At 35.5% G+C, this 288,358-nt stretch overlaps 1 protein-coding gene and 1 pseudogene across 4 annotated transcripts; both read left to right on the top strand.

Annotated features, from left to right (window-relative positions):
- Positions 1-36,606: 36,606 nt before the first annotated feature.
- LOC138397321 (small nuclear ribonucleoprotein G pseudogene) lies at positions 36,607-36,834 on the top strand (annotated as a pseudogene).
- Positions 36,835-89,292: 52,458 nt separating this feature from the next.
- On the top strand, positions 89,293-231,719 carry PPP1R12A (protein phosphatase 1 regulatory subunit 12A). Of its 4 annotated transcripts, XM_069489795.1 has the most exons (26): positions 89,293-89,400; positions 89,811-90,067; positions 142,309-142,439; positions 160,770-160,888; positions 168,871-169,030; positions 173,197-173,341; positions 179,395-179,469; positions 180,094-180,182; positions 180,329-180,486; positions 184,584-184,708; positions 191,580-191,795; positions 193,031-193,125; positions 193,939-194,043; positions 195,106-195,273; positions 195,671-195,847; positions 203,574-203,664; positions 205,570-205,770; positions 206,016-206,184; positions 208,050-208,171; positions 212,505-212,570; positions 217,445-217,461; positions 218,580-218,715; positions 220,667-220,771; positions 223,757-223,804; positions 226,715-226,765; positions 229,270-231,714. In XM_069489795.1, exons 2-26 carry the CDS (start codon positions 89,831-89,833, stop codon positions 229,354-229,356), a joined length of 3,093 nt encoding a protein of 1,030 aa, XP_069345896.1. In that variant the 5' UTR covers positions 89,293-89,400; positions 89,811-89,830; the 3' UTR covers positions 229,357-231,714. The 4 variants fall into 4 exon arrangements, with proteins under 4 accessions (XP_069345896.1, XP_069345897.1, XP_069345895.1 ...); XM_069489796.1 differs by lacking the exon at positions 220,667-220,771; XM_069489794.1 differs by lacking the exon at positions 89,293-89,400 and having other exon boundaries at positions 89,640-90,067.
- Positions 231,720-288,358: the final 56,639 nt, after the last annotated feature.

The following is a 288,358-nucleotide window of genomic DNA, read 5'->3' as shown; positions in this document are numbered from 1 at the left end:
TATAAAGGAGTATAAAATAAAAAGTAACATCCCTCTTCCTAACCTTCCTACCCCTTCAATCCTACTCCCCAGGAATGATCGTAGCTAATAATTTCATGTGATGACTATATATATTTTTTAAATTTTGCTTGGAAATGTGTATTAGATTTTGACACTCAACTCACTTAGAGCTTGAGTGAACTCTTTGTAACCACCCAACAAAGAATAAAAGGATTAAAAAGAGAAAGAAAAGAAAAAATTTTCAGGAAAAAAACTGAATGTCTGGACCCAAAACTTTCCCTTCCAGCTCTTCCCTGGGAGTAACTCTTTCTCCCCTTTCCATTTCTGGCCAAAACACACATACAATCATAGGACACAGCTAACTTGCCGTATTGGATGGGAATTTCTGGATGTAAGTTTTTAAAAGTAGTTTCCCAGTTCTTAGCTTAGTCTAAGTTTAATGTACCCAACAGTTAATATCCTCTCCCTCCCTCCCTCCCTCCCTCTGTCTTTCTGTCATTTCTGTCTTTCTATTAGCTTTCTCTTTTTTATTGTTTATTTGTACTTCACATAAAAGTTTGAAGGGTTGGAATGAACTGGGCCTCTTAGAGGTACAGGAATCTCACTCTAGGTACATGTGCAAGCTAAAGCTGCACCAAGAAATTGTTAACAAGAGTGCTTCACACACACACACACACACACACACACACCACTTCTCTTCTGGGTCCTGTCCTCCAGGGTCCAGTTTTCTGGATACTCCAAACAATTTCCATCCTCCAGCTGAGGACAAGGTACTATTCTTAGATCCATTTTTAGTATCTGGAAGATTAGTTTCCTTCCCGTTTAGGCCTCGTAAGAAAGGGATTTCTGTACTCTCTCTCATCTCTCTCATACACTCACACACACACACACACACACACACACACAGGACCTTTGCCATAAGCTGTTTCTCCAAACTGTTCCTCAGCAACCACACTCCACACTCTCAATTCAAACCGTCCTGCGTTTCAGCTTATTGCCTGTCATCAACACATTTTAGGGTGCCTGCCCAGCTCATGCCCTCTTCTCTGAGAGCTGCCTCTTCTCTCTCTAATCCCAGCTATTTATATCACATGACTTCATTCCTCCTTGGCTAAGCTGATTGGATCAGAGGTGGACATCTGACCCTTCTGCTTGTCCCCTCAGATCCACTCACTTGAGCACTTGAACTAAGAGTCCCAGAACTGGGAGTCAGCAGGAGTTAAAAAGATTCTGTCCTGTCAGGAGCTAGGGCTGCCATTTGGGTGTAATTGTACTAATGAGGAAGCAGAAAGAACCAGACTTCAGAGAGAAGGCAAAATAACAGACATTTAGAAACAAGTAGATATGTGAAGCCACGTGACAAGAGAAAACAAAAACAAGACCAAGAAGATAAGAGAAAACAAATCTTTCTTAATTTATGACAACTTTCCATTTTTCATGAAGTATAGATTCATCTTCTGATGCTGAATCCTGTTTGGTAGCTTAGAATCGGTATAATAAACTCACCTTGGTTTAAGCTAGCTCGACTGGGCTTTTATGTCTTACCACCACAAAAAAAAAAAAAAAACAAAAAAAAAAACCTCTGACTATGGTCTCTCTTACTCTTTTTTTTTTTTTTTTTTTTTTGAGACAGAGTCATGCTCTGTTGCCCGGGCTAGAGTGAGTGCCGTGGCGTCAGCCTGGCTCACAGCAACCTCAAACTCCTGGGCTTAAGCGATCCTCCTGTCTCAGCCTCCCGAGTAGCTGGGACTACAGGCATGCGCCACCATGCCCAACTAATTTTTTCTATATATATAGATTTTTAGTTGGTCAGATAATTTCTATTTTTAGTAGAGACGGGGTCTCGCTCTTGTCCAGGCTGGTCTCAAACTCCTGACCTCGAGCGATCCACCCGCCTCGACCTCCCAGAGTGCTAGGATTACAGGCGTGAGCCACCGTGCCCGGCCTCTCTTACTCTCTTATCTTTTTCCTGTTTTTTTTTTTTTTTTTTTTTTTTTTCCCTTTTCCTCTTCAGCTTTCCCTGACCCAAAAGATAATGCCATCTGGATGTTTTCTCTTAATCTTTGAATCATGCCCCAAAGTTGTATGGCATGTAGTCAATAAATGTTGTTAAGACTTTTATAGCAACAGAACATAAATAATAGGATCAATTGCACAATGCAACATAAGTTTCCGTTTTTGAGTGTGAAATTTGAGGTACCACACCAAGGTCTTTAACCATGCAAAGTGAGAGCTATTGATCCCTCCTACAGGTGAGAAAATAGGAATCTGAGAACTATGTAGAATAATGCTACCCACAGACACACAGCTAATAAGCTGAAGAGTTAGGGTTGTAACCCCAGATTATCTGGTTCCCAAATAAAGTCTCTGCTATACCAAGTCCATATATTTCAATACCAAGTCCATATATTTCAATACCAAGTCCATAGAGTTCAATATAATTCATTTTTAAATACAATATACACAGACTTAGAAAGACCAGTCTCCCATTGAAGCCCTCACAAAAAAAAAAATGTGCAAGAAATGAAAAAAGCAAGAAGTCTTTGTCCTTCACAGGGCTTCGGGCTGCTAGAGCCAAAGAGACAATGTTGCAACACAGCAAAAAGAATTATGGAATGAATGAGTTCTGTGCAGCAGGGGAAACAGTGGACATCTCTTTGCTCCTATCTCAATGTTAAAACAGAATATGAAACTCTCTCCTACCTCATCAACGTATCAGAGGACATGCAGAACAAGAAGACTGGGTAAGGAGAAATGCACCTCAGCCATCCTTGGGAAGAGGAGACTCCAACAGGCATTTTACAGAGCTTGTCTATTTTGAAAGCTCCATGAGAGCAGGGACCCTGTGCTGTAAGTGCCTGGCACAATGCCTGGCATATTAGAGGAGCTCAATAAACACTGGTGAATGAATAAGCTCTAACTCCTCTAAGTTTCAACAATTGCACAGATGCTGATGATCCTAATTAGGAAGAGAACTGCAGAAATACAATCGATGCTGACTATAATTGAAAAGAAAAAATCTAAGGAGGTACTGATGGAAAGACTGATAGATAATCCTCTGTAAGTGGAAAGGAGCCTGAGTTACTAACAATGCAAAGTAACCATTCAGACACAAACAAGAATGGAAGGTGAATTGGCATAAAACAGAGGAGAGTCAGTGAATGACAGATAATCAGGAGAATAGATTTAGAAAGGAAAAAGAAGAAAAATCAACACATTTCACTTAGTGACACCTTTATAAAGATTTGCCTGTATTCTAGCAGGAAAGGTTGGAAGTTAATGCTGTGAATACATAGTGCGTCACTTAATAATGATGATGATAATATAATAATGTTATTGTAGCTACATTTTTTATTCAGGACTTACTAGAACATTCTAAGCAAATTTATGCATTCAAACTTTGAATCCTAACAGTAACTGTCTTCGGTGGCCATTATTATTATTCCCATTTTTGCAGATAAAGAAACAGAAATTCTAGGAGACAAAGCCATTCCTTAAGGTGAAAAGTTAGTGAGTGATAAAGCCAAGTTTCTAGCTCATACTATGGGACTTCAGAGTCCATGTTTATGACCACTATACCACACCACTCTTAGCCTATGTAAACTGTATATAGCCTATTCTTCAGTGTGGTTTCAGTCATTTTTAATTCATTATATTATCATTATAAAGTTCTGAGTTTAAAAGATTGAACCCCTTTCAAGTACTGTTATAGATCATATCTGGATCCACTAGACCCCACTTGACATTCATAGATTAATTTGATAGCCAGAACTTCTGTCCATTCCCTACCTTTAACCACTTAGAACTTGCCCCTCATCCATGACTACAGGGCCTGAAAATAAACCAGAGGCAAAAAGTTATTGCCTTTAAAGTCATTACCTTTAACAAGCCTTTAAAATTACTCTAGACCTGCTTCTGATCCTCTCTCACTGCCAATGATGATTATGCCTCATTTTCAATTCATGCCTATTTAAACCTTTCTAAGCTCATGCTTTTAAAAGATAGATACATAGATAACAACCTGTCTAGCTTTTTTTATTCTCTTCTTCTCTTTGGCAACCAGGCTTTTGGCTTATGAACTTGAGTTAACAGTTAAGTTTCAATGCTATGTGCTCTTCTAGTTTTGTTATCCACACTAATTTTATGTGTTTGGGTTTTTTTGGTTGGTTTGGTTTCTTTTTTTTCTTTCTTTCTTTTTTTTTTCATTTTTTCTGTTCACATATGACCAATTCTCCCATTTAGGCATCATTTTAGGCAGTTTAGAACAAAGAACAAAAATGTCAAAATTTTTTACTTTTGAGTTTCCAGGACCTGGGCTTTGGAACTTCAAAAGCAGCTAAATAAAGAGCTCAGGAAAGGATATCAGCAAGATAGTGGGATAAGAGGTCTCCCATTCATATCCCTCCACAACAACAATAATTTGGTAGGCATCAATGTACAAAAGTGCCTTCTGAGGAGCTTTGGAACTCAGGTAGGAGACTGCCTAACCCTGGTACAGCTCAAGGACAAGGAGGGCTGTTTTGAGAATGCAGGCCCATGCCCAAGGCAGGCTCACTGACCAGTGTCCCAACTACAAACCCAGAAACAGCCCCATCCCCCTATGGCCTCAGCTAGAGCCCTCCTTAGCCGTGGTCCTGCAACCAGCACTATCTGCCAAAGGAATGCAAGAACAGCCATGCCTATCCATGCCCCTAGTAATAGGCCTGCTGTTTGTGGACCCAACTGCAGATCTTGAAGTGGGCCCTGTGATCCTTTTCCAGCCCTACTCTACCATCAGTCCAGAATCAGTTCTATTTACACAGGGACCCAGAAGGAGCCATACCTGTCCATGTACTCAATAAAAGGCCCATCAGCCATGGACCTGACTGTAGATCCTGAAGCAGCTCTGTGACCTGGCTCTTGCCTTTCTCCCAGTTCTGCCTGCTCAGGGACCTAGCAATGTCAGTGCATGCCCTGGTAGCAGGCCCACTGACCTCAGTCCTAGGTATGGATCCTGAAGTGGTTCTAAGGCTGAGTTCCTACCCCATTCTGCCATGTTCCAGGGGTAGTTTTGCTCACCTCTGTCCTAACTGCAGACCCTGAAGCAGCCCTGTGACCTGGCTTCAGCCCCACACTATCATAGTCCCAGAGGCAGTCCTGCCCACCCAGACATCTACTCAGGGACCCAGTGGGAGCCACATACACCACACCCCTAATAATAGGCCCACTGTCTGTAAAATGAACTGCAGACCCAAAGCAGCCCCATGACCTGGCTCCAGCCCTGCTCAACCATAGTATCAGAGGCAATTTTGTTCCACTGGGGATTTACCAGGAACCACCCATGCTCATACTTCTGGTAACAGGCTTGCCAACAATGGACCCAACTGCAGACCTAGCAACAGCCACATGAACTGGCTCTAGCACCAAGCACCTGTGAGCCTGGAAGCAGCCCATCAGTCCAAGGACTAGGCAGGATAAGGTCTTTAACCACTGAAACCAATCTGTAAAGACAGAAAGAGGTATGTGTTCCTTCAAATGCATATACATTAATGCAAGACTACATAGATCATGAAGAATCTGGCAAACATGACACCACCAAAGAAAACTAATAAATCTCTACTAACTGATAGCAAAGAAACAGAGATCTACAAATTGCCTAAAAAATAATTCAAAGTAATTCCCTTAAAGAAGTTCAACAAGCTTCAAGAGAACACAGTTAAACAACTCAATAATATGAGAAAGACAATACATGAACAAAATAAGAAGTTCAACAAAAGACAGATGTCATAAAAAAAGAACCAAACAGAAATTTGGAGCTGAATAATACATGAATGAAATGAAAAATACAATAGAATGCATCAGTGGCAGATGTGATTGAGCAGAAGGAAAAAAACTGTGAACATGAAGACAGGTCTGTTGAAATTATAGGGTCAGAAGAGAAAAAAAATAATGAAAAGAAATGGCCAAAGTCTATGGAATTTATGGGACACAATCAAGAGAAGTAATATGTGCATTATTGGAGTATCAGAAGAAGAGAAAGAGAAAAGGAGACATGTAGACATCCAGGTCCATGAAGCTCAAAAGTTCCCAAGCAGTTTCAACCAAAAGAGAATTTCACGAAGACACATTATCATCAAACAGTCAAAAATCAGACAGAGAAATTTGAAAGCAGTAAAAGTGAATCATCACATACAAGGGAATATCCATAAGCTGTCAGGAGATTTCTCAGCAAAAACATTGCAGGCCAGAAGAGAGTCGTATGATATGTGCTAACAAAAAAAAAAAAAAAAAAAACTCTGCCAACTAAATACTTTATCTGCCAAATATGTCTTTCAGAAATTAGGAAGAGACAAAGACTTTACAAGAAAAACAAAAGCTGAGGAAGTTCATCATTACTAGATCTGCCTTACAAGAAATCCTAAGGGGAGTTTTTGAAGCTGAAATGAAAGGAGGCCAATTAGTAACATGAAAACTTAAGAAAGTATAAAACTCACTGGCAAAGATAAATGCATAGTCAAATTCAGAATATCCTAATACTGTAATAGTGATATGTAAATTACTTTTAACTCTAGTATAATAGTTAAAAGACAAAAGTATTAAAATATAGCTAAAATACCTACTCACTTCAGCAGCATATATACTAAAATATAGCTAAAATAATTTGGTAATAGATATACTATATTAAAAATTTAAATCATTACATCAAAAACATAAAATGTGGTTGAAGGAGTAAAAGTGTGGATTTTTTGTATGCAGTCAAAGTTTAGTTGTTATCAGCTTAAAGGAGACATGTAACTATAAGATGTTTTATGGAAGCCTCATGGTAACCACAAAGCAAAAGCCTATAGTAGATATACAAAAGATAAAGAGAAAGGAATCAAAGCATACCGCTATTAAAAAAACCAAATCATAAAGGAAGACAGCAAGAGATAAAGAAAGGAACAAAGAAACTACAGAACAGCCAGAAAGTAATTAGCAAAATATCAGCAGCAACTTAACTGAATTCATTTATTAGTTCTAACAGAAAAGCCTAAAGACTTCACCAAAATATTGTTATAACTAATAAACAAATTCAGCAAAGTTGTAAGACACAAAATTAACATACAAAAATCAGTAGTATTTCTATACACTAACAACAAATTATGCAAAAAAGAAATTAAGAAAACAATCTCATCTACAATAGCATCAAAAAGAATAAATTTACTTAGGATATAGTTAAGCAAGGATATGAAAAGAATATACACGAAAAACTATAAAACATAAAGAAAGAAGGCACAAATAAGTGGAAAGAAATTCTGTGTTCTTGGACTGGAAGAACTAATATTGTCAAAATATTCACACAACCCAAAGCAATCTAGAAATTCAATGTAATCCCTATCAAAATTCAAACAGCATTTTTTACAGAAATAGAAAAAACAATCCTAGAATTCATATGGAACCACAAAAGCCCTTAAGTAGGTAAAATCTTGACCAAGAAAACAAAGCTGGAGGCATCACACTTACTGATTTCAAATTATGTTGTAACACCATAGTAATCATAACAGTATAGTACTGGCATAAAAACAAGCACGTAGACCAATTGTACAGAATTAAGAGCCCAAAAATAAACTCATGCACGTATGGTTAGCTAATGTTCAACAAATGTGCCAAGAATGCACAAGGGGGAAAGGATAGTCTCTTCAATAAATGGTTTTGGGAAAACTGGATATCCACATGCAAAAGTATAAAATTAGACCCTTATCTTACCCCATACACAAAAATCAACTCAAAATGGATTAAAGTCTTAAATGTAGGATGTGAAGCCATAAAACTTCTAGATTAAAACATAGAGGAAACGCTCTTTGAATTGGTCTTGGCAATGATTTTTTGGATAGGACACCAAAAGCATAGGTAACAAAAGCAAAAATAAACAAGTAGGACTATATCAAACTAAGAACTTTCTGCACAGCAAACAATAAACAAAATGAAAAGCCAATCTACAGACAGGACTAAAATATTTGCAAACCATATATCTGATAGGAGGCTAATATCCAAAACATATAAGGAAATCATATAAATCAACAGCAAAAACAAACAACCCAATTTTAAAAGTGGGCAAAAGACTGGAAAGATTGAATAGATATCTTTTTAAAGAAGACATACAAATGGCTAATAGGTATACGAAAAGATGCTCAACATCTCTGATCATCAGAGAAATGCAAATCAAACCATATGAAGATATTATCTCACACCTACTAGGATGGCTATTATAGAAAGACAAAACATAACAAACGGCAAGGATATAGAGAAAAGGGAACAATGTATATACTATTAGTGGGAATATAAATTGGTATAGCCATTATTGAAAATAGTATGGACGTTCCTCAAAAAATTAAAAATATAACTACCACATGATCCAGGAATCCCACTTCTGGGCTTGTATCCAAAGGAAATAAAACCACTATTTCAACAAGACATCTGCATTCTCATGTTCACTGCAGCATTATTTACAATAAATAAGATATGGAAATAACCTGTTTCCATTAAAAGTTGAATAAAGAAAATAGTATATATATAGGATATATACAAGATATATGTACACACATACATACACATAAAATATATGGAATATTATTCAGCTTTTAAAAAGAAGAAAAGCCTGCCATTTGTGACAACGTGGATGAACCTGGAGGACATTATGAACATTATGCCAAGTGAAATAAGCCAAACACAGAGAGACAAATACTGCATGATCGCACTTACATGTGGAATCTAAAAAAGTTGAACTCCTAGCAACAGAAAGTAAATGAGTAGTTACCAGGGGCTGGTGGGTGGGGGAAATGAGGAGATATTGGTCAAAGGACACAAACTTTCCATTATAAGATGAATAAATTAGGGAAGTCTAATGTATAGCATGGTGACTACAGTTAATATTAATGATAATGCATTGTATACTTGAAATTTGCTAGGAGTGGATCTTAAGTGTTCTCCACAAAAGAAAAGGTAACTATGTGAGGTGACAGATATGTTAATTAGCTTGATTGTAGTAATCATTTCACAACATCCTGTTGTAAACCTTATATTTATACAATTTTTGTCTGACAACCATACCTTAATAAAACTGGGGGAAAATAATTCAGAGTGTAAATATATGCTATTAGTAATATCTTTGTGAGCTCATATCATCAGTTAATTGCAGTATTTATGACTCTGGTTGGAAATCATGTTTCAGAGTGGTAATGGCTGGAGAAAGAAAAGAAAGACAGAAAATGCAAGCAAAGGACTTGGATTCTGGGTCTCCAGGGCAGTCCTATGCCCTAACATTATTCAAAACCAAATCCAGGGTTTGGGGTCGGAGAGTAGGAGAAATGAAGAATGACAGAGGTGGAGTCCCTGTTCTCAGATAACACCCAAGAAAACAGGGAGGTTCTGAGCTTCTAGGACTTAATAAAGGCCAGGACCAGTGGAGCAATACTGGCTGGCTGCGGGGAATGTATAGGCAGAGAGAGGGTTAGACAGCTCATGGAGACCCGATGGCCCCTAGTGGGAGGACTAGCAACCAAACATTTCCCAGGACCAAGACACAGTTCAGCAGCAACATGCAAGGACTGATAAACAGGACCAGATAGAAAATGTCTGTCTCAGAACATTCCTGGATGAATTAGTCAAAACAACCCAGCTCAGATGTAAAACCTCAGGTCCCCTCACACTATAAGCAGTGATACTATGTAACTGTATAAACAGTGCTTGAAATTGGCCACAAGTTTGGGGAAAGGGATAGTGAAACCATGAATTAACTGAGATAATATTTCAGCCATTCTGTGTAACAAGTGTTCATAATGGATATTAATTTCAATCACAGAAAGATTATACAGATTATGTTTTCTACACATGTGATTATGAATTGATACTGTTACTACTATAACTCAGCTTTTTAAATTCATTTATTTATGACCTGTGATTACTTTGGGTCATTGTTCCTTCCACCCAACTCCTGGATTTAATTGCTGGGCTAATTAAACTTTGTCTTATTGTGGGACCATCCCATTGACTTCTAGACTTCTGGTGTGTGTACAGATTAGAAGTATGGATTTGGTGTGTGTGTTTGACCTTAATTCCAATTTGAGACAATCCTCTGACTTTCGACAATCCAGCCTACACCCACAAGCTTTGAGCAAGGCTGTCCTAACCTCCCCAGGCCTGCTCCAGATATGATATGCCCCACATTCGGACTCCACCTTGTTTGTAGCAAGATGCCTTAACTGGGTTTCCTTCTGCCACACATCTGCAAAAATAAATCTTAAAACATTAAAATTCTTTATCTTGTTGCAGGTTTTGACCTGTGTAACCAAAGGAAACTTTAACTTCTTCGTATTTTCCTTCATGTACCTTTGAAATGCAAGTATTTAATAATAGCTATAGCTCCATGTTGCTGAAATATACAAATATATTTAATTTTTTCAGTAAAATAATGTCTTTTTTTTTGAGACAGAGTCTTGCTCTGTTGCCTTGCTGGGGCTAGAGTGCCGTGGTGTCAGCTTAGCTCACAGAAACTTCAAACTCCTGGGCTCAAGTGATCCTGCTGCCTCAGCCTCCCGAGTAACTGGGACTGCAGGCATGCATCACCATGCCCGGCCAATTTTTTTTTTTTCTATTTTTGCTCTCTGGCTAATTTATTTCTATTATTAGTAGAGACAGAATCTCACTCTTGCTGAGGCTGGTCTTGAACTCAAGCGATCCTCCTGCCTCTGCCTCCCAGAGTGCTAGGATTACAGGTGTGAGCCCCACACCCGGTCTTCAGTGAAATAAAAGTTCATTTTCCTTTAGAACACATTTTTAATATTAAAGTTGGTACAGGATAGGTGAACATTTTGGGATACCAGGTTATCAGAAAGACTCAAATATTTAAGATTGAAAGCATTGGTTTGTTTCTCTTGGATTAGTGGTAAAGCAGTGGATGCTTTCTCTATATGGATGGTCTTAAAATTTGGTTTCCTTATCTCTTCATCCTAACATTTTCAGTGAAGACTATACTGGGATTTGAAGCCACATAAAACAAATCAAAAAGCCTATCTAAAAGTTCATTGGTGTCCCCTGTGATCAGTTAATTTTCTTCCCAGTAATGATCTCTCACCTTTGGGAAAAGGCAAAGCATTATTGTGTCTCGTATTAGTTTTCTAGAGTTGGCATTACACAGTACCACAAGCTGAGTGGCTTAAACAACAGAAATGTATTTACTCACAGTTCTAGAGGCCAGAAGTCCAAGATCAAGGTGTCAGCAGACTTGGTTTCTTCTGAGGCCTCTCTCCTGGGCTTGCAGACAGCCGCCTTCTTGCTGTGTCCTCACTTGGTCTTTCCTCTATGCACACACATTCTAGTGTTTCTTTATATTCAAGATTTCCTCTTCTTATAAGAACACCAGTCAGATTGCATTAGGACCCACCCTAGAAGCCTCACTTTGACTTAATCACCTCTTTAAAGGTCTTACCTCCAAATATAGTCACATTCTGAGGTACTGGAGCTTAGGGCTTCAACATATGAATTTGAGAGGAACACAATTTAGCCTGTAACACTTGCCTTCTCTAAAATTAGACTAAGAGCAGTGACCAAAAACAAAAAAAAAAAAAGGCAGTCTTTTAAGAAACATAGATTCTTCTAGGGTTGATAAAGTATTTCAAGAAGCTGTACAGGATCTTTTAGATTAATGAGTTCCTATAGAATACACAGAAACATTATATCATATCTGAACTATAAGAGTCTGTGCAGCTTCCTACGAACTCTCAGAACCACAAAATGCTTTATATCTTGGGAACATCTGCATCATTTAAAATTATGTTTACTTTGAGCATTATATGTTATAGAATCCAATATGTGCTTTACCATATAAACTCTCCTTTGATTTCTTTTGTCTCTCAGGCTGTTTTTCTATTCTTTCATTCACTTTTGTCCTGGGCTCCAATTTCCAGGAGTGGGAACTACTTTTTCTAAAATATGTGTAACGTTCCTAGGGATTAATAAAGGTTGATTGGTAGAAAATGTGCCCTTTCAGATTCTATGCCTGAACATCAATTCATGATTTCTTCAAGACCAAATTCTTGTCACTGACCTCACTCCAGTGAAGGTCTGCCCCAGGGAGAGGTTCCATGTATTCAGTGAGGTCATGCCCAGACCGTGGCATCCACATTTGCCTCTCTGCGCTCGAGAACAATGTATTGGCGCCACAGGGTACCAGTATAACCAAACCTTTGTTAGACAACAGAATCATTTCTGTGTAAAATGATTCACTGGAGAGTAACATTCCCCTTTTATTTTCTTCGAAAACTTTTTTCTCAATGTTTCTGATACAAAAACAGCTAAATAATTATTTTTTGAATTCTTACTGCTTGCTCTGTTTCATGCTAATAAATAACTGTAATTTCATCAGATTACATATGACATTGCATAAAAAATTCTTATATTAATACTGAAGGTATAAGTATTTGTTTATTTATTTATTTTTTTCTTCAAGTATCTGAATACCTATGAAGGTATAATTATTTAAAGTACAAATAAATAAAAGATTTACCAGGCATCTGGCTTTCTACATAATGAATGGAAATTTTACTTTGGAAATACTCTGAAGCCCCTGCATTTTTGATAAATGACTTGACAAATTTACTTTCCCTTTGTTGACCACACGTCAGGAAAGTAGACTATGAGGATATAATATTAATATATTTGGGCATTGGCAGCATTCTTGCAAAGGAATAATACTGTACATATTTAAGGCCAGTATCCAAATATTCTGGAAAGTTGAACCACATAAATATAGAACAGCTTCACACTTTACACCAGTCACTACATAGTTGGGAAACTATGCATCAGTTAAACAAAGAAATTAAACACATAGGGCCTGCTACATTTAAATATTTAAGTGCAATATTTTAAACAAATCATATCACTGTAGCCCAGAGGATTTCCAAGGCAAAAAGTAAATTCTGAAACTTTTATAAAACACCTTTTTTTTTCTTGAGAGTTTGAACTTCACACAATAATGCTTTTCATTTCTGTACTTTCTCCAAATGTTTTTGACTTCTTAGAGGCTACATTGTTTTGTAAGAATAAATTGTAGGTTTTCCAAAGAGCCTCTCCCTCCCACTCAACTGCCCTGAGGGAGTTAGAGCCTCTGCACAAAACTTATTTTCATTCCCCTCACCCCAAAAATGATCAAATAAGGACTGTTTGCCCATCAACATTTCTAGGGCAGGAGGCTCTGACAAGTGCAACATCTCCTCTTTCCTGCTCTGGCAAGTCCAAAGATTATTTAATGCACATCAACCATGTTAGAATTGGGACTCCAACAATTACAAAGACACACAAGATGAATGTACAAATATAAGCTGTTGGAAAGTGGATACATTGAATGTCTCTGAAATTCTGCCACTAACAATTGGGAAAATTCAACAAATACTACAGAATCAGAACAATCTCTTTTCAGAATCTGCCCCTTCTTGCCACCAAAATAGACATTTGTTGGCTGCACGATGCTCAGCATCCTGGTTCAAATAAGGATATTTCATATTACATATTCTTTACTATTTTGGAGTTGCCATGGCAGAGAAGAGAAAAGATATTTTTGTTGATGGAATGTCTCTTAACAGAGCTCCTTATTTTGGCCTTCCTGAATTTCTGACGCAGTTTTCAGATCTACTTTAAAATACTGCCATGACTTTCTTTTTTTTTTTTTTTAACTATTTGAAATAATCAACATTCCAGCATCCCAGAAACAGTAAAAGATACATTATTGTGTAAATAGGCAGATGATCAGCATGTGAAGATACGGAGTTCAGACGAAAAGAATGGATCATCTGTCAGAATTGTAATGAGCTCTTTAACTTTCAGTTCAAACTCCTCCCTGTTTTTTTCTCAGCATCTCTCCCTCTCTCTTTTTCCATATTGACCTTTGTCTTCTGGTTATTCATTGCTGCCTTATCATTTAAAAACAAAATTATTGTATTAGATTGGGCTAGATTATGCTGTAATTTTTTAAAAAATTAGTGGCTTAAGGTAACAAGTTTTCATTTTTTACACACACTGGATATTCTTTATGGGTCAGTGGGGCCTTTGTTCTGTGTTACCCTCCCTCTGCGAATCAGGTTTTTAGAAAAGCCTCCGTCTAGGAAGGGACTAATGCACTGTGGCCTGTGGACTGAATCTGGACTGCTGCCTGATTTTGTATGACCCAGCAGCTAAGAATGATTTTTACATTTTTAAAGAGTTGAAACCGGCCGGGTGCGGTGGCTCACGCCTGTAATCCTAGCACTCTGGGAGGCTGAGGCGGGTGGATCGCTCAAGGTCAGGAGTTCGAGACCAGCCTGAGCAAGAGCGAGACCCCATCTCTACTAAAAATAGAAAGACATTATACGGACAACTAAAAATCTATATAGAAAAAATTAGCCGGGCATGGTGGCGCATGCCTGTAGTCCCAGCTACTCGGGAGGCTGAGGCAGTAGGATCGCTTAAGCCGAGGAGTCTGAGGTTGCTGTGAGCTAAGCTGACGCCACGGCACTCACTCTAGCCTGGGCAACAAAGTGAGACTCTGTCTCAACAACAACAACAAAAAAAAGAGTTGAAACCATTTTTTAAAAGAATAATACCTTGTGGCATGTAGAGATTGTATGAAATTCAAATTTCAATGTTTATTAATGAAGTATTATTGGAATACAGTCACGCTCATTCATTAATGTATTGCCTATGGCTGTTTTCTCACTGCAGTGGCAGAATTGACCAGTTGTAACAGAGATCATACAGCCTTAAAGCCTAAATTATTTATTATTTTATCATGTAAAGAAAAAGTTTGCCAAACCTTGAACTAGAGTATGGCTGGCCACCATGCCAACAGTAAAAGAGAAAATGTCACATTATTCACTGACTCTCAGGGCTTCCACAGGAAGTGATACATAGACTGCCACTTGCCACTTACTGTGCAAGGCAAATCACATGGCTACATGGAACTTCAGCAAAGGGGCAGGAAAATGCAATCCTACCAGGTGCCCAGGAGATGAAGTAAAAAAATATTTTGATGATCAGCACTGAAGACAATCATAATTTTTTTTAAAGATTAGAGAATAATTGATTATAGTGCATGGTAAATAGATTCTCTGTTTTACAAACAATCTGCTGGTTGTTCCAGAAAAGATAGCAAATTAACAAAGCTACCTCCCCTAAAACCAAACTCTGAAGATGTCACAGAAATGAGATAAAAATTGAGGAATCCCAGAACTTTACACCAAAATGATAAGAAGCTTTTAGAGAGAGAAGGCGACATTAGGGCCTGGTGTAAGTGGGGAAGGGTGTTGAGAGTAAAACAGCAACCCAATGCAGAAGACTGAGAGGCATTGACAGGGCTGGCTGAAAGGCTGGCAAAGAGTTTTCCAGTGGTGTCCATTTTATTTCCACAACACTACCCTAAGATGTTGTTGCCCATTTCTTTGTAAAAGTAGAACAGAGTCAGCCTAGAGCCAACAGGATGGGGGAGAATAGCATCAGGTAGCACAGGAGCTCAGTGGGGGTTAAGATGAAAAACTATAATACAGGCAGACTGGATGCTCCCTGAACATTCCCATCCCTCATTTCTTCACCCTTTTTTCTACCCGTCTACCCCTCCTCCCATCCCCCATATATTTATAATTACAGCTGAGAGAGACAGCTCCTTAAAAAGATCCGTGCCCAGGGAAGGGTCCCAGGAATGGAGCACTTGATGGGAAATGGAAAGGGATGGAGGACCACATGAATGAAAGTGGCCCGGCCCAGAGGTTCTTCATCCTGGGATCATCTCCCTTCCCTCACTTGGAGAAGTATAAGCTAAGCCTTTTTAAATTACACAAAAGAAAGGAAATAAATGTGAACAACTACAAATATAGCACAGGTTGAAGTTATGACTAATGATATACCAATAAATATGAAAAACTAGATAAAGTTGATAAATTTAATTTGAAATTAAAATGTAAGTAGAAAATTTGAATAATAAATTAACTACCATTAAATAAATTGAAGTATTAAACGAAGACCTCCTCAAAGCCCACCAAAAAGTCAAACAAATAAAGCCCCAGGTTCAAATGATTTTATGTGTGTGCTTCCAGAATTTCATGTAAGAGGTTATTCTGTCCATCTACAAATTATTTCAAATATAAGAAACTAACATTTTTAATACTCCAAATTCAAATAAAAATACTAAAAAAATGATAATTTTAGTAGATCAATAAAACTATTTGATAAATTTAACATATATATGCAGAAAAAGCTAAGAACAGTATCTCAGTATAGTATGCAAGAAATTACATGAGATATTCAGCACTTTATTATAAAATAGGCTTTGTGTTAGATGAGTTTGTCAGATTGTAGGCTACTGTAAGTATTCTGAGCATGTTTAAGGTAGGCTAGGCTAAGCTATGGTGTTTGGTAGGTTAGCTGTATTTAATGGACTTTTGACTTATGATATTTTTAACTTATTATACAATGGGTTTATCAGGACAAGCTACACTGTAAGTCAAGGAGCATCTGTACTGCAGGTCTTACCAACAAAATAAAACAAGAAAAAGTGGAAATGAGGATTACAAAAAAAGGAATAGATTGTTAGAATGGAATAAAAAGTAATATCCAACTATATGCTGTCTATAAGTGACAACTTTAATTATAAATATACAAGATGAGGATCGCTCAAGGTCAGGAGTTCGAGACCAGCCTGAGCAAGAGCGAGACCCATCTCTACTAAAAATAGAAAGACATTATATGGACAACTAAAAATATATATAGAAAAATTAGCCGGGCATAGTGGCGCATGCCTGTAGTCCCAGCTACTCGGGAGGCTGAGGCAGTAGGATCGCTTAAGCCGAGGAGTCTGAGGTTGCTGTGAGCTAAGCTAACGCCATGGCACTCACTCTAGCCTGGGCAACAAAGTGAGACTCTGTCTCAAAAAAAATAAATAAATAAATAAATAAATATACAGGATGAAAGTAATTGGATGGACAAACATATATCATATAAATTATAAGTATAAGAATACTAAAGGGCCATATTAATATCTGTTCAAATAGACTGCAAGATAAAGACCATTACCAGGAACAGAGATCACAATTATTAAAAGCTCAATTCATCAGTAATACATGATAATCATAAACGCACGTGCCCATACTAGAGCTTCAAAAATCATGAAACAAAAATTGACAAAATTAAGTAGAAAAGTAAACAAAGTCATAATTGGAGATTTTAACACCCTTTTCTCAACAATTGATTGAGCAAGTAGACAAATAAAGCAAAAATGTAGAATCAAATAAATTATATATTATATCAACATTTAAATATATAATAAATATCTTGACCTAAAGATATTTATAGAACACTATTCCTAACAAGAGCACAAACATATTCTTTACAAATGCACATGGAACATTGACCGAGATAGAGCATATTCTGGGCTCTAAAACAAGAATTAATAAATATTAAATACATTTAAAGGAGCTGGGCACAGTGGTAAACACCTGTAGTTCCAGCGACTCAGGAGGCTGAGGAAGAGAACTGCTTGAGCCCAGGAGTGAGTTCAGTCTGGACAATATAGTGAGATCCCATATTGAAAATAAATAAATAAGTAAATTTAAAAGATTGAAATCCTAAACAGTTTGTTCTCTGATCACAATGAAAGTAATTTAGAAATGAATAAGAATAAAATATGAAAAATACAAAAATAATTAGAAATTAAACAGCATACTTTTAATAACATGAAGAAATCACATCCAAAGGACACAAGAGCATGTTTGAAGAGGTTCCCACTAACCAAAGATGGAACAATTTAAGCATCAGACAGAATAAAGACTGCAATTTAGTAAAACACATGAACGTGTAAGAATCAACAATGAGTTCATAAGTTAAAAAGGGGAAGGAGATGAATATCAAGACAAAATAAAACTCATTAGATACCATGGAAAGCTGCTAGAGTACCAAATCATTAGTCTGCAAGTTAATAATAAAAGGGAAAGAATTAAGCACTTATCCTTCCTTTATTGTATGAACTGTATTTCAGGGTCACCAAATATCCTCAATGTATGAGAAGAGGTCATTCTATTTATCAAACATACCAACTAATAAATGCAGATGAAATTGAAGAATTAGAAAATTGCTACTTGCAATCCCTTGTCCACCTAAATAACAGAAAGGGAGACTCTCTCAAAGGAAATGATGTTTATTTGGGAATAGGCATTGCAATGGGAATACATGTAGATAGTAAACGATATGCATATTCAGGGAGGTAAAGGAAGATAAAAGTTTCTGAAGGAAAAATGAGGAAGATTACGTAATTGTTTTGAGATAATTATCCTTGGCTACAAGTATCAATAACAGAGATGACACCATTCCAAGGTTAGACAGACAGTTGCTGGGCAGATGTCCTTGTAGAAGCATTTTATTTTTTTTAATAAAGTGGCAATGGCCTTTGTGCAAGGTTATGATTTTTACAGAGCATTTTGTGATATTTATTGTTATCAGGCATTAGTGCCTGAGAACTTTCCCTTCATGGTCTTCCCTGGCTATATTTATTAGGTTTTCTTAAAAGTTATTATTCCAAAAAATTTAGGAAGTACAAATGTTTTTTGTTATGTGGATAAATTGTAGCATGTGAAAGTCATGGCTTTCAGTATATCCATCACCAGAATAGCATACATTGTTCTCAATAGGTAGATTTTTATCCCTCACCCCTCTCTCACCCTTCCCCCTTCTTAGTTTTCAATGTCCATTACTGCTCTTTATTACCATTATATATCCTTCATTTAGCTCCCACTTATAAGTGAGAACATGTGTTATCTGCTTTTCCATTCCTGAGATACTTTGCTTAGGATAATGGTCTCCAGTTCCATCCAAGTTGCTGCAAAAGACATTATTTCATTCCTTTTTATAGCTTAGTAGCACTCCATCGTATATATATTCCACATTTTCTATATCCACTCATCAGTTAATGGGCACTTAGGTTGATTCCATTTCTTTGCAATTGTGAATTGTGCTGTGATAAACATTTTGGTGTAGGTGTCAGTTTTATAAAATGACTTCTTTTCCTTTGGGTAGATACTCAGTAGAGGAATTGTTGGATCAAATGGTAAGTCTGCTTTTAGTTCTTTGAGGAATCACCATACTACTTTCCATAAGCACTTGTACAAGTTTACATTCCCACCAACTGTGTTCCCTTTTCAATGCAACCATACCAACATCTATCGTTTTTTGACTTTTTAATAATGGAGATTCTGACAGGGGTAAGGTAGTATCTCTTTGTGGTTGCAATTTGCATTTCCCTGATAATTAGTAATCTTAAGCATTTTTTCATGTGTTTGTTTTCCATTTGTCTATCTTCTTTTGAGAAGAGTCTGTTCCTGTATTTTGTCCATTTTTTGATGGGGTTATTTGCTTTTTTCTTGCTGACTTGTTTGAGTTCTTTGTAGATTCTGGATATTAGACCCTTTTTGGATGTATCGTTTGTGAATATTTTTTCTTATTTTGTAGGTTGTCTGTTTACTCTGTTGATTATTTCCTTTGCTGTGGAAAACTTTTTAGTTTAATGAAGTTCTATTCATTTATTTTTGTTGTTGCTATATTTTCTTTTAGGGTCTTACAATTCTTTGCATAGGCTAATGTCTAGAAGAGTTTTTCCTACATTTTCTTCTAGAATTTTTATGGTTTCAGTTCTTATATTTAAGTCTTTAATCCATCTTGAGTTAATTTTTTTACATAGTGAGAGATAAGGATCTAGTTTCATTCTTCTCCATGTGGTTATCCAGTTTTCCCAGCACCATTTGGAAAGGACCCAAATAAGCTCAATTAGAAATGAAAAAGAACACATTACAACTGATACCACAGAAATGCAAAATATCATCTGTAACTACTATGAAAATCTCTACACAGACAAACTATAAAATCTAGAGGAAATGGATACATTTTTTTGATACACATGACCTCCCAAGTTGAATTAGGAAGAAATAGAAATCCTGAACAGATTGATAATGAGTAATGAGATTTAAACAGTAATAAAAACTCTTCCAAAAACGACAACAACAACAGCAAAAAAAAAAAAAAAAAGACAAAACAAAGTCACAGACAAATTCTACCAGACCTATAAAGAATTGGCACCCACTCTACTGAAACTATTCCATAATATCGAGAGGGAGGGAATCTCCCCAACTCATTCTACACAAAAAGCCAGTCTCCCCGCAATATGAAAGCCAGGAAAGGACATAACAAACAAAGAAAACTTCAGACCAATATCCCTATGAATATAGATGCAAAAATCCTCAACAAAATAGCAAACCAAATTCAACAGCACATCAAAAAAGTACTCCAACATGATCGAGTGGGCTTCATCTGAGGGATGCAAGGATGGTTTGATATATGCAAATCAATAAATATCATCCACCACATAAATAGAATAAAAACAAAGACTATATGTTCATCTCAATAGATGCAGAAAAAGCATTCAATAAAATCTAGCACCCTTCATGATAAAAACCCTCAACAAACTAGACAAAGAAGGAACATGCCTCAAAATAATAAAAACTATATATGACAAACCCACAACTAAAATTATATTGAATGGGGAAAAGTTAAAAGCATTCCCCCTAAGAACTGGAATAAGATAAGGAAGCCCACAGTCACCACTTCTATTCAACATAATACTGGAAGCCCTAGCCAGAGCAATCAGGCAAGAGAAAGAGATAAAGGACGTCCAAATGGGAAAAGAGGAGGTCAAGCTATCCCTGTTTGCCGATGATATGCTCTTATACCTAGGGAACACTAAAACTCCACCAAAGACTCCTAGAATTGATAAATAAATTCAGTAAAGTTTCAGGTTACAAAATTAATGTACACAAATCAATAGCATCTCTATATACTAAAAACAGTCAAGCAAAGAACAAATCAATAACTAAATACCATTTATAGTAGCAACAAAGAAAATAAAGTACCTAGGGATATACTTAACCAAGGAGGTGAAAGATCTCTACAAGGAGAACTATAAAACACTGATGAAAGAAATCAGAGATGACATAAACAAGTGGGGAAACATCCCATGCTCAAGAATTGGAATAATCAACATCATTAAAATGTCCATGCTGCCTAAAGTGATTTGCAGATTAAACACAATTCCCGTCAATATTCTAAAATCACTTCTCATGAATCTAGAAAAAATACTCCTAAACTTCATGTGGAACCAAAAATAACCCCAAGTAGCCAAAGCAATCCTAAGCACAAAGAGCAAATCTGAAGGCATCACATTACCTGACTTCAAATTATACTGCAAGGCTAAAGTAACCAAAACAGCATGGTACTGGTATATAGGTAGACACATAGACCAATGGAACAGAATAGATAACCCAGAAATAAAACCATATAGCTATGACCAACTGATTTTTGACAAAACAGACAAAAACGTACACTGGGGAAAGGACGCCCTATTCAATAAATAAATGATGGTATTAGGGTTCTTAACACAAGTGACTCTATTTTGATTCTGACAATTTTCACATCCTAATGAAATAATTGATTCAGGCAATAGTAATCAATAGATTGTAATACCATTAGATTAATCATTGATGGGAAACTACAAAATGAAGAGGTCAGACCGTCAACATTTGAACTCATGGAGCAATCTTAATGATCCTAAAAGTAGCCTGGCATTATATGTCTCCTGATGAGATGTAATAGAAAATAGTACATATGTAGGAAATACAAGGATCATCTAATGATCTATTCTGGTCAAAACAGTTTGAACTTAATTCTAAATTTCCTTATTTAAATTCCAGTTTACCAAAAATACTGCAGATAGAGAAACAAGTTAAGTGACACCACAGGAAGAAATCTGCCAAATCTAGAAGTCCTCATGACTCCTGGTATAGTGAAGAACAAGTCAATGGCCTGAAAAAACAAATGAGAAAGGACTATTTTACATTAGCAGTAACCTAAAAGACATAACCAAATGCAGTGAGAGTTCCTTGCTTGGATCCTAATTCAAACCAACTACAAAAAGATATTTTTAGACAGTTGTAGAAATTTGAACATGAACTAGATATTAAATTATAATAAAATGCATATTGATAATTATATAATATGTGATAATGGCACTTATGATTATGTAAGGAAAAAGTGGTTATGTAAAAAAAGTCTTGCCCTTTTTTCAAATGAATATTGACATATTTAGGACTCAAAATGACACTATTCTGGGATTTGTTTTGAAATACCCCAGTAAAAATTATTGGAGGATAGATGAAGCAAGTTTGATGATAGTTGTTAAATTTGTGGACAATTTTTCATAGTAAAAACCTTAAAAGAAAAAATAAAGACCTAATATCATAAAAGTGCCAATCTCTGCAAATTAGTTTATAAAGTCAAAGCTATTGTGATCAAAATTGCAAATGGATTCTTAATGGTATTTAACAAGATCACTCTAAAATTTACATGGACATTCAAAGGGTCACGTAGAGCCAAGACAGTTGTATAAAAGAATATCTGCCTACCAAATTTAGAAACTTATCATAATGATGTAGTAATAAAGACACTGGGTTATTGGCATGAGCAAAGATAAATCACACAGACTCAAGGGACTAGAATCTGTCTCACTTAAATATAGATTCTTAATTTATGGCAGAGTCAACTTTACAGAAGGGGGTGAAAGGATGAACTATTCAGTAAATGATACTAGGAAAATTGGTAATATAGTCCTGCACAAAAATCAAATCAAATCTAGGTGGATTAAAAACTTACAGATGGAAGACAAAACTATAAAACTTTTAGGAGACATATGTAATAGTATAATAACAAATAGATCATGATTTATTTATATACATTGGGAACATTTTCAAATTCTGGAGCAACCAACAATTTTTCTTGGCAAAGGGTCATCTTTCGTCTAGTTTTAAGATGTGGGCTTCGTCCTTGAAGTCATACGGAGAACACCCAGTTCAGCTCTGGAAGATACCTAGCAGCAAGGTATCCCCCTTGGCAAAAAGGCAGCCCAGTGCCCACAGCAGGGTTAATGCCAGAGGCGTAAAAATTGGTTCTTAAGTTCTGAAAAGTTTGATAATTATGGTGATTTTTATGTAGAAAAGTGAAGAGACTGGTATTTTCTTTCTACAATATGAAATAATATCTGTAACTTTATATATTCAAATGACCTTGTTAAGGAACACATTGTCATCCACATTATTTCCATGTATTTTGGGTTTTTTCTTTTTTAAATTGAGATCTGCACAGTGATGTGTTCTCAAAATCTTTCAGAATTCAATTTAAATATCATTTATTTATATAGCCATTCTGTCCTTCCCTTCCCTCCCAGGATTAATATTACCATAATTGAATCTTTTCTCACCCATCTGAGACTCACCTGAATCAGTTGGTTTGTGCACAACGGTCCCAAGAGGAAGGTTTAGCAGTTCTGGACCACCCTCATTTCTCATTTGAAAATAATGGGATAAGTGCCATAGACAAAAAAGAAGCAGAGAATATTGATAAAATGTGTTGAGAACTATCATTTTAAATACAATGCCTGGGAATTTTTCATTGGGAAAGTTTTGAGTAAAGAAAAAAATTATAAAATATTCTGGGAAGGAAGCAAGGGCTTCAACTCTGACATCCCTGGAATGTTCAAGATTCTACAAGATAGTTACGCTCCTGGAGCAGAGCAATCAAGGGGAAATGGAGAACAAGATTAGCTGAAGGAAATAATGGGGCTCAGGTTGTTGCATGAGGCATTATGTCAATTAAGAACTTTGAGTTCATTCTACATGAGATGGAAAGCCATTGGAAGTTTTTGTGCAGAGGAGTAATATGTTCTAACTTATGTTTTTACCAGATTATTCTAGCTGCTGTATTGAGAATAGACTATAAGCATCAAGGACCAAATCCAAAAGATCATTTTAGTAGGTTGTTTGAATAATCCAGGGGAGAGATTATGATAGCTTGAATCAGTAAGGCAGCAGAAGTGGCAAAAAGTAGTTGAATTCTGGATATATGTTGAAGGCAAAAGCAATGGGCTTCAGTGACAAAACAGATGTGTGGTATGAGGGAAAGATCAAAGTCAAGGATGAATTCAAAGCTTTAACCTAAAGGCAACTGAGGTTTGGGATCATTATTCTAAGAATCTGCTTTTGAATGTCATGTAGTGATTTCTTCAGTGATTACAGAGGCAAGAAGGATGTGTTCTTCTGTCCCACTTAATCAGACACCTTAATACCCTATGATGTCTCTGCTCTGCTGCATACTTTCTCTGCTCGAGGATTCTTTTTCAGGTAGCCATCTTCTTGACTTCTTATCTGGTTCACTGTAAACATACAAAAGGCTAAAGGTTAACAGAGAACACTAGATAGCCTATTTAGTGAAAGTTTTAAAATGGAAGTTTGCAACTATTCTAAAACGGTTTTGTTTCTAGGGTGTCTTCAGACCCTTGTTTGAAATAAAATATCTGGGCTCACTAATAGCTTGCATCCTAGTTAGAGAACTTTTTGTGGTTTGTTATTGTTGTTGGATTTCGCATTTACTTTTGAATTTGAAGTTAGGTTTCAGATTACTAAGGCTATTATTATATAAAATGAACATGAGAAATCTGGGGTGTTTGTGTATATAAATATGCATGTTAAATAGGTAACAAAGCCTCCCCTTCATCTTCTTCTCCCCATTCCTAACCTTTAATCCTCAATATTGTAAAGGATAAGTTTGGTGCAGAAAATTTTAACACTTACTTGACAGTTCTCAGTGGTTAGTGCACATAAGAATTGTTTGGGTTGGCTTGATAAAGGTGGACATTTCCAGATCTTACTCCCAGAGACTAAGATTCAGTAGATTTGTGGCAGATCCCAGACACCCCCGATGAATCTGCCAGAGTATGATATGAGAAACATAGATTTCAGTCATGCGATACAAGATGGTGAGAAGTAACACTGGCCCAGGGGTACAATACTAGACAGAAACAATGAAGAAGGCCATGGCAAACTCTGAGAAAAAAAATAATCCTAAAACATCAACTTTGGATGCAGCAGCTGTACCTAATATCGAGTATGCTTATATTTGATAGTTGGATTGTGTTATGTGAGGACTTTGGGGTTGGCTTGACCTCTGTCTGAAGGTATGAGAAACCTTGCAACTCATTATTACTAACTGTGTAATCTTAGTCAAAGTACTTCATCCTTCTAAGTTTCCTGGTCTGTAAATTGGGAAAAATAATGCCTAATTCATCATATTGTATAAATTAAATGAGATAATGTTATTAGGCATTTAGAATTATATCTAATACATGGTAAATACTCAATGTTGATTATTATAAGAGGTATAGGTAATACAAAAGGCTTATAAAGTATGACTAGAGAGCTGGGTACACACACATACATATAGTCATGCAACATTATATAATTCCATTCTCATCATCAAACAAAGCCATGAAATCTCAGGGTCTCTTTTATAGATGAAAGAACTTTCTTTTCAAAACTCACATTCTCTAGTATTGTTTGTTATATTTTACAGAGGCATAATAATACCTTATATTAATTTATAAAAATTAAAAAGTTCTTATAATTCTATGATTACAACCTCCTAAAAACAGGGACAAGGTCTATTTGGTTCTACTTATGTAGTATATATGTTTCATATACAACAAGGAACTTCGTGGATGGCTTTGGTAATGTTTGTCTTCTTAAATATTTATAAAAATTGCATTCATTTGGGTTATTAATTAATTAACAAGGTAATTTGAACAATTGACAAGCAAAAGACATTTGTTTCCAAATTTCTAATTCATGTACTATTAATAACAGGGATAATTTAAAAAGTGAATAATACCAAGCAAAGGACATAATTAGTAATTTAGTCATGGCCTTTAAATCAGAACCTTACTGCAGCCTTGAAGAATGAGAAGAGAATGACTCACTTGACAGTGTTCTTGCTTTTGTACCAAAAGGTCCAAGAGCCACAACTCAATTTGTATTATTTCCAGTGGCTGGAGACCTTCAAAGAATCAGAGGGATGATGTAGAAAGATTGTAGGGAATGGAATTTAGAAACACATCCCCATGAAGTTAAGGAATAGAAGGCTGGAAACCCTGAAAAGGCTCCAGTTAATGCCTGGATTGGATGAGTGCTGGTGTAAGTAACCTACTGTGGGTCTACTAGGTTCATCTCCAAGTAGGTGAAAGGATGGCACCAAAAGTACAAATCCCTACAACTATGAGAAATAACAACCCTGCTACTAGCATACACTTAAATATAAGTGATAGCTATTTTGTTGAGTAACACTGATTTATGTGAGCCTGATCTTCCTTCTTCAATCCTCCCAAACTCAAGAGAATGATTTAGATGACAGAGGTATGCTTCCCTCCTTCAGTACATCCATCCCCAGTTCTCAGAGTAAGGCATGTTCCTTAGGTCTCTTCCCCATCACCACTCAGTCCTCATACTCCATCACCACAAAGCTGGCTCCTGAACCCTCCTTTAAAGAACCCCTAAGAAAATGCTGTTTGCTATTTTATCAATAGCTACTTCTATTATGTCATGATTACCACTGAGGTTTTATTCCTCAGAATCTTACCCAAAGGAACTCCTTTGGGTAACTTCCTTACCCAAAGGAACTCAACTAGGAAAAGCTCTTAAAGTCCCACCTCCCTTAATCTGTTTCCAGGCATCATATTAATAAATCACTGTACTTACTCTTCTGGGATCTCTCTTTTGCCATAACAGCCCTGGTATATTAGTTGGCTTGAGGTAGACACATACATTTACACACCACCACCACCACCACCATTCCTTGGGCTACCCAAAGGGGCTGTTAACTTCCAGCAGACTTACTCTTTGAGCACTTGCCCCAATTCCGTTTTCAGGGAGGTGGATTGCCAAAACCAGAGAAGAGTTTCCTGCCCATATGCCATACCTTCCCTTTATTCCAGAGATAGTACTAGATATTTGTGAATTCCTAAAACTCTGGAGAATCCCTGTATACCTTAGTTAGAAAGTTAACACCTTCTCTCCCTCCCTGTCCCAACTTCCTATTAAGTCTAGAAAGTTTTTCTTGGGTTTACATCCCACTCACCCACACTTAGAAAGTATACTTTTGGCTTAGCACCTGATGAGGGCCACCAAATGAAAGGATATTGCTAATTGAAGTCTCCTATTCTTGCCATTTGCACTTTCTTCAGAGAAAATTTTAAAAGTATCACATCTGCTAAAAAATAAATACAAATTATGTTTCTGTCTATTGTTCCTTTGTTCCCAACAGTTTCTGCAAGAAGAGACTTCATTCTATTAGCATCTACTTCACTTCACTGTTAGCACCTCCTGATGTACTTTCTCATGCAATTCAATATCTAGAAAGCAATAGACCCAAGCAGTCTTTCATCACCACAAGGCAATCTTGTTTGGAAGTTTGGAAAAGTTAGTTGAGCTTCCATTTCTATATCTGCAAAAAGGGAATAGATTCTTACCTCACAGGGTATTGTGGGGATTATAAAGTGAATGTGAAATCACTCTGTACCCTAAAAGTATCATAAATATATAAATTTGGGTAATGAAATTTTAATAGGATCTGCAACTCAAAGTCTCCTAGTTGGGTGTCCTGGTTTTCTTAGTTAGTTCTCATTGATTACAAGTAATATAAGCCATATCGAACTAGCTTAAGAGAAATGGAGAAATGTTTTTTTAAGAATGCCATAGTGTCTTTGTGTCAAAAAAAAAAAAAAAAAATAGAGCGGGGAAAACAGCAGAACTATGGAAGAAGGACTTCAGAGGGCCTCACTCTTGCCCTATTCTGTCTGTGCCATTCCAGAATCTGCATGGTCCCTTTAAGAACATGGTGTGAGCACGTGAGGCCTCAGAGTTCTCTGCCTCCAGTGTGCCTGAGTTTGTTTCCAAGGTGTGCACTAGCCTCTTCCCTGGGTCTGTCTTCCCAAGAGTAGAGTGTTTTGCAGGTGTGCCCCTCTGGTCCCAAAACATGGTCAAGTGGTAACTATATGTGGAGATTATGGATGGTGCTCAGATGGAACCCTGAGGTGTCCATGTACCTGCAATGTGTGGCCCTTAGTGGTACTTGATGGAAAAAGGAAAACCCACATATGTTCTCTCCTCTCAAATGTCACTTTTCATTACAGAATTCTGAGGTGTCACAGAAGTTAAAATTTTCAAAACTCACCCCCAGGTTGTTATAAGGTATATTTGTCAAGATAAGAAGATTAAAAATATCTTATTTAATAATTTGTTTTCCTAATTTATGCCTTTCAAATATTTAAAAACGTGCTATAAGGGCCACCATTTGTACTCTTGCTCCTGGTTCCATTAATGTTAGGGATAAGCCAGCTTTTCTTTTGCAAAGGCAACCTGTGTCCCCAGCTCCAAGGTAACAAGCAATAGGCTCAGTCACATGCCGAGAGCAAACTCTAGTCTCTCAGCCTTCATGCTAAATTCCTAGGAGTCAGATTGGTTCAGCTCAAATTGAGGAGGGGAGGAAGACTCCAATCCCTGGACCAATCAATTGAGTACTTTGGAAGTGAGTCTTTTCACAGAAATAAGACTATTCAGAAAGGGACATCTCCCTGCAGTAGAATGGGCAGGTCACAGAGAAATTCAGCTGGGTAGATTGTGTACTGAATATCCACCTGCAGCCAAAATAAATGCAAGTTTTATTTTTCTTATTTCAAGAGGAAAAATGGATGGAAATATGGAAAGTAGTTATATTCCAGTTAGAAGACAAATTGTACCATGCTTTGTTAGTCTTTTTCACAGTTGGCTTTAATAGGAACAATTAATATGAATTATAGTGAAGAAGAAATTTCTGTTAAAGAGAAATTAAAGTTTTTTAACATGTTACTCAATCCTCATCTTCATATATTTTAAAAAGTGATCAGTGTGTTAATACAGGTCTAATACTTTTTTCCTTATTAGAAAATCAAGCTGAAGTGTTTTAAAAACATTCCATTGACTTGTTCTTCCAAATCTCCTTTGTTAAAAAGGAAAAAAAAAAAAAAAAACAACTAACAAACCTAATAAGGTATACAATGTTTCATTAGAAAACACTTGCCAAGCCTTCTAGCTATAGCAGAATGAATACAGTTCATAATTCAGAACTCTAAATGTCCTATTTGAAAAAATACAAAGGACTGGAAACTAGTATTTGCTTTGGATACAAGAAAAACATGTAGAGTAACATTGTTTCAATAATATAATCGCTATGTGACAATATCAAATATGAAAGGAATGAGAAAGTATATTTTCAACCTTTTCTCAAAGAAAAGAAAAGAAGACTTCATCAAAAAAATAAAGGCATACATTGTTATTATTTCCATGTATGTTTCTTCACCTCAAATAACCCTAATGTTACCGTTTATACTTAAACTGAAAGGCCCATCCATTATACCCAAGTCTGAAGCTTAACCTCCTCTGCACTTTATGCAGACAAAATTTCTGCTGATCTCATTTGGCTCCCTAGACAATATACAACCGTCCAGGAGTCATCAGCAATTCTAAACAAAGGCATTATTTGCTCAGGAGCAACAGAGGGCTCATAATTCTCTATCTAAGAGAGGCTTATGAGAAATAATCTAGTTGCAATAGGACATAAAAATGTGGTCTTAAAATGTTTTTGCTTGGATATACAATTAAAGAACACTTAAATACCATGAAGTTGATAAGAATGTAAATTAGTACAACCTCTATGGAAAACAGTATGAAAATTTCTCAAAAAACTAAAAGTAGATCTACCATTCTATCCAGCAAACCCACTACTGGATATCTACCCAAAGGAAAAGTCCTTATATCAAAAAGATATCTGCACTTGTATGTTTATTGTAGCACAATTTACAATAGCAAAGATATGGAATCAACCTAAGTGTCCATCAGTCGATGAATGGACAAAGAACATGTGGTGTATATACATATACCAGGGAACTACTCATCCATAAAAAAGAATGAAATAATGTCTCTTGCAGTAACTTGGATGGAACTGGAGGCCATTATTCTAAGTGAAGTAACACAGGAATGGAAAATCAATTACCACGTGTTCTCACGTACAAATGGGAGCTAAGCTATAGGTTGTATGGAGTGGAATAATAGTCACCGGAGACTCCATGATGGGAGATTGGGAGGGGGGTGAGGGATGAAAAGTTACCTTATGGGTACAATGTACGCTATTCAAGTAATGGAACACTAAAAGTCCAGACTTCACCACTACACAATATATCCACGTAATAAAAATGCACTTGTACCCCCTAAATCTATTGAAGTAATTAATGCCATGAAGTCCCTCAAACATTTTAAATCTAAATATCAAAATTTTTCTCTGCATAAGTTTAAATAGCAGTAGCAAAAGATGCAATTCCAACATATTGTATATTTTGACATTTTAAAAATAAAAATGTTTATACTACTCCTTTAAATGTATCAAAAAGAATGTAAATCCTATAGTTATTTGACACCATCATCACTTATTTTTAAAAAATGTGAACAAATTTTTCTTTGAAAGCTTCTTTTGCTCCTTGAATTCATATTTCCTTTTCACTTCCCTCACAGAATTGTATGTTAATGTATTATATTTTGCACTTTTAGCCTCATACTGATCACCTCCATCATATTTCTTTGCAAAAAAACTATGTATATAAATTGAAATTATGTAAATGACCACAATGGTCTAAGTGTTATATTAAAAGTCATCTAGTCATCATGAGTATTAGCCATCAATTATTGCAAACATCATAAAGTATTGCACATTTGCAGTATGGTGAAGTCAGACGTGAGAGAAATGTAGATCTTTTGAAGTCACGGTGGGAGAAGGGCAGTTGTGAAAGGGAAGGCAGCAAAAGAGAATTACAATGACCTTGACCATGGGGAAATTCTCATGTAGATAAATTTTTTAAAAGAATCAACATGAAAGTTTAATATTAACCCCCTTAAAGTTATGTGTCCAAGTACTCCCTTGGGAATTCTTCTTGTAAACCAGGAATGTGCAGACTTTTGTTTGAAGTTCTTGGGGCTAGATGAATTTACCTAAGGCTACATTTGTGCAACAAGAGCATTTCTTTTACTTAGATTGTTTGCTCCAATAAAAAAAAAATAAAACTTTCTAAAGATGCTTTTATTGAACACTAATGAAAATCTATTTGAAAACAGTATTATTTTTATTTTGACTTGCTTGAGAGGGAGTTGGTAGAGGTTAATGATGAACTAAAACTGTCTTCCTGTCACATCTCTCCTCATGGCCACCTTTAGTCATTAGTTTGGACTACAGAGGCAGGTGGTTCTTTCAACCCTCTGGAGGTCCGAAATTACTCAATGACTAGTCAGCTTAGATTGCTGGCCACTGATGGAGAGAGCTTCTCTCAGGAAAGCTGTATTCTCTTTCATCTTTGTTTGCAAATAGACTCAAAACACATCTGTCTCAAAAATTTTACAGAAAGAAGGAAAGAAGCAGCCAATACATTCCAACATCTTGACTTTTTTAAACCTTTCCTTATAAAGCTATGGCTTCCATGAGCATTTGATCTGTTTTCTAAGTTATTTCAAATGACAGTTTTCCAAATATTTTTCTGCTGTATAATAATGGTAGACAGCTTTCCAGATGGTAATAAGTATGTTCTTGTACCCACTACCTGACCACTCTGCCAATGCCTCTTTTAGGTTGTCAAAACCTGTATTTTTTTAAGATACAGGTTCATTTGCTATAATAGAACCCAAAATAACAGTGGTTTAAACAAAATAGTTTCTTTTCATGTAACAATCTAGGTTTAAGCAGACCTGCGCTGATATAGCAGCTCCATGATATTGGGGACCCAGGCTACTGTTGTCTTATTGCTCTACTGTCCTAAGTAGTTGCCCTCATCAAAGAAGGTTCAGCATCATGTCCCCATCCCAGGCAGTAGGAAGAAGAAAAGATATATAGGGAAGGATGTATCTCTTCCTTTTAAGGATATGACCAGAAGTTGCATACAATACTTATGCTCATACCCATTCCCAAATGCTTGATCATATAGCCACACTTCCCTGCAAGGAAGGCTGAGAAATGTCATTTGCTGGGTGGCCATGTGTCCCAGCTAAAAATTCAACCACGTGGAAATGGCGAGAGGTTGGATATTGGGGACAAATAGCAGGCTCTATTTGCTACAATGTCAGTCAGAAAAGTTATATACATTGCCTCTACAGTGCCAAAGAAGGCATTTGAGCTACTCCTCTATGTTAACTGCAATCACAATAGGTATCACTTCTTCAGGTCGTGTGATATTATCTGTTCAATGATTGTTTTCTGACTAGACTGGCTAATTACGCTTCAAATAATAATTCAAACTGTGTGGGATGGCTACATACCACCAGTTCCAAAGAACTGCCAAAAGTAGATAGAGCAATCTTTTCTCAAAAGAACCATGGCCTGCTTAAAAGAACACTGAAGAAAGTACCCATTTTTCTCAAGCTTTTCTTTGAATTGGACTATCACATCCCGAAAGCAGTTTTTCTCTTTCACTTCCTCCCTATTTTTCTTTCTCTCCCTTTCTTTTTTTCTTTCTCTCCTTCTTCTCCCCCTTAGGTTCATATTTAACAAACAGCTATAAAGTACCTTCTTTGTGCCAGGAACTTTCACGTACTATCCTACTTAAGCTATATAAGAATAATATGAGTTATATATTGTTATTCCCAATCTACAAATAAGGAAATTGAGACTTAGAGTTTACTATCTCAAGATCACATTAGTAAGTTATACAACCACCATCTGATCCTAATTATATTTCCCCACCATACTATGGTAGTGGCTTGTTAGCAACTTCCATGAGGCCGTACATTTCTGTCCCAGCCAGAGGTCAGACAGACAGGTGATATACCTGACCAAGTGGCTTTTTGTAAGAGTGTCAAACATTGCAATCCAATACATCAGAGAAACTAGTAAGTGTATCTGGTTTAAAGAACAATTATAGACCACATGGCAGGTACTGCCTGCTGTCACCCAATATGGATACATTCTTTCTTCCTTAGTACCTGAATCTCTAATTTATCTGAGCACAAAGCTAGCCAACTGCCCTTGCTCCTAGGTATAGCCAGTGTAAGCAAAATTTTTTTGTACACACTATAGAAAATATTCTTAGGGGAAAAAGCATGATCTTCTTCTTTTACTATTTATGAAGGTTGGAATGTAAACATGATTTTGGAACCTGTTATAGGTTAAACAGTTACAACCTCCCTCCCACCAAAAAAAAAAAAAAAAAAAAGATATTGAAGTCCTAACCCCCAGTACTTGTGAATGTGACTTTATTTGGAAAAAAGGTCTTTATAGATTTAATTGAGTTAAGGTGAGGTCAATTAGGGTGGGACTTAATCCAATATGACTGGAAATATAAAACGAAAATTTAAACACATATACAAGGAGAATGGCATGTGAAGGCACAGAGACAGGCACAGAGGGAAGATGATGTAGAGACACACAGAGAAAAGATAGTCATGTGATGACAGAGGCAGAGGTCAGAGTGATGGATCTACAAGGCAAGAAACATCAAGGAGTGCCAGCAAAGAGCAGAAGCTAGAAGAGGCAAGGAAAGATTCTCCCCTACATTGTTCAGAGAGAGCATCACCATGCCAATATCTTGGTTTTGAACTTTTCAGCTTCCAAAACTATAAGACAATAAACCTCTGTTGTTCTGAACCACCCACTTTGTGGTGCTTCATTACGGCAGCCCTAGGAAATTAATCCAGAGCTCAAGCAGCCATGGGCTTGCTATGAGTTGGCATGCCATGGACATCAGAACCCGAGATAGAAGGAGCCTGGGGCCTTGATGACTTCATGGAATAGAGATCTGGACTATCTATCTGTCTGAGAGTTTTACATGACAGAGAAACAAGTGTGAACCTTAAAGCAACTGCTATTTAGGGTGTCTATTACTCACAGATGAACTTAATTCTGATGCAAGCCATATATTAATAATCTCTCCTGCTAGGAACCAAAAAGGCTGTAGCACATAATTCTAGCCTGCATTTAATATTCTGATTCTCCAGAATTTTCTCAGTAGAGATAGTTGGAAATCTGGTAAAGCTAATTATATGTCCTAGCCTTGCCAAAGAAGACAGTAAAATTAAGGTAGTTCTTTAGGATTCCTTGGAACTGGAGGCAAATGCCTCCTGGGTTGAAATTATCGGTTATGATGATTTAAAATAATAGTAGCATAGCATAGTAGATAAAAGCACAGACTGTGACATCAAATAATCCTAGAATCCAATTTCAACTCTACCCCTCACTAGCCAGCTAAGTGATTTTGAATAAAGTATTTTACACCTCAACTTCTCAGGTTTCTCATATAAAAAAAGATGACAAAAGGAGCATGTTAAGGAGTTGCTTAACTGATGATGGAGAACATGAGTGAGAAGATAATCACCTTATAGGATTGTTGAGGAGATTAAAGGAGAAATACACATAAAATGCTTAATATAGTTCCAGACACAAAGTAAGTTCCTTTCCATCCAGGACTTTTCCACGTATATTTTCATGGGTGCTCTCTTAACATATCAAACTCCACCAAAAATATATTCTATATATTCACATTCACTCTTTCATCTCAGCTCAGAATTCATCTCTTCAAAAAATCCTGTCTTTGTCTCCCCTGCAATTAAGTCTCACATCATTTTATGATTTTTGATCATAGCTCTTAGTAAAACTTGATATGGGATAATTGTTAGGGTTATTATTTGCTTGACTTCTGTATTCCCTTCTAGACTAGTGCTACTCAAAGTGTGGTCTACTGACCAGTGCTGGTCTGCAAACTATTTATTACTCGTCCTCCAGGAGATAAATACAGAATCTAAGATTAAGTATTTAGAAACGTTTATAGCAATATGAGATAGTAATCTGAGCTTATATTTTACATGTTCAATATTCTTATTTTGTTTTTTAGGAACTCATTTTTATTATAACCTACAAAAGATCTGTCCACATAATTTTTTAACTTATTTTAATTTATGTTTTATTGACATATAATAATTGTACATATTTATAGGGTATATAGTGATGTCTCCATACACATATAGGTTTCAGATCAGGGTAATTAGCATATTCTTCATCTCAAACATTTAACATTTCTTTGTCTTGGGAACATTCAATATCCTCCTTCTAGCTATTTGAAACTCTATATTATTGTTAAGTATAGTCATCTTACAGTGCTATAGAACACTATATATTTCTCCTATCTAACTGTAATTTTATATCCTTTAACAAATCTCTCCCTATCCCCAACTTCCCCTACACTTCCCAGCCTCTAGTATCCTCTGTTCTGATTTTTATTGCTATGAAATCAACCTTTTTTAGCTTCCACATGTGAATGAGATCATGCAGTGTTTACCTTTCTGTTCCTGGCTTCTTTCACTTAATAAAATATCCTCCAGTTCCATCCATGTTGCTGTGAATGACAGGATTTTACTCCTTTTTATGGCTAACTAGGATTCCACAGTGTATATATACCATATTTTCTTTATCCATTTATCTGTTATTGGACATCTAGGTTGAATTCATATCGTGGCTATGGTGAATAGTGCTGCAATAAACAGGGGAGTGCAATATACTGATTTCCTTTCCTTTGGATATGTGCTCGAATATATGGATCATATGGTAGTTCTATTTGTAGTTTTTTGAGAAACCTCCATACTGTTCTTCATAACTAACTTTTCATTATAGGTAGTTTAAGAAGCACAGTTTAGATCAGGGATCAGCAAACTTTTTCTCTAAAGGGTGAAATAGTAAATATTTTGAGTTTTTCAGGCCACATAGTCTCTGTTGCAACTGTGTAACTCTGCCCTTGTAGCATAAAAGTAGCCATAGACATATATAAATGAATGAATGTGGCTATGCTTCAATAAAACTCTATAGTCAAAAGCACATGGTGGGCCAGATTTGACTAACAGGCTATATAGTTTACCAACACCCATTATAGACTCCCAGGGGGATGGAGATCTCATTTGTTTTATTCTTCATTGTTTCCCCAGTGCCTAAGATATCCCTCACATAGTAGGTAATATTTATTTAATCAGTAAATATTGATTAAAAGATGGTCTGCTCTCTGGTACAGGTTCAGATCTTGCTTGAGTTGATACAGAGAATATATGTCCAAGGCCACCAAAGCCATGGATGACCATGAGAGGGGTGTTAACTGCCTGGTTAACAAGATTTTTAAAAAAAATTATTTTTAATGGATGTTTCAGGGATCAAATTCAGTTACTTGAAGGAAGAAAGGAAGAAGGTGTTGGCAATTGGTGGAGTTTTAAGAAAATTGTGAAAGTTTGGAAGGAAAAGCAGTGGAAGATTTAAAAAAAAGGGGGGCATATAATGTACTGCTTAGCTGGGGTTAGAGAGCATGCGTGAGAGGTGGCAATGACCCAGAGGGCAGCAGTTTCCTCTGTTTAAAAACCTTTGATGTGCAGTTTGAGTTGAAGTCGTAAGTGTGCCTTTCAGTTAGTGTGCATTGTACACACTAAGTGTGAATTTATCAAACTGTACAAAAGCAAATTATGAAACCAAAATGTATATGATTAAATATTAAATAAATAAATAAAACTTAAAAATAAAAATCTTTGATCTTACTGCAGGAGCATGGGGGAGGCTGCAAATTCCATTTCAAGTTAGCTCTGAACCTGCTGAGTAGATACCATGGGCAAAGCTCACCTCCCTGAGTAGGAAAAATTTATGAACAAGAAGTTGTCATTAAAATTAAGTGGCAGACATATCCACAAAACATTATGGCGATTCGATCCCTTTATGAATCTTGTGATAGATGAATGTGTAGTGATCACAACTAGTGGGCAATGGAACAATATTGGAATGTTAGTAATACAAGGAAATATTATCATCATATTAGAGGGCTTGGAGAAAGCATAAATAATGGCTGCGTTCAGCAGATAAATCAATTACTCCCACATGTCCCTCTCCAAAAGGCCTGTTTCACTATGATGTAAAAATCAGTTCATGTACATTCTTCATATTAAACTTTTTTATTAAATTAAAAAAAAACTCTAATTACTCCTAAGATCAGTTCCAAAATCCTTGGATCTATGTATAAAGTTTATCATTTGGTTCCAATCTACATTTCTAGCTATTTCATGCCAAGAACGCCTTTTCCAATGTGTACTGTTTCTAGAACCTCACGGGGACATTCACTGTTTCCCTCAACATACCCTGCACTTTCACCCTCAGTGCCTTTGCTCTAGCTATTTCCTGCCCTACAATGCCTTTCTTTTCCTCTCCATCCAGCACATTCTTATCACTCTTTGAGACCTAGCTCAAACATACTTACACTGTTGAAGCTTTCATGACTCACTTATCCAGGAGACAATTACTCTCTCATTCCACTATGCTTTGCCATTACATTATATCCTAATTATTTGTCTGCATGTCTGCCTTTGTGCTGAGACAGAGAGCTCCTTGAAAGCAACTTCTAATATTCTATTGGCAAAAATGCACAGAGTCCACGATGCTGCATGTAAACCATTATAGCAGTAGTTTGTACTGTATTCTATCTTGCCACGCTAATGTTTTCCTTCTGCATTGATCCCTTAGCAGCGAAATCTTCCATTTTGCTACTCTAGGACCCAGACACAGGAGAAAACATACCTATGCAAGGTTAATAACCTTACCTGTGAGAAGGACCCAATATTGTATACCCAAGTATACAAAAGACCTTTAGAGAAATTTTCAATCCCATGTACATTTTCAGGGAAATGCATGTTTTCATCAGTTAATTTACACTTAACTTACCAATGTAATCTACTTTTAGTCATCATACTCCAAACTCAATTCATTTCCTTAGGAAGCAAAGCAATCTATTTTTTTCTCTATTAACAGGATGTTTTTGGTAACTAAAACTTGATACATAATAATGTTAAACACAATTTCTAGTTACTTCAAAATAAAGTTCCCAAATGAACACAATAGAGTTTAGGATCTCTTGGTAGAGAACTCATCAGGGGATTGTAAAAGAACCTGACCTTTTCTTTTCCTTCCTTTTCTTTTTTTTTCTTCTTTCTTTCTCCCTTCTTTCCTTCCTCTCCTTCTCTCTTCCTTTCCTTCTTACTTTGTGGTCTCAGTGAAATAGTTTCATAGCATAATTAAAAATATATTTTAAAAAGCTCTATGAGGTTACATGGAACACACCAAAACGTTGTTAGCCCAAAATTAAACAGTTTGAATGTTGCAGTTAAATAAACATCCTTCTGAACCTGAACTTTTGACACTTTATTTTATAATAAGTTTTGAAGAAGTAGACTCATTCTTCCCCAGTTTTTCTCACTTAAAACAGTTATCAAGATACAGGGTTTTATTTCTTCAATCAATCTGACCAAAATGACAACTGATACTAATTTTCAAATGGACATGCTTATTCAACAACTATTTCCTGAACAAGATACTATGTTGGACATGGGAAAGGTAACAAAAAGTTAATTTTATAAATCTTGAGAATCTCCCAGAAATGTTCTAGTTAGTAGCAGGGAAAAAAGAGGGAAGGGAGCTAGCTTCTGATCATAGACTCGATCGTGGGAATAGGGCAGACATTCAGACTCAGCTCAGCCACAGATGCTGGGAGACAGCGTAGGGAGAGGGCTACACTCAGTATCTGGAATATTGCAACAAACAAGAGAGGGAAGCCTAGGAAAGTACTCCCTCGGGTGCCCTTTACAAGGAAGTAGGAACACTCTTACCCATGAGATGTCTAATGACTGTAGTCCAGTTTCCCAAGAGTTTATGGAAAAGCAAAAAGAGTCATTAAATCAGGTCATAGTACCAGTGAAGTCAGACAACTGATGCAGCCATAGTCTAAGTCTCTACTACCAAGAAAGAGTAAAGCAAAGTATGAGATTTTCAGGGATTAACAGACAAATTACATACAGTGAGACAGGCCCCAGGTATCAAGGTGGATGACCCATTGTTAGAACTGAGTTACAAAGTCAGAAGCCAACTTAGGAGCAAAAATCATGATGCTGCATCACAGAATTCTTTTTTTTATTTATTTATTTCGAGATATTATGAGGGTACAAATGTTTTGGTTACATTTTATGTCTTTGCCTCACCCAAGTGAGGTTTAGAGGCTTTCCCTTCCCCTCTACAATGCACACCATGTCCATTAGTTGTGAGTTTACCACCCCCCAACCGCCTAATCCCTGGAGAATATTACTACCGTGTGAGCACCATAGTGTTGATGAGTTAGTGCCAATCTGACAACGAGTACACGTGGAGGCTATTCCTCTGATCTTGTGATACCTCACTGCGGATAATGGGCTCAAGCTCAATCCAGGAAAATATAAGAGGTGCTAGATCATTTCTTATAATTGAGTAATAGTCCATTGTATACATATACCAAATTTTAATAATCCATTCATGGATTGACAGGCACTTGGGTTGTTTCCACATCCTTGCAATAGTGAATTGTGCTGCCATAAACATTCGGATGCAGATGTCTTTATTACAGAATGTCTTTTGCTCTTTTGGGTAGATGCCTAATAGTGCTATTGCTGCATTGAATGGTATTTCTATTTTTAACTCTTTGAGGTATCTCCAAATTCTTTTCCACAGAGGTTGCACCAATTTGCAGTCCCACCGGCAGTATAAGAGTGTTCCCATCTCTCCACATCCTCGCCAGTATTTATTGTTTTGGGATTTTTTGATAGAGGCCAATTTTACTGGGGTTAGGTGATATCTCATTGTAGTTTTGATTTGCATTTCTCTAATGATTAGAGATGTTGAGCATTTTTAAATATGTTTTCTGGCCGTTATTCTGTCTGCTTTTGAAAAGTTTCTGTTCCTTTGCCCATTTATTGATGGGGTTGTTTGATTTTTTTTCTTGTTGATTTTTTTAAGCATCACAGAATTCTTTAGATGACTCTTGCCTCTCTTCAGGATTGACCACAAAGGCTAGAGTGAGGTTGAGTATGCTTTGGGGTTCAAGTGAAATGAACAGCAGAGGGGAGAGTACCACAAATTCCAGGAAATGGTGCTGAGAATTTGTCCCTGTCCTCATGACGTACACTGCAAGACAGAGAGGGGGAAGAGGTAGATAGTACCCAAGAGGACACATGAGTTGCTGTTTTATCAGAGTAAGACTTCATGGATATTGAGTTGGCAAAAACAAAAGCTGTTTCCTACTACAAGTTTCAGCACATTGCTGTTGCCTAATGAATAAAGAATAAGAAAATGATGGCATGTTTTCTGAGAGATTTAAGTAATAGATCCATTCAAAATCATTAGCTAATTGGGATTGATGTTGACTTTAATATATTGGTTAGGATTAAAGCGTTCATAGTTTATTGAAAGTTCTAAATGAACTTTGGACTGATGATTGAGCCTAGTGTGTAAATGCAGTAATGAACTTTGCTCCCTCTTAAATTCCCTCTTTCTCTGCCTAATGTAACCTAGAATTATAAAGTGTAAGCAAATATCTATAACTTGTAGTATACATCAAGTGATTTAAGAACTTGTGGCCTATTCTTTCTAGTACTACAAGGTCAATTAATCTAGCTAATGACACCAAAAATAAAGACGTATTTGTGGTCAAACTCATGGCCATTGGTGATCAGGCCCAGGAGTAGAGAATGGATTCATTCTATGATAGCAGCCACCATAGCCCAGGAATATAATTCCAAAATAATCCCCAGCTTCCCTTTACAGCTGTTATAGATTTCATTGTTAGCTAATGGCTTAAATTTTAGTTCTCTATTCAGAACAATTTTTTTTTTTAAATCATACCACCTTTCCTAACTGAGTTGAGACTCAGAAAAGGGTTATAAAATCATTTAATTGTGTTGGGACCAGAATTTTTAATTAAACAGAAGACAATAAAATAGAACTGAAGAACAGAGAAGATAAGCAAAGCAAAGAAAAAACGTTTTGGTTTAGTGGTGTGTGCATGTGTGTGCACGCACTAGGTTCCAATATTAACTACATTTCTTTCTGTGGATTACAGTTTAAAAATAGATAAGACATAAACATAGACATAGAAATAGATATATGAAATAAATAGCTGGCTTACTTTCTGCAAAATACTGTAACTGAGCCCCATAGGAGACACCTTACTCTGTAATATTAATGGGCATCTACAAAAATAACGATCATAATAAAAATGGCCATTTTTTGACAACAGGGATAACTAAAAGTTAAAACAGAGAGAATGATAACCTAAATATTCATGTAAAGTCTGAAAGAAAAACTCAAAACTTAAGCTAAACTTCTCCAAACTTAATTTTTTTATGTTAAAAAAAAATCGGGGGCTGGGCACATTGACTCATGCCTGTAATCCTAGCACTTTGGGAGGATCACTTGAAATCAGAAGTTTGAGACCAGACTGGGCAATATAATGAGACCTGCCCCCATCTCAATAAGAAGTTTTTTTAAAAATTAGCCAAGTGCAGTGGGGTGTGCCTGTAGTTCCAGCTACTTGGGGAGGCTGAAGCAGTAGTAGGATCATTAGAACCTAGGAGTTCGAAACTGCAGTCATCTATGATCACACCACTGGACTCCAGCCTGGGCAGCAGAGCAAGACCCTGTCTCCAAAAAAAAAAAAAAAAAAATCAGGGATTATTTAAAAGAGTATCCAAGTTCTCAAACTACTTGACTCTGTTCTAGTCTATTCTATTACTATTCTTCTGTTCAGCCAACCCCAAATCTGAGTATAGTTATTCACTTTCATCCAATTCTAATATCAGATGATTTTCATACAGAATATTTACATTTTCCTTATTTTAAGAAAGTTTCTTTTTCCACTATAAGATGAATTCGCATTTGACAATGAAAACCTACAAGAAAGAAAAATCACTCTTAAGCCCACCATTTAAAGCAAATAGTGAATATTTTTCTAAGCAGGATAAAGTATATAATACTTTCAGAAAGATTTACTTTAACTTGTAAGGGTAAGTGTAGAGATCACACTATATAGGGTTTTTTATCTGACTTATTTTACATCTTTAAGATATATAAATAAACTTCCTATTAAAATGAAGAGTAAATCAGTATAGCATTGCAGTGTCAGCCTTTGTGTTGGCAGAAATATCCACTGATGTTTTGGAGTGGAGGGGTGAATGCTAGAATTCCCTTTAAATAGAGTATCAGCTGCATAATTCTCTTCTGATCTCACACCCACTTGTGCCGTTCTTCCATTTTTCCCTGCCCAGGCACAGAATGGAAAGAGATCAGAAGAGAATTCTTACAGGGAGGTATTTTGACCCTCCACTCCCATTCTGCTCAAACTCCAGTTTAAAGATAGAAATGAAATCCAAGCAGGGTGTGGCTGCACTGTGGGATGTGAGTTTGGCTAGAGCCTGAGCATTGTTATCTCATCTGTTTAACCCATTCCCTGAGCTTTCAAAGTCCTATCTCTGATTCATTGCCTCTCAACCCTCTGAACCTTGCACAGAAAAAGCTGTCATTTGAAAACTGACTCAGAGCGACGAGCATCATCTAAATCCAGAGTTCTTACTATGGTCCATAAGATCCTTTATCATCAGGCCTCTGTCTATCCCTATGACTTCCTCTCCTGCAAACTTCCTCTTATTTGTGCTGCCCTCCTTGCTGGCTTCAAACAGATCCTGCACGTTCCTGCTACACATGCTGCTCCCCCTGCCTGCAACGCTTGTTCCTTAGGTTTCCACATGGCCTAATTCAGAACCTTGCTCTACATCTGGACCTAAAACTTTCCTGTCCCATCACTCTGTATCCTATGTCCCCTCCTCTATTTGTCTTCATAGCACTTATTATTATTATTCCCAATGTTATTTCTATTTGTTTATGATCTGCCTCCCTCCACAAAATTATAAGCTCCATGAGGGCAGCAATTTTGTGTTTTTTGCACTGCTATGTCTCCAGCACCTAACACAATGCTTAATAGGCAGTCAGTAAATATTTGTTGTTTAAATGAATGGATCTAGCCAGGAAAAAAAAAAAGCCAAGTGATGACTCGCTATGGAGGTAAGCAGTGTCAAGCAGGGTAGACATCAAATTCTAAAGATCAGATGATGACCAAAAGTCCAAGAATCAGCCCTTCTGTTCCTCCTATAAGTGATTTAGTGCTCTTGAGCCCACAGCCACAGGAATAAAATAATAAGAATCCCTGCTCTAAGCCTGTGGAATATTTCCAGGCACTGCTCAGCACTACTTAATTGGACCTTCCTTTCTTTGCAAGTGCCCCTTCTCCATTTTATTTGGCTTTGAATCCAGACTTCCTCTCTTCACTCTAGTGACTCAGTTTGGACCAGGCCAGAGTGTGGCAGTTCCCACGACAATGCTTCTAGTATATACTTCTGCTTTAAGATCCTGTAAGCAAACGGCCTGGCCCCACCTCAGCCAGTGCAGGCCTTCGAAACACTGCTGACCCCATCCCACCCTTATTAAACCCAGCCTCTCCTTTCCCCACTTCCAGCTTCACTAGAGAGAACAGGCCTTTCACACTGGCTGCCACCATGCCCAGGGACTTACCACAATACTTGTCAGTTACATGAGCCAATAAATTACCTTTTTAAATCAAAGCTATTTTAATAATTTCAGTTGCATCTAAGAGAGTCCTAATTAATACAGTGACAAATCCAGTGATTATAGGGATGGAACTTATAAGCAGTAGTCTACTCTTGTAAACAGATGTTTGGGAACATCTTTGTTCTAGTAAGGAAAAGTATAGAGAGAGTTCATCCAGTTTGAAACAGAATCTCAGTGAAATTCATGGGTAGGAGGGTCAATTCCTTTAGAGCTGTGATCCTCAACCCTGGGGCTGGAGACGAGTCAGTACCAGGCTGTGGCCTGTTAGGAACCAGGCTGTACAGCAGGAGGTGAACTGCGGGCAAGAGCAAGCAAAGCCTCATCTGTATTTACAGCCGTTCCCCATCGCTTGCATCACTGACTGAGCTCTGCCTCCTGTCAGATCATCAGCAGCATTAGATTCTCATAGGAATGTGAACCCCACTGTAAACTGCGCATGCGAGGGATCTAGGTTGCACACTCCTTATGAGAATCTAATGCCTGATGATCTGAGGTGGAGCTGAGGTGGTGATGCTAGTGCTGGGGAGCAGCTGCAAATACAGATTATCATTTTAGCAGAGAGGTTTGACTGCACAATAAGTGTGATGCATTTGAATCATCCTGAAACCATTCCCCCCCCCCCCGCCCCTGCCCCAGATCCATGGAAAAATTTTCTTCCACGAAACCGGGCCCTGGTGCCAAAAAGGTCGGGGACTGCTGTGAGAAAGGGAGCTGGCACTGGCCCCAGCGGTGCTGCTGTCTATGCTTAACTGCAAAACTGGAATATGAACCAGGTGTCTGGGAGAAATGCTCACTCATCTGGACTAGGTTCACTTGGCAATGATTGGGGTATTGTGGGTGTAGATTATTGACAGGCTGACAGCAATCAAGAGGTTTAAAGAGACGAGGTTAATTCTAGAACCCACTACTGATTGTGACTTAGTGCCACCAACAGACTTCCTTAACTCTTGGTTTAAGACTGAAACTTCAGTATAAATATATTTGGCTTTTGGAGCCAGATCAGCCTGAGAAAACTGTGTCTGATTAAAGAAGATAGTCTAAAACCTGATAGTCTAAAACCTGTGGCTGTAAGTCAACAGCAGTAATCCACAGGAGTGGTTCCCAAACCTTGCTGGGTATGAAAAGTACTAGAAAAACTTCCGAAAACACAGATTTCAAGATTCCAACCCTAGGTTTTCAAGTTCAAAAATCCCAAGATAAAGTCTAGGAATTGCTTGGTGTTTTTAACAAGCATTCCCAGATTTGCTGAAGCAGAGGCATCTATGGCACTGCCATGCCGTTAATTCCCCTTGATTTTAGAAAAATAGTTTATAGGCAATGTGTACAAATTGATCATTTTTACTCTTTGCTTATGAGAAGACATGCAATAATCTTGTTAGAACAATGTTTTTTAAAATTTCTCCCAGAATATTATCTGGATATTAACTAAATTAAAACTCCAAACTTTGAAACATATTTGGTTTGTTTATCTTCATTTCACAGACAAATTATCCTAGATTCTTTTCATGGTTCCTAGCACTCTATTTCAGAATGTACTTAACTTATATTTAGATGAAAGTATCATCTACTAAATTTCATTCTACTGTTTGCCCTGAGCTCTAAATATTCCCAACTTTGCTTGATTTCTTCTGCCACAAACATGGGCTTTAGAGACAAATGCACCCAGGTTAGAATCCTATCTCTGCCCTTAGTCTGATCTTGGACAAATTACATAACGATGCCCCTTAGTCTCGATTTCCTTACTGGTAAAAATGAAGTGTATAGTTTAAATGGAATTACATATAAAAGCTCTCAACTCAATGCCTTGTTCAATTAGAATGCAAGTCTCATACAAGCAAGAATTTTTTACATATAAAGCTGTACCCGAAGCTCCAAAACAGTACCAAGAATTGGTTTATGTATATTTTGAATGAAGAAGGAAGAAGAAAAGATGACTGTGTGCTCAATGTTAGTTTATGATCATTATTATTCATTCTTTTTTCATAAAACTGCCTCTGAAATGCTTCTATGAAGGAATGCATGTATGGTGAATGTATATGCACATAACTTTTTCTAACTCACAAGAGGCCCCACCTTCCTTCTTACCATCTGACTTCTTAAAGTTATTCAATCCTTATTTTTAATGATATTTGAAAACCAGCACATAAAGCTAAACATAAGAAGTAATAGACTGAAGCTAGGGTAGGTCAGACAGGCAATAGTTGAGACCCAGAGTCTAGCAAGACCAACCTGAATGAGATGGCCTATGTAGCTGATGCCCATAAAATGTGAAACCCTTCAGAGAAGAGGATGAATTCTTTGCATGTTCAGTGGTAGAGACATTGTGGAAGACCTATCAAGAAAAGCCCAGTAGCAGAGGTATTTGTCAACAGGCAGAAGTCCAGGCAGGTACAAAGTCAATATCAGGGAAGTCTAACAACAGTCTTCTAGTCGACTGTACCTCCAGGAGGGCAAGGACCTTCTCTGATGGATCCTCTTCCATACCACAACTCCTAGCCAATTCCTGACATTTTATGCATCCTCAGTAATTATTTATTGAGTAAATAAATTATAAATTTATAAATTTAAAATTATAAATAAATATATATTTTTTCATTTGAGGGGTAACAAAACCCAACAAAAATATTATCATCAGGACATGATTTCTCCATCTTTTCCTTTGGATGACTTCATTCTCAGATCACCAGAACCTCTCAGGGCTACATGCTCTCTCAGTCACATCCAGCAGGAAAAGGGATAAATCTTTCACATAAAGGAATTAGGAGGGAAAAGTATAATATATTGCATTGCTTCTGCTTAGAACATATACCATTTTTGAGCCAATCACTGCCATTAAGGTAATGTAAAGTTCTGATTGTTTGAACTCTCTTGGAGAATGGCATTGGGTCAGCTAGCTTCACAGTAATCAACTGTGCTGAGCAGGGGAGGGGGAATTCACCAAAGGGAAAATCTGTTAAAGTTATTTCCTAGGAGTGTGACTGAGCGTTGGGCTCCATAAACACTAAATGTTCACTACAAAGACATACTAGGCCCAGGCACGAGGGTACCACCCTGAGTCAGGTAGTCTTGCAGCAAGGACCCAGGCATGAGGGCTAGACATGGCTCAAGTTCCTGGGAGCACGGATGGGGGTAAGGCAATGCTAGAGTACTTGGAGTACAGATTGGGGTGACCAAAGAAGTATGACTCAGTCATGAGCCAACATTATCTGGAACAATGTTAAAGTGGCACCATCCCCAAGACTGATTTAATGTTAAGCTTTCAAATGTTTCCTTGAATAAGAACATGGGTTTTTGTGAAGTCGAGGATGTGGTAGCATTCAGAGATGAATTAGAGGATGCAGGAGTATTTAAGAGGCTAAATGTAGAAATATCAGGATAATAGTAAGCTTTAGAGTATCACCATGGGGACCCATTTATTATTCTCTTTCTCTCCTGGGTCTTCAATATCTTCTCCAGTACTAGCACTTTACCTTTAATCAAGCTTCAGACTCTTATATTAAACTGCATATTGGATGTATCTACTAAGATATGCCAAAGGCACTCTGACTTTAACTTCCCACTTCATTTCCCACCTCTTCTTGCGCCAACCAATTCTATATTTTCCTCCAAACTTGGTTTTTCTCCTGTCCTGCTATTCTCAATCAATAGCACCTCAACCAAGCCAAAACCCTGTCCATGATGTCTCTCTCTCTCCCTCTCTCTTTCTCCCCCTATTTCTCTCCCTCTCTTTCTCCCTATCTCTATTTCTTCTTTTATCTAATCACTCATCAAATCTTATGCCTCCTATATATTGCTTGACTCCATCCCCTTCCCTCCAACAGTTGCCCTGATTCAGGCTCTCATCCTCTTTTGTGTAGAGTAAGTACTTCAATTGCCCCCTAACTAGATTCCCTACTTTGAGATACACGCTCCTATAAACTTCAGTCCACATAGTTCTATGTTCCTATAGCATTATGTGCCTGCTTCCTACTTTACATTTACAATATCATACTGCAGTTATGGGTTTATGTGTCTGTCCCACTATTGACCAAATCAGTAGACACTGACAGTGTCTATTGAACCAAATAATCCAATGTTTATATATGTACAAGCAATACTGGCTCAATAAATACTTCCAACTCTCTGCTAATCAAATGACCATACACAAAACATCATTATCAGTGCCTTGCTTTGAGAGCATTGTGTGAACAGTTTTGCCTTGGCACCTACAGCACAATAGATCAGACTTTTTCTGAATGAGGAGTAAATTTTTAATTTATATAAGTAAATTAGAATAGAGTATATAAATAAATTTGAATAAAGTAGATATAATTCTACTTTATTGGAATCTTTTGCTGAGACTACATGATATCCTTTTATCAGCAATTTATAGATGCAAATGGCCTACAGTTCCATAATAAGCATATTATATCTGTGAAGATGAAAGACAGCATTCCAAGCTTGGGCTGTCTCCCTTAATTATAATTATAGATAGCCTACTTTGTACCATTATACTGGAGAAGACCCAAAGGATCTTTGGGTGTCAATTTGAAAACTCTACCACAATAGTAATGTTAAGTAATCAATCAGAAACTCCAAGTAGACACAGCGATTCCAAGTAGACACAGTAGTATTCTTACTATGAGCCAACAATGAAATTTCTTCTGAATTTATGGATTAATAGTTCTAGTTACATGTAATCATTTTGGCTCACCTACTTAAATGATACTTTGATTATGTAAGATTCTGCAATTTCAAAGCATGTTTCTAGGTTACCACGTGTGTTTATCATTGTTTTGATTGTAATATATGACCTGCTTTTACTATTCAAACAAGAGACATTATATAATGTGTTTATAGGTATATGCTTCATAGTAAAATTTCTTAGATGAATCTATGATAGGCTCTAATTTTAATAAGGAGATTTTTTGAATGTGCTGCCTCCTTGCTCTTCTTTGCAAGAAAGTTTCTGTATTGAAAATACAGAAATTTTATCATTTTAAAAAGGTAAAAGTACCCATTATTATTTATACATTTGTAGATACTGACTAATGTCCCTTTTAAAGTAATATTTTTGTCCTTCTTTTCAAAAAGTGTCATATTAGACAATGTTTATCTTATGACTCCAATGAATAATTTAGAAGTAATATTGATAAACTTGCTTAAGACACAGCCTTGGTGCTCTATGGTGAAAAGACTCTAGGTGATGACTCCTTTATAGAAACAAATGATCTGAAGTTTAACCAAAGGATCAGGGACAAAAAAGGGGGAAAGAAATATAACTGTACAAGTTGAAGATAATATTATTTTCAGAGGTATATTTCAGAAGTAACCAAATATATAAAATGCATTGTTAACTCATTTCAAAAGATTTAAAGCTTGGCTGTTTGAAAATAATACACAGACTTGTGATTACTTTGTAAAAATTCATTAATTTGTTTAATGATGTGTATGCACTTTTCTGTATGTATTTTAAATTTAAAAAGCTTACTTTAAAAATGCATAACCTCTGACACATTTAATAGGCACCTGAGATGATAAAAATTCTAAACTGTCAATGCAAAAAAAAAATAAAAACTCACTGTTCTTTATCTTTTCCTCAATATGCATCTCTTTAATTCATAAAACAAGCTCACTCATTCATAACAAGAACTGCCCATTTCTACTGACGATCCATACTGCATTTGCATGTGTTAAAAATTAAATGAAGATAAGAATTATAAAGGCAAGACCTCTGTCACTTTCAAATGATATGCTCTAATAAGTCCTGGGAAATTCTAATTATTTAATGTTTACATATACCTTACTAGATATCCAGCACCAGGTTCAAGATATATTAGAGCTTAATCTGTAAAGATGTAGACGTTGATCTTTTAGAGATGCAATTATACAGTGACTTTTACTGATATATATTATGTTACACTGTGTGTGTGTGTGTGTGTGTGAGAGAGAGAGAAAGAGAAAGAAAGAGAGAGACAGACTGGCTTTTTTTTTCCCAATGAGTCAGTGGTATTGGGTCAGTAAAATTAGCATTCTTATCTTACTCATTCTGTGGAAACAAGTTCACATGCCAATGGGTGTGTGTACTAACACTGGTGAGGCCTTCACCCAAAAAAGATATAAATTTTATTAATTTTTCCAGTAAGTATTTAACAAATATTCAATGGTAGTAAGTCTTTTCCTCACTTATTATTATTATTATTATTTTTAGAGATGGAGTGTCACCATGTTGCCCAAGCTGGTCTCGAACTCCTGGGCACAAGCAATCCTCCCCAAACGTGTGCCATCACACCTCACTTATTTTTTCCTCACTTATTTTTTACAAGAGCATGGGATTATCTACATCCAGTATTCAGAATTTTATGTGCCATAGAAAGACAGATGAGAATATTGCAATTTGGGGTTAAAATGAAGGGTCACAAACTGACAGATTGCAGGGCAAATCATATCTAGCAGGTATATTTTGTTTGACAAACGCAATGTTTTTAAAAATTACTTAATTCCCATCATTAAATGATTTGCAGGTTTTGTTTAAAAGATCTAGACTTGGAGATTCTCCTGACAATCATAAAATCTGGAAATACTGGACTCACATTGGACTCGTATAACTATATGGACTGAGGAGAGTACAACAGCTTCCTTTAAACTGGATGTAAACTCTTCAGTTCAAGGACCGTCTCTGTGCTATACGCAGTCTGCTTCATCATTTATATTACCTGCCTGGCTCCTGCAGACATTTCAGGTTATAATTCCTGGTTTCATAAAGAGCATAATTTAATTATCTGGTAAATTGATTAATTGAACTTTTATTTTCCCCTCTTACTGTGGAGGATATCGATACACTTAACTAAGGTATTCTGTTTATTGCTTTCAAACTGATCCTTTGTAAGTGCTTTATGACCCTTTAAACAAAAGAAAATGAAATCTTTTTATTAGTTGTTTTAAAACTAGAAAATCAATCAACTCAATGGATTATCAGCTACTTTTTAAAAATATATTTTTGTAAATTCTAACTTCCATATAATTATTTATCCCTGTCCTAGAAAAACAGTCTTAATGATAGCTGACAAATAACGTCATCCTCCTATACAAATCCTGGCATATTTTCACTGAGGTAGCCCAAGATCAAGGTACCCGGCTATCAATTTATGGAAGTATTTGTGTGTATATAGATATACTGCCTTTTATTTCTTTAAAAGTGATGTTTCTATAAAAGCAATTTTGGGGGTTTTCCCTTGAAGCATGGAGGAAAATTTCTTGATTTTAAATGATGGAGAAATATAAAGAAAACTTTCTCTCTTATCATTGATATTCAGTGCTCTTATTATGCTCACTATAAGCTTTTCCTATTTATTCAAACATTAGATGCAGGGGGAAAGTAACATATGAATATTCCACTACACGTCCATCTTTTATGCCAACTTGGCACTCAGAAACTTTGTAAAACAATCTGCTGACAGTTATAATATTCAAGTTTTACCTTGAGGCATTTCCCTAAAAATGAGTTAGGAACAAGGTTTTGCATGGAAACATTGAGGCATCCTTAGCTAGTGTTAGTGGATGCAGCCTACTATATTTAAAACTGAGGCATTTAATTTTGTTTCCTTATAAGGATGGAAGAAATTGACCTCCAATTTTTTATTAATATCTTCAAGAACTATTTAATGTACATAGAAGGGAGATCATGTTTATATGCTGATATAAATATTTCTCAAATTAAGCATTTTATAAGTTATATAACATAAAAATTATCATAGTTATACAAGTTATACATTACTAACTTTCCTTGAGAAATTATGTTCTTTCCTCAAAATAGTAAATTTGCCTTTAAAAAAAAACTCTTTGTACCCATGAAAGCTTTGGAAAAGAATTTGAGAAATTTATCATTTATTACCTACTACCTCCTACAAAGATGCTGTTACCACCCACCTTCAGTAGCCTTCAGTCATTCACCCAGGATTAGGGATGAGGATGTATGTGTACTGCTCCACAATCCTTCACCCATCCCCTACTCCATCTGTATTTTATGCTTTGGATTGTGAGGTGTAATGTAGAATGTAGCCAGAGTACAGAAATAATTTATCCATTCTCTGTAGGGAACTGAATCTGTGACTTAGAACTCTAACCAGCTGAGTCAACAGGCTAAGGACAGATAATGCTGTTTACACAGTGCACAGTTTAATTTTCCCTTCAAACTAGATCATCCCAGTTCTCCTACCATCTCTCTTACCATTTTTCAATGCTCTCATTAGCTATTCTTTCTCAATATAAAATAGAATGTCTTCTTTTTATATCCTTGGAGTACGAAAACTCACTGTCTTCAACCACATCTGGAGCTGTACTTTTCTACAAATACATATGTCACTTTAGCCTCCTCGCCATGGTTAACATGGTTTACCCACTCTTAGCTACAGACCCTAACATGTGACACCCAGAAGTAGGGAAGACAGATTATCAGGAGGGCCTGTGATAGCTTTTTACATAAATGGTGTTCTCCCTATATAGCATATTACTACCTTATGGTTAGAGAGTTATATTATATCTTTATGGATCATAGTACACACAGCATGCTTAAACATGTTTGCTGACTTAATAAAGAAACATAGGGAATCTTGAGGCTTAGAGTGGTTCCCAAATTTTAATGTACAAAAGAAATTACCTGGAGGGTTTTTAAAACATATTTCTGGGCTCCATCCCCAGTTTCTAATTCAGAAAGTTGGACAATGCCCCCAAATTTGCATTTTTAACCCGTTCCCAGGTGATGCTGATGCTGTAAATCCAGGAACTACACATTGAGAATTACTGGTTTAGACCAAAGGGGTGAACTGCTGTTATGACTGTAAGGTAGTCTGTTCGTGTATGCAGCAAAGTAAACATTTGTCTCTACCTTTAGCCTAGTTCTTGTACCCACATATGAAAGATAGAAATGCTACCTAAGATTTAACATGAATGTAGTAAGACTGTAAGATAAATTGATTTCTTATAACTATACAGGAAAATCTATTTAGTTATTATTTAACAGTAATGATTGTGCTAACCAGTAGGGGAGGAAAATGATATTCTAAAAGAGGGGAAACTGGAGGGTGTTTCTGGGAACAGCAAGGGTGGAGTTGCCAGTGGCAAAAACAGGGCAGTTCTGCTCAGAAGCTGCTGCCTGGCAGTTCCAAAAATGTGAGCCTGAATTTTCTCCTCTCTCAAAAACAGGACACAGCTGCTCTGCCATCTCCCCGATTATCTCTCCTCCAAACCAAAGAGAGTTCTTAGTTTAAGCTCTCTCCATTCTGCAGGGGAGGAATGAATCATGTGTTTCTCTGCTATTTTGCCTGAGCTTAAATATAATTTAAGAAAGGTGATTTCTAATGCCAGTTGCTAAGCCCAAAATGCCATAGCAATGTAACAGCATCAACAAGAAATGATCCAGTTAGAAGCCTAAAGAAGAACATTTCTAAAACCAATGTTAGAGATTAATTTACTTTCATGGCAAAGAAGGCAAGTGCACATCCAATGAGAATTTAATGTAGCAAGCAGCAAAAAGGGATCAGTGGACTCAAGCAATTAAAATGCCCGTATTTAGACAAGAACAGTTTCTTCTTTTATATAATATTTAGAAAAAGGTCTCCAGTTTTAGGTAGAGCTCAATGTTCCTTAAATTTAAATTGCTTCTTCATGTTGGAAGTGGAAGTGTTTCTCTGTGTAACGTGGGAATATTCCCTTACAGTTGCATATAACACCCAGATTAGCAGCATCAGCAAATTATCCTTGTGAAGGATTCAAGACTTTCAGTAAAAGCTGAAGGAAGCAACCCTGTGTACCTACCTTCAAAACGAAAAGGTCCTTCAGACTTCTTTTACTAAACTCTTTGCTAGCTACATACAAAATATTGCCTTTTGGCAATCTGTCCTGTCTCCTCCTGGTGTGATTTAACTTGTTCTTTTTTTCATCCTCCTTTTTCTTGTAAACGGGGAACTGGGTCTAAGAGCTTGATTTGATTTAGGCTAGACATTTTTGGCATAGATACTTCATTACTGACACTGTAATTGAATGAGTACACCAGGACCCACATGTTTTCAATTTGTCTATGACACTACGCTTGATCACCATGTTAAGTAATCAAGTATCCCCATTGGAAAGGTGAGGTTTTTTTTCCCCTTTATAATTCACAAGTAACCTGTGAGGTAATACTTGGACACCCTATGTGGATAACCTACTCCCCACAGTTTCTTACCTAATGATTTTGGCTTCTATTGATTATCTTGGCCTGAACCAATTATTTCATTAGAGGTTCCAAAGTGATGATTTTTCTAATTCTATTCTTTTTTCCACATTAATGAGCTGACATTCTTTTGTAAAAAAGAACTTTCATACATTAACTGGTTTCAATAGTTCTTTCAAAAAATGACATGATAAATAAATTCTTACCTATTTCCAGAATAAGATGCTGATATAAATGTCACCTCCACTGGTAGCAAATAAGCCTCTCTCTCTCTCTCTCTCTCTCTCTTCCTTTCTCTCTTTTTCTCTCTCTCTGCTCAGAACTCATGGGTTTTTATTTATTCAATGTTTCATGATCAGGTAGTTATTCTTTTGAGATGTTTAATTTGTTCCGAATTTGGTCAATGGAAGCTGCCTCAAGCTGGTTCCTGTGTTTGAGAACTTTCTTGCTTCCTGGCACAAGATATTGCAGGTTCTATTTTTACCCAACTGCCTCAGACTTGGAATCAGCCATTTCTTTAAGGAAACCTGGTTCCTTTAGAGATATTTCCAATTCAAATTTAACATTACATGAATTTTTTTCTTAAATTATTTTATTTCATATTCATGCATTATCCTTTTCGTATACTGAAAATCTTTTCCAAAAAATATGCAAAAATGGTTTAAAAATTATAATACTAATATTATTCCTAACAATAAATATCATTAAGAGATGTTCAGGTTTTCTTAACACTTAACACTTCAAAGTGCTCTTTCACTCTTTAGATTACATCTCACTAAGAATGCACAGAGTATTACGTTCAAAATTCACCAGAAATAAAATTTTTCTTCTGTGTGGTTATGTTTGCAATTTGATATATAGTACAGCTTATTTGTTTCTGCTTTCAATTTTAGAGTTTTTTTCTTTTTAAATTAATCTTGTATTTTTGATATGCAAAATATTTACATGATTCAAAACCACAACTATATAAAAAGGCATACTTAGATTTCTAAGTCTCACATCACTGCCTTTACCCTCCAACCCATTCCAAAATCACACCACAGATAACCACTTTTTTTCAGTTCCTTTTTATACTTCCAGGGTTTCTTTGTGCAAAACTAAACAAAATATATGCACTTAGACTTTTTTCACTTAGCTGTATATCATGGAAATCTTCCTCATTCTTTTTGTTATTATTATTATTTTATTTTTATTTTTTAGCCAGCTAAAGTGTAGTGGTGTGATCATAACTCACTGCAACCTCAAATTCCTGGGCTCAAACGATCCTCCTACCTCAGCCTTCCAAGTAGCTAGGACTATAGGTGGCCATCACCACACCTGGCTAATTTTTGTATTTTTTTGTAGAGACGGGATTTCATTCTTGCTCAGGCTGGTCTCAAACTCCTGGCCTCAAGTGATCTTCCCACCTCTGTCTCCCTAAGTGCTAAGATTACAGGTGTGAGCTACCGTGCCTGGCCTGCATTCTTTTTATAACTGCTTCATAATAAAATGTGGCAATATCATAGTTTATTCACCAACAAGTCTCCAGAGTTGACCCCTAGAAGTAGGATTGTTGGGTCAAAGGACAAATAAAAATATAATTTTTCTGAATAAGAGTCTTGGTTTTGTTTTTTTTTTAAGTTCTCCAGAAAATCCTGATAATCAACCAGGTTTGGTAACCAATAACCCAAATTTCAATCCCTACGGTATACTGTTTTAATCAAAATGACAAGTTATAACTGAGCCACTACCTTGAGCTGAACATTATGGGAGACTACAAATACTCTCCTCCTTCCCTCAATGAATTACCAAAAGGAGTTATCTTGCCCTAATCTCCTAAAGGAGATGAGGTTAACCTGCAGAGGAAACAATTAGACCATAATTAAATGTACGTATTACTCTTATTACCAAAGTTCTCATAATAGGAACTGGATATGCAGTCCTTGATAGTTTTTATACTTTACATCACTTGGAGTGCTAAGGATTGTAATGTAATTATGATCTTGAACTAATACTGTCCTTATGGGGGAAAAGCTGTTCTCAATAGCAAAGATTTTCAACTTGGACATGACCCATTAGTGGGCTATGAAATCAATTCAGTGTGTAGTAAAGTATATGAAATAGAATAAAAATTGTCAGAGTGCATCACAGGTAGTAAGGGTAAGTACTCTTTCACACAAATATTTTTATCTATAAACACACACATTTGTAAGAGTAAATGTGATGTAAAATGAATTTATTAAGGTGAACTGTGATCAAAAAGTTTTAGAAACACAACTCTGTAGGACAGGAGCAATTTTCTTTGAGTACTGGCTACTCAATTTTCATGTTTAACATTATATATACTGCTACAGTTTAATTTTAAAGTCTAGAAATATATTTATTTGGGTCTGGTAATAAACAATAGGTTTTGCTTAGTGATATGTTTCAGTTTTAATTTTTAAGATTTGTTTTTATCTTATAATAATAAGATATATTTAAAGCAGAAATGACAAACTGGCAGCAAAATCTTCTCAGAAGCAAATTTTGAGCCAAAATAATGTGCTTCATTTGCTCAATCATTTTATTTTATTTCATTTTATTTTATTTTATTTGTTTTTTTTTTGAGACAGAGTCTCGCTTTGTTGCCCAGGCTAGAGTGAGTGCCGTGGCGTCAGCCTAGCTCGCAGCAACCTCAAACTCCTGGGCTTAAGCGATCCTACCGCCTCAGCCTCCCGAGTAGCTGGGACTACAGGCATGTGCCACCATGCCCGGCTAATTTTTTCTATATATATTTTAGTTGGCCAGATAATTTCTTTCTATTTTTAGTAGAGACGGGGTCTCGCTCTTGCTCAGGCTGGTCTCGAACTCCTGACCTTGAGCCATCCACCCACCTCGGCCTCCCAGAGTGCTAGGATTACAGGCGTGAGCCACCGCGCCCGGCCTCAATCATTTTATTTTTATTTTATTTAGCAAGTAGAGTACAGTTGGCCCTCCATATCCAAAAATTCAACCAACTAAGGATCAAAAATATTAGCGGGGGGAAAAAAACCAAAAAATAATAATACAACACTAAATCATTACAAATTAAAAAAACAATAGAGTATAACAACTATTTACATAGCATTTGCATTATATTAGGTATTATAAGTAACGAGAGATGATTTAAAGCATACCGAAGGATATGCATAGGTTATATGCAAATACTGTGCCATTTTATATAAGGGATTTGAGCATCTGCAGATTTTGATATTTGCAAGGGTCCAGGAACCAATCCTTCTACCCCTACCTCAAATACTGCAGAAGGACTGGATTTTAAATTGAGTTTCTAACACTCAAAAATGAGAAAAGTCCACTTAAAACTTTAGATTTCCATTTTCTCTTGAAAAAAAAAAAATAGTTTGAGAACTCTGAACCATCCAGAAAGTGCTGGAGACGGGTTATCTCCTCCCATCTTGCCACAGTCTCACTGCTACAGCCCAACTCTGAGGCTGTCGCTTGCACTTGCTGCCTTCTTCTTGGCCTGTCCCCCGCGTTTGTATTACCCGTGCAGTCTGATAGGCCCCTCCTGCCTCCGCTATGAAATGGAGTTAATAGCTGTACTCACCTCAGAATTGTCGTGAGAAATAAATGCTTAAATTCCTGTGTAGAGTTTAGAACAGTACCTCCATAAATATTATTCATCATTACTAGGGTCATATTACTAGATTGCAGAGCATATTGAAACCACCAAATTGATAATATAGATGAAGGGTTCTTAGACTATGACAATAGTACAATGAAACTCTCAAGTTAGGTGTCAAGCTTAATGCTGTGTAATAAATATCTGGGAGGCTCTCCCAGAGGCCTGAAAACTATGGGTAAAACAACCCAGAGTTCTTAAGTAGCACATTATTAATATCTGGTGTTATACATTCATCAAGTGAGGTGTCTACCTACTCATCATATGTTACATCATTTTATCCACCAAGTCTTTCCTCACAGTTACATTTACTCAAATAATCCACTTGCTCAATAATCACATTTCAATTTTCTCCTTGTTTCACAATTTCTGGACTACCTGCCCTCAGAGGCCTGAAACCATCTTCACCTGAGCTCTGAGAATCTGGAGAAAACAGTTTATTCATCTGTGTATATTCAGCCCCAAGGTCTCTATCTGGGGTAGAAGATACTTTATAAATATTGCTCAAATTGAATTGAATTTATTTAAAGGAAATATGTCCTAAGCAATTGGAAATTTAGTAGCAAATTCCTTCTAGCCTCAGCTTCCACATAGAACTTCTGATAATCTTCCCTGTGTTTCTATATGAAATTAAGTCACTATAGTATGATAGCTGAGTTATCAGGCATCACATATAAAAATACAGAACACCTAGTTAAATTAGAATTTCATAGAAACAACAAATATTTTTAGTATAAGTATGTCCCATGAAATACTTGGGAAATAATTATACTAAAAAGTGTATTTATTTTTGTTTGAAATCTAAGTTTAATGGTGTGTCCTGTATTATACTGGGCAACCTTACATGAAAGGCACTTTATCTCTGCTTACACTTAATGTTTACTAATTTATGTCATTTATGCATGTTCACCATTGTTTCAAGTGTCTGTCTATAGGAAGTTTCAATAAATGCTTTTTATAGTGATGATCACCAGGCCTTCCTCTTTGACTTATGTATTACCTAAGCAAGACTGAATCTGCCTATAAAAGTGATATAATAAATCCTTATAATGTAGTTTTTCTGTATTTATAGAAGATTTATATGTAATTTTTATAATTATTTTTACCTCAGCCTTTCTAATAAAGATTTTTCATTGGCTGTGCATCTTATTGTTCTTAGAACATGTCCTATATCTTTTTAACATAAGTTCTCATTTCCTCTCGATATAGAGAGGTAATTCTATTCTAAGATACACCGGGAGGCTCAATCAGATCGAGAGCCTCAAACCTTCAGCTGTACTGGGGCCTTGCTAGGACAGGATGTAGCAGGAGACAGTGGTAAACATGCTCCTGGTCTAATCTGGGAACATGGTCCCATTTCTTTCCCACAAATGATCTGGCTTCTGGCTACTTCATAAACCAGCACTATATAAACGGGCACTTATTTTCAGGCTTTAGGGGATAAATATAGTTGCATCTGCATATTCTCTTTCGTTGGGCATTTTCACATATTTTCTAAAAAAAATTTTAATAAAATTTCATATGTTCTCTATAAAATACAAGATACCAATTCACTCTATCGTGAATTGCATTCTTGAAATGTTGAATATGAATCACTGAATGCCATTCAAATCATTTGGACAACAGCAAATACAGTCATTCAAAACTCAGCATCCTGATTATAGGTCAGGCTTCTATCAAGCTAATATACACAGAGAGTTTGTTTACGTTATACAGTGCACACCTCTAGTTTTGTCTGTTCAATGTTTTGTGTTTCTTTTAGTAACAGCACCCTGACTTTCCTTGGGAAGCACCCTTCCTACCTTATCAGTCCGTGTACCCACCCCCAACTATTAGTTCCAGGGATGAACAAATGGACCTCAGACTGGCCAATTGGAGTACACTACAATCTGTTTAAGGGTCAGCATGTGACCAAAGCCAGGCCTGTAAGATTGAAAGTATCCATGAAGTACTTAGTCCAATAGATGAAAATAGACACCCACCAAGGCACAACCTCATCAAATTTCAGAGTACTAGGAAAAAAAAATGTTTCTGGAGGAAAATATCTGGTCAGAAACAAAGCATCAAGAAACAATATGGCCTCAGCCATAAAAAAGAGAATGAAATAATGCCTTTTGCAGCAACTTGGATGGAACTGGAAGCCATTATTCTAAGTGAAGTATCTTAGGAATGGAAAAACAAACACCACATGTACTCACTTATGAAGGGGAACTAAACAATGGGTATGCATGGTCATAGAGAGTGGTATAATGGATTTTGGAAACTCAGAAGGGGGAGGATAGAGGGACAATGAGGGATCAAATCATCACTATCGGGTACAATGTATACTGTTCGGGTGACGGGTACACTAAAAGCCCTGACTTCACCACTATACAATTCATCCATGTAACAAAAAACCACATGCAGCCCCTAAATCTATTCAAATAAAAGAACAATAAATAAATAAAAAAGAAACAGAATGGCTTTGGACTTCTCTACAGCAAACTGGAAGCTAGATAACATTGTGACAATGCTTTCGAAATTCTAAAGGAAATGATTTTTAACATAGAAGTATAAGCCACGCCAAACTAGGTGATTGTGAGGGCAGAATAAAGATATTTTAAATAGGCAAGGTCTCAAAACTTTACCTTTCATACACTCTTTCTCAGGAAGCTATCAGAAGATGTGATCCTCCAAAATGACAGAATAAACTGAGGAAGTAGAAAGCCATAGAATGTAGGAAACAGATCCCCAGGAATGCTAATGCTTGAAACCCTGGGATGATAGCTGTGCCTCTGGTATAACTGGTAACCAGTCCAGATTGGAGCAAGATAGAGGCTCTAGGAGAGACGATTTTAGGAACATGAAAATGAAAAGAACACTTGATTCATCAGAAGCTATCAAGAAGTTGAAAATGCCAGAATACTTCATTCATCTAAAAGTACTGAGATACTTGGGTAACTGGGTGAGAGTTAGGTTTGAATTAGTAAAAAGAACATACTAGTTCATACCACATAATGCCAATATTCAATTATTTTGTCCTATGAAAGTGTCAATTTCATATGGTTCAATTTAGTAGACAGCTAAGGAATAAAAAAATCATAAAAATTATCTTCAGGGAAACAAGTTGTGCAGAAAAAAAAATATAATAATAAGTACTAAACACAGCTCAGTTGTGATTAGCATTTTTATCCTCATAATCATGTAAACAGGCGTGGCACTCACGGTGGCAGTTCACACCTGTAATCCCAGTGCTTTGGGAGGCTGAGGTGGGAGGATTGCTTGAGGCCAGGAGTTTGAGACCAGCCTGGGAAACATAGCGAGTCTCTGTCTCTACAAAAAAAAATTTAAAGAATTAGCCGGGCATAGTGGCACAAGCCCAGGAGTTACAGGTTGCAGTGATCTAGGATCACTGCAGTGACCTATGATCACTGACCTATGACAGAGCAAGGCCCTGTCTCTAAAACATCGAATATTGATCTAATCAAAATAAAAGTATAACGATATTGCTAGTCTGAGCGTTCAAAAGAAATTTCTGTGTGCAGTAAATGTGGGGAAGATACAATCAGAATTAAATTTTGATCTTTAAAAGTGGCAAATCTATAAGTAAAGCCTGAATCTAAAAATTCAGGAAGTAGCAATATAAGTTTCTTACTAGGGTATGAAGCTTGACACCCAAGGAATAAACTGAAAGAATTTAAAATGGTTACCTCCAAGCTGGCAGTTGCAATAATTCAGGCAAGAGATAACAAATAAGGGTCCTAAAACAGTAGCAAAGGGGGTGAAGAAAGGGGAATGAGAGATATTGAGAGCCTTGTATAGATAGTTGTTGTTAATTAATTAGAACTCCAGATTTCCAGCTTGGGTCATTAGACAGATGATGCTATTCACCAAGTCAGGAAAAATAAGAGGAAGAACAAATATGAGAATAAGGCAATACAGTGTTATACATCTTACACTTGAGGTACATGGAGGACAAATGGAGAACAAATGGAGAAGAATACCAAAGAAGCAGATGAATGAGGTCTGGAGCTCAGGAGTAAAACACGATTTGGAGTAACAGATGTGGCTCCACTACACTGTGACTGGCTTCAGAGTGGGAAGAAACCCATCTTACTGACATATGTAGCCCCAGAATCTAGCACGAATAGTGCCTGGCATATTCATTCATGCAATGCATGTACTCAAAATAACACATATGCACCACCAACATCTGCCAGGCACAGTTCTAGGCACTGATATTTGGTAGGCACTTAACAAACGCTTGCTAAATGAATTATAAAAGCCACGGGCTTAGATGACATTACCTAGAGTGGGATTATAGAATAAGAAAAGAGCTAAGATCAGAACTCTGGGGCAAACCAATGTGAAGGGAGAGGCCATATAAGAAAAATAAAGGAAAATGAGAAGATATCACAGAAATAACAAGAAAACCAGAAGTGGACCATATCAAGAAAGATTAAGAAGGAATGAGTTACAAGAAGGAGAGAATGGCCAGAAGAGTCAAATACTCAAGAGAGGTTTAGTAAGATAATTGACCTGTCAACAGGGAGGTCATTGATGATCACATCAGTTCAAGTTTTACTGCCAGAAAGCAGATTGCAGTGGAGGGGGAAAGAGAGTAAGAATAGATACCAGCAGAATAGCTGTCATTCACTAAGAAGAAAATTTAGGAGGAAAGAGACAGAGGGTGGGAGAACTGAGGTTTAGAAATTGAATTTCAGACACCGTGGAACATCCAGGCTCAGATTTCTGGTAGGCATCATTTGGAAGTTACCCTTCTATGTGTAGTAGTTAAAACCACAGAAGTGGATGCAAAAACCTGAGACAGAACATGTGAAGCAGTGATTCTCAACTGGTTAGGAAAGGATGCTGGGACATTCTCTTCTGCTGTCTCTGGGCATAACCTCCTCGCCCAGGTAAAAATGACCGCCATAGAAAACCAACCAACCAACCAACCAACAAACAAATAGTTGAGAAATTCTGTTAAATCTCGGCATAGTAGTCCTCAAACTTCATTGTACTTATGGATCACCTAGAGAATGTTGTTAAGATGCTTATTCTGATTCATTATGCCTGGGTAGAGTCTGGGATTCTGCATGCTAGTGAGCCCCTAGGTTAATATAATGTTGCTGGTTCTTGTGCCACACTGAGCAGCAAGGGTCTAGAAGATCGGAAGAAGACTATGAGGACTTTTTTTCTTTATGATTCCAAATTTAAAAAAAAGACATTCAGATTAGTTTAAGCAATGATGATGATGATAATAATTTACGATGCTGGGTAACTGAAAAGACCAATTTAATAATTAGCTCCTGGGACAGCTGGATCTTTTCAGGTACTCAAATGATATTGTAAGAATTTGGTTTCTCCCTATTTTCTGACTCTGCTCTATTCTACGTTGGCTTTATTCAGGCAGGCTTTCTCCTCACAGTGGCATCTGGCAGCACTGGGTGTACATTTCCCCAACTTCAAGCACAGCAGAGATTTGCTACCTTCTTTCCCAGTAGTTCTAATAAAAGACTCACAGTTGAGTCTCATTGTCCTTCTTTAGACCAATTACTTTAGCTAGGAAGTAGAAAAGTCTGATTGGACAGGCTAAGGTCATCTGCTTAACTCTGGGATCATAAAGTAAGCCTAATACCACCCTATGGTACTAGGCAGGCAAACAAACAAATAAATAAGATACAAGATGGATGGATTGACCTAACATCATTTCCTCTGTCTTTTGGCAACACTGCTCCCATATGTAGTCTATGCCGTTTGGGTGGTATTAAAAGACTATCTATCTATCTATCTATCATCACTATTTGAGCCAATGATCACTCCTTGAAATGTATGGGTAAGTCAAAAGAAAACAACAAAGGAGATGAAATAGAAAAGTAAAAGGAAAATTCAGAAAAAGCAATGTCTTGGAAGCTAAAGGAAAAGATCATTTCAAGAAGAAGGGAGTATTCAACTATATAAAATGATACAGAGAGGATAAGTAAGAACAGTACTGAAAAGAAAGCATTGAATTTGACAGAAAATTACTGATGCGCTTTGTCAAAGAAATTTCAGTGAATTATGGAAGTAATATCCAAATAGTAGTCATCATGGAAATAAATGGTAGTCAGATTCTTCTGTGCAAGAGCCTGATAGAGAAGAAAAGACAGGGTGATTGAAGTAAGAGATAAGTTTTTTATTACTTTATTTGAGATGGAGACATTTGAGGATATCTGAATCCAAGGGAAAAGGATGGAAATACAGTAAACTGAGAAAATCGTTGATGCAGTAAATTCCCCAGAGCACAGGCAGATGTGTCTAAGCTTTGAACTGGTGGCCAGGATGTGTTCTTAGGAAATACTAGGGGTGGGGAATGGGAAAGGAGAGAAGAAAGTTGAGGTAGTTGGAATGAGAGAAAAACTTGCTCTATGAACAAGGAAGAAAGATAGTTTGCTGGAGTGGAAGAGGGCAAGATGCACAAGAAGAAACACAGAAAAGGGCTGAGTTACATAGAGGATTGTGAATTTTCGAATAGCCAGCAAAGGGAACAGAAGAAACAGCTAGACCTGCGTGTAACATCAGAATTTCAAGAAGCACCATGCCATATTGTAGTGGCAACAATCCCAAGTTGCTTTTCTCCAAGCCTGTTCTCCCTGTCAGGCAGAATTATGCCTCCATGCTCTTTCAGCACCGTACTCCTACTGCTCCTATAGCATTTGCCAATATTGTATTATAGCTATCTAGTCTATCTACCTGTACACACTGTGAATTCCTGGAGAGCAGGAATTTATTTTCCACGTCTTTGTAGTCTCAGTACCTGGCATAGGGCCTGGAATATAGTAGGCACACAATCGATGCGTGTTGAATTGAATTGAATACCTAAATAAAATGATTAAATTTCCTGCAGACTGTAATCTGATAAACAAGCTAATTAAATGCATGTTTTTATGGGAGAATAAAAATGTGTTTTTTGGGGAATCATTGAGGTTTGACATGCAAAAATGTATGAGCCCAATGTCATAAAAAATGATAAGTTGAAAAAAGCAAACACATATTATGGGTGGCTCAGATCATATTTATGGAAAGATAAGATTAAAAGAAAGCTTTTAAGACCAAAGTTGCCATGATGTTGCTTTCTGTTGTATGTAGCTCTGTACTTCCTCATGCAGTAGTCATCGGAATCTGCCAGACTGTTCACTTCTTGTGTAATACCAAGGTTAACTGGGCAAATGAGTTTTAAAAATAGAAATGAGTTTACAGTAGAATTATAGAGCTGTAATCATTCAAAATGTTTGTTTCACTTCTCATGATCCATCCAACAATACTTAAAGCTCTAGATGGATCGTCAACTCCTCTGTTAAAATTTTTAACCTCTCTTTTGATTCAGGAGAGCAAACTAAGAGTAAATGCTATTTTTGTCTGCACCTCGTAGATTGGCCACTAATTCCCAGTCTGGATGTAATAGATGATAGGATATAATGAAAAGGATTGATCCAAATTTGTTATCATTAGAAAGGAAATACATTGTAAATAATTTATCTTATTTATTTATTTATTTTTAGAAACAGTGTCTGGCTCTGTCACCCAGCCTGGAGTGCAGTGGTGCGATCGTAGCTCACTGCAGCCTTGAACTCCTGAGCTCAAGAGATCCTCCTGCCTGAGCCTCCGAGGTACCTAGGATTAGAGGCATGTGCACCAGCACACCCAGCTATTTTTTCTTTTTTTGTAAAGATGAGGTCTTGCTATGTTGCCCAGGCTGGTCTCTGGACTCCCTCCTAGCCTCAAGGAATCCTCCGGCCTCGGTCTCCCAAAGTGCTGGGATTATAGGTGTGAGCCACCACACCAGGCATAAATAAAATTTAAATGGAGTTTTCAAGGAGATTATCTGGCACTAAGAAGGAAAAAGAATACTCTAAGAAGAAATAATGTCTTATTCGAGGGCACCAAACTGTCAAAGTGAAGAGGAGGAACTGATTATACTTAAATCATTGATAAGGCTATGCTTGCTAGCAGGTGGAATTTCCAACTATTAAAATATCATAGGTCAGGGCTGGGCGTGGTGGGTCACATCTATAATCCTAACATTCTGAAACACCGAGACAGGAGGATCGCTTGAGTTCAAGAGACCACCCTGAGCAAGAGCGAGACCCCATCTCTACTAAAAATAGAAAAAATTAGCTAGGTATGGTGGTGCATGCCTGTAGTCCCAGCTACTCGAGAGGCTGAAGCAGGAGGATCCCTTGAGCTCAGGAGTTTGAAGTTTCAGTGAGCCGTAATGACATCACTGCACTCTAGACAGGGCCACAGAGAGTCTGTCTCAAAAAAAAAAAAAAAAAAAAATCAGAGCTAGGGGCTCTTTCTGATTCTTTCCCTTCCAGGGCATCAGAGCACTAAGACTAGGGCTGGCCCAGAATGGCAGAGGCCTAAATCAGCTAGCCCACTCTCTCTCTCTCTCACTTATTTTTGTTCTATGTGACCAGAATAAGATCTAAGATGTGGGGTTGAATATTAGATGGTGATTTGGCCTAAGGTCATTTAAACTCAACTAGCTTAAAGAAATGACTGCTCTCTAAAACTACAGCTCACTATATCCTATTTCTCTGTATTGAGGTTTGGAGTCAAAGTGCTAATTTTGCTTTGCTTTTCCATTGTTTCTTTTGCACATCCCTGCCACAGGAACTTCTTGGAGGAGTGTTGAAGTAGGATTAGGGTATTTGTGCCCTGGCCAAAACACCCTCAATGTAACAACATTTTAACAAATCATGATGAAAAAAGAAAACAAAATTAGAATGCGTTTTCTTATTGGCTCAGGCTGTATAATGTTACTGAAATTATCTCTTTACAGGTTTGTCTCCTCCATTAGACTATTGGTTTCTTAAGGACTAAGATTGTTTGGGGTCTACTTTATATTCGTAGGGTATAACACAGAACCAGGCACATAGTTAGCCCTCAAATGTTTGTTGAGAGGGACTATTTGTCCGGTGCCAGTTGTATAATTAGGATTTCTTTCATTCTTCCAGAGTTGGGAACAAAGCAGCAGTGACCGGCTGCTATTTTGAGATGCTGACTATCACGGAAATTTTCCCGACCTGCTTTGTTGGGATTGCCCAGCCACAAGAGCTCTAGCCCATGTAAAAACTGTATCTTTTGTAAAACTTTGGAGCAGTGCATGTGAGGCAATGCAAGGAATACCAAATTGGAAGTGTTCTAATCTTGGCTCTACTACTTATCTACTACTGTGGGAAAGCCACTTCTCTCAGGAGCCTTAATTTCCTCCTCTGTCCATTCAGGGGTTTGTATTAAATTACCCCTAAATTCCCTCCCAGCATTAACATCCACATTAAATTCATCTTTGTATTCCCAAAACAATGCTGGACTCATAATATGTGCTTAATATTTATTAGTTGAATTAGACTGAAGTTGCCCCAGGCTCTCTAAAACATTGCTTTACAATGTTTTAGTTCAAGCCTAACATTGCTTTCAATGTTGTTTAAATTTAAATGGTTTCAGGGAAAAGCGTTTTTTCCCCCTTTTTCTTTTATTCAGCTTATATAAAAACACACAGTGAGAAAATTACAGTAAGTCAACTTATACTTTTAAAAATCTGGGTTGATAAATTTTGCCTTTAATTGTGAGAAAAAGATTCTCTAAGACAGTAAGATTTCAGGGGAAAAGGAGTTTTAAATTACTTGTGCAGGTTGTGCAGGTATCTCAAGAAGTTTTAGAGGCACACAATAAGTTACTCACAGTTGATAATTGGAAAAGCACCAGTTTTACTTATATAACAAAATATATTCCCTCAAAGACTTATTGAAAATTTTCCTTTTAGTTTACTTGTAGTTATTAGATAAATTTAAAAGTAATACAACTATTCTTACTTTTTAAATAAATCTGTAATTCATACTTTTCAATAAATCAGACTTTCTTCTAACAATCAATAAAATTAGTGTGGTTTTACTTATTTATTTGATTACACACAAAAGTGTACTGAGCTCTATCTGAATAAGGAATAAAGTTTAATGGTCACTGTTAACATATTGAGGTTGAGCACTTACTTATACTAGTATCTCCACAGCATTAATGAGTACCTGCTAGAGTAGGACATCATCATGGTTACTAGGAAGAAGGACTGATATTTTTGACTGCTTATCATTGACACATACCTTGCATTATCTCATTTAATCTTCTCAACAACTCTGCAATTGTCATCATATTCATTTTTAAAATGAGAAAATAAATGCTTTAAGAAGTTATTTGCTGCTGGGCCTGGCATAGACTGAGTCAATAAAGAGATGTCACCTTCAAAAAAAAAAGTTATTACTTACCCCAGAGAAAACAATGGAATTTCATCCCAATTTGTTAAATATCAAAGACCGTGTATACTCCTAACCACCATACTATATTAACATTGTTATATTAACTGCCTCACATAATACTTTCAAGAATTCCTGAATTTGTCTTAATATAAGTTCATCAAAAAGCTTTCTATGAAACTCAGCTAACAGGGTAACCATTTAAGGATAAAAAGGTCAATATCTGCCCAAGATCCTTGAGTTACCAAAAAACGCTTTCATTTCTAGTATGAATTTACCACTTCCTGTAATATGTGATAACCAAACTACAGGTATAAAGAATCACCCTATCATTGGTAAGGGACATTATTAATCTTTAATATTTCTGATAATATCAACCACAAAACAACTGTGGTTTGGTACTTCTTCATGGTAGATACTTATACCAAAACTTTGATAGTTAACAATGTATTGCGTTTACCCAAAACTTTACACCACAAAGATTCTCAGACATTGCTTTGCTGAGTAAGCATTTCAAGATATTTGTCAGAGAAGCTTAAAAAGATTGCAAAAATATACATTTAAATTATACCTTCATATGGCTGAAAGATGAACCACTCCAAATGAACTAAACAACAGTTGTGTCCCTATAATCATTCATATAATCTGATGATTATTCAACAAGTATTTACTGACTGATCTCTTGCTTGGACCTCAAACTTCTGTTGTGTAATTCCATTTTTTGGTAATTTTCTAAAGAAGGGTGATTAAAACTATGCATTGTTTATAAAAGAATATTTGTAAAATGCCTTAAAAATCAACAGAAAAGGATTGGTTAAATAAAATACAGTACATGGAATGATATTTCTGTACTTTTGACCTATATTCACTGACATGAAAAGATATCCATGATATATGGTTAAATGAAAAAAGCAGTTATGAAACTGTATGTATAATGTGATCCCATTTTTTATGTAAAAAAATAAACCTGCAGATGATGAGCAAGATGACAGAATAGGAAATCCCCAGCTAATGCCTCCCGCTCACCCCAAAACAATTATTTGGCAGCCATCCACAGACAAAAGTGCCTTGGCAAGAACTTTGGGATCCAGGTAGGATGTTGCAAAACCTTAGTGAAGCCCAAGCCCAAGGATGTTTATGTTGAGAAAACAGGCCCATACCCCAGTGGCATACTCAATAACCATGGTCCTAGCTATGGACAAGAAGCAGCCCTGTCTCCCTGTGAACTTGACTTCAGTCACACTTGGCCACAGTCCTGCCAATAGCCCCTTTCACCAGAGGACTAGCAAAGGAGGAGCCATGCCTCTCTGTGCCACTGGTAACTGGCCAGCCAACCTTGGACTCAACTATAGACCATGAAGCAGCCCGGTGAACCAGCTCTAGTTCTGCTCTACTGCAGTCCCACATGCAGTCCTTCCCACTCAGGGACCCATCCAGGGATCCGACTGAAGCTCACCCAAGGACCCAGTGGGAGCCATACCCATCTGTACCCCTGATGATAAGTTTGTCATCTCTGGACCCAACTGCAAACTTAGAAGTGGCCCCATGACCTGACTCGAGCCCTGTTTGACCATGGTCAAAAAGGCAGTCCCATCTGCTCAGTAATAGGCCTGCCAATAGTGGACCTGACTGCAGACCTAGCAGCCACTACCTGATAAAACTCTAGCCCTGCTCAACCATAATCCCAGAAGCAGCCCCATCACTCCAGGGACCCAAGAGAAGAAGGTCTTTCCCTGCCAAATCAGCCTGTAAAAATTAAAAGAGATGTTTGCTCCTTCAAATGCATAGGCACCAACTCAAGATTATGATCTGTGGATCATGAAGAATCAGACAAACATGACACTAACAAAGGAATCTAATAAAGCTCCAGCAACTAGCCCTAAAGAAATGGAGATTTATTAACTACTTGGCAAAGAATTCAAAATAATTGTCTTAAAGAATATCAATGAAATATTAATACAAGAGAACACAGATAGACAACTAAACAAAATGAGGAAAACAATACATGAACAAAAGGAGAAGGGTAATAAAGAAAAATAGAAACCATAAAAAAACCCAGAAATCCTGAAGCTGAGGAATATAAAAATTGAAAGGATTATACACCATGACCAACTGGGACTTTTCCCTGGGATGCCAGGATGGTTCAATGTATGCTAATCAATTAATGTAATACACCATAGTAACAAAAAAAGACATAAAAATCACATGATCATTTCAATAGATGTAGAAAAAGCACGTAACAAAGTTGAACAGCCATTCATTATTAAAAACTCTCAATAAAATAGGTGTAGAAGGAACTTACCTCAATACAATAAAGACCATATATGAAAAGTCCACAGCTAACACCAGAATCAATGGGGAAAAACTGAAAGCTTTCCCTCTAAGATCTACTGCAAGGGAAGGATGCCCACTCTCACCTCTTCTATTCAGTACAGTCTGGATTACTAGCGAAAGCAATTAGACAAAGACAAGAAAGGGAAGTAAAGATAGAAAGATGTAGAAAGGGAAGAGGATAGAGGGAATCAAGATGTAAGATAGCCTATCACTCCAAAATATTAGTTTTTTCTTCTTCTATTTTCTTCTTTTATTTCTCTCACCCAGGCAAGAGGAAACATTAGTCTTCAGAATTCAGCTGATAGCATACCAGAAATCTTTAAAATCGAGAAAACATTATGTCATCCTTCACCTCTAGAAGTGAAATGAACAGTGTTGAACTGTGATAGAAGCTTGGAAATAAAGCAAATCATAGAGAATGCCACAAATTAAACACAAGAATGGCTATAAAACTGTAAGAACAATGTTACAGGGACAGATTTTCAAGCTTTCATTTTATATCTGAACTAATCTGATGCCATCCCAACATTTCCTGTCTCTGAGGGATTAGGACATTGTGGGAGTTTTTATGAAAATGAGCAGAAGAATGGCCTTCTTATCCACTCCAAGGTTTCTTTTTAACCTATACTAAAAGAAAAGTGAAAATTAAGTTACTTTCCCAGACAGAAGCATCTTGACTGTTTGCCTAATTGGATGTAATTAAAAATAAAGTCATTTTCATTTACAATTTCAGTTTATCCACATCTTGCATATCTATACACATGTGGCAAATATAACCCTCATCCCCCTCGTTATATCTTTCATTCCACAGACCTACTCAGTCTCAAAAAAAAATTGAAAAAAGAAAAAGTATGTCTTTCCTATCTTCTTTTGCCACCATAAGTATGAATGAAGCATATACAGGCTTCTTTATCCTTAGCTACTCCAGTAACTACAAAATAGGTATAAAAAAAAAGAATGTGATAGTTGTAGAATTGCATATTAAATAATAAAATAATATATAAAGATAAAATTCAAAAGTATGAATCTGAAAGTAATAAAAAATGGGAGAAATTAAAAATAAAAATTAAAGGAATTACATATAGTATACCTATAGAATACTATAGGGTGTGTACGTGTATGCGTATCAGAAGTGAGAGGGCTTGTGAATCAGAGAGGTAAAGATATATACGATGAGTGTAATAATATTGGATATTTAAATGAAAGTTATTAATGGAAGTCTAGTTTGGGAAAACTAGAAGTATCTGAAGCCCAACAAGTAGAAGAAGATAACACTATCACCCTATTAGTGACTGAAAAGCAAATGAAAGAATTTAAAAAATGGAAAATAAAATGGAGAGAATGAGACTAGAATAACATGAAGAATACTTAAGAAAAATGGAAAGCTGATAGAGTATGAGAAATAATGTATTCAGGATAAGAAATCCAACGACTGTCATGTACCTAGCAAGGCAAAGCAGCTTAGAGAAATTTTCTAAAATGTGCCTCGTCTCTCAGACTCTATCTCTACATGATCTTGACAGCCTAGCATTCTTAACAAAATAAGCAACAAACTAATGAGCTTAATTTAGCAGGGATCATTTTTCAAGAATCTTTAGTTGTTCCTAGTGATCACCAAATTCTTCTTAAAACTTCCATTTATTTTATCATTTTTTTAATTTCAGCATAATATGGGGATACAAATTTTTAGGTTACATATATTGCCTTTGCCTCACCTGAATCAATTGTCTTTCCTAGCGATTTACTCAGGAGTGATGTATAGTTTACTAGGGATGTGTGAAAATATATCTAGTAAGCTGATCACTGTGAAAAGCAAATCTGTTCAATTAATGCAATTAGGCAGTGTGATAAAGAGGACTTTTATCAAAATTAGACCTTGTCAACCATCATCCACCAGGAAAATGTTCTGCATTTCTTGAGAGTTTACACCCCACACAATCATTGACCTTTATCTATTTCTGGCCCCTCCTTTTCGTCTGTACTGTCATTGCCCTAGCAGAGGCTGTCCTCAACTGTCACCTCAGAAATGCACCAGTCTTGCCTCCTTTGATCTATCCAGTTGTTTAGGAGGGTAAATAGTATCTGGGGTTTGATTTCCCACAGACCACACAAGCAGTTTGTTTGGCTCATGCCATGCTTTAAAAATATTAAATTAGTTGTTGATATTTAAAAACTACAAAAACTCTCTTAAAGAATTGGGAATTCTGGCAACATTTTCCCACATTTGACAGGCTCTGCTGTCACCGTTGTGCAATAGTCCTCATCTGATCTGCTCTGTTCAATGGTCACTCATGCCACCTGCCTGGCACCTGTGGGCCTCAGTAATTACTACTTCTGCTTCAGATGATGGTGAGCCATTGAAGAATTGTTAACAGTGGAGTAATGTCACTGGATATTTGGGCCAGAAAGATCATTCTGGAAGGAAAGTAGAGATCAGATTCTGGGGCGTAGGAAAGAGAGTGTCATAAAGAAATGAATCTGCAAATTCTAGAGCAACAGCGGGCTGTGTTTATTTAGGACAGGAGAATAAACACATCACATCTGTGAACTCTAATCTGATAGGATAAGATCTGAACTCCTTAGCATAGCCTAAAAGATTCTTCATGACCTATTTCCTGTCCATCTTTCCAACCATATCTCTTGCCAATTCTTCCTGCCAAGGGAGCATATATGCTTCATTGATTTCAAATTACTTTCACTTTCAGAAGTGTGGTTTACTTTCCTCTGTGCTTTTGCCTCTGTTCCTCTGCATGGAGTATCCTTGCTAACTAACACTGCATCACTCTCAAACACCTCACTCAATTTCCTTTTGATTACTTAGCTTAAGTGTCACCTCCTCCTGGAAGCCACCCCTTTCCCCACCTCTCCTCTCCCTTGCCATCTGGAATATATGTCTCTTCAGTAGTTTCCTAAAGCATTAAGTAGATCTCAGTCATTAACTGAAATAAAGACTATAAGAGGAGAAACAAGTATATGTGGGGAGATATTGAGTTTCATTTCATGTGTGTTATCCTTAAATAGTTCATGTCAGTAGGCAATTGTATAAATAGGTATGGAACTTAGAAGAAATATCTGGCCTTGAGGTGAAGATCTGAGGAAATCTGTGTAGAGAGAAAAGAAAAGGAGAGCTAAAGATGAAACCCTGTAAAACAAAATGTAGGTAGAGGGGAAAAAAGAGGTTTATGAAAGGAATCTGAAAAGTAATTAGAGAGTTAGGAGGAAAACCAGAAGAAAGTGGTGTCATGGAAGATGGGAGAGGAGGGAATTTCAAGAAAGAGGAAGTACTCAGCATGATCAAATACTGCAAAATGTCCTTTGGATTTAAGGATAATATTAGTGCTGACCCTGATAAGACCAGTTCTTAAAGGAACGGTGGTTGTGGAATCAAACTTGAGTGGATTGAGGAAGTAGAAACCATGAATGTAGAGTACTCTATCAGGACTATTTTATTTGTGGATTGAAGAACAGACACAAGAGTTGTATATGGGCTCAGGGAAGATTTTTTTGTATGAGCTATTTATTGGTTTATTTCATAGGGGAGCTATTGGCATTCTGAGAAGGGTAATTTGTTGTTGGTTGAAGAATTCCCACACATTGCAAGCTATCCATCATCCTTGCTACTCTCCTCCCCACTAAATCATAGTAGTGCTCCACAACCACTTTGATAACCAAAAATACCTCCACCCAATGTACAAATGCTTCTGAGGCAATGGCATTGACCCTATTTAGAATCACAGCAGTTTCCCTACAATAGGTTCTTTTTCTCCCTGAATATTTTATTATGGAAAATTTCAAACAGTAAAGTTGAAACGATAGTAAAATAAACACTTGAATATCTGTTACTAAATTAAGAAATTTAAATCTTGCCCAATTTGCTTATCTACTTGCGTTTGTATTTATTTTTTATTTCATTGAACCTTTGAAAGATACTTGTCAATGTCATGGCACTTCACATATTCTTAAATTAAGGACAGATAGTCCTATATAATCACATTATCACATCTTAGAACATAAATAACAAAAATTCTTTAATATCACCTGAAACAACAATCCAGATTCAAAGTTTTCCAATAATCAATTACAAATAACTTCAAACCAGCACCAAATCAAAATTTGCATGTTTAATTTGGTTGTTATGGTTTTCAGTCTCTTTTAATCTAAAACATCCTCATTTTTAAATTTTTCATATTGACTTTTAAAAGAGACCAGGCCAATTGCCCTATAGAGTATTCTACATTTTAGGTTTATCTCATTAAATCCTTCTACTAACATTAAATCCTTGTTGAACGTATCAGTATATGTTCTTCTATCTACCATATTTCTTGTAAAGTGATATTTGATCTAAAAGGCCTGGTTAGAGTTGGGGTATTCATTTTTGGGAAAAATACAGATAATGCCCAGGGACATCATGGAGCTTGTTCTATTAATGGTGCTTTGTTTGATCCTGGAATTGAGTTGTTGTCAACAATATATTGTTGATTGCAGGGAATGAGTGTATACATTGTTATAATTTTAGCACTAACAGGGTTTGGTGCATAGTGGGTACAAAGAGAGTGCTCATAAATATTCGTGGAATGAATGAATGATATAAACTGATGTTAAGTGATAGCTAACAAAATAGAGTTGGATTTTGACACACAAGTTCTAGACTACTTGGTTATAGATCCAGCTGAGAAAAAAAAACGAGTGTTTATTCTTTACAGTTTGAAACCATGTTTTATAATGAGCATATAATTTTCTGTTCATCTTTATTATTATTTCAGTGTTCACAACCATATCCTGAATGTCATTTGCTTGTGAAAAGTAAAATGTTAGGAAATATATCCTATAGAGAAAACACTTGGTAGAAGAAAATATGTTGGAGAAATAAAATGTTATTATCAAGCTTGAAGTTCTTTTCTGATGATCTTCACACAGTAGCAATAATATTATCAGGTAACGTTCTTTTGTTGGCAGCATAGAAACTGACTGTGGTTTTAAGCAAAAATATGATGTTGGGAGGATATGAGGTAGCTCCCTAATTTGAAAGAAAAGCTAAAAAAACCAAGCAGTACAGGAACCAAAGTAGGTGATGGGTAGAATACTAGACAGTCTCTTTAGGACATTACCATCTGGACAAATCAATTTTATCTGCTAAATGGTCAGGTGAACTAATCTGATTGGCTTAGATGAAGTTATATCACTTTTTTTTTTTTGTTATCTGACATCTGAACACTTCAGTTTGGGAGAAATTCCTATTTTGTGAGTCTTGTTGGGAGGAAGGACCATACCACCTGTTACAGAAGCTGAACGGGGTTAGACATTCTCTCTTCCAGTCCTTCAGCAACTAGGGCTTGGATATCTAGGCTTAACCAACTGGGCATTCATGCCAAAGACTGAATTTGGAGAGAATGTTGCAAGCTGCAGGAAGAATTCATGATTATTATCGCTAGTGATAGTGGAAGGGTTAGCAAACTTCATCTGTAAAGGGCTAGGTGGTAAAAAGTTGAGATACTCCATGCCACGTATAGTCTCTGTGTCCCATATTCATCTTTGCTTAACAAGATGTAAAACCCATTCTTAGCTCACTGGCAGCCAGAGCTGCAGTCATTTATCTCAAGTCTTGACTGGAGCTACAGGATCTTCTTCTTAGAAGGCTCACTTTCTTGGTGGTGGGGCTCTCCATAAAGTTGTCTAAGTGTCTTCAGACTTGGCAGTTCAATTCCCCTAGGGCAAATGATTCAACAGAGTGACAGAGCAACCAAGATTGCAGCCATAGTGTCTTTTATGACCTAATCTTGGAAGTGATAGATCATCACTTGGATTATATGCCATTGATCACACAGAGCAACACAGGGACATTATGAGAAAGCACTACACACAGGAAGTGAAAATCACTGGGGGAGCTCTTGGAGGCTAGTTACCACAGTTGTTATGACACTTACTATCTGGTCTTGGTGGCACCAACAATGTTACTCTATTAGAGTTTTCATATGGTGTGATCTTCACTATGTTTGTTATTGCCTGCCTTACAATTTGTCCCTGCTCATTGTTGGGGTTTATTCTCCATCCTTCCCACTGCTTCTGGAATCATTCAACATTTTTTCCATAAATGTTTTTTCTGCATATCAAAGTGTGGTAGGCAAAATTCTAAGATGACTCCCAAGATTCTTGTTCCTGGTGTACACACCATGTATACTCCTCTCCTCTTGTGTGTGGGAGGAGCTGAGAATATGATGGATTTCACTCCATTAGGTTATGCTATACAATGTGACAAAGATGCAAGAATTTTGCAGATGTAATTAGTGACTCAATCCAGTTGATTTTGAGTTAATCTAAAGCATTTTTTGCCGGTAGGAGCATAAAATGGTGCTGACCCTACAGAAAATAGTGTGATGGTTCCTCAGGAAATTAAAACTATAATGGCCTTATGATTCAACAATCCCACTTCTGGATATGTACCCAAAAGGAGTAAAAACAAGGACTTGGACAGATATTTGTAATACCTGTTTTTATAGCAGCATTATTCACAATGGCCTGAAGGTGGAAGTAAATTAAATGTCCACTGATGGATGAAAGGATAAACAAAATGTGGTGCATACATATGCATAATCAGAAGGAAATTCTGACACATGCTACAACACAGATGAACCTTGAAGACATTATGCTAAGTGAAATAAGCTATTCACAAAAGAACAAATACTGGGTGATTCCAGTCATATGAAGTACTTAGAGTAGTCAAATTCATAGATACAGAAAATGGAATGGTAATTGTCAGGGACTAGGAAAGGATGAAGAGGTATTGTTTAATGGATACAGTCTCAGTTTTGCAAGATGAAAAATGTCTGTGGATGGATGTTGGCAATGGTAGCACAAAGTTGTGGATATACTTAATGCCACTGAACTGTACACTTAAAATGGTTAATATAGTAAATTTTATGTAATATATACCTGTGTTTTACCACAATTCAAAAAATAAGTAATTAAAATGTGTAAAAAAAGGAGATTACCCTGAGAAGACCTGAGTTAGTCCAGAAAAGCTTCTAAGAGAAGGACTGAGCCCTTCCTGGAAGGAGATTCTCCTGCTGGCCTGGAAAACAAATGCCATGCTGTGAACTGCCTATGGAAGGGGTCATGTGGTAAGGACCTGAGAGCAGCCTCTAGGAGCTGAGAGCAGTCTCTGGCTGACAGCCAGCAAGTAAATGAGATCCCAGTTCTCCAACTACAAGAAACTGAATACTGCCAGCAACCAGGGAGCGTGAAGCTCAGATGAGAATGCACCTGGCTAACACCTTGATTTCAGCCTCTTAAGACCCTGAGCAAAAACATGCTGGACTCCTTACCCATGAAAACTATGGATTAGAAAATTTGTGTTGTTTTAAGCCTTTAAGTTTGTGGTAATTTGTAATACAGCAATAGGAAACTAATACGAATAGGCAGTTCAGTTTCTGTTACTTGCGATCAAGAACCCTGATTTGTTCATATGTCTATTGTTGACCAGGGAACATTGATGGGTAGTACCAAGACTGTTCAATGAAAGGAATAATCCCTTCTTCCTTCCCCACCAAAACCTCATATATTACTATTAATAGAAGAGGGAGGGGAAGCTAGACAGGTCAAATTAAAATAAACAAAAACAGATGTCCACTACATTGCATATGTGTGTGTATAAATTTAGAAGTTAACTGCTTATCTACATATTAGTTTCTGTCTAATTTCCTTCCCTTTTTTTTTGTAATAATTTTTAACGAGAAATCTCCATTGTCTTAATGGTAGTGTTCCAATCTTCATTTATTCATTATCTTTAAATTATTATAGTAGGGCTAGAAATAAATGTTTTCTGTAAATTCCCAAGAAACTTCGGGGTCATTTAGCCTAGGTGAACCACTTGCCTGAAGCATAACTGGGGACAATCCAGTAGGACACGCCTAATGCTCCAAGATGCTACCAGAATGAACAGGTGAGCATAGTGAAAAAGTATTATAGCAGGACATTCCTCATCATCCCATTAGCATACCTCTACAACTCTAGCTGACATTCAAGGTAGCCTTTCACTAGACTAACCAAGAGCACAAAACTAAAATCTCTAATAACCTCCATTAGGAACATGAAAGGAGAAATCACAACCAATGCTACAGAGATACAAGATATCATCTATGAATTCTACAAAAATCTTTATGCACACAAACTGGAGAATGTGGAGGAAATGGACAAATTTTTAGAAACAATAGTCTTCCCAGGCTCAATCAGTAAGAAATAGAGTACCTGAACAGACCAATATCAAGAACTGAAATCGAAACAGCAATAAAAAACCTTCCCAAAAAGAAAAGCCCTGGTCCAGATGGGTTCACACCTGAATTTTACCATACATACAAAGAAGAACTGGTGCCCATCCTACATAAACTATTCTCCAATATTGAGAAGGATGCAATTCTCCCCTACACATTCTACCAAGCCAATATAACATTGATACCAAAACCTGGAAAGGACGCAAAAAAAAATAGAGAACTACAGACCAATTTCTCTCATGAATATAGATGCAAAAATTTTCAATAAAATACTAGCAAATCGAATCCAAGTACTTATCAAAAAAATAATCCACCACGACCAAGTGGGCTTCATCCCAGAGATGCAGGGGTGGTTCAACATACATAAATCTATAAATGTAATTCACCATATAAATAGAAGCAAAAACAAAAACCATATGATACTCTCATTAGATGCAGAAAAAGCATTTGACAAAATTCAACACCCTTTTATGATAAAAACGCTTAACAAAATAGGCATTGATGGAACCTACCTAAAAATGATACGAGCCATATATGACAAACCCACAGCCAACATCATTCTGAATGGGGAAAAACTGAAAGCACTCCCACTTAGAACTGGAACCAGACAGGGCTGCCCACTGTCTCCATTACTTTTCAACATAGTATTGGAAGTCCTTGTGAGAGCTATCAGGCAAGAGAGCAGAATCAAGGGAGTCCAAATAGGGAAGGAAGAGATCAAACTCTCACTTTTTGCTGATGATATGACGTTATATCTGGAAAACCCCCAGGATTCAACCATGAGACTCCTGGAATTGATTAATGAATATAGCAAAGTCTCAGGCTACAAAATTAATATACACAAATCAGAGGCATTTATATATGCCAATAACAGTCAATCGGAAAACCAAATTAAAGACTCAATACCCTTCAAAATAGCAACAAAGAAAATAAAATATCTAGGTATATACCTAACTAAAGAGGTAAAGGACCTCTATAAGGAAAACTATGAAACACTGAGAAAAGAAATAGCAGAACTTGCAAATAGATGGAAAAATATACCATGCTCATGGATCGGAAAAATCAACATTGTTAAAATGTCTATACTACCCAAAGTGATCTACAGATTCAATGCAATCCCTATTAAATTACCAACATCATTCTTTACAGATGTAGAGAAAATAATTATACACTTTGTATGGAATCAAAGAAGACCCCGTATAGCAAAAGCAATTTTAAGCAACAAAAACAAAATGGGAGGTATTAATTTGCCAGACCTCAAACTATACTACAAGGCCGTGGTTCTTAAAACAGCCTGGTACTGGCACAAGTTCAGGGACACAGACCAGTGGAACACAACAGAAAATCCAAATATAGAACCATCCTCATATAGTCACCTAATTTTTGACAAAGCGGGAAAGAATATACTCTGGGGACAAGAATCCCTATTCAATAAATGGTGCTGGGAGAATTGGTTAGCCACTTGTAGAAGACTGAAACAGGACCCACAGCTTTCCTCTCTCACAAAAATCAAATCACGGTGGATAACAGACTTAAACCTTAGGCGTGATACAATAAGAATTCTAGAAGAAAATGTAGGAAAGACTCTTACAGACATTGGCCTAGGCAAAGAATTTATGAAGAAGACCCCTAAGGCCATCACAGCAGCAACAAAAATAAATGAATGGGACATGATTAAATTAAAAAGCTTCTGCACAGCCAAAGAAACAGTCACAAGAATAAACAGACCACCTACAGAATGGGAAAAAATTTTTGCATACTACACATCAGATAAAGGACTGATAACAAGAATCTATTTAGAACTCAGGAAAATCAGCAAGAAAAAATCAAGCAACCTTATCAAAAAGTGGGCAAATGACATGAATAGAAACTTCTCGAAAGAAGATATAAGAATGGCTAACAAACATATGAAAAAATGCTTAACATCCCTAATCACCAGAGAAATGCAAATCAAAACCACAATGAGGCCGGGCGTGGTGGCTCACGCCTGTAATCCTAGCACTCTGGGAGGCCGAGGTGGGCGGATGGTTTGAGCTCAGGAGTTCGAGACCAGCCTGAGCAAGAGCGAGACCCCATCTCTACTAAAAATAGAAAGAAATTATATGGACAGCTAAAAATATATAGAGAAAAAAAAATTAGCCAGGCATGGTGGTGCATGCCTGTAGTCCCAGCTACTCGGGAGGCTGAGACAGGAGGATCCCTTGAGCTCAGGAGTTTGAGGTTGCTGTGAGCTAGGCTGACGCCACGGCACTCACTCTAGCCTGGGCAACAGAGTGAGACTCTGTCTCAAAAAAAAAAAAAAAAAAAAAACCACAATGAGATATCACTTAACCCCAATGAGAATGGCCTTTATCAAGAAAACTCAAAACAACACATGTTGGCGTGGGTGTGGAGAGACAGGAACACTCATACACTGCTGGTGGGACTGCAAACTAGTGCAACCCCTGTGGAAAGCATTATGGAGGTATCTTAAACAGATTCAAGTAGACCTGCCATTTGACCCAGCAATCCCATTACTGGGCATATACCCAAAGGAAAAAAGGTCATTCTGTAACAAAGACACATGTACCCGAATGTTTATAACAGCACAATTCACAATCGCAAAGATGTGGAAACAACCCAAATGCCCATCAATACATGATTGGATTAGTAAGGTGTGGTATATGTATACCATGGAATATTACTCAGCTATAAGGAATAATGAAGATACGACATCTCTATGGTTCTCCTGGAGAGAGTTGGAACCCATTATATTAAGTGAAGTATCCCAAGAATGGAAAAACAAGCATCACATGTACTCACCAGAAAATTGGTTTCCCTGAACATCACCTAAATACACATCTAGGAATGACACCAATCGGATATCAGACTGAGGTGGGGGGTGGGGGAGGGGATGGGGGGGTATGCCTACACAGTGAGTGCATTGCACACCGTTTGGGGAATGGTAACACTTGAAGGTGCTGACTCGGGAAGGGGGGGTGGGGAAGGGAGGGATATATACCTACCTGATGGGTGCAATGCGCACTACCTGGGGAACGGACACGCCTGGAGCTCTGACTTGGGGGAAAGGCGGTACATGGGGAACGTATGTAACCTGCAATTCTGTATCCCCCATAACAATAAGATGAAATAAAATAAAAATAAATAAATAAATAAATAAAAAAAGGTAGCCTTTCAAATAGATAAAACCACCATCCGTTCTAGTCTAAAACTATGAGGGTTTCAACAGCTTGTCATTGCACTGATGGCTTTTCAGTCTCTGAGAATTTTCTTCTGAAATGAGATAGGTCATATTTTAAACCTTATTAACAAGATCTTAATTCTCAGTTTATGTCAAGGATTAATTATCTGCTAAAAACAAGAATGAGTCACAGGATTAATGTTTGGGGAGGAGAGAAAAGTTTCAAAGATAAATTAAGCTTTCTTTACATTTTACCTGGGGCTTGAGCTATTCCAAATAATTCTTTGTGACACCTTTTAAAATCCTTCAATCATCCCCATCATTTTTATGATAAACATGTCCCCAAGTTTGTATAGAAGACTTGGTGATTAGGTTACTCTCTATTTCTCCAGTTTTGTATCCTGTTATGACTTTCTTGTTGCTTTGTGTTCTGATACTACTAAACTGTTCCTCTTCCTGTCTTTATGAATATAAAATCCACCCCTACACACACTCACCTGGGACACACATACATCATGTTTATGACTAGCTAATTCCTACTCTTCCTTGAGGATGAGTTCATATATCATCACCTTCTCAAAGATTTCCCTGAGAGGCCACTCCTATCTGCCTCCTCCCTTAGCCTCTCAAGGTACCCTTTTCTGTGCTTCAACAGCACATCCTGCATTCTTCTGTTATATCTCCCTTCCCTTACCCTGTAAGGTAATATATACAAACAGTGTTTGTAACAGGAATGGGCACTTGGTAAATTCTTTATAAGTATTTAACTCTTATCTTGTATTAAAATTACCTGTTTCAGTATCATTTGCCTCCACTAAACTGTACTGCTTAACCTAAATGACAATGTTTTATTCATTTCTTTAACTTAGAAGCAAAGGACGAGAAAGATTTGACACACCATTGCTGGCTTTGAAGATGGAGGGGGCCACATGTGAAAAACAGAGAGAGGCCTTCAGTATTCGAGAGTGACCCCCAGCAGATAGCCAGCAAGGAAACAGAGACCTCATTCCTGCAACTGCAAGAAACTGAATTCTGTCAACAACCTGAATGAGACTGGATGCAGATTTTTACTCAGAGCCTATAGATAAAAGCCCAGCCCAGCTGACACCTTGCTTTGTGGCCTCTGAGACTCTGAGCATACAATTCAGCTAAATCCACCCAGACTTCTGACTTAGAGAACTGTGAGATAATAAGTGGTTGTTTTAGTATGCTTACAGCAGCAATAGAAAAAGAATACAAGCCCTCAATACATACCAAATATATGTAAGGCTCTTTACATATGTACTGGGAATGAATCTCACTTAAAGACTCCTCAAGGTCAACTTCCTGATTTTTTTGTAAAGAACTTAGTTTCACTTTTACCACCTGGCTGGTAAGGAATTCAATATCAGTCATTCTTAGTGATCTTTTACCTCCACCAGGGTTGCATGTCAAGTTTCTGAGATCACACATATGTGGTCATCAGTTGCATTTGCACATGAGTTAATGCTGGAACATCTATCCTAGCCTTCACGATCTCCTCAAGTATCTTCTCCAATATTCAAGTTCCAGCCAGGGACAGATTCACTGTGAAACTTCAGGGCCTCTCATTTGAATGGACCTGTTCAAGTCCCTGTGCTTAATGGAATATTTATCATTTAAAATCCTTTTTCTTAAAAAAAAGAATCTTTAAATTGTATAAATATCGGGTCCCAGAAAACCTGGATACACCCTTAACTCAACTCAGATCTTTCCTGATTAACTAAACTAGTCCCTTCTCCTAACTGCCAATAACTTCAGACATTGTCTTTTGTTCTCTCTTGTGCTAATTTTTTCCATCACTACAGTTAGCAATATCTTAATTCATTCATTTAAAATGTGTTCATTTTCTGTCCTTACTCACTGGAATGTAAGCTCATTGATGGTAGATACTTCCTTTGTATCACTCATTCCTATAGCCCCAGAACTAGAATAATGATTGACACATAATAGGTGCCAATAGGTAGATCTCACTGACCTCAGATCCACCAAACTGTTACATTCCAGCCAACTGAGCTATGTTTGGCTAGTGGGAGTCCCAGGCCAATGTTCCAGTCTCTCTAAAGCAGCTATTCATTTTGAGATCCTGTCATATTCTGGGGGTACTTTCAGGGATCAGGGAGCAAATCCCTACTGTTCAAGAGACCCATAGAGTTTCTCTTGTCCTTTTGAGCCTTGTGTCACCTTTTATTCTCAGTGAAATCTTTCTTTCCCATGGCAGCACCCAAGGTTGGCTTAGGTGAACCCCTCTGCTTGGTTCCCCTTTCTCTACCCTAAATAAAAATAACATTTCATGATATTATGAATCAACATTTTTGTAATGTGATAATGAAAGCAAATTTCGAAAATGGGGCTATTTTTACTGATCTATAGTACTATGCAAATGTAACTTCAATAAGTTCCTAGCAAACTCATACACTAATTCCAATCAGATTATTAGCCCTACACTCTTATTAGAGATTTGGGGGGGTGGCCATTTCAAGTTAGGAAGGAAAGTGTTTTGAAAGCAACTTCTGCTTTCTTCCCTGCCACAAACATGCCCTTAGGCAAGAAAGCAGAATTGCTATCAGCTTAAATGAGGGAAGGAAAAGGCAAAATACAAGAAAACAAAGTCTCAATTTTTTTCTTTCTCACATACATTATTCATTTAGTCTTTAAGACAACCACATGAAGCTGTTATCACTCCTACCTGCCAAAACTGAACATAGTCAGCAATATTACCAGTGATGCTGTGTTTGTCATTGAATGTTTTTGTTCTAATACCTCACTTCTGTTTTTGCACTCTGGTCTACGGAGGAATTTAGAAGATTTTCCTAGGATTTGATTTGAAGGACAATTGACTGGATCCCTCATTTAAATATCAGTGTCCCAGGATGGAGCTCATGCACCTAAACTCACCTTCCAGATGCTGGAGAAGTTTTCATTTTCTAATTTTTCCTTGTAATTTCAGTGCTATGGAGCATGACTCTTAGTTCCAAAGTTCCTCTTGGGGTTTTCTCCCAGAGCACATAGATACTTTCTTACAAATTCCAACCTTCCGATGGCTTGCCTTGATACCCTGAGACATGTGTGCTATTAAGGACCTTCCTATAACTTTCGCTAATCATAATTATTATTACACATGGTAATTAAAGTCAGCCAGTTTCCCAAAGTATGGGACATGTAGACTGGTGGCACATGAGGTAATATTTGGTAGCTGTAACATTAAAATAACAATGAAAATTTTTCCACTTTGAAAAATTTACTCTCTTTTCAGTATCTTTTTTTTTTTTTTTTTTGAGACAGAGTCTCGCTCTGTTGCCTGGGCTAGAGTGAGTGCCATGGCGTCATCCTAGCTCATAGCAACCTCAAACTCCTGGGCCTAAGCGATCCTACTGCCTCAGCCTTCCGAGTCACTGTGACTACAGGCATGTGCCACCATGCCCGGCTAATTTTTTCCATATATATTTTTAGTTGGCCAGATAATTTCTTTCTATTTTTAGTAGAGACGGGGTCTCGCTCTTGCTCAGGCTGGGTCTTGAACTCCTGACCTCAAGCGATCCACCCGCCTTGGCCTCCCAGAGTACTAAATTATAGGCGTGAGCTACTGCGCCCGGCCTTCAGTATCTTTTAATCTTTCTGATTATGCTAAGTAGAAAAATCTTAGGTTGATGATAATATGTCCAATCCTTACCAATCTTCCTTTTTTTAACAAATTGAGAGTAGGGCTTGGGCTCAGATCTTTAATTAGGCAACCTAAATAGGAGGTTTTTGTTTTTTTTTTTATTTGTTTTTAAAGTCTTCTTTTATTTATATCAATTGGAAATGTTTTCCACTTACCAAAGCAATATAATGTTTCCTTTACAATAAATCTAGTTAAGTGTTTGTAAAAGGTTAAAGAAAACATTAAGCAAATAATAGTACTTGTGCTTCTTGGATCTGGCAAAAAATTGTGATAAAGTTTGGGAAAGACTAAATGAAGTAGTTCATATGAATGGCCATGTGATGTTTTGACACTGAACATAACACAAGTTGGAGTCATGTGCAGCGGAGGTGAGTTTTCATCTCTTTAGTAGCATGCCTGAATTTTGGATTGTTGCCAGATACTCATCTAATTCCCAGTTTTGGGGGACCAGAGAAGCTCCATGGAAATATCAGCCACTGCTTGTACTGTGTTAGGGTTAGGTTCTTGAGATAAAGCCAGATGTGGCAGAAAATTTACCCTGAAGTGCTAGAAGTGAGCTAACTCTCAGAGTAGTGGAAGGAAACACTGGGTCTGGGAGTGAGACCCACCCTGCAACCCAGAGGCGAGGCAAGGGATTAGATGCTATGATCTAGAAATCAGGATTGATCTAGAAGTGGAGTCTGAAGCAAATTAGGTTCAGTGTTGGTTCTGGTCAACTTCCTGGGTGGAACTGAATAGCTTATGAGGCTAGCAGACTGTAAATTTTTCTTGAGGTTCTTATTATAAAAGAACCTGAAAGAAACTGTCATACAATGGAAGAGAGCTTAGCCCAGGTGTAGAATATAGGAGATAAGATCGAAATGTCTTGTTGAGTACCGTATTCTTAAGTGTATAAATGAAAATTAGAATCTCAGGTTTAAATTAGGGATGAGAAGAACATACATATTTGAGCTAAAAGTATTTATTAATATCGTATGTACATTTTTGAACTAAAATATAGTTCCAATTATATAATAAAACTTAAGGGGGAAAAATTCACTGACCAGAAAGTTGGTTTATAGAAAATTTTAGTGTGCTACATCGTATTAGTGATATATACCTACACTATTTTATAAAGAATGTACAGGTTGGCAAGACAGTGAGCTATAAATAAATTAAACAAGCAAAGAAACAACTTAGATCCCCAAAGTTCTTAAGTCTTTATAACAGAGACTTCTTTTTACATGTAAAGAATGTTTCTTAGCAAATGGTAATTAACCAATCTTTTAGTGAATTGAGATTTTATTTTTTAGCGTGGGTTGACTTTAAAATCCACATATGATTTACTTAGCCTTTTCTTGTCCTGTGTTCACATATTGCATGGTGATCAACTACACTTTCATGTTTAGGTTTAGCATTCTAAGTTCCACTTGATAGGAATAAATCTCCATATTACATAGGTTGGTACTAAGCTAAGGCCATGCACACACATACTTTTGTGCCTACGTTCTTACATTCTGTCATTGTTTTGCTAATAACAAAAGTGACTGTAAATGTAGTATCTTATGCTGTATTAGAGAGACAGAGAGAGCACAAGCAAGCAGGAAAAAAAATCTAAGCTGTATATGAGCATTTCAAATAAATTTACGGTTTAATTAAAAATGTTTAAATTGATCATAATTAACAAGTAAATTAATGGTTAGAAAGGAATATCTGTAGCGTAACTAAACTTTGAAAAAGATGTGTACAGATTTCATTCTGACAATCTTGTGCATGTCAGAGACCTCAATATGATTAATGATATGCTAAAGAAAAAAACGTAGCAAATCAGTAAGTATACTTTCATTTGCACCTTCTATTTTAAGCCTTGTTTTGCCTTAAAGGAGCTGAAATGTATCCTTACATCCCAATCTACTTAGAGGCTATTAGGAAGTGAAAATATTTACATTTTAATTTCTTCTTCTGCTTAGACAAATCTTTAATTTCATTCACCTACTAAGGTAATATGAAGTGATTGCTTTGTGTGTTTTAATAAAGTTTTGTCTGTTCTGGAATTAGCCGAAGGTCTTCAGTATCATTAATTCAATAACTATTTTTTTTTTTTTTTTGAGACAGAGTCTCACTCTGTTGCCCAGGCTAGAGTGAGTGCCGTGGCGTCAGCCTAGCTCACAGCAACCTCAAACTCCTGAGCTCAAGCGATCCTCCTGTCTCAGCCTCCCAAGTAGCTGGGACTACAGGCATGCACCACCATGCCTGGCTAATTTTTTCTCTATATATTTTTAGCTATCCATATAATTTCTTTCTATTTTTAGTAGAGATGGGGTCTCGCTCTTGCTCAGGCTGGTCTCGAACTCCTGAGCTCAAACGATCCGCCCACCTCGGCCTCCCAGAGTGCTAGGATTACAGGCGTGAGCCACCGCGCCCGGCCAATAACTATTTTTTTTAAAAATCCTCCCTAAATAGACAATGAAGGTAGCAGTTTAAGAATACGTGCAATAAGATTAACACAGAGCTTCCTTCCTGACCCTTATACCCTTACAGCTCTGGAAGATGGAAAACTAAACTCAGTGAAATCTGCATATATTAACAGCCTAGTTTTTTTTTGTTTGTTTGTTTTGTTTTGACTGATAGCCTTTGGGAACTGGACTTAAGTATTTATGTTTTATTAATAAGCCACTGTTTTAATTTTACATCCTGAAATAAGTGCTTGAATCAGAAACATTGCCCTTTCCACCAAACTCTTCTTGCCCAAATTAAAACTTGGGATACCTATCTATGTTTCAAGAGCGCTTTTAAAAGCTACCAACTAGGCCATAACATTCATGGGAAATAATAAGGATAAGCTGTCAGGTTTTTTAGGTAGACAGAAAAGCTGACAAGGTATCCTAAAATTCCTTTCTTTAATTCTGAGAGCTGTATTCTTGTGCATAGGGATTTCGAATTTTAGAGCTCTTTTTTCAGTACCTAACACCATCATTATTCAAAGGCCTGGTATTATCATTAACATATTTTATGAACACAATTTAATGCATGTTACTCTTTTCTATTTCTACAATATGTTCAGAGGAATTATTTTTATTCTAATCTGATTCTGTTACTACTATCTTAGTAATTTGTGGGTCAGAAAATTGTCTTCCAGGCAGGTAGTTTCCTGTTACTCAACTGTTTTATTTCTCAACATTATAGGCTGCAATGTAGTTTACTGGAAAAGGCATCATCCTGAGAGTAAGAAAAGCTTAATTGTTCACTGCTGTATCCCTGCACCTAGAACAATGCCTCACCAAGACTAGGTGCATAATATTTGCTGATATTATGTCACAGTGACTCGGAAGGCTGAGGCAGTAGGCTAATCCTGCCTCTAGCTAAAATTAAGTAAATTAATTACTTCTTTGGGGACTCAGTCTAGATGACTCCTGAACTTCCATGGTAAGGTTTCATGATTTTTTATTTTGGCTTTACATGCTCTAAAAAATAGTGGATGACAACAATGGAGTGTTTAAGAAAATACTAATTGGTAGAGATTGCAGATAGATATCTCATAAGACATCAGTATTACAAATTCTGCGTGCGCGTGTGTGGTCATACAAGGCAAAGTTAAAAAGTCTTTTTTTTTTTTATAAGGATAATAAATTACAAAGCCTTTTTCGAGCATGTAACCTCAAGAGGTGGTTCACATAAACGTCATTTTTTTTTCATTGTATCTTCAGTGCCTAGTACAGTTACTGCCTCATAGTAAGTATTCAATAAATAGTGGTTGACTTAATTGCCTTTATTAACATTCCGTTTGAAGTTTAGACGCTGCTGAGTCTTAACCCCTCCTTAGAAAGCAATGAAGCTGCAATCAGAAATCCCTTAAAAGGTAAGAACTAGTAACAAGGCTGAGCTAAAGTACCAAGCAGGCTTAAAGCACTGAAGAAAGGAGAAAGGACCCAAAATAAGCGTGAGAGAAAAAAACCAAAACAATAACAAACACACATAAAAGGAAAGACGTTTCTACCGTGGGGGTTGGCAGGGAGCCACCGCAATTACTGCAGGTCAACCCTTGTCAATAGGTGGTCACCTCTGCAACTACCACCAAAGACTTCGACTACACAGATCCCACGTTTAGAAGGTTCCTATCAATACTGAAATGCCCAAGTTCATTTGAGTTTCTCAGGAACAGCAACCACAAGCAACTAATTCACGACCTATCCTCCATTCCATTCAAATAACGCGGCCAACAGGAAAATCCTCCGCCCTGAGCAAACGACTCCGGGTAGCTGAGACAGACCCGGAGACAGGTCGGCCCAGTAGCTCCTTCCAACCCCACTTCTGGCCTCCGGAACCCTGGGAGCCCTCAGCAGGGCAGGACAACCTTCCTTCCCTGCCTCCTCCCTTCCAGGTTGGTCCCAGCCCCCGCAGCCCGAGCGGCCCGGGCCACACCCGCTTCCCTCCGGTGGCCCGGCCACCCCCGCCGCAGTTCGCGGGAGCGCTCTTCCTGGGGCGGGCGCGGGCCTAGGGCGCATGCGCACTGGCCGAAGGGCGCCTCCCTATCCGGATCTCGCGAAGTTACGTTAGATTGGCCGCCGGTGACGGGTGGCTGTACCGGGGGCGGGAGAGCTTCTGTGGTAGGAAGGGAGGTCCGCCTGGGCCGGGCGCGCCGCCCCAGTGCTCTGTGGGATAGTGGAAGTCTCGAGCGTCTCCTCCCGGTTCCCAGCCCTCCGCTGGCCCACACTCATAGAAAGACACACACCCCCTGCCTCCCCTCTGTTCCCTCTCCGCCTCCTTCATCCCCCCCCTCGCGATAAGAAGACCCGGCGGCTGGAGAGGGGATGAAGATGGCGGACGCGAAGCAGAAGCGGAACGAGCAGCTGAAGCGCTGGATCGGCTCCGAGACGGACCTCGAGCCTCCGGTGGTGAAACGCCAGAAGACCAAGGTGAAGTTCGACGATGGCGCCGTCTTCCTGGCTGCTTGCTCCAGCGGCGACACGGACGAGGTCCTCAAGCTGCTGCACCGCGGCGCCGACATCAATTACGCCAATGTGGACGGACTTACTGCCCTGCACCAGGTCTGTGCACCCTGCCGCCGGCTCTCCTTACCCTGAGGGTCCTCGTCGGCCTCCGGCCTGGGCCTGCTCTCCACTCTCGGCCTCCTGGGGCTGGGGGCGGCAGGAGACTCCCTGCTGCGGGATGAGGGGGCGGTTTCCCGACGGGGAGGGAGGGAGAGAACTGGTGGAGGGAGGGCGCTGGGTTTGGGGCCCCGTTCATACCAGTTGCTGTTGGAGTTGGGAACCGGGTGATTTCCGGGGCATAGGGGAAAAGAGACTGTAGTCGTTTGGGGGCCCCAGGGCCATTTGTGGATGTGTCTGGGATTTGGGGTCGAGACAGGAAGGGGTTGTGGTGGGGTTGTGCCTGGGCCTCCGTGTCAGTGATCTATTTGGGCGACGGATGCTGAAGAAAACAAGGGGCGTTAGGGACGCTTGGGCGGTTGGACGTCTTTGGCTGGGAGGTGGGCATTGGATTTGTTGCACTTTTTAGGACTTGGTTACAAATGATGATGATGATAATAGAAATCAAGAGCCCTGAGCAGAATGCCCTGAACGAACGATTTCCTGTTTTCTTCTTTATTACTCTTGGTGGCTAGGGAGGGGAAAACGGGGTGTAATTAGCTAATCTGCACCGGCCGACAGGGAGGAGATGGAAGTGGGTAGAGTAAGGGAGCGTTCTAAAGGGCTTGCCCACCTCGGGACCCGAACGTATTGAGTCTTGAGTCTGGTACTCTAAGAGTTTGCCGCAGTGTCAGAGATCCTTGAGCCCCAGGTCCTGGGGTGTGCACTGTGGTTAGAAAGAGAAGAATAAACAAGAGACACTCTTTTCAAAGCCGGTTACCAAGCTCTGATTTTTCTTTTAGGGGGGTGGGAAAAAAGAAAGCTGGTCACAAACTTTTCTCAAAATGGATGCTTTGTGCATGTTAAAGTTTTATAGTTGTCTGATTGGGATCTCCCAATGTTAGCCAAATAAGGAGAAACTGTTGGCAATCCAGAGATAATGTTGCTTTGCCTTTAACAGGCCAAAAGCAACACAACCACGTAGAGTTCTGCATAAAAAGCAGTTTTAAAAGTGGTGGTAATAGGTGACTACACACAGACAATTTACGTTTTTTTAGTGGGCAACTTGGAATTACTAGAAAACGGCTTTACAGCAATAGCTTCCCCTTACAATGAAAAGATTTTGTAAGCTATCTCAAAATTGCCTTGGTTGTATGTGGAAGATTGTAGCTTTATTTTGAATAATACTGTAGCAGAAACTTTTTTGGGAGGTTGAAAACTTAAGGCTTTATATTTCATGAATATTAACTTGATTTTTAAGAAGAGGTGTGTGGTGGCATTTTTCCTTTTACTTCTTCCTGTTTAAGTGATGACCATTTTAAGTTTTATTTAATCAAATTCTTATATCAAATTTGGCATATAGCCTTTGTTTACAAAGTTGACTGGTTGGATTGAAATGACTGACAAATTGCAGGACAAATCTGGAATTCAGAATGTGGCACCCAGTAAAAATATAGCATGGTCTTTAGCTCTTTCTCCGTTTCATTAATTTAGATTCTCTAATGTATAGCAAACTTTTTACTTCGCTGAAGTTTAAGGCATGCTATGCTCTAATTCTAAAAACATGTTGAGAATGAAACTTTTAGCATTAAAAATGGTAATGTAATTATGTAGGATGAAGAATCTTCAAGTTTCTTTCAAGTGTAATTTACACGCTAGTGCAAAATTGATTCTGAAAGACAGTTATTACTGTATGTTTGAGGTCAGGATAATTGGATAATGGTTCACATCAATATGTTTTATTAAAATTGTCAAATAGAAATTTAAAGTTACTACTGTTGTGGAGGAACCCAACTGTATTAGCTTGGAGGAAGAGAATAATTTGTAATACTTACATTAATGTAATACTGGTTTATGTAGGAAGAGACATTACATTTAGCGGGCTTCTTAAGATCTCTTTTTCTCCTGTCAATTTGCACATGTTCCAAGAATTGTCAGACTTACCAATGTCTTCTTGATTAATTGATTACAGTGGTTAATGTAGCATTATGTATATATAGTCTTTATTGGGTATTTTGTTTTAGTTGACAAGCACTTAAGCAGGAGTTTCTAAGTTTATGCCATTTACATAATATCTTTTTGTAATTTATCTGCACATTCCTTAAATCAGTGAAGCCAAAATATCAAGTGTTAAATTTTTTATTATGTTTTCTTCATTCTCATGTCTCATTTATCAACTCTGGTATTTTTTTCCCATTGTGACAATGAGAACAAGGAGTTGACTTTGGGCAAAATTAGGACTGCAGATAGTGAAAGGTGATAAATAAAACTTGTTTTTAAAAAAAAAACAAGAAAATTTTAACCTTTTAAGAAATCTGTTGAATGCTGCTTGTTTTAAATAGTTAAATTATAACAACTATAATAAAATGACCCACTGATTTGTTTAATGGTTCGTGAGTTTCTTTAACCTTTCAAAATATTGCAGAATACTTAAAATGTTTTTACCAGATTAATTATTGGTTAGTTTTTTTTGAATATTCATTTACTGTTTTAGTTTTGAGCAAGTGTCCTAAATTTCATCGTCAGGGGAAAAGTTTCAGGAAATTCACAACACACGTATATACTTCTTAATCTAGTATTTTGCTTCCATTTTTAATATAAACAGCTTATACTTAAAAGTTTATTAATTGGTTGACGGTACTGTCTCATTCAAGGTTATAAAAGATATTCAGTCTGCAGCTATTCTTTTTGTATAGAAATAAGTCATCCATATTGGTGAAAAAGCAATGTTTCCTATCTTGGTTTCTAGAATAGTCCTTCTTCTCCCCCACCACCCACAGCTAGAAATAGTAGAAAGGTACAAATTTCTGATTTTTATAGAACTGAGTCTAGAGTAGAATTTCATTTTTATCAATGGGCAATAATGAGCTTCTGATTTTGTAACTACCTGTTAGAGTTTTATAGTATGTGATTGTATCTGTATTTTGGCATACTTTATAAAGATTTTAGGAGATTAATAGGATTATGTATAGAATGCCTTATTGCTGATTCTTACTGATACTGGTTCATACAATGCAGGACTGAGATGTCTTCCAACAGTTTTGAGTTTAGCCTTTTAATTTTAACCTTAAAACCTTAAATCTCCTTGCTCTGTGCCATTGACTTCCAAGTCAGTTTCCAGTTCTCCCTTTCTGCAGAGCTCCAATCCCTCATTTCCATTTTTCTTCTGATTATGTATTGATTTAAAATGGAATATTACTAAATTTATTATGATTTTGTATTGAAAAATATGTCTCTGAGTAGTAATATAGTAAATACAGGCCCACCCCTTTTGCCATAGAATGGCAACTAGTATATTTACGTTAATCTTTGTGATTTCTTCAAAGGATTTCTTATTGTTCAAACAGATTTTCATAGTTGTAATTCAGTTTTGTAGTCTACTTTTATCACTTAACATTAATTTAGACATACCTTTTTTTATATTTTTAGTCTTTGCCACATCTTTTTTAAGTCTGAATATTATTAATTCAGTTGCTAGTTGTACATGATTGTCAGGAATTTCTTTAAATTCAGCCTAAAACAAAACATCTTTCCTAACCAAGCCTCCTCTTCTCATTGATGCCCCTGTTTCTGTTAATGGTGTCATTAATCTCTAGATCAAATTAAATATTTTAGTTACTGTTCATTCATTCCCCTTGTCTACATATAATCCAGTCAATCTTCTAGCTCAGTCTTTTCTTCACAATTACCTTTGCATCAGTTCTTTTCCTTGCCACTCTTATTATCAACCTAGTTTGTACCTTTGCTATCTTTTATCCCGAGAGTATGTAATGCCTTAATTATTTTCCCTGCCTCTGTCCTCTCCCTGTTCAATTCAGCATGCATATTGCTGTCATATTAATCTTTTAACAATTTCACTGTAATTGTGTTACTCTTGTCCTTAAATTTAGGTTTAAAACATTTCATCATATAGCTTATGCTTGATACATCATCATTGTGTTGTGTGCTTTACTTTATAGAAGTTGCTTAACTTGCTTCCATTTGAAGTAGATCATCTTTATTTCTATGCCTGTAGCCATACTTTTTATTCTTCCTTCCTTCTTTGCCAATCAAAATCCTAGTCATTGTTCGGGATTCAACCCAATTGCCATCCAAAAGGGATTTCTGCCCTTTGAACTTGTATAATACTATATGGCACTGGAGAGGCATTCTTTTCTCTGGAGTACTCAATGTATCTTATATTCTGCCTCTCCTCTATTGATAAAACACTTCTTACAAATAGTGTTTGTAAGTTTGTCTTTCCTGGCAGACTGTGAGGATCCAGTCTTCCACATTTTTATATTTCCAGAGCCTGGCACATAGTAGGTGCTCACTAAAAGTTTATTGAATTTTATATTTTACCTCATATCATAGATATGAAGTTTTACAGTTATTTGTATGTTGTGAGATACATCTTTGAAACCTTCACATCCAGATACTTAGAATACTGTTCTTGGACGTAATAGAACTTGTATGTTTACAAAATGAATTAAAAATGTTGTTGTGGATTTTCAGGGCATATTTTTTTAATATCTTGAGATTTAAAAAAAATTCTAATATCAATCTCCTCTCTATTAAAATATTCTAAAGCAGTTTAAATCTTGGTTAAGTGATAGAAAAATATTATATCCAGTTGAGTCGTTCTATGCTATTAGAATTTTAAAATAAAAAGTTTTACTTTTCAATATAGACAGACTTGTAGATAAGTTTAAAATTAAATCCTTTTGCTCTTAAAATACAAATTTGACTCTCCTAAGGGAGCCATTGAAGCTTCTTTGTAAAATATGTGATACTCCTTCTTGTCAGTAAAAGGAATACTTTTGTGTAGTATTTTCTCCTTAAGATGTGAAGTGTAACTGGAAGCAATTAATTTTGAATTGCTTGTGAGAGAATAGTTTAATTGCTATATATGATAAATAGAATATAAAGTTTATGGTTTATAGCTGTTTATCCTTTTTTTGATGGGGACTATTAATATCTTGGAAGAACCTATTTATTGCATTACTTATAAATAGTATTAAAGTTTGTGTTTAAAAGAATGTACTCTATAAATTATTTTTATGTATAATTTTCTCTTTAGAAAAGCTGTAACACTTTATGCTGATGGCTCTCAAAACTTTTTTATTGAAATAATCCTATATCCCTTCAAGAAAACATACCAAACAAACAAACAAAAACCTGCCAACCCCAAACTGGCCCCTTACTTCCTACAAATAAATGGACAACCCTAACCATATATGGGGTGTGCTGGTAGGGCACCAGTGCCCACACTGCTGCTGTTATAATACTTTTTCTGCAGTTGCTGCCTTTGTGCTTCCTGGCAACAGTTTTGTGGTTTGACTTTGAGGTGTCATAACCAAGACCATCTTTCATGTGCTTCAGCTACAAACTGTGACTGAGCATTTTCTAGTATAGCCAGGTAGAAACACTGGATGGAATAGAGGAAATTTTTTTTCATCATCCATTTGTTACTACATTTTACAAATACGTTCACATAAGAAAAGTACTGGTACTTAAAAAAAGAATCTTGTTGGATGATTTTTTTTGAAAGTAATTGTTTAGAAACCTTTTATTAAGGGGGAGGTAAAACAATATTTTGTTACTACTGTAACATGTTACTTCTTGACACTTTATGAAGTTGCTATTTTCATTGCCTCTGTGCCTGCAACAAAATAGCCATCTTTTACTCCACCTTTATTTTGAAAGTTTATTAGTTTCCACAATCATGTTGAAAATATAGGTATTTGTATTTTGGTATACCCCTTTGAAAGGCTGAAGACCTCTAATAGTCATTTTGTGTTTATTTTGAGTTGAAGTTGGATATATAGTAGTAGCCATGATCTAATCACAGTGTTTTGTTAAGGAGAGTTGCTTTTGCAAATAATATTTAATTCTCACAATGTCCTTTTTCTCTTACTCAAGGTTACCAAGATAATAAATGGCAAAGCTGGGATTCTAATGCAGGTCTGTTTGATTCCAAAGCCCAAACTTAACACTCTGCTAGGTATCTTCTTTTAAGTCTGAATGAGAAAGTATTCTTAAATCTTTCAGTTATTATGGTGGTGATTAGTAATTGGAGATTTCCCTGTAAATTAGCAGAAAATTATAAGAAAAACATATACGTATAATTTTTTCTTCATCTATTTTTGTTTTAGCTAGTCAACACTTTAAAGACCTTTCTGTGGTAATTGAAATGCGGTAGTACTATATCTAAATTAATCTCAGAACCCAGAATTATCCTAAATTTTAAGTACTGCCAAGATTGTTTTTGACTGACTATTATGTGCAGAATACAGCAGCAGCAACAGAAACACTCGTTTTTTTAGGACGTAGAGTTTAGTCTTTAAACACTTAGATTTTTCTTTATCCTAATAAAATTTTAAATTACTGCTTTAGGCATTTTTATATATTCATTTGCAATAAAATTTTAAAAATACATACATGCACATATTTGACTCTTTAGGGATAAATTATAGGCAAGTTCGTACCTGGGATATTATAAAAAAAGAAGTCTCTTAAGTGCCCTTAAGGTAGGGACTTTGATTCATTTTTCTTTAAATCCCCTTTGGTACTGTGTGTTATTTAGCAGGTACACAATAAATGTGTATTGATTTAAAAAAATTGAATACAATGTAAACTGTTTTGAAGAGCAGAGTTCACAGAAAACAAAATGAGGACAATTTTAGTAAATATAACAGTACTAACAAACATTAAAAATGTTCTAATAAAACTTTTATAATACTTATAAAGGTAGCCATTATTATAGTCCAAATTTATCAGGATCATATATTTATTTTTGAAATGGAATATATTACTGGTTACTAATAGAAGTAGAATTTTGCTGAGTTTATGTAATTGACTTTAAAAATGAATTTCTTTAAACAAATCCTTGCTATTTTAATCACAATGTTTTTTCTAAATAACATTTCACTATATATCCTTCTATGTCAGTATTTTCTGACCTTATTAGTATTTTGGTTGTTTATCTTTTCATTGTTGTGCTGGCTAACCATAAAAAGACAAACTTGAGTTACGTTGTTGCCCTAAGTGTGTGTGCTTGACTCAAATACTCTTTCATGGGTGGAGACATTCCACGTTGTCATGTGTTATATAGGCATTTCTGAAATAACATTCAGTAGAAACCATGGAAAGAAGTGAAAGCATTCCTCAGCTGTCACGTTTTTAGTAATCTATTTAAATGCGTTACGTGTGTTGAGTGAGATATTCTGCAGGGAGAGCCTCACTTAATAAAAAGCTTTACTTTAACTTGATTATTAACTCACATTTGAGCTGAAATTACTTTTTTTCTTGGTTTAACATGCTCTAACAATAAAATCATAAGGTTATAGAAAGTTTATGCCATTTTCTTAAAACTACATAGTGCAAAGGAGATTATATTTTGTGTGATGTTAATTGACACCCTCTTAAAGGTTAGTAACCATGTGGGAAAATGTACTTTTTTTTTTTTTTTGGAGACAGTCTCGCTCTCACTGAAGCCCCAAACTCCTGGGGGCTCAAGCCATCCTCCTGCCTTAGCCTCCTCAGTAGCTGGGACTACGGGCGAGTAGCTGGGACTACAGGCGTGGGCCACCATGCCCGGCTAATTTTTTACTATTTTTATTAGAGACAGGTCTCACTCTTAGCACTCTTTCTCAGGCTGGTCTCGAACTCCTGAGCTCAAGCAGTCCACCTGCCTCGGCCAACGAGAGTACTAGGATTACAGGCGTGAGCCACCATGCCCGGCCAGGAAAGTGTATTTGCATGGACAGACTTAAAACATAACACATACATACCCCAATTACCTTTACTTTAGTAGTAAATGTACTAAAGTTATATAGTTTATTAGCCTTTAGAATTATTTTAGGTGGTTATAAACTTATTTCAATATTTATGCTCTTGCTTGGAATATTTCTAGGGCTCTTCTATTGGAGCTTCAGTTCTAGAACATTCTTTTAAATATTCTCAATGTTGAGATTTATTTCTCCTTTCAGGAGACCTTTTTATTTTTATTTTTTTTTTTTTATTTAGAAGGATATACTTTTTTTTTTTTTTTTTTTGAGACAGAGTCTCACTCTGTTGCCCAGGCTAGAGTGAGTGCCATGGCGTCAGCCTAGCTCACAGCAACCTCAAACTCCTGGGCTCAAGCGATCCTCCTGCCTCAGCCTCCCGAGTAGATGGGACTACAGGCATGCACCACCATGCCCGGCTAATTTTTTCTATATATATTTTTAGCTGTCCATATAATTTCTTTCTATTTTTAGTAGAGATGGGATCTCGCTCTTGCTCAGGCTGGTCTCGAACTCCTGAGCTCAAATGATCCGCCCACCTCGGCCTCCCAGAGTGCTAGGATTACAGGCGTGAGCCACCGCGCCCGGCCAGGAGAGCTTTTTAATGTTGAAAATGTCATTTGGAGATGTGTCTGGTGAACAAGGTAGATCAAGATAGTAATCATGATTAACAAATACTGTCAGTGATTAAATGATATTTAAACTTATTCTTAATTTGAACATGATTATAAAGAAGCCATCTTGGATTTTAGTTAACTCTGTTTACATTGGCTGGACTTGAGTATGCTTCAGCATTTCTTTATGATTAACCTAATGTACTCTGTGTTCTAGATTTTGCATGAAACAAGTCAATGTTATAGCTTGTGAACCTGGTCTTTTTTTGTGTTTTCCATGGAAGATTTTGATGCTGTTTTTTCTAGATCATGATACTGTATTTCATTAAGAGCTATTGTTTTTCTCAAAGATATGTTAATTCGTATAGTTTTTTTTAAAGATTTGAGCAGACATGCAATAGTTTGCATAAAAACTTTGCATCATATTCAAGTTTTTTCCTTTCAAAATGTCTATTGCTGTTTAATTCTTTCACTCATCATTTTTTACAGGAAAATGTCTTTATATTTCTGATCTCAATATTTTTATCTTATATACATACATGAAAATGCCATACGTAATTATTAAGTCTTCATTGTCTTATATGCTGGCTTTTATATGATTTTCTTCTTTTTATTTTTAAACATGGTTTACTCTCAGGTTTGTTTATTGTTGTATGTGCATTGTATCCCAAAGAAAAATCATCTTAAATTTTAAGAATAATGATTTAAAAAATTAAAACACTGTAGAAAAATATAAAAGAAATTAAATGCTATCCAAATTTGCAGGACGGGAGGTAACATCATTTAAAACTTGGTTTAACTCCCATTTATACATCTCTATACAAGTATGTAATTTTCTGTAAATGGGATCATACTTAATCTTCTGATTTATAAACTTTTTTAAGAAATACACATTTTTAGGGCCGGGCGCGGTGGCTCACGCCTGTAATCCTAGCTCTCTGGGAGGCCGAGGTGGGCGGATTGTTTGAGCTCAGGAGTTCGAGACCAGCCTGAGCAAGAGCGAGACCCCATCTCTACTAAAAATAGAAAGAATTATATGGACAGCTAAAAATATATATAGAAAAAAATTAGCCGGGCATGGTGGTGCATGCCTGTAGTCCCAGCTACTTGGGAGGCTGAGACAGGAGGATCGCTTGAGCTCAGGAGTTTGAGGTTGCTGTGAGCTAGGCTGACGCCACGGCACTCACTCTAGCCTGGGCAACAGAGTGAGACTCTGTCTCAAAAAAAAAAAAAAAAATACACATTTTTAGAAATGTTTCTGTGTTAATATAGATTTTTCCCTTTTAATGGTTACGTAGTATTCCACTGTGTGTGTGTGTGTGTGTGTGTGTGTGTGTGTGAATGCATATATATATCCCCAAATTTATTTTCCTAGTCTTTTGGTGATGAACATTTAGTATATTTTCTTTTTTTTTTTTTTGTTTTTGAGACAGAGTCTCACTCTGTTGCCCAGGCTAGAGTGAGTGCCATGGCGTCAGCCTAGCTCACAACAACCTCAAACTCCTGGGCTCAAGCGATCCTCCTGTCTCAGCCTCCCGAGTAGCTGGGACTACAGGCATGCACCACCATGCCCGGCTAATTTTTTCTATATATATGTTTTAGCTGTCCATATAATTTCTTTCTATTTTTTTTTTAGTAGAGATGGGGTCTCGCTCTTGCTCAGGCTGGTCTCGAACTCCTGAGCTCAAACGATCCGCCCACCTCAGCCTCCCAGAGTGCTAGGATTACAAGCGTGAGCCACCGCGCCCGGCTGAACATTTAGTATATTTTCTACTCTCTCATAATGTGGTGAATATTATACCATGTACATCTTTACTCACTCATCACATTGTGTTCTTAGGATTGTTTCTTAGATGTCTCACCTGAAATTTTATGTTTTCCTCAAAATAACATGCTGCTGTTTTTTTTTTTTTTAATTAACATGCTGTTTTAGTGCTTGTTTATACAAAGGACAGTTTCTGTACAGTTTCTAGTGTATTGAATATGGAAAACTAACCTTGACAGTACTCCTGCTGACGAGTCTGTTACATTAATGTGATGATGTTATCCCCTATAAGACACCCATAGGAAAATTGTTTTATTGCTTTATTACTCTGTGTGTGTGTGTGTGTGTGAATAAAATTTGTTGTATTTCACTCAGAGAAGCAGTTGGGTAATAGAAAAGATAAAAAAGTATTCTTCCTTTTTTCTTTACGTAAGATTTAGTTCTATGTTCAAAAGTTTTGAAGTATGTAAGTTATTAAAAATATTAAACAATGTTTGTATTCTTCATTTATGTGATGTTAGTCATTTAAATTAGGGATTAACTCATTCATGCAAACATACAGATCATTATTTACCATATACTCAGCACAGTATTAATCTCTAAAAACAATGGTCCCTGCCTTCATGTGTGTACAATCTAGTTGAGGTGACAGCATGAGCAAACGATTACAATTTTAGTAAGTGCTAGAGTTGAAAAACCGGGAGAGAGGAAGGTTTTTCCTAGAAGAACTTAACCCAGTATGTCAGGAAAGGCATCCGTGAGAAAGCTATATAAGTTATAGGTAACTTATCAACTGATGTCTTGAGCCTTTTATGACCCTGTTCCCTCCTGGTTTGTCTTCTGAATGCCCTTGTTGAATTTTCCTTTCTGATCTGTTTCTTTCTTTATTAAAGATGAATGTTTCTAAGGTTCTTATATGTCTGTCTTTTTTTTTTTCCTATGCTATTCATTCCTATAGTTATAACTGTTTTCTTTTTATAAGATCTGTATCTTATTTTTGATATCATCAATCTTCCCTGTACTAAACTAATATCTCAGGGCCAGTTTCTGTTTTTACTTTCACATCTTACATACAATTCATCTTTCCCACCACACATTTACCTGAAAAAGAAGTCTACACTAGCTTTTATGTATTTGTTTAACAAATATTAAAGGCCTGCTCTGTTCCAGACACTAGTAAGTGCTAGGGGAATACACTTTTGAGCAAAACATGTACCAACAGTACCCTCATGGCACTGACAGTAAAATGAAATTACTTAGCTATCAGAGAAATGCAAATCAAAACCACAGTGAGTACCTAGTTCACACCCACTAGATGGCTGTAATAAAAAAAAAAAAAGATAATAGCAGGTAGTAACTAGGATATTGTATTAGTCTGTTTTCTGTTGCTTATAATAATACCTGAAACTGGATAATTTACAAAGAAAAGGAATTTATTTCTTACAGTCATAGAGGCTAAGAAGTTCAAGGTTGAAGGGCTATATCTGGTGAAAGACTTCTTGCTGGTGCAGACTATGCAAGGTCCCAAGGGAGCACTGGTATCACACGGCCAGGGGGCTGAGTGTGCCAGCATGCTCGGATCTCTCTTCCCCTTATAAAGCCATCAGTTCCACTCCCATGATAACCCATTAATCCATTAACCCTTTAAGTTGTTAATCCACAAATAAATTAATCCATTCTGTCCTCATGGTCTAATCACTTCCCAAAGGCCCCACCTCTCAAAACTGCCACATTGGGGATCAAGTTTCAACATGAGTTTTGGAGGAGACATTCAAACCATAGCAGATATGGAGAAATTGGAACCCTTACTGCTGGCGGTAATGTAAGATGGTGCAGCCATTTTCAAAATAGTGTGGCATTTCCTCAAAAGGTTAAGCATAGAGTTACCACATGACCCAGCAATTCTCCTAGGTATATACCCAGGAGAATTGAAAACATAGCTACACAAAAACTTTTATATGAATGTTCACAGAAGCATTATTCACAGTAGCCACAAAATGGAAACAACACAAATCTCTCACCAGCTGTTGAATAGATAAAGTGGTAAATTTTGTCACTGGAATCGGTCGAATATTATTCAGCAATAAAAAAGGAATGAAGTACTGATAATTGCTACAGAGATGAATCTTAAAAACATGTTAAGTGGGCCGGGCGCGGTGGCTCACGCCTGTAATCCTAGCACTCTGGGAGGCCGAGGTGGGCGGATCGTTTGAGCTCAGGAGTTCGAGACCAGCCTGAGCAAGAGCGAGACCCCATCTCTACTAAAAATAGAAAGAAATTATATGGACAGCTAAAAATATATATATAGAAAAAATTAGCCGGGCATGGTGGTGCATGCCTGTAGTCCCAGCTACTCGGGAGGCTGAGACAGGAGGATCGCTTGAGCTCAGGAGTTTGAGGTTGCTGTGAGCTAGGCTAACGCCACGGCACTCACTCTAGCCTGGGCAACAGAGTGAGACTCTGTCTCAAAAAAAAAAAAAAAAAAAAAAAAAAAACATGTTAAGTGAAAGAAGCCAATCACAAAAAATCATGTTATATGATTCCATTTATATGAAATGTCCAGAGTAGGCAAATCTATGAAGACAGAAGGCAGGTAAATTGTTACAGAGGCTGGAGGTGTTGAGAGGAATTGATGAGTACCTGCTAATGGGTATGCCTTTTTTTTAGGGTGGCAAAAATATTCTAAAATTGTGCTGATGGTTGTACAGCTCTGAGCATACTAAGACCCATTTATTTGGACACTTTAAATCGGTTATTGTATGGTAATGAACTATATCAAACTTGTTTTTTTAAAAAATGAAATTATATATTTATCAGTGTTCACTGCTAAAAATTGAGGCACTGGCAGAGGCAGAGTAATTATCTTTTATCAGTCTCCTGGCTGTAGCCAAGGCTTGGTGTTAGTCACTGTAGTTATGATGGTGAACAAGACAGCCAGATATTATCCCGCCCTAACATAGCTTGCAGTCTGCTGGAGTGTATAGGTAAATATATAGGCAGTTATAAATTTACATCAGCTATGTGTAATAATATGTAATGGTAGTAATGCAGAGGCTATGGAAGCTTCTAGCTCACCTAGATTTGGTTGGGGGAGGGAGAAGGCTTTCTGGATAAAATTGATGTTTGAGCTGCTGAGTGATGAGCAGAAGTCAGCCAAGGTTGTGAGGGAGGGAAGGGTATGGGAAGCTGTTTCAGAGAGAGGGAATAGCATGTGCAGAGATCTGGAGGTCAACAGAAGTGTTAAAGAATTTTAATTGGGTTAAATGAGACAATCACATTTTCTCTTTAAGAAAAATCACTGGCTATGGTGTGGACAATGCGCTGAAAAGAGGACAAGGCTGGAAGTAGGCAGACAGTTTAGGAAGTTGAATAGTCTGAGAGAGACGGCTGTGATATGAACTAGCTTAGTGGCAGACTGAAAAATAGTAGATGGACTTAAAATATCTGTACACATACACTTGTGACATTTGTTTATCTGTGTTTAAGAAATAGGTAGGATTGGCCCAAGGGAGTAGGAATAAAAGATGTGCGTGCACTTGGCTTTTGGTTTGGACAACTAGGTGAATGGAGGTGCTTTTCACAGCCTGCAGTAAATATATATTGTGTGCTTACTATATAGGTCAGCAGCAGAATATTGATACTGCGGAATGATGTTGAGGGAGATAAGTAAAGAAAATCTTAAGGATAAGTAAAGAAATCTTAAATCAAATGTGAAATGTATGCTAAAGGATATATAGGATGTTGTGCCAGCATGGAAGAAGGGGTGGCCTAACTATAAATAATATATTGAAATCGTGCTTGGAGTTCGTGTTTTGTCTTAGACTTAGTCTGTTTTCTTAGGTATCTCTGGTTCGCTGGAAATGTGAAGACCAAGTAGAAAACAATTTATGAAGCTATAGGAAAACCACAGGATAAGGATTCATGGTTAGATTTTTTTTAGGGTTTCAGTGAACAAGCTAAAAATACATACAAAATTTGTTTATTTTTCTGTAGTTTTCAGTTCAGGAGAATGAGTTAAGAACTTCTAAGTAAAGCCAGATTTACTTTTATGGTATTGCTGTATATGGGGGTGGGTAGAGGTATGTGTTTTCAGGAGCATGGGGAAGAGTGGAGCACAGAACTGTTGGAGAGGAGTGGTAGTAGTAACAATCTACAAATCTTTTATTGCTTGAAATAATGCACTATGAAAATAAGGTCATAGGTTAAAATGGGAGGTGAGAGTACATTTTCTCACAGCATGTTGGACTTTTCTAAGAATTACACAGTTAAAGAATTCCTTTAACACTCTCTAATCTCTCTCGGTTTCTAAATTTACTAAGTGATGTTTTCAGGGAAAATAAAGGACATGTAACTGAAAAACTTATACCTTGATACGCTTTTCTTATGCCTAATATATTTTAATATTTTTCCCTTTTTGCTTAAAATATTACTAGACTTGCTTTGAGTATATTTGATTGTGAGGGGTTTTTTTTGCATATTTTAATGTTTTTTAAATTTGCACAGTTATTGAGAAAACTAGCGGTTGTATATAAAGATTGTGTGTGTTATTTTGACCTTGAGCAAGCATCATTAGACTTGTTTCAGCTTAAATGAAATAGAAAATGGTTATTATGTACCATTTCCTGAGTTAAACTCTAATTCTAAATAACCGCATCTTTTTCCTTTTTCAACTCACCCTTGACACTTAAAGCCAATCTTATGTGTGGGAATATGTTTATGTGTGAAATGAACTGATAGTATATAAATTGTTCTCTCTCCAAAAACAAATAAAAAAGTTAATTGCAAGACAATATATATGGTATGAGCCCATTGGGGGCGGGGGTGTTCTTTGCATAGGAAGAAAATCTGGTAAATTATTAATACCTCAATTGTTAACAGTGGTTATCTCTGGAAGGAAAATAGAGATTTTGAATTATTTCATCTTTGAATCTTTTACAACAAGCAGGAAAAAATAAGAAGAATCTGAACTGGAGAAAAACTCCTAAATGGCTACTTCCTATAATGTTTTAAGGATTAAATACGGAAACACTGACATAATGAGTTTGGTTTGCTAGTCTTTTTGGCTACTCAAGGAAGCTGTGTATTGGGTTAAGTATTTCTTTATTATGCTTGCCTTTTCTCTGAACATTTTATTTCATAAGGAATGACTACTTGAGAAAGTGATGGACACCTTGGGAGTTTTTAAGACAAATAATTAAAGGAATTCGAGGTAGAGTTTAGATGTATGTTGTAGCTTTTGGCAAGTGGACTACAGAAAGTTCAGTGAAAAGGTAAGTATGATTACCAAAAAGGCAAATAGTTTTTTTGAAGGATAAAGGGATTTGAAAGATAAAATTTGGATTTCAGAATTTTCTGTAATTCCAGTAGGAGATAAGTAGAGGAAAGATCTAGAAAAGCAATTTTTATACTATGAGCTCTTTTGTCCTGTTCTGCATGAATATAAAAAGCATTTGACGATGAATATCCATTTTAAGAATGAATTGAAAAACAGCCACAAATCTCCAAGAATAGAATCAGGAATGTTGAAGCCCAGAGTTGTATATGAATTTTGTGAGAATATTTTTGAAGACAGTAGGAAAAGGACTTTTTAAAGTCATAACCAGAGCAAGAATAGGAAGAAGGAAGGTACCTGATGGAATGGTGTTTAATGTACCTACATATTTGTTTACATGTACATTCTTTTAAAATGGTCTTCTAGTCTGGCAAAAATCTGATATTCATTATTAGACAGATAGTTTTGAAAGAGATTGTGTTGATCACTAGATGCCAGCTTGAGTTTTCTGAAAACAAGTTATATTGACCTATCTTCCTTTTTGGTCAAGGTTTGTAAATTTAAATAAGGGAAATATTGCAAACTGAGTATAGTTTGATTTTTTAGTAAAGCTCTTGGAAAGACTCTTGTTATATTTTTGTAATTAATATGACAAAAATCTGGCATGAATATTACCAGGATTAAGCAGTACTAACAGCTAGATGAACCACTATATATATTTTAATACACACGCGTGCCTACGTCAGCCTGCTAATTGTTTTTTTTTTTTTTTTTTTTTTTGAGACAGAGTCTCACTCTGTTGCCCAGGCTAGAGTGAGTGCCGTGGCGTCAGCCTAGCTCACAGCAACCTCAAACTCCTGAGCTCAAGCGATCCTCCTGTCTCAGCCTCCCGAGTAGCTGGGACTACAGGCATGCACCACCATGCCCGGCTAATTTTTTCTATATATATTTTTAGCTGTCCATATAATTTCTTTCTATTTTTAGTAGAGATGGGGTCTCGCTCTTGTTCAGGCTGGTCTCGAACTCCTGAGCTCAAACGATCCGCCCACCTCGGCCTCCCAGAGTGCTAGGATTACAGGCGTGAGCCACCGCGCCCGGCCATCAGCCTGCTAATTGATCACTCAGTGTCAACCCAGAGGGAAGACTAAATTAGTGGTCCTTGTCCTAGTTAACATTTTAGTATATAAAGCTGTGGAAACTGGAGAGAACTTCAAAAGCATAAAATAGTGGGTTTTAAATAATAAGATGAAAAGATGATGGATAATTAATGTAAAATTCTGCATTAAAAATTAATGAACATAGGTTGTTAGAGATCATCTTTGACAGAGAAGAAATAAGTCACTGAAAGACAAGCTCAGTGTCTGACAACAGTATAATAATAACTTTGAATACACTAATTCAGTGTAAAGTTAGATTAGTGTTTAGCCTAGATTTTTAAAAAATCTATTCCTCTACATTGTGAAATCGCATCTGTAGAGTGTGTATAGCTCTGTAATAGATTTGTCTACTGTTTGAATAGATCTTATCAATGACTTTGTGCCAAGGGAATGGCTTTGTATAACAGTTCTGTAGAGAAAAACAAGCCTGTATCCCAAATCCTTTTTCTGGAATTGTTAACAAACCTATACGTAAATACACACACATTCTTTCTCACACACACAAGCACTCATACTAGCAGCTTTTCAAATGCCTTAAGTCCCCCAGAACCATCAGCTCAACTATTTTCTTATGAGACCATTGCAAAACGAAAAGAGCCAGTTTTCAAAGCCATGTGTTGATACTTACAGTGTTAGACCAACCACTAGTTCGAAAATGGTAGGAGGATTTCATTCATATATTAGTTAGGAGTCTTTGTTTTAAGTGAGAAAAGGCCATTGGAATTAGCCTAAAGTAATTTACTATAAGACTGTAGAGCTACAGTATCTTGTAGTACCTGGGCTTCTGGAATGAATTAGAATCGGGAACTATGTGCAACCCGGGAAATTCTCTAAGCATCATTGTTTCTAACAAATCCACATTCTTTTTTAATAGCAAACTAGATTTTCTATTTTCGTAGTTTAGAAGGCAAAAACCAAGGTCACCAGCAATTCCAGCGTTTATATTCTGCTCTAGATATCTAGAGAGATTGTTCTTCTCAGTTCTAATTTAGATTCCCAGGAAAGGGACCAGTTGATCATCTCACGTTATTCATGTATCATCTTAGGTTGTCAATGGTGGCTGGTGGGGCTGAACCCCTGTGAACAAAGGTACCTTCTCTGACTGGAGTCATGTATTTTGAGGAGATAATGGGGACATAAAGCTGGACATAATGAGTTCAGAAAGATGCCAGTATCGATTGTGTAAAGAAAGATACAGTCTATAAAAATCAAGAAGTACAAAACAAATGTTAAAGAAGCCATCAGTCAGCAGTTAGACTTTTTGGTTTCAGGACCCCCTTTATACTCTTAAAAATGGAGGACACACTACACAAATGAGTACAGGTAAAACTGGGGAAATTTGAATACCGATAGATTATATTACTGTCAGTATCCTAATTGTCATATTATACTATAGTTTTGCAAAATCTTACTGTTAGGAGAAACTGGGTAAAGAGATAACGCTGTAATAACAACTACATATGAATCTACAATTACCTCAATAAAATAATATTTTTATTTTTTTTGTTATTTTAATGTTAAAAAAATTGAAGAACCCAAAGAACTTTTTGTTTATGTTGGTTGTTTATCAGTATTTTATTGGAAAATAAAGCTGAATAAAACAATTAAATATTTATTTTAAAATAATAACCTATTACATTCCAATGTAAATATTGTGTTTATGAAAAGCATATTTTGTAAAACAAAAAATTTCAGGAAAAGAGTAGCATTGTTTTACATTTGTGCATATTTCTTTAATGTCTTGCTTAAGACAGCTGGAATCTCATATCTATTTCTGCATCTAGCCTATTGTAATGTCACATATGTAGCCCCTGGAAAACTCCATTATACACTTGTAAGAGAATGAGAGTATTAACCTTGCAGGCTTTCTATAAAGGTCTAAGAGAACCACTGAGCTAAATAAAGAGATATACTATGTTCATGGCTTGGAAGACTAGTATTGTTCTCCCCAGACCAATCACAAGATTCAACATAAGTCCAACCAAAATCTCAGTTAAGTGTTTATTTTTTGTTTGTGTATGTTTGTGTGGAAAATGAAAAATTGATATATAAATGAAAGAGGCCAGGCATAGCCCAATCAGTCTTAAGAATAAGATGAGAAGACTGACTGACTTTGATGGACATTAAGACTTCTCATTAAACCATAGTAATTAAGACAATGTTGTTTTAGTGCAAGATTAGACAACAAACTAATGGATCAGATTAGAGTCTGGGAAAAGAGCCAGACAGACATGGACACTTAATTTATGATAAAGGTGACATTTCAGAAAAGTGGGGAAAAGATAATCTTGTCAATAAATGGACCTATCCATGTGGGGGAAAAAGGTAATCTTGACATCCCCCATACCTTACACTATACACAAAAATAAATTCCAAATGGACTGTAGATCTAAATGGTGAAACACAAAATAATAGATATTCTAGAAGGTGACATATGAGAATATCTTTATAATCTTGGGGTAGGGAAAAAATTTTTTAAACAAGAAAAAAAATCATTAACCATAAGGAAAAGATGTTTGTGTATGTATTAAACTACAAATCAACTAAAAAAATACACAGGTACATCACAAAAGAAAATATTCAAATGGCAATAAATGTACAAAAAACTATTCAGTCTCATTCCTCAGGGAAATGCAAATTAATACCACAAATAAGATGATGTTACACATCCATTGTAATGGCTAAAATTGACTGATAATACCAAATACTGGGAAGGATGTGGAGAAACTAGAATTTTCATATACTCTGGTATAAAAAATATGTGAGATTTCAAATGTGTTCAAATATATTAAAATTTGTTTATCTCTTGCTGAGTTATACATATATAATAGCAATGGGAACATTTACTATGTGGATTAATACACATTTTAAAGCTAAAATTTCACAAGAGACTGCTAAAGGTTTTTTGTTAAACTGATTCATTTTAAAAATGTTAAAATTTATAGATGGTAGATGTTCTCTTACACTGATTAGTTGGTGATTGTACAATCATTATTTAGAGATGTTTATTGAGTGCCATGTATGTGCCGGGCATGTTGCTAAGAGCTAGGGAATACAGAGATTCGCAAAACAAGACCCTGCTCTCATTAACTAAATATCAATACAAATTGTATTAAGTATTTTGAAGGAAAAGTATAAAATGTTGTAAGGGAACAAAAAGTTTTGAGAGTTTGGATGGAGTTTCTGTGGAAGTGATAATTGAGGTGAGAACTGAAGGATAAATAGATGTAGCTTAGTAAAGGTAGTAGAGGGTGGAGAGGTAGATTCTTGGTGGAAGGTGGAGAAATTGGTTCTGACCAGAGCAAAGGATACTATGTAAAAGCCTTTCAGAGAAAGGAGGGAAGAAGCAAGGCTCATTGGAAGAACTAGATGAAGGCCAGTGTGGGTGAAGGGAAAAATGGTGGAACAAAAGCTACTGAGAGGTAGGTTAAAGTAAAATCTAATATGATCCAGGAGACCTTGTTAAGCCCATTTTCATACTAAGAGCTCTAGAAAAGCATTGGAGTGTTTTAATTGCTTTAATGTAATCAGATTTATATTTTTAAGAAAACTGCTATGTGCAGAACAGGTTAGGATGGGGGAAAGGGGGGGAAGGCCAGTTCCAGAGGCTATTACAACAGTTCAGACAAGAAATCTTTTTCTCATATGGCTTTTCAATCCAAAATTGGTGTTTTACAAGATGTTAAAAGGCTTGCTAAGGGCCTGGGCAGTGGCTCACTCCTGTAATCCTTGGGAGACTGAGGTGGAAGGATCGCTTGAGTCCAGGAGTTCGAGCCCAGCCTTGCAAATAGCTAGATGCCGTCTCTGCAAAAAAAAAAAAAAAATTTTAATTAGCTGGATGTGGTGGTGCATGCCTGTAGTCCCAGCTTCTCAGGAGGCCGAGGCAGGAGGACTGCTCGAGCCCAGGAGTCGGAGGCTGCAGTGAGTTATGATGCCACCGCTGCACTTTAGCCAGGGCAACAGAGCAAGACCCTATCTCAAAAAAAAGGCATGCTAAGGAAAAAAATTCTATGATCAGTATGTTCGAGAGATGATTCATTAAACAAAGATAAACAGATTTTGCTAGAATTTTGTAGTCTTTTAAATGCCCTGAAGTGGAGTGAGGCTTGAGGAAGGAGCTGAACCCAAGTGATGGAAATGGAATCTCAGGGTGTTGGGCCTAGAGGAGGTTTGGTTTTAGCAAATGGAAAAATAATATGTGAAAAAAGATTGGGAGGATGGATTGTAGCAAGCCTGGAAGTATAGACTTAAATCATAAATTGGTGAATTTGTAACAGTAGATTAAATGAACTAAGGTCTCCTGAAGGAGGATTAATTAGGTAGTAGCAGAAAATAGGTTAAGACATATCTGCTGGCAAGCCATTCTTGTTATTTCACCTTAGAGATGAAAATATTCCTTGCAGGCTCTCTTTAATTTTATTTGATGCTGTAAGTTTTCTGTTTACTCAAAAAGTGGGTTTTTTTTGATCAATATGTTACAATATTAATTTTTAGAATTCTGTGCTTAAGTTACAAAGTGATTTGTATTAGAAAGTAAGACATTAGGAATTATTTTTTTTCTACTTTCCCTTTTCAAATCAGTATTATTAATTTTTTTAGCCACTAGCTACATTCTGTATTTTAATAGTTAACATATACTTAATGCTAAGCTAATAAATTTTTAATAATTTGAGCAGTTAATATTCATCTTTGTACTATAGCCTTCGAAATTGGAGATGTTCGTGTGTGTATGTGTACACATATACATACATGATCTAATACATTAACTTTTTTCAGCATGAAATTGATAGTCAATGAACTAGATTTAAAGCATTTTAATTTTATATAACTCGTATAAGATCAGAAGAGGGTTTTTTGAAGAACAGAGTAATTCATGGAGATTATATTTTGAACTATACTTTTTAAGGTTCATTTTAATTAGATGTCATAGTTATCCCATCCCATTATATTTAAGCTGGGTCTTTTAAACTAACTCGCATAGGCTGTTTTCTCACCCAGTAAATTTCTTTCTTCTTTATCCCTATCCAGATGATAAATATGATTTGTTGTCAGTTTATAAAATCATTCCTCCCCTTTTTATTGTAAAAACAATATGACATTAAAGAAAAGCCACTCTTGAGATACAGAACTTTACCTTTATACTGTAACAAGTTTTAATAACAAGTGTGGGAATTAATATCTCTGAGTCTTCAGAGGGACCTGTTTGGTTGGAATAATAAATGGTAAACACTCACATAGTGTTTAAGGGTATAATAGACTCTGTCTTAGTTACATTTTCACATTAATCATATGGGGTAAGTATTATTCATATTATTCCATTATACCAGTGAAGAAAATGAACTACGGTTGTACCTTCAAGGTCACAAGAAAGCTTATAAATTGTGGAACTGGGAGTTGAACCTGAGCATTTTGACTGGACACTGTTCTCGTAAACACTGTATTGCCTTTGGACTGCTTGAATCACCAGGTTTTTTTGTTTGTTTGTTTGTTTTTGTATTTCAGCATATTATGAGAGTACAAATGGTTAGGTTATATATATTGCCTTTGTCCCGCCCGAGTCAGAGTTTCAAGCGCGTCCACACCTCAGATGGTACGCACCGCACTCACTAGGTGTGAATATACCCATCCCTTCCTCCCCCTTCCCACCTGCCCGACACCTGAACGAATCACCAGATTTTATCCCTCTGATATCCTTAGGGATCCCTGCTTAATTGCAGAATGATCGATAGGCCATAAACAAACCTGGTAGGCAAGTTATCTCCTAAAGGTACATCAATGGGGTGTTCCAAGAAACTTCCCTGAGTGCAGCCAGGGAACATTGAGGTTTGCTTTTGCTAGCTAACACATTCTACTATCCCAGGGCTTACTGTTTATGATCATGGGTGGTATTGAATAAGAAATTGATCCTGTTGGTGTATGGTTAATATTTTTATTATCAGCCTTTGTTTCTGCATACCTTTACCTGAAATGTTAACTGAACATATAATGACTGAAGTATAACATGGAACTAACAAGTCAAAGGTCTTATGTTGGTATTTCATGTTTCCATTAAGGTCTTTAAAATGTTCCTTTTATCAGAAGACATTGTGTAAAAGCTTACTAAATGCTTCTGTTTCATTTTCAGTTTAAGTATCTGGGATCATATACCTGCTTTTCTGCTAGCTTCTGTTCTCACGTTAAGTCATTTTTTCCATTACTAAAAGCTTGTTTGTTTTTACTGGATAATCTGGTTCCAAGTTTAGAACTTTTACGTTTTACAGGACTGTGGATGACAGGGAGATAAAAAATAAAAAGACTATACAAGAAAAGCAGTTCCTAGTTTCAGCAAAAAATTCAAAGACATTTGGGTCTTCTATTATTAACTGCTCTCTTCCTATTTTGGAATAAAAGTAAAGCGAGAGCCTAGTTTAGGTATGGTAGTTATAAGAGATGCATACTGTGCTACAAACAGTATGTTCTTTGAAGATCTGAAATATTAAAAATAATTAAATACAATGCTTTGGATCATCACCCTATTTTAAATAGAAGTGATTTTTCAGGAAAATTCTCTTTAATTACTCTGCAAGAAACTGTAAACCTTAACATTTAAAGAAAGCTTTATATAGGAAAAATCAATTATGAATTAGTGCCCTAACTAGACATTTCGAATCCCATAGATCCATTTTTATGAAGAAATCTTCTATTCTTCAAAGATTTACTGTAGCAAGCAATCTGATTTCTCCTTAGGCTAGTAATAGATTTCATTCCATTAAAAATACTAAGAACCTCATTATCAGGGAAATGAAAGTTAAAACTACAATGAAATATCACTTTTCCCCAGTTAGAATGGCTCTTATTAAAAAGTCCAAAAACAACAGATGCTGTGTGGACTCAGAGAGAAAGGAACACTTACACACTGTTGTTGGGACTGAAAATTGGTATAACCTCTGTGGAAGACAGTATGGATATTCCTCAATGTACTAAAAGTTAGACCTACTATTCGATCCAGCATTCCCACTACTGGATATTTATCCAAAAAATGAATTTTAGTTCAGGCTCTCAATTGTGTGTTATTAAGCTCTGATGGTGCTCACATTAGATTTAGTGGGATTTTTAATTTTATTTTGTTAAAATGTCTGCACAATTTTGCAGAATAGCCTTTAAAGAACGTTTGAAGGCTTTTAGGTATACTAAGCAGGAAAATAATAGCTATAGTAAAACATGAGTAGGATTAGTGAAGAAAGATTATTTTAGTAACATGGCAGCTGGAAGAAAGATTAGCCAAGACGTGTGAGTTCAATTACTGCATATAAGGTGTTAAAGTAGATTTTCAGACATGAATTTCATTATTTTAGGTTTTGGAAATGTTTTTGTATTTATATTTAAACTTCCTTTTGTGTGGTCTTGGTATTCACTTCCAAGTGAAAATGCTTCAGTACGTTTTGAAGAATTAAACAACAGTTCTTTTCTCACCTTGCTCTCTACTTCTATACTGCACAGACTTGTTGAATAGATTACCTTTTGGCCTTCGTAAGCACCAGTTACCTAGAGCTGTTGCCTTTCAGAGTTGAATATGGAGCAAGTGAAAGCTGCAGATATTTTCAAGTTTATTAAGCAACTATTGTAGGGGGATATAGGTGTCCAAGGAATAGAGAGCTATAGTAAAATACAAAGGGAAGAACTTCTACCATTGGAATGAACTACTTCATCTGAGTCCTTTCCTCTTCAGAGCTTGTTAAGTGAGGACAATAGTACTCTGCAGTAGGGTCCTCAGGAGGATGAAATGAGATGGTATATGTGAAAGTACCTAGCACAGCCTTTCCCACCAAAGGGAGCTAATATTTGAGTAACTACTGTGTTCCAGACTGTTTGTTAGGTGTGGGGGCACATATTGAAAATATCTAGCTTTGAGTTTCTGGTCGATTTGGGGATACAGGATAAATGATGAATGGATCTGAAATGACTTCTGTCATTTAGAACATTTTCTCTGTTTAATACATTGACTGCACACTAGGAAAAATTTTTTTCCTAGGGGCCACTGTGTTTTATTACAAAAATAGAATAAAAACTTCAAAAACAAAATGATGCTAATTTATTGTTTTCTGTGTGTAAGTTATATGCAACTTGAAAAATAGTTCTCACGGCTCCCAAGGTGAAGAGATATGTGAGTTACATATGCTTCACCAGGCCCTGGACTCAAAACTAGTGTGAGTTAAATACAACTCACATGGCAGTTAATATGCTGATTAAGCTCTACGTATAGATGCCATCATTTTATTCTTGTCCATCAGAATTGGGGGAAAAGGGGGAAACCTTTTACATAAAAGTAATTACTTTCTTTTTTGTAGATGATGTGAATAGGCAGATTTTTAGGGATGTGTAGGGGGAGAGACAGTTATTGAATAGAGAGGGAAAGATGGGTCAGCTAGATAGTAATAGTGCTTAATATGAAAAGCTGTGAATCCATGACTGTATTTATATTTACCTTTGTTTTCTCAAAGAATTAATTATAATAAGCAAAACAGATAAAAGATAGTATATAAACGTGAAACCAGAAAGCAAGACATGAACTTAAAAGTATCAAGATATAGATTGTGGTATTTAGACTAGAGGTTGAGTATCCCTTATCCAAAATTCTTGGGACCAGAAGTGTTTCAGATTCCGGGAGTTTTTTTGATTTTGGAATATTTGCACATATATAATGAGATATCTTGGAGATAGGACCCAAGTTGAAACACAAAATTCATTTATGTTCATATGTACTTTGTACACATAGCCTGAAGGTAATTGTATATAATGTTTTTAATAATTTTGTGCATGAAGGTAAAGGTGTCCCTGTTTCAGCCACCCATGGGAACATCTGTGGTTGTTTGGCATCACCATCATTTTTGACTGAATTTATATACTACCGATAAGCAATAATTTTCTTACACACACAGGTGTCATTTTATTATCTTTTGTGGGCAGGCTTGAGTAGAGGAATCTGGGAATGCACATAAAAGATACGTTGCAGCAAAAGGGGGCCAGGAGGGTCATTTTTTCCTTTCTGGAAGCTGAATAAACTACAGGTTGTGGGCCTACGATTTAACTGCAACCCATCACAGGAGGTCAAGTCAGTGCTCAAAAAGTTTCAGCTTTTGGTGCATTTTGGATTTCAGATATTCAGAGTAGGAATGCTCAACGTGTAATACAAAAATTTAGGTTCTGCTTGATTGGTATTTTAAGTATAATCAGTTAAAAATGGTTTTATGAGGTAAATGCATGGACACAAGAATTTTTTAAGTTTGGAAGTTTGATATCCACTTTTTATCTCTTTGAAAATTGGTAACTTTTGTGTATCAGGCAAATGAATGCTTGTTGAACGGAATCTTACTGAATTTGAAAATAAAAATGTCACTTTTTTTTTTCAATTTGAAGAATCAAAGATTTCAAAACTCTAGCATAAATTTGCTAGAGAAATTGGACCAGTTTATTATGAGGAGTAGATGAGATACTGACTGTATAAAATGGTATATAAAACACTGTACTAATGAAAGGGCTCAAGAGGGAACATATTTTCCCATTAAGCATTGGTACTGATATTCTTAGTAACAGTTGCAGCACAGAGGAAATGATGTTCTTTGTTAGGAACACTTATGTTATACACTTTATTGAAATCTGCTTTGAATTTCTGTATCCCTCTTAAAAGAATTGTGAGATATATAAAGTAGTTTCAAGGTTGTTAGGAAAGAAGATCCCAGATCCTTGACAGGATCCATATCAGGATCTACTGACTTTTGTAGTCTCTTCCTTATGTTCATTTGTATTCTAGCTATACTTCCTTCAGACCCTTAAATATGCTAAACTCATTCATATCCAGCCCTTGTATATATTCCCTTTGCTTGAGACAGTCTATCTGTCCCTCTTCCTCACTTTCTCTTGACTAACTCCTATTCTTTTTTTTTGTAATTTCCTGAAACAAGTCTTCCCTGATTCCTTGTTATATTCTCCTGAAACTTGTCTTTCCTTATTAGCACCCTATTATTTCATGCCTCTTTTCTTATGGTGTAATTATGCAATTATTTATTTATTTGTCTACCAGTGAAGGTCAAGCATTTGCCTGTCATAGTGCCTGGCACATAGTGAATTCCCAGCAAATAATTATTAAGTGATTAAAATAAAATATTCAGTAACATTTCTTTGGCTCTTAATCCATTTTTTGCTTTGCTTTTGTTTCCTTTTTCATTTTCTTTTTCTGGCAGATTCTAGTTAGTAAATAACTGTTATTATTATTGCATGGTAATGTTTACCTTTGAAGAAGCTATGCAGTTGTCCTATATGTGGGTTTTTTTTTTTTTTCTTTTTGGTAATGACACCATTCAAAAAGCAAGGAGCAAATTAAGTAGAAGCAAGCTTGCTTTTTTTTTTGCTTCTTCAAGGAAATGAAAACACATGTTCACACAAAAATCTGTATGTAAATTTTCATAGTGGCTTGCTTTATGATAGCCAAGAACTGAAAACAGTTCAGATGCCCTTCAGCTGTCATGTTAACAACCCAAACGTCCTTCAATTGTCCTTCAGTAACCATAGGAACACTCCTGAAAGGAACCTTTTGCTCTGGAGAAAGCTGGCTCTTGAGCATGATTACTACTAAAATTTTCCTTCAGTATTGACTCCTACTTTTGGAGGTCATATAATCAGGTATCTGAAGCAGTTACTTCTGCCAAAAACCTTATACTAATTTGTTCCTGATCTAGAGCCTTCTACCTACCATGTGGTGTTCTTGTACTCTTACGTATTTCTGTAACAGTTTTGTAATTGTTTATTTAGTTGACTTTTTCTTCCACTAAAATGTAAGTTCCTTTATTTTTTTCTTCGTAGCCTTAGCACCTAGCACAGTAGCTAGAATTCTGATTGCTAGACATTCAGGAAATGTTTCATGGTATGAAGGATTCTCTTCACAATGACCTGTTTCAAGGACTTCATCTTAGGGCTTTGAAGAGAATTAACTTTTGGAAATTGCCTTCCTAATTTATTTGGTGCATAGAAACCCAGATCAATGGTTAAATTGAGATTTTTTTAATAGGTGGACAATCCCTCTATACTAATGGTATATGACATTTCATTGATTGCTGGGTTTATTTGGTACATCTGGGATAACTATTCAGGCGCCTCCTCCTTCCCTAAAAATTCACTGTGTATGCATCCTAAAGTCATGTATTTACATGAAAGAGAATTACTATTCCAGATTGTGTGACGCTATACCATGGAAAAATATTTTAAAATCCTAAACAGAAACCTAAATCTATATCTGGAAGGATATATTCATGGTTATTAGGTTTAAGACTGTTAAAACTATAACTGTAAGAAGCTTTGTTGTCCATGATTTAAGTTCATTGCCATTTGTTAAAAAGGCACATTTATGGAAATGTGTATGTTGTATGTATTCAACAAATATCTGTGTGCCTATTATGTGAAAGGCACTAGAATTCATCAATGAACAAAACAGACAAAAACCCCTGCATTTGTGGAGTTTACATGTATGTATGTTTCTATATTTATGTGTGCAGATATGACACCATTATAAGATAGACATCGTAATAAATGGTTTTAAGGATGTTTTGTATTTTAGCAGAGAACTAGGATAAGATTGGAGGGTAGTTGCCAATCCTTGATTATCTATAACCTTATTTCACAGATCTACCTTTTGTATTTTTTCCACCTGACTTAAACAGAACAGGAAGTGCAAATGAGTTTTATTAAACAATTCATTTAAACTGATATTTATTGTTCCAGTATGTGTAAAGCACTCTACTGTAAATATTTTAGGGGAAGAATGATGGCTAACACACAGTTCATAATAACTTCAAGAAGTATACAGTTTAATAGAGGCAAGGCAAGTACATAAGTAATGCCATGCAGAATAAGATGAATGGTATAACATAGTGCCAATTATATTAAAAAGGGAGGGGAGTGTTAAATCATAGAGGCCAGAATGAAAAAACTTCACAGTATCAAATATTGACAAATATTGGAGCAATTGGAACTCTCATTGGTGGTGGAGATGTAAATTGGTACAGTTACTTTGTGAAAATGGCAATTTCTTATAAAAATAAACATACACTTGCCCAGAAATTATACTCCTTATGTTTATACGAGAGAAAAAGAAAACATGTGTTCTAAAAAGACTTGGGCCAGAATGTTCATAGCAGCTTTCTTCTTACTAGCTGAAAACTGGAAACAACCCAGGTGTTTTATCAGTGAGGGGGAGTAGATAAACTATGGTATAGCTAGACATGAGGGTACTTACTCAGCAACAAAAAGAAATGAACTACTTGATACCCACAGCAACATGAACGGATCTCATAAACATTTTGCTTAAAAAAGACTTTCACAAAATAAGGATAAGCTCTAGGATTCTGTTTACATGGAATTTTAGAATGGCCAAATCTTATTTATGGTTGGGGGAAAACAGAGCAATGGTTGCCTCTGAATGGGGAAAACTGACTAGAAAGGGACATGGGAAAATTTTCTGTAGTTATGGTATATTCTAAATCTTCATAGGGATTTAGGTTACACAGGTTTATGCTCAGTGATAAAACACAGTGAATGTATGTCATTTAAGATCTTTGCATTTCATTGCATCTAAATTTTACATCAAAAAAAATGAAACAAATGAAATATTGAACTCTACTTGATACTCATGCTGAATTATTTAGGGAGAAGTATCTTCTACAGTTTTACTTTTTTGGTACTTTCAAAGTAGCTGCATTAACAATGGATGTGTAAAGAAATGACTAGGTGGATAGATACGTGCTAAAGCAAGTAGCAAAATGTTAATAGAATCTAGATGGTGGAATATAGGTGTTCACTGTAAAATTCTTTCAACTTTGCTGTATGTTTGAACATTTTCATAGTAAAACGTGAGGGAAAAGAGGAGTGATATCTGGAAGGTAGAATAAGGAAATATTTTTATGTTTTTATTCATATATCTTTTCGGATATAGAGAGATGCTCTCTGAGATGCTGCTTCTCTCCTCTTTTTTTTTTTTTTTTTTTAAACAATTGTTTTAACCTTTACCATTTCTTTATCCTTAAAGACATAGATTAGGTTTCTCCTAGAAACCTTGCTCCTACTTAGGCTATTGCCAGTTCTCTGAGCACCTACAAAATATGGCACTTGCCATATTAAACAAAGATGATCTTGTTTTCTATTTGGCTCCTTGACAAATCATATATTTCATAAGGATCTGTATCAGTCATGATTCGTTTTTCTATGCCCAGCATATAGTACCTAACAAATGGTAGATACTCAGTAATTGTTGGAAAGATCTGAACAGTGTAGCAATGGTGGTGAAGGGCATTAAAATCAAGAAATGGTTTTTGGTCTTCTGAAAGATATTACCTGGAAGGAGGAAGTTGATTATTATGATAAAATAGAGTTTTGGGGTTTACCTTAATGTCTTCTTTGTATAATTTATTCCCTTATTAATATGAAATAGCTGTATCAGACAATATTCCATTTGTATCAGACATGACTATTCCATTGAGCTTTACACATTACTAAGTTTTGTAAAATGAGCTGCTTCTTCCCCCTCTTTTTGTTTGATAGTACTTAAAAATTTAAATCAAAAGGTGATTTACTAACATACTTTATTTTAAAGTCATGAGTATGCAAAGTTGTAAATAAGATATAAATAACACAGAGATAAACTGTTAGCCCAGGGCCTTTCCGTGTTTTCTTAGAGTTGCCACTATTTTTTTTCCAGAAACTCTGAAATTATCTGCAGGAGTTGCTTCATGTGATTGCTTTTCTTAATCATCTCCATGCAAAGAAAATGTTGCCAATAACATTTATTAGTTTTCTTTTTTTCAGCAGTAGTCACTTTTGATATTACTTGCTTATAGGTCATTACTCTACATTTTATAGGGCATAATTTCTCTAATAAATTTTTCCCTCATATTGGAAACTTTATGACCTAAAAAATACTGAGAAATAAGCATTACTCATAGAACTGACACAGAAGTTGCAGAATCCACCCAACACACTTATAAGCACGAGTACTTTTTATTCAGAAGCCCTCTTATAATTTCTATGTAGTCTTATTTTAGGCCTTTTAAAAAAAATGTTCGACAAATTAAGAGCTACCAATTAGAATGGAAGATAGTTTTAAGAGGTGACAGCTAAAAGCAAGATGGAAAGCAGAAAACTTATTAAAAGTAAACATTCCCAAAATGCATATTAGGTATCATTTTAGCTGCATAAGCTCTTGGCTACAAGGACATTGTTGTATAACAGCAGCATTTAATAGTTGATGCCAAAATGAGTTATTAGAAAAAAATTAAATTACTTTTATTTATACTTGTTTAAAATGGTGAAGGAATATATGATAGACTTTAGGAAGATTTTCATCAAAAGTTTTTTTTAAAGGACATCTCAACAATTTATCATAATGTTTTCTAGGAACATTTTTGTGATTATTTGTGAGAGTATGTTTAAATGAAACTAGAATTAAAAAAATGAACCTTCTCATGGTAGTTTAGTACCTGTGTTCTTCATGTATTTTAAGGTTATTAGATTTGACTTTTTCCTCAGCCAAATCCATGGGAATCCCAAAGCCTTATATGGTCAAGACTTAGCTTTTGGACTTTCAGTGAAATACAAGGCACCGCTCCAAAAAAGAAAGAAGGGGAAAAAAAAAAAAAAACCCTCCAGCTAGCCGGCTTTTACCTTGTCTTCAGTGCTATTTTTTTGGCTGCCTTTATTACCACAGTAGCTAAATTACTAAGAACCTTGGTAGTCCTTCTTCCTAGGGAAAGGAATTCCTTTTGTGGCAGTAATTTTATGCTAGAATGCTAATGTTATTTTAACAAAACATTACCTGCTATTGATTATGTAATTTGATTTCCACCCCCCCCCACCCCCCAAAAGGAAACTTAAAAGCAGTCCTGGTTATTTTGTCTCACTATAAGGGAGGGAATGGGTTAGGTCAGCATGAGGTGCAACTAGGAAGTTTAGGTAGTAAGTCAGATAGGACATGGAAAAATTAATTTCCCTGATCACAGATGACAAAGAATTGGCAATCTATTTCTCAGTCCTACACATGAAGGTAAATCGTACTTGTAGGTTCCTCCCATTCAACATTTGATTATTGTCTAATGTGTTCTAAATACTATAAGCACAGTGACAACTAAGATGGACCCTTGCTTTTGAGAGCTTATAGTATAGTGGAGGCAGAAGGGAGAGAAATAAAGAATGCAAAAATAATATGTATGAGTAGGTAAGAATAACACAATGTTTTAAACGTGTTAGGACAGGTATGTTCATAGGGTCACAAAAAATGGAGGGAGTTACTTAACCTACCCACATTAATGTGGGCTGGGAGAAGACGTTAGAAAATAAAGCCTTATTAAGGTATAACAGAAGACTAAATTAAGGAGGAATCTGTAGAGTTTAGCAGTGTGCAGCTATTATTCAGGGGCACTCCCCTCTAGAGAGGTTTTAAGTCCTAAACTACTGTAGTTAATTCCTACAATCAGAAAAATTTGAAATTTTATTATCAGGTTACTTTTTCTTGGCAACTGGACTCAACTACCTCCTCCCTCCAACTTGCTTTTTGGTACTGGAGTCTAAGAATGTGCTTTTGTAGAGTTTTCAGCACTGGTTTTTGTTTTATCTATGACTCTTTATTTGTCTCAGCAGGGTTTTGTAGCTGCTGTCTTTCTGGCAGAGATACCTGTGCCTATCAAAATCTTTTAGATAGTGGGAGAATACTCCTGAAAGATGAAAATCTCATGTAATGTATTGAATCAGCCTTGTTAACCATTCAATGTCTAGATTAGAGAAATAATAAAAAGATCTTTAGAAGTTTCTTGGTTCCATATAGTTAGTGGTATATGGAATCAACATACAAAGTTTTCCCCAAAAAATATAAAAAAAAAAGTATAAAATTATGAAATTATTAATTCATTATTACCTGTATCTGAGAGAGACTTGGAATTGAAAGTACAGTGGTATGCTCATTTATTATATTACAGAAACATCGTGTGTATGGCACAGTGGTTTCTAGATTGTGTACCTTAACTTGGACATTAAAATAGAGTTTGGAGATAAAAATAGATATAGTGGGAAAAGGGACTTCTTGACAAGTTCTGTGGTAAGGAAATCTATTTAATCCAGTATTTCCTAAGTTTAGTTGCCTTTAAGAGAACCCTTTTGTCAAAGAATATTTATTAACATTTTTAGTTCAGTAGTTTCATGAAAACATTTTGGGAAATACTGCAGTAATTTTTTTAAAAAAAATTGGTTTCAAAAGGGCTCCATACTGACAATTGTTTCTGGAGTCAGATTGAAAATTTAGGTGTTCTTATTTCTGCCTTTTTACTTTTCTTTTCACTGGATAGTGATCTGCATTTGAAGGGGTGTTAAAACTTAAATATAAAAGTACTAACATCTAAAAAATGATTATGATTGAATGAATTATACAATAGAAAATTATATATATATATCCCTTTCCCTCAATGCTAATGTATTATATAAAAGCTGCCTTTTCTCTTTTTTCCTTTTGATATTTGCCTGCCCTCCTCAAAAGTAAATATTGAACGAATAATTTTTGTTATTTATTAGTATAGCTCTGGTTAAACTGTTACACTTTTATATAGTTTTTATTTGTTAAGCATGAGTAGTATCACATTACTGAGCAGTTACTTATTTATTCTGACCTTGTAAGTTCACATTGGACATGCTCAGGAAATGGAGGACAGTCCAGTGACTAGAGCTTTGAATTTGTGGAAATGGAGAGATAGGGCTAAGTTTAGGTAACTCTTAGCTTAAGAGACTAGCTGATGACATTTAAGAAGAGTGGAAATATAGGACAAAAGATAAAATTGCGGAAGGGAACATGATGTTTGGGTACACACAAACTGAAGTAAATGAAAACTGGTATAAATGGCTTGTACATTCATCAGAATCAAACAGTGTCACCATTATTTATCACTGCATGGCAGATTACCCCCAAATTTAAAATACCAAACATTATCTTACATTTTCTGTGGGTCGGGAATGGATGTGACTTAGCTAGGTGCTTCTAACTAAAGGTCTTTCATGACATTGTCCTGAAGCTATTGGCTGGGTCTGCAGTTTCATCTGCAGGCTGAGGTTGGTAAGTTGGGGATCTATTTCCAAGATCACTTGTGGTTATTGTCAGGCCTTGCTTCCTTGCCACATAGACCTCTCAACAGGGCTGCCTTTCATTGTGGCACTAGGCTTCTCCCAGGTTGTAAGTGATCCAGAAGAGAGCAAGAGAGAGTGCAAGCCAAGATAGAAGCCAGTTTTGTCTTTTTATAACCTAATCTCAGAATTGACATCCTGTTATTTCTCCCTCATTTGGTTTGGTAAAAACAAGCACTCAGTCAAGGGGAAGGGATTACACAGGGATGAATACCACAGAGGCGCAGGGATCATTGACATCTTTTTTTTTTTTTTCTGAGACAAGAGTCTCACTCTGTTGCCCAGGCTAGAGTGCTGTGGCATCAGCCTAGCTCACAGCAACCTCAAACTCCTGGGCTCAAGCAATCCTTCTGCCTCAGCCTCCTGAGTAGCTGGGAGTACAGGCATGGGCCACCATGCCTGGCTAGTTTTTTCTATATATTTTTAGTTGTCCAGCTAATTTCTTTCTATTTTTAGTAGAGATGGGGCCTCACTCTTGCTCAGGTTGGTCTCGAACTCCTGAGCTCTAACAATCCGCCCACTCAGCCTCCCAGAGTGCTAGTATTACATGTATAAGCCACCACTTCTGGCCATATCATTGACGTCTTAGAGGCTACCTTCCACAAGCAAACTAAAAAAAAAAAAATTATTTTTGTGGTATTTTTATATCCTTCAATTTGTATTACTAAATATTTGACAGTTGGTTCCTATTTACGTACTATGCCTTACTTACTAATAGCTGTTTATGTCCCTTTTTCACTATTCAACAAGGCACTTGTAAATAAATTATATCTTTCTTTTTCTCTTTGCTGCCTATTCATTGCTTTTCTTATTTTGTGACTTCCAAGTATTAACTCCTGTTTCCTCACCTCCTTCATTGGTGGTCCCAGAAATGCAGAATAACTTGGTTGTCTAAAATGGAAAATAGTCTTTAGTTAAGTTAACCATATAAGATTTTTTTCCCAATCTTCTTCCTCTTCCCCAGGACCCAGAATTAAAATTTCTTAACTTCGTTCTTGATATTTTTTGCTAAAACATATCTGAATATACCAGAACAACTACCATATTCTCAGCTTCTCTTAGACATATCTTTGCTCTTTTCTTTATGAAAAGGATTTAGGAATGTAGTTCCAAGGCCTAGATTTCCCTCCTCCACACACTTTTGTCCCATCCATGTCATGGCATGACAAAAAATTGGCCTTTCTCTTCCCAAATCCTTCCCCTTTCCCTCAATTTGTACGTGTGTGTATATGTGTGTTTATTAATTCTTGAGGTTCCAGAAATAATCCATGTATACTAGAGTGAGGAGAATTTGAAATTAAAGAGTAATATTTTGAAATTTATGAATATATGTTTATGGCTGATGCACTGTGAGTTTATTGCAGGCAAGGTTTGGTCCTTTTACAGCTTTGAACTAAGCCCTGTGTTTTATGCTAAATAAGTAATAGTTGCTCAATGAATGTTGATTATCCATAACCAACCATTGTTCAATAAGAAAAGACCATTTCAGAAACTCTCTATGCAAATGCTTTAGTATATTTTTGTTACATATGCTATTTTAATCACAAAGTGTTTAGTTTCCTTTAATTTGCCAATAAGAGAAGAAAAGAAATGGAAGATTGAAGTAATCATTGAATTTTAGATAAATTTTTGTCTACAACTAGAGAGAATATTTCCTGAAAGATTCCTTTAAGACTTGGAAGATAGGCCGTGAAAACATTGCAATAGGATATTAGGAAATCATCACTAATCCATTTTTGTTCTTTGCCCCTCATCTCACTTTGTGGACATGTTAATGTTTCTACCTTATTAGGATTTTATTCTTTTTTATTTACTATTATGAAATTTTTGACTGTCTTATCCTGAATTCTGAATTTATTTTGTTCTTTTAATTGGCTAGATTTTACTATTAAATAGGGTTTTTCAATTTACCTTTGATCTCTTTTTTTATTCAATATAAGTTAAGTGGCACCAAAATGTAGGGTATTTCCTTTGGTTTGTAAAGTTATATTTTTTTCCACATTGCTTTCTGTATCTGGATTTTTACATGCTTACATACTGCTGTGGTCTGAATATTTTGTGTCCCCCAAAAATTCATATATTAGAATCCTTACCTCAAGGTGATGGTATTAAGAGGTGGGGCCTTTGGCAGAGCCCTCATAAATGGGATTAGTGCTTTTATAAAAGAGGCCCAAGGGAGCAGCTTGCCCTTCTACCATGAGAGGACACATCTGTGAGTCAGGAAACAGGCCCTCACCAGACACCAAATCTACCAGTGCCTTGATCTTAGACTTCTCAGACTCCAGAATGTTTTCTGTTTATAAGCCACCCAGTTCATGGTATTTTTTTTATAGCAGCCAAAACAGACTATGACATATACTTTTTTTTTCCATTTTATTTTTTCTTCCTCTAGTGTATGTTCATATTTGTTGTTTTAGGCCAGACTATAAAGGGCTGATTCGTGTTCAAGGATTGGCAAGAAAAGTTTAGTTGCAGCACAGAATTGTACCAAAATAACAAGCAAAGTAATACAAAGGATATAAACCAGATAAAGATATAGGGATATGAGTGGATATTATTTCCCAGGGTCTCCCTAGTTCTTCATGTGTTGGTGGTCATTGTAGCTTACTTGGAGTGAGGAACCCACTGAGGGGAGGAGCTTAGAACCCAGATTTTGTTGGTTTTGTGTCATTAGGCTGGTGGGGAAAGGAGGAAGGGGAGAGCCCATCAGCCTCCTCTTCTACATATTACCAATAGGCCATTCCTTGCTGTGACATTCATTTATTAGGGCTCTATTCCCTACTACCTTTTTGGGCCTACAGCTGGCCTGGATGTGTCCTCTCACAGTTGTCATACTGTTTTTCGGTATCCTTTTAGAGATAATCTGATGATATATGAACAAATATACATATATGACACATTAGTCAGAGACTTTACTCATGTTTTACATTTGTGTTTTTCACTGGGCAAAATATCCAGGAATTTGTTCCATATTAGTCCATAAATTAGTTTTTTACCGATGGACATTTAAATTGTTTCTAGTCTTACACTTATCAGAATTTAGTTAATAATTTTGTACTCACATGTGTGAGTACATCTGCAGAATAAATTCCCAGAATTCAATTGCAATGTCAAAGAGTATGTGCATTTGAAATTTTGAAAGATAGGATCAAATTGTTTTGGGATATTATTTTATCTTTTGCTCCTTTTGTCTAGTTGTAAAGCCTGCTGGTTAGGGGCACAGATGGTAAACCCAGACTGCTGGGTTAAAATCCTGATTTTGCCAGTTATCAGCTTTTAAATGTTAACATAATATTGATAATAGTTCTTACTTATTGGGTTGCTGTTAGGATTAAGTGAGGTAATACACGTAAAGTATCTAGAATAGTTCCATGGCATATACAAAATCGCTATAAAAGAGTTAGTGTTTATTTAGGAGAAGAGTTGTGTAAAATCTGGCTTCACTCTGCCATTTTTACTAGGAAGTGTTTAACTCCTTAAAATCCTATTTTCCATTTTCCCTTTGCTTCCATAGAACTACACTTGTATTTCTTTCCTTCCTACTTCCTCAGACTGCTGCTTCTCAATCTCCTTTTTTGTTTCCCATTTCTTAAATACTCCCGGCCCTTTGAGTTCTGACATAAGCTTTTCTTATCACATTTTACAGATGCTGCTTGTGCCTTGTCATTTATTCCTCCAGCTTCAGTACCATGAATATCAGTGGTTCTAAATCTAGTGTCTTTTACAAGTTAGATGGGGGAAATTTAAAATGGTAATACCTCCTATTAAAAAAACCGCTTTGGCATATATTCTTCTAGACTTTTCATTAGGCATTTCAAAGGCAAGAATTGATACATATTCTTTTGTAACCTTTTTTTTAATTTAAGTGGATGAAATAGTAAGCAGAAGCTTTTCTTTCTTTCCCTGAAACTAAAATTTTCTCGTTAATGTGTTTATTGATTAATCTCTTCTGGATCAGTTTGTAAATCACATCTGATAAAAGACAGAATTCAACAAGGAAACATCTACCTGTAGCAACCTTTCTACCTATCTGTAGAGCTCAGACAGTACTGATACCTTGCATGAAATTTTCTCTAACAAACTTTCTTTAACTGGTCTCTACTCACATACTGACTTTTATTTTGCCGTAATGCTTTTCAGTTGCATAGTATTTTTCTACTTATCTGCTTGTCTTTTTTCCTAATTAAATTTTGGGCACCCTGCAGACAAGATTGATTGTTTTGGTCCTCAACAAAAATTTATTGAAATAGCAGTGTTAGGTATTATGGAGCGTATAAGGCACTCTCTGTTCTTAAGGATCTGTAATCTGGCTGGTAGAAAAGACTGTAAACACATGAAACAGTAATAAAAGCAGCATGTCTCACAGTACTTTACACAGTTTTGCGTACACATATACACACTAGGTCATAAATGCCTACTTATTAAGTAGAAGTTAGTATTTTATTTTGATTCACTCCATGTGTATTGTGTATTAAATACTCACTATATGCCAGGCACAGTGCATAAAGGAAAGGAGGAGAATATGCCCTCTAGTGCTAGTCTTTGTATCTACCAAAATGGATGGTTCATTCATTGTGTTGTAGGTTATAGGCAATCAGTAAAAATTACTCATGAGAGAATGATACTAAAGTTCAGTATATTTTATATCCCTAAGGATTCTGAACTCAAGCAGAAATGCTGTTCCCTTACTAAGTCCCCAAATAAAACTATTGGCCTCTAAAAATCTAGGTTCAACATACTAATTTATAGATCTTTATCAATAAAGGAAATAACAGCTGTGGAACAAGAATAGATAAAGGACATATTTTAATCTTTGAATATTTATGTTTGCCAGTTTTTGGCATTCTCATTCAAATACATAGTATTTGTTGAGTGAATGTTTAAATGGTAATTAAATTACTTTTCCCTTAGAAACTTTCATTATCCTTCTTTTTTTGTCTCAGAGATGTTTTGGTCAGGTTTTTTGTTTTGTTTTGTTCTCTGTTTTTTGTTTTTGAGACAGGGTCTTGCTCTGTTGCCCAGGCTGGAGTGTAGTGGTGTGATCATAGCTCACTGCAACTTCTAACTCCTGGGCTCAAGCAGTCCTCTCAGCCTAGCCTCCTGAGTTGCTAGTTCTACAGGTGTGCACCACCATGCCCAGCTAATTTTTTTTTTTAATTATATTTTGTAGAGATGGGGTCTGGTTATTTTGCCTGGGTAGGTCTTAAATTCCTGGTCTCACGTGGTTTTTTTATAGCTTGTATTTGCCATGTCTAGTTCATCATCAACAAATGTATATTGTGTATTTTCTGTCAGGCATTGTGTCTCCTATAATCTTTCTAGGATACTATACATAAGCCTGACTCTTTCTTTGAATAAAGAATTTCCTATGGTCCAGCCATTGTGTATAATCTGTTGGATTTATTGCTCTGATCATCATATCATTTTAATATTTGACTTATTATGAAGACAGGTTACATCTAGTTTTCCTACCTTATATGATAAGAGAGTAGAAAGGTGAGAAAACTTCAATTTAAGTGTAATGCTGAACTCTCTTGTTTTCATAACTATAGTAGATGGCCTCCTAAAATTATACATGCCCATTTATTTGCCAGTCTTTTAATGCAAGACCAAGGTGTTTATTTTTTATTATTTAGTATAGGAGTACTTTTTAAGTTCTTTGTTGTCTTTCTTGTATAAACCACACCCATAATTCCTTCTTTGAAATGTTCAGCTTTAGTTTTCTTTAAAATAGAACATTGCATGGACATTATCCAGTTCAGTTTCTCTTTGTATGTACTCGAAGACATTTATGTCACCCTGAATGCTTAGGGCATGAAATATTTTCTAGTATATCTACAAAAAAGCTCCTACCAGTTGAATTTTTCCTAAGAGTCAAAGAATTGTTTCTGTGAAGTGGAAATTGACTAAGAAAACTTCTATATTCAAATTTGTTTATTACCTATCAATAATTAACTGTGTTACTAATGATTAGGCACAAATTGTAAGCATTTTAGGTAATTGACTATAATTACATTTTCACCTAAATTGCTATAATTATTTTTATACACAATTCTTTTCTTTTGCTTTGTTCTTCTGCATCATATATAATTTGTATGAATGAGCTTACAGAAAAGTTTGTTTGAAGGAGGTTTGTAATCCCTAAGATTTTCTTAATACATCTTTTAAAACTTAGTCATCCTTTTAGAAATCATTGGTAGGTGGGACTTTTACCAAAAATGGTACTAACAGGAATATTTGACAATTCTTCACCATTTAACTTTGTTTCGTAACTTACAGAGGGATGAAAACATATTCTAAAATAAGAATATAAAAAAGGAAAAAAATAGTTTAAATGGGGAAGATTTGGCACATGGATATTTATATAAACATGATAGTGCTTAACTGTTTGACAGGTACTATATGTGCTATATATAATAATTCACATACTTCTCATAGCAAACTTTTGAGATAGTGGGTTCTATTATTATCCTGATTTTCCAGAGGAAACTGTGGCATATAGGATGAGGCGTTTACCTGAGGACAGCCAGCCAGTAAGTGGCAGAACTGGATTAATCCTAGACAGTCTGACTCTAGAGTGTACTTTTAACAAAAACACTTTCATGGAAAGGAATATAACAGTGTTAGAATTTATTTCAAATACTACTAATTTTGTGATTGTGATTTTACTCAGATTATGTTTGTTTAAGCACATTTGTTTTGGTCTATTTTAGGAATAAAATTTAATGATTTTTCAAGCGACACATGCCCCACCCAAAATCTATCTTTAAGACATGAACTCTATCTGCTTTGAGCACTGTGTAGCCCCTTTATTCAACTCTTTGTTATCAGGCTTCTCAACTTTTTCCTTATAAACATGTGTGGAACAAGAAAACAGAAGTTTTGAACTAGTTTACAGCTCAAGTTGACAAAGCTGCTTGTACCTAGAATTAAATGACAAAAGTATCTTTACACAACCATCTATTATTGGTAATTGCTCTGGATATGCATTCAAGAAAAACTTAAGATAAACTGTGTCAGATAAGATTTTGGAAATTCATTCTGTTTCTTTCCTTATATGGCTTAATAAACTGACCAAATTTAGTCAAATATTTTAAGTCAGCAAGTCATCTGTCTCTTAATGTGCTGCATGTGTTAGCTTTTGATTCTCTTGGCAACTGTATTTTTATGGGCATGCCTTGCCAATTTCTTGTATATACTTTGTAAATGTTCAGTAGAACAGTTTGAATGAATTCAGGATCATGTATGTACGATGTATATTTTGTGAGAATACTTTTTTTCCCTTTTTTTTTGATACAGAGTTTTGCTCTGTTCACCAGGCTAGACTGCAGTGACGTCATGACTCACTGCAACCTAAAATTCCTGGGTTTAAGCCATCCTCCTGCCTCAGCCTCCCGAGTAGCTGGGACTACAGGCACACACCATCATGACCGGCTAATTTTTCTATTTTTTGTAGAGATAGGGTCTTGCTATGGTGCTCAGGCTGGTTTCGAACTGCTGCCTCAAGCAGTCCACCCACTTTGGCCTCCCAAAGTGCTAGGATTATAGGTATGACAATACTTTTAGTATTTAATTTATATTAAAACATTTCAAAAACATATTACATTTATAAACAAAAAAGAACAAGCAGACTTAACATTAACTGCTTTATGTATTTTTATTGGTCTTTCTTATGTTGTATTGAATTAAAAGCATAAACATTTAAAAATCAAAATGAACATTCCTATATGTTAATCTTTTTCAAAGAGCCAGGGTAATCACCTTCTTCAAATGGAGAAGCTTTAAAGATTAACAGTTTGTCCTGAAAATGTTTTATCCTCAATGTCAAGATTACTCATAAGATGGCAAATAAGACTCTATTCTGGATCATGCCTACCTTTATCCTCACTGTATTCAACTTTGCATCCTTATATACCAGAGCTATTTTTCACTTGTTCTTGTGTTAAACTCAAGTGTAAAGCCTTCTTTAGGAAATACTTCCTAAGTACCGTCATTCCTCCTTAGTTCTCCTTTTCTGAGCACTCACAATAACCAGTGGATATGTCTATAATTACTTACCTTATTCCTTTTGATGTTATCATCTGTGTATTTGTCTTCTGTACTAGATGGTGAATGTCTTGAACTTTCTATTTCCAGCTCTTTACTGACTGAATAAAATACCACAATTTTTTTTTTTTTGGCCAAGCAGAATATACCGATCATAATTTAATCTTAACTCTTTTCTTATTTTTTTCATAATCATTTCTCTTATGCTCTCTCCCTGAGTGATTTCAAGTCCCATTGTTTTAACTATTACCTCAGTGCAGATAATTTCCAAATTGTTATTTTCATCCCACATTTTTTTTCAGAGCTTCAGATCTGCATGGTTAGATAGGGGTACTGGGACCTATAAATTCAGCATATGCAAAGCTAATAAAATCATCTCTATTTCCTCAACCTGCTCTTTGAATCTGTGGTATTTATCTTAATGAATGGCTTCTCCCTCCCTCTCACCCTTCATATCCAGTCTTCCATTAAGCCTTGCATTTTTTCTGCTAAGCTTCTCTTCATGTAGTTCCATTCTAAGTAGAGGCATACCTCGGAGATATTGTAGATTCAGTTCTAGACCATTGCAATAAAGCGAGTCACCCAAATTTTTGGGTTCTCCAGTGTATATAAAAGTTATATTTACACTATACTGTAGTCTATTATGTGTGCAATAGCATTACATCTAAAAAAACAATGTACATACCTTAATTTAAAAATACAGTATTGTTAAAAAGTGCTGATGATCATCTAAGCCTTCAGCGAGTTATAATCTTTTTGCTGGTGGAGGGTCTTGCCTTGATGTTGGCTGCCATGGTGGTAGTTGCTGAAAGTTGGGCTGGCTGTGGCAATTTCTTAAATTAAGATAACAATGAAGTGGGCTGCATCAATTGATTCTTCCTTTCACAAAAGATTTTTCTGTACATGTGATGCTATTTGATAGCATTTTACCCACAGTAGAACTCCTTTCAAAATTGGAGTCTGTCCTCTCAAACCCTGCTGCTGCTTTATCAACTAAGTTAATGCAATATTCTAAATCCTTTGCTGTGTTAATAGTATTCACAGCATCTTCACCAGAAGTATATTCTATCTCAAGAAACCACTTTCTTCGCTCATCTATAAGAAGGAACTCCTCATCCATTCAAATTGTGTTATTAGATTGCAATAATTAAGTCATACCTTCAGGCTCCACTTCTAATTCTAGTTCTTTTGCTATTTCCACCACATCTGCAGTTATTTCCTCCACTGAAATCTTGAACCCCTCAAAGTCATTCATGAGGGCTGAAATCAACTTCTTCCAAACTCCTGTTATTGTTGATATTTTAACCTCCTCCCGTGAATCATGAATGTTCTTAATGGCATCTAGAATGATGAATCCTTTTCAAAAGGTTTTCAATGTAATTTGCCTAGATCCATCACAGGAATCACTATCTATGGCAGCTATGGCCTTATGAAATGTATTTCTTAAATAATGATACTTAAAAGTCAGAATTACTTCTTGATCTATGGGCTATAGAATGGATGTTGTGTTAGCAAGCATGCAGACAACATTAATCTCCTTGTACATTTCTGTGAGAGCACTTGGTGACCAGGTGCATTATCAGTGAACAGTAGTATTTTGAAAGGAGTCTTTTTTTTTCTAAGCTATAGGTCTTAACAGTGGGCTTAAAATATTCAGTAAACCATGGTGTGTACGGATGTGCTGTCATCCAGGCTTTGTTGTTCTATTTATAAGAAAGCAGGCAGAGTAGATTTAGCTTAATTCTTAAGGGCCCTAGGATTTTCTGAATGGTAAATCAGCATTGGCTTCAACTTAAAGTCACTAGATGCATTAGCCCCTAACAGAGAGTCGACCTGTCCTTTGAAACCTTCAAGCCTAGTGTTGACTTCTCTTCTCTATCTGTGAACGTCCTGATTGGCAATCTTATTTTATTAATAAGAGAAGGCTGTTTTATCTACATTGGAAATCTGTATTTTAGTGTAGCTACCTTCATCAGTTATTTTAGCTAGATCTGGATAACTTGCTGCAGCTTCTCCATCAGTACTTGCTGCTTTAGCTTGCACTTTTATGTTATGAAGGTGGCTTCATTCCTTAAACCCATGAACCAACCTCTACTAGCTTCTAACTTTTCTTCTGCATCTTCTTCACCTCTCCCAACCTTCATAGAATTGCATGAGTTAAGTCCTTGCTCTGGATTCAGCTTTGGCTTAAGGGAATGTTGTGGCTGGTTTGATTTTTTTCTATCCAGACCACTATAACTTTCTCTGTATCAGCAGTAAGGCAGGCTTTCTTATCATTTGTGTATTCACTGGTGTAGCACTTTTAATTTCCTTCAAGAATATTTCCTTTGCATTCACAACATGGCTGTTTGGCACAAGAGGGCTAGCTTTTGACCTGTGTCAGCTTTCAACATGGCTTCCTCCCTAAGCTTTAATCATTTTTAGCTTTTGATTTAAAGTGAGAAATGTATGACCCTCTTCCTTTCATTTGAACACTTAGCGACCATTGTAGGGTTATTAACTGACCTAATTTCAATGTTTTGTGTTTCAGGGTATAGGGAAGCAAAGGAAGAAAGAGAGAGACAGGGGAATGTCCGATGGGTGGAGTAGTCAGAATACATGTTTATTGATTAGTTTGCTGTCTTATGGGCATCATGTGCCCCCAAACAATTACAATGTAATTTCAAAGATCACTGATCATAGATCACCTTAACAGATATAGTAATAACGGAAAAGCTTGAAATATTGCTAGAATTACCAAAATGTGACACAGAGACTCAAAATAAGCACATGCTGTTGAAAAAGTAGCACCAATAGACTTGCTCACTAGGGAGGTGCCACAGACCCCCACTATGTAAAAAAAATACAATATCCTCTAAACTCAATAAAGCACTATAAAATGAGGTATGCCTTTATCTGCTGTTGCTTAATTCAGGTTCTTCCTTCTTCATACTACTTCTGTGAACTTTCTGAAATATTGATCTGATCATGTCACACCTCTGCTTAAAAACTAAGGATGACTTTTTCAAATATTATCTTCTTGAAATTCTAAAATGTTTTCTTCTACCTTGTCCTTCTGCTTAATTGAGCTACTGTTACTGATGGGAGCATAGCAGATTCTGTTGGTGTGTTGGAGTAGAAAGAGGTTGAAAACCATCTGTAGTCAAATCCAGTCATCTTTGCACTATGTTCAGACCTTTCATCACCTAGCCTTATCCTGTTTTATACCTTACAGATAACTATACCACTGGATGACTTGCTGATTGTTTATTCCATGCATTTTTAAAATCATTAGTGCCTTTGCTTAGGTTCCTGCCAGTTGAATTGCTACTTGAACTCCTATGTAATCTTCAAAACTTTGCTCAAATACATACTTTTTATTGGGACCCATATAGACCCTCTTAGTCACAAAAATATCTCTTTATGTCCTCAATGTTATTTTTGTATTTTCTACTCACTGCTCTTATGGCCCTTATGTGATAATTGTTATTTATGGACTATCCTATGTTATAATGTGATGTTTTTCCTTCTCTGTATTCCTAGGACCTTGGCATAAATACTTTTCAATATATATAATATGAAGAATAGCTAAAGGAATTAGGGATATTTAGCCTGAAAAAAAGAATATGTAAGAATTCTTAGGGGAAGAAAAGTTTTCATAATATTTAAAGGTTATCAGTTAAAAGAGGGATTCCATTTGATATGTCGAACTCCAGAAAGCAGGGGTTAAAAGTTAGAGGGATACACATTTTAGCATAAACAGCTTAGAAGAAAATAAGTAAATTGCCTTATACTATAAGTAATAATAGTAGCTTTTCAATAATGGTGTCCTATTACTTTCTTATTTTAATATTTAAATTGAGGTATAATTTATGTACGATGAAGAACCCAAGATTTAAGTGTAAGATTCAGTGAATTTTTGCATATGTATATGCCTGTGTAAAAATCACCCCCAAGAAATAGGGAACATTTCCAGCCCCTCAGAAAGTTTCATCATGTCCCTCCTGTCATTCCTCCACAGATTTAACCATGGTTCTGAGTTCTATCACCAAAAATTACTTTTACCTGGAAATCTACAGCATGTATGCTTGTGTATCTGCCTTCTTTCACTCATCTATATATCTGTGAACTTCATCCATGTTGTTGAAGATAGTGTTTTGTTTTTTTTGTTCGATGTTCTTCTTTATCAATGTATTAAATTCTGTTACATGAATGGGATCTCCCCATACACACATATACCCCCACCCCATGTATTTATGCATTCTATACAACTTTAGTATATACCATCAGATGATTTTCTGAAGTGGTTGCTTGAATTTCACACTTTCATCAGTAATTTGGTTGTTTTTCCACATTGTAGTAGACTTAATGCTTTTCATTTATGAGTCAAGTTTTTAATTTTCTTTTTACGTAAACACTGCCTATTCATTGTGGACATTTTGAAAATGAAGGAAAATTTAAGGAAGAAAGTAAAAATTATAATCTCACAACCAATGACTTTAACCTTTAGAACATATTCTTCTAGCTTTTTTGTGTGAATATTTTTTAGTAAAGTTGGAATCATATTAAGCATCTTTTCTTAAAAGCTTTATATTGTGGGCATTTTCCCATATCTTTTTATCCTTTCCCATATCCACATTTGCATCCTTTTAAAAATACTAAATACTCCTATGGCCATACCACCCTGAACACACCATATCTCATCTGATCTTGAATGCTAAGCAGGGTCAGGCCTCGTTAGTGCGGGGGTGGGAGACTGTGTGGGAATACTGAATGCTGTAGGCTTAAAAAAAAAAAAAAAAAGAAAAAAACTAAAAAACCTAAATACCCTTAATATATCATGGGCTTTTCCCCATATCCCTTTACAAAGAATCATTTCTTGTTTGCTTGACATTATTCTTCATTTTAAAAAAATAATATTTGTACTAAATACATTAAGTAGAGATTTTTATTTTTATATTGATGATAAAAAGTCAGAATGCTGTTTTGGAGAACATGAGATTTAAAAGAGGTTGAGAAAAAAGACAAGTTGGAATTTAATCAATATCTTTTCTCAAGGAAAATTAATGATTACTCTTATAAACAGGTCTAATATTATTTCAGGTCACTGAGTTATTAGCTCATCTCAAGTAACATTTTATAAACTACTCTCTAGTAGAATTTTGATGTTTCTTCTGTTATTAGATAGCTATGTTTCTCAAATCTCTTCTACTCTATTCCTTTAACCACTACTCCATGGAAAACACATAGTTCTTTTCTCAAGCAATATATATTTAAAATCCATATGAATGTTACTTTCTTATTCATTTATCATCTCCTATATGTGAGGTATGTTCTGGGTACTTTGGAACCCTGCTATATGGTTACTTACAACTTTTTCCAGAAAGAGGAATCACGAATACATAAGAATTTTAAACATGATAGGGAATTTTAGTGATTTATAACTGCCCAGCTTCTTCCTTTCACTTGCAATATGAAGACATCAAAGCCCAAAAAGATTTAAGTTAGTTTTCCACAGCCACAGAATTTGTGGCAGAGCCAGAACTAGAACCTAAAACCAAAAGCTATGATTCCATCTCAATGCTTTTCCACTTTAGGTGTATTATTAATATATAGTGCTTTTCTTGACATAAACTTTGCCATTTTCCTCCTTAGGTAAATGCTACAAAAAGCATTTCTTTTGCTTCTGTGGCAGGTAAAAGAAAATTGGTTTCATTTATACAATAAGTACTTATTAAGTACCTAGAATTTGTGATATCCTGTTGTAGAGACTGCAGATAGATGCGAAATATGTTGATAAACTAGGAACATCTGTGAAAAGCAGTGTGTCAAGAACTTACTTTTTGTAATCTGAGACTCTGTGTTAGAATCTCAGCTCTATCATTTCTTGTCTGTGTGACTTATTCAAGCTACTCATTCTCTTTGAATCTTAGCTTCTTCCTGCATTCATTCATTCATTTATTTGTTGAGCCCCTACCACATGCCAAGAACTTTGTAGGGTACTGGGGATATAGCAAAATTCCTGCTCTCATCAAGCCTTCATGCTGGGCGTAGGATAAACAGATGATAAATAAATAAGCAAAATATATAGTATGTGGTATGGAGAAAAATAAAGCAGATAACTCAGGTTGTAAAATGGTGGGCCAGGGTGTTGTAATTTTAATATAGTGGCCAGGAAAGGCATTAACCATAAAAGTGACAGTTAAGCAAAGACTTCATTTGCAAAATGTGGTTACAGGTATGTCTCACTAACTCGTTGCTGATATATAATGCTGAGTCATTATATCTGATTAGCCAACACCAAACTGCTCTTTCTTAGGTTCAAAGGGCAGTTAAGAAGCTCTTTTGTGTTTTTTGCATCAGTTATACTCTCTCTTTCTGCCATTAATATTCTGTTTTTTTGTTGATGTGTTTTCATTCCTAGGAAATAGTTTCTTTTTCCAAATATAAACAAACAAGAACTTCCTTTGGTGGTTAAGTACTGGCTAGGTGTTAACGTGCTAGTTTAAGCCTCTTTTAAGGGGATGGGAAGGTAATGCTCTATGTGTAGCAAAATCTATTAAAACCACTTTTTTACAACACATCAATCTTTATTACTTTCAGTAGCTACTTAAAATGTCTTTCTGGTTTCTTAATAAACTTGATTTTTTAAATACATTTAGAAGAGTGGGTAGCTCATCAATTCTCCAACAGAGATGTCTTGGCAATAAAATGAAGAGGATAGTATAAATTAATATGTTTGCTAATCAATTGTATTAGAACCAGTTTTAAAGAATGTAGAGAGGATAGTCATCAGCCCACATACTCATAGTTGTGTGTCAGTTCTGTGCTGATCATAGATAAGAAACAGCAGCTGATTAGCTTAATGTATTCCATTTTTCCCAAATTAGAAAAAAGCCACTTGCCCCTCTCAACAAATAGTAATGACTTTTGAATTAGGAAAAAACCCCTTTCACAGAGGTCCTTGAATGGATTTCATCCCATCTTCCCAACTCCCGAAATCAAATACCTTTGTGCATGACACAGACTTCACATTCTTAGGCAGGAGTCCTGGTAATATAAGTATCTCCATAGGGACTATCTTGTAATGATTATGAATAGTACTAATTTCAAAAAGCCTCCCCAGAGTAAATAGAGTATGTCTATGAATATAACCTATCTAATAGGACATTTATAAAGTATTTACATTGTATTTATCACATATATGATAGTTTGAATACCCCTAATTTAGAAATCTGAAATACTCCAAAATCCAAAACCATTTGAGCACCAATGTGATGCTCAAATGCTCATTGGAGCATTTCAGATTTCAGATTTTCAAATTAGGGATGCCAAAGTGGTATAATGCAAATGTTCCAGAATCCAAAAAAAAAAAAAAAAATTCTGAAATCAAAAACACTCTGGTCCCAAGAATTTTGTATAAGGAATATTCTAACCTATAATACATTTTTCAGTGCATGGTTCCTTTAAGAGAACTGTTTTTTAATTTAAGAAGTTAAGATTTTATATGTAAATAATCACAGTATGGGAATATATATGTATAATTGGCCATAATACAATGAGCTAACTATTGGCTGTCATGAGAGTTCCCTACATTAGTATTGTAGAAATTACTTCCAGCTGGCTGAACAGCTTCTTGGTTAGGGTGACATTTGTGCTAGGCCTTGAAGGATGGGAAGAATTAGTATATGCATTGTCTTATGGAGCAGACATTTAATGAGTGAAAGTGAGTAAAGGCACCAAAGCTAAAAAGCATGGACTATAAATAGAGAACAGTGAGGGGTCACACTGACTGGATGAAGAGTATACATTTGAAAAATATGTATTTATAGATAACTTTGTGCATGCTTGCCCCTGTTCTAGGTGTTGTATCTCTGGTGATGGACAAGACAGACAAGTTTCGTTTTCTATGGAGCTTACATTTTAGTAGAGGTAGAAAACAGATATAAATAACTGTGGATATTGGTGTTATTGACAATAGATTGATGATAGAGTAGAGGAAATTATTTTTTGCTTTTTTTAAGACAAGGTCTCACTCTGTTGCCCCTGCTAGAGTGCGGTGGTGTCATCATAGTTCACTGCAACCTCAAACTCCTGGGATCCAGCGATCCTCCTACCTTAGTTCCTGAATAGCTGGGACTACAGGCGCTTGCCACCATGCCAGGCTAATTTTTGTTTATTTCTTGTAGAGACAGGGTCTCCCTATTCCTCAGGCTAGTCTCGAACTCCTGATCTCAAGCAGTCCTCCTTTCTCGGCCTCCCAGCACTAGTGCTGGGATTGCAGGCATGAGCCACCATGTCGGCCTTAGGAATTACTTCAAAGGGATGTCCAGGAAGGCCTTTCTGAAGAAGAAACATCTGCATGGAGACTTGTGTGATGAGAAGGAATCAGCATGCCTAAATCTGGGGGCAGAGCATTCCTGACAGTGAAAACAGCAAGAACAAAGGCCTTGAAGTACCTAGATGAGGAATAGAAAGGTGCCTACTGTAGCTGGAGCAAAGTGATCTTAGGAACAGCTGTGGAGAACAATAAGTACCTTGGAGAGGGTTTTTGTGAGGATAATGTATATAAATCAGCAAAATAGATAAAGCACCTCTCATACGACCTGGCACAAATAAGCGCTAATAGAAGTTCCCTTCTTATTTACTATAGAGCTATGGCTCTCAAAACTTTTCATCTGAGGATCTCTTTATACTCTTCAGAATTATTGAAGATTCGGCCGGGCGAGGTGGCTCACGCCTGTAATCCTAGCACTCTGGGAGGCCGAGGCGGGTGGATCGCTCAAGGTCAGGAGTTCGAGACCAGCCTGAGCAAGAGCGAGACCCGTCTCTACTAAAAATAGAAAGAAATTATATGGACAACTAAAAAAATATATATAGAAAAATTAGTCGGGCATAGTGGCGCATGCCTGTAGTCCCAGCTACTCGGGAGGCTGAGGCAGGAGGATCGCTTAAGCCCAGGAGTTTGAGGTTGCTGTGAGCGAGGCTGACGCCACGGCACTCAGTCTAGCCTGGGCAACAAAGTGAGACTCTGTCTCAAAAAAAAAAAAAAGAATTATTGAAGATTCCAATGAGCTTTTGTTTTTGTAGGTTGCATGTATTAATATTTACAATTTTAGAGGTTAAACTGAGGATATAAAATATTTATTAATTCTTTAAAAAATAATAGTAACTAGCCCTTGTTACATAGAATGCATTTTTAATTACAATCACTAATTCATTTTTTCTTGAAAGTTTGAATTTATCATTGGTAACAAATATACTGTTAGCTGCTTTTCTTGAAATAACAGACTCATTTTATTTTCAAGAAAATGTCTGCCCCAAATCAAAGTTACATTAACCATAGTTTGTCATTTAAGTGGAAATAATATTCCATGGAAAAGCAGCTAGTTCTGCGTGCCAACTCATTCTCGCAAGTGCTTTTCCTCAAAACAACCATCTTTCTTGGAAGAAGTGCTTTAACGCATACTTCCTATCCTATTCCACAGAATACTAAGAAGATGTGTATAATGGGTCAGGATTTAATAAATACTGCTTTTCAGGGACATTCATGAGTAAAAATAGCTTTTAAAACAAAAACTGAGTATATAATGGTCAATACAGTGACTGCTAATAGAGTTTTTTGGTGGTTTTTTTTTTTTTTTTTTTTTTTGCCACTGCCTTGTGTTGTGCTTTTGACCCATCAAGTGCACATGTCAATAAAGTAAAAAAGGGAAATAACATCTCAGTGTTATTTTGAAAATAATTTTATCTTGTCAACTCCCTGAAAGGATCTTACATTCCCCCTCCCTTCAACAGACCACACTTTGAGGTCCACTGCTAATAGAGAATATTATTAGTACTTACTTATAATGTTTTGATTGTTTTCATTTTAATATGTACTTGTTTTGCTAATTGGGTTGCCATAAAGAGTCTAGTTATGTACAGTACTGTTGTGTGTGTGTTTAAGCAAGGACTCTTACAATTTAGTTAGTATCATTGGCCTACTTGATGACAGTACAGTCAAGAGCAGAAGATGAATTTATGGAGGATATTTATAACACTAAAAGCCCCAGCTTCAGCATATATAGTTCATTCGTGTAACAAAAAACACTTGTACCCCCTAAATCTATTGAAATTTAAAAAAAGAAAAAAGGAAAAAATAGCTTCTGACCAGGCGTGGTGGCTCATCCCTGTGACCCCAGCACTTTGGGAGGCTGAGGCGGAGGGATTGCTTGAGCCCAGGAGTTCAAGGTTGCAGTAAGCTATAATGGTGCCACTATACTCTAGCCTGGGCAAAAGAATGAGATTCTGTCTCTCAAAAAAAAATTAAAAAAAAAAAAAAAGGGCTACAAGGTAGGAATTTTATTCTATTGATGTATTATTTGGGGTATTGATTCAGATTTTTTCCAATCATGCTTTCTGTTTTGTTTTTAGGCTTGCATTGATGACAATGTTGATATGGTGAAGTTTCTGGTAGAAAATGGAGCAAATATTAATCAACCTGATAATGAAGGCTGGATACCACTACACGCAGCTGCTTCCTGTGGATATCTCGATATTGCAGAGTAAGCCAGTTCTGTGTTTTTGGTTTTATCCTAATACTATTTTAGAGACCTGAGATTTCATAGAAAAGTTAAAGATAAAAATGAGTGAACTCTTATATATTACCTTAATTCATGAAAATTATGCTTTCTGAGAAAAAAGAGTAAGTGGTTTTTAAAAATCTAATTATTAAGTCTCTCAGTATCAAATCTTCCTCCTATCTCCCCAGCCTCTCCTGTCTCCCTACCCTCTTTGGCCTTTAGTACTTGGTATTAATATTAGTAATTGTACACATTCCCTATTCCCATCTTTTTTTCTTTTGAGTGTAGCTAGAGCATTGTCAAATGATTGAGGGTTAATATTTAGGAATCTAGTGCATTCCTAAATAATCATGAATTGTTAGGAGAAATTAACAATAATTCTCAGTTGGATTACTCTCCTGTAGGGAGAATATGATACATAGTTCTCCTTTAGTCTGCTTGCTTAGTTCTTTAAGATTGTTTTCTAAAAATATATTTTTTAGAAAGTTCAGTGAGAGATGAAAAAGTTCACTGTATTCTCAACTACTTTTAATGTGTGGGTACTTTGCAAGAAAATCTGATTCTCGAAGTATTTAACAAGTATAGATAATCCTGAAAAAATAATTTTTTCATTATGTTTCCTTGTTACTGTGTATCCATACCGTAAAGTTTTTTGGCCTTTTTGCTCACATCAAAGCTTATCAACTAATAAATATTGAATATGGGAATTCTACACTGTAAATATCTCTTAGTTAGCCTTCATAGTTTTATCTCTTGGTACATTTTGCTTTTTTCTCCATGTGTAGTGGAGATACAATATGTCATTTTCAAGGGGGAAACAGTGTATGGTGAAATGAAAAGTGCTCTGACTTGAAAATTAGAAGGTCTGAGTTACTTGAGTTTTATTACTGACTGCCACCAATTTCAGTACATCTTTTGGTAATTTGTTTCCTCTTTCCGAGCATTGATTGCTTTACGTATAAACTGAGGAAGTCTTTTTGCCATTGTAAAACAACTGTGTTTGTTCCCACTTATAATCATGTTTCTCAAGTTCGTTACCTTCTTTTTGTACTTATGAAGCTCAATTGAAGACTTAGATTTCTTCTTCATAGAAAAAAATATGTGCCTTTGTCTTCAGCCATACTCAAAGATTAGGTACTTAGACTCTGGAGTGAATCGATGTGGATTATGAATGCTTTCTCAACCACTATTGAGGAGTGTGACCTTGGCAAGTGTTTAACTTTTCTATGCTTACACTTTCTCCTCTATAAAATGGAAATAATATTTCCTAAGTTTGTTTTGACAATTAACCAAGGTAATTTATCAAGCATAGTATCTGGAAATACTCAGTATGTATTAACTTTTGGCCATTATCTTTTTTATCTACTCTGGGGAAATGAAAACTCAATCTCTTTCTTCAGGTGTTTAATCCTTGTATTTCCTTTTTTTATTCATGCTTCTGAATTTGAAAAAGCAATGATAATGTCCTGAATAATTTCCTTGCTTACACTTTATTAGATCATAAATGAATTGTGTCAGTTGGGATGCTCTTCGCTGCAAGTAACAGAATACCCAATTTAAAATGACCTAAAGAATAAAGACACTTGTTAAATAGGGTACTATTTAGTTTAGAGGAAGGGCATTCAGATTGATTAAGCTGCTTATTGGTGTCAGCAAGGGTCTGGGACCTTTCAGTGTTTTCTTCTGGATTTCCCAGATATGGATTTTATACTTAGCCTTGTCCCCTCATGGTCACAAAATGATTGCCACAACCCCATAATTGTGTTTTTACATATCCACATCCAAAAGCAAAATAAAAAATGCATTGGGGGCGGAAAATATCTTCTCCGTATTCTGTGTATATTAAGGAGGGAAGCCTTTCCTAGAGAGCACTCTGATTGCCAAAGACTTACCCTAAAGAGATTTATATTGGCCTGGGCTTGGTCATTACTGTGTACCAGCTGGGAAAAGTAAATATCTGGCATATTCAGCTTGTTGCATGCCAGTAAATAAGTATGAGGAAGAGTAAGTAGTTTTTTGCAATTGTTAATATTATCAGTAGGGTAACTATTTTCATTTTTTGGAGGGTGGTTTATGGAATATGTGTTTCACAGGACTTGTATAAAACAAAAGTGATCTTTTTTGGCCAAGGTTGACTAGAGTTTTGCCAATCTAACTACCTTTCTATAGGCAGTTTGACTTTATGGCTGTGATATAACTGAAGTGTTTAAATCCATAGTTTCGTTGAACAAAACTATAATTAGAACAATGATGAGTTTTTCTTTTTGCTCTTTCTGCCATCTGAGAATCTTTTTTAAAATAATGACTGACACTGTTTTGATAAAAGGCAATTTAACTCTAGTGTATACTGGGTTATTTGTTAAGGTGATTGTTGCCCAAAACCCTTCCAAATGCCTAATTGTTTTTATCACCATAATTTCTTTCAGCAATTAATTTCACCAATAAGTGAGAAGTTAAACTCTCATTTTCTTGGGTTTAGAAAAATGTAGTGTGGTAGCTTAAGAGATAGGGTGAAGATATGCCCTAGATCATAACATTTTATAGAGGAGAAAGAAGGCTCTAATAATAGTGACGTAGACACAATAATTACAAACTAGGGATGACCTGGGAAAATTGGGGCATATGATCCCTCTGCTAACTGAAGTATTTTGGATTTAAATTTAGGCCAGGCACGGTGGCTCATGCCTGTAGTCATAGCATTTTGGGAGGCTGAGACGGCGGGATTGCTTGAGGCCAGGAGTTTAAGACTATCCTACGCAACATAGCAAGATACTGTCTCTACAAAAAATTAAACATTCAGCCAGGCGTGGTGACATACACCTGTGGTCCCAACTACTCCGGAGGCTGAGGGGGGAGGATCACTTGAACCCAGGAGTTTGAGGCTGCAGTGAGGTATGATCAGGCCACTGCACTCTAGCCTGAGCGATAGAGTAAGAGACCCTGTCCCAAGAAAAAAAAAATTGTTGCAAATCCTGATTCTGCCATTCACTAGCTTTGTGCCCTTGGCCAATCTACTTAGTCTTTATGATTTAAGATTCATTATTTATATAATGGGGATGATCCAGCTTCTCCCAAACTCTTATTTCTCATATTGCGTTCCATTTCACATTTTTCACTCTGTCAGTACTGGATTACTTTTAGTTCCCCAACATTTCCTAATGGTTTATATCAGTGTGTCTTTCCTCATAGTGGTTTATTTGCCAGCTTGCATTATTTGACCAGCTCTTACTAAACTCTCAAGATACAGTTTGTGTAACAGTAACTTCTTCCAGGAAGCCTGTCTGATGTTCCTGGCTGATTCATCACCATCTCTAACATGTTAATTATGCACATGCTTCTTTGCCAGCTGCGTTATGCACAGCCTAGTACTAATTCATCCCTATGAAACACACAGTTAAGGCCAGATTAATTTACTCTGAGAACGTAAGCATGATTAGGATACATTGAGTTCTAAATTTTTTATCTCCATTGGAGGTAGTAGAACAAAGAATGTAAGGTTATAGATTCATTTCTAGGCATTTAGTAATTTTACATTTGGTCTGTAGCCCAGCAGAAGTCAAGTGAATAGATAGAAGAATGATGGACCTTCATATTCTGGCTCAATTATCTCTCATTTTCCCCCAAATAATTACCTGAAGGTTGAAACCCTTCCTTATCCTAGAAAAGGTAAAAGTCTTAGGGTAAAGTTAAAAATAGAGGTTGTATAATCATGTCCCTTCTGTAAAGTAGAAGGGAGGACAAAACAATAAGGTGAGTTTGGGGAACCTGATATGATACTCAGTTTTAATAAGTACACGTATTGTGAGTTTTTCATTCTTAGGAATATTAATTACTTTGTTTAACACGTGTTAAAAATCATGCAGTTAAGTTAATAAATATTTAAGCACCTGCTCTGTATCCTGCCAGATATTAAAAAGTATGCATTAACATCATTCTTTTCGTTTGGTGTGCTGAATCAGCAGCATTATGGTCACCTAAAATAGTGTCACCTAGAATTCATATGGTGAAGCCCTAAGTTCCAGTACTCAGAATGTGACTATTTGGAGAAGGAGCCTTAAAAAGATGATTAAGTTAAAATGAGGACTATAGAGTGGTTTCTAATCCAATCTGACTGGTGTTCTTATAAGAGAAGGACATTTGGACACAAAAAGAGACACCAGGGTTCCTCACATGGAGAGGAAAGAGATCATATGAAGAAACAGCAGAAGGCAGCGATCTACCAGGCAAGAAAAGAGGTCTCTGAAGAAAGCAAACCTGCTGATACCTTGGTCTTGGACTTCTAGTCTCCAGAACTGTGAGAAAATATATTTGAATGTTTAAGTCACCCAGTCTGTGGTATTTTGTTATGGCAGCCCTAGCAAACTAATATAGGCAGTATAATAAAATTTTATGACAGTTCATATCAAGATATATTCTTCCCTAAAATTAAAGTATTAGTGTCATTGGCTATGTATCAGAAGTAAAATTGAATAGTATGACTTTGGACATATTAGAAAAGGCAAATGATTATAGAGCCCAAGAAATGTATGAAATTTATTCTTCTACTCTAGAACTATCATTTAGTTATAGCTATAGCTCTATAGCTGTAAGCTGTAACTAAATTGTGAATTTGAATTATATGTGCACAGCATTGAAAACCAAGTCCTCTGACTAAAGAAATAATTAGGTGAAAACAGGAGCTATATAATGGCAGCATTTTTATTTTGCCATTACTTTTTGTTTATTAGCTGAAATATTTTTGTAAAAGAAATATCTTCATATCTACTATTTGGTTACCCCTAGTATAATTTTTATAGGGAAGATAGGATATATTCTTTATTTGTTCCCTTTATATACTAGTTTTTAAAATAATAAGTTTGCTCACTATCTGCTTTCAATAGGAACTAAATTTTTTTTTTTAGTAGTTTAGGTAATATCAGGAGCTCATGCATGTGAACATACAGATGTGTTTCAATCTATTGCAGTGTATTATTTTTGGCAATTATAGTTTCTCCAAGTTGGCTTCTAAGACCTTGGGACATGACCAAATAAAGAGGTCTTTAAAAGCTTCCCTACTCTCTGGTATTACAACATGTTCCAGACTCATCTTTTACATTTCTTGCTCAAGGTCTGGAATCCCCATTTCTCCAAGGAGCCCTCTTCCTTATAATGAGTGCCAAGAGTGCTCGTTGCTACTGGGTTGGTCATTGTTCCCATTTCAAAATCGGCACCAAGGTGTTTTTCTTTAACCTCTTCTGTCTTGTACCACTATTCCTTTCTCCCTCACTTCATTGCCGGGAAATAAAGGATTGCAATAACACATAATTACTAATTGGCTTCATCATATATTACACATACATTAGACTGAGTATAATAATACCACCACCAGCAACAATATTATTACTGAAAACAGTTTGAAGTTTTGTTTTTGAGGGTTTTGTCTTGGTTTTTTGGCATTTCTTTTTGTCTCTAGGGTATCCAACATGGAATATTTCATCAAATTACTGTGTGTTGAATTCACTTGAGAGTTTACTTTTTTTAGTTTAATTTTGTTTTATAATTTATATAAAATACCAGTTTCGGTGTCAATACCTGCTCTACCACTCTATTTCCTCCCATGTCCTAGCAGTATCCCTTAAAAAAAATTGTATACTCTATCCCAGTTTGCTTTTTTAATATAAGTATTAATGTTACTACCCCCTCTTTGTAGATAAATGATAGAATATCGCACACATATTTCTCCATTTTGCTTTTCTCACCTTACAGTCTATTCTGGAGATTACTATTTAGTGGAACATAGAAATACTCCTCATTGTTCTTTTCAATTGGTAGCGTTCCATGGTGTAATATGTCATTATAGCTTATTCAACCTGTCTCTCTTAATTGACCAATTAATGTTTAATTGAATGACTACAGTTTTAGTCTTAGAGTTGTCCTTTTTTGTATTCTTCCAAATTATAGGAATTTTTGTGTTTATATGAGAATATTTTTATTTAAATGATTTGTTTAATATTTTGGTTATTGATGTAATTATTATTCTGATATAATCTTTTCTGTGTTATAGTTTGGTCACATTTCTTTTTCAAGCTTCCACTGCGAATACTTTCTTTCTTTCTTTTTTTTTTTTTGGAGACGAGGGTCTTGTTCTGTTGCCCAGGCTAGAGTGCAGTGGCACAATCATAACTAACCGTAACCTCCAACTCCTGTGCTCAAATAGTCCTCCTGCCTCCTGCCTCAGCTTCCCAAGTAGCTGGGACTACAGGTACACACTACTAATGTTTTTTTAGTTTTTATAGAAATAGAGTCTCTATGTTGCCCAGGCTGGTCTTGAACTCCTGTCCTCAAGCGATCCCCTGCCTAGGCCTCCCAAGGTGCTGGGATTACAGGCAGGTGTGAGCCACCACACTCAGCCCAGGAATGCTTTTGTCTTGAGTAGCTTTAATGTTAAATTTTCCAATGTAAGAGGAAAATTAACCCTACATTAGTCTAGTGTTATATGGTTTCATAGAACATAGCATAGAATATTGATTAATTGGTATATTTAATATATTTTTTTCTTGTTTGAAGTAATTTTAAAGACACTGCTGTTGAAGATTTCATATCTTATTATAAAGTGTTTGTAGGCTGATTACATTCAGTGATAATTTTCATGGTCTTATTTACAGTATGGAAAAAATTTTATTAGCTTTGTCACTTCATCAGCTATTTAAGGATCCGACAATTTAAAAATATTTCTGGTGGCTTATTTATGGCTTGGCTTTTCTTCTTCATTATTGCCTTTATTCCATAAACATCCAGCAGAATCCTCAAGATTTCTGTTCACTCAACCTTCAATGTATGCCCAATATCTAATTTTATTTCATCACCATCTTTTATTTCTTCCTTATCCTGGGCACTGTTGTTTTTCACTGGAATTATTACGGTTGCCTCCTTCTAAGCATAACTGCATCTATTTTCTTCACAGCAGCTGGAATGAGCCTTTTAAAATATTTCAAGTCCTATAACATCACATTTTCATTCAAAGCTCACCAATAGATTTACACTGCATTCTAGGTAGAAGTTAAAGTTCTAGTGGCCTGCAAGGCTATAGTTTGGACCCTGGTCACCTCTTTGACTCCATCTTCCATTCTTTTCCAGGGTCTGTCCTGTAGCTGCACTGGTCCCCTTATTGAGCCTTTAAATAAACTAGGTATCTTCATGGCCTTTGCATCTGCTGATTCATGTCTGGAATTTAGTAATGTTATTTATGGTGCTTTTAAAATAGAAATTTCAAGAATTTCAGAAAGTCTTACCAAGTTTAAGAAAATAAATCTTACCCCCTCACCCCCAAGAAACATAGTTGTTAAGAGCTCAGGCTGAGGAATCAGACAACTCTGTTTAAATGTCATAATTCTGTCAAGTAATTGCAGTTAACTTTGGACAAATTACCAGCTTCTCAGAGCCTTTATTTCCTCATCCATAAAATGGAAATATTAATACTTGTCTCTAATTTATAAGATTATTATGAAGATTAAAGAGATCATATATATAAGACAGTTGGCACAATATGTGGCAAATATTTATATTTCAGTAAATGTTGATAATAATTTTTGATCACCACTTTCTAGTGAAAAATAGGTAAGCTCTTGGTTTTGGATTATTTAACAAAGGAACTGTCATCTTGTTTTTTGGTTTTAGGGCAATCCTATCTAGATGAGAGGAGCAGAGAAGAATGAAGTAGTATTTGTCATATTTTCATTGATATGAAATTATTTGGGCCAGAAGAAAGTTTTGGCAAATCCATGAATTTTGGTTTTATTTACATATTTCTTGTCAAGAATGATACTCTTTGTTAGTGTAAACCAGACCATGTATTTTGATCAGAAGTTTGATAAGGGGAAATTAAGTCTAAGATCTTATGAAAATATTAAAATTTTGAGATATGTATATCCTGCTATAATAACAATGAGGTATGTTTGCCTAAAGTTAGAGATAATGTTCTCATATACATGCTTATTCAGTTTTTGAAGGAAATTTATGGGAATGTTTACTGTTATTTCTATTTTGCAATCAGAACTGGACCCTTATTCTTGAGGTTCAAATTCTGATATTCCTTCCGTTATATCACAACTGTTTCTGATATAGCCTTAGGCATTGTGAGATTTAAAAATGAATGCAACATAATCCATCATCTTCAAACTTACAAATACTAGAGAAGTAAATTAACTCTGACACTTGATAGAATGAATGGACCAGCGTATATGTCGGGTTTGCCAACCTTGTTCTATGTTTATTGAGGGGGAGCAAGATAGGATTATAGAGCAAGAGCAAGATATAGGTTTTATAGAGCAAGATACATATGCCACAGATAATGACTAGATCCTTGTTGTATCAAAAGGGGCCTTGGTTATGGTCTGGATCTTGTTTTATAGTGTCTGGGTAGAGACCTCCCTGTGGTTCAGAAGTCATCATGGAACCATTTTGATGAACAGTTGGAAGTTATATCCCCTGAGTCTTGCTGCATATGCAGATCTCCCATGAGCCTCTCTGAAAGCTCATTTGGGGAGGGAGGTGAATCACAAGGTAGATTTAAGCTAATAACATGATAATTAGCCTTAGGTTGTCCTAAGTCACCTTCCAGACTCTATTGTACCTATGCCTTGGCCAGTGGGCAAGAAAGTCCTCTACATTCTTTTGCAGTTAGCATGCTAAGTTCTCTTTGTTAGAATGGTAGGGCGTTCCCTCCCTCCCCAGGAATGGCAGTCACTAGAGACAGAATTAAGATGGGGAAGTACCAAGATGGGGGCCTGGGGCGCACCTTTGTCCTTCTTCACAGGTGGGGCAATTGGTGAAGGCAGCACCAAGCCAAGGCACCCACTTTCGTTCTTAGACGTGGAATCCCTCACTCACTACTTAACATATATACCAAGAACACTGAGAAAGACGTGATTAATTGTATTTAGGCCAATTAAAGAGAGATTCTGGAGGAGGTGACATTGTTATCTTAAATGTTGAGCAGAGTTTTTGCCTTGGGAATTGAGAGCTGCCTGAGGAAAGTCATGTTATTAGTAAGTGAGAAGTAATACATGGTAAAGCTTTTTTAACTGGCCTCCACTGTATTAAGATAGATAAAAGTACGTAAGATAAGATAGCAGATAAGACTGGGAATCTGAGCTGGCGCTAGAATATGCAGGGATTTGTAAACCGTGCTGAGTTTGTCCTTCAGTGGTGATGGGTTTTTTTTAGGGAAGTGATGACCTGTCTGTTTTTTAGGAAAGCTATTCTTGAGAAATTGGGAAGGTTGGACAGGAGAACTAGGGCAGTGGCAGTGAGATTAAAAGTGGGGCAGATCTGAGAGATATTTGGAGAATAGAATTAATAAGGCTTGGTATGATTCACTGGATCTAGGTAGTGAAGTAGGAAGAAAAATCAAAGACATTGATAATGATGATAATAGCTAACATTTACCAAGTACTTACTATATACTTTTCACTACTATAAGTCCTTTAACATCATTTGAGTCGTCCTAACAATCAGATAAAAATGTACTACTACAGGCGCTTATGCATAATTCCAAACCCCCAAAATGCTGAAAAATCAAAAAATAAGTTATAGGGTTGGTTAGAGGCTTATTTGGCAACAAACCATGACATGAGCTGCTTGCTGTGAGGCTATTTGTAGTTTAAAAAAATAAAAGTATTTTGTAGTATTTACTTTTATCCCATAGGTATTTTTCACACAGTATCATTCTCTGTGCTGTTGAGAGTTGTTGATGCAACATTGCTTAAGAATGTTCCATTATTGTTTTGGGATTTTCTTTTAGGACACTGATATGTATTCTGCAAGTTTTGATTTTGGAGCTTTCTTGATCTTACTGAAAGTATCAACAAAAAGTTTTCAGACAACATCCGGGAAGACATTTTAAATCACAATTAAGCTCAACAAGTAGGTTCTAACAGTGCACATAAGAAAACTGAAGTGAAAACAATATAAATAGCTGTGCGTAGTGTCACATGTGGATAATAATGACAACCATGTCATGTCTGCCCCCTGGCCAATATCTATTGTAAAGCATCAGTGCTTTTAAGATTCATTGACTGTAAAAGATTTCATTGATATTGAAATGTGGAGGAAATACACATCTTAGAATTGTTAAATGATGAGTAGGATTTTTGCTTCTGGAAATTGGAAGCTTCAGTAATAAAGTAAGAGAGTGGTGCATATAAATGATTCTAATAAATATCTGTTGCTCAGGAGTTAATGCATGACCCAAGAAGTTTAGAGTTACTTCCCTGGGGAGAAACTGAGAGAAATAGGAAATGCTGAAGACAGAATCTTGAGCATTTCTTATATTTAAGGATTGCTTTATGAAGAGAAGAATTTAAATACTTGCCCACATTTGGAATTTCTTTTTCACAAATGGCAATCCAGGTGTCCGGTTTCACTTGCATTTCTCTCTCAAGCATTAGCCTGGTCTTTGTTATTGGCATTAATAATTATAGTATAATTGTGGAACCATGATTTTAAGATGTCAGAAATTGAGCAAAGTATTTGGCAAGGAATTAGGAGATTGGAGTAATAGCATGATTTATATTAAAATATAATACTTTTGTCAGGTTTTAGTCTGAAATGTCGCTTCTTAGTGCACTCATAGCCAAAGAATGACTAGAAGGCAACATGAAAATGAGGTTTATTGAGGAAAGATAGGATTATAGGGCAAGGGCAAGATACAGGTTTACAGAGCATGATACTTAATACCACAGATGATAACTGGACCCATTATTGGAGAAAAGGGAGAGCAAAAGGAAGGGCACGAAAGGGTCTCGTTATGGTCTTTGTATTCCTTTATAGTGCCCAGATTGGGACTACCCTCGTGGTTCAGGGGTCACCTTGATTGGACAGTTGGGAATTGCATTACTATGTATGCGGGTTGTTCTAGGTCATTTTCTGGACTCTGTGGTACCCATGCTGCTTCACGGTGGGCTAGAGAGTCCTCTGCATTGTTTTGCAGGGGGCGTACTAAGTTATTTATGATTGGCCGATTTGTAGGGTATTTCCTCTTCCTGCCCCATAGGGTGGGGCAATTGCACCAAGGCAAAGCACCCACCCACTTTCATCCCTAGGAGACCCGGAATCCCTCACTATCTACCTAACACTTTTGGCTGTGGGTTTTGGCAAACTGAAATGTTTTTGAAAGGTTAAAGTTGCTAATGTGATGAGCATTGCAATTTTTTGACAATTAAAAATGACAGAGGCGCTGGGTGCGGTGACTCACGCCAATAATCCTTGCACTTTGGGAGCCCAGGACAGGAGGATTGCTTGAGGCCAGGATTTTGAGACCAGCCTGAGAGAGAGTGAGACCCCATTTCTACAAAAAACAGAAAAATTAGCCAGGCGTGGTGGCACGCCTGTAGTCCCAGCTACTTGGGAGAGTGAGGCAGGAGAATCACTTGAGCCTAGGAGTTTGAGATTGCAGTGAGCTTTGATGATGCCACTGCACTCTAGCCTGGGCAACAGAGTGAGACCCTGTCTCAAAAAAAAAAAAAAAAAAAAACAAAACCAGAGAATTTCTGCTTCTGAGAAGATAAAATGAACGTGCTTTTCCCTATTTTTCCTGCTGTGTACAACTAAAAACCCTGAACACTATATATATAGTACAAAAAGACTCTGAAAGGTACAGAGAGCTAGGGATCTCAGGACTCAGAGAACAACACAGCATTGAGTTCCCTGGAGGACAAGTGGGGACCTGAAGGTCTGCCCCCACCTTGCAGTAATGAGATGACACCTCCCTACCTACCTCTGTTAGAGCAGAATCAAATGAAACCAACTAACAGAAGATTTAAGTAAGATCTAGTCTCAGAACATAATACCCAAAATGTCCAGGTTTTAATTGAAAATTGTGATATCAAGAATATCTCAAATTGAATGAAAATAGATAATACAGACCAACACAGCATGACAGAGATGTTAATATTAAAATTATCTGACAAAGATTATAAAGCAGCTTTCCTAAAAATACTTCAACAAGCAATTATGAGCATACTTGAAACCAATGAAAAAACTTATTTGAAAGTCTTAGCAAAAAAATAGAAAACCTGCAAAGAAATAGAAGATATGAAGAACCAAAGGGCAATTTTATTAATAGAACTGAAAAAATCCAATATCTAAAATAAAAAACTCTATGGATGAGCCCAACAGCAGAATGTAAGGGATAGATGAATGAATTAGTAAACTGATAGAACAATAGAATTTGCCAAATCCAAACAATAGAGAGAAAATAAGACTAAACTAAAATGAACAGAGCCTCAGGGACTATAACAAAAGGGCTAACATTCATGCCATCAGATTCTCTCTGAATAAGTAGAGAAAGAGGGCATGGCCAAAACAGTTATTCAAAGAAATGATTGCTGAAAACTTTCCCAAATTTGGCAAAAGGCATAAATCTGCAGATTCAAGAAGCTCAGCAAACTCCAAACAGGATAAACCAAAGCAATCCACAACAAGACATGCCATATGCAAACATTCGAAAATTAAAGAAAAAAATCTTGAAAGCAGTGAGAAGAAAACTATACTATAGGAGTGAAAAACAGTTTGAAGAACACCAGATTTCTAGCCAGAAATCATGGAGGCCAGAAGCGGCACCTTTGTCAAGTGCTAAAAGAACTGTTTTTGTTGTTTTATAGAGACAGGGTCTCATGCTGTAGCCCAGTCTGGTACAATCATAGCTCACTGCAGCCTGGAACCTCCTGGCCTCATATGATCCTCCTGTCTCAGCCTCCCAAATAGGTGGGACTATATGCATGTTCCACCATGCCCAGTTAAATTTTTAATTTTTTGTAGAGTTGAGGTCTGGCTGTTTTGCCCAGGCTGGTCTCAAACTCCTAGCCTTAAGTGATCCTCCTGCCTTGGCCTCCCAAAGTGCTAGGATTACAGACGTAATCCACTGTGCCTGGCCAAATAACTGCTATTTTTAAGAAAACTTTCAAAGGTCCCAGGTAAGAACTTTTGTTTAGATTCTTAATGTTACCCACTATTTTTCATTATGGTGTAGCACTTCCAAAACAAAATGGGAAAGTACATTCTGGCTAAAGATTCATGAGATTATTTACTCTATTTTGTGATTTCTGTTGCTTAGAAACATGCAAAAGAAAATAGCATTTATTTCTGAAGTTAACAGTGTAATGTTCTACTTAACCAATCTTTGAAAAGTTCAGGTAGCTTAGTTTTCATAGTTTTTCTTTCCCATGGATGGCTTTGAGTAATTAATTTGTGTTTTCAAGAAACATAACTATTACAATGCTATTTTTCTGACTTTCTGATTTTTAAAAAATTATGTATTGGTTAAAATAACTTCTTGATACTAATTTTCTTACAAAAAATAAATATACATTAAATTTGTATACTAAATACATTCAGCTCTTGCCGATTAATTTGCTTTCTTTGTTCACTGTGTTCTCATTAGTTTCTAATTTGAAGACAGAGTTTTTAATTAAAAGATCAAATTTTTTAAATGAACCATTTCATTTTCTTAAATATCCCTTCTGTGATTTGGTTTTTGGCAAAACTCAAAAGATGCAGAGACTGTCAAAATTTGTCTTCTAAATGCATTTAACACAGATAGAATCCTACCTGCTTATATAATATACCATATTCAAGTTGCAACCAGTGGCTTTGTTAACATTATACCTTTTGTTAGATTTTACAGTTAGCACATATACAGATAATTTTGTAAAATTTTGAAGCTTATTCATTTGTTTATCCAAAATTATTTGTTAAATCAGAGTTGCTAGAATATTATAAATCTCAATTAAACCTTTCAGTTTACCATTGTTCATTTGTACAGTTTGTTAAGAATTTCATCCTGCACTTTTGTATTGCTTAAGTAAATCATTAACCATTGTTAAGAAAGTATGGATTTTCTTTGCCCTGAAGTACTCTTGTTGTTCGTCTGAAAAGCAGCCCAATATTCTGACCTTCAGTTTGGGACTCATGTGAAATCTATTTGGTTTTTTTTCTTTCTAAGAAATCTTAATATAAGTATGGCCTATTTTTTCTAATTAGCAGTAACACAAGTTGCTTCTAATACCCCAGCTTTTGTTGTTCTGAAGGAAATCTAGCTGTCTTCATTATCTCCAGGGTCCCTCAAAGTAAACTTCTTATATTGTAGGTAGCCTATATTTTGTTTCACATTATCTCAAACATTGCTTTCTTTTCTTTTCTTTCTCTTTCTCTTTTTTTTTTTTTTTTTTTTTTTTTTTGACAGAGTCTCACTCTTTTGCCGAGGTGTCAGCCTAGCTCACAGCAACCTCAAACTCCTGGGCTCAAGCAATCATCCTTCCTCAGCCTCCTGAGTAGCTGGGACTACAGGGGCACACCACCATGCCCAGCTAAATTTTTCTATTTTTAGTAGAAACTGGGTCTTGCTCTTCTTCCCACCTCAGCCTCCCAGAGTGCTAGGATTACAGGCATGAGCCACCAAGCCTGGTCCAAACATTGCTTTCTAATTGTGATGATTTTGCATGATGTGGTAACAGTATTTTGATTTTATTTTTAACTCATTTAAACTTCACAGTGCCCTGTGTGTTATTTTATAAATTAAGCTTCAAGTGTTAAAGTTAATGAATGTCATATAGATGTCAGTAAGCAGAGGTTAGAGCTGAACCCAAAGTCTGCAAAGCATAAAAGTTTCTGCCTTTTTTCACCCCACCAACCTTAGAGTGGCTTTTAGAGATTCTTCATGTTAGGAAAGAATTAATGCCATGGAATTTTATTATTTTTCTTCAAGTATGTATTTTTTTATATTTACATTTGCAAATGATAGTTCTGGAGTACAGGGGAGGTTTGTGAATTATATGCATGCATACATACATACATACATACGTATGTACCTGAACTTTTGGCTCAAGGATTGCTCTAGGCCTTGCTTCTTGCCAGCAGTTTTGGAACTTTACTCTTGTTAGTTTCCCTTAACATCCTTCCTGTTTATATAAATTTTAGATTGTCTGTATTTGGCTTTGACTTGGTATTTCCTTGAAACTCTGCTTCCCATATAGCTCTCTCTGCTTCAAGCACTGTGGCTACTCTGAGATATTTCTTTTAGTCTTAGTCTTTATATCCTTTGAATGATTTCTAATACCTAAGCAGAATAGAAATACTTTTATGTATTGGGATTTTGCCTAGCAGAATAATTACATAGTCTCCTGGGACATTACAGTTTCTTATTTTACTAACGTTATTTTTCTGCTTCAGACTCTTTTATTTATTTGTAGTATATAAGGAAATGTTCTTGTTTAATTTTGTATTACATTTTTTAAAAGTATGAAAACAGAAAAATTACCTTAATTCAAGTACAACCTCTGTTTGTAGAAGTCCCATGAAGATCATGAAAATGTTTACAACATATTAAGTGTAAAAACATCAGGTTACAAAATGATATGGTAGCCATTTTTGTGATCTGACAAACACGTACAAAACAAACTTGTAATAGAAAACTTTTGATAACAAAATATACCCCCCAAACCACATACAGATCTCTCCTTAACCTTCCTCTTAGTGATAACCACTGTTAGAGAAAGAGGCAGGGGTGTGTGTGTGTGTGTGTGTGTGTACGTGTGTGTGTGTGTGTGTGTGTGTACGTGTGTGTGTGTGTGTGTGTGTGTGTGAGAGAGAGAGAGAGAGAGAGAGAAAGAAAGTGAGAGAAAGGTGTAGAGATTGATCAGTACTTTCATTTACTGTCAGAAAAATGAAGTGGGCCTTTATCTCCCCATACACACTTCTGTCACAGGGCTTTGGTGATTTTTGTTCTCTCTTACCTAAAGCACATTGTCCTTCTGTTCTCTTTTTCAGTACCTATATATTCATCAGAGAATCCTTTTTTCACTTCACTATATCAGTTTTTCCTATTACTCATTCCAAGGCATCTCATAATTCTGTTGTAGGACTTATCACAGCTTTACATTTATTTGTGTAATCAATCTGTCTTTACTAGACTGTAAGCTTTTTGAAGAGGAAGTCCCTGCTTGTTTTTGCTTACCATTGTATTCCTGGCATGTAACGTAGTGCTATTAATAGATACTTACTAGACACTCTGTATTTGTTGAATTAATGAACACATTAGAACTATAGGCAAAGGATGTAAACAAGCAGTTCACAAAAGAAGAAATACAAATGCCAGTAAAAATATCCAAATATTTTTGCCTCGTGTGTAATCGGGAAATGCAAATTAAAACAATGACAAGATACTTTATCTCCATCACATTTTTTGAGACAGGGTATCGCTCTGTTGCCCAGGCTAGAGTACAGTGGTATAATTGTAGCTCACCGCAACTTCAAATTCCTGGGTTCAAGCAAACCTCCTGCCTCAGCCTCCCAAGTAGCTGGGACTGCAGGCACTTGTCACCATGAGCATCTAATTTTCCTATTTTTTGTGGAGACGGGGTCTTGCTATGGTGCTCAGGCTGATCTCAAACTCCTAGCCTCAAGTAATCCTCCCATCTTGGCCTCCCAAAGTACTAGGATTGCAGGCATGAGCTACTGTGCCTGGTCTGTCATGTTGAGAGATATTTTTAAAGATTGATAATATCAAGTGTCTATTTAAGAGTATGTCCATTAAGAGGATGATATTAAATGGAAGTGTGATCCAGCCATGCTATGGAATATTTTTCAGCTATTAGAAAGGAAGAATTACATTACAGTCCATTTAGAATAATTTTATTAATATTTGTTTTACAAAGATAACCCCAAAAAGTAGCTATGTATATATGTTTATATATACACGTATGAATTCATAGCAGAGGTACTGGAAAGATTCTTGCCACACTGATAATTATTATCCCTGGAGAAGGAACACAATAGAAGGAGAGATATGAAGGAATTCTTTTTCCCATTCTGTGGACTTGTAATTTTTTTTTTTTTACTGTTTTATAATAAGAATATTTTATGTAGTCTAAAAAATATATATGAATGAGTTAAATTGGCCAGGGACATAAAGAAAAAGGTTCATTCTTTATATATGGAAAAGTAAAAACAGGGATACTAAAAGAAGATGGTTTAATCTAGAACTACAAGTAGTTCTATTAATATATTGTTGGAGCCTGAAGTGTGATATAGGAAGGAAGAAGAATGAAACTGAAAAAGAAGGCAAGGCCAAATCGTTGAGGGCCATACATGGTTTTTAGTAACATAGTGGAACTACTCAAAGGTTTTTTTAAGTTGGGAATTTGCCTGGGTAATGATAAACAGATGACTGGGAGATGTGCAGTTGACACGATGAAAGGGATTAATAACCTTTTTGTACTGGGATCCCGTTAGCAGGTTTGGTGAAGCCTATGGATACTTTCTTAGAATTATGTTTTTAATGCATAAAATAAGATACAAAGTACATAGAATCCAACTATATTAGAATTCACTTATCAAAATATTAGAAAACCACATTTGTGAGATAATTATGTATCTGCTTCTTTAGTAGTACATTAAATAACAAGACCTAGTGGTGGGTTTTTTTTTTTTTTTTTTTTTTTTTTTTTTTTTGAGACAGTGTCTCACTCTGTTGCCCGGGCTAGAGTGAGTGCCGTGGCTTCAGCCTAGCTCACAGCAACCTCAAACTCCTGGGCTCAAGCGATCCTCCTGCCTCAGCCTCCCGAGTAGCTGGGACTACAGGCATGCACCACCATGCCCGGCTAATTTTTTTTTTTGTATGTATATATTTTAGTTGTCCATATAATTTCTTTCTATTTTTAGTAGAGACGGGGTCTCACTCTTGCTCAGGCTGGTCTCGAACTCCTGACCTCGAGCGATCCACCCGCCTCGGCCTCCCAGAGTGCTAGGATTACAGGCGTGAGCCACCACGCCCGGCCAAGTGGTGGGTTTAATAACTCCTCTAATTTCAAAATAATGATAAGCATAAACAGTACTTTAATGTATGTGTATTAATTGAATTTGAATTTTTTTATGGACCTTCTAAATTCTACCCATGGACCCCGGGTTAAGAACTCTTGCTTGTGAAATGAGACTAGGAGAATGGACATCAGTTAGGAAACCAGTCCGTATGGAGATAATGAAAAATCTCAGTGGAGGTAGTATATAATGATTCTGTGAAAGACTTTCTAGTTATTATTAAAAATTACATTTTTTGTATTAATTAAGCAGTATGTGGACATTATAGAAAAATTAGGAAATATAAATTTACAAAAGAAAAATATGCTCTATGTTAGTTTTTAAAAAATTTAATTAATGCATATACTAGTCTTAGTTTTTACTGCTGCTCTTACATAGAAACTTCCCTCATTGGTTATACATTCAGTTTTATTTCTGTTGTATTATCTTTGCTTAACTGTATTCCCTTTGATTTTATAGGTTTTTAATTGGTCAGGGAGCACATGTAGGAGCTGTCAACAGTGAAGGAGACACACCTTTAGATATTGCTGAGGAGGAAGCAATGGAAGAGCTACTTCAAAATGAAGTTAATCGGCAAGGTAATGTAAAAAGCAACCTAAATGGAAAAAATATTTAAAACTGTTTTAGAACGAATATGATAGTTTAGTTTTCCAGTAAAAGTGTTTATTGAAGAATGATCATAATTTGAATGAAAAAAAAAAAAAAAAAAACCTGTCAGCTTTTAAAACAATACGTGTAGTATGATTCTGTTTTTAAAAATATGTGATTCTCAGGCCGGGCGCGGTGGCTCACGCCTGTAATCCTAGCACTCTGGGAGGCCGAGGCGGGTGGATCGCTCGAGGTCAGGAGTTCGAGACCAGCCTGAGCAAGAGTGAGACCCCGTCTCTACTAAAAATAGAAAGAAATTATCTGGCCAACTAAAATATATATATACAAAAAATTAGCCAGGCATGGTGGCGCATGCCTGTAGTCCCAGCTACTCGGGAGGCTGAGGCAGTAGGATCGCTTAAGCCCAGGAGTCTGAGGTTGCTGTGAGCTAGGCTGACGCCACGGCACTCACTCTAGCCCGGGCAACAGAGCGAGACTCTGTCTCAAAAAAAAAAAAAAAAAAAAAAAAAAAAATATGTGATTCTCAACTCTGTATCTTTTTAATATTTTTAAAGTTGAAAGAAATATAACAAGCAGCATGATCTGGCATAAAATTATATGGAAGTAAGAGTTTCCAGGCAAGATAAAGTGGTTTAGATCTGAGTAGTGGCAGTAGGGTGTGCAAAAAATAGAAAAGCATGGAAGATTCTAAGATTTTTGGTCTGAGCAACTGGATGGGTGAAAGTTTCTATTCGAGATGTTAAGATTATGAGAAGAGTAGGTTTTATAGGGAAAGATCAGGGGTTCATTTTGAAACATGTTAAGTTTCTTTTGCCTGTTAGATATCCAAGCTGTTGAATGTGTAAGTCTGGAGAGAGTTACAAGATGGAGATACAAATTTGGGAGATGTTAATTTTTAGATGGGGAATGATTGCTAATAGGTACAGAGTTTCTTTTAGGCGTGATGAATATTCTAAAATTGATCGTGATGAGGTTTACACAACTCTGCAAATTTACTAAAAACCATTGAATTGTATACTTTAAATGATATATGAATTATATCTTAAAGCATATATATACACACACACATATATATATATGATCCAGCAACTCCTCTTCTGGAAATATACCCAAAAGAATGGAAAGCAAGTTCTCAAAGAGATATTTGTACATCCCTGTTTGTAACAGCATTATTCATAAAGAGCCAAAGGGGAAAGCAAACCAAGTATTCGTTAATGAATGAATGGATAAACAAAGTGTGGTATATACATAGCAGTAGAATATTTTTCAGCCTTAAGGAAGCAAATTTGACATATGCTACAACATGGTTGAAACTTGGACATTATACTAAGTAACATAAGCTAGTGACAAAAAGACAAATGCTGTATGATTCCACCTATGTGAGATACTTAGAATAGTCAAATTTATAGAGAGAGAAAACAGAATGATGACACCAGGGGATGGGAGGAAGGGAGGATACATAGTAGTAGTAGTAGTTGTTTAATGGGTTTTACAAGATGAAAAGAGTTATGGAGATTGTTTGCACAACAATATGTATGGACTTAACACTACTGAAATGTACACCTAAACGTGGTGAAGATGGTAAATTTTATGTTAGGTGTATTTTACTACAATTAAAAAAAATTTAATGTATATATATAAAAATTACTGTGTGTGATTTCTGTCATATTCCATTATGTTTAGGTGGTGATCAAACAGGTAATTATCAGTGCTATGTGTTAGTAAGGTTAAATGATAGAGGAAAGGTATGAGATATTAATTTAGAGGATTGACTCCTGCTGAAGTATGGTTCACCAGAAAATGGAAGCTAAGGATTAGAAAGGAATAGAAGCTAATTATCTTAAGCATTAAAACTGAAAAAATGTTTAAATACCTAAAGTAAAACTGGGGCATTAAAAAAGTGATTGAAGGTACTTAGAGCCCAGAAGAAACAGGGTATACATTAGAAAGTAGTTATAAATTGGAGCCTGGATAAGTACACAGAAGAGCTTTTAACAGCCATGTTCTAGGCAAGCATTTCAGAGTCATGAATCTTTAAGAGTTGAGGAAACTAAAGAATAGATACAAAGCATTACAACCTAAGAAGAAGAATGATTTATTTTTTAACTTATTTGCCCATTTTGCCCTGATGACTATCCAGATAGATATCCAACAGTTTCCTGTCACACAATGCTAATTTCTTAACATAAATCCTTTTGTACTGCTATTTATTTGTCTAATATTAGTTCGTAATTATTCTGAACTAGAAAAGGCATGGAGTTGTACTGAAAACTTACTGCCTTTGGGTCTCATTGTATATAAAGGAAACTGTTAGCATAACTGTAAACAGGGCTGGTTTTAATTATAATGATTTGTTCATTATTGATTAATGTGACAGCAAATGTCATGAGTGCTGCCTATGAACAACAACAATAAAAGAATAACACAATCTTTGTTCTTAAGGATTTTATAGTCTAGCAGTAGTGGCAAATATGTAATGTGAGCTGCACAATACAGTGGGCTATATGCTAAAATTTATAGGCGCACAATGTTGTGGGAGAACAGAAAAAGCTATAATGAACTGCTTGCAGTAGTCAGGAAAGGTTTCAGAGTGACGACATTTAGAGGGAGATTTTTTGGCAAAGAAGAGAGGGTTATCAACATATGTGAAGAAAAGGAATTGGAAACTTATATAACATGCAGAGAATTCATGAGGACTGAAATGGAGATACAAAGTCAGGATGGGATGAGTAGGAGGTGAGGCCTGAATAGATGGGTTATCAGGGGGGCCCAACCTATGGTGAGTTGTGTAATTACTAATATTTCATTATATGTTAAATGTAATAATAATGGAAATAAAGTGCACAATAAATGTAATGTGCTTGAATCATCTCCACACCATCCTCCGCCTTCCCAGTCCTTGAAAAAATTGTCTTCCAAGAAAACGGTCCCTGGTGCCAAAATGGTTGGGGACCCCAGTGAAGAACATCTATTTTGTAGCCACTGAATAGGTGCAACAAAGATCCCCAAGCAGGAAATTAATCTGATTGAATTGGGCTTTTAGTAATAAAGCTGATGGCAGTTTGGAGGATGATAGAATGTAGAATGCGTGGTAGCATGCATTCCTTGATGAAGACTCTTTAATTTAATCCAGGTGAAAGATAAGAGCCAAAACCTATTACATTTGAGATGAAGAAGAACAGGGCTATCTTGAGGAAATGTTGAGGTAAAATTAGAATACTTTGCTGAAGAATTGAATGTGAGAATGAAGGAGGAATTGAAGCCTACTCACCAAAGTTTCCATTTAAAGAAGTGATGATTTAGATGAGTTCATATGGGAAAATGTAGAACTAGATAGAAACAGATTTAGGAAATACATGAGTACATACTGATTTTGTGGTAGCTAAAAGACATCTCAATGACAGTGCAGTGTTTGGTGCACTGCTGTAACTTAAGTGATGTCAAGATGTGAAATGTAAATTTTGGAGAACAGTAATGAGAGAAATTCTGGGGACTAGTAGATGAGATGGCCTTCGGAATGAAAATTGAAGAGCTAACACTAATAATAGTAGTAATGATAGTAGCTTATTATGTGCAAGGCATTGAGCGAAGGGCTTCACATGCATTTTTTCATTTCATCCTCACAGCAATTCTATGAGGTTTATACTACTATTACCCCCATTTGACAGATGAGAAAATTGAGGCTTAGTGATTTCCCCAAGGTTATACAGGTAGGTATGTGTTATAGTTCTGTCCTAAACCATGTGACAGTTATCTTGAGGCCATACATTGTACCACTGAACCATACTGTAGTTTTTAAAAAGTCTCGTAGAAAATGCTTCATAATGTTCATTTTATATGTATAATGGAAATTATAAATTCATATAGCATAACTTAATTCCAAAGAAATAAAAGTATAGGGGCATGTCTAAAAGCTTTTAATAATTATTAAAAAACACCCTAAATATATATCTAATGATGGTAAATTTTCTCAAATTATCTTGGTATGAGAGTTATTAATATTTTTAAATGCTTTAAACATTTTTTTGGCTTTTATTTCTTATTCTAGTATATTTGATCAGTAACTAGTTATGCTTAAGTAATTTTCCTTTGAAAGTAGTAATGGTTGAACAGTAGCTACAAATATTTCTGATTTACATTTTAATGTGATTTTTTTTGTTTAGGGACACAAATCAATTTTTGAACCTATTAGCTGACCAAATTCCAATCTAATTTTATTTTTTCTTACCTAAGAGATTTGGCTACATTTCAATCTAATATTTAACTTTTTAAATCATAGTGACAAATGTTAATCACTTTATTATATCATATCCAATTTAGTTTTACTATCTATTATTTTCATTGTTTAAAACCCTTGCAGTTATAGTGGGTGACTTAAGGACCCATTAAATGCATTCTAAGATTTTCTTAGACCATGAAGCAGGAAAAAAGAAGCACAATCATAGACTTTTAGAACTGATTGTGATAGCACCTTAGTGCTTACTCCTGATCTAAATGCTTTACATATATTGATTTAATTTTCAGAACAACCCTATGGGGTAGATATTATCATTACTGTCATCTTACAAATGAATATACTGAAACATAGCACAGATTAAGTGTCTGGACCAAGGTTGTACAGCTAGGAAGTGGTAGATCAGGGATTCAAACCCAGCAAATCTAGGTTCAGTATGTGTGTTCTTAACCTATCACACTAATATCCAAAGAAACTATGGCTTTCTCAAAGTCACTAGCTAGTTAGTTGAAGCACTGAAATTAGAAAACAAGTTTCCTAGTATACAGTACAATGGGCCGTTCTTCAAAAAAATTTTTTGATGGACTAAGTAGGGCCCTTATAATCTAATCAGTAGTATTTTTGAAAAGCATTTTAAGAAGAGCTTTTCTTTTCTAATTTAATTTTCTTAAAATAAGAACTTTCCCTTCACATATACTTTAACTTTTAAACTTGAATTGTTTTGTTTTGATATATAAATCAGATATGAGCACAGTATGAGGCTGAAGAGGATAATTGCTTTGTAATTAGGTAAAGATAGCATGAAATTAGATAAGTGCAGAAGAAGTAGGTTTTTTTTTTATTTCAAAGTCAAAGGAAACTTAAAATAGTAAAAGACAGTAAAAGTCGGAATGTTTAAGATGGTGCAGACAGTAGGGATAAAGATAATAAAAAGGTAACATGTTTTAAAAGACATGGTAAAAGAATAAAGCATAAGAAAATAAAATCTAAGACAAATCACTTAGTAAAAAGATTATTCTTAATGTGTTATTACAGCTTTGTAATTTTTTATGAATAACATTAGAAGGCATGTCTTAAATAAAGTAGGCTGATTATCTTTGCTTTTTGTTTTTGTTTTTGAGGTAGAGTCTTGCTATGTCACCCAAGCTGGAGTATAGTGACACATTCATAGCTCACTGTAACCTCGAACTCCTGGATTCAAGTGATCCTCCTGCCTTAGCCCCCAAGTAGCTGGGCCTACAGGCACACACCACCACACCAGCTAATTTTCTTATTTTTTGCAGAGACCAGGTCTCACTGTGTTGCCCAGGCTGGTCTTAAACTCCTGGTGTCAAGCGATCCTCTTGCCTCAGCCTCCCGAAGTGCTGGGATTATAGGTGTGAGCCCCAGCGCCTGGCCCTGGTTATCTTTTGATGGGAAATTTTTGACATGTAAAATTGCTTTACTATAGAAATGGCAGCATTTTATTTTTTAAAATTATAATAGGTTGTGTTCATTATATATATCTATATAATGCATATAATTTGTTATTTTCGTAAGGTCTATTTGGAAAATCTTTTTGCAAATTTCTTTAAAATGTAGTAATGAAATACTGCAATCTCTAGTTTGCAGTTGACTTTTCCTGTATTTGTGTAATCTTGGGGTTTTAAAAATATTTCTGAATTATCTACTTTATAGAAGTTGAGCTTCAATTGCATATTGAGCCGTTTAGTCATCTTGAAAAAATTGGTAATGTGCTAAGCAGGCTTAGTAAAGATACGATTGAGGTAGAGGATAATAGCTTGCACAACGGCACAGACCATGATCACTTGGGGAGCTCTGTGGGGATCTAGATGGTTAGAACACTAGGTGATGGTAGACAAAAAAGACTATTGATGAAGTTTAAAATGCAGTGAGACCAAGTCATAAAAGGCTTATGTCTGCTACACTAAAGAGCTTGAGCTTTGTCTTATAGAAGGTAAGTATCCATTCACAAATTTTATGTAGAGAAGTGAGATGATCCTAGTTTGTTTTTCTAGTCCCTCAGTAGAGTGAATTAGGGGGAACTGAGGCTGAATGAGTTAAAGGGCCAGTAGTAGTGGTAGTCAAAGTGTGAGACATAAGATGTGTGAACTAAGATAGAGATAGGGACCATCTAGAAGACAGTCTAGAGGTAGCAACTGAAAATCAGGTAACTAATAGGATAGTATATTAGTCAGGGTTCTAGAGAGAGACAGAACCAGGAGAATATATGGAAGGGGATTTATTAGGGAGAATTGGCTCATATAATCACAGTGAAGTCCCCCCATAGGCCAACTGTAAGCTGGAGAATCAGAGAAGCCAGTATTGTGGCTCAGTCTAAGTCCAAAGCCTTAGAACCCGGGAAACTGACAGTGTAGCCCCTAATCATGCCTGAGAGAGCTCCCTGGGAGGCCACTGGTACAAGTCCCAGAATCCAAAAGCCCAAGAAACTTGAGTCTGATGTCTAAAGGCAGGAGGAGAAAAGGCTTCCATCTCCTGAAGGGAAGGAGAAAGTATAGAGAAGGAATTCTCCTTCTTGTGCCCATTTGTTCCATACGGGCCCTGATGGAATGGTACCTGCCCACATTGAGGCTAGGTCTTCCTCTCCCAGTCCACTGACTGCCACGTCAGTCTCCTCTGGAAGAACCCTCACAAACACAGCCAGACACAGTACCTGGCAAATAGTAAGCACTCAATACATATTAGATGGATGAAAAACTCCTGACCAAACAGTGGGACACATGGTTATGGATTATGGGAGAAATCTTAGCTGAGGAGATACGTGTGTGTGTGTGTGGGGGGCTTTTGATTCATTTATTCATTCATCATTCATTTAGTGAAGGTTTACTGATCCTTTTACTTTGTATCAAGTATTCTGCCAGACAGTGGGAATAAAAGTTAAAAAAGGCTCATAGTATTCTGGAGTAAAATAGATTATAAATGCATTGTGGTGTGTACTATTTATTAAATAGCCAGCAGTTGAAGCCATAAGACAACATGAGATCATTCAGGAACTTCAGGAATATCTTTTTTATTTTAATTTTTTTCCAAGATGTCAAGCTCTTTGAAGGTAGGGACTAGAGTGTCCTATTCCTTATTATATTCTTCCCACTTTTATCACCTCAACCTAGCCATATTTAATAAATGCTTTTAAATGAATCTATATAACTTATTAAAATTATAAAAATAATCCTAATGGTATGAAGAATGTACTGTGTTGGAAAAGGAAAGGGAGTTTGGTAGAAAAATAATTTTTTAAAGGTCTGATAAATTTTAGATGAAGACAGGACCTCCAATGTTCAATAAACATTTGTACCTACAAGGCCAGAATTTATTGAACTGGTCAAAATAGTAGATAGAAATTTGAGATTTATTTGCATGTAATTGTTAAAAAACATGTGTTAGCCCAAAGGATGCTACCTTGGGAAATATTCAAATTTAAAAAGAGAGAAGGAATAATCAGAAAGTAAAAAGAAAACCAAAATAACATGGTGGGGCAAAAACCAAATAATTAGTAGAGAGAGTTACTAAAATGTCCATAATATTCCCACATTTATTTATTTAATCAACGTGTTATAAGCAGCTCATTTTTCAAAAATATGGTTTAACTTTTAATTTTCATTTAAACTTGAAATGTTTTAGATAATTTTATTTTCCGGGATAGAAAGGATACTTTTTATTAAACAAAAATAAAAACAATTATTTTTATTTTATCAGGAGTTGATATAGAAGCAGCTCGAAAGGAAGAAGAACGGATAATGCTTAGAGATGCAAGGCAATGGCTAAATAGTGGTCATATCAGTGATGTCCGACATGCAAAATCTGGAGGTACAGCACTTCACGTTGCAGCCGCCAAGGGCTATACAGAAGTTTTAAAGTAAGTATTGTTTTTTATAGAGTTGTTTTTCTACCTTGCTTTTTTTTCTTTATTTCATTGTTTCCTTTCTTAAAATGGCTGCAAACATTATTTTGAAACAATTTATAAAAGAGTTCTTTAATGTCTGTTTTCAGGACAAAAGAGAAAAACTATTTTGGATATGATTGTTTTTGTTCTAAAGTTCTTTTAGTCTCAAATTTTGATTATTCTACTGTTGTTTTTCTCAGTTGTAATTTTCCAGTAAATTGAATTTAAGTGTCTGTCAACCATTATATGTTTACTTTTTGGACTAACAATTTACTACAGAGTCATTTTGAGGGTCCCAGATTGACTGAGACTAAGAATAACATATTATAAGTGTATCATCAAGTTCTGAGAACTTGGTCTTGCTGAATATTTATTTCATTTAATTTATCTACAATACAGTTTTCTTTTTACTACATGAACACTAGAACTGAGAATGCTGTTAGCATATTAAATATCAAGCCATAAGCAACTTTAACTCTGTAGGGCTCTATGTTGATCAGCAAATTTCCTTGGAAAAAAAGCTTCTTTATGTCACAGCAATTTTTTTTTTTTTTTTTTTTTACTAATGCAATGCAAAAATGTTGACAATTATTTTAAAAAAAGTATTCAGTGCATAACTTTTGTTATCTGTATATGGAAGGAAATAAGACTGGCTCTCAGCAAAATCTACTACGCCCTCTATGTTGCTTCTTGTCTACTTGGGCTTCTAATATCAATCTGTCTTCCTTATTCCCTCTCATCAGTAAAAGACAGCGAAGAATAGTGGGTCACCTGTTCCTAAGTTTCCTCTTTTTTTTCAATTTCTATTCAACCTCTCCTAAGAACAGTACAGTAGTGTTGCCTTTTAATTAGTTTTCTTGTCCCCTATCTGTTTCTGTTACAAAATTTTTCAAACAAATCATGAAGTGAACTTAGTGAGTTGCCAACAGCATCCTTTTTTAAAGAGTAGAAAATATCAAAAAATATTGCATGTAGTAAAGGTAAGAATTGCTTCTTAAAACTCGTTTCTATAAACATATATGTGAGTACTGAATTACAGTATAAAATAGTTTTCTGGATGGCTTCCAAGTGTTCTTTGTAATTATATTATCCAAGCTCTCAAAATCTTTCATTAAGGTTCTCAGTGGGGATCAGGATAAATGTTAAACTCCTAAACTTAGCACATAAAATTCATCGTCATCTGGCCACTGTCTGCTCTTTTATGTTGAAGTGCCACTGTTGCTCTTCAGGCATTCATTATGCCATCCGTATGTATCTACTTTAAGTTGTGTCATGATGTCTTAATGCCCACTCTTGTTTCTGTCCAGATGCCTTTATTCACCATCTCTTCTACTTATAGGCAAATTCTGTTTGATCCCTTGACTCAGCTCAAGGCCCTTAAGCATATGAAATAAATGCTCAGCGTCATTCTTCATTAAGTGCAAATAAAAACTATAACAAGTTATCTTTTTTCATCTATCATATTGGCAAAGAACAACATTTTTGGCACACACTATGTTGACAAGGTGTGGGGAAAAGACTCTTACATTACTAGTGGAAGTATAAATAACAATTCAGCAAATTCTATCAAAGTACTGGTTATTCTTTAGCTCAGTAATTCTACCTCTAGGATTATTTTTTTTTACAGATATTCTTACCCACATAGGAAGTATGTGCTAACAGCATTGTTCGTAATAGGAGTAGGAAAATAGTATAAGTGACGGTATATCCTTTCACTGGAATACTATGCCACAGTTAAAACAAGAATGAGAAACTCGTTACATATTATTATGGAAAGAATACTAAGATGTATTATGAAATATCGAAATCAAAGATAGAAGTATATGTCATTTGTATTTATTTTTTAAAAATTAAAAATGATATTTGCTTATATATGCATGAAATCTTTTTGTAAGGATCCGATTAAAATTAATAGTATGGTTACTTGGGGGAAGGGGAAACTATAATATTAATAGTTGGCTAAAGGTCAGCAGTGGGAAACCCTACATATCCTTTTTTTTAATTTTTGAAACTTGTGGATAGATTACTTACGAAAATAAATAAACATATATATGAAATGAAAAATAAATAGAAGAGAGAGATGTTTTAAATGTAACCTTCTCTCCACTTCTGCTCTCCCCTAAACACTCAACTCCTTTGAATTTGATTTTGATACCTTTCAGTTTTGTACTCCCATTGCATTTCCATGAGAGAATCTATCCCTGAGGGTTGATTTTAGTTTCACTTTGGTCCTCCATTAGGAGCTCCTTTTACATAGGCATTTTTTTTTTAAGTATCCTTGTGGGGCTTGGTATATACAGAGAATCATGTTTGTTGAAAAAAGTGTATCTACCTTCCTAAATCTCTCTTCCCTCTTCACACAGACTCCTGAGTACTTACAGTTTTATGTTGCTCAGGATATTTAACATTATAGTTCATATTTCCTAACAGGGATATGTTTTTATTATCTTATATTCCAGTATTATTTCTGCCTCTGTTAATAAAGTTTGTAATGATACATGTTAGCAGAGATATTTCTTTAACTTAAGTCTTTGTTAGTCTTTTCTTTATTAGATCATGGCTCTTAAATGTTGGTCTGCAGATAGATGACAGGCAGTGATATGAGAATCACATGAGGGACTTATTAAATATATAGATTGACAGGGCCCATTCCCAGTATGCCAATTCAGTTGTATTGGGGTAGAGCTGGGGAATGTTTTTTTAAAAAAACAAGCTGTTCACGTGGTTTTGTTATGGAGCCAGGATTAGAAATAGCTACTTTCGATATTGTTAGGAAATAGAGGATTAGTTCATAAAAATAAATAAATGAAGGGAGATTATACATTAGCTGTCACTATCACCTCCTGTAGGTAAATAAAAGAAGCTCTTATCAAGCTCAACATCTTGGAAAGTAAGGTAAAGGTCAACTAGATTTCATGGGTTATATTTAGTGTTCATTCACCTGCGATGGGAGGCTATGCTATGTGCAATTTATAGACCCATTCTTTGCTCTCTGTGAGCTTAATTTCTAAATAAGATAAAGATTGATGTCAATATGCAATTAAAAGGGCATACTAACATAATTTATGCAACTCTTTGCATTGTATTAAAATGTATTCCTGTTTTCTAGCTTGTTGATGATTGGAGTATCTGCTTTCTACTGCTACAGAAAAATAGACTTGACTCCGACTCCTTGGAATATGTGTTTTGCTTTGTTTTCTTCCTAACAGATTGCCATTTCCCTTTGAATTTCCTATGGTACATCATACAGGTTCATGAAAGCTTTCACAAACCAGTTCCTCAACTGCAAGGCAATAGAAACATTACAAGATAAGCTTGTTTGATCCCCGTATATTTTTAGAAGACATTTAACCGGAGATGACGTATCATGTGGACACCTGAGGATAGTCTTGGCAGTAAATGAGTTTTACATACAAATTGATCTGTCAGTTTTGCATCTTACATTGAAAAATTATGGGCTTTTCTGTGAAAATTTTACTTACAAGTCCTGTCAACAAGAGTAATCAGTGTCATACCATACCGCAAGACTGAGTCATTAGGAATTAAAACTGCGTTATTATGGGAGTGACTCAAGAGCCTCTCTTTTTTTTTTTTTTTTTTTTTTTTGAGACAGAGTCTCACTTTGTTGCCCAGGCTAGAGTGCCATGGCGTCAGCCTAGCTCACAGCAACATCAAACTCCTGGGCTTAAGCCATCCTACTGCCTCAGCCTCCCGAGTAGCTGGGACTACAGGCATGTGCCACCACGCCCGACTAATTTTTTTCTATATATATTTTAGTTGGCCAGATAATTTCTTTCTATTTTTAGTAGAGACGGGGGTCTCGCTCTCGCTCAGGCTGGTCTCGAACTCCTGACCTCGAGCGATCCACCCTCCTCGGCCTCCCAGAGTGCTAGGATTATAGGCGTGAGCCACCGTGCCCGGTCCTCTTTTGTGTGTGTGTGTGTGTGTGTGTGTGTGTGTGTGTGTGTTTTCTGAGAATTACTTTCTATTTGCCCTAATTAATTCATTGAGGGGAGGGATTTGAACTCTGAAAAGAAATGTATTGCAAATTTTTGTGACATTGCATGATGTAAAGCTCTTGATTGTGTTTGCTCATTTCTAGATTTTAATGATTATCTAATTCATTATAATTTCTTTAGACTTTTAATACAGGCAGGCTATGATGTTAATATTAAAGATTATGATGGCTGGACACCTCTTCATGCTGCAGCTCATTGGGGTAAAGAAGAAGCATGTCGAATTTTAGTGGACAATCTGTGTGATATGGAGATGGTCAACAAAGTGGTAGGCCTTTTAAATGTATTTTAAATATTTTAACTTGTAGAAATACGGTTTTAATCTCAAAAGGTTATAACCATATAAATTATATAATTGTGTTTTTATCAGCTTTATAAAACATTTTGTCAATCAATTGATTAATTAATAGTTTGAGTCTTTTCAGCTACTGTATGAGCTGGTTTTGGCCTTGTTCTGCAAAGAAAGCAGTATTACTTTTTCAGTAATCATACTACCATACATATAGAGGAGACTTGGGTACTTGCATTAATATTATATTCCCTGAAATTCATAAATTAAGAAAAGTTTGCATCTCTGTGTGAATGTTTTCTGTCATCAGTATAAGTTAGAACACATGCAGAAGGGTGTTTCTAATTCTCTTTAGCTGTTAGTCGTATTAGCTTGCTTATAGTAGTTCTTTAAGTGACATGGATAGTGAGGTCTTACACCAGGTAAGGATAGTAAAAACCATAAAGTTTTACACCAAATAAGATTATTGAGGTGCAACATCTAGTCTCCTAGTTTTACGGATAACAGTTTAGTGAGGTAAATGATTTACTTAATATCACAATTAGGTAGAATGAGGGAGCAAATGCCATACAAATGATTTTTCACAAAATCGTGAGAAGATTCAAGTTATCAAATTTTTTGTTACAGTAGACTTTTGTCCTCTGCTCCCTTTCATATAACATTTGTCAGTAACCAGTGTCACCATTATTCTGCCCACTCCATATTGTAGATGATAAATATCACGGAAAGCGCAAAACATGTCTCCTTTAATGAGCTTAATTACCCTTCACTTCTATAGAATGTTCCTTGTGTATTGCATTTCACAGAATATTGTAGTAGATTACTTAGTTCATTAAATGATCTCATCTTCATTCAAAACAGGGCCCTCTAATTCTGTTGTGTCCATTAGTATGGGTGCTAGGGCTCATTGCTTCAGTAACTGCAAGTTCTAATGGGGGAGCTGTGAAAGGAAGAGAGTAAACATGACACACCATATGCCCAAGATTTGTCTGTGGGTAAATTGTTGGAGGTTGAGGGACGTGGTGTAGATTCATGTCCTAGTTGCTGACATAAAGAGATAAAGAAGCCCTCTGAATTCCTTTGCTATTTCTGTAGTAGGGTACTAGATACACATTTTCATTAACTGATAAAAATGTATTTGAACTTTGGGAGGCCAAGGTGGGAGGATTGCTTGAAGCCAGGAGTTTGAGATCAGCCTGGGCAACAGAGCCATACTCTGTCTCCACAAAAAAATAAGAAAAATTAGCCGAGTGTGGTGGCACATGCCTGTAGGCCCAGCAACTTGAAAGGCTGAGGCAGGAGAATTGCTTGAGCCCAGTTTGAGGCTGTAGTGGGCTATGATCACCCCACTGTAATCTAGCCTGGCCAACAGAGTGAGAACCTTATTTTAAAAAGAAGAAGATGAAGAATTGTAGGTGTGCCTCATTATCCCTTAGAATTGTATGATTTTCAACTTTTTTTCATATATATTATCCTTTTACCAATCCTGTGAAGTTAAGAGTTTTACACATTCAGGAACATGATCAGAGAAGTTAAGTAATTTTTCTAAAGCCCTCATAATTTTTTTTTTTTTTTGAGACAGAGTCTCGCTCTGTTGCCCAGGCTAGAGTGAGTGCCGTGGCATCAGCCTAGCTCACAGCAACCTCAAACTCCTGAGCTCGAGCGATCCTCCTGTCTCAGCCTCCCGAGTAGCTGGGACTACAGGCATGCACCACCATGCCCAGCTAATTTTTTCTATATATATTTTTAGCTGTCCATATAATTTCTTTCTATTTTTAGTAGAGATGGGGTCTCGCTCTTGCTCAGGCTGGTCTCGAACTCCTGAGCTCAAACGATCCGCCCACCTTGGCCTCCCAGAGTGCTCGGATTACAGGCGTGAGCCACCGCGCCCGGCCTAAAGCCCTCATAATTAAGTGGGTTTTTAAAATTCTACTGAATTCCTCTGTAATTTTTTTAGTTTTAGTTTCTTCATGTTTTATTTTTCCAGATACTATTGTTATAAAAATATAATTTTAAATTTCTGTCAAAATACTATTTTCTTTTTTAAATCAAGATTTTAAAGACATCTTTTTTAATGGTGAGGAGCTACATAATGTACATAGCATTCCAAAGGCCTTTGTGCCGTAAATATACCCAAATACAAGCCGTTCTCTTTTTTTTTTGAAAACTTCTCTAGTAATATAAAATATTCTTATAAGACTTTCCTCTTAATTTTAATAATTTTGTAACTTTGCATATGTGAATTACGCTGTCTTCTCTGTTTTTATTGGCTACATTTAAAAAACATGTTATGTTTCATGTTCAATCAAAATAAATTACCCATAAATTAATTGGGTAAGCCTGCCTATATGAATTGATCTTGTCATTCGATACATTCTTTTGTAAATTGAAAATTTTTACTAAATTTCTTTTTAAAAATGATATCAAAGAAATATACTTAAGGTATTTTCAGAGTTTGGATGAATTCAAACATGATTTGGGGAAATAATATATAGTATGGTAAATGTAACAAATCATATAGAAAATCTGAAAATCTTTCAGAACATGTTCTAAAAATAAATATTTAGAACTTTTGGTCTCATTTCTTTAACTCATTTGCAAACTGTAAAACATTTGCTGTCATTTGAATTCATTATTATACATTATGTGATACAGATTTTAAACATAGAGGTTTTTATTTTGCTTCCTTAATTTATTCAAAGAATTGTTTTACTGCAATATACCTGGATATTGTTTCTTCTTAAATATTTAATAGGAGGCTTTTCTGGTTGGTATTTCTCTTAATGCATTAAGGCAATAGTTACCAGACAAGTTTTTAGCTTGATACCTATCATTATAAAGATTTAAATGAATAACAAGCCTATTCCTTGTATTAATGGGCACAAGGATTTCTTTTTACCATAATTCTGTCCAAGCTTATTCTTATTCTTTATAAAACAAAGTGACATACTAGAACAGTAGAGACCTAGATTCTACTTCCACTTTCCCTTCATTACTTCCATGACCTTGGGCAAATACCATGTACTTAAGAGTCTAGGTTTCCTCATCTGTGCAATGAGAATCATAACACTTGTCCCATCTATTAATACTTTACTGGTTGTTGTGAAGATGAAAAGAGATCATACCTATACAAGCAATTCAGTTAGAATAAGTGAGTAGAGAAGAATGAAGAGACTATGAAGTTAGACTTACAATATCTCTAGTGTGTCTGTGGCTCTGGTAATTTATAGATGTATTGAACTGATTTTTTTAAGCATTTTTTTTCTTTTAAGATAGAGTTCCTATTTTCTTATACTTCAGCATTGGGTTCTCCTCCATTGTTTCCTGGTTGCCTTGAATGACTCTGCTTATATACCATGCTGTGCTTGTACTCCATTAGTGAAACTCAGTAGCCTTATGGTAGTTAAGAATCAAGTAATGTTCATAACTTCACAGTTGTTAGCATAACTGTCCTATAGTTTGTTTAAAGAACCTGTTTAAGTTATTGGGTTAAGTTGATGGGGTGTGCTTTTATGAAATTAGAAATTTTTCTGTTTATAGCCCACATTTTACTCTAGTTTTTATTCTCTATCAGCTGCTGTTTGCAAAGTAGACTCATTTATCAGGGGAGAGTGAAAAGAAAGGTTAGTAAGGTGATCTAATTTCTTACTCCTAAAAAGGAAAATTCCTTAGTTATTAAAATAACCCTATTGCATTTAACTACTGTAAAAATTTAATTACAGTTGTATAAATAAAATGTTCAAGGTGTATTTCATTCCTGAGAATGTTTGATAAATGCTTAAAATAATACTTAAAAAGTAGTCAGTGAATTATTTCTACATAATAACATGATCATGAACATAGTTTAAAAGTATAGCATTGGGTAACATTTTAGAATTAATTATACAACGAGTATAATATAGCAAAACTGGAATTAACATTACTTCTAATCTAAAGGGCACCTTAAATTGTGAGCCAGTTATTTTATTTCAGAGCAGTTTATTCTTTAGGAATTTAATTCTTGGCTTTTAATACTCAAGGTTGAAATGGGAGGACAGTTTATTAAAACTAACACTTTTTATCTTGGACTGGATAGGGAAGGATAGATTGCCTCTTAAATTCCTATTGGGAAGTCTTTCTAGCAAGAAAAGGAAAATATAAGAAGTGTTTTTGAATTTTTTTTTTTTTTTTTTTTTTTTTTGAGACAGAGTGTCGCTTTGTTGCCCTGGCTAGAGTGAGTGCCATGGCGTCAGCCTAGCTCACAGCAACCTCAAACTCCTGGGCTCAAGCGATCCTCCTGCCTCAGCCTCCCGAGTAGCTGGGACTACAGGCATGCGCCACCATACCCGGCTAATTTTTTCTATATATATTTTAGTTGTCCATATAATTTCTTTCTATTTTTAGTAGAGACGGGGTCTCACTCTTGCTCAGGCTGGTCTCGAACTCCTGACCTTGAGCGATCCACCCGCCTTGGCCTCCCAGAGTGCTAGGATTACAGGCGTGAGCCACCGCGCCCGACCTGAATCTTACAAATTTTAAATACACATACTCTTACCTATAAAGCAGCATTTTGTGTATTTTTAAGAATACTTCATAGACCATAACTTTCCATTTTATTAACAATGGGAAAAAATAGCTCAGATATTGGGTAGCTTATCATTTGTTTTATAGTGTTTAGAAATTACCTCCTTTCTTAGTAGCTATTAATATCCTGATGTTGATGTAGAATTGAGGGTTGTAGTTTTGTTTGTTTTAAAATAGAAAAAATAGTGTGATTGTTTTTATTTTCTGGTCAGTGGCATGGATGGAAAAAATAGAGTGATTTTCAAAGCCATTATTATCTGTCCATTCTGACTTTGTTGTGGATATAGGAATACTGTTAGGAAAGAAATTTGAACTTCCTTTCTTTCAGAATGATATATTTTCTAGTTGAAAACAGAATTTTTTCTGAGAAAGCTTCATATTCTGGACAACATATGAGAGAGAATATATTCCAAATAATGAACTTTTGGCATCCTAGAAACTTGTATCAGTGGGGAGTTCTTACAAGGACAAAGGCAGGCAACAGGAAAAATTCTTACTATGTTTTGTTAGTAGCTCCTTGAAATTTTCTTTTCCAGATTGAATTAAAATAGATTGACAGATGTTCATCTGTACTAATTTTTAAAACTAAGGTATACCTGTGGTTAGCTGAACATTAAGAAGTTTAGAAATATATATATATATATTTTTATTTTATTTTTCTACCAAGATTTTAATTAAGTTTTAGGGAGTTATCAAAAAGAAATAAGGTCTCAAAGGCTAAAATACCAAGTAATTTCACTCCTAGGTATATATCCAAGAAAATGAAAACAGATGTCTGCACAAAAACTTGTACATGAATTTCATAGCAGCATTATTTATTTAGGCAAAAAACAAAAGCAAATGTCCAGATGATGGCTAGATTAGCATCATTGTCATGCAATGGAATGTCATGCAATGGAACATTATTCATCAATAAAAAGGAATGAGGTAGTGATACATGTACAGCATGGATGAACCTTGAAAACATTTAGAGAGAAGTCGGTCACAAAGGGCCACATGGTGTATGATTCTATGTATATGAAATGTCCAGCATAGGCAAATCCATAAAGACAGGAAGTAGATTAGTAGTTGCTTTGGGTTGAGGGGAATGCAGACAATGAGGTGGGGGGCAGTGACTGCCAAAGGGTATGTTCTTTCTTTTGGGGGTGTTAACATATTCTAAAATTGATTATGGTGATGATTGTATAACTTTGTGAATATACTGAAAACCATTGAATCGTACCTTTTAAATGGGTGATTGTATGGTATGTGAGGTACATCTTAATAAAGCTATTACCAAAAAAAAGGAGGGGGTATTCTCAGCTTTTCTCTCACATGGATTTCTCCTTAAAGTTGTGTGTATAATATCATTTATAACTACTGTAAAAAATGTTAACTGATGTCTTTCTATAAAATTATGCTGAATTACTGAAGACATTTTATGATTTATTGACTTTTTGTCATCACTACCCTCTTTGTTTCCTACCTAGGGCCAAACAGCCTTTGATGTAGCAGATGAAGACATTTTAGGATATTTGGAGGAGTTGCAAAAGAAACAAAATCTGGTATGTTTGATGACTGTCTAAAAATTGCCTATATTACTGAATTCTCTGAATAGCTTTGAATTTCAGATAGTTGGAAAAAGTATTCTTGTGATGTTTTGTACTTTTTGGTTTTAAATTATTCCTAGCAATCAAACAGGGGTAGTAGTGATATCTAGCCTTTTGTGTAGCTTATCCCCATTCTATTTCCTTCCCCACAAAATGAACATTTATATAATGTATATGGACTCAAGAATAACATGTTTTGCAATTTCATAAGAGAATTTTGCTTAAAAGGAGGAGACTGTAAAATCTCAGCTTTCTAATAGCAGGTCATAGATAAGCAAGGAGTTACATAACTGGAAACAGTACCATCAGCTATCCTAAGTGGTTAGTAGACATCGGTTTTTTTCAGTGAACTAAGGTTGGAAGGATCTAAAAAATCCATTTAGTTCTGCATGGAGCTTTTTATCTTTTGTCTAGTGCTTTTCCTTCTTTACTCAAGCTCTTTCCTTTTCAGGTAAAACTTAAATCTTTTTATTTGTTTGTTTTGTTTTGTGTTTGAAAAACTACTTTGTTATTATTTTAAACTATATTTACATTATTTTAATAGTATTCTTATTTTTCTTTGCATAACTTTATGTAAAGCTCCATAGTGAAAAACGGGATAAAAAATCTCCGCTAATTGAATCAACAGCAAATATGGACAATAATCAGTCACAGAAGACCTTTAAAAAGTAAGTAAAATATTAAATTAAGTTTGTTATTGTTATGAATGAGTTGGCATAATGGCCTTATGCATGATTATTGTGGATCTGGGAAAAACTAATGTATTTTTACCTTTTGTGTTTATAATCATTTGAAGGCTCTTTTCCTTTTACAGCAAAGAGACATTGATTATTGAACCAGAGAAAAATGCATCACGTATTGAATCTCTGGAACAAGAAAAGGTTGATGAAGAAGAAGAAGGAAAGAAAGATGAATCTAGCTGCTCTAGTGAAGAAGATGAGGAAGATGATTCAGAATCAGAAGCTGAAACAGGTAAAATTTGAAGGATAAATACATTTTCATTGAATTTTATTGGAGTGTTATAGTAAGACAAAATCAGGCTTAATTTTTAAACTTTTTGGACAATTTGCTGCTTGTTCAGATACCTGCCAACCCAGTAAATTACCTTTCATTGAATATTAGAAACTTGCTTACAGTTGTGAATTTATTATTCTCTAATTATCTGGGGGGCTCTTGTTCATCTCTGTGTTTTGCTAACCTATATTCAAAGAAGGTGCAGAGGCTTCTAAGACTCCCTCAGGATGGTACAGATAGGTTGTGAATGGATTCTCAGCAATTCAAGAATGTTCCTGTTGCTTTCTGAGGCCCACAAGTTCAGGAAGCTGGTCCTTGCAGCATCTTGAGTTTCCCGTAAGAAATAATAGGGTAGGGACTGAATCAAGATACTTTCCTAGGAGGGTATGGGAGAATTTGCTTTGTTTTGAGAAATTTTAAAGGTACAAAAAAGTATAATATACTAAACATTCATGTTCCAACTTCTAAGACTTAAGACTTAACAGCTGTTGACATTTAGTCATACTTACTTCAAATTTTTTTAAATAAAATTAAAACATTTCAGTTGTCTTCTTTAGCCACCGCCCACCCTAGTCTGCTTCCTTTTCCTTCCTTCCTTAAGGCAATCTCTATGATGAGTTTTTTCTGTAATCTTGTAGTTCATTTTTATACTCTTTTATGTGTACATTCATAAGTACTCTATAGCAATTATAATATTGCCTTATTTTTTTATTTTTATGCTCTAGGAATTGTTATACATCTTTATTTTTTTCACTCAAAAGTTATATTTTTTACATTTGTCCATAAATCTTTTTCTATGAATTTGTCTGTTTATATAATTTATCTTTTTAGCTATTGTACAATATTCTATTAAATATATCCATTTCCCTTCTGACAAACATGTACCTTATTCCCAACTTTTTGTTGTTTTAAATAATGCCACAGTGATGATGCTTCCTATATATATTTGCAAGAGATTCTCTAATGGACTAGAAATTGAATTACTGAGTCATAGGGTACATACATTTTCAGTTTTCATATATGCCAAATTGTTTTACAAAGCCACTATAAAAACTTACATTCCTTTTTTTTTTTTCTATCAAGGATCTGGTTTCTGTGTTTTTTTTTTTTCCAGTGGGCTCACAGTTTTATAGATTTTGTTTACCAAATTGCTTTTATTAAATAACATTTATTTTCTTAATCTGTATGAGTTAATCACTGAAAACTTACGAATGTCATGAAATACTAATATTGCCTTCTTTGAGTTTTATAACCCAGCATTTTAGCGTATAAATTTATCAGAAGAAAATATTCTACTTCCATTAATATTTTTGATCAGTGAAAAAAATCATCATCATCAGGACCAGTTCGGTGGTCACTGGTAAACACAAATGGAGCCCTAGAATGTCTTGGAATCTGTTTCCTGTAGATACACCAGCAGCTCTTTGAGTCATTTTCTTTTTACTCAGCAAAATATTTCCTCTAAGAAAATATGAGAAGCTAAGATTTACTAAATAAACAAGAAGTCAAGGAACATACTGATAATTGTTTCCCATTAAAAAATAAGATAAATGGGCTAGCTTTGTTGCTCAAGTGATGTGTTTTGGATTCCTTTATTTTCTGGAGGCTTACTAATCCAAAAAGTAAATTTTTCTGTACTATACAAGAGTTTGTGAAATTCATAAATGGCTAGACTCTAGTCACTTAGGAATTTAAATTTTTCTTTGTTGCTGTCACATTATTGGTCTTATGACTCAACATATCCTTTGCGTTGGTGAGATAATCATATGGATAAAATTGGATGCCAGAGCAATAGGTAGTCATTGAACGTTGTATTTGTGTAACATGCTAATTTAAAATATTTCTAATTATAAAAGCAAATTATGTGAGAATAAGCATGCATAGTGTTTAAGAAGATAGACGGATTCATGCATATAATTGTACGTGTGGGTAATTTATTTAATCTCAGATTTCTCATCTGTAAAATTAGGATAATATTAAGTGGTTTCAATGGATACTTTATAATAACCAGTTACTTTGTAATAACTGTTAGCTTTCATACAATAATTGTATAAAGTTAAATTCTGCTAATTTAAATATAGTCAATATACATGCTTACCTAAAATCACTTCAGTTAAATTGTACTGTTTTCATTGTGCATTTTACAAAAACTGAAAGATAAAATGATGTATTGATATTTAAATTGATCCAGGTACTTTTGCAAGTATTTAAAGTTTTGTCTTGTTTTGTTTTGTAGTTAATCTCTTCCCTGGGAGAAAGTTAATCTCTTCCCTCGCTCCCAGTCTATAGTTAACTATATCATTACAAATCAAACTATATGCATATGCACAAGAAAGCCAGGACTAGCACCCAGATCTCCTAACTCATGTGTCAAGTCTTTTTCTATTTATTTAGTAGAATTCAAGAACTGGAAGTCCAGGCAGATCTCTCATAGATTTCTAGGTTTTTAACTTTTATCTTAGTTGGCCCTTGTATACCATTCAGTGTTAGGCACCAAGGAGCTATTTCAAACAAACAAAAGACTTAATTTTAGGCCAGTTTTACCTCTAACTAGCAAACCTGAACATGTTTTGCTTGAAATGTTCTTGATTATAAAATGAGAAGAATTGGACTACATGATCTGAATACTTCTTTAAACTCTACTATTCTATTAAATATAACTGACTACCATCAAATTGCATTCTGTTATTATTAGTTCCCTGTTTGGAATTTAAGCATACCAGTTGCCGTCTGTTCGGTTTCTCACTGAGCTAACTTTAAATGTCCCTCTGAAGCATTGTACTATGATAATTTTGTTCTTCCTGTTGCTAGTGGTCATTTGTGCCAGGAAAATTTGACAGTCTCAAGAATTAATCCATATAAATGCTGTGTGGTTCCTTCTCTCTCAGTCTTCTAATATTAACCAAACTTTATCAGACTTTATTTGGCAAACCTGAAAAAGCAACCCATTTCCCTATGGAGAGAGCTACAGCTTGATTTGACCATTTCTAAACCATTTCTTTTTTCTACTTTTTGTAAGATTATTTCTTTGAGAAACTATTTGACATAAAATAACTATTTTGTCAAATGTTTTTTTTTTCATAAATTCTCTTCAGTGTTCCTTCTCTTCTCATAAAGCAGATAAAAATAAGAATTCAAACAAAAGTTTTAATTGCCTTTCTGACAATTTATAAATTAGAGGGATAGTTGAAGGAATGAAAACGGAGAAGTACATCTTTTGCTTTTAGGATTTTTCGCCCTAAAACTTGAAATTTTCATTCTTCGTTGAAATCAGATGGGTAAAAGAACTTTAACAGTATTAACAATATTTGCTTAATAAGTTAGATGGTGGTGCATAGGGCTTATTTTGTTTATTATTCATTTTTCTTACTATAAGTTACATGGAGTGAAGGTTTTTTGCCTTTTCATTGGCTGATATATCCCTAGTACCTAGGACAGTACTTGAAGAATGGAAACATTTAATAAATATTTGTCAGATGACTCTCTCCACAGTTAGATTATTTTCCAGGAAGATAGTATTGTCCCCATTTACCTTTAGACTTTTTAAGAGTGGAAAGGCGTGCTTTTTGGGACATTTAATCATACTATTACACAGGAATATAAGCTGATTATTGACAAAAGCACTTTTAGATTTCCCCGAATAAAGAGAAGCGGTCCATTTTAGATCAGCAATAGTAGTTGTTTATCCATTAGAAAATTGCATAGCTATTATTCATTTTTTTTAGTTACATTGCATTCATGCATTCAAATTTTAAATCTTAATTAAATTTTTAAAATTTTCTTAATGATAAAAGTACAGAAATCAGGTTCTATTTGTGCTTGTTATTTTTAGAAGCTTCGTTGTGTGTCTTTCATGTTATCTTAACTGTTTACTTCAGCATACATTTTGAGATGTTTCTAGAAACTTGAAAAATCCTCTTGTGAAAACACATAGCAATGTGGAAAGGCTTAAAATTAACAAAATCTTAAAAATGGAATATAAATGGATATTTTCCTAACCATTGCAACCAAATTCCTATAGAATCTTAACTCTTAATTTTTTGTTTATTTAATAGATAAGACAAAACCTATGGCATCTGTAACTAATGCCAACACTTGTAGTACACAAGCAGCTCCTGTAGCTGTTACAACACCTACTGTGTCATCAGGTCAGGCAACACCCACATCACCTATTAAAAAGGTAAGCCAAAATTTTGTGTGCTAAAAATACGTATATTCTATTTAAGTACTATTTGGACTAACTCATTGAAACAATTCTGAATTTTTATATTTTATGCCAGAAATATTTAAGATTTTAGAATAGAAATACATTTTTCTGTTTTTAATTTGACTGAAATTTCCTCTGAACCATGTTAAAGTCTTTTTGGTGGGGAGGTATCCTTTTTGCAATTGATATTACAGTTGATATTATGGTTGATAGTTAAACATTACATACAGTTGGTAGTTAAAAATAAATGACAAACATTTTATAATATTAAAACCAGTGATTATGGTAGTTTTTATTTATGTTAAACTTTTTTATTTTGAGAAACTCAGGTTTTATGTCTTTTATCTCTCTTAAGTAAAGGTGCATGTTGATAATTTCACACACGGGTAAGTAAGGCACAAAAAGTACTACCACAAGTCAGTGCGAGAACTAGAATTTAGATTTTCTAACTCAGTGCAAAGCACTAGGCATGCAACTATGGTGCACCAGTAAAAGCATGATCTCTGAGGTCAGACAACCAGAGATCAACTCCTGACCCTACCTCTTGACCTTGAACAAGTTATTTACTATCTTCCTTATCTGTCACAAAACAAAACAGAATTAACAAAGAAAATTAATATTGTAAGGGTTCGTTGAGAGAGAGAGCCTGGCTAGTAACTAAGTGTGCTCCCAAAATGTTAGTTTCATTTCTTCCTCTTCTCCCTTTTTCTATTCTCCGTCTGTTCTTCATCCCACTCACCTCTTCTCTCCACCAAAGCAGTTTTCCAACTAGCATGTGGATCTTTTTAAAGCCTTTCCTTTTCTCCCTGCTTCTTTAGAACCTGTCCTTCTTTTAGCCCAAATTAAAGATTAAGGGTTTGTTGGGCAGGGGGTTTCATCTACTGATCTCTTTTTGAAGGGTTCTCTTCACCATCCCTTACTTACCTTTAATGAGCATACTCATTTTGCTATCTGTACACAGCCACACTTTTCCCCCCAAAACTCTTAAAGAATTGATTGCAGTCATAACACTCATCCGTAAATATGTCAGTATGTATTTCCTAAGTACAAAGGCGTTATCCTTCATTCCCACAGTAAAATATTCATACTTAGGAAATTTAACTTAACGTAATACTATTATTTATGTTAACTCATATACGTACTCAGATTTTCCCAGTTATTCTAGTAATGTGTTTTCTAGCTGTCTGTTTTTTAAAATCAAGGGTCCACTCGAGGTTTGCATAATGTGTTTGGTTATGGGGGTCTCTGCTTTTGGATTCTTATTTTGTTGATTGTCTGACATTATTTGGTTTGCATGGATTTAAGGACTGATTTTAAATTCTCACAGTGTTTCTATTGTATTGTCAGTCTTGCTAATATTTGTACTTGGTTTTAAGTGGTCGAAATGTAGACCTTTTTGAAACCATAAACTATAGAATTTTTTAAAAAATCTGTACTTGTAGTAATAATTCTCCTCTAAATCACTTCCCAAAAAAAGCAATAATGTAAATTCTTAGTGACAGAAATGTATGGGTTTCATTGGTACATACTTTGAATATCAAGAAACTATGTGAATGAGTTATCTTACCTTATGTATTCCAAAACTGAACCAACTGCAGGGTTTTGCTTCACAGAGCCCTGGACTTAAACCTAGGCTAAATGATGTTTGCTTAATTTCTTAACTCTTCAGCTGAAATTAAAGAACTATTTTTGCAACAATAAGATTAGGCTGATGATTTGTGGAGATGTTATCTATTAAACCATCAGTTTGATTTTATGCTTTAACTTGTTAACTAACCATAAGTTTTTGTAACTCTCCAGTCAAACTAAGTATTGTTGGGATCACTAAGACAGATTACCTATTCTGCTTATGGTTGTATATTCCAATTAAATGTAAATCCTGTTTTCTTTACTGGGTGGTAAAAATTCAGAATTTTTTTGGAATTAAGTGTTCTAGTTAATTGACTCCAATGGAATAACTGTAATAATCTAGCAAAAGACTGCTCTGTGTTATGGGTTTATGAAGTATACCAATACAAGTGTACAGATGTAGCATTATGATTTAAAAGTACAAATTATATTTGATTTGAGGTAATAGGACCAGAACCTTTGAGATAGATCTTGAAGAATGGGTAGGTAGTACTTCAACAGAGAGAGAAGGAGGATTTGTATACTTTGTTGAAAGGGAGAGAAGAGAAATAGTGTGAACAAGTGGAAGTAATATGGAGTGTTTGGCAAGAAAAATGAATTGTTCAGTCTGATTTATAGGTGCATATATATATATATAAAGTAAAACAGGAAAAGTGGAGCCAAATTATGGAATGTCTTCATTTCTAGTATAGTACATTTATAATTAATTTGGTAGGTAGTAGAGAATCAGGGAAGATGTTTGAACAATGCCGTGAGAGAATTATTCTTTATAGAATATTATTCTGGCAGCAGTGTACAGATATATTTGAAGATGAGGGGGTGATTGTGAAAAGGTTTATTAGAAAGTGACTGAAGTTGCCCACTATGATAGGAAGACAGAATATTGGCCAACAAGCATATGAAAAAATGCCCAACATCTCTAATCATCAGGGAAATGCAAATCAAAACCACAGTGAGGTATCACTTATCTCCAGTGAGAATGGCCTTTATCAAAAAGTCCCAAAACAATAAATGTTGGCGTGGATGCGGAGAGATAGGAACACTCATACACTGCTGGTGGGACTGCAAACTAGTGCAACCTCTGTGGAAAGCAATATGGAGGTACCTCAAAGAGATACAAGTAGACCTACCATTTGATCAAGCAATCCCATTATTGGGCATCTACCCAAAAGAACAAAAGACATTCTATAAAAAAGACATCTGCCTCAAACGTTTATAGCAGGACAATTCACAATTGCAAAGATGTGGAAACAACCCAAGTGCCCATCAATACATGAATGGATTAGCAAAATGTGGTATATGTATACCATGGAGTACTATTCAGCTATAAGAAACAATGGTGATCTGGTATCTCTTGTATTTTCCTGGATAGAGCTGGAGCCCATTCTAGTAAGTGAAGTATCCCAAGAATGGAAAAATAAGCACCACATGTACTCACCATCAAATTGGTTTTAACTGATCAACACCTAAGTGCACATATAGGAATGACATTCATTGGATGTGGGGCAGATGGGAAGGGGGAAGAGGAGATGGGTATATACATACATGATGAGTGCAATGTGCATTGTCTGGGGGATGGACACGCCTGAAGCTCGGACTGGGGGGGGGGGCGGGATGGGAAGGGCAATATGCGTAACCTAAACATCTGTACCCCCATAATATGCTGAAATAAATAAATAAAAGAATATAAAGTAGGGAGGTGGCATGGGCTTATAAAGGAGAGAGGAGGAGAATTAGAGACTTGACAATTTATGAGAAGGAAGAGGACAGAGAAGTCTAACATGATTGTGAAGTTTAAAACATAAGGAATTGAAGAGATAACAGTGCCATTAACAGAAATAGGGAACTGAGGAAGAATTGATTTGTAAGTAAAGTTGTTTGATTTTAGACATGTTGAATTTCAAGTTCCAATTACAATCCTATATACATAGACCATTCTCCAGGTAAACAGAAATTCAGGACTGGAAATTTAGGAGTCGAACTGGAGAATAACAAATTTGTGAATAAGCTGAATGCAATTAATATTTAGCTTGAGGAAGTAGAGGAGACCCTACTCCCAACCCCCAGGAGAAGAAAGTAGAAAGAGATAGGAGATACCAGAGGAGACTCTTGAAATGCTTGTGTTGCAGCAGTTGGATGAGGAAAGTTGTTAACAAAAAAAAAAAAAACCTAGAAAAGGGGTGGTCAAAAAAAGTAAGAATGTCCAGATAGCCTCCTGTTATAAAAGCAAAAGAGAGTTTCTGGGAAGAGGTATAGCTAACACATTGACTGCCATGTGAGTTGTATTTAACTCAGGCTAGTTTTGAGCCCGGGGCTGTGTGAAGCAAAACCGTGCAGTTGGTTCGTGAAAATCTTAATTTGTTGATGTTCTTATTGTTACAATTAATACGGACAGTTTAATTCTAAAAACATGGATTGTGTTGCATATAACTCATGCACAGAAAACAATAAAAAATAACGAATTAGAAAGTTATCGTTTTGTTTAATAAAATACCGTGGCCCCAGGGAAAAAAATTTTTATGTGGCAGTCAATGTGTCAAGTAATTCAGAAAGGTTGATTTATTTATGTATCAAATAAAAATGAAAGTTGCTTTTAAACATACAAACTAGTACTTGAATCCAAATTCATGTTGGGCAGAGTAGAGGTATATCAGCCATAACAGGACGGAAAAAAACGCCCATTTCAAAATTGATATTACTGCTTCATTTTTCTCAACTCTAAAATAACCAAAGTAATAGTATTTTGTTGGGTATTTGCAAAGTTTAAACAAGATAAACTTGTGAAGCACTTTACTTAGGGCAGATACTAGTAAACATTTGTTAAATATTAGCTTCTGTTATAACATTCAGTAAATGTTATCTGCTATCCGACTATTTTATTTTATTTTTTGAGAAAGGGTTTCACTCTGTTGCCCAGGCTGGAGTGTGGTGGTGCAGTCATGGCTCATTGTAGCTATCTAGCTATTTTATCATGGAGGGAAAACATTTGTTTCCAGTTTTCAGGGGTGGAAGAATAAGGCAGGGGTTGGTAAACTGTGGCTCCTGGGCCAAACCTGGCCCCATACCTGTTTTTGTACAGTCCACAAACTAAGAATGGTTTTTAACATTTTTAAATCGTTGGAGAAAAAGAGCAAGAATATTTTCTGACATAAATTCAAATTTCAATTTCTCTAAAGTTTTTTTTGGAATACAGCCACACTCATTCATTTATATATTATCTATCTATGATCTGGAAGCCTAACATTTAGAGTCCAGACCTTTAAACTCACAGGTCGTTAAGCACTTGTCTCAATACCTATCATTGCATAGGATATTACAGAGGTTCCAAACTTTGTTGGTTATTGGACCCCCTAGTGTTTCAGTAGTTTTTTTTTATAGTGCCTTTTGGCTAAAAGAAATATCCATTTGCCTCATTTATTAAGTAGTTAGGTGCAAGTAAGTTTAAAATGGAAGTTTGTACAGTGTTCAAGAGATGTCACCCTGTTTCTCTCGAGACTTTAAAATATACTGTGGAGTCCCTATGACTTTGTTATGGCTTCCTGGAGTACTTTGGTATACATTTTGGGAACTGAGGAATGCTTAGACCCTACTGATAGGAATTACTGGAAGTACCACAGGTATCTTATGACAGTTTTGCCTGTGATATGGACCCTCTAGCATCATGGGGACTTTAACAAGCTCTATTAACCTTCTAATTGTAACAAACTTTGGCAATAAATAAATACGAAAGAAAGGATTTTTTTTTTTTTTTTTTTTTTACAGAGTCTTGCTCTGTCACCCATGCTAGCGTGGTATGATCATAGCTCACTGTAACCTCAGACTCCTAGGCCCAATCAGTTCTCCCAGCTCAGTCTCCAAGCAGCTAGGAGGACTACAGGCATGCTCCACCTTGCCTGGCTAATTTTCTTTATTTTTTGTAGAGAAGGGTCTGGCTGTGTTGTCCAGGCTGATCTCAAACTCCTGGCCTCAAGCAATCCTTCCATCTTGGCCTCTCAAAGCGCTAGGGTTATAGATGTGAGCCACTGCACCTGGCTGATTTTTTTTAAATTATTAATACCATATACTTGGAGTAATTTGTTAACTGCTGTATTCACCAATCTATAGTTAACTGTGATTGAATATTTAAATTCTGCAAGTGACGTTGATGAAGTGAACTAGTTAAAGATAACAGATGTTGCATTTTTAGGGCCGTTGGAAAGCCCTAAAAATGGAATAAATACTTGTATATAAAATTAGTTTCCAGTTGAAATGTTTAAATTAATGTTTGATAGAAAAATCAAACAGTAAAGTTAAGGCTGTGATATTAAAAATATTATTGAATTAAGTATTACAGTTAGAAAATATCAGTTATTTTTTATTGATTGTTGAATTTAAAATTTTTAACTAGAGTATATAAATGGAAAAAAACAAAAATTCATGTGCCATAGTTTGTTCATTCACATGATGTAGTATTATTTGCTCTATATGCTTTAGAAGTTTCTTTATTAGAAAGTGCTTTAGAAGTTTCTTTATTAGATTTTTTCAGATTATCTCATGCTAAATCTAGAACTTGTTCCCAATGATTTTCAAAGATTGAATCATTACCCAATTATTGGGCTTCAATTTATTATAAAATTATTTTTTAAATAAAAAAGTATTTTTGTTCTTGACTTCCCTTCTCTGTTTTCATGCTTTCAATCTTTATTTCTTTACCTGTCTTATTTTAATTGGCTTTAGTATGATTTCATTGCTCCCATCATGCCTGTGGTGGAATCAGTAGACCCTGCATCATGGAGGCAGGGCTTGCGCAAAACTGGCATTGTTCTTGTGCCCAGTAAGGGTGAAAAATCTATGGTGAGGCATTTCTACGTGCAAGAATTTATATTAGGTTACAACATAACAAGTTTAATATAAATTGGTTCCAAAGATGCATGGTTTTAAGTCCTTATGGTGTGCTCATTTATTTCTGTATTTGCATCATAATTTTTCTGTGTGATACAAAGTGTGTAGTGTGTAGTGTTCTTAAGTCTAACCTCTGGAAAGGAAGTCTATTCATTTTTCATTTTTAGATCTTTACATTTTTGACTAAGACATTAACCTACCTAGTAAAAGTGTTTCCTCCTGACTATTAACTATAATTTTAGACATATTATCTGTAAACTTACTGTTTCTAACTTAAGGACTGGATTAGTTTTAATAATTCTTTTTTTCTTTCCTTAAAAAATGAAATAAAAAGTTTCCAACCTCAACTACAAAAATTTCTCCCAAAGAAGAAGAGAGAAAAGATGAGTCTCCTGCATCTTGGAGATTAGGACTTAGAAAGACTGGCAGTTACGGTGCACTTGCTGAAATCACAGCATCTAAAGAGGCTCAGAAAGAAAAAGACACTGCAGGTGTTATACGTTCAGCTTCAAGTCCCAGACTTTCCTCCTCTTTGGATAATAAAGAAAAGGTAATCTGTTTCACAATCTGGTTTCTATAAAGACTCTAATCATTTCTTTTTCAGGAACATCAATTCCTAGTGGATTTTCTCGTAGGTATCTTGTATCTAAGTATCAACTTAATGAATTATATAATACAAATGTAACCTAATTATAAGTACTAGGAAGATCAGATTTATTTCCCCAAAACATAAATTAAGGGACTATATTCAGTTAAAGGAATCTGTTATTTTACTTGAGAATGTACAGTAGAATGTATTAAGAAGCAGGCTTATTTTATTTATTATGATTCAGTAAGTTTTCTGAAGTTTAAAAAACTTAGGAACACATTTATTCTAAAATGTGAGTATACTCATAAGTTACATTTATCTAATATCTGCAATTTTTTTAACAGCTGTTTCATCTGATATATCACAGGCAACTTAATAAGTAGTTTTAATAACTATATTTTGAAAGACAGTATTAATGTATCAAATAGGATGTACCATAGTTCATTCAATGCTATTTTATATAATAGATTAATTTCTATTGCATTTTTAATGCTTGTATTATTTTTTCATATAGTTTTCTTTCTCTATTTAAGAGTGTTGCCTTGTATCAGAAATTCAAAGATGAAATTTCTCGTTAATTAACTTTAATATTTTTGCTTTATAAATAAGTTCATTGTGCAGTTATTTTCCAGGTATTTTATGGCAGTATACCAGGAATGTATCAGAGTGTCATTGTTGCTACACATTCTCAACCATATTTGGATAAATATAATTTAAATAATTTTGGTTTTGAATATTTTGATATATTTTAGAACATAGACTATCAAGGTTGTGAATATCTTATATAACATAAATGATTGAAATTTCTCAGTAAACCATATTTGAGACCTTATTACTCTGGAATAAATAATGATATTTCAGTTTATGACACTACTTACTTATCTATTATAGAAGTTTGAGAAAAGGTCATTAAAATGCGGACGATTTTTTTCCTTTCTTATGTTAAAATATTATCTAATTCTAGACTAAAGAAGAAAGAAAAGAAAATGAGTTTGAGCAAGTTGTCCTTTAGTACATGTGTAGTACCTGACTGCTAATAGACAATAGAGTTTAGCTAGAAACTATGGTAATACTGTAAAGTAAACTGTGATGGCTGTGTAATATGCATTGTTGAATAACCTTTTTCTGATACTTTTAGCAGTCCCTGTAATCAGTACACAGATTTATTTTCACTCATGTTATCTCCTGTTGTGCAGGAGAAAGATAGTAAAGGAACTAGGCTTGCCTATGTTGCACCTACAATACCAAGACGACTAGCCAGTACCTCTGACATTGAAGAGAAAGAAAACAGGTGAGTTCATTATAATTTGCTTTATTCATTCACTATAAAATCTCTGTTATCTAGCATCAGAGTTAATACCTAAGCATTATTGTAATTATGTGAGGATATGTATTGTGGGAAGAGAAGGAGGGTATTCCTGATAGAACACCAAGTACATCGTCCTGAGGAGGTGCAGACTTAGTATGTTCATAAAATAGCAAAGAAGGCATTATGGCTGGAACAGAGTGAGGGGAAAGTGGTAGGAGATGAGGTCACAAACTAGTACAATTTCTCTAAATATTTGTAACATTTAGAAAAAGGGAAAGAAGAGAGGAAAAGCCCTTACTTAATCATTGTCAGCATTTTAGTTTGTTTCTAATTTTTAGCATAGTTTGAGAACTTTTTAGTATAGCTGTAATCATGTGATCATATCCAATTTTACATGATGTTTTTCACCTAACATCTCATAAGCAGTCTTATATGTTAGTATATATTTTCAGTGAGCATTGTTTTTCATCAGTACATAATATACTACAGAGTAGACCTGCTGAGGTTAAAGTAACCGTCTCCCTTGCCCATGTTATGGACGTTTAATTTGTCTAATATTTTGTGGATGTAAATTATATTTCTGTAAATACCTTAATTTTCCTCCTGTATTTAGGATTATACCTTAAGAATAGAGTATTAGAATTAGAATTACTTTAACTTCTTGGTAACTATTCCAGTGTTTTCCCAAGGGATTTTACTAGTTTCTGCTTCTACTAATACTTATTAGTGTATAGCTTTCTCAACCCTATTTTAAAATTATCTACCAGAATCTGAAGGAGGTTCTTCTTTTCACAGAGACTCTTCAAGTTTGCGAGCAGGTAGTTCCTATACAAGAAGAAAATGGGAAGATGATCTTAAAAAAAATAGCTCAATTAATGAAGGATCAGCTTACCATAAAAGGTAATAATATAATTCTTAAGTGGCTTTTATGTATTTTTTTATGAAAATGTGAGGCAATTTGTTTAGAGCTCTCAATTTAACATCATTTAAGTAAATATGTGCTTTTGTTAAATAGTACATCTTTTGTTGTTTAAAACTTGATTTAAAGACACAGAATGTATACTAAGAGATGGGGTAATTTACTTGTACTTATACCTTTCTATTATATATTTAATTAAATTTGAAATGTTATGAAATATCTTTTAGATTGTAGCATATTTAATAGGAATTCCCTATATAATTGACTAGAACAGCTTGATTTAAAGACAGAGAATGTATACTAAGAGATGGGGTAATTTACTTGTACTTATACCTTTCTATTATATATTTAATTAAATTTGAAATGTTATGAAATATCTTTTAGATTGTAGCATATTTAATAGGAATTCCCTATATAATTGACTAGAACAACTTAAATAGGCCAGTGCCTTAATTGATCTAGTCATCATTGGTGATCTGGAAAGTTTTTGCTTGTCCTAGAACTCAGAGCTGTAGATATGCCTTCAATTAGAATGTTGGTACTATCATATTGGAGGAAAAAAAAAAAAACTGTAAATTATTTCTCTAAGCAACCAAAACAAAGAATAAGATATGAACAAGTATAATGTAGGTATGGGTCCCTCCTAGTGATCTGACCCATTGCCAAAACAATTTTCTTCAACAATGTCAACATCTTATTTTCCCTGGATAAAACCAAACCAAAGTGTTTTTTTCAGGCCCAGCCTAGAATGATTATTTGGTCTGGAATAGTTCCAGAAATGTGAAATACCAGATCAGATTATCTTTGAGTCTTGTTGAAGGGATTGGGTGAAGGCAATAAAATGATACACTACCAAATTAGTGAAATCATTTAAACTCTAGCAAGTTGTAGATGCAACTCTTGGTGCTGGAGCTGGTGGTGTATTTAGGAACACAGTTTTTTTAGATTTTTTTTCTAGTCTTGTGAATTTGTATAATGTGTAGACATTAACTATAGAAGACACATACAAACACATCCTATATAGATATGACTCTTTTGTTTAGTTGCTCCTTTGGTAGAAGACAAGATGATTTGATTAGTTCTAGTGTTCCAAGCACCACATCAACACCAACAGTTACCTCTGCAGCTGGGCTTCAGAAAAGCCTGCTTTCCAGCACAACCACTACTACAAAGATTACAACGGGTTCTTCCTCAGCAGGCACACAAAGCAGGTAAGTCACAGATACATTTTGTGTTCAGGTCTATCATGTGCTTATGTATGTGCATGCGTTTTTGTTTAGAAGATCATGGGGCTCTGGATTTTTTCATTTACCTTGTTAAAATTATTTACAAACAAAAATTGGTTCCAAAATGAGGCAATTATGCATGTCTGGGGAAAAAAATTAAGTTCCTGAATTATGAACTTTCCGTGAATTAGAATGCTTTTAAAATGTAAATTTCTCTCTTTGACAGCTCTGGGTGAGCTTTTTGGTTCATAGATGATATCTCACCTTGTGTTTTAAAAAAATCCATCCCTGTAGTCACATGTTTTCAGCTGCTAAAAAGTGCTTTCATTGTTTAGCTGTTTTCCTTTTCTCTTTTTTGTGTTGCTGCTTATTGATGCTATAGTACCTCAAATCGTTTGTGGGCTGAGGATAGTACTGAAAAAGAAAAGGACAGTGTTCCTACGGCAGTGACCATTCCTGTTGCTCCAACTGTTGTAAATGCTGCAGCTTCTACCACAACCCTGACTACAACTACTGCTGGCACTGTCTCCTCCACATCAGAGGTCAGGGAGAGACGCAGGTGTGTAAAGGTCCTAACAGTACTGCTGATATATCTTGCCCAGTGATCAGAGTTGTTTTTTATTTTTTAAAAAATCTTGTGAAGTTGTCGACAATCTCTCCAGTAGGCCAATGAATGAAATACTCTATGTGAGCTCAGAACTATGTAAATTAATGTGACTGGCAGTTATTAGTATGTAGGCATGGTGACCACCTCTGACAGAATTGATGCTTTTGTTTAAAGGCAGTGAGCCAGACAGTTGTCTTCTTTCTTAGCCGTTTTAGTGTTTTTAGTGGTTTTAATTCAAACTTTTTTTGATGAAGACCTAGACATACACAAACTCATTTGGAAAATGAGATGCAACACGACACAAACAGCTTTTATCATTTTTTTCATTGCTTCCTCCCATTATTAAGAAATTAGATAGATACTAAACTGTTTTTGTTGTTTTTGAGAATTTCATCTTAAGATTTTCTTGGTGAGGAAAGGTTTCTGTGCATATGTATAAGCCAAACAATCTTAGTATGTTGAATACTTTCCCACTTAGTTTTAGTTCTGGTACATAGAAAACAACTCAATTTTTTTTAAAAGTCTACGAATTTATTTTGTGTGCTTAAATGTTTTTAAGAGCATTGTTCACATCTTCCTGTTGCTGCCTGTTGGTATGGAATCATAGATGTGGGAAGGAGCTTACTAATTATCTTTTGTGATATCCTTGCTTTACAGAAGGAAACTGAGACCCAGAGATACTATGTGATTGTTACACTTTTATATGGTTAGTTAGGGTGAAAGCTGAGGCTAGACCCAAGATTCCAGGAGAATCAGTCCATTTCTTTCTGCTATATCATGCATGGTCCCTAAGCTTTGAATTTCGTTTTTTCCTCTTGAGAAAGAAGAAAATCTTAGGAAACTGAATGTAAGCTTTATTTTTATATTCTATTCTTGCAAAATTAAATTAGCTGTATAACTATATTTTCCTTACCAAAATTCCACCCAGATTCACTTTCTTTTATTTCTGTCACATAGTGCTCATATACAGAGCTTTTTCTGGTGCCTAGCAAAGTGCTTGGCCCGTAGTAGTAATGGCTTCACAATAATATTTGTGTTTGAATATATGAAAAGTAACAAGTTACTGTTAAATATTTTCTTTCCTATCATTGCATCTTTAGTTTTTGTCAATATATTTAGGTTTCATTTTTATTTTTATGGTGGAATTTAGTAATACTTCTAGAACACCACTGCAAGTGGTTACCATTTTATGATTTGAATACCAGTATAGATTATATTTTAATTATTCTTCCTTTACTTTTTTTTATAAATTTAAGTCAGTTTTAGGTTTTTGTGGTGCTTTCCATAAGACTGTATATACAACAGAAATTAGAGGATCTTATGTATCCATCATTTGATCAAACTTACCAAAATTAGTTTGAGGGATTTGCTTATTTTGGTGATGAGGTTGGGAGGGGATGTTGAAAGGAAGAAGGGTCAGACATTCTTGGTTTTCTTCTCCTTACTCTACCTTTATTTTTAAGATCAAAGTTCTCTCTGAGCCAGAATTTCTTTTTCTGTAAAATGAGGTGTTTGATTTACATAATTCTTAACTTCTAGAATCTTTTCTATTTCTAGCATTCCATGCTTTAAAAATGTCTCCAGTGACAATTAAAGCCTAGTGAATGTCTCCCCAAAATCAGCAGTTGTTTCAGAACAAACTATAATTCTTAACCTAAGATTTATTTTTTCTATTTTGTTGGAGAGAATTGAATTTCAACTTTTAGAATTAGTCCTAATTAATTTTAATGGATGACAATAAAGATTGAAAATTAAATATTTGGATCTATTCTTAGGACAGATCAGATTCTAATAGCGTAGGGAACAAAACGTGTCTGTTGACATTTTTTTCTGCCTATATTGTAGATATTTTGTTTGTCTCACTGTGTTTCAATGATGTTTGCAATGATACTAATGTTTGTGTTTTGTTCTATGTAAAATAATTGTTTGCAATTTTTAGTACATTGTCACCTCTTCTGTTCATCGTTTAATTAAATTTCATCAATGGTTCTAAAAGGTATATGGTTGAAAATTTGCCTAAAAAATGTTTATATGATGATTTAAGAATATACTGTAGCTGAAAAAAAACTCAACACATTTATACCACTAAGTATCCTTAAATATATACCTTTGGGTATTGTGTAAAGCTTCCATGCACACTATTAAATTCCACAGTGTTCTTGAATTTTCCTGTTTCTGTTGATCAGGGTTATATCAGGATTTCCTGGTTTTGTTACCTAAGATTTCCAGTGGATTAATTTTTGCTTGGGAGTAAGGAAAAGAAGCTTACTTTAAATAGAAGGAACATGATAGCAAATTCTTACACTGTTTGTTCTTATTATTCTTACAATTCTCCATAGCTTTTTCAAACTGTAAAATAATACCATACTTCGTATTTACATGGAAGTGTTGCTTTAGTATAACTACTCTCTTCACCATTTTCCCTTGGCTTAGCCAGCGTCCATTTGCCCATTTATCTTCTCTTGGGAAGGAAAAAGGCTGAGTGTAAAATAACAAGGGTTGGTATTTAGTTTTCTAAAGATATAATTTGATTGACTAACCAAAATATATTAATAACTATTATAAATAAGTACATGAGAAATTACTGAATAGGTATGATGTACATTATTTAGGTGATTGATACCCTAAAAGTCCTGACTTGACCACTATGCATGTAACAAAATTGTACTCATACTCCATAAATTTGTATACATTAAATAAAATTAAAATATATAAATGTCAGTAAAATTTAAAAATAGTAGAATAATTGCATTTATCAGGAAAAAATTCTTAATTTAAAAACAGCAACCTTTGATTTGCTCAGAAAATAATAAGCAGTCTAAGACTAAGGCATAAAATTATATACCCTGTGTAATTATAAGAAAGAGTTACAGTAGGGCGGTATGATATAGCAGTGATTAAGGCAACAGTGGTGTTTAGGTGATATATTCTACCTTTTTTGATTGTTTTTTGGAGACAAGGTCTCACTCTGTGGCCTAGGCTGGAGTACAGTGGTGCCATCATAGCTCACTGTAACCTTGAATTCCTGGGCTCCAGTGATCCTTCTGCCTCAGCTTCCCGAGAATCTGGGGCTATAGGTGCATGCCATGGTGCCCTGCTAATTTTTTTATTTTTTGCAGAGACAGGGTCTCACTGTGTTGCCCAAGCTGGTCTCACACTCCTGGCCTCAAGCAGTCCTCCCACCTTGACCTCCTGAAGTGCTGGGGTTACAGGCATGAGCCACCATGCCCAGTTCCCCACCATCTTTTTGATGATCAGCTCTTTGGAAGTAAAAACACATAAGATATATAAATTATTTTCTTCTCTATATTAGACCTCCTATTCTTAGAGGTCTGTTCTAGATAGGCACCTAGGGGAGGAGAAGGGAACTCAATATAAGATGGTGACTATCAAATAAAGGAAATGTGTTGTATATTACAAATTTATGAGGTAGATTTTTATGCAAATATGACGTTTATACAGAAAATTAAAATGAACAGATTTTATAAGTCTTTCAACTAGTAACTTTTATCCCCCTAAGCTCCTGCATATGTTAAGCCAGGTATGATAAATAGATTTGTTAGCTTTCATGGCAATTTGAAACCATTGAAAAGGAATCCAGGGTCATTTGAAGAAAATGTGTTGGTTGATTAGTGTTATTTGCCATGGGAGTCAAAAAGAGTTAAGTGGCAATGCAAGTTTCTCTGTTCTAAACTAAATGTGAAAAATTGACTATATGGAGTAGAGCCAGAATTCAGTAGTCTGTGTTCATACTTAACTTTCAGAGCAGCTCATGAAATAATGAAGTGATATATGCACCCATCTGGCTTGCTATAAACTTTTTTGCTTAACCAGATTAGTTACCACATTTGAGTTTCATATCCTTTTAATTTTTCTTCTCCTCTTCTGATAGAAGTCTGAAAAGTCGTAAGTTGCATAGGGCCAATAGGTGCATAAATAAGAGTTAACTGAATAAATGGAAAAAATGGCCAATTGTCCACATTTTCCAGGCTGATGTCCCCAGGAGCACTTTTTCATGTTTACTAGGATATGCCATGAAAAAAGTGGGGCAGGGGAGGGGTGGTCTTTACTTAAACGATCTTGGGAAATAGTGGGTTAAACAAAGTTAAATAGGTTATTTCCCTTAGCACATCTCAGACCCTTTAATATATTATTGTGATTTTCCTAGGGAAGATTAGAATGTGTAGCATTTCCCAAATTTATACAACCTTTTTCTATAACAAACAAGCCCCTCTTATCATATCCCAGAATTAATGTTTCTTAAATTTTAATAACAAGATTATTGATTATTCTCTTTTTAAATTACTTGTCCCAGAAAACCTACTACAATTGTTGTAAATCTGTTATATCTAAATAGAAACCTTAAAACTCAAGAGAGTTGATGCATAGAGGGAGAATTATAAAACAATGGGAAAAAGAAATGTCAAACTTAGTGTAGCATCATGGAAGGAAGAAAGGGCAGATCATACCAGTTGTACACATTTGGATCCATACATTAGTACAGATAAAACCATATATAGCAGAATTTCAACTAACAGGCAAACTAAGGAAAGGCTAGTAATCAAAATGTTTTACTTACTGCATTTTTCCCCTATGCTCTCCACTTCTGTGAGGACAAATTAAAGTAACAGCAAAAAAAAAAAAATTAGGAATTTAAAAAAATAAAAATTTTAGGTTATGCACTTAAGATCAGTACTAATATTTTAGGAGAAAACAAATTTGGCAAGGTAGAACTCTTTGATGAGTGTTTCAGTTAGACGGGGGTATGCCTTGTTAATGAGATAAATGTGTTACTATGATAGCAAAAAGACATAATCTTTCAATATTCTATAATAGCAACATCAAGGTGAAAACATGATAAAGAACATGGGTAAAGATAAGAGAAAAAAAGAAGTTATATTATTATATGATAGTGCCATAAGTTACTTAACCAGATAGAGGAAACAGGTGATATTTTCTCAAACTAGATCATAAAAACAACTTAAAACATAGTAGTTTTGGAATTTTCATTTTTCTATAAGTATACTGGATTTCAAGTAAAAACTCTCTCTAGAGAATTTCTTGACTTACTTTCATCTGTAATTATAGTAGAAGCAACAAGAAGAACCAGTCCTCTGAAATTAATTTTAACCAATAAGTAAGAACTAATTGATGAAATTGAGGCAACTAAGATCTTGGGTGAGAAATTACTTTGTCATTTTCGAGTTAATGAAGGAGGTGATTGCTAGGAGTAATGCTTTGTATTCTAGTTTTAGAGAGACAGATTTCAAAAAATTCAGGGATGCAAAATGAAAGAAGTGTGTTCCTATGTATATAAAAGGAATGAGGATTCTCTAAAAATAATTCTGAAAAGTTTGAATATGTGCAGTACTCACTGAACTTAGAGCTTTAAAGGCCACATAGAAAAAATAGAAGAGAAGGCATAAAACCCACAATAAATTCAGAAGTTTGTTATAATTGTATGAATACTGTCAGAGAGGTTAAAGAACAGAATAAATTGCAAATTGAGAAGAATACTAAAGCTAACAAAAGAGTCTTTTTAAAAAGTAGTGTTTGAATGAAGGAAACTCACTAGACCATGGCTTGGAGTTTTGAGAGAGAGGCAGGTGGAATAAACTTAATAAACGTAAACAACATAGAAAATAGACATAGAGTTGAGCCATGAACAAATAAAAGCGTTGGGGTACCAACTTCCCATACAGTCAAAAATCTACATATGATTTTTGAATACCCCAAAACTTAACTAATAGCCTATTGTTAGCTGCAAGGATTACCAATCTTTACGAATAACATAAATGAACCATTGATACATATTTTTAATGTTATATATGTCATACACTGTATACTATATTTTCCAATAAAGTAAGCTAGAGCAAAGAAAATGTTATTAAGAAAATCATAAAGAAGAAAAAAATATATTTCCTATTCATTAAGTAGAAGTGGATCATCATAAAGGTCTTCATCCTCTTCATCTTCATGTTGAGTAGGCCAAGGAGGAAGAGGAGAGGTTGGTCTTGGTGTCTCAGGAGTGGCAGGAGGTGTAAGAGATGGAGAAAGCAGAAGGGAGGCAGGGGTAGGTATACTCAGTGTAACTTTAAATGAAAAACAGCCTCATATAAGTGGACCCATAGCAGTTTGAACAGGTGTTGTTCAGTGGTCAACCATACATTTCTTCTGTAAGTGTTCTCTGAGAAATGAGCTAGATGGTAATATAATTAGATACAGTATTAACAGTTCAGCTTCCCAAATAATATTGATTAACTTTTGACATAGATTACATGCTTTTGAAGTTATGCATATCCTTTGATAAGATGAAGCATAGGCTTAAATTTATAAGATGAAATTTAGTGTAGTGCCAAGTCCTGTTCTTTATATCAGAAAATCAATTAATAAGTAAGATGCTAGTCTAAAAGCTGTTCATGTATAAAAACACTTGAATATTTAGAGAACTTAAAGTATGAACAAGAGTATGATGTCTGCCAAAAACATCATTTATGAATGCACACTGACAAGAATACAGGGAGTGCTATGCACTTCTCATTTGTTATACCATAGCCTGATAGTTGTATTCATCCCAACCATTGTACTGAAAGAAGACACTGACAATCTGTATGTGGTCAGATAACTTCATATATTATCTAAGATGGTATTACAGGGAACTAAAACAGGGACTAAGAGGAATGATTCAAGGAATTAGGACTGGGTATGCTAGAGAATAAAAGATTTAGTAAGGAATTTGATACCCGTCTTCCAATATTTGAAAATACTGTAGGTAGAGAAGAATTTTAAGCCGCTTTTTAGTAGGTCTTTAAAAAAAAAATAGAACTTTGTCCATGAATGGCACTAATAAGTCAAAGTTTAGGGCAAACTAGAGAACTAATATTGAATGAATTGCTTCAAAGCGGAGGTTAGATTATCGCTTTTTTGAGGTGTTTTGGAGCTAGGGAAGGAAGGAGAGCTTCCTCAGTTAAAAACAAATAAAAAATTTACTCCCTATCCATTCTGGTTAATTGGGCTTTTGCTAAATGAAATGTTTCTACCTTTTTCAATAGAGCTAATTTCTTTTTTTTTTTTTTTTTGAAGACAGTATCTTGCTCTCTTGCCCAGACTACTAGAGTGCAGTGGCACCGTCATAGCTCACTGCAAACTAAAACTCATGGGCTCAAGCAATCCTCCTACCTAAGCTTCCGGAGTAGCTGGGACTATAGGCTCATGCCACCCCGCCAGGCTAATATTTCTATTTCTTGTAGCGATGGAGTCTCGCTGTGTTGCTTACTTAGGCTGGTCTCAAACTACTAACCTCAAGCGATCCTCCTGTCTTGACCACCCACAGTGCTAGGATTATAGCTGTGAGCCACGCCCAGGCAGAGCTAAAAGTTTTAATATTCAATTCTCTTAATTTCTTTTTAAAATGTGGTTCCTTCTTAAAATTAAATTACATGATAAAAAATGTAGTTAGGAAGAATTTAAAATGTGGTATTTGAAGATATAATTAGTTCCAATCTAAAAAGAAATTATCAGATTGCACTATTGAATTTCAGAGTGTGTCTGACCATTTTCTGAAGACTTTTTTTTAAAACCCACTGAAATGCTAAACTTGTATGTTTTGTTCACACACATTGATGTATATTTACATTCACAGGTATCTTTAACTAACAATTTTTATTTATTACTGTAGATCATACCTCACTCCTGTTAGGGATGAAGAATCTGAATCCCAAAGAAAAGCAAGATCTAGACAAGCAAGACAGTCTAGAAGGTCAACCCAGGTATATTTAATGTGTATAATACATAAAACTTATATAAATAGTATATGAAATGTATATATATTCTTAATATGTACAAATAAATTACTTTTCACTTTACTCTGTAAATATTGATGTCAGTATATAGTGTGAGTAAACCTTAAAAGGTAACAGTTGCTCTTGTAATCCTCCTACATATAGCCTTTTGATTATGGTTATACTATTACTATTATATTTCATCTAATTAGCTATAGGCCTTACTTTTTTTTAGTATTTTTTTATCCTCATTCATAATACAGTGGCTGACATAGTGTATTTGATAAGTATTAGAATGAATTAATCATATGTAATGTCTAATAATTGAAGAGTTCTGTGAATATTTGGAAGTAGTGGGGAGGGAATTGGTGTCTTGTATTAGGTATATCAAGCAGCTAATGTGCAAGTGTAAGAAAAAATATCACACAAGCTAGTTATTATTGCCTTACCCTCCTCCTTGCCATTCTAAGTATGATATATATGATAAATACTTTGTGTCTTTCCTTTCCTACAGTTAAGGAGCTCAACAGTATAGATTCAGCTGTTTGATCCTTATTACTTAGCTTTCAAGCTGAACTATTTGCTGGAGTCTTACCGTACTTTTTCTGTCTTTGTACTTTTCACTTCTTGAAATCTCACCTATGTCAAAGTCTACCTTAAAAAGTTATTTCTTCACTGAAATGTCTATAAAACCTTAACAGTTATCATGCATATATATATATATACACACACACATACATATATAAGCATAAATATGTATAATGTATAAACAGCATAGACCAGTCACAGTGGTTCATGCCTCTAATCCTAGCACTCTGGGATCCTGAGGCAGGAGGATTGCTTGAGACCTGGAGTTTGAGGTTACAGTGAGCTATGATGATGCTACCACTCTCTAGCCTGGGTGACAGAGCAAGACCCTGTCTCAAAAACATCAAAAAAACAGTGTAATTATTGGTTCTTCCTCCCTTCTTTGAACTTTTTGGGAGCATTCATATTTATGTAGTATTTCTGTCATCTCTTTTGCTATTTTGTTCATTTATGAATACAGAGATAATTTCTTATATACATTTATATCTTTCCCAATGTCTATCATTGTGCCTGCTCATAGTGATTTTTCATAGAATGAATGTAATTTGCTGAGCAAAAATTCTGTTTCAGTTTGCAAACATGCATATTTGACTTTTGATATGTTCTCATTTATTTATCTATTTGAGAATGAATAAATGAGTGAATGAATGAAAGAATGAATGAGATGGGGTTTCACTCTTTCACCCAAGCTGGAGTGCAGTGATGCAATTATAGTTCACTACACCCTTAAAATCCTGGGCTCCAGTGATCCTCCTGCCTCAGACTCCTGAGTTGCTAGGACTACAGACACACACCACCATGCCCAGCTAATTTTCTTCTTTTAAGAGACAGGGTCTGGGGCTGGTCTTGGTGCCTCTTGCCTATAATCCTAGCACTCTGGAAGGCTGAGGTGGGAGGATTGCTTAAGGTCAGAAGTTCGAGACCAGCCTGAGCAAGAGCTAGACCCTATCTCTACTAAAAATAGAAAAATTATCTGGGTGTGGTAGCGCACCTGTAATCCCAGCTATCCGGGAGACTGAGGCAGGAGAATCACTTGAGCCCAGGAGTTTGAGGTTGCTGTGAGCTAGGCTCATGCCATGGTACTTTAGCTTAGGTGACAGGGGGAGACTCTGTCTCAAAAAAATAAAAAAATAAAAAAAAGGAGGATCTTGCTGTGTTTCCCAGGCCGATCTTGAACTCCTGGCCTCAGGTAATCCCGCCACCTCAGCCTTAGTACATTCATATTTAATATATCTATTTCTAAAATATTCCTTGAAACAAGCTTTAATGCATGTCATAATTAAGTTTATCTTTTTTGGTGTGCAGGGGGTGACATTGACTGATCTCCAGGAAGCTGAAAAAACAATAGGAAGAAGTCGTTCTACTCGAACCAGAGAACAAGAAAATGAAGACAAAGAAAAAGAAGAAAAAGAAAAACAGGATAAAGAGAAGCAAGAGGACAAGAAGGAGTCAGAAACATCTAGAGAAGATGAATATAAGCAAAAGTACTCCAGAACATATGATGAGGTAATAGTATATCAACAACACAGCTGGGTCAAATGGTCTGAATAATTATTGCAATTCTCAATGTATAACAGATTTATGTATCAACTAACCAAATACAAAATACTCAAAAAGATTTTACCTGGAAATCTGAATTGCTTTGGAATGATTAGAACATTACTTTTCCTTTGAAATGAATTTTTAAGTGTTGTATGTGTTTTTAATTGTGTTTAATATTTCAGATGGGTTTTAATTTTAATGTTTCACAGACTTATCAGCGTTATAGGCCAGTATCAGCTTCAAGTTCAACCACTTCATCCTCTTCACTTTCTACTATGAGCAGCTCACTGTATACTTCAAGTCAACTAAACAGACCAAATAGTCTTGTAGGTGTAACTTCTGCTTACTCCAGAGGATTAACAAAAGAAAATGAAAGAGGTAAGAAGACCAAATTTTAAAAACACTTTTTTTTCCTTCAAATAGTCCTTTGAATTAGTTTTTCCTAAATAAACAGTTCAAGAAAAAAAGAACAATATCCTAACCTGTGACTCATTCAACCTAAACAGAATATGATGATCGAGAATGAGAAAAGTAGAAAATAAAAACAGGAAATAATATGGTCTGAGTTGATATGAATATCTTTATAACTTAGTACTTCACAAAAATCTTCATGACCCACAAAGAAAAGTCAGTATAGAAGAACTGGTGGATAACTATTCCTAGGAGCAGTTTATTATTATAGTACTTTTCCAGTGCTTTAATCTATTTCTTGCCTGCTGTATAGATCCTATCTTTCAAATGTGTGTGTGTGTATGAAATTGTTCTAAACTAAAATCACTTAACACATGTATTGTCCTTGCTGAAACAAAATTTTTATGTTTATTTCTTGAAAAATAGATTTCTACCAAAATATTTGTAACCCTATAATATTCTGAAATAAAAAAGAAAGAAAAATAGATTTTTTTTCCAGCTGTATGTTGGCACATTGATGCTCACTATTACCAATTCCTATTATTTGATAAAAACTTTCTATTTAAATTCTAATTGATTCCTACTTTAAATCAGATATGAGTACTAAATAAAATTATTTCTAATTATAGGCATTTTATATTTTAAAAGCTAAATCTCATAGTATTAGTCATGGTAATATCAGTAATCTTATTGGATAAACATCAGAAAATTAACTTTTCCCCAATTTCCAATTAGATTGTCTTAATGTTGGTCATTGAGATGTTTTAGTTCTTTAAACCACTATGTGTGAGGCCTTCATAGTGTTGTAAAAATTTTGAACCAACATTTAAAATTAGGGATATTCACATAAAACTTTGGAGTTTTGGCTTTTCTTGAAAATTTGAAAGATTTCCCAACACTGGGTCAGAATTCTTACATATCAACAATCGGCTAGAGTTAAGTAGTAGCAGCCCCCATGTCCCTGTCCTGGTCCATTTACCCATTTATATTACCTGGATGGCTCCTACAGGTATTGGAGTTTCAGATTGTTGCTCTAAACTGATTGTAAAAACAACTTTAAAAATCTTTCTGAATACTATAATTTTGGGGTGTCTTTTGGTGTGACTCTTTGCTAAGGACACAATAGTTTTTTTTTAAATCATTTTTGTTCATTGTGTGTCTTTATTTTTAGCATATTTAGAGTCCCTAATATTCTTCTAGTATGTAAGCCTGAAGCCATTTTAACTGTCCCAGGAGGAAAACAAATCTTAAAACTAACATTTTTATGTTAATTTGTTTTTAATAAAAGATAAATATATTTTCCAGAAGAATAGGATTTGCTCTTAAATATAATCTAATAGAAATGAAATAAATACTGTATCACTGCCAAGTGAAGACTGGCAATAGTAGAAGCAGAAACTGATAAATTTGTATGATTCTTACTAGCTGTTCCATCATTAAGAACTGTTTTCTTCTGTAGAATGTTAGCTTCGGTTATAATAACTGTTTCCTTCTCAGAAATTAATAACCGGAGCCCTATTCCTCTCATAGGATTTCATTATTTTTAATTCATCAAATATTTGTGTCTTTTGAGCAAAATTTTTATTTTAGGCACTAGGACTATGAAGATAATTAGTTCTTGTGACCTTCAAGAACGTATCTAACAGGAAATAGAAATACATGTTTAAATCATGTTTAAATCAGGAACACTGAGAAGGGGGAAAAATTAATTCTGATTAGGGAAATTTAGAAGGTTTCGCAAAGTAATTTGACTTAGAATTGTTTATGCAGTTACCTTGTAAAATATTGTCAAGATACATTGCTATCATGTGTTTCGTTGTAATCCTTAGCAGAGGGAGAAAAAAAAGAAGAGGAAAAAGAAGGAGAAGATAAATCACAACCTAAATCAATCAGAGAACGCCGGCGACCAAGAGAGAAAAGAAGATCTACAGGAGTTTCATTTTGGACACAAGATGTGAGAACCTATTGCAATATAACTACTTCATAGTATGGTTAATGTTCCCAAAAGTACATACTAATAATTTCTTACATGCCTCAGATTATAATTATTTAAATCATCACTAGGTTTTCTGAGTCGAGTTGTTAAATAAGAAAAGTTCTTTGTAAGGATGGTAACAACTTAGATTTTTGGTACTACTTAAAAGCAGGAGTTCTGACTTAATTTTGGAATAAAATAATAATGGCTGCAGCTCAGAGTACATATATTGAGTATTTCATAATAGCTAAACTGCTCCTTTACTAAACTCCTTTATTTTAGAGATTCCTAAAAGATGTTTTACATTTAATTTCATGTTCACAAATATTATTATGAGATCTACATAACAGAATTATTTCTATATCAAAGGATATTGGATAGAAGCAGTCCTTTACTTACTAAATAACAATTATCCTATGAGAAATGAGGTTTTTGCCCTGATCCCTGATTATTTACCTGACATTGCTATTCAAATAAGAGAAAGAACTGTAGGATATGACTGTTAATGTGAAATTTATACTGTTTCAATACAACATGTAACTATAGAAGAACAAATATAATTTGGCCCTTTTTTTTTTTACCCTTTTTTTTTCCAATTTTTAAAATAAACCTTTTATTGAAGTATGACATGCAGAAACATAATTCATAAATGTACAGTTTAATGAATTAGCACAATGGGAACATATCTGTGGAATCACCAGTCAGAATGATAAACAACAAAGCAGCACTACAGATGCCCCCAGATTCTCCCACTTAATCCCTGTCATTCTCATTTTCAAAGCCAACTAGTATCTGATTTCTAACACCATGGTTAACTATTCCTGTTTCTGAAGAGCATATAAATAGAACTGTAGATTTCGTAACTCAGTATGATGTTTATGGAATATAGCTGTGTTGTTGTATATACCAGTATACTTAGTTTGATTACTGTAAAAACATTTCTTGTAATCTCTAATTGTATCCATTCTTCTGTTGAGACAACATGGAATCCTCTGTCTTCCTGTTAATCTCACCCTTATCTCACTGTATGTTCCTTTTTATCTCTAATAATGTTTTACCTTAAAGTCTGCTTTTTTGGAATGCTTTTTTTTTTATTATTGATCTTCATATAATATATCTTTTCTCTACTTTTATTTTCAACTTATCTGTGTTTTTCTCATAAACAGTATATTTAGGTCAGCTTTTTTCTGAACACTTTTATCTTTTAATTGCAGTGTTTTATTTTATTTTCATTCTATTTAATTACATGTACCACAAAAAACAGTGTTATATGCAGTTTAAAATATGTAGAAAGCTAAAATATATGAAAACAATAGCACAAAATATGAGAAAGTATTAAATGAAATTATAGAGTTTTAATATCCTCACATTGTCCATGATTTGGACAAAGTACTCATGTATGTTACACTTTGAATCAAGGGTGCATGTGGCTATAAAAAAATAGTTCAAAGAAGAAGGAAAATAAAATAATGCATAAATGACAAGAAAGGAGAAATAAAGGAAGAACAGATGAAGAAAATAGAAAAATAGATTCCCATTTTTCTTTTATTTATTTATTTGACAGAGTCTCACTTTGTTGCCAGGCTAGAGTGAGTGCCGTGGCGTCGGCCTAGCTCACAGCAACCTCAAATTCCTGGGCTTAAGCAATCCTCCTGCCTCAGCCTCCCAAGTAGCTGGGACTACAGGCATGCGCCACCATGCCCGGCTAATTTTTTTTTTTGTATATATATTTTAGTTGGCCAAATAATTTCTTTCTGTTTTTAGTAGAGACAGGGTCTCGCTCTTGCTCAGGCTGGTCTCAAACTCCGACCTCGAGCGATCCACCTGCCTCGGCCTCCCAGAGTGCTAGGGTTACAGGCATGAGCCACCATGCCCGGCCTTCTTTTAATGTTTAATATAGAAAAATTCAAACATATACTTTACAGAATTAACAGAATAGTATAATGACCCCACCCCAAGTATCCCTGGTTTCAGCTAAATCCCCACAACTTCCCCAACGCCCATATTATTTAGAAGAAAACTCTAGACGTAACATTTTATCAACAAATGTTTTAATATGTATCCTAAGAGATAAGGACGCCCTCTTAAAAATTATTAAAACTATATATATCTAAAGCAAGAATTATGTCCCGTGTAAAAAAATAAATAAAAATTAAAAATTTTTTTAAAAACTATATATAAAGATATATTGTTAAATAAATTAACAATAAATCTTTACTGTCAATTATCCAGTCAGGTTTAATTTCCAGTTGACTGATATAGGCCAAAAGTGGTTTGTGGTTGTAGCTTTATAGTTTACTAGTTTATTTGGGAACTAAATAAGGAACATACATTATGATTAGTTATTTCTTTAAAGCCTCCTTTAGAATCAATAAGATTCTCCCTCCCTCTCATTTTTTTCCTTAAAATTATTTTTGAAGGAATTGAGTTATCACATCCCTGAAGTATAGTTTAACACATTCCTCTGTTTTTTTATATTTCTATAAATCAGTAGTTAGAGCTAGAGGATTAGTTAGATTCTGGTTCTGCAGGGCTGTTTTTGGGGGGGGTTTTGTTTTGTTTTGTTTTGAGACAAAGTCTTGCTCTGTTACCTGGGCTAGAGTGTAGTGGCATTACCATAGCTCACTGCAACCTCAGACTCCTGAGCTCAAGCTATCTGCCAGCCTCAGCCCAAATAGCTGGGACTACAGGCATGTGTAACCACACCCACCTAATTTTTCTATTTTTTTTGTGGAGATGGGGTCTTGCTATGTTGCTCAGGCTGGTCACAAACTCCTGGCCTCAGGCAGTCTTCCTGCTTCAGTCTCCCAAAATGCTAGGATTACAGGGATGAGCCACCATGCCTGGCCTCGGTATTCTTTTGGCAGGATACTTTGTTCCTCCACCAGGAAGTACATAATGTCTGGTTGATTTTAATTTTGCAGTAACATTTTAATAGTAAAATAAAACCTCACAGTCTTAGCATCCTAACATTTAGTTACTATCATTTAAAATCATGTCATCTTTTTAATAACTCATATGTGTTAGGAATTTCATAGGCAAAGCAATATTATTATTTAGTATTGATTTTTCCTGAATCTTATTTAGACCAGTTCTTCCTTTAAAAGACCACTTTCTGGAGTCATGCACTTGACCATCATTATAAAGATCTTTCCTCAGATCCATACTGACAATGCTCATGTTTTTAATTTGAGCCAGCATTGAATGGATTTCTAATCAGCCATCAAAACACAGGTTTCCCTGTTCCTTCATAGTCACGTGTTCGAATCTGTAGCAAACGATATACGGAAAGACCCAAAGGCTCAGTGAAAGAAAGGGTAATGCATGGTACTGCAATGCATAAAAACAATCGGTTCATGACATGGAATTAATAAATAATACTAACAGCAGCAGCAGCAGCATTGATTTCTCCTGTTTACTTAGTAACTTCATGTATCATTTTTGTTAGCTACCAAAATGGTACCTTGTACAAAAATTATCTCTAATCCTTAGAACAATTCTGTAAACTTTTATAGATAAGGTAATTTTAACTCAAAAAAGTTTAAATAATTTGTCTTAAGTCATACAGCTGAAAATTACTAATATGAAACTAGGTTTACCTAGTTTAAAGGCTGTGGTATTTTTATAGTGCACCTTAGCCAGATAAGTTTGAATGCAAATTTCCCTTTTCTTTCCCTTTAATCTATTAAGGCTTTTTTTGAGATTTTCAAAGCCTTCTTCTAGTAACATATTGCCATAGTTTGGGATTCTAAACTTTTAGCCTGCTGAGACCTTGATTTTCTATTTGGTGTACTCTAACCTCCCAAGAAATTTCTAGATGAAGAAACCACGTAAACATAGTAGAACTCTTGCAGAAATCTTGCCAAGCTTAGTGAATCCAGCTTTTCTTAAAATAATGAATTTATTAATATTTTTCCTGCCTCATTATAGTTGAGTGGCTAAAAAATACTTTTATTGACTAGTAAAGTGTGTGCAGTATCACAGTATAAAGTGGAATATCTTCTTCTCTCTTTCTCGTGTTAAGCCTCCAGCTTCCTCATCCCCATTACAAATGTGTTTCCTACATGTTAGATAGGTGGTCTTTCTTTACAATATACACACTAACCTACTTAGATTGTGCCATGCCAACAAAATGGGCATTCTCTAAATAGTGTAGAAAGACTCCCGCTTAAAAATCAGTTTTTCTTCTGATCCATTTCATGGTGTATTTTTCTGAAGAGTCATTGTAAATTGGAAAAGTCCTAATGTTCTTAAATGTCAACTGTTTGAAATCTCTTTCCTTTCCTAAAATAAATTGGCAATCTATTTTTAGAGTGATGAAAATGAACAAGAACAACAATCAGATACAGAAGAGGGATCTAATAAGAAAGAAACTCAGGTAAATAGCATTACTTTTTGTGTTGTGAAATAATCATAATTTTAAGGATTATTTTTTAATTGTGTTTAATTATGTTTATTCATACAAAACAGTTTTGCATACTGTACCTATATCCTGGGGATACAATAGCAGTGGTGGCTGAGGATCAGGATTGGAAGGACTGGAAAGGGGCATAAAGAATATTTTAGAGGTGTTGGAAGTGTTCTGAATCTTGATTGCAGTGGTGGTTTTATGGATATACACAACTGTCAAAACTCATCAAATTGCACACTCTGAGTGGATGTAATTTATTGTATGTAATTTAACCTTCAGAGTTGAAGAGAAAAAGCAAAAAAGGAAATAGTATTCTGGACCAAAGGAAAATAAAGAGTACTCAGAAGTAGTGGAAAACCAGAAGTAGTAGGCTCAGATTTTTATTTCTGTATATGACAAAGTTACATTCTGTAGAAGATAGACCTCTTTGGCTTTCTTTACATATGTTTAAAAATTTTAGAGTTTCCAAAGGATTTTATATTCATAATCACAGCTAATCTTCCCAAAAATCTTCTGAAAAAGGCATTTCCCCACCCCCCCCCCACTCCCAAGACTGATGAAGGACCTCAGGCTGCATAACTAGCAAGGGGTAAAAGTTACCTCCCTCTTACCTTTTTTTTTTAACTACCCCCCCTCTATTTCCTGTTGTTTGGCTGTGCAGAAAGCTAAAATACTTTAAAGAGCTCTAATCTTGTAGGGATAGAATTGTACATGAGTTAGTTCTAAACTTGGCATCATCTATCCTGAAATAGCATGTTAATTTTACCTTCTTCATTTTGACTTGGGGCTTCCTCATAAAGCTATCACATTTCCTTTTAGTCAGCAAGGTGACTTACAGTGTTACTTTTAAGGCGAAGTTTACCTATTTTGACCCAAAAGTTACTTTTATTTTATCTTTAGATGGCCAGATTGAGGTGTGAATTAGTTCTGGGGGTAAATTATTTGCAGGGTGGAAGCTTTGTTACTTAAACACTGCCTACCAGTTGTCACCACTTCCCCCATTTACCTATTTCCCTTTGCTCTGTCAACTCATCCATCATCTTCCTTTTCTAGTAGGACCCTATATGAATTCCCATTGTTCAAGGAAAGACAATGGACAGGTAAACAAGAGGGAGGAAATGAGTAAACCATCCCCAGCTAACACTTCATGACCTTATCACACAGACCCCACCTACCACCAAGCTGGAGTGGGAGGGAGATTTTCTAGCTTCCACAGTTGTCATTTTGAAACATGTTGATGTATGTTATATTTAAGTTTTACTGTTAAAATTATACAAGAGATAACATTAAGGTTAAGTAGAACATTGTTCCTAAGAAGAAAAGTTTTCTTCATTCCAAACAATTTGAATAGTTTTTGTTCATTTTTCAATAGAACATTGTATAGATCTTGCTTTGTGCTAGCATTCTTTCAGTTATAAGTAACAGAAAACTTAACTCAAACTGGATTAAACAAAGAAAAGTAATTGTACTCTGGTTATATTACACAATCCTCTATGTCCAGCCTCATCTTCAGGCTGATTTACCTCATGGGAATGGGATTGTAGTTGGCTTAGGCCAGACAGAGCCCACCACTGGGCTATTGCAGTCATTTTGCTACCAACATGGGCTGCTATATACCATTTCACCTAAACCTAGTGACAGCTGTACCATGGGGAAAAGAAAGAATGGAGGTAGGATGCTAACCCACAATGTCTTATACAATAGACCACAAAAGTGACCAAACTGTGCTGCTCTGTTTTGAAAACTAGTAGCCCATACTTTTCTGTGAAAAGTATGAGTGGCAAAATTCTTACATGCATTTTCTGAAATGATGTAAAATGGATTTGATAACAAAACTTCTATACAGTTTATAGAATCCAAGTTAAACACATTGAAAAATGACTTTCTTTTATGTGCTTTTTTGTTTAAAAGAAAAGTAAATTGTAAGACGCTGAAAATTTCTTGAAAATTCTGAATTGCCTATGAAGCTCAGGATATAAATTAAAAGATAATTGAGATAAAATTTTATCATATAATTTGAATTACTTTATAGTGTTATTGTTCATTATTTCTAAAAATAAGGCTTCTGTTGTTCTGGTTATTTTGATTTGCTTTTGTTTTTTTTTTTTTTTTTTTTTGAGACAGTCTTACTTTGTTGTCAGGGCTAAAGGGCCCTGGCGTCAGCCTAGCTCACAGCAACCTCAAGCTCCTGGGCTAAAGCGACATTCCTGCCTCAGCCTCCCTAGTAGCTGGGACTACAGGCATGCGCCACCATGCGTGGCTGATTTTTTTTCTATTTTTAGTAGAGAACGAGGTCTTGCTCTTGCTCAGGTTGGTCTCAAACTCCTGAGCTGAAGTAATCTTCCTGCCTCAACCTCCCAAAATGCTAAGATTACAGGCGTGAACTACTGTGCCTGGCCGTGATTTGCTTTTCTTAAGCTTCTGGATGGATTTTATTAAGCTATTTCATTTAGCATGCAAAGAACATTAGTAATAAATCCAAAATTTAATGCAAGTATAACACCAAGGCAAGAAGCTATAAACAAAGATTAACAGATTAAATTATTTAAACATATAAAGCTGGAATGTGACAGTAAAGACACCCTAATTAAAGTTAGGAGACACATATTTTTGTAGTTTAAAAATAAATAATCTTAGCCCTCTTTTATAACATATAAAAGATTAATATTTGAGACTCAGTTAAAAAAAATGGGGAGCAGAATACATGAAATCTATAAACTTTACAAAAGAAGAAATACAAGTGGCCAAGAAGCTTGAAAATGCTTTCAAACTCAATAACCAAAAACATAACAATTAATAAAGTAAAATTGGCAAAAGTTAATAATGTTCATATTTGTCATGATAAGTATTGAAATAGGCATTCTGTTACAAAGTTTTGGGACTATAATAAGTTCATCTTTTTTGGAGATCAATTTAACAGTCCAAATCAGAAGCCTTATGAAAATGTCCATGCCCTTTTAGTACTTCCACTTCTATAAATTTATTTCCAAAGATATAGGTGAAGGATGTAAAGATAAATCTGCACAGTGTTCATAGCAGCATTGCTTGCAAAGCAAAAAATTGAAAACACCCTAAATTTCTGTTGGTAGGGAATAGACTAAATAAAATATATGTGTATAGACTGGTATTTTGTGCATTCATGTAGATATTATGTAACCCAATAAGATACTTATCTAGGGAGTGGAGGGATGGAGAATTATAGAGGAACTTTGGATACGATTACATGAGCTTATAGTACCATGAGAAAAATTAAAAGGATATTTTTACTTTGGAAAACAATTTTAAAATGCAAGAAGCAAGGACATTATGCTAAGTAAAATAAGGCAGTCACAAAACGACCAGTACCATAGGATTCCACTTCTTCAAATATTTAAAGGAGTGAAATTCATAGAAACTGAAAGTAGAATTATGGTTGCCAGGGCTGAGAGTAGGGGGCGGAAAAGGAAGTTGTTCAGTGTGTATGGAGTTTTGATTTTGCAAGATGAAAAAGTTCTAGGGACCTGTTGCACAACAGTGTGAATACAGTTAACAATACTGAACTCTGTACACTTAAAAATGGTCTAATAGCAAATTTTATATTATGTGGTTTTTATCACAGTTTTTAAAATTTTTTAAATAATCAGTGATAACACCATGATTTTTTTAAAAAAAAGAATTTGAGTGATTTCTGTGACTGCTTGGAGTTTTTATTATTTAAAAAATTTAAATCAGTGAAAAAGTACAAACTGTAAGGTGAGATGTGATACTTTCATTTGATATGTATACATTTTAGTTCATGAATGTTTGACTGAATTTGAATAATATCTTGAAAATAGAAATTTATTCTTTAAAATGGTGAATTATAAAACCCAAGAATATATCAATAAAATACTACATTACAGGAAATAAAAACAATGCAGAGAACAAAGGCAAAATTGATTTTGCAAAAGCAATTTACACAGACTTTAGTAAAACATTTTTAGTCGAGAGTAGACTTTAAATAGTCATAAAGAAACCCTGTAATTTTACAGTGCATTCAAAGATAAATATAATGTGAAATTATAAATATTTAAATTTAGAAATTTAACAAACCATTTTTGAATATTTATTCTAGAAAATTAAGAGATTCAGTGAGCATTTCAATAGAAAGAGAAAAAGCTAAATTTGACCACCAAAAAAAAAAAAAAAAAAACTACTTTGACCCGAAATAAAACTGTTTTACCCCATTTATCATTTTGCCATTTAGATAAGAAGAGTTACTGGAACTTCAGTGTAGCATACCACTTGCCTGAGAAAATTAACTTAAATTTCCTATTTCCTAATTTCTATACCTTGAAGGGATATATAGCTAGATTTCCAGAAAATGAATTTTAAACAAAACATGTTTATACTGTTATGTATAAATACCTTGTGTATTCATTTGTTTGCCTCTCATATTCATCAAAAACAGAAAAATGAGTGAAATGGTTACTTTGAGATGTCACATAATGAACTTGACATATCTTGATGTAAATGTGTTACTTTCTCCTGAATGAGTATAAGTTATGTTTATTTCTCAATTTTTTTCCTTCTCATTAAGAAATAATATATGGTGGTTTTTGTAGGAAGTCACAAAAGATGTCCATAAGTTGCCACATATAGTTATGTGATATTGTGCATGTAAAAATATACAGTGACTTTTAGAACCTCCTTCTAAAAACAACCACAGTAAAGTTAAAGCATATATAGTGAATAGTTAAGTTAGTTTAATAGTGTGAAAACTCTATTGATGCTGTATTAAATTTACTTGATCAATCATAGGTTAATAGTTTAATGAAAGCATAAAAATTTAGTATGCCTGTTTTTCTTTCATTTCTTTCTAGACGGATTCCATTTCTAGGTATGTTTTACTTTTTTTTTTTTTTTACTGATTTTTTTTTCTGATTTTTATCTTTGCTAAAAATATGTTGCTAGATATTTATACATTTTGTAAACTTACAGAATTATTTGGCTAATAAAAAAATCTATAGAAATTCAGATTACCTAATCATTGTTATTAGCTTTCTTTGTTAAAGGCTTTACTTACACTTCACTAGTCACAGTAAGTCACTAAGAAAATTGTTCCCAAATCTCTACAATAGTGGTAACTTTTCTTAAGTTTTCCAATGTTTACTAAGTTACTTCAACATTAACTGTCTCATTGTTAACATCAGGGACTGATGAAACCCACCCTGGGCCAGAATTTTATTTGTTTAGGTATTCAGATTCTTCTCCCTTAAAGATTGAACCAATGAAGACACTTTAGAAAGTGTCATCCAGCTCAAAATTGTTCATCTTTTCAGAGAACCTCCACTATATCTTTGACTGTAATGTCCATTCTATCTCTCTTGCCCATAAAATTGTTAACCAAAGCCCTGTAAGACCAAGAATAAATTTTTATATACTGATGATTCTATTGAATTGAAATGCAGAGGCAATGGCATCTATCAGAAAAGGTAACCTGAATCTAGAACCATGTATAAGAGAATTCTCATTTACAAAGAAGATACATTTTCCTGTTTAGTAGAAACCCATTATTGCTTTTGATGTACTGTATTTCATCGAATCTGTTACCAATTGTAAAACACCATTATATTATTTACCACTAAAAAAAGGAAAGATGCTACCAATTAAACTATAATACACCATCGGTTGGAAGCCATGTTCAGATTTCAGAGATGTTAAATTAAATGTGAAAAAAATGCAATTTAAAATTGTTGTAATAATTTATCATGACATGAAATAAGTTTGAGTTTTACATAAGGAAATTTTGAATCTCTTCCTCATCAATAGAAGTTAATAATATTAACAATAACTTTCCATTTATTATGTGTGACAAATATTTATTAGGTACCAGATGAGGGAGACTGTTACTCTTTTTCTTTTGAACTATCAAGTTAATATATACTAGGATGTATGTTAATGTAAGTTGTGAAAGCCCTAATAATAAAGGTTTTGATTTAACTTCATCTTTTGAAGATACGAAACCACTTCCACATCAGCTAGTGATCGGTATGATTCCTTGCTGGGTCGCTCTGGATCCTACAGTTACTTAGAAGACAGAAAACCTTATGGTAGCAGGCTAGAAAAGGACGACTCAACTGACTTTAAAAAGGTACTTGGGTTATTTACTTATATTTAATCAAAAAACAAATTAGTTAACTTTCGTATTGAGATATTTATACTTGAATGTTATTTAAAAAAAAAACTCAGTCATTTTCAGGTTTTGGCAAGTAATGGTAAGCAGAATAAAAATAGTTGTTTGTTTTTTTAGGGGAAGAGAAAATTAGCCAGGACTTTATTTTGAATTTAAGTATCTGAAGTCATCACTGTGATTAAGCTGGAAAGGGGCATGCAGTAAATGCAGTGTATGTGTGTACTCATGCAGACACACTTTATCTTTTATCCGTTTGTTAAGAAGCAGCAAAACAGAGAATATGGGTTTTCTTAGGAGACTATAGTTTTTCCTAGGTAACTGAAAAATTTGGGTTAGTTCAAGTGCTATTAAGGATTAAGTATGGAAGTAATTAAGAAATAAATCCCAGAAACTCAACAATCTAGGATTCTGACTATCATGGTTCTTCATATTCTGAACTTGGAATAAACATAATATAATTTGTTAGAGAAGGAGAAAGCTTGTGTTATTTGTACATGTTTCCAGGTATCTAGCAGCTATTTGAATTATATACTTTCTTACAAGGCAAGTCAGCAAGAGAAGGAAGTGGGTGGTGGTGGGGAAGGAGTCATTTTACATTATGAGTAAAGTCCATCATTTATTTAGTAAAGAACTGAATGCTGAACTGTGCTAAGTAGTGAGATTCTACCCATGGGCAAGTGGAGATGGAAGTGTTATCCTGCTCTCATGGGCATGTTCCATGTAGTAGGAGAAACACATTATCGTATAATCATACTAATGAATATATAATAAAAAAAAATTGAGACAATTACCCTGAAGTATAGAAACAATTTTATTAAGGTATATAACAAAATGAAGATGGAACAAACCTATGGATTGATTTCCAAAGGAAATGAGCTTTCAGCCAAGAACAGAAGGATGATTAAGAGTTAATTAGCAAAAATGGGAAAGAAAAGTGGTCCAGGTAAAGTAAACTATAAGCACATAGACCTGGTGGTGGATGGGTACATGATGCATTGGAGTAATTAAATTTTCATTATGGCTAGCAGAATGCAGGGAATGGTTTTGTGAGGCAACAGCTAGTTATGTAGTTAGGGACTACATGCCGTGTCTTAACAGGCCATTTTAAGGATTCTCATATGCTAAGAACACTGGGAAGCCACTCAAGGGTTTTTAATTAGCAGGAAGGATGGAATGGTTGGCATATGGAAATTACGAGATTTTCAATTTGAAAAATTAATTTTTGTTCCTATTTATAAAACACATTAGAGGGAGATCAGGGGAAACAATTACTATATTAAAATAGTCTAGATAAGGGATGATTATAGCCAGAATTATAGTGTAAGTAGTAGAGATGGAAGGAAAAGAAGCAGTACATTAAAGTGTTAAGAAAGAGGAAAAAATTATCAGAAAAGGGGAAGGTCTCGGATTTTATCCTGGATTTGAAATATTTCAAGAACTATGTCACTTGCCTTTTAATTTTACTATACACAATAGAAGTATAATTATAAATGTAACTGATACTCCGTCTCATTTTTGAGAATTCAAGAGGGAACAATGGACAGAAAAGCTCACAGATTCCAAAGAGCACAGTGACTCCTCAGCTCCCATTGTTGCTGTACAGATATGGTACACTTTATCAGATAACTGAATCTTTTTTTAAGAGAATCTGAAAAGTCTGGTTTTTCTGAAAAGTCTTATATTTTAAATGCTGGAACTAATTTTAAAAGTTTATGTGGGACAAACATAGCTGCATAACCAACATTCTCTACCTTGCAACTATAAAGCATTAAAATATATTTTTAATGTACCCTTTATAGCTCATGTGCTTCATTAATCTTTGCTTTAATATTTCAAAGTAATCAATGAGAAATCTTAAAATTTTAGGAGAGCAGAAAAGTAATTTGTATTTGTCCCCTGATTTTTATAGCTTTATGAACAAATTCTAGCTGAAAATGAAAAGCTGAAGGCACAGCTACATGATACAAATATGGAACTAACAGAACTTAAATTGCAATTGGAAAAGGCCACCCAGGTTTGTACCTCTTTCTCTTTGTTACTTTCAAGGTAATGGTTGTGATTTACTGTATCTAAAAAATGGCATTGAAATTTTCTGTAATTTTCTCTAAACGGAAGTTTGGTATTAATAATGCTTATGAGTAAAAAGGAATCATGATAATGCAGTTTACTGATTATTTACTTTTTTCTGGAGTAAATTAAAAATAATAGAAGGATTTTATTCAGTATGCTTAATGGTAAACTGGTATGTTATCATCCTTCAGGTTGCATTCGTAGCTTAGTATACGAGCTTTAGTAGCTTACTAGCTTTAGTATGAGCCTCCATACATAAAAATATCATGAGTTCACTGAATATAGCTTCAGCTCTAAGGATTTGATTGTAATGTTTTCTAAGTAAAGATGTCCACCACTGCTCCCTACTATAGAGTTCTGTTGTTATGTTGACTCAGCTAATCTGTGTCTCTACTATTTATTGCCTTTTTTTATTGTTTCTCTGCTTTTCTGCTTACCTTATTGTCAAGTAGTTCTTCTGTACATCTCTCATTCAAACTCTACAAGAGGGGGGAGTTCCTAGAATTAGCCAGTTACTATCCAGTATGGAGCAGCCTTTTAATGTTCATGGTCTTGTTAGTGACCATTTCATAGGTCACTGGACAACCTACATAAAGCTGCCTGTGGGTCAGGTACCGATTCTGATCCTTCTCCTGTGGCAGGAGAAACAAGTCACTGGATGAAAAAGTAAGACAGCTTCTTTCTGCCTTGCCTGGCATTCTTGAGTATCACACCCAGTATACTGAGTTAATATGAGAAGGATGATTCATAAAAGTAAAACTCATAAACATTAAAGTAAACTTTTTTTGTTCAACCTTAGGGTATTTATCCTGAGTATTTAAGTCTACTGTGAATTTTTCCACCTGATTTTTTTTTTTTTAGCATTGATTGCTCTCATAACTACTTGTGAATATGCAGAGCAGTGGCAGTTTTGATAATTGCATGGAATTTTTCCAAGAGAACTATCATCTGTTTAATCTTGAAGTTTAGGTCTGTTTGATAGTATTTAGCCAAGAAACCCTGGAATCCTTGAATCCTGCCTTAGCCCAGGCACCCTTCTTCCTATGTAGGCTCCAAGGGAAGAAATAGGCCAATTTACCAGAAATCAGTTTGCTAACTACCACATTGCCAAATGACCAGTTCACCATATTTACTAATTGTGATTTTAACAGCTTTAACTAGAATGTTTAAGCAAAAATATTAACTAGATAAAAATACTATCTAACTTGATGTTCATTTTTTTAAACCTATGAAATTGACAAATCGTAAAATTGCTAAAATGTTCCAATATTTTAAAAAAATCCCCAATAAAATGCTGTTTTTCCATCTAAAGTTTTGTTAATTTGTGTGTGATGGCATTGGTCTGGCTATTTCTGATTTTTTTAAAGGTGCTTTTGAATGTCATTTAAAAAATTTTCAGTCTTTTAAGAGTTTTTATGATTAATTTGTAGGTCTTCAAGTGGCATATCAGCCTTTGTTTTCTATTTCTAGCAATTAAAATAAATATTCAAACTCAAAACCATCAAAAAGAAGCCACAATTAGCTGAACAATCGTGTTCATATTTGAAATTCTGAATTGAATTTCTCACAAAAAGCAATTGGTGTATATCAACTTTTATTCTTCCAGAAAGAGTAAGCACAAAAGCATAAAGCCACTTAAAATAACAGAGAAAAAAGTAAAGATATCTGGCCATGATTAGTTCTTTAAGTTTTATATACCATAATCATAAAGAAGAAATTGTGAAAGAAGGATCAAAAAGTAACTTGGTTACAAGTCCTAAATATACTAAAGCATAAATGCTGAAAGGGTTGGCAAAATATAAAGAAATATTTTTAAAGTTATCCAATTGAACAATAAAATCGTGCTTAATCAGTAATGAAGTTATGTTTTTAAATTATATTTTATGGTTAGTAGCCACAAAACATTCTTGTTAATGTTGTCAACAACCATTTTTAGTAAATTGGTAAAATTGGCTTTTGAAGCATGAGCCATTTGATGAATTCATTTTCAGCAAATTGACCAGGAGTCCCAAGGAGATGTTTGTACAAAGGTCAATGTAAATAGGATCTAAGGTACCACTTTTTAACTGGGCCTGTGCTCAGTATCCAGATATGGAGCTCTCTAGTATAGGGTGCAACATGTGGCTTAAAACCCAAGGGATCTTTCCATTCCCCCGCTAAAGCTAAACTTAGAACTCAAGATTTTATCAGCTTTGAGCTGGTCACATAGTACATAAAGGGGGAAAAATGAGAAGCCCAAGCAGACCGGGAGAAGAAAGCTGTATAGCTAGAATTTCTTGTAAGGGAAAGTGAGTATGAACCTTCTTACCAATTCTGGAGCATGGATGATTAGAAAACTCTAGACAAGACTAAGATAGCTGTGGGAGAAGACAAAAAGGCTAGTTTACTGATCTGACTACATGGATACAAAATCACTCAACCTGGTAAGAAACACATTTCAATCAAGGTCCTAGAATCTGACCATTCAGATTAGCCACTTCTGGTGTTGCAGGAAAGGAGGAGAGCAGTTGAGCATCAGAGGGAAAACTATGATTTTTTTGTTCCACAGTACTCACCCTCACCCCCAAATAAACTTTGAAAATTCCTAGGGAAGAGTGATACAGACCATAAAATGAGAGCTGTGGAGACCGTTCTATTTCTAAACATTCCTTTTACTCTTTATTTCAGTACAAATTCTGTTTTCTTTTTTCTTTTACACACACCTGTGTTATACTCCACCTGAGTATTATGATTTCTTTTAACACCTATTAAAAGAGTTACTATGGTCCCTCCCCCATCTTTATTGCATTTACAAATACAAAACATTTGTATTTTATTGTAGTTACAAATACAAAACATTTATATTGCAATTATAAATACAAAAACATACAAAGGAAGAAAAATTAAAATAATTGATAATCTCTTTTTATAATTTCTTACTTTGTTACAGAGACAAGAAAGATTTGCTGACAGATCACTATTGGAAATGGAAAAAAGGGTAAGTTTTCATCTTACTGGATAAGTAATTATTTTCCCCCTTTATTGTTTTATGTAAGCAATGGTAGATTTTTTTTTCATTTTGTTTTTATGGATGCAGTTTTAATTAGTTTAAATTAATATTTATTAATTAATGAAAGTGTTTTATGGCTTAGCTTCTTTGTAAAGTTTTATGAGGTCTCTCTAGGTATGAAATGGCATTGTTAAGATTTAATATACTACATTAGTCTTTTAATGAATTGAAAAAACTATCTTGTCTTGATTCTGAAATGTAGAATACACATTATGATAATGAATCTGATATTTTTGAAATGCCCCTTATCTGTCTTTGATTTTTTGTACCGAAAACATTTAAATCAAAAATACATTTATTTTAATTTTTTGGAAAATTAAAATAATTACATTCTTTAAATAAAGTGTTTAAGTCTAGGGGCATCAAATTTTCAAATTCTTTTTAAAGTTAGTTTAATAATATTTTAATTTTGAGTTTAAATATTTAGCTGACATGTGATATTTTAAACAAAAAAATTGATGACAAGAAAATCCTTAACATTTTATGTCTTTCTGCAATTTTTTATTGGTTGTGATATATTCACTTGTACTCATTATTGCTCGTGGGTCTGGAAGTGGCCGTAGGAATAACTCTACAAGTTTAGTCTGAGCAGTATAAAAAATGTATAAATGATCCAAAAGTTAAAGTACTCAAAAGTGTCTGTAGTGCACCTGAACAGTGGCTAAACTTGCGGGTTTCAACTAGAGAATAAATTACATGCTGGTATTTATGTCTCTAGGTCAAAGAGTAAATAATCAAGAGCTGTTGATATAAAAACATTTTTCTTCCATTCCATTTTTAAAATAACCAATTTACCTTTTTCACCAAAAAAAAAAAAAAAAATGGTAAAAAAAACAATATTAAAAGTAAACAAATACATTCTATAATACCTGTTTCATTAACTGAATTGTACCTTGCAATACCTATCATTTGGTTATAATTTCAACAAATTTTAAAAATTAGTGTTCTGAGCCATTTTTTAAAAATTGATACAACTAATGCAAAAAATATAGTTATTTAATTTCATGTTGATTATTATATCCTATTACAACATATAACTTACCGAATTTTATATGTAAGATACGCAGAAATAATAAAATCAGTCTTATTATTCATATTAATGGTTGAGATAAAAGACATAGATAACAAACTACTTAATCAAAATATTCTTTATTTTTGAGACTGTCACAATTTTGAGAAATATTTAATTTTTCCTATGAAAGTAATATATGTTTAATACAAAAACATACAAAAGAAGAAAAATTAAAATCATTGACAATCAGGCAGAGATAACTGATATTTTGGTACCTATTCTTTTTTCCCTGAGCTTATATACACAGGATACACACACATTCATTTTCTGACATTCTCATCTCACCTTTTTTTTCTGCTTGTCAAATGCTGATAAATTACAAAGTAGTTAATTCACTCTCAATTTAATAGACATCAGTAATCATAGTATTAATATTAATAGTATTAATAATAACTGCTAACATTTATTCAACATTCTGTATATATCAGGCAGGCACTAAACGAAGCACTAATGTGCATTTTTCTTAACTATGTTTTTTAGTGTTCATACGTTTATCAAACATAAGAAATTGCCTGCAATTTTACAATTGTCAGTTACATTGACCCAGCAGGATCAGGAAATTGGGTATAGTGTTCTAGTCTTGCTTTATCACTAAGTTAAAATCTAATAAAATTGAGGCTCATAAGGAGATTACCTCTCAGTCAGAAGAAATATTCTATTTCTGGTATTTCATAAAGTAGTGAGGATCAAATATAACACTTATATGCTAATATTTTGAGAAGTGCAGTGGTTTATATGAATTCATCATGGCTGTATTATTAAGAGAAAGGTCTACATATATAGAAAATAACATTTTTGTCTATGTAATGTTTAAGCATGCCAATATTAGAATAACGTACTTATGAGACTATGAAAAGCATTCTATTTTTTATAATTACATATCTTAAAAACATTAACATTTATTAGTAAATGTACTGCTTTACTAAATATGAACATTTATTATTAATCTGGGAAAGAATGTCTTGGAAATAGTTTCAGTATGATTAAACTAAATTTAAATGGTTTGTATCTGAAAGGTGACCGGCAAGAGTCAGTATCTTCTGGGCGGTATGACCTAACCAGTTTTACAGCTCATCAATTATTGCTGCTTGCTTTTTGCGTAACACCTAGAATGCTAATCATTAAAGGGAGAATAAACAGTACACCGCAATAATGTATTGTGTGTTGGCTTTGCCTGTCACTCTTTGAAAGGATTTTAAAATAAATGCTGCAGTTGCTTCTCCTTTAGATTCACCGCATTAATGCTACACACGGTATCAACCTAAATACAAAGCTATAAAGTCAGTTAGATAAATAATGGCTAGTAAACATTGTGGGTGGAGGAAACGAGTTTCTCTTATATCCTTTTGAAACTGTAAAGTACACATATTTTAGGCATGTTTGCTTCTTTTCTGCTTCTATCACTGTAGTATAATTGCATCTTTGTGTGAGTTTTTTTTTTCTATACAATCCTCAGTCTTGAATATTGGTTTATTCTATCTCTAAGTTTTACGTGAACTAAAAAAATTGTTTGAACATGTTATGTAGCATCTTACCAGAAAGTCAAAGCTTTAAAAAAGAGCTTATAAAAAGTAATAAAAGTAAAGATCTTCAGATTTATTTCTCTCAAATTTTGGAAAGCTCTTTACACATCACTGGCATCACATCTTTTCCACACTGCTCCTGATTTGATCTCTGATTCTAAAGTATCACTCTTTGACAGTATAGAAGAAAACTTAAGAATATAATAACTGTATAATTAATATTGGTACCTTAAATTGATCTAGGAACGAAGAGCTCTAGAAAGAAGAATATCTGAAATGGAAGAAGAGCTCAAAGTAAGTGAATCATGTTATTTATGAGAGAGATTGCTGATTATGAAGTTTTATAATACTGTTATGGATACTGTTTACATTAATTGTTCTCAAAGCTAATTACTCAATTTGTGAGCTATTTATAGCTGGTGTTTCTCTTTCTTCCTAAATCCAGGTTTTAGTGAGCTCAAAGAGGATTTAAAACCCAAATTGTTTTGATAATTTGTATAGCACTTTTGATATGCAGGTGTAGAAAAAATTAGACAATAACAATTATAAGATGGAGGATTTATTATTCATCACTTTTCTGTTTACTCGTATGTTACTTGGAGAGTACATGGTAGAGGGGGATAACATAAGCTATTAATAAAATGTTCTCCTTTGACGATAAAGGGCATTAGAGGAGTGAACAGGCAAAGCTGTGTTTTTATCAAACTACATTACCTATGGAAATAATCATCTGTTTTGAATACCTTTGCAGGGAAAAAAATAGCATAGTTAATTGATTACTTATTATCACACTGTCTTCATAAAGTATCTTTACCACATTATGAATTGGTGAACTAACACATGGGAAATTATGCCCATTGAATTAGAAGTTAAAGATTTAAATGTTTTATTATTAAGTTGTTTGTTTTATTATTAGACCATTATTATTTAATGGCTTTGAAGATTGGAGACAAATCTTCTGGGTTTTGTTTGCTTTATATATTGTTTAGTTTGAAATGGAATTTAAGGAATACATTGTTTACCTTTCTGAATCTCTTGGAATATTCTTTTAAGACAATATTTTTCTTTATATTTATTACCTGTGATTCTTTATATTCTTATCATACTGTCTTCCATTTTCTTATTTTTTATTCTTATTTCTTTATGTTCTGATTCCTGCAGAACCTGCATCAAATAAAGCAAATTCAAACTCTGAGAGAGTTAAATGAGCGACTGCTGACTGAGAATAGGGCCTTGACAAGAGTGGTAGCCAAGCGCTCAGGGTTCTGTAGGCAACTGCAGTCTGTGAACCTATAATTTTTAGTTTCATCATTTCTTCTTGGTAGAGCCAGGCAGGTGTTTTTGTATTAGTAAGTGTGTTTTTGTTTTAGTAAGAGCTCACTTTTACACATTAATACCATTGTGTCTGGAGCTTATATAACTGTTTAATTCTGCATGGCTTCTTAGAATGTTAGAAAGTGTCACTAATTGTATATTATAACTGATGAACTATAGTAAAATTAGGGAATGATTTAGGAATTTAAAGACTTGTCTGTACTTTCATAAAGCTTGTGCACATTTCTGGCTCTACAAATATTTTAGGGCTTAAAATATGGCTATCATTTACAGTTCTTTACTAGAAAGAAAATAGAACAGAAACAGTGTAACATATATTTTACATATATATTTTGAAGCTGAAGATTAAGCATGCATTATGTGTTTTTCAAAATACTGTCATTAGCAATCAGGACCATCTTAATTTATACTCATTCAGTTCTCTGTTACAGATATCCAAATGAGTAAACTTCAGATTACTATATTTTATATGTAAATATTTTGGACACAGATAAGAATTGATTGGCTCCACATAAAATTAAACTCTTCCTAAAGATTTGCTTAAGGTGGTTTTGCAAGTAGAAATTTTACTTTTATATAATTATATAATCTAGTGCATTTTCAAAACTGAGGAAAGAGGACGAAATATTTTGGGAAGTCTGGTAAGGTAGTTCATTTCCTAGTGAACCTGGCAGAGACATATAATTTTAATCATTCTTAGTAGAAAATTCAGTTAACTTATAATATTTCCACCCCCTCCATCAATTTGTCTGTAAAACAACAGAAAATTGAGTTGCATTTTTTTGAAGATATGAGAGTGTGTTTTTTTCTGTTTGCTTCAAAATACTGGTTATTTTTTTAATGCTTGGATCATAGATGCAGATTTACTACTTTAGCTTAAAAATTATTTTATAGTATTCTAATCTAAGAATAGTAATAACTGTTTTGTTATTTAATACACATCTATCTTGATTTACGCATTGTCTTAGGTACTTAAACTTAGGTACTGTAGGTGAATAAGGAATTTAAACAATTTAGAACAAGTCTAACTCCCTCAAAACTTCCCTAGATGGGTCAATTTCTTGAGGAACAATAGTAAGTATTGTGGTTTTAGGTGTGACAGACAGAAAGCAAAAGGTTTAGGTGCTGACAGGAACTATTAAAGGAACTCCCTTAGCCTATCCTAACAAAAACAGGCTTCATTATCTTGGCTGCTCTAATATGGTGTGCTTGTGAGTCATAAAATCAAGTGATTTAGTAAATTTCAATGGATAACTTTGAGAAAATAAACCTTTCATTCTATCATTTATTAAACTAATTAGTTTCACAAATCTGGGTGGGTTTTTTCCCTTCTTCCTGATACATGTTTTAGATACTAGACAAAGCTTGATCATGTGTTTTGTGGTGAAAATATAACATTTATTAAGAATAATGTTTTATTTTTTTATTAAAGTAAAACCTTTTCTTCTCTTTTTCTCTCATAGATGTTACCAGACCTAAAAGCAGACAACCAGAGGCTAAAAGATGAAAATGGGGCCTTGATCAGAGTTATAAGCAAACTTTCCAAATAAAAAAAAAGCAGCAAGTAATGGAATTGCACATATTAGTAACCCAGTGGACCATAATTGGCAGTCACTGGATGCCTGGGAAGAATCCTTGCAGACTGTCATTTTTGGATATCCTGCCAAATGCCCTCTTATCTAGAATTTTTGTTTCATTTTGTTTAATTTTCTGGGTTTTTTTTTTTTTTTTTTTTTTTATCAAGACCATTGTTTCATGTTAAAGCAGCTGCTGAGAAGATTTTTTTTTTTTTTTAATGACTGAGAAAACTTGTTTACAGCTCCAGCATATAAGGAAAGTGTTCAAGGCCAGATATGCCTCAGATATTTAACCAGTACGCCTTAGTTGTACATAAATACTTTGTGTCAACAAAAACTTTCAGCTCTCACAGAAGACAGTTATTCAACATTTTTTGATGTGCCACAGTTTCCAGTTTTTTGATATTTAATTTTCTTGGCTTTATGTCTAAGTTTGGGTTTGTATTTTTTCCTTCTAACTCTTCATGTGGCAGAGTCTTCTATGTTTTCACAGCTTTTTCATTTACAGAAAAAAACACTTGTTCTTCTGTGATTATTGTCATGTATTAGGCTAATGCTGTGTTGTCTCCCACCCAGAACTGAATTGCTTGGTGGAACATTTGCTTTCACTGTTTGTGCAATATGCATTTATTTCTTATATGAATGCTTTAAAGTCATTTGAGATTAGATCTTTTAAATCCTATTTCCTGCCTTCATTGGTCACTTTTTTGTTTTTGTTTTTTTACTATTGTAGTATAAGATGTTAGATTCTGTAATCTTCACATTCATTTTAGCAGGTACTGAGTGATGCTGTATATACAAATAAGTGTATTGTTTTGATTTTAGACCACCATATGGCATGCTTGACTATTTTCTTATTTCAAATGTCTGTTAATGCAAAGTAGGCTACTCCATGATAGTGTTAAAAACAAAATTTGCTAACAATGTGATGTAAAGACTTTAAAAGTTACACGTTATGTGGAGCCCTATCTTTACAAAAGTTTTCTACTGTAAAGTGCTTTTACTTTTATTTTCAGTTTTCATTTGATAGTATTCAACCATAATTAAAGTTGCATAAGATAATTGCTTCACATTTCACATACCTATATTTATCAGAGTGCTGTCTAAAACTGTTGTGCTAGCCAAAGTAATACTATGAAATCATTTGCAGACTTAACCCGTGAGTTAATGTTAAATGCACTGTTATTGCCATGTGAAGAGGCATCGACTTTGATACCACCATCATGTTCAGACCATTTTATACATTTCAGTGGCCTTTTTTTAAAGGAAAAAAAAAAAGCAAAACCAAGTACGTAGTGAAGATGGCTTTTATTTGGACAAATAGCTTTTATATTTTCATTAAACCATGCAAAAAATATTACATCTTTCTGGCACGTAACTGTCTCCTTAACCACTGAACAGTTCAGCCATTTGAATAAATTATACATTGTAAAGCTTATAGTAGCTGATTGTATTATTGATTGTATTGTATACTATATTAAATGTGAATTTGTACCCCTTCATTTTAAAAGGTCATTGTGTTCTACTGCCTATTTTAGATTACTTTGGGGATGGGGAAGGGTGTTTTGGTAAGCAGGATTTTAAGTCCTCTCTCTCTGGATTGGTTTTATGAAGATATAAGGTTATGCTCTTACTACCAAGCTCAGGATTCTTGATTTTAAAGGTACAAGGATAGTTGTGGGAATTTTATTTTTGGTTATATTTGAACTGTATGAATGGTGGGTCTGAATATTGAGAATTTCCATGGTCTTATGTGGAAGTAAAATATACAGATAATTGATCAGTTTGAGTGACTGCAACATGTTCTGGTTGCACAACAGTTAGGCATGCTATGGTTTATATTTGTGAAGTTTGGATGCCTGTGAAGAATGATTAAATACATGTTTCTAATATTTTAGTGTTTTGTATTTAGGTTATTTATTCTTTGTATCTAAAACTGAACAGCTACTGTGCTATATTGATTTTATTGGTAGTATTGAGCAGACCTTGTTTCTGCATGAAACTAGTTGCAAAACCCACTATTTTGGAAATAAAAATGTATTTTGACATATACAAATAAAATGAATAAAACTATTTTAAATGTGTGAACTTTTAATGAAGGCATTTTAAATTTTGTTCTGAGATATTTAAATTCTGCATGGGTATTTTTTCACTAATTGCTTTCCTTGGATACCAATTTGAATAATTTTTGAAATTGTAATATTGTGATAATTTGCACAGCATTGTACCTGCACATCTGTAAATGCAATCTTAATTGCCATATTTATGCAATCTGTGTACCAATTTGGACAAATGTTTATATATTTTACATAAAGCTGTCTGTATGCAGAATCTGAGAACTAGTTTTTTTATAAGTGGGTAAAAAATAACAGTGAGTTTCAAGATAGTTGCTTTGTAGTACAAGATTTTGTTTCCATAAATATTTGGTGGCTTTTTAAAATTAGACCTCTGCTTTTTCTTAGCTGCAAATATAGGCTTAGTAATACATATAAAGATAATATTCCATTGAAATGTAAAATTTACAAGTCATTCTCCAACTTAGATTTGTCCAAAGTTAAACCTACTAACACGTCTGTAACTAATTAAGAGATACTTTTGATTTCAGAACTTTGGTAGAAAGCTTGTAGTAAGCCTGTGTGTAACTAAATTAATACAACAAGTATTGAATTCTGTTTTTTCTGTTTACAGCACTTCACCTGTTCGTGCTCACAGAATGAGTGATAGGTATTGTTGTTATTTATCCTCCATTTAAAAAGCATTTCACATGCAAATACTTGAAAGCCAAATCAAAAGCAGCTATAATGCTATCTTATTAAAAAAAAAAGTGAAGTAGATATTTGCTGATTCATTAGGCTAACTTTATTCTTTTGCTTAAAAGTTTATTACCGCTTAGTCCTTCCTGGTTTATTTGAAACTCCCAGTGCCAAAACTCAGAGTCTGTTGCAAGAAGAAAATATCCAGAGGGCCAAATACTCTCCAAACTAGAACTATGTATTTCCCATAGGACATAATAACATTGTAGATTGTCCCTCAGTTTGTCATTATAAGAAGAATACAGAGCAAACTCCACTAACAATTATTAACTATCCATTAGCCCTATCTTGCTAATGAAAACCTTTGGTTGCAAAGATGAAAGCTGACTGATAACACAATCATTTTTTTTTATGTTCCATGTTTTACACTGTATGTGTGTGGCCTGTGTGTCGGAGTATGCATGTTCAGCAGAGAGATTGTGCATATGAGAACTATCCAGAACATACTGGGTTTAGAATGAAATATTAGTTATTTTTTTATTATATGTGTCTCAATAACTAAATCCATTTCTTGACTTTCATTTTGGAAAAGTTCTTTGGGGTTAATTGCTACATAAGCTACAGGGTGTTGTTTCTCTTTGGTAAGTGACATAGAGAGTATCATATTGCTGTTTCATGCTGTCAGAATGACCAGATTACAAAATATACTAACTTTATAAATATAGGAGTCAAAGTATACGATTCTATTTCTATAAGGTAACATAAATCTTCCCTATTACTATAATTTTGAAGTTTTATTATTAATAGTAAAAGTTTTCTAAAAGAAAGCTGTTTTGAGCCAGACTATCCCAACATGTCACTGCTTAAATTTCAGTAAATGTCTGGATCACAGAAATTAGCTAGATTTTCATTTTTAAAAAGGTGAAGGAAAAAGAAGAGGAGAAGGTTGAAGAAATGAACAATATTAGTAGATTCTGTCCTCAATAATATACAGCTAGTAGGGCATGTAGCTGGTGCTTGCTTTTAGGTCTAGGAGAGTGGTAGTGGAAAAGAGACAAGATTTACCTTCTCTCCCTTTCTTACATTCCATTTTTCTTATGGGTCTATTTTGATACAGAACTTTTTCAATATATATCTCATTTGATTTTTTTTTTTTTTCTTTTTTGAAACAGGATCTCCATCTAGAGTGCAGTACAGTGGCCCAGTCATAGTTCACTGCAGCCTCAAATTCCTGGGCTCAAGCAATCCTCCTGCCTCAGCCTCCCAAGTAGCTGGGACTACAGGTGCATGCCACTACGCCTGGCTAATTCTTTTTACTTTCTGTAGAGATGGGGGTCTCGTTATGTTGTCCAGGTGGGTCTTGAACTCCTGGCCTCAAGTGATCCTCCCCACCTTGGCTTCCCAAAGTGGTGGGATTATATACATGAGCCACCATGCCCAGCCTTACTTGATCTTTAAAATGGGCTAGGTAAATAGAATGTATCTCTGTTTTGCAGGTGAGAAAGCTGAAGTTTACCGATTATTATTTGGTTCAGTATCTGAAGCCTGGTTCAATACAGAGCTCTTACCAGTACTTAGTGGTGGTTGCCATTGTTTTTCCCAACTCTTAATCCAGGACTTTTTCTGTGTACTCCTTAGCTTAATAGTTTATTTGCATGAAATGGCATTCAGTACTTTAAGAGTCTCTATGTTCAGGTTTAGAATATTTGCTTATCTTTGAGGATGGCATTCTTTGATTTTTTTTTTCTTATGCCATATTCTCTGATTCCACATTCTCAGTCCCAAACCTGCTAAATTCCTTCTCTTTTTAGGACTTATTACTAATACCACTTTGCCCTATAATGGGATTTTATTTTATTTTTTAGATTAATGAATGCTCTAATGCCGAAGCAGCTAGTTGATTCTCTGGTGGAAATTCTGACCATGTTCAGAAATTCCTTTTGTATTCTTAAAAATAAATTAATGACCAGTGCTTAATTCCCAAGAACCTTTTATTCCTTGGAAAGACAGGCAACATTAATAGTGCTACAGTATAGCAGCAGATTTTTTTCTCCCAGTGAAATATGTTTATAATACCAAATATATAAAGGCAGGTAAAAATTGTATTTATATGAACTCATAGATATGATCTCCCCTCCCCTTTTAAAAAGACCTCTGCAAGGCAGTATCACAACGGCACCTTGGCTCTCTCATTTATTACTGTGCAATTCTTAGGTTGTGACCAGAGCATTGTTCATTAAATGCACTAACCCACACGTTTATAATACATGTACTATATACATGTTCTGGTAGTATACTAGTTTATGTAAATGAATATGGGCCGGCCTGAAGTGTGCAGCTACCTTCCTCAACAATGAAAAATTCAAATACAAGTACAGGGCAGGAGAAGCTCCACACAAAAGATAAGTTTGCAGTACAAGTCAATGCATTAGTATTCTTCAATATTTTACAACTCTTGCCTATATCTAAACACTATTTTTATAATTTCTAAAAATTAAAGCATTTTAGCAAACAAAATTTGAGTTAAAATTTTGTGAGATCTATAAAACACCTTTGCAAAACCTACTGGGTACTGATTTGTAAACCTTTGACACAGTAGGCCTGTGGATTCAGTCAGATCTAGATATATAATAAATCCCAGCTTCATTTGATAAATGTCAATAACATATTTCCAAAGCATCTTGTAGTATTAAAAAAAAACTTTAATAGCATTGTTTCTTCTCTAGAATGTATCAGAGCAGAATTTGGGAATAATTGACTCAGTTACCATAAACACCTAATTTTTTACAGTGAGACCAATAAGAGAGAAAGGTATAAGAGGTAGATTTCAGAGGACTTCTTGTACCGTTCAAAAGAAGAAACTACACCTGTGTAACCTTGCTGCTAAATATGTCATAAAAGACTCCAGGGACACTGATCTGCTCATGTGAATCTATTCTATCTAATTCTACCTAATCTAATCTATTTATGAACCCCAGTTGCTGTTACCAGAGAGGGAAAAATAGGGGAAGTGGCAGGGCATTGTGGGTGTCATGTACAAAATGTATTTGCCATAGGAGAGGCAGATGGTAAGTGTGGGCTAGTAAATGTTTTAATTAATACCTATTAATTACTATATTTCTTATTTTAATTATAATTAATAGTTGTTGGAATGTCAGGATATCGCTAATTTTAGATACTTTTGAAGTTTACATAATGGTTTTCAGAATATTCTCAGATCATCTGAGCCATTTGTCAGCCCTCAGGACAGACTAACCTTGTTAAATAATGGTCTTCTTCATAAGAGTGTTATAATCTGTGATCTATTCGTTTGTCTGAAACTGAAGTCCTGCCCATCTCATTCTTTCTTCATGCTATTGTGCACCTCTAATGTCTAGTATTTGCTTTACTCATACCAGTAGCAGGAACACCAGAGGGGAAGGGAGCTAAAGTTTAGTATTTCCTATATACCAAGCCCTACACATACCTTGTATTTCTAGTTTTAAATTTTAAAAAAAGTTTATTTTACTATGAGCTCTTGGAGAGGTCAGGGTCTTAATTCATCTTTGGTCTCAGCACATAGCAAAGTGCCTGGCACATAGTAGGTATTTACTCACATGTTTTAAAGAGGAAAGAGTAAATTTAAATAATTAAATTGTGGTAAGTTTTGTGGAGGAAAAAGTCTTGGCTGCCTTTTTAAGGTTTTTAACGAAGTTTTTAAAGGTTATTAAGTATAGACATTCTGATTTTTTCTTTCTTTGTCTCAGTCATTCAACAAATTCTTGTTAGCACTGAAATAACAAACACCATCCTATGTGGTGGGGATACATACAAAAGCAAAACAGGCAAAAAAAAAAAAAAAAAAAAAAATCCCTGCCTTGTGGAGGCTACATTCAAGTGGCAGAAAGATTGAAAATAAACAATTATTTATTATTTTACAAAGTAATAAAGCAGATAAAATAAGAGATTTCAGGAGTGAGGGAGAGCTGATAATAGAAGGCCTCACAGGGAAGGTAACATTTGAGCCAAAACTGCAAGAAAGGTTGGGCAAAAACTATGCAGACATCTGGGAGACCAGCATTTCCAGGCAGAGGAAACAACGAAAGCAAAGGCCTTGCTTGAGGTGCAGATATTCTGAGGTGTTTGAGAAACAGTAAGGTGAATGTGGTGACAGTGGAGTGAGCCAGCAAGAGTAGTAGAGCAAGTCAGAGAGGCAACAGGAGAGCTAGATAAGGGACTTAATTTAGATGTTTATTGATCACACATTGTGTGCTAGACTTGCTTCCTCAAAAACTTTATCTATATGCTTTTCCCATGAAGAATTTGTAACTCTTTATAATAAAAGCCGTAAATACTATGTAACTAATTTTTTAACAAAAGATAAATCGTACCATAAGCTGAATTAAAGAAGATAATTATACTAGAAAGCCTAGGCTAAGTCACCTAGGTAAAAATTAAACGTAAAACATTTTTGAAGGTTCCAAACAACCAAGTCAGAAATGGAAAAATGAATTATTGTAATTGTCATTATTATATAAAAGCAACACATCGGTTCATTGGGCAAAAATAAACACTGTATTTCAGTTCTCAGAATTTTTCTCATTGGTTTTAGTGTTGGTCTGTACATCTAATGTACATTGTCCTCATTTGTCTCTGCGTTTCATATAGCATTTCTGTTTGGATCATTTCTTGTTTCTGCCCTCAAAAGCAAAAGCTAGAACATGTATGTGCTTCCATAAATGTGACGATGTAGTTGCCACAGGGATCGTGGTCCTATCATCCCAGTGTTCAGTATTCACCACCTTTCTTGTCCTGGGAGTGTTTGGCTTAACCATTCCTCTACAACAGTGGTTCTCAAACTTGAATCACCTGGAGAGCTTGTTGAGACATGATTTGGGCCCTCCTCCTGTTTCTAATTCAGCACTTAGGGTCTAGGGTGGGATCCATGAATTTGCATTTCCATCAAGTTCTCAGGTGATGCTGATACTGTTGGTCCGGGAACCACATTTTGAGACAATATCAGTTGTCTCTTTTCTGAATGGAAATAGTTCAAAAGTACAATCACTTGTGAGAGCCTAAATGTACATATCCTATGTTAATAGTTAAAAGGAGATTATTAGATAACACCAATGATAATTTAAAAATAAAAGATGATGTGTGTTGCCATAGCACATATTCCCTGGCAGGGGAAAAGTACAACTGCTGACCAATCTAATCCTGTTTACCAGGAAATCAAATTGTAAAAGGTTTTTGTGTTTTGTTTTGTTTTTTTCATATGAGGCAAGTAGCGGGGCAACAGTCCCACACATTTAATCAGAAAAAGGGTAGCCAGTCCCTTACATTTCTGCTTGCTCAAAAGAGAAAAAGCCTGAAACTTCAGGTATGGGGAGGCAAATGTCCCAAAATCTAAGTCTCCTGCAAGTTTCAATTAATTCTTAGGAAAGCCAAGACAACTGCCTTCTAACTTTGAGGCCCAAGCTTCCTATAGCACAGCATGATAAAGAGACTCTACTGCATCTAAAATATGCATCCATTTGCTGCATGATTTATGTGGCCAGATAAACCAGGACTGCCAGTTATTATAGGTAATCTTCCTTGGATAAGGGAAGATGTACTTAACCAGTTCCTGTTAATATATGAATATATATATATATATATATCAGTAATTCTTAAAGTGTCATCCTGAGATCAACAGTATCAACATCACCTAGAAATTTGTTACAAATGCAAATTATCAGGCCACACCCCAAACCTAGTGAAGATGGAGTCCAGTAGTCTTTTCAACAAGCCCTCCAAGGGATTATGAGGCAAACTGAAGTTTGAGGACTACTGGCCTATAATGTTTCAAATCTAGATCACCTGGGCGAAATGTAACTAAGGGTTGGGGGAAAAAAGAATTCTCAAGGCTTTTAGAGAGGAGTGAAAAGAATTATCAGTGGGGAGTAAGAAATCTCTAGCTGTGTTGGGAACGCATGGCTAACTCCATTGATCTGAAAAATACTAGGGAAGATCTTAATCTCTGAAACTGGACTGCAGACGTTTGTAATCAGATGAAGTAAATAAGGAAATTGATGCCTTGGAGAGTGAAGACAATGTTTCCAGGAAGCAACGATTGCTGCTACAACCAGATGAGGACTGAGAACTGACAATTGGATATAGCAATACTGAACTTGACAAGAGCAGTTTCAGTACAGTGGTGGAAGTGAAATCTGTTTAGGTGAGAATGAGAGAGAAAGAATTGGATTTGGTATAGGTAATTTTTGTTCAAGAAGATTTGGCAGCAAGACCAAGATCTTAAAGAGAAGAGATGCACAAAAAAGTGAACCCAACATTCAGTACCACTGTTCCCCAAAGACATTTCCCAGTTTGTAACTAGAGACTGATAAACTGAGCAGCTATGTTATCACTCTCACAAGGCAGAGAAATGGAAACATAGGAGTTCATGGCCTGCCAAAGGAGAAGAACTGAATTAAACATCCAAGACTTTTAGTTGGGATCCTTGAAGGGCTACACCCCAAAAGAAAAGCATAAATTCAAAATAAATAAGCCATCACAAAGTCTGCATTTAGCTCAATCCTGAACAAGATTAAGATGATTTTTCTTACCCTAATTCCCTGCCAGAAATTAAAGTACACCATTTTTTGGAAGAAAATAACATCACTCAGAGCCTCAAATTGTTATTATAATTTTTACGTACAATGTCTAGCATTCAATCAAAAAATTACAAGGCATACAAGGAAATAAAGAATGACTATGTAAACAGAAACGGAAAAAGGATAATAGAAACAGACCCATAGGAAATTCCAATTTTTTTTGTTTGTTTGTTTGTTTTGAGATAGGGTCTCACTCTGTCACCCAGGCTAGAATACAGTGGCATCATCATAGCTCACTGCAACCTCCTTTTTTTTTTTTTTTTTTGAGACAGAAGTCTTTTTCTGTTGCCAAGGCTAGAGTACCCTGGCATCAGCTTAGCTCATGGCAACCTCAAGTTCCTGGGCTCAAGTGATCCTCCTGTCTCAGCCCCCTGAGCAGGTAGGGCTTGGCTAATTTTTCTATTTTTCATAGAGACAGGGTGGTCAGGCTGGTCTCAAAGTCCTGACCTCAAGTGATTCTCCCACGTTGGTGGAAATTCCAATTTTTAATTTATCTTTATCAAAGTTCAATCAGGGAAACAACAAATATGAGTACTATGAATTAAGGAATTTATTGTAGCAGTTACTCTAGCCATAATTGTAAGAGAAACAGGAAGTAAGGATCTGCAAGGTCAAGTTGGTGGATCAGAGAAAAGTTATTAACCAGCCCCTCTGAAGCACTGGTATGGTCGGCCAAATAGGAGCTTGTCAGCTAACCTGATAAGCCAGGCACATCCAGCTGCTGAAGTGGGCCTGAAAAAGAAAGCTGGATGAATTGTATGGAAAATAATTGCCTCTTCATCTAGTGAGGAACCTGGGGTCATTGTTAGTCACCAGGTTCTATAATCCAGAATAAAAACTGGACATGAAGCAGAAATGAACAAGGACAGATTGGAATCCACCAGCATGTCTGCATTTGTATCTCACCACCTCTAACCACAAAAACCATCAGAGTATATTAGCTGCTATTTCAGTTCTACCTTCCAAATCTCATGTGTATTTCTCTTTTGGCTAACTCTAAAGCAGAGCTACACAGAAAAGGGGATTCTTTGAAATGTAGTTGCAGCTTGTCCAAGTTGACCAAATATACAACTGTTTTATCAAAAACAGACTTTAAAACAGCAGTGATTCACGGAAAAGTAAAGGCCCAGATGGCTTCCATGGTGAATTGTGCCGAAAATTAAGGAAGCAATTAAACAAATTTTACACACAAACTCTTCGGAAAATGAAGGAGGGAGCACTTTCCAATTCATTTTGTGAGGTCAGCATAATCCCGATACTAAAACTTAATGGAGGCCGGGCGTGGTGGCTCACGCCTGTAATCCTAGCACTCTGGGAGGCCGAGGTGGGCGGATCGTTTGAGCTCAGGAGTTCGAGACCAGCCTGAGCAAGAGCGAGACCCCATCTCTACTAAAAATAGAAAGAAATTATATGGACAGCTAAATATATATAGAAAAAATTAGCTGGGCATGGTGGTGCATGCCTGTAGTCCCAGCTACTTGGGAGGCTGAGACAGGAGGATCGCTTGAGCTCAGGAGTTTGAGGTTGCTGTGAGCTAGGCTGACGCCACGGCACTCACTCTAGCCTGGGCAACAGAGTGAGACTCTGTCTCAAAAAAAAAAAAAAAAATTAAAAAAAAAAAATAAATAAAACTTAATGGAAATATTACAAGAACATTTAAACAGTATCCCTCATGAACATGAATACAAAAGTCCTTAATGCTATTAACAAGTCAACCAATACACAAAAAGGATAAATCATCATAATCAAATATGGTTTATACTAGGATTGAGAGGCTGGTTTAACATTTAAAAAATCAGTATAATTCCTGTAATCCTAGCACTTCGGAGGCCGAGGCAGGCGGATCGTTTGAGCTCAGGAGTTCGAGACCAGCCTGAGCAAGAGTGAGACACCATCTCTACTAAAAAAATAGAAAGAAATTAGCTGGACAACTAAAATATATATAGAAAAAATTAGCCAGGCATGGCGGTGCATGCCTGTAGTCCCAGCAATTTAGGAGGCTGAGGCAGTAGGATTGCTTGAGCCCAGGAGTTTGAGGTTGCTGTGAGCTAGGCTGACGCCACGGCACTCTAGCCCTGGCAAAAGAGTGAGACTCTGTCTCAAAAAAAGAAGAAAAAAGAAAATCAATATAATTCATCATATTAACATAGTAAAGGAAGAAAACCATATGAGCATTTCAATGGGTGCAAAAAGACATTTAACAAAATGCAATACCTATTCATAATTAAAAACTCTAAGCAAAATAGAAATATAAGGAAACTTCCTCAGTCTCATAAAGGTCATCCAATAAAAGCCTACAGATAATGTAACAGTGAAATATTAAATGCTTTCTTCCTAAGGTCAGGAACAAGTAATGAATGTCCCCTCTTTGTCCCCCCCACCTCCCTTACCCGTTCATTCAACGTTGTATTGGTAGTCCTAGCTTGTGTATTAAGAAAAGCAAACAATATACATACTTATTTGGAAGGAAAAAGTATAACTATCTGACATTGTTTGCATAAAAAGTCCTACGGAATCTACAAAGCAACTACTAGAACTAAGAATTAATCTAGCAAAGTCTCAGGATACAAGGTCAACTTAAAAACCAATTGCATTTCTATATAGTAACAACAACAACAAAAAAGAAAATTAGATGATTTAGGGACACTATTGCTCAGAGATTAAGAATTTGAGTTTTATGAGTGAGCTAAGTGCCAAGAATAGCCAAGACAATTTTAAAAACTAAGGATAAAAATAAATAAAAATAAAGACTAAGGATAAAGTAAAGTTTTACCCTAAGAACTATCAAGACATTATAAAACCATAGTATTTAAAACAATGTTGAATTCACTCAAGAATAGAAAAATAAGCAAATGATACAAAACATAGAATCTCAAAATAGACCCAAACTTTTATGGGAACTTAATAAGTGACAGATATAGCATCATAAATAATTAGAGAAAGAATGGTTGAGACAGTTGTTTATCTATATAAAATAATAATAAAATTGGATCCCCACCACACTCCACACACACAAATAAATTCTAGGCAAATTAGAAACCTAAATATGAAAAGCAAAACCTCAATATTTTTAATAAAAAGTGGGAGACTTCATGATCTAAGGGTAAGATAAAAATTTCTAAATAAAACACAAAGATAAAACCATAAAGGAAAATACTGATACATTTTATTACATTCAAATTTAAAACTTTTCTGCATTAAAAAATATATAGAAAATGAAACAAGTCATAATGGGAGAAGATATTTGCAAGACATAGAACTGCTTGGTTCCAGCGTTAGTCCTAAAATATGAACTATGACTATACTGAAAAATATTAACAGAAGAGGGAAATTGAATGGCCAATAAATATTGCAAAGGTTTATACAATCTCCTTTGCAAGCTCATTATTAATGAAATGCAAATTAAGACCACAATCAGATAGTTCAGATTTTGGCAAAAATGAAAAAAAAAAACACAACTGTCAGTGGTTCCAGTAGCAACTGGACCTTACATATATTCTTAATGGGCATATAAATTACCCCAACTTCTTTGGAAAGGAATCTGAAAATTTTCTAGTAGAGTCAAAAACTGTAACCCACAACCTAGTAATCCTTTTTCTGGGTATACTGTCAACCTCTCACATCATGACATACCTAGCGAGACTGTCTCAAAAAAAAAAAAAAAAAATTTCTTCCAGAAGAAAGAATAGTGGGCTAGAGCCATGCTCAGTCTGGCAAGCTCTTCCTTCTCCAACCTCATCGAGAAGAGCCAATGAAAAGTTTTCTCAAAATCCTCAGGGTTCCAGGCAGCACATTTGAAAATCACTGTTGCAACAGAATATCTATTTGTAACTATTGTTGATAAATCTTAAGTTTGAATGCAGATTCTAATCCATTGTGAAACTATTTATGTAAAAATGCATGTAATATATGTCTGCTCATGCAGTAACATTTCTGTAATGATAAAGACATAGACCAATGCTAACAGTGGTATAGTTGGATTGTGGAATTTCAGTTAACTGTACTCTTTTTACTCACCTGTCTATATTTTCTAATTTTGCTATAGTGAATATGGATTTGGTAAGATAAAAATATTATTATTAAATTGTTAAAAGAATTATAAATGGGAAATCTTTTTAGAGCTAGCCTGTAGAGTGCCATCTTAAGCATGGGCTATTTTAAGTTCAATCCATTCTCTACTCTAAAGTGAAAGTTATTCTACAGTTTATATAGAAAAATAAACTTAGCAAGATTATCTAAAAAAATTTTGAAAAATGACAATAATGAGAATGGATGAATTTTTCCTCATCGTTTACAATAAAGCTATAATTCATGTAACTGGTACCTGCAAAGATTGACAGATTAACGGACTAGAATAAAAAGTCCAGAAATGGATTTAAATACATAGAAGTTTAGAATATGATAAATGTGATATTTCAAATCACTAGGAAGGCTTCTAGCTTCTGTTTCAGATATAGATACTGGAAAGAATGTTGTTTCTAAACTAACAACCAGGGAAAAAGTAATGTACAAAATTATAACTTGTCTTGAAGCCCCCAGAAAACTGAGGTAACAGGGCCCTTAAAATGGTCTGAAATCTGAGGAAAAATAGGCACCTTCAAGAACAGAGATGGAAGCACTAACTTACTTGTGGCAGAGCACAGAAGGAAGGCAAGCCCACCATACAAGCAGGTAAGAAGAATCCAGCTAAAATGTTTGACCAATTGCTAAAGTCTGAGTTTGTTCTAGCATGAGAACATAGAACTCTTGGGAGTCCTAGATCCAAGGGTAGTTTGCACCCATTTGCTGGCTCTTTTCCACAGACCTCACTGGATACAGATGAGAAAGACTGGGGACGGGAGGGTATGTCACAGGAAGCTTCTTAGGTAATACAGGCCTTGAGAAGAGAGAAGCCACTTCTGTGGTCAACACACAAGCTTCCCCTAGGCTCTTCACCCCTAAGAACCAAAATATGTCACTAGGGTAAGGGCAGTAAATCTTCTCTCCTTCCAGGGCACAGATAACATACCATTGCATCTGGGAGGATAAAAAAGATCAAAATCTTCTAACTTTGGAGGAGGAGCAAGAAACTGTTCTGAGTAGATACCCAGTAGTGGGATTACTGGATTGAATGGTAGGTCTAGTTTTAGTTCTTTGAGAAATCTCCACACTGTTTTCTATAAAGGCTATACTAATTTGCAGTCCCACCAACAGTGTATGAGTTTTCCTTTCTCTCTGTATCCATGCCAGATTTATTGTTTTTGGACTTTTTAATAAAAACCATTCTAACTGGGGTAAGGTGATATCTCATTGTGGTTTTAATTTGCATTTCCCTGATGATTAGTGACATTGAACATTTTTTCATGTTTGTTGTCCATTTGTTTATCTTCTTTTGAAGAACTTCTGTTCATGTCTTTTGCCCACTTTTTAATGAGGTTGTTTGTTTTTTTCTTGCTAATTTGTTTGAGTTCTTTGTAGATTCTGGATATTAGCTCTTTATCAGATGTATAGCTTGTAAATATTTTCTTCCATTCTGTAGCTTATCTGTTTAATCTGTTGATTATTTCCTTTGCTGTGGAGAAACTTTTTAGTTTAATAAAGTCATATTCATTTATTTTTGTTGTTGCTGTATTTGCCTTTGGGGTCGTAGTCATAAATTCTTTGCTTAGGCCAATATCTAGAAGACTATTTCCCACACTTTCTTCTAGAATTCTTATGGTTTCTTTCATGTCTTATATTTAAGTATTTTATCCATCTAGAATTAATTTTTGTGAGTGGTGAGAGACAGGGATCCTGTTTCATACTTTTGCATGTGGCTATCCAGTTTTCCCAGCACCATTTATTGAATAGGGCCTCTTTCCCCCAGTGTACATTGTTGTCTGCTTAGTCAAAGATCAGATGGCTATTTGTAGATGGTTTTATGTCTGGGTTCTCTGTTCCATTCCACTGGTCTATGCCTCTATTTTTGTGCCAATACTATGCTGTTTTGGTTACTATAGCCTTGTAGTATAGTTTGAAGTCTGGTAATGTGATACCTCCAGATTTGCTCTTTTTGCTTAAGAAGTCATTTTATCAAAAAGACACTGCACTTGAATGTTTATTGCAGCACAATTCACAATTGAAAAGATGTGGAATCAACCCAGTGCCCATCAATTTATGAGTGTATTATCAAGATGTGGTATATGTATATCATGGAATACTACTGTGCCATAAAAAAGAATTAGTGCCCTTTGTAGCTATTTGGATGGACTTAGAGACCATTATCCTAAGTGAAGTATCTCAAGAATGGAAAAACAAACACCACATGTATTCTCTAATAAATTGAAACTAAACAAGGGGCACGCATGTGCAAAGAGGGAAGTATTAATAAAAGTCACTGGAAATCAAGCAGGGGAGAGGGGGAGACAAAACCCTACCTAATGGATACAATGAACATTATTTGGGTAGTGGGCACACTTATAGCCCTGACTCAAGTATTACAAAAGCTATCCATGTAACAAAAACATTTGCACCTTCTTAATATTTTGAAATTAAAAATAAAAAGAAATTATCCTGGGCCAATTCCATTAGAGGTCTCCTACCTCTGGGTGAGAGACAGAATCACTGAGAAAACTCTACCCCTGAAACCTAGAGATACAGGGTCTGGCTAAGTCTGAGGCTACAGCAGGACCACAGAAAGTTCTTCTGCTTTCTCCCCCACCACACACCCCAGCAAGTGCCAAATTACAAGCACCAAGTAACAAGCAACAAAAATCCACTATTGGGGAAGGGGCAAAAGCCTAGAGAATTCTGTGGCACAAACTCATAGAGAAGGCTTAAAGTTAAGGGAGAAGCAAAACATTGAGGAAGAAGCCTCTAGGAGCCAAATCCTACCCTAAGCACAAGGTAAGTTTACTGGAATTTAAAACCAATGGCCCATGGAACATAAACATGGCAACCACAAAAGAAAAACTCAGCTCAATTCCTGACCATATTGACTCAACCCTCTACAGGTCAACAGAAGAGGTGTCATTTCCATAAATAAATAGTATTGATCACTATTTATCTCACTTTCTACTGTTTTATGCACTATGTGCATGCAGCAAGCAATTAAAAAGTACAAATTACAAAAAAGCAAGAAAAAAAATTTTAATCCCATTTTCAAGATAGAAAACAATCAACAGAACCAGATCTAGAGATGACATGGATGTTGGAACTAACAAATAGGAAAATTAAAATAATCATGATTAATATGTTAGCCTTCAGTGGAAAAGGTGGAGAATATGCATGAACAGATAAGGAAAATCAACAGAGAGAAAGAAGCTGTAAGAGTGCAGTGGAAATGGTAGAATTGAAAAATATGGTAACAAATATTTAAAAAATGACTTCTACAGACACATTCATAGATTTGAGACAACCAAGGAAAGCGTAAAGTTGAAGGTAGGTCAATAGAAATAATCAAAGAAAAAAATAAAATAGAAATAGTATTCAAGAACTGTGGAACAATACCATGTGGTATAACAAATGTGTAATTTGAATGCCTAATTTGAATCGCAGGAAAAGAGATAAAATGGGACAGATGGAGATATTTGAAGAGATGCTACCATTGAGAATTTTCCAAAATTGATGAAGCACATCAAACCACAGTTTCAAAAAGCTCAGACAATGCCAAGAAGAGTTAAAAAAACAAAAAAAACTAGATACACCATACTCAAACTGCTGAAAACCAAAGATAAATAAAAAACCTTGTGGGCAATCAGAGGAGAAAAAAAGGACACATTACATACAGAACCAAGATGATAAGAATAATAGACTCCTCCTCAGAAACTATGCAAGCCAAAATATAGTGGGGTGACATCTTTAAAGAAAAGAGAACTGTTGGCTCTGAATTCTAGGCACAGAAAAAATAGTTTAAAAAATGAACTATAAATGCTTTTTAAGACCAAAACCAGGGAAATTTAATAGCAGCAGATATTGCACTACAAACAAATGTTGAAGGAAGTTATTCAGGCAGAAAGAATAGGGTAACAGACAGTAATTTGGAACTACACAAAGAAATGAAGACTTATAGAAATGCTTAAAATATAGGTAAATATAAAGGATTTTTTCATATTTAATATTTGCTCTTAAAATAATTGGCTAAATAATAAGAATAATATATTGAGAGTATAACATATTTAAATAAAATGTTATCTGTGGGAAACTTGTTCTGCCATTACTAAAAATAAAACTTCTGTATTACTTTTATAATTTAAAAACTACTTTTAAAAAAGGATAGAACAAATGGACCAAAATATAATGTTTTATATTAGTGATTAGCTTTATAGTTAATATTTTTCTTTTATATTGCAAACTGTCTGTAATGTAATATTTATTTTTAAAATAAAACATATTTTTGATGAATAGAATTTGCATGGAGTGAAAGGTATCCCAGATAGTAGGAAGTGTGTAAGTTGGAGTAAAGGGTGTGTATGTGTGAAGAACATGAGTCATCTTTGTGACAGCTGTTGGATGAGGGCAAAATGGTTTTGCAGGGGTGGAGAAGTGCTAGAAAAGTATAAAGAAACAAGGAAATGCTACTGTATATAAAGCAATTAGCCTCAACTCTGCCAAGTGCCTGGGTTATTAACCTGCTAGATCACCTCATACAGTTGAAAAAATCTGTTGTATATAACTTTTCATATTTTATTTAAAATTTCCAATTTAATATTATTAATACATGAAAATGAATATAATATACACACATAACTGATACATATGCATTGGTAAGCAAATCACAAAAAGATATGGGAAAAGGAAAACAACTAATTTGTAGAGTGATGATATTTGGGAATGATTTTTAAGCAGTAGACCTCAGATATTTTTTTTACCCTGAGCTATACATAATGGATGACTTTCACATTCCCACATTTTCTAGATGGTGGCCTCTGGCATAGATAAGACATACTGGAGATTATGGGAAATTCTCTTGCTGTCTGCAGTAAATTACTCACCATTCTCTTTTTTCCTCCCTGTGCCCAGTTAGGAAAATATATTAGAATTCAAGTAAGTGAGAAAAATATTATTAATATTATCGGAAAATCCTGATTCTATAACTTATTAAACTAAATAATTAGAAAACTTCATTTAACAGATACTTATTGAATGTCTATTATGTGTAATATAGTGGTTCTATTTCAACTATTATTACAAATTATTTATTACACAGTTCATGACTGAGGTGAGTAAGCTACCCAAGCAAGGCCACAGAGAAACTGAGAGAATCCTTGTTTTAAATAATTTAGACTGTTATAAAGTTGTTTATAAAATACATTAATTTTTTTAGTAACCTAGAAAATGTCAATACTTAGTCCCTTAAAAGTCTTACCTTGAGACTAATTTCTCAATAATGAGGATAAACAGACCAGAGGATAAGCAAAACGGAGATCCAAAACTCTCATCTTGCCTTTATTCACCATATTCATTCATTGCCCAGGTCCTTTTTCCCCTACTTTCAAAATGTATTTCACATATATCCCTTTCTCTTGGAGAGTGCTAATCTTCCTACCCAGTTTATTTGCATATCTTTGTCATCTAATGTGTTTTCTTCCTATATATAGCCTCCATGTGTGTGTGCAGGGACTTTGTTTTATTCACTGCTGTATTGGCACATGGTAGTTACCTGGTATATGATACTCACTAAATAGTTGTTATCGGGTCAATTATTCTCTGACATTTTACTTTTACTTTCTCCCAATAATCCTCAAGATAAAGTCCTAATTCTTCAGGCTTCTTTTCAAGCGTTTCCTTTTGTAACTTTGCTACCAAACCTTATTACTCCTTCCATTCCCAGTCCAATCTCTCCTATCCCATCTGATTCCCCAAAAGACCAGTTCTCCTAATTAGAAGGCTCCTTACTTTTCTGCCTACCTTACCACATTCTAACCACCTTTTTCCATGTTCTGCTTGTATCCCATCTGCTTCATGAGGACTTGCAGGCACCTTCAGCCCACACTGTCCTCTCTTTTCTCTCTTTCCTCTCTTTCTCTATAGGATTCACAATCTATTTCACTCAGTACTATATTCTCTGGTCTTTTTTATAGGTACTTGCATTCTTATTTAAGTGTCTCAAATGTCCATGTCTTAATCTCCCAACCTGGATTGTAAGCACCTGGAAAACTGAAAACTTAAGGTTTCAGCCATATACAACTTTGATTTCTTCACACTTCCTTTTGCCCATTCTGTTTCCTTGTTCTGAGATACTCTTCATCTTTCCTCTTTTATTTAGCTAACTCACAGCTCAGGTATCAGCTTGAACATTTCTCCCGTTAATAAGCTTTCGTCTACTAGACAAGAGTACCTATTCTTCTCCCTTCTATAATATGCTCGTCATGCTTCACTGCTACTCTCCCTGCTTGACTATAGGCTCTGTGAGAGTAAATCTGTCTTGTTCATTGTTATAGTCTCAGCACCTGGACCAGCACCTGGCAATAATAAGTACCCAGCAAATATTTGTTGACTTACAGAATATCTACTGATTTCTTTTATTTCTGCCCCATGCATAATAATATATTTAATATATGCTAAGTGGTTAATATATTTCTATATAATGAAGGAAAAGATGGTAAGAATTTGAGATGTCCATTTTTAAGCTCAGAGATGAGTAAACAGGTATGACTGGTGAGAGAGTGTCCTGCAGAATAAGTGGACATTGTACTAAAGCTCTCTACCAATTGGCCCCTTGCTTTTTCCTTTCCTTCCCCAAATATTAATAATTTATTGAGACCTCCAGTATGAAGCACTGGAGATAACAGTGGTAAGCAAAATGAAGTCACTTGCCTTGGTGACTTAATGTATAGCCTAGTAGAGGAGATAGAATATTAACAATAATGAAGGATTCAATATTGTGCAATGACAATTGCTATTTAAAAATCAAAGTAGAGGAAGTGGATAGTAATTGGGTATAGGAAGGTCTTGGTCAGTTCAGGCTGTTATAACAAATTACCAAAGCCACTGGGTGGCTTATCAACAAGAGAAATGTATTTCTCACAGTTCTGGATGCTAGGAAGTCCAAAACTCAAGGCTGGGAAGTCCAAAACTATAGCATGCTTGAGGAAGTGGAAGGAGACAATGGGCTAGGACAGAACTAGCCAGGGTGAAGAGTGGTAAGACATAATGTGAGAGGGGTAAAAGGCAGAAACTGTAGGGCCTCATGAACCAAGGTAGATTCCTGGGGTTTTATTCCACATATGACGAGAAGATTTCGAGCACAAGAGTGATAATATAATCCATCCTCTTTTTTTCAACATTGACTGAGATCTGTTCCATGGCAGGCCCTGTGCCAGCCCTACTTCCTCCATCACATTGTGATTTGTCCACCTCTGTGTTCCATCCTGTTAGCATGTTTGCACTCTCAGATCAGGCCTCTGACTTGCCATACCTTCACCTATGATCTACTTTATTTCCTATGCAGCTGTCAAGACCCAGCAAAAATGACATCCTTTTCAATAAACCTTGTTTTTTTGGGTTCCCATGGCACTACTTTGTGCCTCTGCCACAGTAGTTATAATTGGCTGTGAATACATTAGTTCCTCCCACCAGGCCGTAAGTCAGTAGCATGTCTTATTTTCGTCTAAAGCTCTCAAGTGAATCATTTCTTCCCTTCATTCTTGTACAAATTGAATCTATTTTCAAGGCCATTTTAAGCATAAAAGAACAATCTGTATAATATGATAAGCAACAAAACTATTCAGTGACGTAGAAAGAAAAGATGCTCATTGAGTCTAACAAAAAATTATGGTAAATAGTGAAGTTTAATGAAGCATTTTGTCATTCATAAAACTTAATACCAAGTTTAAGTGAACACCATAGATTCACAGAGTTAGAATTTCTCTTGTAGACTTTGAGTCCACCTCTCCTTGTCAGGCCAGGGAGGTTGATGGCCAAAGAGCCAGTATGTGGAAGAAACAGTTACTGCAGATCTTGGGTAGATCCTTAAAAAGTATCATCTGTATTCATTTATACATCTTTGCAGATGTTAATAGAAGCAAGAATATTTTCTCAAATCTTGGTACAAAAATCTCTTTAGACACCACCAACATTTCATATTTAGTTGATACTGATCCTAAAAATAGAAGTGTTCTTTTTGTAGCCTACATACTTATTAGTCCCTTATTCCTTAAAAAGTTCCATCTTGGCTCCAGACTAATAAATTTGCAACCTCAAGTCAAAATGGAACATGTGAGTTTCACTATCTTGTAATTACTATATTTAAACATATGAATCACTAGGCACAAAATCTACTTGTTATAGTTATTACGATAATAGGTTCTTTGGGCATTAAGGATTTTATGTGAGTATCGTTAGAAAACAACTTGTGACTTTTTTGCCAATGCAGGTCTGCACAACCAGCGAAACCAAAAAACCATGGGAAAGAACTTTGAAGGCTTTGCTGATTGCTTTCCTAAATATTATCCGGTATATTTAGTTATAAAGAAAAAAGAAATTAACATTTCTTGATCATCTACTATGTGCCAAGCATTGAGAAGCACCTTATGCACAGTATATGATTTCATCCTTACAACCATAAGAGGCAGTATGATTCTCAGTTTACAGAGGAAGAAACTGGATGCATGGGCTTAGGACAGAAGCAATGAAGCCAGGATGTCAGCAATATCTTACTTAATCCCCATTCCATTTCCTGTAACTTCAAGAAATCGATGCAAAAGTCCTCATGTACTTTTCCTTCAAAACCCGCTGGTTTTCTCCCACATGCCTTCAACATTCAGTCTGAATCGTTGAACCAAAGAATGCTGAGGGTGTTCCTCCTATTTAAAGGAGGAAATAGTATTCAATTTTTCAGTGGGTGACTTACCTGAAGAACTTAATATTTCCTGATATGACTGATGAGTGCTACCTGTAAACTTCATGTCTGATCCTAGCCCTTGAAAATGGATGTTTCCATCATGTTGTCTTAGTAAATCTTTTTAAATTGGCAGTCAAAAAATATAATTCCAGTCAATAGTTTTAAAAAATTCAGTTACTAAAATAAACCTGGGACACTTGAAAGCATAATTTGCACGTTGAAAGTTTTAAACAGGCACTTAAATATGTTTTTCAAATTTCTCCTGTTAAATTTTTCAGCCCTCTTAAGCATTGTTTCAGAACTTTCCCTTTGTCCCATGGTAGTACCTCACTTCTTTCTATAAAAACGTTTCTCTCCCTGTCACTGGTCCCATTCCTCTCAGTGGCCACTCTTGTACCCTGTTATTCTTGGATTTATTCAGGTTCCCTTTACAGACTTGTTAACAACGTCTCTTTTCCTTGTCTATCAAACATCTTTCATGTAGTTGAGTCATCATTGTCATAATTGTTCTGAAAATAGCTTTGATAAGTGGGCCAGCCCCGAAGACTAGCAATTTCCAAAGTTAATAACACCTTGAACAAACGAATTATTTTATGATTCACTCCTTTCATGACCCCTCATAAGAGAAAAAAATTGTTATATGGCGAGAATAAAGATATAATTAAGTATTTTAAGTATCCAATAGTTATAGTGATGGGTTTGGTCTGCTCAAATAATTGCTTTGATGTTAGGACAAGGATTATATCTGTTCAGTATAAGTTTCAATGAAAGAAATGATATGTTCATTAGAAAACTTCAAACAGTTAAAACATTCTAATGATTTAATTGTGCACTTAGTTCTAATTGTAGTAGTCTGTAATGACAGTAGTCTGTAATATGGTCACAAAATTTTTTTTACACAGAATAACACTTGATTTAGTAAAAAATCTGAACCATAAAAATTTTTAAAAAGAATGTGTTAGTACTTTTAAGCACATACTGAACCCAACCATCAATTTTATAGAAATTCTAAGGATCTGTACTGGATAAGCGTTCACTATTCTAAGAATTAGTTATAATTAGCAAGTAATTTGGGTTTGAAAATAATTTATCTAAATAATTTGCTATGTTAAGAAGAAAGTTTTTAATTAGCAGAGATAAACTTCATAGCTAAAGCAAAAATGAGTCTCTTCTTTTGTATTCTGAAAGCATTTCTCACCTAAAACATTATAGAAATAAAATATCTTATGTAGTTGGCAATGACGTTCAGTATATCAATTGAAATAGCATTAAAAAAGGGGAATTTAAAATGTCTTCTGAATTATTACTATGAATATCTATCACTTGAACCACTAGGTGGCACTCACAAGCTTTTCTCCATATGTACACTAAACAATGTACGTATGTTTAAGATACTCCTTGAATTCCATCTGCCTATAAACAATATCTGATACCACTGCTACCAACATGTCTACAAATTCTATTATTCATCTGCTTAAGGAAGTCTGTAAAATTATGCCTCTAGACAACAATAAATGTTATTGCTTTAGCAAAGTACTAGCTGCTTAAGAAGCTATTTGATCATTGACAAAAATATTGAGAAAACAATGAAAACACGAGGCACCATGAATTAGTGAGAAAACCCTGGACTGAGGGTCAATAGCCCTGGTTCTGTTCTCAGTTCCACCACCAACTATCTCCGTGTCTTGAGTAAGTCACTAAACCTCTCTGGTTCTAGTCTCCTGGTCCGTAAAGTCAAAGATTGGGACTAGAGGAGTTGATTTCAAAATGCCGTAATTTCCAAAATTTTCTTCTACAAAATCCCTCAGAATTCTAGTTTGGAAAACAATGAGACAAAAACTGAGGGGAGGAAGGGAGTGAAGTTGCATGTTGCAAGGAGCAGACAGTATGGGAAGCACCTTCTGCTCTGCTTCCCACCACACTCCCCAGAGCCCAACCTGTGGTTCCCATGGCCAGAAAAAAATAATTTGGAGGCCAATGAAATACAAAATTACTAACATCCCTTCTGTTCCAGAAGTCTTTGATTCCAAGTATGTAGCACTACTTGTCCAAGTTCTTAAGCACTTTCCAACTTTAGTTGCCAAACTCCAGGATATAGTGCAGCTATTCTTTCCTGCATTTTACAGATGAGTAGTAACCTGAGGCTGAGTAATTTAATGTCTTTCTCAAAATCACTTGGACATAGGATAAAGATAGGAAACCAGGACACCTCGTCTTTTTTCTAAAATTGTTTTGAAATGAGGGTATTGTTGTGCTGCCTAAGCTGGCCTTCAACTCCTGGGCTAAAGCGATCCTCCTGCCTCAGCCTTCCAAGTAGCTGGAGCTACAGGTGTGTGCCACAATGCCTGGCTCTCTCTTTTTTTAATTAAACTTTTTATTTTGAAAAAAATTGTAGAATTCACTTGCAGTTGTAAAAAATAACACAAAGAAATCTCACGTACCATTCACCCAGTTCTCTCCAATGGTAACATTTTCAGTATCACAACCAGGATATTGACATTAATACAGTCCAGATACAGGACAATTCCAACACCACAAGAATCCCTGTGTTTCTCTTTTATAGCTACACACACTCCATTCCGACCGCCACTCCCTCCTCAGCTCCTGAAACCACTGATTTGTTCTCCATTTGCATAATTTTGTCATTTCAAGAATGTTATATAAATGGAATCCTACAGTACATAACCTTTTAGGATTTACTTTTTCATTTAGCACAATTCTCTGGAGATTCATCCAGGTTGTTTGATGTATCAAGAGTTTATTCCTTTTCATTGCTGAGGAGTATTCCATGGTGTGGATGTACCACAGATTTTTAACCATTCGCCCATTTAAGGACATCTGGATTGTTTCCAGTTCTTGGCTCTTATGAATAAAACTGCAATAAACATTTGGGTACAGTTTTTTGTGTGTGTGAATATAAGTTTTCATTTCCCTGGGATAAATGCCCAAGAGTACAATTGCTGGATCATGACGTAGTTGCATGAATAGTTTTTAAAGAAACTGCCAAATGATTTTCCAGAGCAGTTGTACCATTTTACATTCCCACCAGCAATGTAGGAGTAATCCAGTTTCTCCTTATCCTCACCAAAATGTGGTATTTTCACTTCTTTAAAAACATTTTTAGCCATTCTGATAGGTATATGGTGTTGTCACTGTGGTTTTAATTTGTATTTCCCTAATGAGTAATGATGTTAAGCGTCTTTTCATATACTTGTTTGCTATCTGTATATTCTCTTTGGTGAAATGTCTTTTGCCCATTTTATGATTGGATTTTTTTCAAACTGTTTAGTTTTGAGGGTTCTTTATATATTTTAACACTAGTCCTTGTCTTTTCATCTTCTGAAAAGAATTTTTCACACAGCAAATATTTTTAATTTTGATGAAGTCCAATTTATCATTTTCCTTTTATGAATCATATTTCTGTTGTCAAGTCTATGAACTCTGTGTCTAGATCTCAATATTTTCTTCTATTTTTTTCATAAAAGTTTTATAGTTTACATTTATATGTTCCATTTTGAGTTAATTTTTGGATGTCTGAGGTTTAGGTTGAGATTCACTTTTAAAACTAATAACCAATGGCTTTAGCAACATTTTTTAAAAAGGCTATCTGTCTTCCATTGGATCGCGTTTTTAAGTTTGTCCAAAATCAATTGGGGCCGGACACGGTGGCTCACGCCTGTAACCCTAGCACTTTGGGAGGCCAAGGCAGGAGAATCACTTGAGGCCAGGAGTTTGAGACCAGACTGAGCAAGAGTGAGACTCTGTTTTTATAAAAAATAGAAGAATTAGCCAGGTGTGGTGGTGCATACCTGTAGTCCCAGCTACTGGGGAGGCTGAGGCAGGAGGATTGCTTGAGTCCAGGAGATTGAGGTTGCAGTGAGCATGATGATGCCACTGCACTCTAGCTTGGGGGACAGAGCAAGACCCTGTCTCAAAAAACAAACAAAAAAAGTTGTACATACTTGTATGGGCCTATTTCTGGGCTGTCTATTCTATGACATTGATCTGAGTGTCTACCCCTCCACCAATACCACACTGTCTTCATAATGACGCCATATAATAAACCTTGAAATTAGATAGGCTGATTTCTCCCACTTTATTTTCCTTTTTCAAAATAGTTTTAACTAGTCTACTTCCTTTGCCTTTTCATATACGTTATAGAATAATCTTGTCTATATTTATAAAAATTTTGTTGGAATTTTGGTAGCAATGGCATTAAATTTGTATATCAAACCGGGGAAAATTAACATCTTTACTATGTTGAGTCATCCAATCCATAATCATGATACATGTCTCCATTTAGAACCTTGGTTTCTTTCACTAGTGTTCTGTAGTTTTCAGCATAGAACTTCTGTACATGTTTTGTGATAGTTACTCCTAAATATTTTAATTTTTGAGCAACCAAATTGTATGGTATTTTTAATGTTAGTGTCAACATCATGATTGCTAGTATATAGAAATATAGTTGATTTTTTTTTTTTAAGACAGGGTCTTGCTCTATTGCCCACGCAAAAGTGCAGTGATGTCATCATAGCTCACTGCAACCTCAAACTCCTGGGCTCAAGGGATCCTCCTGTCTGAGCCTCTCACGTAGCTGGGACTATAGATATGTGCTACCATGCCTGGCAAATTTTTCCATTTTTTTGTATTAATAGAGACGAGGTCTTGCTATGTTGCTCAGACTGGTCTTGAACTCCTGGCCTTAAGAGGTCCTCCCACTTCACACTCTTAAAGTGCTAGAATTACAGGTGTGAGCACTATGCCTAGCCTATAATTCGTTTTTATAAGCTTATTTTGTTTCCTGTAACTTTGATGAATTCACTTATTAGTTGGAGTATTTTATAGATTTCAGATTTTCTATGCAGACAATTGTATCATTTACAAATAGGGATGGTTTTATTTCTTCTTTCCCAATATATGTGCCTTTTATTTCCTTTTCTGCTGTACTGCACGAGCTAGAACTTCTAGCACTAAGTTGAGTAAGAGTGGTGAAAGCAGACATCCTTGCCTTTTTCCTAAACTTAATGGGAAAGCGTCGTCATTCACCATTGGGTATAATGTTATCTATGGGTTTTTTTGGTAGATACTCTTGACCAAATTGAGAAAGTTCCCTGCTATTGCCTGCCATTTCTATTTCTCTGAGAGTTTTTTAAATCATATATGAGTATAGAATTTTGTCAAATGCTTTTTCTGCATTGATAGAGGTGATCATGTGATTTTTTTTCCATTTTTAGCGTATTAATATGATGTATCACACTGATTGATTTTCAGATATTAAATCAACCAAGCATTCCTGGAATAAACCCCCTTGGTATGGTATATAATTCTTTATGTATCCATATACATGTGTATGTGTATATATGTATCTATTTGCTAATATCTGTTCAAGATCTTTGCATCTGTATTCATGAAGGATATTGGTCTGTAGTGTTCTTTCTTTGTACTATCTTTGTCTAGTTTTGGCCTCAGGGTAATTCTAGCTTCGTAAAATAAATTAGGAAGTGTTCTCTCTCCTATTTTCTGAAAGAGGTAAGAGACTATGCGTAATTGTTGTTAATTCTTAAATGTGGGATAGGATTCTCCAGTGCAATCATCTAGGCTTGATGTTTCTTTTTTGGGTGTTTTAAAATTACAAATGCAATTTTCTTTTTTTTTTTCTTTTTTTTTTTTTTTGTTGAGACAGAGTCTCACTTTGTTGCCCAGGCTAGAGTGAGTGCCGTGGCGTCAGCTTAGCTCACAGCAACCTCAAACTCCTGGGCTTAAGCAATCCTACTGCCTCAGCCTCCCGAGTAGCTGGGACTACAGGCATGCGCCACTATGCCCGGCTAATTTTTTCTATATAGATTTTTAGGTGTCCATATAATGTCTTTCTATTTTTAGTAGAGACGGGGTCTCGCTCAGGCTGGTCTCGAACTCCTGACCTTGAGCAATCCACCCGCCTCGGCCTCCCAGAGTGCTAGGATTACAGGCGTGAGCCACCGCGCCCGGCCACAAATGCAATTTTCTTAACAGTTACAGGTCTATTCAAAGTATCTCTTTCATATTGGGTGAGTTGTAAAAGTTTGTTTTTTGAGGAATTCTTTCACCTCATCTAAGTTGTGGAGTTAATGTGTGTAGTAGAGTTGTTCTTATTATTCCCTTATTATCTTTTTGATGTCTTCAAGTCTAAAGTGATATCCCTGTTTCATTCATGGTATTAATTAATTAACATTTAAACAAATTAATTAACAAATTAATCATTTGTGTTTTCTCTTTTTATCTTTTTCAGTCTAGCTGATTGGTTTTTTTAAGAAAACAGCGTTGTTTCATTGACTTTCTCTAATGTTTTTCTGCTTTCAAGTTCATTCATTTTCTCTATTGTTTTTTTCCTTTTTATTTCTTCTTTAATTGACAGATAACATTGTATGTTTTTACACTGTACAATATATTTGAATGTACTTTTGAATATACATTGTGGAATGGTTAAATCTAGCTAATTAACAAATGCATCATCTCACAGTTATTTTTTGTGGAAAGAGCACATAACATCACTCTCTACATTTTTCAAGAATACAATATATAATATCATCATTAACTACAGTCACCTTGCTGTATAATAGAGCCTTTGAAATTTATTCCTCCTGTTACTATGTATTCTTTGACCAACATCTTCCCATCCTTCCCTCCCCATAACCACCCAGCCTCTGGTAATTACCATGCATAAAAAAGGTAATGCTTATAAACTGTTGGTTGGAATATAAATTAGTACAGCCATTATGGAAAACAGTATGGAGGCTCTTCAAAAAATTAAAAATAGAACTACCATATGAATCTGTAATCCCAATACTGGATATATAACTAAAGAAAATGAAATCAGTGTGTTGAAGAGATACCTGCACTCCCATATTTATAGCAGCATTATTTACAATAGCCAAGATATGGAATCTACCTAAGTGTTCATCAGTCTATGAATGGATAAAGAAAATGTGATATATAAACACAATGGAATACCATTTAACCATAAAAAAGAATGAAATCCTGCCATTTACAACAACATGAATGAACGTAGAGGACATTATGTTAAGTAAAATAAGCCAGGCACAGAAACACAAATACCACATGACTTTACTCATTTGTGGAATCTAAAAAAAGTTGTTGTCTATTGTTTTTCTGCTTTCAAATTCATTGATTTCTGTTATTTTCTTTATTATTCCCTTCCTTCTGCTTGCTTTGGTTTTATTTTGCTCTTTTTCTAGGCTCTCACGGTAAAAGATTATATTATTAATTTTAGACCCTTTCTTTCATAATGTATGCATTTGGTACTTAAATTTCTTCTCAGCACTACTTTAGCTGTGTACTACAAATTTTGATATATTATGTCTTCATTATCATTCAGTTCAATGTTTGTTTTTTTTTTTTATTTCCCTTGAGACTTCCTCATTGACCCATTGATTATTTAGAACTATGTTGTTTAGTTTCTAAGTGTTTGGAGATTTTCCTGTTATCTTCCCATTATTTATTTCTAGTTTGATTCCATTTGTGGTTAGAGAACATACTCCATATAATTTCAGTTTTTTTCAATTTCCTGAGCTTTGTTTTATGGCCCAGGATATCATGTATCTTGATATATCAAGTTCTATGGGCACCTGAAAGGAATGGGTATTTTGTTGTTGTCAGGTGGAATGCTCTACAAATGTTGATTAGATACTGTTGGTTGATGGTATTATTGAATTCTTCTATATCTTTGCTGATTTTCTGTCTATTTGTTCTATCCATTATTGAGAGAAGGATGTTGAATTCTTCACAGCTATAATTGTGGATTTGCCTATTTCTTCTTTTAGTTCTATCAGTTTTTTCTTCACATATTTTTCAGCTCTGTTTGGTGCACAAATATTTAGGATTGCTAAGTCTGCTTGGTGAATTGCCTTTTTTCATTTATAATGTTCTTCTTTGTCTCTGATAATTTTCTTTGCTCTGAAGTCTACTTTATCTGATATTAATATAGCTACTCTGCTTTCTTTTCATTAATATCTACATGGTATATCTTTTTCCATTCTTTCACTTACAGCCTGCCTATATCATTATATTTGAAGTGAATTTCTTGTAGACAGCATACATTTGTGACATGTCTTTTACTCCACTCTGCCAGTCTGTCCTTCAATTGGTGTGTTTAAATCATTTAAATTCAGTGAAAGCATTGCTACTTTAGGGTATAAATATGCCATTTTATCTATTTTTCCTGTTTATTCTGTTTTATATTTTTCTATTTTCTTTTTTCTTCTTTTCCTGTAGGTTACTTGAACATTTTTTAGAATTCCATTCTAGTGTTATTGAGTATAAGTTCTTACATAGTTTTTTTATTGGTTGCTCTAGATCTTACATTGCATATATATAACTCATCACCAACTACTGGCATCATCATTTTATCAGTTTAAGTGTAGAAACTTACCTCCCTTTTTGTCTCTATATTTTCCTCATTTGTATCATTTATATTATATTATCTTAAATATTTCCTCTACATGCATTTAAAACATCAGACAGTATAATAACTTTTTATTCAATCATCAAACTTAATTTAGAAAACGCAAAAAGAGAAGAAAAACTGTTGTATTTACCCATATTTTTTGCTTATATTTCTTGTACTGTTCTTTCTTCCTAATGTTCCAAGATTCCTTTTTTTAAATCATTTTTTTTTTTCCTGTTTAGAGAATTTCCATTAGTCATTCTTTTAGCATAAGTCTACAGCAACAAATTCTCTTGGTGTTCCTTCATCTGAGAATGTCTTTATTGTTCTCTCATCCCTGCAGGGTATTTTTGCTGGATTTTGAGTTGACAGCTCTTTTCTTTCATCATTTGAAAAATGTTGTGCCACCTCCTTCTGCCTCCCATGATTTCTGATGAGAAATCTACTTGTTACTATAATTGTTTATCCCCTGTAGGAAAGGTAATGTGAGTAATGTATCATTCCTCTGGGACTGCTTCCAAGATTTTTTATTTTTGTCTTCAATTTCTGGAAGTTTGGCCAAGATATGTCTTCTTGTAGTTTTCTTTAGGTTTATCCTGCTTGTAATTCACTTGGTTTCTGGAATCTGTAGGTTTATGTCTTTTGTCAAATTTGGGAAGTTTTCAGTCATTATTTCTTTAAGTATCTCTCTCTCTCTCTTTTTTTAGAGACAACATCTCACTCTGTTGCCCAGGCTAAAGTGCACTGGTACAATCATACTCACTGCAGCCTCAAACTCTTGGCCTCAAGTAGTCTTCCCACCTCAGCCTCCCAATGTGCTGGGATTACAGGCATGAGCCACTGTGCATAGCCCTCTTTAATTACCTCTTTATCTTCTCCTCTGGGGGTGGAGAAGTTGGGGTGCTGCATTTCAGTCTAGAGAGGATAGAGATCTAGGTTCCCCATTTGACCTTTCCTGGTGTGGGTAGGGGTGGAGCCAGTTTTTTTCTGTGGTGTTTGGCTGGAGTAGATTTGTGATTGGCTCAAAGTTTTCTGTCTCTCTCTAGGCTGCCCCTTTCCCGTTTTTGTGGTTAGAGAAAGCAGGCTTTTTTAGGGGCTTTTACTTTTTGATCTGTGCCTGTTGGAATTTCTGGATTATGGGCTTCTCCAGCACCCAATCCAGTATATAAGAAGCAAAAGATAACCTAGAGAATTTACTACTGTGACATTACTTGGGTCCCAGGGTCCCAAGGTCCCTAGCTGATCTGACATCTTCTCTCCACCTTTCAGAGTCTATTTATGTTTGTTTTATAGGTAATGTCCAGGGTTTTAAGTTGTATTTAATGGAAGGAGTAGGGAAAAGTACATCTACTCTATCTTCTAGAAGCAGAAGTCTTACATCTGTCTTTTTATCTGATTCTTTGAGATAATAGTCTCTACCTTACGGCAGAAAATAATAATAAAGGTATCCTAAAGTATACAATTAATGTTAAGTGCAGAAGAGATTATTATTGCTTAAGGACACTTTGTGCAGCAAGAAAGACTTGAGTTTCCATCCTAATAAGTAAATGCCAACCTATAAGTCCTATAATTCTCTAGACATTATCTAATAGAGAGCTCAGAAATAATTATCATGATTTTAGTTTTTACCACGTGCCAGGCACTATGTTGAGTGTCTTACATACAACTAATGCTATCAACAACCAAATGCAGTAAACATCATTATTATATTTATTTTACAAATGAGGAAACTGAGGCTTAGAGACTTGAAATAAGTAAGTCAGGTTTGAATTTCAACTCGGTCTGTCTGAAACCAAATAATGAACTTTAACCACTATGCCCTATTGACTCATTCCTTTTGAAATCAAAACAAATGCATGTAGAAGTGATCTCCAGGCACCATCTGCCTAATTCAGACCAAAACTAAACTGTTACAGACGGGTAAAAATAAAAAAAAATATGAGAACACAGTACTATTGGAAGCAGAAACTGCAAAGTCAGGTACAGAGATATCAAAGAAGAAATGAACAAAAGTGTTTAATGTAAGAGTGAAGATTTTAATTCTGACAATGTCATTTGCCTTCATGTTCCTCAGTTTCTCTGTGGGAAGATGATGTGTGGAAACAGGCACTGTTCTTTAATTGAGTGTGATGTAAGATGTGCCAGCTTTATGAATCACAAGACAATGAAATATTTCATGTGGCTTTAAAGCTCTTGAGCCTCAGGGGAAAATACATTCCTGGTCAATGAAGTGTTATGAGGTTGTGTATCAATTTCTACCTTTTTAAGTTATATAAAAGCACTTTTTCTATAACCCTTAATGTTGTCCTTTCCATTAATCAAATGCATAGCAGTGATATCATCCTTGAATTCATTCTTCTCTTTGAACACATAGATCCCTAGGAGTGTCTTTCTAAATAAATGCCTCTCACAATTATTTGAAGACTCAATCTGAGCTGATCTTTTCTCTTGTTCATATTCTATCTACTTCTCTCCCAAATTTTCTAAGTCCATTTCAGCAAATACCCTTGGTCTTTCATCCTCACCATTTAAATTACATCATTTATGAGAACATTCTGGTTGGAAGAATCTCTCTTTAGAGTTGAAGCCTGTGAATCAGAATGCCACTGTGCCCGAGCTATAGAGAACTATAAGAAAGGGAAATGGAGCACGAGCTGGCCTTTCAGATGTATGGCACCCTTTTTACTGGGCTTCTATCCACACATGTATCGCTCCACTTCATTGCAATGATAAACAAAATACGCTTTTGCTTACTAGTGTTTTTATTTCAATTTTTTTTACATTTTTCAACATTTTTCATATGTTTGAATTATATAAAATGGAATGTATCTGTGGGATTTCTATATTTTTAAAAATTGTAATTAGCTTTTAAAAAAATTAATTAGTCAATGATTATTATAGAATATTTAAGAATAGGTTTGAGTAATGAACAACATTTTAAGCTCTTTTTTGAATTGGGTAATTTCAGGAAACTAAAAAGATGTATCTGTAGTATACAGGTCAACATAGTTAATAATTATTAATAGTAATAACTACCACTTACCAAGCACTTTGTGAGTTTTCTGTTGAGGATTTTACATAAATAATTTCATTTACTTTTCACAACAAACATATGAATTAGGTACAATCTTTTGCCTATTTTACAGATGAAAAAGACAATGCTTATAAAAAGTAAATAAATTCCCCAAAAGACAAACCCAGATGTATCTGATCGCAAAGCCTGATCTCCCCTAGTAAATCTATAAAAATAATTCAAAACACCAAATTCTCATTTGCCCCCATATAAATGGCAGATAACTTCATGGTTTCCTTTCTGACTGAAGAGGACTGATAGAAATAATATCATTCATCTAATAGAAACTTGGTATATGCCAGGCACCATTGTAAGCTCATTATTGTGTTATTCCATTTAAGCACTACAAAAATCCAGTGAGTAAGTGGTATTATTTCCTCTTTTACAGATGAAAAAACTGAGGCAGCAGAAATGAAGTAATTTGACCAAAATTACACAGTAAGTGTTATATATAGGCAGGCTTCTATTAAAGGAAGTCTGATTTTCTTTATATCTTAAAGAATGAGCACATAACCCAGCCCACTACAGGTTGTATATCCAAAAGAAATGAAATCAGTATGTGGAAGAGATATCTGCACTCTCATGTTCATTGCAGCATTACTCACAATAGCCAAGATATGGAATCAACCTCAGTGTCTATCAAAGGATGAATGGATAAGGAAAATGCGGTATGTACTATTTAGCCTTTAAAAAGGAAGAAAATCCTGCCATTTGCAAGAACACGGATGAACCTGGAGGATATTATGTTAAGTGAAATAAGCTAGGCACAGAAAGACAAATACTACATGATCTCACTCATATGTGGAATCTAAAAAAGTTGAAATCACAGAAGTAGAGAGTAAAATGATGAATACTAGGGGCTGGGGGGAAATTTGGGAGGTGGGGAAATATTGGTCAAAGGATACAAAATTTCAGTTAGGGGGAATAAGTTGAAGGATCTATTGTACCACATGGTGACTATAGTTAATAACAGTGTATTTTATTCTTGAAAGTTGCTAAGAGAGCAGATTTTAAGTGTTGTCATTACATAAAAAAGTATGCGAGATAATGCATACAGTAATTAGTTTGATTTAGTCATTCCATAATATATACATATTTCAAAACAACATGTATGTGATACATGCATACAATTTTTGTCAATTACAATGTCTTAAAAACTCTTTAAAAAAAGAAAATAACAATGTGAAAAGTTCATATCTTAACCAATATGCTATTTGATTTCTGATACTGACACTGAGGGCTGTTTTCATTTCTGTTGAGTCCTTCAGGGCACTAATGTGGCATGAACATATCTTTTACTTTAAAAACACTTCTCCTCCATCTCACACTTCTTTTTGTGATTAGGTTGAACCTTATTAAATTGTTGATATTCAACCATTTTTTTAATATCAACTACAAAGTGGCAATTTTTTTATGATGTGATGTAATATAACTTGTTTTTCTCAATATTATTCTTTTCTTACCCGTCCCTTGACTTTTTGAATAGCCCTTACACTGTCCCTTGTTGTTCAAACCTTTCACAGCTCTGTAGACCATACAATTAAAGTAATACCACACACGGATAAGAAATTTGGGTCTCCATATAATAGGCCTATTGCTTTCTGACCTGCTACCTTTTGAACATCACTTTGTACATTTATTTTGATATTTATATTATAATAACATAGGGCCATAGAAACCCAGTCATGATTTTAGTAGTTTGCTGACTGTTTATATTTTTCCCTACTATTTATCCAGGTTTGAAAGAAACATGCCCAAGGCAAAAATAAAGTTGGGAAATTTTTCAAAGTAAGCTTTTCCTTTCAACATTTTTAAATCAACAAGTATTCAGTACCTACAAGTACTCCATGAGGTTCAAGGGTGTCGAAAGATGTGAATTAAAAAGGAAATCATCACCTTGGCCTTAGAAGAATTTAAGGAACAGTTTACATACTGAACTATTAAGCTTCCTTTGGAATTTTCTAGTTTGTGACCATCTTCCCTTAAGGGAGAGTTACATAGAAAAGTCTGACAGGGACTATTGCTCTCTCACTGTATTGTTCACTAACTTTGCAAATTACCAATTATGATTTTTTGAAATGCTGGTTGATAGTACCCAAAACAATTGCAAATAATAAGCCATGTGGATCAACTGATTATAAATCTAGATGACTTTTGTTGACTATGAAAGTGGCTGACAAAAGGGCACCCCCCAAGTTCTGTGTTCCCCCAGGTTGGTTTGCCTCACAAACCTGGGTTCAGGGAATACAAAGGATTCCAAGATCAGGCTTCCACAGTCCTCTGGGGCTGCACCCAACACCAGTGGACTTCCTGGGGGCTGAGGAAGACAAGCGGGATCAAGCCTTTTCTTTGGTCCTGATCCCCTTTTCTAAGTTGGAGTAATGGACATTTTACAACTTTTAAATCTCATCTTATGTATTAAGAGTGGTTCTTTTTCAGTTTCACCTCATTCACTTATTCAGGGCAAACATTTGCTAACGGCTTGCTTGTGTGTGCCAGGATCAGTGCCATGTGTTGAGAATGTGACAATATACAGAATATGTTCATTGACCTGGAGGCTCACAATGCAGAAATGTAAGCAATTGTGAAATCTGATGAAGGCTAAAGTAGGGGCCTATAAGTCAACTACTGCAGAGGAAGAAGCACTTAGATCCTTTGAGAGCAGGTACAGAGGGCATCGAAGAAAGTTTACTAAGGAGGCAACATTTGAGCTGATTCTTGAAGGATATGTAGGTGTTTTCAAGACAGAAAAGGGAGGAGAAGCCACTACAGAAGGAGAGAATAAAATTTTTACATCCATATTTTAAAACGTATCCAAACCTACTTGAAAAGGAGGTAGAGACAAGATTATAATATTTAGGCTATGAAGAGCCTAAATATTAGACTAATTAGACTTTACCTGAATCAAACTAGAGAAAAATGAAGCATTTTTAATCTAGTCATATAATCATCAGATTTATATTTTGGAATATCATTCTGCTTTTAATATGGAGAATGACTTAGTGATTAATGAAGTTATCCAGGCTAGAACAGATAAGAGTTTTCCAAAATGTAAGATAAGGCAGGAATTTATGAGATTTGGGAAGTAGAAATTCCACAGGCTGGTTATTGATAGGATGTGAGAGTTGAGAAAGGGCAGCTTACAATGACCTCTAGGCTTCTCACTAGGTAAATAATGATAACAATATATATTTCACAGATTTTAAGAAGCACTTATTTTTCACATTTTAACATCTTTGAAATTGAGATCCATCTTGTATTTGATGGTGTGTCTGCTTAATTGACAGTGTTGGTTTCTTTTTCTTTTTCTGTGATATAATAAATAATGGTACATCATAAACATGATGACATCTTAGGTTTAGTATAATACAGGAAATAAGATCAACAATGCAGAAAGAAGATCGGATTTGGACAGGAGGGCAAGAATGAGAAGTTTAACACTTATGAGAGATGAGGGGGAGGGTGCTTTTAACCATTATATATTACTTTATTATTTAAAACAAAACCGCATTCCTATGCTGCTGCTTGAGGCAATCTCAGGACATGAACACTTGACTTTTCTAGGCAGATGAAATTATCTACTCTGGTATCTAGACACTGGGGGTGGAGATCAGGCTGATGCTGTGCAGGCTTGGAGCTCACCTAGAAATCTGGGTTATTGGAAGGATGGGGCAACCTATTATATTTTTTCACTAACATCTTTTGTTGAATTTGGCATCCTGCATTGCTAGATGTCAGTTACCAACAAAAGCTCATTTTTTGAGACAAGGTCTTGCTCAGTTGTCCCAGGTAAAGTGCAATGGTGTCATTATAGCTCACTGTAACCTCAAACTCCTGGGCTCAAGAGATCCTCCCACCTTAGCCTCCCAGAGTGCTAGGATTAAAGGTATGAGCCACCACACCTGGCCAACAAAAGCTCTTAATATAAATGAATACCTTTATATTTTCAATCTTCTAGTACTTCAGTAATGCAGAATACTTCAATTTATCCCCCATTGTAAAAGGAAAATTGAATTAGTGGGGTGTGGTGGTGCACACCTGTAGTCCTAGCTACTCGGGAGGCTGAGGCAGGAGGATTGCTTGAGCCCAGGAGTTTGAGGCTGCTGCGAGATAGGCTGATGCCACGGCACTCCAGCCTGGGCAACAGAGTGAGACCTGTCTCTAGGAAAAAAAAAAAGAAAAATTGGCACAATCCAATCAGTGGACATAATGAGTCAATGTGATCTATTGCTGTAACACCCTAACCAGTCTCCATCCTTCTACTCTGTTCTATCCATAAGAGTGGTCATTTAAAACTAAAATATCCTGTCATTTCCCTGATCAAAACACTGTTTTTGATCCAGTGTTTCCAGTTACCTTCAGGATAAAATCTACACTTACCCCAGCCTGTACGGTCCTCCGTGATCAGAGCTGCTTACTTAATGACCTGATCCTTTACTCCTCTCTCACTCTTCTCTAGTCAGACCTGCCTTCGTGCTGAACCCTCAAACATCTCCATTATTTTTCCTACCTCAGGACTCTCTTCCTGACTGTCCTTCCTCCAGATCTTCCCAAAGTTCTCTCCCTTCATTCAGGTCTCTATCAAATGTCACTGACTCAGTGAGGCATTGCCTAAACACCTAATCTAAGACATCCAATGCTGCTCGCTTCCATTATCTTTCCCTCTCCCTGTTTCATTCTCTTCATTGCATTTGCCATAAGCTGAAATTATAGATTTAATTGTTCGCCCCATTAAAATGTAAAATAAAAGAGAAGGACTTTATCTTATCCTGGAATTGGGCCTGCATATATAGTAAGTTTTCGATAAATAAATACTCATTAAACAAATGCTGTTATGTTCAAGATCTGAACTAAATGTTGCTGTGCTAGGTAAGAGTACATGCTGCTCCAAATGCCTACCATGGCCATAGCTTTTTCTCAACACGGTGGCCAAAGATCCTTGTGCATAGATCTCCATGCTTTATAGTAAGATTCTAAGACCTTTGCTTTGGCCGATTAAACCAGGGATTGGGCTATAAGAACCAAAGACAAATTATCTATAGGTTTACTTCTCAAAGTGTGGTCCTCAGACCAAGAGCATCAACAGCACCCACAGGTTTGTTAGAAACACATGATCTCAGACCTACTGAATCAGAATCTGCATTTTTAACAAGATCCCTAGGTGATTTGGGTCCGTACTAAAGTTTGAGAAACACTAATCTATAGTGTTGTTTTACAGACTTGCAGTTATAAGATCAATTCAGTGTGTCACAACTAGCAATTCTGTAAATGAAGAGAGTAGAATAGGATAGGAAAAAAACGATTAAGAATAGAAAATGTTAGTGGTAAAACATATAGTTTGGTTAGGTATTATCTTAAGAAAGTTTATGCATGTATGTATATGATCACATATAAAATATATTTATTACTGTAGATTGTGGTTAAAATACTTGATAAATGCTCATCCACAGGATAGCCAGGAAATTGAGGTGAGAATTAACCCAGGGAGGAAAATGATACTGTATTATGATAATTGAATCTATCAGATCTTTATTCTTCTGGATTTTTATGCAATATATACCAGGAGACAGGGAATAGTGACCTAGGAAGGAAGAGTAGAGAGAGAAACAGAAGAGCTCATAAGTCGTGAGAAGAGAAGATTGCTAAATCTGCTGTTGTATTTTACACTAAGCTTTAGTTCCTGAAGCCTGGTCTTTCAATTGCTGCCATGGTTTCTTTTCTTCCTCACTTTCTCATACCCTTTCAATAAATCTCCACCACTAGACAGACAGACTCTGAGTATAAAGCTCTCCCTGGCAACCTGAAAGAGCCTAGCACACTGGCCATTGCCATATATAATGATGTGAGAAACCAACCTCTGATAGATCTAGAAATCCCCTCAAGACTCAGGAATCCATGCCTTACCTTAAAACTCTGCCCCAAGTAAACTTTTAACATTAACACATCAGATCTACTTAACCACTCTGGGCCTAATCTGTAAAGTGAGGTGTTGGACTAGAATTCATTTCTCAATTAACCATGGGGACCAAGCAAGTAGGACAAAACATTTGAAGAAGCTGGATGAAAAACCTAGGAGATAATATAGAGCTTAGGAACCTACAGAACTGTCAAGTGCTTGACCCTTGTAAAGGATTCAAAGTCATACTTACAAAACAAAACAAAACAAAACAAGAAAAGCTATATGCTGGTCAAGAAAAACCTATCTGGGACCTGCAAGTCACCAATTTGTGAGTCCTGTGTTAGGTGATGTCTTATGTAGCTTCCAGCTTTCTCTGATCCTAGGATTCCCCTTAGTGGATAAGTGATTAACTTAAGTGAATGTTGAGGACAAACCAACATCAAAATATTACACAATGGAAAAAACTTTATTTTCTTTCATCTTATTTTTTAATTTTGTTGAAATTCTAAAATATTTAAAATGACTCAAGTATGAACATTTTCTTATTTCAAATAAAAATGTTGGGTAAGTTTTGTGAAACATTTCTTCCTAGTCATATATCAATAGTTGAATCTACTAATTCTGAGCTCCATAGCGAGGTAGGTAGGTGATAATTCCAAAATGAAAGTTTTATTAAGTTTATTCATTCATTTAACATAATTTATTAAGTGCCTACCAATTGACTTGAAGATGAATTATCTATTATTTGTAGTTCTAGGATTAAGGCCTTTTATTTGCAATAGCTCATATCAAATGAACAGCTAGAGAGTTTAGAGAACTAAACCAAAGGGGTTGTTTGACAAACCTTTTCCAGAGTATTAAAATTTTCTTATTTTTTCCTATCACATGTAGAGTTACTTAGCTCTTTATTTCCACTGCTGTAACAGGACAGAAAAATCAGAGACTAAAATATCTGAAAGTCAGCAATTTGGGGCTTTAGAAATGTCCTTACCTCAACTTAAGTGCTGTTAATAAATGACAGATTTAGAGTGTTACTGTGTCTTTTGGGTGTTTTAAAAGGAAAATAAAAAAAATAGTAAAGAATAGAGTACATTTTTACCATAATGATTGATAAAGTTTCAGTATAAATCTAATTGTTAGCAATCCATGAACATGATATTTTTATAGTAATGTGACATTTTGAAACTATCTACATTATCATCTTTTTAAAAGCTGATGCATTTGTCAGGCTAACTAAAGTCCTTCCTTTGTTCAACAGACATTGCAACATATAGCTAATATAAAACCACACAGGGTGCGCTAATTACCTAATACTCATTCAACAGATCTATTTTTACATCTGTTATATTTAAGGCATTGTGGAGGATAAAAATGAAAGCTTTTGCACAATCCCAAAGCATTTTTTCTAGCCAGGAAATATCGAGTATTGACAGATTAGACAAGTAGGGGCCAGATTTTTATGTGTTTGAGAGAAAAATAGTCTCTAAATGAAGACGAAATTTTGGCTAATTAAGGACTGATGAGTCAGTGTACTACTAGGTCACTTGGATCTCATACCCCTTTTCTATTCTTACGGTGATAATTTCATTATTCACCAGTACATCCATTAAAGAATGAGCAATTTCAGAGCAATAAAGTGAAATTTCTATCAATTAAGTTTCCTTTTGGAGAATTTTGCCTTTGCATATAGCCTGTAACCCTTCAGGAGATTAATTTCAGCTACCTAATGTGTGTAAAAATGTTAAAATATTGTAGTGTTAAGACAGTAAAAAAGAATGAGATGAAGAGTAATTAGCAACCATACTGTTTCTTGTCTCCCTTACTTTTCCAAATATGCTTGTGATAAATCCCCATCACCAGAAAGAACCTATGTATAAACCTCTTCACTTTCAAAGAGTTTGGTCCCTGGTAAGCACCCCAATTTAGATGATTAAAAACTTCTCAATGGAGACTTTTGCTTCTAGCTATGACAAAAAAAGCTTGTATCAGAGTAGCATTTCCATTAATATCAGGAATAAAGGAATGATCTCCTTTTTCATCATTATTATTCAGCCAATACAATTAGATAACAGAAATGAATAACATTTAAATTTAAAAAAGTGAAGCAAAATTATTATTTGCTGACGGTATGATTGCTTATCCAGAAAACTCAAGAGAATCAAATGAAAACTGTTAAAAACAATAAGAGAATTCAAAAAACTGAAAAAAGATAAAATATATAGGAAATGCGAAAGATGTGTATTAGAAACTAAAGTACTACTGATGGACACCCACACAAAAAGATATATCAAATGATACATCAACAAATTCACTTCTACCCACCCAGCTTTGTTTTTCTCCACAGCATTTATCCCCATCTGGGCGTACTGTATATATTTCACTGCTTATTTGGTTTTTGTCTGTCTTTCCTGCACTTTCTACTAGAAGTCAATCTCCATGAAGGCAGAGATTTTGCCTCTTTTGTCCACTGCTATATCCTCACCACATAAGAGTGCCTGGCACATGGTAGACACTGAATAAATACTTGTCAAATAAATGACTAAAATAATGAATCAAAACGGAAAGCACTCCAAAATTGATTTTACAATGAAGAAAGCAAGATCCAGTAATTTTCTGTTCTCTGTGGAAAAAATTATATACACATCTACATACCTGTGATACACACATACACATACGTCTGCCTATCCAGAGGCTTGTTGAGAGGATATGCAGGAAGCTGGTCCCATGATTGTCTCAGGGAGCAGGATAACAGAAATGTGTGGCTAGTTATCAGCAGTGGGATTTTCCCACTTTGCCCTTATAGCTTTTGAATGCTGTGCCACCTAAATGCATTATGCATTCAAAAACTAACGTTTTAAAGTCACTGATTTAAAGAATGAACTGAGGAAAGAAGCAGCTTCTCAAAGAGTCAGAGAATTAATAGCCAAAGGCACAGGAGGCAAGTAAGGAGAGTCTAGTATTCCAGGGAGGTGGGAAAGGCCTCCTGTGCCTTTGGCCCTGAAGAGTTCAAGTAACCTCATCTCTATGCCGGCATACCCTTTAGCACATATTTGTCCCCAATTCCAGCCTTCTAGGGCATCACCTTCCCCATTCCTAGTAGGCACTTTACATCTCTTTGTCTTTGCATCATTGGATCCATGTGTTGGAATGCATTTTATGATCTTGTCTACTTGAAAAAAATCTATTTATTCTTGGTGGAACCATCTCTTTCTTCTTTCTATGCTTCCCACGGCAATTTGTTCATATTTCTGTTTAGAACGGAATAGGGTCTCACTCTGTCGCCCAGGCTAGAGTGCAGTGGCATCATCATAGCTCAATGCAACCTCAAACTCCTGGCCTCAAGCAATCCTCCTCCTGCCTCAGCCTCCCAAAGTGCTAGGATTACAGGTGTGAGCCACTGCTCCCGGCCATATATAGATGTGGTTTTTTCCTTCTTCTTTTTACCCCTCTTCTCTTCTTTTTACAAACCCTTGTGTAAGGGCTGACTTTCAATAGATTGCAGAGAGGGAGCTGCTCTGCTACGTTTGCAATCCCAACTGAGAAGCAGGTCATCTAGGAATGGTTTAGCACCAGATTCCCCACGAGCATGCTTGCGTGATGAGCAAGGGGGTGGCCGCCTTTCCGGCCGCACCTAAGTGTTCTTTTGTGTGTCTGTTTTTGTTTACATATGTGCTTACACACCTGCAAGCTCCTTGAAGGTGGAGCTATCATTCTTTTTGTTTTTATTTTTTATTATTATTTTTTCATTGAGACAGAGTCTCACTCTGTCGCTCTGGGTAGAATGCAGTGTTGTCATCATAGCTCAATGCAACCTCAAACTCTTGGGTTCAAGCGATCGTCTTGCCTCAGCCTCCCCAATTGCTGGGACTACAGGAGGAGGGGCGCACCACGCCCTGTCTAATTTTTTCTATTTTTAGTGGAGACGGGGTCTCGCTCTTGCGCAGGTGGGTCTCAAACTCCTGAGCTCAAGTGATCTACCCACCTCAGCCCCTCAGAGTGCTAGGATTACAGGCATGAGCCACCATGCCCAGCCTATCATTCATCTTTGTACTCCTACTGCCTAGAAGAGTTACTTGAATAGAACAAGCCTGCACGCAATTGGCGTGCCCCCGAAACATTTGCTGAATGAAGGACTATAATTCTTTTCTTCATGTAGCTTATACATTGACTTTAAAATTAGGAACAATTTCTAATGGAAAATTGTTCTAAAGGGATTAGACCTCTTTTGAGTGGCCTTCAAAAATGTTAGTCATTAGGACATTAAATTTATAGTAGACTGCCCACCAATAAAATTGCCCTGGGAGAATTAAACTTTAAAAAGTTCAAAACAATGGATTTTGCAGAGATATACAAATTTACCTGACAGAGAGCTGATCAATAAAACATGACCATAACCAGACTAAAATCATTAGCATGTACAAAGAATAAATGTGTCGTTTAGTAGCAGGGTTAGTTGGCCTCCTTAGCAAACATTTGGATTGCAAAGGACCTGGGGAAAGCCATTCTGTTCTGTTCACTTTGGCAGGATTCTCCTTATTTGTGCAGACGGATGCCTTAAGTTCTCTTAGCTGAGTACAATAAACACTGGATTCCTCTAACTAACCCCTCTTGTTCATTTTTCATATTTACCAAGTAAAGTTCCAGTTATGCTTTTGTTGCCATGTAGGTCTGCCTTCTTAGAAAATACATGCTGATCATGGTGACTTTAACAATCCTGTGTTTCTGAAATTCATATTTCATTATAAATTAATGAGTTATTTGGCTCTTATACATCCGGTAAAATGGCCATATTAATGTGACTGTGTCCCTGACACATCAATGCTAATAAAATCAAAGTTCTGTATCAGTAAGACTAAGGATCAAACACTGGCTATGGTACATATACAACATATACAAAGGAATACTTCCCCACACCAATCTGCCTCACCTCCCAAGTAAAGCCCTGGGAGATGGTGAGCTTATTTCTGCAGCAACCTCAGGACAGCCATCCTATGTACCATTTGACAAATATTTATACATAGAGCACCTGCTGTATGCCAGACACTGTGATTCAAAGAGAGAGTGAGAAAGATAAAGAGAGAAAGAGGCTCCTTAAGTAGCCCAAATTATGTGGTTTGTCTAGTGGAGTGATTTTTAGTCTTTTACTGATTATGAAGCCCTGAAATTTTGATGAAATCAAAACAAAATTTTCACAGAAAAATGTACAGAAACTGAACTGTTCGCAGCATATTTTATTGCATTGAAAATGAATTCTTTTGATGTATAATCTAAGGATGTACTTTGGAATCAGACAGATGTGCTGAAATATTTGGCTTTCCCATGTGCTAGTGGAATAACACTGGACAAGTTACTTAATCTTCTATGCCTCAGTTTTCTGATCTGTGAAGGGAAAGTAATCTTAATGCTCTTCTCATAAGACTGTTTAAATAGTTAAATTAGACACTATATATAAAGTGATTAGCATAGTGCCCAGCTTGTAGTAATCAAGAAATTACTGCTATAAATATGATGTGAAATATTATCTTCAGTAATTTGAATCAAATCCAAGTGTGTCAATAAACTAAAAGGCAATCTTAACTTTGCTCAATTGTAAATTCCAGTGAAATACTGCTTTCGATTTGAATAAGAAGTTGGGTTATATCACCTGTATCATCCAGTTAATTTCATTTTTTTTATTTCAGCATATTATGGGGGTATAAAAGTTTAGGTTACGTATGTTGCCCTTGCCCCCACCCCCCCCACCCCGAGTCAGAGCTTCAAGTGTGTCCATCCTCCAGACGGTACACATCGTACTCATTATGTATGTATGTAGTACCCATCCCCTCCCCCACCATCTGCCCACCACCCAATTAATGTTATTCCTATATGTGCTCTTAGGTGTTGATCAGTGAAACCAATTTGATGGTGAGTACATGTGGTGTTTATTTTTCCATTCTTGGGATACTTCACTTAGTAGAATGGGTTCCACCTCTATCCAGGAAAATACAAGAGGTGCTATATCACCATTGTTTCTTATAGCTGAGTAGTGTATACTCCATGGTATACATATACCACATTTTATTAATCCACTCATGTATTGATGGGCACTTGGGTTGTTTCCACATCTTTGCAATTGTGAATTGTCCTGCTATAAACATTCGAGTGCAGGTGTCTTTTTTATAGAATGTCTTTTGTTCTTTTGGGTAGATGCCCAGTAATGGGATTGCTGGATCAAATGGTAGGTCTCCTTTTTCTGTTTAAGGTATCTCCATATTGCTTTCCACAGAGGTTGCACTAGTTTGCAGTCCCACCGACAGTGTGAGTGTTCCTATCTCTCCGCATCCACACCAACATTTATTGTTTTGGGACTTTTTGATAAAGGCCATTCTCACTGGAGATAAGTGATAATCTCATTGTGGTTTTGATTTTCATTTCCCTGATGATTAGAGATGTTGAGCATTTTTTCATATGTTTGTTGGCCATTGTTCTGTCTGCTTTCGAAAAGTTTCTGTTCATGTCCTTTGCCCACTTATTTATAGGGTTGTTTGATTTTTTTCTTGCTGATTTTCCTGAGTTATAAATAGATTCTAGTTATCAGCCCTTTATTGGATATGTAGCATGTGAAAATTTTTTCCCATTCTGTAGCTTGTCTGTTTGCTCTCGGACAGTTTCTTTGGCTGTGCAGAAGCTTTTTAATTTTCATTTTCAGGATAAGAAGTACTGAAAACATTGACTCATATAGGTCAATACTTCAACACTGAATTGAATTCATGTCCCATCATCACCATTGTAAATCAATGGAACCATCTTTGGTGAGGTATACATCTTTGAAATTTTTGTGGGCCAAACAGGATGATGAATCCATATTTAATTTTAAACATGAATCATCAGAGCAGAAGTAACATTCAAAAGAATTCTGTGGTGTTTTTAGGTTTTGAATATTTCTGCTTGCAGAGAAACTAAGACTTTCCCAATGGGCTTCAGACCATAGAAAGTCCTTCCTGCACACTTTACATCCCACCTCCATTCCCTGAAACAGCGGCTGAGCTATAAGAGTTGACAGGGTTTCTTTTAGCAGCATCCACAATGCCCTATGTAGGCTCTTGAATCAAAAAATTTACTTTAGACTCATGATCAAAAATATCTACAATGTAACAAAACCATGAAAGAACTCCTAAATTGTTCTGAGCAGGTCACTCTGCCCCTCCTCCCATGAAGTTCAATCACATTCTTTAATTGGAATTTAAAGTTTCTTGGAAAGTCAGAGGACTATAATGGCCTATAATAGACAAAAGCTTTCCACTCTGATCTTTTTTCTAGACAAAATTTCCTGAAAAGGCTGAGATCAGGACTGGGCTCTGATAAAGTTGATGACTTTCACAGCAGTAGACAAGACTCCTTTCAGAATTGCTGGCACAGCCCAATTCCTGTTGATGGTACGAGCAATGAGTCACAACAATCTGTGGAGTGTCTTCAGCAAAGCAGCCCAACCAGGTGTGTTACTGAGCTTTTCAGGTCCTGCATCTGTGCCCAGAGAACCAAAATGTTCCGTTTACACAAAGTTTTCCTTGACAAAGACATTTTTCACTATTTTGAAGATGACAATGGCCTGTCAAGTTTCCAAAAGGGAATTAGGACAATTAGAATACTCCTTTAATGGCACCAGTGTACAAATAAAGAGTGATAATGAAGAGCTGGTTAAAATGAAAAGCGTCCAGCCATGTGTCTGTTGAAGTAAAGTGGTTTAGGAGACAGTTTAGGGATCTGTTTCCAGATATTAAAAGAAAGATCAGTGACATTATAAGAAAGATCAGCAATTCTAAAGGGGATCATGCCTTTTGAAATTGGCATGCCTTCAGTTTTCTTCTTTTTCCCCAAGCCACAAACCATTTCAGATATTTCTAGGGTATGTGGCTTCATTAAGTTTTCTCCAATTTTGTGGGGTTTTTTGCTTGTCAGAAAAACAGGGACATTTTTAGGCTGCCCCAAGACAAGTTGAGACAATTCCAATTTTCTTAAAGTTGCAGTCTTTTAAGATAAAACCTTTTCTTATGAAAAGATTTATATAAGTCCAGGTATTTTCTTTAAAAAGTTATGTTAAATTTTGATATTCAGTATTTCAAATATACAAAAGTACAGAAGATAATACAACAAATAGTTTATGTATCCCCCACTCAGAGTTAACAAATGTTAACATTTAACATTTATCTTAGACCTCCTTCTTTTTAAAGAAATAAAACACCATAAATAATAGCAACATTACATCTCCTATACCTTGTCCTCTCCATCTGTCCTGAGAAGTAATTAATAAACTGAATTTGGTGTGCTTTTATTACAGAAGTATGTACCTGTCAACAATATACATATTAGTTGCACATTTTAGAAACTTATATAAATGGTTCAACGGTATCATACTTTTCACATCCATTTGAAACTAGTTTTTACAGAAGTTTCTGAGATGCCATAAGACATTCCATTATATTAAAAAATAATAATTTATATATCTACTCTACTACTAGCTTCCAGTAGTTTTTTTAACTTCTTCACTATTACAATTAGTGATACAATAAATGTTTATGTCCATGTATTGCTATGTACATATCTGAGTTTCTCTAGGGTAAGATATCTAAGAATGTAGTTGTTGGATTGTTGGAAAATTATATATTCAACTTAACCAGGTATTGTGAAAATTTTTTCAAAAATGGTTGGATCAATTTATACTCAATGCTAAGAGCTTTCCTCCACCTTTCCACTATCTCTTGGCATTATCGGACATTGACTTCCGACAGTATGATAGGTATAAAATGGTACTTTTTGTTTTATTTTGCCATTTTCTTTTTGAGTATATTTTCCTATGTTTATCTGCCATTCAGTTTCTTCTGCTATGAATTGACTATTCATATTCTTAGATCATTTTTAAAACATAGTTGTCTTTTTCTCTTAATGATTTGTCATAACTCTTTTAATATTCTGGATGATTCTCTTTATATTACATGTCATGCATATTTCTACTCTCAACCCATGGTTTGTCTTTTTACTTTGTTTATCATCATTTTTTTTCACATGGTCAAATTTTTCAATCTTTGTGCTTTGATGCCTTAAGACATCTCTGTCTTATTCTGGTATCATAAGGAACTCTTCTATATTTTCTTCTTTTGGCTGTGTACTTACAGGATGGAAGATACTCGTTTAGCTTTGTTGAAATCAGATTTTTCTTGGCAAGAATCTTTCCATATTAAAAAAAATGACGTGGCTTTTGTGTCTTGGTATATTCAGTGATTATGTCAAAAGCAAAATCAAGGGATAAATCTCACTTAATACCCCAATAATCCTGTGAGGTAAACATTGTGGCAGAGAGATTAAGTAATTTGTCCAAAGTCACATGACTTGGAAGTGCCTAAGCATGATGTGAACACAAGGAGCATAATTTAAGTTCCTACTCCTGACCACCACAACGCTACCTGCCTTTGTAGTACCTTCTTTTCTTTGATATTTGCCAACTTAAGCTATGCATGACATAGACAAAGGCAGATGCCCATTACTATAATGGCAACATATGTGAAATTCCTAACAACAGAGAGATAACATGACATGAAAATTGTAGGCTACCTAACTGTAAGTAGTCTATTAAGTCACAATTTGACAGTATAAATGTTTTTTTTTTTTTTTGCATTCGGACAAATTTTAAACCAATAGGAAGAAACTGAAGGAAAAAATGAACTTTTTTTTCTTGCTTGATTTGTAGACCTTTCCAAATCTGTCTACAGAACTCAAATTAAGTTGAATGCTTAATGTTTATTGGGAGTTACTGGTGTTGTGGATACAACTGTGAAAACAATAGGTAAGATGTCTGTTTCAGTATGTTTATATTCTAGGATGGGAGAGACTGTCAATAAACACATATGGGTAATTTCCAATGGTGACAAGTATTATGAATACTATAAAACAGGGCAGTACATCAGTGTGACTGAGGTTTGGAGTAGACAATTTGGCTTTTTTACATTGGGTGATCAGGGAAGGCCTTTCTGGGGAGGTGACAGTTGAGCTGAGAACTCAGTGATAGGTATGGCTAGATCAGGGGCAGAGGGCTCTGGGCAGCACAGAAGCAGTAAGGTGAGCATGAGCTTCAAATACTTTAGGAACAGACAAAAAGCTGAGCTTAATGAGAAAGGGGGAGAGTCATCTGAATAAAAGTCAAAGGTGAAAGCAGGAGTTAGATCATACAAGGTTTTAAAGGCCATTGTAAGGAGTGTGGATTTTAAGTGAAATGGGAAGTTATGGAGGGTTGAGAGCAGGGGAGTGTGATAGACATGGTCTGACTACATTTTGAGAAGATCATTCTGTTTTATTGTAAGGATTGAATATATTTTGGAATGGGAGCTGATAGGATGAGAGACTGGATTTTTGGAGTAAGGGAAAGAGATGTATTAAGGAAGCCTTCTGGGTTTTTGCTTAAACAGCTAGATGGATGGTGACATCATTTACCAAGTTGGGGAAGAAATGAGAGAGAAATAAGGTGGAGCAGATGGAGAAATAGATGGAAAGTTTTGTTTGGCCTTGTTCATTTGAGAGGATTAGACATACACATGGAGATGTCAAATTGGCAAAGGGGATATGAGAGTCTCAAGTTTAGGGAGGAAAAGGTTATTTTGAGATACAAATTTTAGGAGTGACTCCTAAAACCATGGGATTCCACAGAATCACATAGGAAGAAAGTGTGGGCTGAGAAGAAAAGAGGGCCAATGGCTAAGTCCTGGGAAGACCTTAGCTTTTAGAGGTTAAGCAGAAGGGTAGGAGTGGGTAAAGGAGGCTGAGAAGGAGCACCCAGTGAAGTTGAAGAACAAAAAGCAAACTTTTTTGATGATTAAAGAAAGAGTTATAAGAAGGGGAGAGTTGTTATTTGTGCCAAATAATGCAGAGAGGTTAAGTAGGCTAAAAAAATGATGCATGCACAGGGTTCGTCAACATGAAGCTTGTTGATAATTTTGACAAGAGTGGCGAATGACAAGTGGAGTGGTGAGAACTACAGACCATTTGGAAATTACTAAAGAAAGAATGGTAAGTGTGGAAGTAGAAATAATGACTAAAGATATCTCTTCCAAGAATTTTGACAGTGAACATGAATAGAGAATTAGAACATTGACCAGACTAGATTCTGGAGTCAAGGGAATTTTATTTCTTTAAGAGGGTAGGGTAGGCTGATAACAGCCCCCAAAGACTTCCAGGCCCTAATCCCTAGAACCTGTGAATATATTAAGTTACATGGCAAAGGGAAATTAAGGTCAAAGAAGAAATTATGGTTGCTAAACAGTTGACCTTAAAATAGGAGACTATCTTGGATTATCCAGGTGGTGCCAAGGATCCTTAGAAGTACAAGAGGGAGGCAAAGGAGAGAATCATGGGGAGATATGACTATGGGAGAAAGGCATAGAGAGATACACCATTTCTTGCTTTAAAGATGAGAGAAGAAGACCACAAGTGAGGAATGTGGGTGGCCTCTAGAGGCTGGAAAGTTCAAGGAAACAGATTCTTCCCAAGACCCTCAAGAAGGGAATGCAGCTCTGCCAGCCTCTTGATTTTGGCCCAGTGAGATCCATAGGACTTCTATCCTACAGAACTGTATGATGATAAAGTTGTATTGTTTAAGGACACTAAGTCCGTAGAAATTTGTTACAATAGTAAATAGAAAACTAATGCAGAATGAATTACTAGGGCTCATTTGTATGCTGAAGGGAATGATTTAGTAGGGAAGAAGAAATTGATCATGTGTGATAGGAGGGTATAATTGTAGGAGCAAAGCCCTTGACAGGAGAAAGATAAAGATGGCAGGACTGCCTTTGAGAAAAGCCAAGAACTTTACCTAAAAAAGTACATCTAGATGCAGGAAGGTGGGTAAAGCTGTCTTGGGAAGATGAAGAACTCTACTCTGAGTGGTCTACTTCAGTCAGTGAAGTGTGAAGGCAAGTTCATCAACTGAGATTGAGCCTGAGATGAGAAGGAATTGAGGGTTTAAAAGACTTACATAAACCAGTCATTTTGGAGCATAGGAGGGCAAGCTTACTAGGATTGTAGAATTGCCAGACAGTATGAGCTTCCCAGTGGAGACTATGGTCATACATTTAAAGTAGGGTTAGGAGGCATGCCATACTGTTTCTAACTAACTTTATTTAGTTGAGCAGGTGCAGGCAGAGAAGAGTCTAATAATGATAAACTTTAGAACTGAAGTTAAGTAAGGAAGTTAGGACATGGATAGGAGTGATAGATAATGAAAAATTAGTAGAATCCATAGATCAATACATGGTTGCAGTTGGGCTACTAGAGGAAGTGAAAGAAAGGTACTAGAGAGAGTGAGAAAGGCAGGAGGTAGTGGTTGGAAAATGGGATATTCAGAAGTGAGATTCTGGAGACGCATTTACTGATGATGACAAAGTCAAGAGATGTCTGACTGAAGAGGGGTAAAGAGAGGAAAGATTGTTGGGAGTGAGGAGGTCAAGTATCCGAGATGCCAGAAGATTAGATAAATATCTTTGTAGATGTTCTCACTAAGGACTAGGCAAAAATAGGAGTGGAGAGGAAGTTGAGTGAAGGTCTTCAGTAAGTAAGAGTGACTGGGAAGTGGGTTGATGACAGGAACAGGAGTTCCCTTTGTAGGGGGTGGTATAGTCTGATGGCATTGAAGCCAGTTTGTGGGAAATTCTTCCAGTCATCAGGCATGTAGAATAAGCAGAGAATTCTTTTTTCACTGACATCCTGTCAAAATAGACATTCTTTCCTACAGGAATATATTAGATAATACTGAATATAAAATTATGAATGGCCAATACATTTTCTTTTTTGATGTGAATAGTATAAAATACAATTTATCAGTGTTTGTGATACATAAACCTATATATTTGTACTGTAAATAGTAGATACATCTGCTGTGAAGACATACATTTTATGCATCAATAAATAATAAAATCAATAACAAAATGTATACAGAGTGGTATTATAGAAATATGCCATAGAGTAAATTAATGAATAATTTAGGTTGTTTTCTTTATTTTTGTGAAATTTATGGTACTTGTCAATTTGTTAAGATTTATAATTTTTAAACATTTCTTGCTCATTCTAAATACTTATTTTCTTACTTATTCTTTTTCTCAAAGAAAATCCACCATATTGTATAAACTTCAGCCACCCACCATAAAACTTTTTGCATAGGCCAAAAATCTAGGCTAAGATTACCTGTAGGCAATTGAAAAAGGGAAAATTCACCAGCTATATAAAATAAAGTTTTACTATGGTTTAAAAAAAACTGCAAAAGAGAAATACATCTCTCAGGATTAGTAAGAGGAAATTGAAAAAAAGAGAAATAGAAATACATCTATTTTTAATATGGATGTCAGAAAATTTTTTCTAGGTTTTTCATAATAGGAACATTATGTAATATAATGGGCCACACCTTCAAAAGCAGCCTACAGAAGATAAACACATTTTTAGAGCTCTTTCTCATAGTGTCAATCAATATGAGCTTATGATATAATTCAACAAGGAGGGAAATAAGTTGTAGAGGTCTCTGCTGATCTGGACTTATGGAGTAGATTTCGAAGTATCTGGAAATCTGCAAAATGGATGAATTGGACTGCCTATAAACACAACAGATTGAACATACATATTTATCCCTATTCCCTCAAGTAACTTCACTGAAACAAAAATAAAATGATAAACCAGTAACAACAAAGAGGATGAGAGATAAGAACAAAATTTTGGAAGATAAAAATAGAAGGCAGATAGACTTTTAGCATAGCAAAGTGAATTCTAATGACCTGCAGGAAACAAAGTCAATGAGAAGTAATCTTTTTGTCCTGCAGACCCCTAAAGAAAGGCTCAGAAATTGGAGGCAGCAGCCTATACCTCTAAAAGAGAGCAAAAGATGGGTGTGAAAACAGAAAGATTGGTTGAAAATCTGCATAGGGAATAGTTAGATTCTCAGGTCCCCTCTGCAGGGCTCAGTAGCAAGGAGGCCGTCTCCCCTGATCCTGGCAGAGAACATGAAGTTCACATTCTGCAGACATTGAATCACAAATGCACTGAACTTGGGTATGTCAAACCTATTGAGTATAGGAATTGAGTGAAAACCTGCATATTGAGTAATGAGACTCCTCTAGTCCCTTTTCCCTATTTGGCACCCCAAAATGTTGGCAACTGGCAACACAGGCAGAAACACAGTTTTTCTCAAGGCAAATGATCAGGCTAAAAGAGAAGCTCCACAGATGCTGACGTTTGACACATGCCTCCACAAAATGCCTGGGTCCAATCACCAGCCCCCTAAATGAGGCTCATTAGTCAACAAGCTCTCCCTTTCACAGGAGAGCTTCCAATCAGCTTTTCAGTGCTTCAGTCTTAAATATAAGTAAATAGCAGACTGATGATGAGATGCTCTAATATGAAAGAAAGAAGAAGAGTAAAAGAAAGCAAAAGAAAAAAAGAAAAATACAGGTTAAGAGACACAGTGCAGGATCAGCAGAAGAAAAGTTAAAGAAATTTCCTTAGGCAGAGAAAAGATGTTGAATATGTGACATAAGAACAAATACTATAGAAAACCAATATTTAGAGAACAAGAAATAGATCTTAGAAAAAATAGTGGCAGAAACATAAAATTCAATAAGAAAGGTTGGCACATAAAGTGGAAGAAATTTCACTTTAAAGTAGAATAACATGCCAAAGAAATGGAAAATAGGAGAGAAAAGATTAAAAACTTACTAGAGAACTACTAGCAGTCCAACAACTACTTAACAGGAGTTCCGGAGAGAGAGAGAGAACAGAGAAAATGGAAGGAAAGACTTACCAAAGAAATAGGACAGGGAAATTTCCCAACTTGAGGGCAGATAGCAGATTAAAAGGGTCCACTAAGTGCCTAACATAATACTGAAAAAAGACCAAATCAGAACATATCTTCAAGATATTTTAGAAGATCTGGGTAAGGAGATCCAAAAACTTCCAAAGAGAAAATACAAAGGAATCAGAATGCCATTGGTCTTCTCAACAGCCACTCTGGAATCTAGAAGGAGAATGATTTCCATCCTAGAGTTCTATGTCCCACTGAACTATTAATCAAGTATAAATGTAAATTAAAAGCATTTTCCCATATGCAAGGTTTCCAAGATGAGTTATATCATCTCCACAACATACTGAGGTAAAATACTCTGCTAAAATGAGGGGAGAAGCAAGAAAGAGGAGAATAAGGAATTTAGGAAACAAGGAGGACGCACAGAAAATGATTCCAAGATGTTACAGAAGCATAATCCCATGATGACCACAAAGCAACAGACGAAATCAATCCAGATTAAAGCAGGAGATAGAGGGCTCCAGAAGAGATGTCTCAAAAAGAGAGAGAGAGAGAGAGAGAGAGAGAAAAGTAGAACCAATAGCTTATCCAGTGTGATTTACTCCATTGAGAGGAGGAAAATTTGGGTGTAAATTTATCCCTGTTATATATTTTAAAAAGCCAATAATAAAAAGAGGCAAGTTTTAACTACAGGAAAAAAGAAGTAGTTGTACAACAAGGAAAAACAGTTGTAAAAATAAAAAACAGAAATGCAATCATATAGCTGGGTGCAGAGGCTCACACCTGTAATCCCAACACTTTGTGAGGCCGAAGCAGGAGGATTGTTTGAGGCCAGGAGTTCGAGACTAGCCTGAGCAATATAGAGTGACCCTGTCTCTACAAAAAATAGAAAAATCAGCCGGGCATGGTAGCATGTGCCCATAGTCCTAGCTACTTGGGAGGTTGAGGTAGGAGGATCTCTTGAGCTCAGCCCAGGAGTTTGAGGCTGCAATGAGCTATGATGACACCAGTGTACTCTAGCGCAGGAGACAGAACCCTGTCTCCAAAAAACAAACAAAAAAACCCAAATGCAATCATAGTACACCACATGGCTCAGCTGTGAACAATATTTGTGAACATAAAGATTGATGATATGAAAACATCTTGCAATGTTTATTTAATAAAAATCATGATATAAATACAGAGGGAGCTTAGGAATATGTAAAGCCTATGTGTAGTTAGTGTAAGAGAACTAAATTCCCTTCTTTAAGATACCTAAAATGGAAAAATCAACAAGTAGAATAGCAGATAAGCACATTAAAATATAAATATGAAGATGTATATTAGCAGAAAATTAAAAGAGTTTTGGCAGTGGGGAAGATGGGTAAGGGATTGCTGTTTTTTGTTATAATCCTTGTAGAATTAAAGTTTAACTTTTTGTACTATGCACATGTATTATTTTGATTTTAGAGGATGAATTGCATATGCTCCAGAAATATTTGCATTGAAGGTGAAATGGTTACTTCCCAATATACGATTAATTATTTCAACACGAAACAGGCTATTTCACATCATAGCAATACATAAATATTAATACATTGCCTGGAAAACATGAAGTAAGACAACATTTAGAATAAGTTTTACTCTTTTTGTTTTATTAGCATCATGATGTTTCCTTTTATTAAGTACAAGTGGGTCACTAAAAATTTTATTTTATGCTAACTCAGAGGTTTCTCAACTGGGGAAGAATTTGCCCCTGGTATCTACTAGGTAGAAGTCAAAGATGCCACTAAACAATCTACAATGGACAGGACAACCCTCTATACAAAGAATTATCCAGCCCCAAATGTCAATAGTGCTGAGCTTGAGAAATCAAGCTCCAAGTCTTTGAGGATGATTTCATCAGAACACTATACATAAAGATTGATGATATGTAAACATCTCGCAATTTAGGACTGACTCAGCTAAGTGTCTTGGTTCAATGTTGGAAGCAGTCTGGCTGTAAAATATATCTTTGGGAATATTGAGAATGGTTAAGACAAAAGGTATAATAAGCGATAACAATAATGAAACACAGAGCTTTGTAGCTCAATAATCTCTTTCATCCATGGTTCCTAGGGCATTTTATAGGCTAATAATAGCTATTCTAGTACTCACATACTACCTTTTATCTAAGGACTGCAGGCACTTTCACAACACTCTCACAATGTAGGAAGTACTATTTTTCCCATTTTATATGTAAGTAAACAGAGGCACAAAAATTAAGCAACTTGCCCATCCACACAAGTCAGTAGTAGCCAACATTCCTGACTCAAGAGTCTATTAAATCTCAGGGAACTGGTCTAAGAAGATGCAGTGATAAATTTAGTATAGGTGTTATCCTAGTACCTAGTTCATTCAAAGTCTGTCGTTTTCAGGGCAATATCGTATATTTAGTACCTCATCTTTTTTGCTTTCCTCCCCACCCTCCCCCTGCACTTCTTAGAGACCCAGAACTCTAAGTGCTTGACATCCTATTACTAGAAAGGACTATGTTTACCAAGTGCCTTCCTTGAACCAAGCACACTTTACATGCACTGTCAATTCTTAAAAAACAGCTTAAAATATGTGCCATATTGCTGATTTTGTAGTAAAGAAAGCCGAGTTTCAGAGAATTTAAACATGCCCAAGATCTCTCAGCTATTTATGTTTTATCCAGGCTGAAAATATCTTCTTTCCATTATATCCTGTAGCCCTTCCAAGAGAAAATCCTCTGATAAGTTACAAAGCATATTAATGTGAATATATTTAATACTCCATCCTCCCTCACCCCCCTTGCAACTCAGAAAACAAAAGAATGCATTTTTAATTGAAGAATTGCAGATGGTGCACCTGGGTTGGTATCAGCTAGGTAAACGGCCACTCAGCCTTTAAACCTATTCCCAAGGAAGGCCTTTAAATTTCCAAGGATTTTTCAGAGCTCTCTCCGAGTTTTCTATATGTTCACCCCAACACCCAACAGCCAGACTAAAGTTCAGAACTTTAGTCTGGCTCTATATTTTCTTTGAAAATATAGTCCTTGGTGAATCACTTTCTCCTGCCCACCCACCATGTGTCACCTGGGCAAAACAGGAATATTAAGTAGGAAGCAAGATTTATGTTAGGTAAGAGTGTGACTCAGTGCTCTCCTACTTTTTTACAAAATGGAGACCTGGCATTTGCAGCCTGTAACAATGATGTGCCCTGATATCACTTGGATATAGAAAGGTCAGTCTCCTCAGATGCCCACCCAGCCCTGATCTAGAAATCTCAGATGACTTACATCTGAGGATAAGATTCACCCTACGGTATGTTAAGGATGAAAAAATAGAGACATCACTGTCCCAGCTCCTTTCAAATCAGTGTTAATGCAGCTTTAGTACTTTAGTAGGGAGTTTTGCCACTAAATTCAGTAACTGTCAAGAGTTGTAGAGACAGGGTTAAGAGGAAAACTCCAAACAAAATTGGGATTGCCAACACGATAAATTGTCAAAATGAGTTTTTTCTTTCCCTCCTGCAAGCCCAACATAATAGTAAAATCTTGATATTTCACTGACAATTTAAGCCCTTCCTTTTAGCTAAGGCTTCTCACTAGGACATCACAGTTTTCATAGGATGGTGCCGGGCTTGTTTCAGTTGTTCCTGTTCTCCTAGCAGTCATCCTAGTACATCAGAAAAGGGGACAGAGACGAGGAAAAGAGACTCGTGAGTATTTTCTCATCCTGACTAGTCATGCCCTGAATCATCACAAGTTGATCGCTCTTTCCCCCTTAGCCAGCAACATTCGAGACTTTCCCTGGAATAATACGATCTTGTACTTAAAAGGAAGAGTGGTGGGAGAGGAGAAAGGCGGAGAAGAGGAGTGGGGAGAAGGGCGTGGAGCTGTTTCCGCCCCGGAGTCGGAGGCGCCGCGAGGCCGGACGCCGCGAGGCTGCAAGCCCAGGAATGTGCGGTCCAACCCGCCGGCCGCGGGCGGCTGGCGGCGGGCGCAGGGCGGGCAGGACGCAGCGCCGCGCACCTGAGCGCTGGGGGCGGGGCGTCGGCGGCCACGACCCTCCCCACCGCGCGCCGCGCCCCTAGCGCTCCGCCTCGGCCTTTTCCGCCCGTGCTTCGGCGCCGCTCGGCTCCCCTCCCGCCCCTAATTCCCTCCCTCCTTTTTTCTCTCCCTCCCAGCCCGGGACTGCCGCGAGCTCCGGACGGCTACTTTGCCGCGGCTTCTCGCGCGCGGCAGCTTCGGCTCACCTGGGCGCCCACTCCTAGCCCCGCGCCTCGTCCCCCCAAATTCCTCCGAGGTAAGGGGCTGCCCGGGCCGCCTGCGCACCCGTCCCCTCCCGGCTCGGCCGGATAGCTGGGTCCCGCCTCCTCTGCAAGCCGGCTAGGGACTCTGCGCCTGACGCCGGGAATAGAGGTGTCGGCGGCGGGGACCTCGGGCCAGCGGTGGCCGGAGCAAGGAGGGGGCGATACGACGAGCCAACAGGTGGCGGGGTCTGGCCCTGGTACTCTGACTGCCGCAGGCACGGACCCTGGCGGGGACGGGGGGTGGGGTCAGTCCCTCTCTCCTCCCCTC

The sequence above is a fragment of the Eulemur rufifrons genome, chromosome 16 (genome assembly GCF_041146395.1).
Source record: "Eulemur rufifrons isolate Redbay chromosome 16, OSU_ERuf_1, whole genome shotgun sequence".
Lineage (NCBI taxonomy): Eukaryota > Metazoa > Chordata > Mammalia > Primates > Lemuridae > Eulemur > Eulemur rufifrons.
The sequence above is the reverse complement of the archived record's forward strand: the minus strand, read 5'-3'. Positions and strand labels throughout refer to the sequence as shown.

Coding starts and splice junctions, on each gene's coding strand:
- PPP1R12A (XM_069489795.1), top strand. CDS start 89,831: ATGAAGATGGCGGACGCGAAGCAGAAGCGGAACGAGCAGCTGAAGCGC. Junction 142,440..160,769: donor GGATATCTCGATATTGCAGA/GTAAGCCAGTTC, acceptor TTGATTTTATAG/GTTTTTAATTGGTCAGGGAG. Junction 218,716..220,666: donor ACTCAACTGACTTTAAAAAG/GTACTTGGGTTA, acceptor TGATTTTTATAG/CTTTATGAACAAATTCTAGC.